The sequence below is a fragment of the Fusarium falciforme genome, chromosome 3 (assembly GCF_026873545.1).
Source record: "Fusarium falciforme chromosome 3, complete sequence".
Lineage (NCBI taxonomy): Eukaryota > Fungi > Ascomycota > Sordariomycetes > Hypocreales > Nectriaceae > Fusarium > Fusarium falciforme.
The window spans coordinates 4,533,948-4,767,473 of record NC_070546.1 but is presented as its reverse complement, the minus strand read 5'-3'; the positions used below and the strand labels follow the sequence as shown (position 1 = coordinate 4,767,473).

General features: G+C 46.0%; 60 protein-coding genes and 2 pseudogenes across 62 annotated transcripts, besides 2 other annotated features; 34 read left to right on the top strand and 28 right to left on the bottom strand.

Annotated features, from left to right (window-relative positions):
- Positions 1–7,667: 7,667 nt before the first annotated feature.
- Positions 7,668–8,379, top strand: NCS54_00470600 (Hypothetical protein; the record flags this gene model as incomplete). Its single annotated transcript, XM_053150234.1, has 3 exons — positions 7,668–7,851; positions 7,906–8,222; positions 8,281–8,379. The coding sequence occupies 3 exons, from the start codon at positions 7,668–7,670 to the stop codon at positions 8,377–8,379; spliced, it is 600 nt and encodes a 199-aa protein (XP_053006209.1).
- A 3,032-nt stretch (positions 8,380–11,411) lies between these two features.
- NCS54_00470500 (Hypothetical protein) lies at positions 11,412–13,172 on the top strand (the record flags this gene model as incomplete). Its single annotated transcript, XM_053150233.1, has 1 exon — positions 11,412–13,172. The coding sequence occupies one exon, from the start codon at positions 11,412–11,414 to the stop codon at positions 13,170–13,172; it is 1,761 nt and encodes a 586-aa protein (XP_053006208.1).
- A 3,339-nt stretch (positions 13,173–16,511) lies between these two features.
- On the top strand, positions 16,512–17,835 carry NCS54_00470400 (Deuterolysin; the record flags this gene model as incomplete). Its single annotated transcript, XM_053150232.1, has 2 exons — positions 16,512–16,800; positions 16,862–17,835. The coding sequence occupies 2 exons, from the start codon at positions 16,512–16,514 to the stop codon at positions 17,833–17,835; spliced, it is 1,263 nt and encodes a 420-aa protein (XP_053006207.1).
- A 1,006-nt stretch (positions 17,836–18,841) lies between these two features.
- On the bottom strand, positions 18,842–21,134 carry NCS54_00470300 (Aminotran-1-2 domain-containing protein; the record flags this gene model as incomplete). The annotated part of the gene is made up of 2 exons (XM_053150231.1): positions 18,842–19,471; positions 20,610–21,134. 2 exons carry the CDS (start codon positions 21,132–21,134, stop codon positions 18,842–18,844), a joined length of 1,155 nt encoding a protein of 384 aa, XP_053006206.1.
- A 728-nt stretch (positions 21,135–21,862) lies between these two features.
- On the top strand, positions 21,863–23,683 carry NCS54_00470200 (Hypothetical protein; the record flags this gene model as incomplete). Its single annotated transcript, XM_053150230.1, has 3 exons — positions 21,863–22,205; positions 22,262–23,242; positions 23,295–23,683. The coding sequence occupies exons 1-3, from the start codon at positions 21,929–21,931 to the stop codon at positions 23,681–23,683; spliced, it is 1,647 nt and encodes a 548-aa protein (XP_053006205.1). The 5' UTR covers positions 21,863–21,928.
- Positions 23,684–38,533: 14,850 nt separating this feature from the next.
- On the bottom strand, positions 38,534–40,010 carry NCS54_00470100 (Alginate-lyase domain-containing protein; the record flags this gene model as incomplete). The annotated part of the gene is made up of 4 exons (XM_053150229.1): positions 38,534–39,136; positions 39,188–39,798; positions 39,866–39,938; positions 40,002–40,010. The coding sequence occupies 4 exons, from the start codon at positions 40,008–40,010 to the stop codon at positions 38,534–38,536; spliced, it is 1,296 nt and encodes a 431-aa protein (XP_053006204.1).
- Positions 40,011–41,161: 1,151 nt separating this feature from the next.
- Positions 41,162–43,032, bottom strand: NCS54_00470000 (MFS domain-containing protein; the record flags this gene model as incomplete). The annotated part of the gene is made up of 7 exons (XM_053150228.1): positions 41,162–41,422; positions 41,471–41,690; positions 41,745–42,229; positions 42,290–42,368; positions 42,419–42,640; positions 42,690–42,883; positions 42,943–43,032. The coding sequence occupies 7 exons, from the start codon at positions 43,030–43,032 to the stop codon at positions 41,162–41,164; spliced, it is 1,551 nt and encodes a 516-aa protein (XP_053006203.1).
- Positions 43,033–43,699: 667 nt separating this feature from the next.
- NCS54_00469900 (Hypothetical protein) lies at positions 43,700–45,391 on the bottom strand (the record flags this gene model as incomplete). Its single annotated transcript, XM_053150227.1, has 5 exons — positions 43,700–44,488; positions 44,542–44,806; positions 44,862–45,064; positions 45,120–45,281; positions 45,332–45,391. The coding sequence occupies 5 exons, from the start codon at positions 45,389–45,391 to the stop codon at positions 43,700–43,702; spliced, it is 1,479 nt and encodes a 492-aa protein (XP_053006202.1).
- A 798-nt stretch (positions 45,392–46,189) lies between these two features.
- On the bottom strand, positions 46,190–48,121 carry NCS54_00469800 (GH43-C2 domain-containing protein; the record flags this gene model as incomplete). Its single annotated transcript, XM_053150226.1, has 6 exons — positions 46,190–46,498; positions 46,547–47,019; positions 47,070–47,291; positions 47,342–47,749; positions 47,817–47,903; positions 47,953–48,121. 6 exons carry the CDS (start codon positions 48,119–48,121, stop codon positions 46,190–46,192), a joined length of 1,668 nt encoding a protein of 555 aa, XP_053006201.1.
- A 779-nt stretch (positions 48,122–48,900) lies between these two features.
- NCS54_00469700 (Carboxylic ester hydrolase) lies at positions 48,901–50,751 on the bottom strand (the record flags this gene model as incomplete). Its single annotated transcript, XM_053150225.1, has 4 exons — positions 48,901–49,829; positions 49,880–50,248; positions 50,300–50,383; positions 50,442–50,751. The coding sequence occupies 4 exons, from the start codon at positions 50,749–50,751 to the stop codon at positions 48,901–48,903; spliced, it is 1,692 nt and encodes a 563-aa protein (XP_053006200.1).
- Positions 50,752–51,128: 377 nt separating this feature from the next.
- NCS54_00469600 (Hypothetical protein) lies at positions 51,129–51,413 on the top strand (the record flags this gene model as incomplete). The annotated part of the gene is made up of 1 exon (XM_053150224.1): positions 51,129–51,413. The coding sequence occupies one exon, from the start codon at positions 51,129–51,131 to the stop codon at positions 51,411–51,413; it is 285 nt and encodes a 94-aa protein (XP_053006199.1).
- A 1,092-nt stretch (positions 51,414–52,505) lies between these two features.
- Positions 52,506–53,419, top strand: NCS54_00469500 (Hypothetical protein; the record flags this gene model as incomplete). Its single annotated transcript, XM_053150223.1, has 3 exons — positions 52,506–52,650; positions 52,701–52,981; positions 53,036–53,419. 3 exons carry the CDS (start codon positions 52,506–52,508, stop codon positions 53,417–53,419), a joined length of 810 nt encoding a protein of 269 aa, XP_053006198.1.
- Positions 53,420–53,728: 309 nt separating this feature from the next.
- NCS54_00469400 (Hypothetical protein) lies at positions 53,729–55,368 on the top strand (the record flags this gene model as incomplete). Its single annotated transcript, XM_053150222.1, has 3 exons — positions 53,729–53,841; positions 53,892–54,525; positions 54,799–55,368. The coding sequence occupies 3 exons, from the start codon at positions 53,729–53,731 to the stop codon at positions 55,366–55,368; spliced, it is 1,317 nt and encodes a 438-aa protein (XP_053006197.1).
- Positions 55,369–55,909: 541 nt separating this feature from the next.
- Positions 55,910–58,400, top strand: NCS54_00469300 (Zn(2)-C6 fungal-type domain-containing protein; the record flags this gene model as incomplete). The annotated part of the gene is made up of 4 exons (XM_053150221.1): positions 55,910–56,102; positions 56,163–56,243; positions 56,299–57,457; positions 57,512–58,400. The coding sequence occupies 4 exons, from the start codon at positions 55,910–55,912 to the stop codon at positions 58,398–58,400; spliced, it is 2,322 nt and encodes a 773-aa protein (XP_053006196.1).
- A 394-nt stretch (positions 58,401–58,794) lies between these two features.
- NCS54_00469200 (Alpha-galactosidase) lies at positions 58,795–60,186 on the bottom strand (the record flags this gene model as incomplete). Its single annotated transcript, XM_053150220.1, has 4 exons — positions 58,795–59,273; positions 59,322–59,743; positions 59,806–60,052; positions 60,111–60,186. 4 exons carry the CDS (start codon positions 60,184–60,186, stop codon positions 58,795–58,797), a joined length of 1,224 nt encoding a protein of 407 aa, XP_053006195.1.
- Positions 60,187–60,497: 311 nt separating this feature from the next.
- On the top strand, positions 60,498–61,228 carry NCS54_00469100 (FAS1 domain-containing protein; the record flags this gene model as incomplete). The annotated part of the gene is made up of 3 exons (XM_053150219.1): positions 60,498–60,693; positions 60,742–61,052; positions 61,103–61,228. The coding sequence occupies 3 exons, from the start codon at positions 60,498–60,500 to the stop codon at positions 61,226–61,228; spliced, it is 633 nt and encodes a 210-aa protein (XP_053006194.1).
- Positions 61,229–62,137: 909 nt separating this feature from the next.
- On the bottom strand, positions 62,138–64,214 carry NCS54_00469000 (MFS domain-containing protein; the record flags this gene model as incomplete). The annotated part of the gene is made up of 4 exons (XM_053150218.1): positions 62,138–62,937; positions 62,991–63,782; positions 63,836–63,966; positions 64,057–64,214. 4 exons carry the CDS (start codon positions 64,212–64,214, stop codon positions 62,138–62,140), a joined length of 1,881 nt encoding a protein of 626 aa, XP_053006193.1.
- A 3,131-nt stretch (positions 64,215–67,345) lies between these two features.
- Positions 67,346–68,560, top strand: NCS54_00468900 (Hypothetical protein; the record flags this gene model as incomplete). Its single annotated transcript, XM_053150217.1, has 1 exon — positions 67,346–68,560. One exon carries the CDS (start codon positions 67,346–67,348, stop codon positions 68,558–68,560), a length of 1,215 nt encoding a protein of 404 aa, XP_053006192.1.
- A 425-nt stretch (positions 68,561–68,985) lies between these two features.
- On the top strand, positions 68,986–69,981 carry NCS54_00468800 (Hypothetical protein; the record flags this gene model as incomplete). Its single annotated transcript, XM_053150216.1, has 1 exon — positions 68,986–69,981. The coding sequence occupies one exon, from the start codon at positions 68,986–68,988 to the stop codon at positions 69,979–69,981; it is 996 nt and encodes a 331-aa protein (XP_053006191.1).
- A 222-nt stretch (positions 69,982–70,203) lies between these two features.
- Positions 70,204–73,384, bottom strand: NCS54_00468700 (Hypothetical protein; the record flags this gene model as incomplete). Its single annotated transcript, XM_053150215.1, has 2 exons — positions 70,204–72,699; positions 72,752–73,384. The coding sequence occupies 2 exons, from the start codon at positions 73,382–73,384 to the stop codon at positions 70,204–70,206; spliced, it is 3,129 nt and encodes a 1,042-aa protein (XP_053006190.1).
- A 528-nt stretch (positions 73,385–73,912) lies between these two features.
- On the bottom strand, positions 73,913–75,016 carry NCS54_00468600 (PKS-ER domain-containing protein; the record flags this gene model as incomplete). Its single annotated transcript, XM_053150214.1, has 2 exons — positions 73,913–74,800; positions 74,849–75,016. 2 exons carry the CDS (start codon positions 75,014–75,016, stop codon positions 73,913–73,915), a joined length of 1,056 nt encoding a protein of 351 aa, XP_053006189.1.
- A 462-nt stretch (positions 75,017–75,478) lies between these two features.
- NCS54_00468500 (Zn(2)-C6 fungal-type domain-containing protein) lies at positions 75,479–76,410 on the bottom strand (the record flags this gene model as incomplete). The annotated part of the gene is made up of 2 exons (XM_053150213.1): positions 75,479–75,560; positions 75,608–76,410. The coding sequence occupies 2 exons, from the start codon at positions 76,408–76,410 to the stop codon at positions 75,479–75,481; spliced, it is 885 nt and encodes a 294-aa protein (XP_053006188.1).
- A 7,537-nt stretch (positions 76,411–83,947) lies between these two features.
- NCS54_00468400 (Chitinase) lies at positions 83,948–85,728 on the top strand (the record flags this gene model as incomplete). Its single annotated transcript, XM_053150212.1, has 3 exons — positions 83,948–84,742; positions 84,829–85,242; positions 85,294–85,728. 3 exons carry the CDS (start codon positions 83,948–83,950, stop codon positions 85,726–85,728), a joined length of 1,644 nt encoding a protein of 547 aa, XP_053006187.1.
- Positions 85,729–86,468: 740 nt separating this feature from the next.
- NCS54_00468300 (Chitinase) lies at positions 86,469–88,309 on the top strand (the record flags this gene model as incomplete). Its single annotated transcript, XM_053150211.1, has 5 exons — positions 86,469–86,499; positions 86,556–86,819; positions 86,888–86,895; positions 86,944–87,002; positions 87,055–88,309. 5 exons carry the CDS (start codon positions 86,469–86,471, stop codon positions 88,307–88,309), a joined length of 1,617 nt encoding a protein of 538 aa, XP_053006186.1.
- Positions 88,310–88,909: 600 nt separating this feature from the next.
- Positions 88,910–89,566, top strand: NCS54_00468200 (Hypothetical protein; the record flags this gene model as incomplete). Its single annotated transcript, XM_053150210.1, has 1 exon — positions 88,910–89,566. The coding sequence occupies one exon, from the start codon at positions 88,910–88,912 to the stop codon at positions 89,564–89,566; it is 657 nt and encodes a 218-aa protein (XP_053006185.1).
- A 1,342-nt stretch (positions 89,567–90,908) lies between these two features.
- NCS54_00468100 (Hypothetical protein) lies at positions 90,909–91,829 on the top strand (the record flags this gene model as incomplete). The annotated part of the gene is made up of 1 exon (XM_053150209.1): positions 90,909–91,829. One exon carries the CDS (start codon positions 90,909–90,911, stop codon positions 91,827–91,829), a length of 921 nt encoding a protein of 306 aa, XP_053006184.1.
- A 5,788-nt stretch (positions 91,830–97,617) lies between these two features.
- On the bottom strand, positions 97,618–100,036 carry NCS54_00468000 (annotated as a pseudogene). Its single transcript has 5 exons — positions 99,853–100,036; positions 99,230–99,799; positions 99,045–99,184; positions 98,154–98,987; positions 97,618–98,103 (listed from the first exon to the last, which is right to left on the bottom strand).
- Positions 97,618–100,036: a sequence feature.
- Positions 100,037–100,690: 654 nt separating this feature from the next.
- Positions 100,691–101,932, top strand: NCS54_00467900 (Hypothetical protein; the record flags this gene model as incomplete). Its single annotated transcript, XM_053150208.1, has 2 exons — positions 100,691–100,861; positions 100,910–101,932. The coding sequence occupies 2 exons, from the start codon at positions 100,691–100,693 to the stop codon at positions 101,930–101,932; spliced, it is 1,194 nt and encodes a 397-aa protein (XP_053006183.1).
- Positions 101,933–103,697: 1,765 nt separating this feature from the next.
- On the bottom strand, positions 103,698–104,138 carry NCS54_00467800 (Hypothetical protein; the record flags this gene model as incomplete). Its single annotated transcript, XM_053150207.1, has 1 exon — positions 103,698–104,138. The coding sequence occupies one exon, from the start codon at positions 104,136–104,138 to the stop codon at positions 103,698–103,700; it is 441 nt and encodes a 146-aa protein (XP_053006182.1).
- Positions 104,139–105,609: 1,471 nt separating this feature from the next.
- On the bottom strand, positions 105,610–109,074 carry NCS54_00467700 (Hypothetical protein; the record flags this gene model as incomplete). Its single annotated transcript, XM_053150206.1, has 1 exon — positions 105,610–109,074. The coding sequence occupies one exon, from the start codon at positions 109,072–109,074 to the stop codon at positions 105,610–105,612; it is 3,465 nt and encodes a 1,154-aa protein (XP_053006181.1).
- Positions 109,075–112,069: 2,995 nt separating this feature from the next.
- NCS54_00467600 (Hypothetical protein) lies at positions 112,070–113,509 on the bottom strand (the record flags this gene model as incomplete). The annotated part of the gene is made up of 3 exons (XM_053150205.1): positions 112,070–112,900; positions 113,010–113,318; positions 113,372–113,509. 3 exons carry the CDS (start codon positions 113,507–113,509, stop codon positions 112,070–112,072), a joined length of 1,278 nt encoding a protein of 425 aa, XP_053006180.1.
- A 1,702-nt stretch (positions 113,510–115,211) lies between these two features.
- NCS54_00467500 (Pyr-redox-2 domain-containing protein) lies at positions 115,212–116,495 on the top strand (the record flags this gene model as incomplete). Its single annotated transcript, XM_053150204.1, has 1 exon — positions 115,212–116,495. One exon carries the CDS (start codon positions 115,212–115,214, stop codon positions 116,493–116,495), a length of 1,284 nt encoding a protein of 427 aa, XP_053006179.1.
- A 3,126-nt stretch (positions 116,496–119,621) lies between these two features.
- On the top strand, positions 119,622–120,578 carry NCS54_00467400 (Zn(2)-C6 fungal-type domain-containing protein; the record flags this gene model as incomplete). Its single annotated transcript, XM_053150203.1, has 1 exon — positions 119,622–120,578. The coding sequence occupies one exon, from the start codon at positions 119,622–119,624 to the stop codon at positions 120,576–120,578; it is 957 nt and encodes a 318-aa protein (XP_053006178.1).
- Positions 120,579–120,748: 170 nt separating this feature from the next.
- NCS54_00467300 (uncharacterized protein) lies at positions 120,749–122,166 on the bottom strand (the record flags this gene model as incomplete). The annotated part of the gene is made up of 2 exons (XM_053150202.1): positions 120,749–121,886; positions 122,009–122,166. 2 exons carry the CDS (start codon positions 122,164–122,166, stop codon positions 120,749–120,751), a joined length of 1,296 nt encoding a protein of 431 aa, XP_053006177.1.
- Positions 122,167–122,914: 748 nt separating this feature from the next.
- NCS54_00467200 (Cupin-2 domain-containing protein) lies at positions 122,915–123,331 on the top strand (the record flags this gene model as incomplete). Its single annotated transcript, XM_053150201.1, has 1 exon — positions 122,915–123,331. One exon carries the CDS (start codon positions 122,915–122,917, stop codon positions 123,329–123,331), a length of 417 nt encoding a protein of 138 aa, XP_053006176.1.
- A 972-nt stretch (positions 123,332–124,303) lies between these two features.
- NCS54_00467100 (uncharacterized protein) lies at positions 124,304–125,526 on the top strand (the record flags this gene model as incomplete). Its single annotated transcript, XM_053150200.1, has 3 exons — positions 124,304–124,585; positions 124,625–124,697; positions 124,763–125,526. The coding sequence occupies 3 exons, from the start codon at positions 124,304–124,306 to the stop codon at positions 125,524–125,526; spliced, it is 1,119 nt and encodes a 372-aa protein (XP_053006175.1).
- A 775-nt stretch (positions 125,527–126,301) lies between these two features.
- On the top strand, positions 126,302–128,948 carry NCS54_00467000 (Fn3-like domain-containing protein; the record flags this gene model as incomplete). Its single annotated transcript, XM_053150199.1, has 4 exons — positions 126,302–126,470; positions 126,530–126,851; positions 126,915–127,159; positions 127,228–128,948. The coding sequence occupies 4 exons, from the start codon at positions 126,302–126,304 to the stop codon at positions 128,946–128,948; spliced, it is 2,457 nt and encodes an 818-aa protein (XP_053006174.1).
- Positions 128,949–129,722: 774 nt separating this feature from the next.
- On the bottom strand, positions 129,723–131,277 carry NCS54_00466900 (Hypothetical protein; the record flags this gene model as incomplete). The annotated part of the gene is made up of 5 exons (XM_053150198.1): positions 129,723–129,947; positions 130,002–130,607; positions 130,665–130,739; positions 130,791–131,134; positions 131,181–131,277. 5 exons carry the CDS (start codon positions 131,275–131,277, stop codon positions 129,723–129,725), a joined length of 1,347 nt encoding a protein of 448 aa, XP_053006173.1.
- A 2,020-nt stretch (positions 131,278–133,297) lies between these two features.
- NCS54_00466800 (Hypothetical protein) lies at positions 133,298–134,720 on the top strand (the record flags this gene model as incomplete). Its single annotated transcript, XM_053150197.1, has 9 exons — positions 133,298–133,369; positions 133,417–133,454; positions 133,507–133,557; positions 133,611–133,617; positions 133,666–133,710; positions 133,759–133,913; positions 133,966–134,022; positions 134,081–134,435; positions 134,487–134,720. 9 exons carry the CDS (start codon positions 133,298–133,300, stop codon positions 134,718–134,720), a joined length of 1,014 nt encoding a protein of 337 aa, XP_053006172.1.
- An 891-nt stretch (positions 134,721–135,611) lies between these two features.
- On the bottom strand, positions 135,612–136,897 carry NCS54_00466700 (Hypothetical protein; the record flags this gene model as incomplete). Its single annotated transcript, XM_053150196.1, has 2 exons — positions 135,612–136,701; positions 136,749–136,897. 2 exons carry the CDS (start codon positions 136,895–136,897, stop codon positions 135,612–135,614), a joined length of 1,239 nt encoding a protein of 412 aa, XP_053006171.1.
- A 1,018-nt stretch (positions 136,898–137,915) lies between these two features.
- On the top strand, positions 137,916–138,620 carry NCS54_00466600 (Hypothetical protein; the record flags this gene model as incomplete). Its single annotated transcript, XM_053150195.1, has 1 exon — positions 137,916–138,620. Exon 1 carries the CDS (start codon positions 137,949–137,951, stop codon positions 138,618–138,620), a length of 672 nt encoding a protein of 223 aa, XP_053006170.1. The 5' UTR covers positions 137,916–137,948.
- Positions 138,621–138,726: 106 nt separating this feature from the next.
- NCS54_00466500 (Fumarylacetoacetase) lies at positions 138,727–140,079 on the bottom strand (the record flags this gene model as incomplete). The annotated part of the gene is made up of 2 exons (XM_053150194.1): positions 139,125–140,079; positions 138,727–139,073 (listed from the first exon to the last, which is right to left on the bottom strand). Exons 1-2 carry the CDS (start codon positions 140,056–140,058, stop codon positions 138,727–138,729), a joined length of 1,281 nt encoding a protein of 426 aa, XP_053006169.1. The 5' UTR covers positions 140,059–140,079.
- A 4,522-nt stretch (positions 140,080–144,601) lies between these two features.
- NCS54_00466400 (Hypothetical protein) lies at positions 144,602–145,532 on the bottom strand (the record flags this gene model as incomplete). The annotated part of the gene is made up of 2 exons (XM_053150193.1): positions 144,602–145,183; positions 145,272–145,532. The coding sequence occupies 2 exons, from the start codon at positions 145,530–145,532 to the stop codon at positions 144,602–144,604; spliced, it is 843 nt and encodes a 280-aa protein (XP_053006168.1).
- Positions 145,533–146,620: 1,088 nt separating this feature from the next.
- NCS54_00466300 (Trihydroxytoluene oxygenase) lies at positions 146,621–147,683 on the bottom strand (the record flags this gene model as incomplete). Its single annotated transcript, XM_053150192.1, has 3 exons — positions 146,621–146,731; positions 146,781–146,837; positions 146,892–147,683. The coding sequence occupies 3 exons, from the start codon at positions 147,681–147,683 to the stop codon at positions 146,621–146,623; spliced, it is 960 nt and encodes a 319-aa protein (XP_053006167.1).
- A 449-nt stretch (positions 147,684–148,132) lies between these two features.
- On the top strand, positions 148,133–149,097 carry NCS54_00466200 (FAA-hydrolase domain-containing protein; the record flags this gene model as incomplete). The annotated part of the gene is made up of 2 exons (XM_053150191.1): positions 148,133–148,418; positions 148,481–149,097. The coding sequence occupies 2 exons, from the start codon at positions 148,133–148,135 to the stop codon at positions 149,095–149,097; spliced, it is 903 nt and encodes a 300-aa protein (XP_053006166.1).
- Positions 149,098–154,577: 5,480 nt separating this feature from the next.
- NCS54_00466100 (FAD-binding-3 domain-containing protein) lies at positions 154,578–156,408 on the top strand (the record flags this gene model as incomplete). The annotated part of the gene is made up of 2 exons (XM_053150190.1): positions 154,578–154,809; positions 154,883–156,408. The coding sequence occupies 2 exons, from the start codon at positions 154,578–154,580 to the stop codon at positions 156,406–156,408; spliced, it is 1,758 nt and encodes a 585-aa protein (XP_053006165.1).
- A 395-nt stretch (positions 156,409–156,803) lies between these two features.
- On the top strand, positions 156,804–158,645 carry NCS54_00466000 (Lactose permease; the record flags this gene model as incomplete). Its single annotated transcript, XM_053150189.1, has 5 exons — positions 156,804–156,866; positions 156,931–157,036; positions 157,102–157,496; positions 157,540–157,685; positions 157,736–158,645. 5 exons carry the CDS (start codon positions 156,804–156,806, stop codon positions 158,643–158,645), a joined length of 1,620 nt encoding a protein of 539 aa, XP_053006164.1.
- Positions 158,646–159,254: 609 nt separating this feature from the next.
- On the bottom strand, positions 159,255–161,896 carry NCS54_00465900 (Beta-glucosidase; the record flags this gene model as incomplete). Its single annotated transcript, XM_053150188.1, has 3 exons — positions 159,255–161,648; positions 161,707–161,778; positions 161,840–161,896. The coding sequence occupies 3 exons, from the start codon at positions 161,894–161,896 to the stop codon at positions 159,255–159,257; spliced, it is 2,523 nt and encodes an 840-aa protein (XP_053006163.1).
- Positions 161,897–164,199: 2,303 nt separating this feature from the next.
- Positions 164,200–165,342, bottom strand: NCS54_00465800 (Hypothetical protein; the record flags this gene model as incomplete). Its single annotated transcript, XM_053150187.1, has 1 exon — positions 164,200–165,342. The coding sequence occupies one exon, from the start codon at positions 165,340–165,342 to the stop codon at positions 164,200–164,202; it is 1,143 nt and encodes a 380-aa protein (XP_053006162.1).
- A 740-nt stretch (positions 165,343–166,082) lies between these two features.
- NCS54_00465700 (Hypothetical protein) lies at positions 166,083–167,072 on the bottom strand (the record flags this gene model as incomplete). Its single annotated transcript, XM_053150186.1, has 1 exon — positions 166,083–167,072. The coding sequence occupies exon 1, from the start codon at positions 167,052–167,054 to the stop codon at positions 166,083–166,085; it is 972 nt and encodes a 323-aa protein (XP_053006161.1). The 5' UTR covers positions 167,055–167,072.
- A 1,973-nt stretch (positions 167,073–169,045) lies between these two features.
- On the top strand, positions 169,046–173,995 carry NCS54_00465600 (Hypothetical protein; the record flags this gene model as incomplete). The annotated part of the gene is made up of 11 exons (XM_053150185.1): positions 169,046–169,685; positions 169,734–170,185; positions 170,233–170,329; positions 170,380–170,867; positions 170,917–171,512; positions 171,564–171,912; positions 171,959–172,529; positions 172,579–172,961; positions 173,012–173,198; positions 173,249–173,519; positions 173,578–173,995. The coding sequence occupies 11 exons, from the start codon at positions 169,046–169,048 to the stop codon at positions 173,993–173,995; spliced, it is 4,452 nt and encodes a 1,483-aa protein (XP_053006160.1).
- Positions 173,996–174,296: 301 nt separating this feature from the next.
- Positions 174,297–175,292, bottom strand: NCS54_00465500 (NmrA domain-containing protein; the record flags this gene model as incomplete). Its single annotated transcript, XM_053150184.1, has 1 exon — positions 174,297–175,292. One exon carries the CDS (start codon positions 175,290–175,292, stop codon positions 174,297–174,299), a length of 996 nt encoding a protein of 331 aa, XP_053006159.1.
- Positions 175,293–177,385: 2,093 nt separating this feature from the next.
- Positions 177,386–179,516, top strand: NCS54_00465400 (annotated as a pseudogene). Its single transcript has 2 exons — positions 177,386–177,716; positions 177,772–179,516.
- Positions 177,386–179,516: a sequence feature.
- Positions 179,517–180,203: 687 nt separating this feature from the next.
- NCS54_00465300 (Adenosine deaminase) lies at positions 180,204–181,397 on the top strand (the record flags this gene model as incomplete). The annotated part of the gene is made up of 2 exons (XM_053150183.1): positions 180,204–180,704; positions 180,756–181,397. 2 exons carry the CDS (start codon positions 180,204–180,206, stop codon positions 181,395–181,397), a joined length of 1,143 nt encoding a protein of 380 aa, XP_053006158.1.
- A 125-nt stretch (positions 181,398–181,522) lies between these two features.
- On the bottom strand, positions 181,523–182,703 carry NCS54_00465200 (Zn(2)-C6 fungal-type domain-containing protein; the record flags this gene model as incomplete). Its single annotated transcript, XM_053150182.1, has 3 exons — positions 181,523–182,171; positions 182,221–182,339; positions 182,392–182,703. 3 exons carry the CDS (start codon positions 182,701–182,703, stop codon positions 181,523–181,525), a joined length of 1,080 nt encoding a protein of 359 aa, XP_053006157.1.
- Positions 182,704–183,681: 978 nt separating this feature from the next.
- Positions 183,682–184,571, top strand: NCS54_00465100 (Copper-fist domain-containing protein; the record flags this gene model as incomplete). Its single annotated transcript, XM_053150181.1, has 2 exons — positions 183,682–183,961; positions 184,015–184,571. The coding sequence occupies 2 exons, from the start codon at positions 183,682–183,684 to the stop codon at positions 184,569–184,571; spliced, it is 837 nt and encodes a 278-aa protein (XP_053006156.1).
- A 4,185-nt stretch (positions 184,572–188,756) lies between these two features.
- NCS54_00465000 (Hypothetical protein) lies at positions 188,757–189,864 on the top strand (the record flags this gene model as incomplete). The annotated part of the gene is made up of 2 exons (XM_053150180.1): positions 188,757–188,873; positions 188,923–189,864. The coding sequence occupies 2 exons, from the start codon at positions 188,757–188,759 to the stop codon at positions 189,862–189,864; spliced, it is 1,059 nt and encodes a 352-aa protein (XP_053006155.1).
- A 4,965-nt stretch (positions 189,865–194,829) lies between these two features.
- On the top strand, positions 194,830–198,173 carry NCS54_00464900 (Nitrate reductase [NADPH]; the record flags this gene model as incomplete). The annotated part of the gene is made up of 4 exons (XM_053150179.1): positions 194,830–195,096; positions 195,148–197,110; positions 197,157–198,080; positions 198,133–198,173. 4 exons carry the CDS (start codon positions 194,830–194,832, stop codon positions 198,171–198,173), a joined length of 3,195 nt encoding a protein of 1,064 aa, XP_053006154.1.
- A 1,348-nt stretch (positions 198,174–199,521) lies between these two features.
- NCS54_00464800 (Flavoprotein) lies at positions 199,522–201,638 on the top strand (the record flags this gene model as incomplete). The annotated part of the gene is made up of 7 exons (XM_053150178.1): positions 199,522–199,670; positions 199,734–199,850; positions 199,909–200,354; positions 200,423–200,506; positions 200,564–201,067; positions 201,175–201,381; positions 201,448–201,638. 7 exons carry the CDS (start codon positions 199,522–199,524, stop codon positions 201,636–201,638), a joined length of 1,698 nt encoding a protein of 565 aa, XP_053006153.1.
- A 543-nt stretch (positions 201,639–202,181) lies between these two features.
- NCS54_00464700 (Hypothetical protein) lies at positions 202,182–203,188 on the bottom strand (the record flags this gene model as incomplete). Its single annotated transcript, XM_053150177.1, has 2 exons — positions 202,182–202,996; positions 203,068–203,188. The coding sequence occupies 2 exons, from the start codon at positions 203,186–203,188 to the stop codon at positions 202,182–202,184; spliced, it is 936 nt and encodes a 311-aa protein (XP_053006152.1).
- A 19,781-nt stretch (positions 203,189–222,969) lies between these two features.
- Positions 222,970–225,261, top strand: NCS54_00464600 (Fungal-trans domain-containing protein; the record flags this gene model as incomplete). Its single annotated transcript, XM_053150176.1, has 7 exons — positions 222,970–222,999; positions 223,069–223,111; positions 223,260–223,598; positions 223,659–224,044; positions 224,116–224,247; positions 224,306–224,415; positions 224,472–225,261. 7 exons carry the CDS (start codon positions 222,970–222,972, stop codon positions 225,259–225,261), a joined length of 1,830 nt encoding a protein of 609 aa, XP_053006151.1.
- Positions 225,262–231,935: 6,674 nt separating this feature from the next.
- Positions 231,936–233,022, bottom strand: NCS54_00464500 (Hypothetical protein; the record flags this gene model as incomplete). Its single annotated transcript, XM_053150175.1, has 2 exons — positions 231,936–232,603; positions 232,689–233,022. The coding sequence occupies 2 exons, from the start codon at positions 233,020–233,022 to the stop codon at positions 231,936–231,938; spliced, it is 1,002 nt and encodes a 333-aa protein (XP_053006150.1).
- Between the last annotated feature and the right edge of the window lie 504 nt (positions 233,023–233,526).

The following is a 233,526-nucleotide window of genomic DNA, read 5'->3' as shown; positions in this document are numbered from 1 at the left end:
TTTAAATTATTATTTAATATAAAGGGTATCTTATTATTAAAAAAAAATACCTAGTTAATTTTTTAATTAAAATATAAGTTAAATTAGCATAACTATAGGTACTTAAGTATAAGATTATATTACTTATTTAATATAATATTAAATAATATCTCTTAGTTTTTCTTTTTAATAAAAACTTTAAGGTAATTAATCTTATTATTAATAATATTATTATTATAATTAAAAGGGGTTCCTTTTAGGTTAATAATTAAGTAAGGTATTTATTTATATTTTTATAATAACTTAAGCTTATTTATTATTATTAGGTTAAAGTAGTTTTATTTAGCTCTATTATTTATTAAAGTATTTAATTATTCTCCCTTAATTTATATTTTTAGTTTTAAGTAATATTACTTATATATTTTATTTATAGAGTAAAGGGCCTTTTAAGGTAATTTTTATCTTTATTTATTTATTTATTACCTTATATTAAATAAGCTATTTAGTTTTTTAATATTATATAATTAAAATAATTAAACTTATATTTATTATTTATATAGGCTTTATAATTATAATTATCTACTTAGCTATTAATTTATTTCTAATAACTTTATTTTATAGCTTTATTATCGCTATAGTTATAATCTAGTTATTAGGTTTCTAAATAAGCCTTATTAAGGCCTCTATATTAGATATATTTAGTATATTCTTATAGGACTTTATTTATAGGTTTATAGTCTTTTCTAAGGTATAGTTAAATATCTTTATATTATTTCTTATTAATAGTATTTTTTTAATAAGTTAGGAAATTAAATCCTTTCTTTATTATATATTTTAATTAGTTATATATAGCTAATACTTATTATTTATATTATAAGTATATTTCTTTATAGTAAAGGGTTATTTTTATATTAAGATAGCTCTTATTTAGTATTTCCCCTTATTTTATTATAGTTTATTATATAGTAATAGTAATTTATTACTTTAGGCTAATAGCTTTTTCTTTTAAGGGGTAAAAGTATAATATAATAATATTAAGTCTTTTATATTATTTCTTTACCTTATATTAAAAGGCTTTATAGGCTAAGTAAGGTTTAATATTAAGTTAAGGTAGTTAAATTAGAAAATAATTATTTTATTATTTATTTATAATATATATATTATAGTAATAATCTTTATATAATACCTAAGAGATTTCTTTATATTATAAGTATATAGATATTATATATAGGTTATCCTATAGGTTATAATAAGGTTTAGGCTATTTTAGGTTTAATACTATTTCCTTATAGTATACCTATATATAGATATTCTTTATATTATTTATATTTTATTATTTTCTAGCTAATTAAATATATTAGGTAGCTATACTAAGCTAATAATATTTATTAGTCCCTTTATAGATTAATATCTTATAGTTATCTCTTTAGAGTGCTATATATTAATTATGCTATTATTTATAAATTTATATTATATCTTATTTTTATTATATTTATACTCTTATAAAATATTAATTATAATTAATAGATTTATAATATCTATTTAGCTAAATAATAATAATTATTTATTATTTATTTATAAGGTTTTCTTTTTTATTATTTAGTTCTAATAAAGGGTTTTATATATCTAGGTTAATAAGGTATAATTAATAGACCTTTAAGGGCTTAATTAGTTTATAGAGTTATTTCTTTATAATATTACTAATTATATAGTTATTAATAGCTTATTCCTCTATTAGGTAAATAGCTTAGTAGGGCATAGTAATTTCTTTAAGTTAAAGTCTTATTTTATTATATTCTTTTTATATTATTTCTAATATCTTAGTAATATAAATAGCTATCTAGGGGTTATTATCTTAGTTAGTTATATTTAGGTGCTTTTTACCTTTTAGGAGGTTCTATTATAGCTTTAATTAATAATATTTTTTCTTAATATTTTATTATTTCTTTTAATATTTATTAGCCTTATAGCCCTTTTTATAATAATAATAATACTTAATATCTTTATTATCTTTTTAGGCTACTCTAAGTTTTATAGGTCTTATATAAGTTTTATAAAATATATTACTCTTAGCTTATTTTTTTTTTTAAAACTAATTAGTATTATTTTTATTACCTTAGATTTATTCCTTATTAGATTTTTTTATATATTATTTAAATTATTAATTATTAATCTTAATAGCTATATTAATATAATCCTAAAGGTTATTAGGTTTTTTTATTTTATAGAGTTTATTTTTAATTTTATTTTTAAGTCTTTTATAAAATATAATTTAAAAAGTGCTTATTCCCTAGTTAAGAAATAAAGTAATTTATATAAACTTAGCTATATAAGTTAAAATAGCCTTTATTTATTATAAGTTCTTAAGTTTTTATATAGCTTATTATTTTTTATTAATAATTTTAAAATTTTATTTAATTATATCCTTAAAGTTTTTATATTTAATAAAAAAGAGTTATATTTCTTTAATAAGTTTATTTCTAAGAAAATTATATAGCTTAGGCTTAAACTAAGTAAGTATATTACTTATAAGGTATTTATTAATATATAAGACCTTATTTTTTATATTAGCTATCTTAGTAGGGAAATATTATTAATATGCCCTAAGGGATATAAGAAATATCTTAATATAAATAACTTATTTATTAAATAGCTCTAAGTCCTTAGACTTAATAATCTTATTAATATCTTTATAAATAATATTAATAATATTATATTTAAATATTAAGTTATTAAGATTATAAACCTATTATTATATTAAATTATTTTATTAAGCTTAGAGTATAATAAATTAATTAATTTAGTTTTATTATTTATTAATTATTTATTAGTATTATTATTATTATTATTTTATAGCTTAATAAAAATATTTTTATATATTATTTATAAATATCTCTATATTTATTAGTTATTTTTAAGTAATCTTAGTATTATTATATATATTATTTAAGAGGTTATTATATTAAGTAATTAAGTAATTATATTTATTTTTAAGTTTTTAGATTTTATTTTTATATAAGGCTAAGATAATATATTTCTTATTATTTATATTTATTAAGATATTAGGTTTTTTTAACTTAATTATAAGTTATTTTTATTAAAGGGTAATAAGTAATTTATTATAAGAGGTAAAAGGGGATTTAATATTAAGTATTATAATAATAGTATTACTTAGAGTATATAATATATTATTAAATAAGAGCTATTAATATATAATAATTATATATTTCTTAAGGGATAAACTAATTATATTAGGTTTATATTAGCAAAGAGTGCTAAGTATAATCTAAGTAATAAGGGATATAAGTTATATTTAATAATATACTTAAGGTATTAAGTATAATTAAGTTATATTAATAACTAAGGTAATTATTATATAAGAAAATATAATAAGTATATTTTATATATTTTATATAATAAGGTAGATTATAATAGATTATAGCCTATAAGGCCTAAGCTATTATAATTTTACTTATTAGATTAGAAGGGATTATAAACTATAGGGCGTGATTTATTTTAATCTATTCTTAATTAGTATAATAATATAGGTCCCTTTTAGTTATATAGCTAGGAGGTTTCCTAGGCTATAATAATAGTAGCTTAAGCCTATTTATTATTATTAAGTTAAAGTAATTCTACTTAGCTCTATTATTTACTAAAGTATTTAATTATTTTTCCTTAACTTATACTTTTAGTTCTAAGTAATATTACTTATATATTTTATTTATAAAATAGAAAGCCTTTTAGGGTAATTTCTATTTTTATTTATTTATTTATTGCCCTATATTAAATAGGTTATTTAGTTTTTTAATATTATATAATTAAAATAATTAAATTTATATTTATTATTTATATAGGCTTTATAATTATAATTATTTACTTAGTTATTAATCTATTTCTAATAACTTTATTTTATAGCCCTATTATTACTATAGTTATAATCTAGTTATTAGGTTTTTAAGTAAGCCTTATTAAGGCCTTTATATTAGATATATTTAATATATTTTTATAAGACCTTATCTATAAGTCTATAGTCTTTTCTAAGGTATAATTAAATACTTTTATATTATTTCTTATTAATAGTATTTCCTTAATAAATTAAGAAGTTAAATCCTTTCTTTATTATATATTTTAGCTAGTTATATATAGCTAATACTTATTATTTATATTATAAGTATATTTCTTTATAATAAAGAATTACTTTTATATTAAGATAGCTCTTATTTAATATTTCCCTTTATTTTATTATAATTTATTATATAATAATAATAATTTATTACTTTAGGCTAATAACTCTTTTCTTTAAGGGGTAAAAGTATAATATAGTAATACTAAGTCCTTTATATTATTCCTTTACCTTATACTAAAAGGTTTTATAAGCTAAGTAAGGTTTAATATTAGGTTAGGGTAATTAGATTAAAAAATAATTATTTTATTATTTATCTATAATATATATATTATAGTAATAGTCTTTATATAATACCTAAGAGATTTTTTTATATTATAAATATATAGATATTATATATAAGTTATCTTATAAGTTATAATAAGGTTTAGGCTATTTTAGGTTTAATATTATTTCCTTATAGTATACTTATATATAGATATCTTTTATATTATTTATATTTTATTATTTTCTAGCTAATTAGATATATTAAGTAATTATATTAAGCTAATAGTATTTATTAATCCTTTTATAAATTAATACCTTATAGTTATCTTCTTAGAGTATTATATATTAATCGCGCTATTATTTATAGATTTATATAATATTTTATTTTTATTATATTTATACTCTCGCGGAATATTAATTATAATTAATAGGTTTATAATATCTATTTAGCTAAGTAATAGTAATTATTTATTATTTATTAATAAGGTTTTCCTTTTTATTATTTAGTTTTAATAAAGGGTTTTATATATTTAGGTTAATAAGATATAACTAATAGATCTTTAAGGGCTTAATTAATTTATAGAATTATTTCTTTATAATATTATTAATTATATAATTATTAATAGCTTATTTCTTTATTAAGTAAATAACTTAGTAAGGTATAATAATTTCTTTAGGTTAAAGTCTTATTTTATTATATTTTTTTTATATTATTCTTAGTATCTTAGTAATATAAATAGCTATCTAGGGGTTATTATCCTAATTAATTATATTTAAGTACTTTTTACCTTTTAAGAGGTTTTATTATAGCTTTAATTAATAATATCTTTTTTTAATATCTTATTATTTTTTTTAATATTTATTAACCTTATAGCCCTTTTTATAATAATAATAATATTTAATATCCTTATTATTTTTTTAGGCTATTTTAAGTTTTATAAGTCTTATATAAGTCTTATAAGATATATTACTTTTAGCTTATTCCCTTTTTTAGGATTAATTAATATTATTTTTATTATTTTAGATTTATCTCTTATTAGATTTTTTTATATATTATTTAAATTATTAGTTATTAATCTTAATAGCTATATTAATATAATCCTAAAGGTTATTAGGTTTTTTTATTTTATAAAATTTATTTTTAATCTTATCTTTAAGTTTTTTATAAAATATAATCTAAAAAGTATTTATTTCTTAATTAAGAAATAAAATAATTTATATAAACTTAGTTATATAAATTAAAATAATCTTTATTTATTATAAGTTTTTAAGTTTTTATATAACTTATTATTTTTTATTAATAATTCTAAAGTTATATTTAATTATATCCTTAAAGTTTTTATATTTAATAAAAAGGAATTATATTTTTTTAATAGATTTATTTTTAAGAAAATTATATAGCTTAAGCTTAAACTAAGTAAATATATTACCTATAAGGTATTTATTAATATATAAAACCTTACTTTTTATATTAGCTATTTTAATAAAGAAATATTATTAATATACCTTAAGAGATATAAAGAATATCTTAATATAAATAGCTTTTTTATTAAATAACTCTAAGTCTTTAGGCTTAATAATTTTATTAATATCTTTATAGGTAATATTAATAATATTATATTTAAATATTAGGCTATTAAGATTATAAACTTATTATTATATTAGGTTATTTTATTAAGCTTAAAATATAATAAGTTAATTAATTTAGTTTTATTATTTATTAATTATTTATTAATATTATTATTATTATTATTTTATAGCTTAATAAAAATATTCTTATATATTATTTATAAATACCTTTATATTTATTAATTATTTTTAAATAATCTTAGTATTATTATATATATTATTTAAGAGGTTATTATATTAAGTAATTAAGTAATTATATTTATTTTTAAGTTTTTAGATTTTATTTTTATATAAGGCTAAGATAATATATTTCTTATTATTATTATTTATATTTATTAAGATATTAGGTTTTTTTAGTTTAATTATAGGCTATTTTTATTAAGAGGTAATAAGTAATTTATTATAAGAGGTAAAAGGGGATCTAATATTAAGCGCTATAATAATAATATTACTTAGAGTATATAATATATTATTAAATAAGAGCTATAAATATATAATAATTATATATTTCTTAAGGGATAAACTAATTATATTAGGTTTATATTAATAAAAAGTACTAAGTATAATCTAAGTAATAGGGGGTATAAGTTATATCTAATAATATACTTAAGGTATTAAATATAACTAAGTTATATTTATAGCTAAGGTAGCTATTATATAAGAAAATATAATAAGTATATTTTATATACTTTATATAATAAGGTAGATTATAATAGATCATAGCCTATAGGGCCTAAGCTATTATAATCTTACTTACTGGATCAGAGGGGATTATAGATTATAAGGCGTGATCTATTCTGATCCGTTCCTGATTAGTGTGATGACGTAGGTCCCTTTTGGTCACGTGGCCGGGAGGTTTCCTAGGCCGTGATAAAAACACAGCCAATTACTAGAAGCGACCCACAGTGCGTTAACTATATACTATGAGCCTGAAGAAAGACTCATAGTTTAGACTCATAACTCACCATAAGCCGCCACTTACTATTATTGTTGGATTGGACCCTGTACAATAGCTCTGAGGGTGGTCACGTGCCTTCAAGGTCCGACCGGGTGATCTCCAGCTCGTCGGATAGACTAGGCCCAATTAGGGTGGCCTCATCGCAGTCTGAAAAGGGAAAGAGGGAATTATCTCAGAAGCAACAAGAAGCAATACACACAGATTGAGGCGATCCACAGGGATAGCCCTACGTTGCAACAGGTCGGGACTATATTGTCACCTTTATCGCGCTTCTACACAACCCGAAGATTCTCCAAGTGAGCCAGCCAGGGAAGATTTATGCGGATCCTTCGGCCTCGCTAATATCCCGCTGACTGAGCGGTTCTTCTTGGTACTAAGGATAAGTTCATTTAAGCTCTTGATTTCTGACATTTATGTAACACCGATACTGCAATGACGGGGGGCCCCTGTCTCTAAGTACGAGGCGCAGCATTGTTCGTCATAGCTTGCGGCTCCTATGCATACAGGTTCGGCTTCTAATATGTTCCCGAACGCCGTGACAGAGGTCGTCGATTGCTCTCCAAAGGTATAAATACTACTCGAGATGTCTTCATTGAGCCACTGTTCACAACACTCAATTCATCATTGATTATATACTCCTATTTTACGTACCTACTTTAAACAAACTCATCCCTTAAGAACTCCCAAATCACCTCAGAAGCATCAACCATGCCTTTCCTTGCGATTGTTATCCCGACTATCCCTGCTGAGCACAAGGCAGATGTCCTTGCGGACTGGCCCTCCCGGAAGGCCGAGCTGAAGGCTCAGCCAGGCGTGCTCGATGTGTTGGCTGGGCCAATTCTGATTGAGGACGGCGTCCCTCCGACTGATTTCAAGTTTTTCCAGGGCATTGGTAGGTTTGAGAAATTAACCTCACTTTTTGGGACTGGTACTAATACCCTCCTAGTCTTCAAGTCCGCTGAGGACGCTGATGCGTTTGAGAACTCGTCGTGGGCCAAGGAGCGGAAGGCGAAATTCCAGGCTCGTGGGGGTCCAGAGCCGTTCGTAGCTCGATTTGAGGTCTCGGAACCCCCGGCTGGTGGTTCTCCGAAGCCCATCACTCAGTTCTCAGTCCTTGAGATCGCCGACACGAGCAAGCATGCGCAGGCCAGGGATGCTTTTGAGAACCTTGCCAAGGCTGCAGGAATCGAGGCGGCAGGTGGTGTCAGCGCCGATGATGGACAGAAGGCTGGTCTAGGTGTGACTGGATGGAACACTCTCGAGGTAAATGTCTCCTACCAAGATATTTAGGTTGCCCCTGCTGACAGACATGTGCTTCTAGGAGGCGAAAGCGGCTCGTGATGATCCCAAGTTTGCGGCAGCTATTGCGGCGCTTGAGAGCCTCGGAAAGACTCATAACATCTTTGTTCAGATCCAGTGATTGCAGAGGTCGCGAACTGTCGTGGCAGCTTTTCTGCAATTTGAAGGGATGTCGTGGCGGTTAACTATGAGTAGTGGGATAGCTGTACAAAGCTAAATAAAAGAATAACTTGTCAAGTATATTAAATGCTACTTATACTTAGCTTGCCATTAAATTCGCGCACAAAGTCACGAGCATAACAGGAGCCCCGATATAAAATGTCAAGGATTCCAGACCGAGCCTTGCCAATGCTCCCAGATTTGAAAGGAGGAGGATACGTGACGATGTTCAACTCTGTGACTATTTGAGAAACTCGGTGTATATGGTATGCCACCTTAGCCGGTCTTTCACCGGCTTTTCTAGTCTTCCTAGTGGAAGAGATGGAGGAATTCCCAACTCTTCGTTTTGTTGCGAAAAGGAAGGTCGATTGGATCTGCGATAGCGTTCCTCAAGGCTGTGATGACGATAAATAGGCACTTCGTTAGGACTCTCAACAGGTAACGGAGATCCCACTTCGCTCAAGTTGAAATACTCACCAGGGACATCGTAGAGTTCTGTGATCAGCTCAAAATGGTGACTCCTACATTATGCGGTGTGTGACACTGTCGTAAACGCAGCGCGAAGGGATTGAAGTCTGGAGTTTCCGCTACCAATGTCTTCTCTCCTTCGGCTAATAGCAAGCCGCTAGTATACGAGGCACCTCCATGCTCAGAACTTTCAGAAAGTCTAGCTTCAACTCTGCTTTCGGGGCTTTAGATAGTACGAGGTTAAATTCAACAACCGAAAGCCCCCGGATCGGGCGCCGAACTTTCCGGGAGGCGGATGGCAATTCCGTGCGGAACACGACCTCATCCAACACATCCGAAGGAGCCGTCGATCCGGAAGTCACGTGTTTGCAAGACGACGCGAGAGCTTCGGTCTTGGATACGACAGATTGGGCCTCGAGACGCTCCTCGATAAAGACTTGGAGCTAAACTACGAGTATAACCTACCGCACGATGCTTTTTTGAAAAGGAACCCCCTTTTATTAGGTCCTTACCCCATCGACCTCCGCCCCGTCGACTACATTCGTCAAGTCTGATGGGGCAGTGTAGACAGAAAGCGTTGCTCTTGGATGGCTGAACCGGGGAACACGCTGTGCTGAGGTATCGATACAACCGCCCTGGTGCCTATTTTCTAGGCAGCTGCCTTGTTCTAGGGTTCGATCTGGTCTGCAGTGTCGCCACTCTCCCCGTGGTAGGCGATGCGGATTGGGATGGCGACGTTTCGTTTTTTCTTATGCGGTCTATAAAACCGGATGACACTGCCATAACTTTTGCTGTGCCGTCTACCTATGAGCCACGGACGCCGCTATTACGGGCTGTAGAGCTTGGCCATTCCTCTCTTATTAAGATACTTCTTGAAAATGGGGTAGAACCGGACTTAAAAGGAAAGCATAGTTGGTCGCCTCTTTCGCTAACCCAGGAAAAACGGGACGAAGGACTTATCAAGGTGCTTAAAGAACACCAGGATTATCCCACGGCTTGATCAATACTATAACTGCTTCGTTAGTCCTCATAGGAATGCTTTAAAATTATAATATATAATAAGATAACTAGCTTATTTTCTTAAGTACTACATCTTATATACCTAGCTAAGATCTATAAAATTATAGTTAAATCTTACGACAGATGTTCCAGACTCGATAAGACAAGCGCTTCCGGTTTGAAAGAAACGATTGATCATGTCTTGTGTTAGAACAATGATTTATATAATTTTGGGTCGTATTTCAGCTAAGAATCCAAAGCCTGAAAATTAGAGACGGCAAGTCCCAGGATAGAACGGAAACTGTTGGAGCTGTTGGAGCTGCACCCGCAATAGGGGCTGGCTACCCCACTATCCAGGACGTCGGAGCCGCCATTTGCCGTTATCATGATCCCTAGGATTGAACGTAGTATGAGACTCGCACAAGACTACTCTGCGGGGTAGAATTGATAGGTTGGGTCTCGGCAGTATAGCCTAGCATGGCCGGAGTAAGTGGCATGGGTTATTGTAAAGTGACGAGTAAACGCTGAATTAATTATGTTTCGCTTAGTCGCCGACCTCGGCCTAATTGTTACCCCTTGGATTAAATACAGAAAGGGTAAGTAAAGAAGAAAGGAAGTTTACTAAAGGAGGGACCTTCGGGAGAGCCGCATATAAAGGAAAATTGGGAGGCTACGCCTTACTTCCTAACGAAGTGGGGGCCTGGGTCGTCTAGGGATGTAATGAACTTGTTGACGGTTCTGACGGATGGCGGACTATAAGAGGAGAGAATCCTATATAGAAAGGTGGGTATGGCGAATAAAAATTTAGATACGCTGAGCGATAATACCCTCACTGATAGTGGGGAGGGTATAATTATCTGATAATAGGAGCAGAAGATTTCTGTTATCGCCTGCTTTCTGTGCGACCTGGTTCCCAACTTGGAACCTGATTGCCTTGTCGGGAATATTAACTCTAACCCAAATCTTCTCCCCTCGTTTATATGTCTTCTGTCAAATTGTAGGAACGAGGAGTCTCGCTATCTTGGTCCTTTGGCGGAAAGAGCCACTGTATTGCCTATGCAGAGAGCAGGAGTGAACATGCTGGGTCCTTGCGGGGATGAAACTGGAGAGTTTGAGGAGGAGGTCGATGGCAAGCCTCTGACCTGTTAGTAGTCTGTGTCAGAGACCTGTGCCTGTGCCAAATCATGGCCATTTGCGGGCTGCTTCTATCCGTATAATGCCGATCCTTACCGACTGCCAAACCCTCACCGCTCCCCAGACCATCCCCACCAGAGCAAATGACCGATTCATCAATGTGAATCCGGTGATTTTCCAAACTGGGTAATTGGCCGGGTGGAGACAGTTTTCATTCCCCGTGGGGACCCCAGGCAGACAATGACATCACTGCTATATCGTGAAATACGTATAATAAGGCTCATAACCGCCCCAATAACTTGAAAATCGTCCCGGATTAGATCACTCCATCTACGGTATTGTTCTTCCATGCATCTATCTCTTTTCTCCGTTACTAGCTTGCTCCTTGCCAGGATGCAAATGGCCGCCGCCAGGTCAAGCGCTCCCGGTTTGACGACGTGGTGGCATGGCAAGTCTTCTGTCGACACCAACAACGCCACAGCGCCAGATGAGGTCAGGCGCTCACGCAGATATAATGTGTTTGTTTCTCCAGCAGGAGAGGAGAGGTTTCAACGCTCCTTTGTTTATGAGTCGATCCCACGCAACGGCAATGGAAAGATGTTTGACCCTGCTCAGCCCGGTCGAGAGTACAATCTCACCGATGGCGATGGGATAACTGTTGAGGTCGATGCAGGGATCAGCATGGCATGGTCCCAGTTCCAGTACAGCCGGGATGTCGATGTTCGAATTGTGTCTACGGATGGGTCCTCGCTCGGTCCAGCATCAAATGTGGTCGTCCGGCCGGTAGATCTGGACTTGGCTGTTACCAGTTCTGGCATTGATACAATCGACATACGAATCCCATACCAAGATTCCGGCGCCCGGTTTTCAATCGAATTTCAGAATGACCTTTATACCTACCGATCGGACGGGACTGAGTACGTGTCTGAGGGTGGCATTATCGTCAGCGAGGAACCCAGGAACGCACTCCTTATTTTCGCCAGTCCCATGATACCAGACGACCTCATCCCGTCCAAGATATCACCAGACACACAGGTGATGAAGCCTGGTAGCATAACACAGCGGAGCCTTGGCTCAAAGCCCACGCTATACTTCGAGGCCGGGGTCTACTGGATGGAGAAGGACGGAATCCTCGGCAAGGATCACATCAAGCTTCACCCAAACACGCATTATGTATACTTCGAGCCTGGTTCATATGTCAAGGCCGCCTTTGAATTCACTACTCGTCACGCGGACTTCTATACCATTGGGAACGGTGTGGTGTCCGGGGAGCATTACGCGTACATGGCGAACACCATCCAGAACTACACTGCAGTCAAAGACGACCGATACAGTCTGCGCATGTTCTGGCACCAATCTGTCATGGACAACCAGACATGGCACTGCGTCGGACCAACGCTGAATTCGCCTCCCTTCAACACCATGGACCTCCACCCAATGTATCATACACCTCACGAGGAGGACAACAAGGCCAGCGCCCACATTCGGGACTACAAGCAGGTCGGAGCCTTCTACTTCCAAACCGATGGCACACAAATGTACAACGGCACTGTCCGTGATGTTTTTTGGCACGTCAACGATGATGCCATCAAGCTTTACCATTCAGGGGCACAGCTCGACAGACTGACCATCTGGAAAGCCCGCAACAACGCGGTCATCCAGATGGGATGGAAGCCACGAAACGTCGGCGGGGTGTCCGTAAACAAAGTCCGCATCATCCATAACAGATGGATCCAGCCCAACGCGTATGTCCCGTCGTCTATTCTAGGTGTGTCGCCAATCTATGCGGACCCCAAGGAGATCGACCCTTCGCGGAAGATGTCGCTGCGCATCAACGATCTTGTCTGCGAGGGGATCTGCGCAGCCCTCATGACGATAGCACCGTTGCAAAACTTCGATCTGGAGATTCAGAACGTGCGGTTCGAGAAAATGCACAACGACACTGTTGTGAGGCTTGGGCGCAGCGTGGTAGGAATGGATGCTGGGGAGGGAGTGGACAACTTTACACCTGGCCAGGGAAATCTAACTCTGGGCATTGCGATACGGAACTGGACAATTGGGGGACAGAGAGTTGACGGGACAAACTGGAGGGAAGACCAGCTGGGCCAACTTTACATTCATCCCGACTTTTACGGAGATTGGAGCATTGAGTGATCTTGGTGTTACAAGACCTGATGCATTCGAAACTCTTGGGTTTTACTGGATATTACACTGCCCATATTTCAATTATCCACACCACTAAGCATGATGGCCATTTCACGCCGAGTTTCAATAGCACTCTTCATCGCAGACAAACTTGTTTTTCTCCTACTCAGTCTCACTTTCGTCTCAACTCGAGAGCGATGACATCTATCGGCGATGTTCTATCTATCGTCGAAGCTACAACCAAAGCTGTGGAGATTTCGCACAAGATTCGGCACGCTAAGGAAGAGAAGAAACGATTACGCGAGAAGATTGAAAGTCTTGCAAGCACCCTGAGAACGCTTCAGACTGACTCTACTCAAATTACTAGGGAACACACGACCAGGTTCGAGAGCATCAGTAAGCAACTTCAAGTGTATATGGAAGATCTGCGGCAAAAACTCGATCAGGATGGCGAAGGCTGGAGGAAAAGGATCGGTTTTTATCTTCATAGACTATCCAAATTTATTCACGAAGCCTAAATTAACAATATATGAGGCGTTTAACGATATAACACTGATCCAAGCTACCTTACGCCCCTAGAATCGGCTACTAGGGCTTCTAATTGCGCCCTTCCTTCCCGACAGTCTGCCGCACAACTACACCCGGCCAGCGTTAATTTGAGCTTCCCTAGGTAGTGGTGACGGCGATGATGTCTTCTGACGATGTTTTCGAAAGATCCTTGCCTTTCCAAGGCGATTTTGAAGTCGCTGAGGCGGCCCAGGGCACGGCGTTGTGACTTCTGCTGGTGGTGACTCCCTAGGTGGCGAGGACCGAGCCAACGGCGGCAACTAGCTGGCCTCGTCGACCTGAGGGATCTCGATGACTTCAAGGACTTCTTCTTCTTCTTCTTCTTCTTCTTCTTCTTCATTTTCGACGCCGGCGGGCAACCCGATGGACAATAGTTAGTTAGAGGGTTGTTTAATAATGGTGACGTCCCCAAAAGAGCAATTAATTGTAAAGTAGGGAAGACACGTTACTTGACTCTCACTTTAAAAACGCAACAGCACGCATCTGGAACATCAAAACGTCCAGCGTTTCCTTTGAAAAAAAAAACATTGCATCTTTCACTTCGAACCCTTCGCCGGACGCCGTGTCCAAGGTGATGGGAAAGGTTCGTGTGATGACGAAGGGGGTGCACAGGGAAATCTAGACGTTCCAAGAATCAAGACGCCCTCAATGCGAACGCGGCTGCGGCCAGCACAAGTGGCAGCGCAAAGCCCAAGAACGCCACCTTCGAGATAACCAAGAAGGAGATCAGGTTCTCTGATTCTTCGGTTGCGGGATCCCTCTTCGGAAATCCATGTTAGACGCAGACTGACAATAGGGCCGAGTGAGATGTGTCAGATGCCCTGTGGCAGTGTCCGAGCGCATCGATAAATGATTGAGAAGACACGGGACCGAAGCTCTGAAGGCTCATCTGACGGTGGAAGGTTTCGGTCAATCATGCAACGGAGATCAAGGCATAGGCCCGAATAAACTTGACACGTCTCAACTCCCAGCACGGTGGCTTGAGTGGGCTGCTCTCGATGAGGTACAAGTAGCCGCGTCACCGCAGTAGCAAGCTTGATTTGTGTTGAACACAATAAACCACTATGCCAACGGCAAAAGTGAAAGATACCTTTCAACAGGTACCGAGGCATTAAGGGTCATGTTGCTGGACGACAATTTGATATCGGACCTTCACAGTGCCGAGACCAAATTATCAACTATCATGATTCTTCCATCAGGGTTTCGACTACTGTCAGCCCTCTCCATCTTTGGGCTTCTCGGCTTGCTCAGGCACAACTAGTACTTCCAGGAATAGCCTTGCCGCCTCCCGGGGCTCAGCCAGGATTCACGGCCCAGGAGCGAACCTGGGCCGACGACAAAATTACAGCCGGTGAACCAGCCGTCCTGGAGGAAACACAAAGGGCAACAGGCTTTAACGCAATGGATGGGGAACCTGGAGGCTCCGAGTCACCCGAGTCACATCCACAGGAGCTGAATGCCCATACGAAGCCGATTAAACGTTTCAGGCAGCGGCCGCACCCTCCAGGTTCTGATGGCCTTCATCTGGAATATTGCTTGCACAAGAACGTCAGTCAGATCTACAGGCACTCTGTCCAGACGTGATACGGAAAGAAGCGGAGCTTGAGAAGGCATCCAAGGAGCCAGATGAAATAAGGAGGCCCGGTGTCTCTGGAAATGCTAAAGGGCCCTGGGTTCATCCGAGATTTGAGTGGATATGCATACTTCACACAGCCAAAGGGAAGACAATTGTCTACGACAACACTACTCGCGCCGATAAAGGTGCAATCTACGGACGCATGCAGAAGGTGGTAGTGTTAGAGGAGTTGGCCAAGGAACCAGGAGCATGTTTCAAGCTCCTACCGTGAACTTTGGGTCTTGACCTGTCATCCTCTAATTGATGCTTTGTTGATCTTTACTTCCAAGTGCAGGTAGAGTGTGCCATGTGCGGAATCGTCGGGAAGTAAACCCTAATGCTTCTCGGCGGTGGTGACCTTGGGAGCAGGCTGCAAAAGATTAAAAGGAGTGAATGACAAGAATCCGAAAAGAATTAAATACCCCAACAATGTCAAAATCACACCAAGTCTTAACTTACAAGGGTAATCTACAAGGCTACACCCGCATGGTACTTGAAATTGTGTGTACTTGTAATCGCTTGGTACTTGCGACGGCTTGCAACGGGATATTGTAATGGTCCACAATGGTTTGGACCATCGTCCTGAAAGGCACCCAGGGGCAGCTCTGGTGTACCAGTTTATCCTTTACCCCCCTAGAATGAAGCCATAAATCTCATCTTGGCTGTAGAAATGAGCAAAGCAACTGCATTCGTTATTCTCTTGGCATCGTAGGCCGTGGGAATCCTCTCCAGCCCAATTTTTGAAGCCATTCACATCCACCAAGTACATCCAATGTCCACAGAGCGTATCCTGCGTAGAATCGCGGGCCGTCCCGAAGCACCACCAAGCACCTCCTTGAGTGACGGTGGTTCCTTTCCTGGAAGTATCTACCCAAATCTTGCCAGCAGAGACAGTATAGTGAAACATGAGACCGAACACCTCCGTCCTTTGTGAAGTTATTCATCCAGCTCTTATCAATAGAAGTCTTGACGTGAAACTTTTTCAAGACTGATGGGGAGTTGTGACTCTCTTGATAGGAGGCCTCGAATAAATTCTGGATATAAAAAGGCGAGTTGCATCCCTGACAACTGGACTTGTTCTTCTGATCATTCTCTAAGTCTCGCCTACCCCCTATCTCCTTCAAAGTTCCTCTTCAATTATTCACAACTCATTCCCACCCATCATCATGATAACCCAGGCCTTCCCTGTCATGGCGATTCTGGCCATGCTTGCCTTCCTAGGCATGGCAGTTGCAGCACCCTACAGTGACATTGGTCTCGAGATCGCCCTCCCTGATATGAAGACGGTTTACCCCATTCCCTTGGAGGTCGTAATCAAACGAGATGAGAAGATTGATAGTAAGTTTGAGGCCGAGGTCTTTAATCACAACGATGAGACGGTCAAGGTTTTGAAGTTTGGCAGCTTCCTTCATGATGATGATGTTGCTCTCAAGGTCGCTGATGTCTTCTACAAAGGTAAGCTAAGACTTGTACAAGATTCTTATCATGACCCTTATGCTAACCCTCAATTTCTTAGGCAACCCTGTTCGTTTCCTGGGTGTTACTCCTTTGTTGAACTTTGACAAACTTGACAAGCGCCAGTTCGTCACCATCAAGACGGGCCAGTCGGTCAAAATCAAGTTCAATGTAGCCGAACACTACGATCTCTCCCAGGGCGACGATTACACTGTCCTAATGCAAGGTAGCCTGCCCATCGCAGACCTGGGCTCGACCAACATCATCGGGTATATTCCATACAGCTCCAACTCGCTCAGATTCACCGTGGATCGACGTGTCGCTGAGCAGACCCGTATGAAGTACCTCGACCGCATGCCAGGAGTTCAGCGCCAGAATTGCATGGGAGAGAGAATCGAGAAGCTCAGGGAGTCCCTCTCTCAGTGCTTCCAGCTCGCCGATGAAGCCGAAGAGGAGGCCCGATTTGGTGACTCATGGAGACTGGAGGAGGCCTTTGGTGCCTCTGACGAGAAGACCCGATCAAGGGTTGCCGAAGTGTTTGCTGAGGCGAAGGCCAAGTGCAAGCATGATTTCCGCAAGGTTGACAAGATCTGCCCCGAGTACTACTCCGAGTGCCTGTCCAGGAAGAAGATTGTCACAGCCTACATCCAGGAGCCGACACGCCAGGTTGGATACTGCGACAACTTCTTCACCCTCCCCGTCATGCCCGAAAAGTGCCACGGTTACGACTCATCCGAGGCCTGGGGCTGGCACCCTTCTCGTGCGGGCGCCGTGATCCATGAGATGATTCAGTTGAACTTGAGGGACACGATGGGGGTAAATGCCACGCTTGATACCGAACATGGCCTTGCCAAGATTCTCGCCCTTAGCCCCGAACTCTCCGTGAAGAATGCCGACAACTACGATTTGTTTGCTTCTCATGTCAGCCTCAACTGTGAGGCTATCAGCCCCGCCAGGCGAGGACTGGACCACCTCCGAACCAAGACGGATAAGGTTTTGAGAAAGGATCGTGAGGCTGGTCTGTGGGTTGATTGAGAAGCGGTTGATTGATGTGATACCATGGCGTGGGAGTTGGAAGAATGTATTGATTGATGTTCTTGGGCAGCTTCATACGACATCCTAGTTATCCAAGGCTTCCTGCGTCTAGTCACAAGGGGGGCTCGGGTGAATCTAGTGGTTGGATACTTGAGCGGATTGGTCATTGGGCACCTACGGAACGCTCGAAGGAGCCACGACCGGCCTCGCAAAGTCTGAAGCCGCTTTATTTGTTGCTATTGTTTTTAGTAGAGTTACTAGTTGTCGTTGAATTTCAAGGTTGTTTTCTGCTACATATGTTGCATTCCGCTATTGTATGGACGATAGTTGCTGGACGGGCATCAGAGGATCAATCTCGTGAGAAATAAGCGAAAGACTCCGGTAGGATGGGCCGGAGAGAAAGATGCGATGTTTTTTTTTTTTTTTTCCAAAGGAAACGCTGGAAGCTTTCATGTGGCTGGAGTCGAGATTGTGTTCAGCGATGATCAGCCTGGCCCTTGATGGGATAACTGAGCCAGAAGACCGTATCATTTTGACGCGTACCGGGCCGACGAACGAGGATGGCGCCGGTGAAGACACCAACCCAGACGTGTTGGCTGTTGGACATTATAAAACCAGGCTGTCCCACTTTCAAGACTGTGCGCTGTAGAAATCCTGCTTGAGGAAAACACCGCACTGATACTAATACAGGGGGCAAATTAGACTGCATGACTTTACTTGACCGCTCGGCTCTGACTCAAGTCGCCGGTTGTGTTGGTGTTGTACTGGGAAGCCAGACCAGTGTCTTACCGCGGATCCGTAACTCCTCCTCAAATCACTGGGCAGGGCCAAGGGACAAGGTTGACGTCAAAACGAGGCATCCAATTAATTAATGATCAGCTAAAGAGCAAGCAAGACAGAACATTCTGGCACATGATGGTACTATTATTGGAGTTTCTGGTCAAGCCAGCCATTGGATCGAACGAGCTGTTGGCTCTGTCAACTTCCTCAATTGCCTGTCACGGCTTCAATCCAGATCTGGCCACAAATCTAACTCTTTCCACTCATCATCCGACCATATATCCCGCTCGAACTCTTCGTCGTCTGTTTCATAGTTTGCCTCATCACCTGTCCAAACCTCAAACTCTTTTAGTGCCTGTACATCATTCGGCCACATTTCCTCCAGAATCTGCCAGATTCGTCGGCGATTAGTAAGACCAGGGGGAATATGCAGTCCAACCGTCTCGTAGCTCCACACAAAGCCGTTCTTGTCCCCTTCATATTCACGGTTTGAAGGCTGCGCGGGACTCAAAACCTGCCGAGTAAGCTTTTCCCAGTTCCACTCTGTTTCCGACGGTTCCGAGCAAATCTTGTCGAGTACTAGTTCTATATCGAGATCCCAAAGAAACGGGATTTGAAAGAATATCCGCTTCCACAGAGACTGAGGCATTATGTAATTGCAGTCGAGAGAAATAGTGCTCTTCTGGAACCAGGGAATAAGATCATTCTTACTCTCTGGTGGCAATGCCATGAGACGGCCCTTAAAGTCTTGTACTAGCTTATTAGGAGGAAAAGGACTAGTGGCCCGACTGATTGGCTCCAGGTTCGAGAGGAGCTGGGTCGTCAAGTCGGGAATGTTGATGGGGTCATAGTCCCACTGTCAGACTAGTTAGTCACTGGCACGTGCTTAGAGAGAGGTTTACGTTACCCATCCTTCCCATTCATCTCCAAAGTTGACTATGCAGGAAAAGGGAACATAGTAACGATCGGCCCCAAACGACAGTGGTTCACCAGGCTGGGATTTCGGTATGTAAGGGAGGAAGTTGAATGAGGGATTATGCTATGGTCCCCATTCATGTCGAGCACAGCGGCGTTCCAGGGTCATCCAAAGGTCTCCGATCGAACGGACTCGAGAAGTAAACGAGGTTCTCATGACGCGATGGGCCAAGTCTTCACAGGCAGGGTGTATCCCAATGAATACCTTGCAGGGAGCAAGCTCTGCCAACATGTCAGAGTTTTCGAGTTCGTATTCCAACTGCGGTATCACTCGTCGACTATCTGGGACAAGCTCCAGCCGCCCGGGATATGCGTCTACATGAGCATGAAAACGACGAACCGCACCGTCGAACAGGTCTAAGGACCTAGGTTGATGGTCGGGCCAATGCGGGCCAGACAGGCAAATGACCAGACTTTGCCAATCAGGCGGGTCCAGATTCATGCCGCAGATTGTGCACAGGCAATAGTCGGAGTTGGACGCCATAGTTGATTGCAGCGAATCAAGGTTAGGAGAGGGAGGAACTGCCTTAGATGATGCAGGATGACGAAAAAGCTGAGGAATAATAAGGGCGAAGGTTAGGCGAGGTCGGCTGAAATGTGAGTCTGCAAACCTCAGTTATGCGCAAGGATTACAGAGAGTTGCACGTTTTGCCCCGCAAAGAGGCTTCGGCACTGACTCAGTCGAGATCCACTTGAGAAATGAGGCGCATACCATGTAGATGAAACATGGCGTTGAACAGGGATAGCTTGAGTGGATGCAGCGGTCTTGCGGTTCCGGGATCTGGCTGGCTGTCATATTGCTTGTTAGGGGTGCATACTGTGGCGGCATACTGTGGCGGTTTAAGAGGGAACTAAAATTACGTCTCGCGTATTGGCGTTTCAAAATAAGAGAGGTTTCGAAACATAGCGTGGTTGAGGTGCACTTAGATACAAGTGGATCTGGTGCGAGAGTAACACCTGCCGAGAGGGTTATGAGGGTTTGAGATAATGACGCCCACGACTCACTGGCCCTTCTCTACAGCTCGCTTAATGGCTGCCTCATAGTGATGAACGACCTCCGGGCTTAGAGGATCGGTATTGTCACACTCCACTGCGATGACCTTGCAGCCAGCTCTGAGAACAAGGTCTGGGATGAAGGTATTATAATATGACCAGCCAAGTAGCAATGCATCACCAGGGCTCGATCTCGCTATAGCCCAGGCAAGGTGCTCCACAGAAGAGCTGCAGCCGTTTGTCACTGTGAAGTGCGCCGGCTGAAGCGGAAGAACAGGCCGTAGGTGTCGATTGAGGAATGTCGCTAGGACTGCCTTGAGCCTCTTGGATCCCGTCATGCCATCTCCATAGGTGGATGCATGATTTGGTAGTTTGAAGTGTTTGTGAAGATGCTCTGGCAGCTCTTGAGCCAAAAGAGTGTTCTCTGAAACGCCCAGGGTTGCAAAGCCGTTGGGATTGGTGGTCGGGTGGTAGAGATCGCCCACGGCCTTCCAGATGTGTAAGCCGTCACTTGCTTTCTCGGCTGCTCTGCCACGGGATGAAAGTGACATTTCGACGAATATTCAAGCAGTTTAAGATTTGATAAGGTAGAGATAGTGCACTTGAGGGATGACAAGGTTATACGCTCTGAGACGGTTTGATATCTTGGAGAAGGTGGTCAGCAATTGTGGGCTGCTTAGAGCCGTATTTATGTACGTAGCTTTAGTAGGTCATCTAAGGTGGATGGAACTCCCTGCCATCATGACAGGGGTAACGCAGCCAACCAACACTCCAGAACCTGTTGGAGATCACAAGTGTGAGGCGACCAAGTCGGTCGCAAGGTGTGGAAGGAGGAGGAACATTCTACAAGAAATCGTGCCTGTACATAAATAATGGTTCCCCTACTTCACTTTGAGATATGAATCAAGCAATCAGCATCTTCTCATTTCAACAGAACCTGCGTGTAATTTATCAATGGAGGTCGAATTGGCAGACTTGAGAGAAGAAGCTATCACCAAGTATTCATGGCATACAATGACATTCAGGCTGCAGCCTTCCTCCTCGAGTGTTCAATGCTGTATCCGTACCACACGGTAGATCAGTTCTATAACTGGATCTGACTAAGCTCTAAGCATGCTGCGGCCCGTGTCCCCAGTGATAGGCTCAAACAGACCCTGCAGTGACAGGTCATTCTGTCCGTCCTCAGCGTTTCACTACAGACCCCAGATCCCCTCAGTAAAACAATGCGCTGTCAGACGTCCTCCAGCCTCCCCGACATCATCTCTCTCCCCTCTTTCCAACGACCTTACCTCTATTTGCCAGACACTGCGACACACTCCTCTTGCACTTCAATCAAGATCAGACCATGAGCTCCACGTACGACTACGTTGTTGTGGGCGGTGGCCTTGCTGGCTGCGTTCTCGCCAGCCGCCTGCGACATTACAATGAGGCGGCCAAGATCGTTCTCATCGAGGCTGGACAGGATACGCGTGAGCGGTCTGATGTCCAGGAGCCGCAGGTTTTGAACCTCGGGGGAGATCTGGACTGGCAGTACAAGTCTGAGCCGACACCTGGAGCCTTTAATCGCTCTATTACTCTCAACTCTGGCAAGGGATTGGGCGGTGGTTCGGCCATCAACTCAGGTGAGTCCAGGTCATAAAGAATCTACCCCAATGGACCGTAACTAACTGAAACGCAGGCGGGTGGACTCGTGGTGCCGCCGTGGACTACGACGAGTGGGCAGCTCTCGTTGGAGACGGGAGATTCAGCTACAAAGGCCAGTTGCCGTGGTTCAAGAAGGCCGAACATTGGTTCGACGAGAAGAACCCTGAGCAACATGGCCAAGATGGCCCAATCTATGTCGCCTCCGCTGGGTCCACCAACCGCATATTCCCTTTAAGCGACCACGCCGCTGCAGCCTGGGAGGAGCTAGGTGTGAATGCACTTCCTGGGTTCGATCAGAATGCTGGCGAGAATCTTGGTCGAGCTTATATCTGCGAGGCCAGACGCGACGGCAAGCGACAGTGGGCTGCCAGCTTGTATTCCCTCGAGGGCGTCGAACTCCGTCTCAGCACCGTCGTCAACAAGGTCGTTTCTACCACTGTCGACGGAACCTTGACTGCCACTGGCGTCGAGTTGGCCGATGGCTCTATCGTATCAGCCAAGAACGTCATTCTATCCGCGGGAACTTTCCGCTCGCCGCAGCTCCTTCAGCTTTCGGGTATCGGCTCGTCAAAGAATCTAAAGGAAGTTGGCGTTGAGCCTCTCGTCGACCTTCCTGAAGTGGGCCAAGGCTTGACCGACCACGTGTCCTTCTTCCAGCACTGGCGAGTCCGTGATCCCTCCGCTGGGTACACTCTTGGGTCTCCCAATCCCCACTTCGCCCAGCCTCAGTACGCTCATGGAGTCCCCATGGATTGGATCGTCTCCACGAGCGTACCAAAGGACGGTCTTGTCGACGCCATCAAGAAGGATGAAGGGGTCGAACCTGATCCGTCCCAGCATTCGCTTCTGTCCAAGACTCGAACGTTCCTCGAGAATATTGTCCTTTATGCCAAGCTTCCGTTTCCTGGTGTCCCGATGGATGCTGAGCACATTACCACTGCTGTTGTTAGCTTTCTGCCCACTTCCAGGGGTACTGTGTCATTGAAGTCAGCCAGGCCTGAAGATCCACCCAAGAGTAAGCCCTTCGGTTCATGAAATATGAAATGCATGACTAACACCCCTCATAGTCGACCTCAATTATCTTGGCACTGAAGTGGACAAGTATGTGTTCCGTTCGGGTCTCCGACAACTCACCAAGTTCATGCTGGGCCCCAAATTCGGACAGTTCATTACTGGCGAGTCTGTACCTGAGGGACTGCCAGCCGAGCCTCTGTCCCTCGACGATAGTGACGAAAAGCTCGACCAGAGGTTGGCCATGACTAGCGGAACTACATGGCATGCCTCGGGAACCTGTTCCATGGGCAAGGTCGTCGATACTGAATTCCGTGTTCGTGGAGTGGAGGGCCTGCGAGTCGTCGATGCTTCCGTGTTCCCCGTGCCACTGAGTGCCCATATCCAGGCCCCTCTCTATGCTCTTTCTGAGCAGGCAGCGGCCATCATTTCAGGAAAGGCATGATTTGAAGTCGGAAGCGGTCGTGTGGTAGAGCAGTTCCCTGGTCTCAACAATAGCAACATCGGATGGTGCCTCATGTATAGATACGTTATCAGCGATCCTATTACTTCGCCCCACGCCGATCGGACGAAGCTCATCCATCTTCAGACCATGTTTCAACTCTGTGGAATCTTGGCGCAGTTAAACCACTCTTTTGGTCTTGACCCTCTTCCAGGCACAGCCAGATAAAGGTCGAGGTGCATACCCGTTTTGTTCTCTAATTATCATAATCCATCATGCCGACATCTCCGCGCTCCATGTGGTGCCCGCACCGTCCAGTCTGGTCCATCCTTCTCCCTAGAATCCTCACCTCGGATGGCGTGCAACTTCAGAAAATAATGTGATCTTTAAAGATCCACATCTACTTCACGTAACGATGCACGCCACGTGAGTTCAGCTGAACTCGGTACAGGTATTGCCGCCCAGCAATGTACAGCCAGTCGTCCACCCACTACATATTGACCGCCACATCGCCGTTCGTCACCTTTATGATGCCAAGCAGCTTGCCGGCTTTATCCCACACCTGCACACCCCCCGTAACGTCCCGTACACCCGTCCATCCACGTCAACCTTAAGGCCGTCCGGAAAGCCCAAGTCCGTATACCATACGCCACCACCCTTTCGCTAACCCCACCCTTTCATTAGGCAAAAAAAAAATTCCTCTACTAAAACTTAATATTTTTATTTATATATAGCTTAACTAGAATAAAGGCTAATTATAAATAATTACTTAGTATAAACCTATAATTAATATATCTATTAATTTTTTGGCCTTTTTATTAGCCTCCCTGACTAAGTAATATGCTAAGGTAGTATAATTTCTTCTCTAACTGTAATTACTAAAGTAGCCTCTAATTCTAACCTTAACTCTCATAAAGAGCTATAATTTACTATAATATCCTTTTTTTACTTTCCTTTTCTAGAATCGCTTTTCTAGAGGCTAAGGCCTTGCTAAGAGTTATAAATTATTTATTAAGATTTAAAAAGGCCTTCCTTTTTATTCCTATCTTTAGATAAGCTAATTCTTACTTTAGGTTAATACCCTTTATAATATATACTATTAATATTTATTATTAAGTTTTAAAGCCTTTAGTTATTATATTATATTATCTTTATATTTTTAGTATTTTATTTATCCTAAGGGTATAAATTTAGTAGCTAGTTTTTAATATATTACCTAAGCTAAAATATAGTAATTAATTTACAGTCTTTCTTAGGCTATTATATAGCTTATCCCTATAATAATTATATATTTCCTAAGAGATAAACTAGTTATGCTAGGTTTATATTAATAAAAGATTTTTAATATTACCTTAAATAGGGTATAAGTTATATCTAGTAATATATATAAAGGTATTAAGTATAACTAAGTTATATTAATAGCTATAAAAGCTATTATATATAAATATATAATAAGTAATATATATATATATAATAAATATAATAATTAACTAAGTATAATAAAAATCCTTTAACTTATATTATAATAATTATAGGATTCCTAGGGGATAAACTAGTTATGCTGGGTTTATATTTATAAAAGACTAAAAAATAGAGGAAATATAGTCTTTAAAGGCTATAGGGTAGGTAATAGAGATAGGAGGTAAATAGGCAGAGGAATCAGTCCTTATATAAAGCTGATTAGCTAGGTATGGGATTATAGAGTAATAAAAGTGGGGCAAATAAATAATACGGTTAAAATAGAGTAGACTAGCTTCTGATTGGTATTCTTATTATTTGTATTAGTTAAAGATCTAAGGAGCTATTTCTAAGAGAGGGTATATAGCTTATATAGCAAATTGCTCAGAATCTATTAGCCCGATTTGGATAAAAGTTATACTATTAGATAGCCCTAATTCTGGGCTTTAAGACCCTATTAGTTTTACTAACAACGGATAGCTAGAAGCCGAGTTATAGTATAATAGATATTAAAACCTATAGGGTTTTAAACTAGGATATTTAAAACCAGCTAGGAAATACCCTATAGAAAGAGACGGGTTTAATAGCATTATTGGGCTTATAATAAAACCCTAAGTCCGAAGTCACATAGCCTTCCTAAAAGGGAAATAAGCCTAAAAAGAGTAGTATTAATACTCCCTTATATCTTACTTATCTAAGTAGCTATCGCTTAGGTAAGCTTTCTATAAGAAAGTATATAAGCTAAAGTATAAGGTAGTAGAATCCTAGGCTTATATCTTATAAGCTTATTTTTTTAAAATTCTATTTATAAAAAACCTTTTTAAAAATAAAATATTTTATAAAAGCTTAAAATATAATAATATACTTAATAAGTAAGCTATATAAATAAATAAGTTATATACTTTTCTTAACTTATAAAATTAGAATTATTATAAAAATATTATAAAGTATTTAATTAATTAAAATTACTTATTATATTTTTCCTTAAATATTTTAATTATTACTTAATAAGTCTTTATATTATAACTAACTTAATTATTAATATTATAATATTAAACCCTTAATTATAATAATTTTTCTTAATTATTATATCTTAATAATTTAATTATTATTTATATATTAATATTTATTTACTTAATTACTTATTTTTTTTTTCTATTATTATAACTCTTTCTTTTTATAATTAGGTTTTTTTTACTTTTTAATATTTATTAAATATCTTATTTACTTCTTAAAGGTTTTTATTTTTAGTAATTAATAAGGTAATTTAATATATAATTATTTTTACTTTTTTCTTAAGAGACCTTAAGGCTTTAAGAATTAATTCTAAAGAGCTATTTTAATATTTTTTAATTTATCTTTTAAGATATTTAAACTAAGATCTAGCCTTAAATATAATTCTTAGGGTCCTTAAAACCTAAGAAATTAAGGCCTTAGCTTTTTTCTTAATATATATTAAAGTCTATAGCTATATATTAAGCTTTAAGATTATAATTTCTAAGTTAAAAAAAATAAAATTAGTTTTTTTAAAAGACCTTTTAATATTTCTTTTTATTATAATAACCTTATATATAAAATAAAAAAATAAAAAAAACTTAGTTTTTAAAATATAAATTATAAAATATTTAATTAATTATTTTATTTTTTAATTATAAAATTATTTTAATATATTAAAATATTTAATATTAAGAAATTAAAATAAATAAAATAAATATAATAATATATAAAATTAAATAATTTTTTTATAATATTTTTTAAATTTAATAAATTAATAATTTTTTATAATTATTAAAAATTAAAAAATAATAAAAATTAATTATTTAATTAATTATATATTAATAAAAATATTTAAATTATTTATAATTAATTTTATTATTAATTTAATTATTTTAAATTATTATAATTATTTAATTACTTAAGAAAGTATTTTTTTAATAATAATTAATAAAATAATATTAGCTTATATTAATAATAAATAATTAAAGAATTTAATTTTTTATATTAATTACTTAAATAATTATAATTTATTTTTAGTTTCTAAGTTATATTAATTTTAGCTTTAAATATCTTTTTAAGCTTATAATTATTATTTTATTTATAATTATATTTATAAAAAAGCTTATTTTATTAAAATTATAAGTATTATTTAATTAAATATTATATTTAATAATTATATTTATTATAAGCTTAAATTAATTATAAATAATAATTAGATTTTTATATTTAATTTTTTAATAATTATATATATAAAAAATATATATATTTTAAGCTTTAAGTATTACTAAATAAAATTTAAAACTTAATATATATTAATTAATAAGTAATTAATTAATTATATCTTTAATATTATATAGCTAAGAGGGGAATTTTTATATATCTAAGTTAAAAATAAAATAAATAAAAATTTATTTCTTTAAATTAAATAACTTATATAATTTAGGAATTATATTAACTTAGGCTTAAATATTATTATATTAGGTATAGAGGGTATTATAATTAACTTAATAAATTAATATAATATATTAAAGACTAAGTTTTAAGTTATTTTAATAAGTATAAAGGGCTAGAAAGATTCTAGTCTTTTTATTAAATTATAATATATTAAGTTATTAAGAATTTAATAGTTAATTAAAAAAGATATAAGTTAAAGGATTTTATATAACTTATATATTTATATAGCTTATTTATTAAGTATATTATAATATATATAATAAGTAAGTATTATAATTAAGTATTATATTTTTCCTCCGTATACCTTACTTTTTACTTAATTAATTAATTCCTAATAACTTAAAATACTTATTATTAATATTAAAGCTAAAACCCTTCTTACCTTTTAGGCCCTTTAAAATAACCTAAAGCTAAGTATTTAATACGCTATAAAGACCTATATAGTCTCTAAGTATTAGCTATATTATTAGTAAAAGAATATTTAATCTTAATATAATATTATTTAGAAATTATATTAGTTATTTAATCTAAAAAAATAAATCCTTAAGTATTTTATTTTTAACTTAGATTTATAAGGATTTTTTTTTTTTTTAGCTTTATAATATTAAAAAATTAACTAATTAATTACTTATTAATTCTAATATATTATTAATTATTATATATTAAGCTTTAAATTTTATTAAGTAATATTTAAACCCTAAGATATATTTCTTTTAAAAATATAATTATTAGAAAGCTAAATATAAAAACTTAATTATTATTTATAATTAATATATATTTATAATAAATATAGTTATAAAATATAATATTAAATTAAATAATATTTAAAATATTAATAAAATTTACTTTATAATAATAATAATTTAAAATAAAATAATTATTATAAATATAAATAAATATAAAAAATTAAAATTAATTTAATTTAAAAATTAAAAGTAAATTATAATTATTTAAGTAATTAATATAAATAGCTAAGTAATTTTATTATATATTATTAATATAAATTAATATTATTTTATTAATTAATATTAAAAAAATAATTTCTTAAGTAATAAAATTATTATAATAATATAAAATAATTAAATAAATAATAAAATTAATTTTAAATAACTTAAATATTATAACTAATATATAATTAAATAATTAAATAATTATTTATATTTTTTAATTTTTAATTTTTAATAATTTTAAAAATTAGTATTTAATTAAATTTAAAAAATATTATAAAAAGAATAAAATTATTAAGTTTTATATATTATTTTATTTATTTTAATCTTTTAATATTAAGTATTTTAATATCTTTAAAAATATTTATAGCTAAAAAATAAAGCTTTTAATTAAATATTTTATAACTTATATTTTAAAAACTAAGTTTTTCTTAGCTTTTTATATTATATTTTAAATTATTATAATAAAAAGAATATTAAATTAATCTTTAAAGAAACTAAGTTTATTTTTCTTAACCTAAAAAGTATAATCTTAAAGCTTAATATATAGCTATAAATTTTAATATTTATTAAAAAAGAGGCTAAATTATTAACTTTTTAAGTCTTAAAAACCTTAAAGATTATATTTAAGGCTTAATCTTAAGTAAAATATATTAAGATATAAATTAAAAGGTATAAAAGTAATATAATAATTATATATATTCCTAAGGGATAAACTAGTTATACTAGGTTTATATTAGTAGATAGATTAATTACGCTATGCTTAAATAATTAGGGGTATTATATCTAGTAATATACTTTAAGGTATTAAGTATAACTAAGTTATATTAATAGCTAAGGTAGCTATTATATAAGAAAATATAATAAGTATATTTTATATACTTAGGCTTCCTTATATAAAGCTAATTATATAGGTATAATATTATTCTAAGACTAATATAATCTAGGAATAATATTAGTCCTTAATATATTAGTCCCTTTATAATTACTAATTTAAAATTCGGGATTTATAAGAAATATATAATATAACTATAAGGGTTATAATATAATATCTCCCCTCTATTAAGTCTTATCCTTAAGACTTATATACTCTTATCTTCTTAGTATTATTTTTAATATATTTTAACTTAGACTTTTTATTATTATATTATATAATATTTAATTATATTTTTAAATAGTTTTCTTATAAAAATAAAAATATTAATATATTTATCCATTATATTAAGTTTATTAATAAAAAGACTAATATATTTATCCATTATATTAAGTTTATTAATAAAAAGACTAATATATTTATTACTTTTATATAAATAAAAAATACCTAATATTTATAGATTTTACTTATTATAATAAATATATTTATAATAAAAAGTCTTATAATAATACTTATATAATATTATATTATAAGTCTAATCTTTTATATTCTCTTTATTATAGTTTTTATTTCTAATATTATCTTATAGTTATTAGCCTACCAATATAAAAAAAGAAATTAAAGATAAATAAGGGTAAGGCTAATAATAATTTATTAAAGCTTTATAAAGAACTAGCTATACTATAATCTTGCCTAGTAGTAGCTATAGGCTATTTATTATATATTTATAAAATCTAGGCCTAGGTAAAAGAAAAATATTTAGAGGCTATTTATTAAGGTCTCTAAGAAATAAAATAATAAGATAATATCTTATTTATATTAAATACCTATAAAGGTATTATTATTTATAATCTCTAGGTTAATTATATCCCTAATAATATTAATTAAATATCCCTTAATCTAAGTAATAATTTCCTTAATACCTTACCTTTATTTAATCTTAGTATTATTAATAAAGATTCTTTAGAAAATATTATATATTAATAAGGTATTTTAGTAATTCTTATATATTCTTAAAGTCTAAGTAGTTATTTTATTTAATATAATATATTATTTTATTATTATTTTTATTTATATTAAGAATAGCTTTTATAATATATTTTTTTAATTTATTAACTTTAGTTTTTAATTTATTTCTAGTTTTAATTTAAATAGTATTTTTTATTAATTTAAGTAATAAAATATAAATAATTAAATAAAGCTTAACTTTTAATAATAAGTCTAGTTTATAGTTATTTTCTAAGATTCTTTACTTAATTTTATAAGGTCTAATATATTTATAATTAAGTTTTTTATTTTATTATTTTATTTTAATATTTTTTATTATAAAATAAATTATATCTCTCTCTAAGAAAATTAATCCCTTAATTTTTTTCTTATTAATATAATTTATTATCTTATTTCTAATAAACTTAAATTTTATTTTTATTTTTTTATATAGGTTTTATAGCTAATTATTAATAAGAATTACTTTAAGGTTAATAATTATATCTCTAGCTTATTAGTATATATTTAAGGTAAATATAAAATTAATATAAGCTAGTATAATCTTTATGCTTTTATTTATAGCTATATTATAGGCTAATTATATAGCTAATAGCTTCCTAACTTAATTAGTTTATTTATAATTAATATAGCACTAAAGGTATTATTTTAGTATTTAATTTATATATTTAGTCTATTTATTTATCTTTTTATAATATATTATAAAAAGCTTATAATTAATCCTTAGGTATTTAATAAGGCTTTAATAAAATTTTAAAGTAAATAATAATCCTTAATTTATAATAATTTTAAGTAATATATTATATATTTTTATAATATAAAAGTAAAAAAAATAAGTAAATTCTTTAGCTATTATTAATTCTCTATAGGGTATAAAATAAGAAAATTTAATAAATCTATTTATAATAATAAGAATATTATTATAAAAGCTTTTAATAGCTAGTTTTTCTAATGGGGGGAATATAATAATAAAATCTATAGTAATTAAGTCCTATAATTATTATATAATAGGGAGTAATTATAATTTCCTATATAGTTTATAGTATTATACCTTAGTTTTTATATAAAGGTTATATTATTTAATAACTATTATAATAGTTTTCTTTATATTAAGGAAAATAAATATTATTTTAACTTATTTTAAGGTTTTATTAATTCCTTTATATTTATATAATAAATAATTATATATTTTATATATAAGTTTATAATATAATGTATTTAAAACTTATTATTTATTAGTTATCTTATTATCTAAGAATTACTTATTATATTATTAAATTTACTTTAGAAATAAATTATTTTATTTTATTATATAAATAGCTATATTAATTTAATAAGATATTCTTATAATTCTTAACTATTTATAGATTAATAATCCTTATCTTAATAGCTAGGTTTTTTTATTATATTTTTTATATTAATATATCTTTCCTTTTATCTTACTTCTAAGGTTATAATTATTATAGTATTATTATATAGCTTAGGTTATTTCTTCTAGGTTATTATAATATATAACTTAATAATAATAATAATTAAAGATAATTTAAAGTACTTTATTAAGGATAGAGATCTTTTTTTTATAAGTCTAGACTTTATTATTTTAATATTAATATCCTTATATATACTTAATAAAATCTATAATTAGTTATTTATATTTTCTAATAAATATAAAATATTTTAATAAGGGTATTAATTTCTATATTTATTTAATAAACTTTTATTTTAAATATTTTTTTAAAATAAAATATAATAATTATTTTTTAGCTTTAATCTTTCTAGTATCTAAGTTAAGTTATTAACTAATAATATTAGCTTAGCTATTTTTTATTCCCTTAATATAAATATTAATATAATTAAATTCTAAGAGGTATTTAATATATTATAATTATTATTTACTAAGTTCTTAGGTTTTTATAAAATAAATAATATTCTTATAATTTATATATACCTTAATTTAATAAATACTTCTAAAGAAATAATATTAAAATTTCTTAAAGGTATTAATAATTATAAGAAATTTTGTATTATAAATAAAATAATTAAGTTTTACTTTATATAGCTTATAAGAATAACATATAATAAGAAATAAGAATCCCTTATTATTTTATTATCTAATCTAAGCTCTTAATATAAAGTCTAAGGTATTTATCTTAAGTTTTATTAATTAAGATAAATTAAATATCTTAAGTATTAATTTATTTAAGATAAGTTCCTTAATTATATAAAAGGCTTTTTATACTTTATCCCTAAATATAAATATTTTATCTTTTTTTATAAGATTAATTAATAATATTATAATTTTTCTAAATTATTTAAGGAATCTATAATAATAATTAATAAAACTAAGAAAGACTTATATTTCCTTAATATTAATTAATTTTTTTTAGTTTTTAATTACTAAGACCTTCTTAGGGTTTATATATATCTTATTATATAAGATAATATATCTAAGAAATTCTACCTTTAAGTTATAAAACTTATTCTTCTTAGGTTTTATTAATAAGTTAATATCTTATAATATTTATAATACCTTATAAATATATTTTATATATTTTTTTTATTTTAAAGAAAATTAAAATATTATCTAAGTAATATATAATAAATATATCTAGATATTTATATAATATATTATTAATTATTTATTAAAATATAATAAGTATATTTATAAGTCTAAAAGGTATAATAAGGTATTTAAATAATTTATATTTAATATAAAAAGTAATTTTCTATTTATATTTTTCTTTTATTTAAATAAAATTATAGGCTTTTTTAAGGTTAAATATTATAAAATACTTTATTTTAAAAAATTAATCCTTTAATTTATTAATAAAGGATAATAATATATAATTCTTAATTATAATAATCTTAAATATCTTAAAATTAATATAAAAGTAAAGCTTTTTATTCTTTTTTAAAATAAATATAATAAGATATCTAATAAATAACTTATTTTCCCTAATATATTTTTTTATAATATTTCTTTAATATATTCCTTTAATATTAATAATTATATTATATTAAGTAAGTAATGCTTACTAAAGCTAAGTTACTTTTTATTAATAAACTTAATTTCTAAGTTATAATATATATATTTAAGTAAGCCTGTTTTTAGCTCTTTTATAAAGAGCTTCTTATAAATATAATATTATAATAAAATATTCTTAAGCTATTTTTCCTCTAATATTTTCTTAATTTATTCAAGGTTTATTTCTAATTAATAAAACTATTATATAATATATATAATTATTTATTATTTTTATTATTTTTATTTATTATAGTATTTATATTATTTTTATTTATTATAGTATTTATATTATATTCCTTTAGGTAAAGAGATATCTTATATTTACCTCTATTTAATATCTCTAATATTTTTAATAAAAGTTTAAGATCTTATATTATTCTTTAAGTTATTATTTATTATAAAGAATACCTCTTTATTAAAAAAAAAATACTTAGCTAATCCTTTAATTAAAATATAAGTTAAATTAGTATAACTATAAGTACCTAAGTATTAAGTTATAGCCTTTTATAGGTATAATATTAAATAAGATTCCTTAATTCTTTTTTTTAATAAAAACTTTAAAGTAATTAATCTTATTATTAATAATTTTATTATTATAATTAAATTATTTCCCTTTAAGGTTAATTACTATATAAGGCTTTACTTTATACCTTTATAATAATTTAAGCTTATTTATTATTCTTAAATTAAAAAGATTTTACTTAGCTTTATTATTTATTAGAATATATAGCTATTCTCCCTTAACTTATATTAATATTTTAAAATATCTTAAGTTAATATTTTTTTTTATAATATATAAGGCTTTTTATAGTATTATTAGCTACTTTTTTACTTATAGCCCTTTTATAAATAAGTTTCTTAGTTTTTTAATAATATATAGTTAATATAGTTATATTTATATTTATTATTATTATATACTTTATAATTATATATATTATCTTAGCTATATAGCTAGTCTTAGTATTATTATTTTTATTTCTATCTTAGGTCTTTTTTATTATCTAACTAGGTTATTAGTTTTTAGTCCCTTAGTTCTTTTTATTCTTTTTAATTAACTCGCTTTTATTAGTCTTTAACTTTATAAATAATTTACTTATGCTTCTAGATAGCTTAATATAATTCTTTATAGTATTATATAGATATAATACTAATAATATTATATTAATAAAATATCTAATAGCCTTTTATTTTATATTATATATAAGGTTTATTATTTAGCTAAGCTAATAAGGTAATAAGGAAATAATCTTATTTCTATTTATTTTCTTAATATTTTTTATATTAATAATATTAATAGGATATCTATAAGATACTAAGATATTCTCTATATATTAAGTATATTTATATATTATCTTATAGGTTAAAAGGTATTTCTTAGTATTATAAGTTTTTAGCTAGTTTTTTATAATAGGCCCTAATATAGATTTCTTATTTATATATATTATCTATATATTTTTATATTATCTAGATATACCTTTCTTATAAGCTATTTTAATATTAATTATTATTTTTATTATATAATTATAAATAGTTTTTCTCTATTTATAGTTTTTTATTACTTTTTTAATACTTTTATTATTAAGAGTATTTCTTATATAGTTTCTTTTATAATTTCTTAGTATTATATTTAAACTTAGTTTAATTAATATTAATACTATTTTCTTTTATATTTTAATTTATATATCTTAATAATTTATTATATTAATTTATTTTTTATTATTTATAAATCTTATTATATTTCTATAATGCCTTAACCTAGTATTAAGGGCATAAAATATAATTATATTACGCGAGGTTATCTTATTAGTAATTTTTATAATAAATAATAAAAGGCATTAAGAGTTATTTATTTTTATTATATCTTATAATCTATTTCTTATAGGGAAAGCCTTTTATAATAACTTCTTTAAAATCTATTTACTTAATTAATATTAAGGGTACTTATTATTTCTACCCTATTAATATTATTTCTTTTTTTGTATTTAGATTTCTTAATAATTATAATAATAACCTTTTTATTATATATTATATTTAATATAAGGTTTTCTTATTTTATTAATTCTAAGAGTAATTATTATTATATATCTTAGGTTTCTTTTAATTATTTCCTTATTTATCTTATTTAATTATAGGCTATTTTAGTATTTAGTTTTTATTTATATTTATTTTTATTTCTTTTTATTAATATATTATATTTATTTTATAATATTATAATAAATTTAATTATTTAAATTATAATTTAAGGTTTCTTATCTTTTTATTAGACTTATTATATTATATTTATATATTTCTTATTTTCTAAGAGGGATTATTATTAATTTAGCTAATAATATCTTTTTTTAATATTTTATTATTTCTTATAATAAACCTTTTTAATATAATTTATTTTATAATAATATTAATATTTAAAGCTATAATAATCCTATTTGCCCTTTTATATAGCTCTAAGTATTATAAAGCTAGTTTTAATATTATAAGAGGTAATATTTTTTTTTTTTTTACTTTAATTAATATTAAATTATAAGTTATTAGCTTTATTATTATTAAACTTAGAGTTTTATAATTTTTTTTATAAAAATTCTTAATTATTAATTTTTATTATTTTATTAATATAATTAATAAAGTTATTAAGTTAATTTTTTTTATAAAGTTTTATTTAAATCTTTTTTTAAGTTTATTAAAAAAAAATATTAAAAGTTTTTAGTCTTAATTAAGCTTTAAGGTAAATTAAAGATATTTTATTTTATATTTTAAGGCTAAGTAAGTTTATCTAAGTGCCTTAATCTCCCTTTTAGCCTATATTTTTTTATTAATTATCCTAAAGGCCTATTAAAGTATAGCTTTAAAGGTCTTAAAGCTAGAATAAAAATTAATAGTCTTAAGTAAAAGTTTAATAAATAAGGTAATAAGATATTTTTTTATAATAAATTTAAATTAAGTTATAATATATTTAATAAGTTATCTTATAATATATTAGACCTTATTAAATATTAGGTTAAAATATATTAAATAATAAGTTATAAAGGCATATAGTTATATAAGAAATATAAATAGCTTATAAGTAGTCTTATTAAATTTCTCTAAGGGGTTTAACTTTAAGATTTCTCTTATATCTTTGCCCCTTATAATAATAATTATTATATTATTAATTTCTTAGATATTATTTATGTATTAAGTATTTTATATTTATTATATTTTATTTATTTTCTTAATATGGTTATATATATTATTTATTTTAATACTTATAGCAATAATCTTAGCCTAAAGTTATTTAATCTCTTTATTATTAAAGTTATTTATATTATTTATATTTTTATCTTAATTAGTTAAGATAGATATAATAAGTAAGTAATTAATAAATAGAACTTATTAGTAATTATTTATAAGAATTACTTAAGTAGCTATTATATTTAATATTATTTAAGGTAATATAAGTATTGTATTAAATAAGAGCTATTAATATATAATAATTATATATATTCCTAAGAGATAAATTTATTATATTAGGTTTATATTAATAAATAAATTAATTATGCTATATTTAAATGATTAAAGGTATTATATCAAATAATATATTTAAAGGTATTAAATATAACTAAGTTATATTAATAGCTAAGGTAATTATTATATAAAAAAATATAATAAATATATTTTATATATTTAGGCTTTCTTAAATAAAGCTAATTATAAATAGGTATAATATTATTCTAAGATTAATATAGTCTAGGAATAATATTAGTCCTTAGTATATTAGTCCCTTTATAATTAGTAGTTTAGAATTTAGGACTTATAAGGAATATATAATATAACCGCGAGGGTTATAATAAGTAGCTCCCTAGAGTTAATTTTAAAAGCTATATATTTTTCCTTTAAGGGAATAAAAATAATTATATATAAGATTACTTTATTAAAGGCTAAAATTAAAGACTATAAATAAATATGTAAAATACTAAGTTAGTATTAAAAAGTAAAAAAAACCTAATTATAAAAAAGTGAAGTAATAATAATAATAAAAAAAGATTAGTAATTAAATAAATAAATATTAATATATAAGTAATAATAAAAGTATTAAGAAATAATAGTTAAAGAAAATTAATATAACTAAGGATTTAATATTATAATATATATAATAAGCTTAATTATAATATAAGAATATATTAAGTAATAATTAAAATATCTAAGAAAAAATATAATAAGTATTTTTAATTAATTAAATCATTTATTATATTTTTATTATAATTTCTATCTTAAAAGTATAAGAAAAATATAATATATACTTACTTATAATATATACTTATTATATATATTAGCTATTAAATAACTTAATAAAAGTAAGAATATAAGCTTTATAAAAGTAAGGTATATATATATAAATAATTAATAATTATTAATTAAAGTATAAAAATATCTTAACTTAAAGTATTTTTTATTATAGCACTTAATATGCCTAATTATAAGTTTTTATAAGTATCATATTATTTATAATAAAGGTAAATTAAGTAATATTAAGATAAATAGTTATATTTATTAAAATATAATAAAATAATAATTAGATTAAATTTAGCTTAAACTAACTTAGTCTTATTTTTATTATAATAAATCCTTAAGTCTTTATTACTTTATATTCATAATTCTAGAGGTAATTAGTTATATTTTAACCTAGTAAAGTATATATTTTTATTTTACTGCTTTCTAACTTTATTAGTTTTAAGGTTTCTAATTAGAGCTTATATTTAGGTTAAAAGTAATTAAAAAAATCTAAAACTATATAAAAATAAAGCATGACTAATTTCAAATGCCATCTGGGAACTGTTACGTAGCAGATCGTTTAGTCAACAGATAAGGACATCTCGGGGAAAACCATTCTGGCGATCCTCTTGGCCTCTAGGGACTACGGTCGAATAAAAATTCACTCGACTAGAACTCTATCTTGATTCTGTCTCCTCCATTCCGCATCGACCATTGACTCGCTTCTCTAAAGTAACAGCAAGTGAAATAAAGATCTGAAGAGCCATGTTTGACCACAAAGGGTAGTGATCAAGACTATTCTTCTCAACTATGTGACACACACTAAGACATGAGCAAGCTACTCTCTAGATGTTCACATTACCATCGCCATTGGGACCAATCTTACCCCCTCCCCAGATAGTCCTCTTCTTCGACTTTGTGGACTCCCCCTTCTCGTAGCTCCAGATCAGATCACCCCAGCCGGGATGATCAGCCGACGACGTGTACAACTGCCCTCCGTCCTTGTCATAAGCTTGCTTGGCCTTGGTTGTCCAAGGAGCGTTCCGGCCGCGAGCAACCTTGTATGCGTAGTAGATGATGTCCCATACTGATCCTGTGAGTTTACCGTTCACAAGCCCCACGCCACGGTTCTTTTCGCTAATCTCTGACCATGGTCCATTAACCAAGATTGCCTCGCACCGATAGAAGTTCTTGTTGTATGGCACGTTGTTTCCGAGGCTGTATTTGGCCAAGTACTCAGATCCCTTGAGCAACAGGTCGCCGCCCTCACCCCAGACATCATAGCCCTGAGACTGGATTGTTCGGGCCGCATATGCAGCCCAGGCCACACCAGATTGGGCATGGCTTTGATCACGGCCGGCTTCTGCTGACTGGCCAGTGGATGGATCAACGTTGCCATAGATGCCCGCGCAAGGGTCGTTCAAGTATGCATTGAGAGCATAGTTGTACTAGTCGACGTGAGTAATTTGCAAACGAATGCTTTCGACGGAGGTACTCACCATGCTGACATCGTCCAAGTAGACGGCGAAATCCAGAAGAGCTTTGATGCTCACCATACCATAGTTTGCCTGACCAATGATGATGGATTGCCGCGCAAATAACCAGTAAAGCTGGTTAGAGAACCCGGCGCCGCCCTGCCATTTCGCACCGACCTCGGTCCAGTTGCCTTCCCATCGCATGATCTCTGCCGCGTTGGCGAGCATGCTTCCTTCAAGGCCAACCAACAACGAAGTATCCAAGCCAACAATATTGGTGAGGTTGGTTCCCCAGGCGTCTAGAATACTGGTGGCTCGGTCCCAGTGGGCTTGGTCCTTAGTGATGTACCACATCAAGGCGTTCTGCCAGGCGGCCCGAGTATCTGCTGTAAAAGATGTATAGTTGCTGCAAGGTCCGCGGCAGAGGACGGGTTTCGGGCCTTGCATGGTGTAGGTGCTCAGGGAGTATTTGTCGGTGCTGAACGCTTTATAGGCTGTCTTCCATGGTTCCTTTTCGCTCTTGACATTGTTGCGGATACGCTCGAGGTCGTCGTGGGTGTGCCAAAGGCCAGGATGGACAAATTCGCCAGGTCGTTTCTTGGCGCCTGGCAAATTCTGAGGAGAGATGACAGGGCCTATTGAAAGGACCATATTAGTCATGTTGGGTGTATGGCTTTGCCATGAAACAGCATTTCGACGTACCGTTGAGCGCGGGGACGTTGGACGTCAATGCCTCAGCGGCAATGGCGAACAAACACAGGATTGCAATGATTAGCTAAAGCGGTGGTAAGTACATAAGACAAATCAACGCGTTGCAACCAATGTAGGGACGGCATACCTTGGTCATGATGGAGTGTTGTACAAGCCGGGGCCTCTTGCAAAGGCGACGACTTGGACCTGCAGGAATGATCTGGGGATCTAAAGCTGCAGGAACAGCATGCACTTTAAGGTCCAAGAAATAGAATGACGCACGTTCTAACTACTGGGATCGTCGGCGGGATATATTCCGGCCGTCTTCCGACATCAACAAGTCCGGGGACCATGCCACAGTCCCATGCCTTCCCCGCACGCCTACTCCGGTAACCACCTGCCGGAGTCCGATAGCCCGAAATTAACAGAATCGGACATAGCCCGGGAGATATACCGTAGCATCGAAACAACGGTTAGAGCCAAGAGTCTCCTACGAACGGCCGGTAATTACATCTTGCCCGATAGTTGGTGGAGGGTAGTCTTGGATCCGACAAGATGCCACTGCTCGCCAAAGCTAGAAGGCAACCTTTGGCCATACTTAGGGAGTCACGTTAACAGAAGAGTCGCTGTGAGAGCCTGCTATTGGTTTCATTTTCCAAGCATCAAATGGAAACCAGTTATCAAATCAATTAGTTCAGCGTAGGCATCGTCATAGCTGAAAGTGAGGCTACAAGCGCTGCGAAGACGTTTACTTCAGACCCGCCATGGCCGGTAGGTTATCTTCAGTTTACATCCGCACTTTGGAGCAAGTTTGGCCTCTCCAATGACAGTACTTGATTGGGTTCTTAAAGCATTTGGCTTCCCGGAACATTCGTGTGCAACAAGTGACACTCAGCCCTCTCTGCACCTGATGATAACAGGAGTGGGCTCATACCACCTGGAACTAGCCATCTCCCATCTTACTCGGCATAGGCTCAATATCATGGGACCTTCTGTACAACTAATGTCTGTTCATCCGGATGAAACAGGAATCCAGCCCAATTCACGTGAACTATTTCTAGAAGGAGTAGTTTGACTCCCCATCATGGGTAAGTCAAATCGACTACGGGACATTGCTAACGAGGCGACTGCGTGGCTTATCAAGGATCGTCTTGACGTTTGTAGAATGGAAAAGATAGAGTATATTCCAAAATAGACTTCCCAGTTCCAGACATTACCAAGCCCTATCCCCAAACCCCTCATCGGCTCACACCCAGTCCAACTGACGTCCTTGAACCATCCTCCGTTAACAAGAACTTAGACTCCAGATTAAGTGTCATATCGGAAGTCGGGGTTCTCCTTGTCCGTCATATCAGCAAACGCATTGCGATGCTGGACCTGATCCTCTTGAGATCCCTTCTCGCTGCCAGTGTCCGCATGAGACACTTCAGCGGCCGCCTTCTTCTTCAGGATGTTTCGGCGAGTCAAGAGCAGTCGAAGAATGACGAGGAAAATGTTGAAGAGACCGTAAAGACAGAAGTGGGCGGTGAAACCATGCTTGTAACGAGGCGCGTCGGATTTTTGGAAGATCTTGAGCGAGTTAGCTGTGGTCTAAGAACTGGGAAGGGTCAGGCATACCTGAGGGGCAGTCATGTTGCCAGCAGCCCAAGCAACAAACGTAATGGCCAGAGTTGTCGACTTCTTGGTCTGGCCGGCAATGTTGCGAGAAATGAGTGAAAAGATCAGATTGCCTTCAGCAAGGTAGAACTGAGTGCAGTAGAAGGCAATGAGCAGGCCGACACGGTTGGAATGGTTCGGTGGGATGCTGTAGATGATTGCCGTTCCGATGATAGCAGGGCTGGGAGAAATGTCAGTCGCAGATTTAAGGGAAACTCGGGTGTAAGTCACTTACACAGTCCATGCATGCATCACCCAAGCGGTTTGCCCAGTAGCCGTTGCCAAAGTAGCACTTCCAACCATGACAATGATGGTAACCGCACCTTGGGCAATGTTGAGCAGCTGAGTCTGGAGGTAGGTGAAGCCAAACGAAGAGATAATCAGGTTCGAAAAAACGCCCAAGCCTCCAATGATAAGAGTCGAAGTAAGCTGAAGCATGACGTAGCACCAGACAACTGGGTCCGTCACGGCTTCAACGACTTGGTAGCGTTTGTACGACTTGTTCTGGATACCGGTTTCGTTGGCTCGAACACGCTCGACCATCAGGCGCTTCTGGTCTTCGTTGAAGCACTTGGCCTTCATGGGGGAGTCGGGAAGCCACCAGCCGATGAAGACGCCCCAGACACAGGTAGCCAGGCCGAGGACGAGGAAGAGCAGCTGCCACGAATAGATGACACCGTTCTTGTAGTGAGAAACTCCCCACGCAATAATACCGCCAACCTAGCAAGTTGAACTGTTAGCTTGTTACACAATGAGCCGCTGTTGCAGGGTGTTTCGTACCATCAGCTGAACGCCAGTCATGCAGTACCAGAGAGATGTGAGAATAGACTGTTCCCGTTTCGTGTACCACATACTCGTCCTAAAAGCCATGTTAGACAACTCGGAGAACCATGTTGCGATGGGACTTACATGATGATGAACGAAGGCTGCACACAAGACTCGAAAACACCCAGAAGAAACCGAACCACCATGAGCGAGGCAAAGTTCTTGGCAGCCGCGGAGCAGGTGATGACGCAACCCCAGCAAAAGACGTTGACAGCCAGGTATTTCGCGACGGGGAGCTTCTGGAGGAGGAGGTTGGTGGGATATTCGCCGACGAGGACGCCCATGTAAAGGATTGTTCCCAGCCATCTATCTGTGTCAGCTTTGCTCAACCAGTCGTGGGGAGCTGTGGACTCACGAGAACTGCTGCCCATGAAGATTCGCATCTTCCTGGATGTTCATGACGGAAGAGAAGCCGAGAGTGCCCTTGTCAAGAGACTGGCAGAAATAGGTTCCGAGCATACAGGCCAAGATACGCCTGTTTACAGTCCAGAAGAGTTCCTTGTTGGTTGCATCGTCAATCTCAACAGGAGCACCTGCATAGTTGGCGGTCTAAACTCTACAGTTAGAATAGTTTCATGTAGAGTATTGGGATCGACGTTGTGCCATACCTCGATATCTGCAACATTGTTGCCTTCCACACCCACTGCTCTAGCAGAGGTAATGGAGTCAGCGTGCTGCACCTGAGCGTCTTTCGTCATGTTGAGTCCCGTATTGCCAATCGGCGTGTATTGCAAGTACAGTCGTGAGTGTCTTGAGGGGGATGATCTTCAGTCAAACCGGTGCGAGCGCGGCCTTGATATTGTTGCAGCTTTGGATCTTGTTCTCCTGCCATTGGAGTGTCATGATCCAAGACATCGATCTCGCGGGGGTTGCACTCTGGAGTCCGGGAGAATTATCGGGGTCACTCCGAAGACTCGCTCGTTCTGGGCCAGCCCCGCTTACTAGTCACATCTAGCGCCCTTTGTCAGGTCAGGTGTCGAAACATCCCAGGCAACTGGGTTGTTTGATGCCATCGGCGCTGGGCCGAAACTTTGTCCGAAGCATCAAGCGAGACTCGAAAGTCGCGTCATGTCACCATCCAAGATCAACCGCGCCAATGTCCGGGGAAGGGCGGTCGCTAAACAACCAGCAGAAACTCACGCGACATCGAATGCCAGGGATCCCTCCTACACTTCCCCGCAATCCCCCCATCCAAGCTTCGGATCAAGCTACCAAAAGAGGAACCCTGGTAAACTCAGTCGACGTTCCATGGCTATCAGCAACGGTAGCATTGGGACCAAAGGTAAATCTTGAGATCATTGTAAACCACATGAAATTTCTAGAACTAGAGTAGATACAGAGCAAAAGATCAAACATATTTATCGTCTACAACATCTGCCTAAGAACATTCATCTCTAGAAGCTTGTTTCCAACAAGAAGAAAAAAGTAATCAGCGTAAACCAGTCCATGATCAGCCCATCGGCGCGGTGCGAACTTGAAATTGTTAATCGTCGCTCCGTTGACAATCGTGTCCCCCTCACCAATGTCCCACTCCACATGCGACACAGGCATACCAGAGCCGTTTTCAACAGTGTCGATGGAACGGTTCTTTTCCTTCCCGTGTGCTGAAGGGTTCAAGTGTCTAGAACAAACAGCGTCCACGATTCGTAGTGCATGTTCAAGGTAGGAAGTCTCCTCGCCACGGCTGAGAAGCATTTGATGAATGACCAACATTCCATACGCGGCTACAAGCGCCGCACTCGTATCAGGAGGTTGCTGCGCGCTGCCAGATGTTTCGGCAGCGTCAAAATCCCACGGAGGAATCTGCGTGTCAGGCAACCTCCTCAGAAAGTAGTCGGCACAGCGCTTGGCCGTGTCTAGGAACGAAGCCTCGCCACTCCATTTGTACGCTTCGGCAAATCCTGCGATCGCCCACGCCTGGCCGCGAGACCAGCATGATGTATGGCTATAACCCTGGTTCGTAAGGCGCTCTTTGAGGGTTCCGGTCGAAGGATCGAAGTTGACAACATGGCAGGTGGATGAGTCGGCGCGGACGTGATACTTTTGCGAGGTGCGTGCATGGGCGACCGCAATGTCGAAAAGGCGAGCTGACTCTGCTCGGGAGGGAGTCTGGGACGCAGCCCAGAAGAGGAGCTCAAGATTCATCATGTTATCCTGGGTGAGTGTCATGTCAGATATGGAGCCAGCAAGAGGTAGGCTCTACTCACGATGATTACCAGAAAATCTTTGCTGGTATCTGTAAACGAGTAGCACTTTGTTTGGCACGTATCCCAAGACCTCATGCAACCAGTGGTCTCGCTGAAGCGATCAGCCAGGGTATTTGCCGCCCTCATCATCGTGTCAAATGCCCTTTGATCACGGTGAAGATCCCATTGCACACGAGCCCAGGGGAAGATCATGAACCCGAGATCATGCGTGCCGAGGAGGGAGGCATTTTGGTGGAGGTTCTCAGTCCACCATTTGCAAGCATGTCTGCGAATCACTGTTAGCAGCTTTATCATGGTTTCAGGGAGGGCCTTATTCGTACTCGAGCTGGAGAACATGAGGAGAAGCTTCATTTTCAGAGTTGCGACCGAGCAAGTCCAACTCGTTCCGAAATTTCCGTGTACGTTCCAGGAGGAGGTGAAGGGAACCGGGAAAGAACCCCGAGGTCCAGAATGAAAGATCCCTATAGACGTATCCGGTGCTTCCTGGCTTGGTGTACTCTGGATACCATGTAGGTGGCTCGGACTACCTCGTTTGTCAGTGGATGAGGAGGCCTGTGCCATAGGCTAATGCGCCATACCGAGTCGAGGTCTCTTTCAGCAATACCCCAAATCTTTGCTCCAACAGACGGGGAGTAGAGAAGTCCAAGGTGTTTGAACGTGGTTAATGACAAGCCACCATTCGCATGCGTACTCTCGCCGTTTCTTTCTTTCAATCCGTTGATGAGTTGGTCGTCAAACTGCTGATGAACGGCGTTAGTTATTGGACCCCAAAAAGGTTACAACGACTGACCGAAACTTTGCGCTTCTTTGCCAGTTGATGGGTGGCTGTGCCCACAGATTGGAGCGTCATATCTAACAGAAGAGGCGATGGGGAGAGAGGAGAAGAGAGGCACCGGGAGCAACAAGAGAATGTATATGGCGTAAACGGGTAAAGATACCGGAACAAAGAAACAAACAGGAAACCCAAGATACAATCGAAATGCGGCTTATTGCAAGCCTATGAGAAATATTGATTTGAAGGAATTTGTTCAATACATTTGCTTTCATATCGGGCCCGGAAAAGGTCCCGGGGATCCTCCCGATGAGTGGATGCGCTGGTGAGACGGTGAGGCTCCACCTTCCGCATTTGGACAACAGATCACTTGATGACAACGATGGTGTTAGATTTGCGTCTCTCCCACCTCCAAAAAATGCAAAAAACCAAAAGGTGTACCAATTCCCGATCATAGAGACCGTGAAATGGGCTATTCGGCAATGCGTGATCTGGGAATCGAACCCAGGGCTCCCCGACGTTACTCGAATGGCAACGGAGAATTTTACCACTAAACCAATCACGCTTTGACTTTCTGCACGTGATCGTCAGCTTGCAATTGCACCTCACAGCGAGTCCAAACCACGGAGGGCAGCAACGTCATGACAACAACAACCACAACAACACCACCAACAATTAGGAGCGACATCTTCAAGACTTGGAAAGCACAATTAATAATTGCCTTTGTTACTGGAACGATACAAATTTGACCTGACGATTCGCTGTCTCAAGCATTGGCATGCATAATTGCATATGAGCACGTTCGCAACCGGCGCCCAAGTGTCTTGAATGCCAACAAGACCAAAGCACATGTTCCATGTTCATGACCAGCCGTCACTACCATCGATCAAAGTCCGGGATATCCTCCTCGTAGTAAGTCTCCCAGACCTTCTCAAAGCCTACTTCCGGCGCATCATATGGCCAAGGCTCGCCTTCTCCAGTCGCGAAAAGGGCAAAAGACGCGCCACTGAAGACAAACCAGCCCGGTGGTGGAAACGCCTGCCAAGAAGATGCGATTGTGGTGACATAGGTCGGCTTGTCACCTTCAACGCTGTAACCGAGGTGATATTTAAGCGGTTCAGCTCTGATGTGTAACTGGAAGCCCTTGTTTAATCCCTTTGTTTGATTGAGGGGTGTTTGCCAATACTGTCTGTGTTAGCCGTAGTCCTACGGTAGTGGCTTCTGACAACTTACTTCCTGCGTTCCATTCTTGTTCAGTTCTGTGTAGATGCACATTCCCGTCTGGTTCACGCATCCCCGGATACCAATGTCCTGGTGCTGAAACTCCGAGAGATAGGAAGAGATTCCGATTCGGTTTCTGGGACCCAGGTTTCCGCGAAAACTGGACAGCTCGGCTGACCACGTCATGTTGAGAGACTTTTGCTTGCGCAGTAAAGCCGCCGGAGTATCTCGATCGCTGAGGCCAAAAACATTGGGCTTCAGAGCCAGTCGGCCGTTCTTGAGGTCGTAATTCTTGGTGTAGGGTGCTCGAAGCTGATACCATGACGGGTCGAGCTTCTTTGTCGAGAAGTCATCGACCCATTTGGGAGGAACCCGACGGTGGCCAACTTTTGGCTCAACCTGCTCACTCAAGAGGATTGGGTTGCCCTTGTTGAAGACGGGCCAACCATCCTTCCAATCAACGTTGGTAAGGAACGTTTCGCGTCCTGAGTATTGTTAGCTTTGCCAACACACATTAATCTATGAGGAGGCATACCGAGGGGAGATGTGCCGTTGATATTACGACGAGCCAGGAATGAAGCATACCAGTCTCCGTCCGCAGTCTCTACAAGGGTAGCATGGCCGGTTGACTGAACAGTCAGGTTGGTAAAGCCCCATTTCCCATTGAACAGGAGAGGGTTGTGTGGGCCGCTAACGAAGGGACCAGACGGGGACTTGCTCCTTGCGATAGTTGATCGGTGCTGCTGATCTGTGCCGCCTGAGGAATGTTAACGAAACTGATCCGATGACTTGGGCAACAAAACTTACCCTCCGCAATGAGCAAATAGTACCAGCCATCTTTGTGGTACATCTTAGGTCCTTCAGGTCTGGCCGTGTTGTTGTGCGGCAACGTTCCGTTCCAAAGACTGACATATGGCCCGACACAATTGCCCGATGACAAAGAAACCTCACACTGAGAGAGGCCCCAAAGTCGATCCTTGTTATTGTTTGGAGCCATCAGGTTCAGGTATGTCTTGTTGGATACGGGATCACGGAAGAGCTCTGGGTCAATGCCCCATGGTTCAGCCCAGACAGGGTCTGACCAAGTTTTGAGATCGTGTGAAGACATGAACCAGACTCGGGGCCAGACACGTGCGACGGGGTCATAAGTCCATCGCGTCATGGCCGCCAGCCAGAATTTTCCGTCGAAATAGGCTAGGCTAGGCGCCCAGGCACCTGTTGTGAATGTGTCAGATGTCGATTGTCACGGTGTCGAAATGGGATGAACAAGGGGAGCTCTTACCTGCTCCTGTTGGCGTCCCATAAAGCTGCAGCTGCTCGGGTCTTGTCAGAGCATGGGATTTGAGTTTCCAGTTCGATAGATCCTTGCCTAGAAAACATCAGATGAGATCAAAACAAGACTGGATACGGGTACTTGCTGTGATAAATGGGAATGCCCGGCCAGTATTCGAAAGAAGAAGTGGCAATGTAGTAATCGTCTCCAACACGAAGGATGGCTGGATCTGGATTCCATCCCGAAATTATGGGGTTCCATATGGCATGAGCCAGTGAAGTGAAGAGACACCAACTCCAGAGTAGGCGAGACATTGCGAATGACATGTGCGCAAAAGTTATGGTACTGGACATGAACATCGGCCTTGCACAGGTAAATAAACCCGAACCTACTACGCGGTAACAGGGCCATCGATTCCATTGAATACCCCGCGTCAACCCCGGATCTCCAAACCTCGCTTCGTTTTTACAGGCTAAATGAGTAGTGGCGGAGGTCGCGATAGTTCTCGGCACAACCCCGAACGAAAAATGACGGGGAAGGGACCGTACAACGTTCCGGGAATTTTCACCTCAATCACCAGTATTCGCCTTGACTATTGATTTGGGGTACCTAGGATGCTTATTATGGCCTTTACGAATACGTTGAATGTCCTCTTGTTTGAAAATTACAAAGAGAAATATGAATAGTATAGGGTAGGATTCGGATTGGCCTGTTGACTTTTCCGTCTTTATAGGATAAGTAGCAATATTAGCGATAAGTAATAGCTGTAGTTAATGATTCTGGATTTGGTCTGTTTGATACGCGAATGGGATTGGTTTTAATTATTTAGAATCCGTTTCATGGTCGCAAGCTCCCAAAGGTAACATGTTTGATGTGACTGCTATTTGGTGTTCTCTCGCAAAATGGAATTGGCCGTTTAGAGTGGGTCAAGTGTAGAAACGCAAGCTACGTCACCAACTCCGCTTGTGGGGCATGTCTATCCAATCGGATTTAAGTTAGAACCTCTTATTCGACCTATCGGATCATCTCTCCACCCCACAACATTCCGTCAACCTCCCAAGGTCTGCTCAATCATTCCCTTGACCTAGAAACGTCAGGTCTCCAACTTGGTCCAAATCTTCCCCCAATACTCAAGTTGAGGCTTCCTCCAATCATCTCTTTCAACCCAGGAGTTGTTGACCTTGAAGACAAAGTTCTTTTGGCCCTGTCCATACTCTGGCCATCTAGGGGCTCCTTTGACTCCATGGTGATTTGGATCAAGATCATGCACGAAGGATATGAAGCTTCGAGACATGAGTTTTGAAAGCTGGTAGTACTCGGGATGCGGACCAATCCAGTTGGAATTCTTCTTACTCGCACTTGGCTCCTGGTTGAAAACGAAGCAGATTTCCGCGTAGTGTGTGCTGGAAACGGGAGCTTCCGTGGCAACAAGTTCTTCCTTATCATCCCACGGTGCCTGATCAAAGCGATATGTGTAGACGGGCTGCCGATGGCGTCGGGATAAAGAGGCGAAGTATTCGGCTGTTGTACGTCGTCCAGCATGGATGACGTAGTCCCCCACAATGGCAGCCCCACGTTTGTACTGCTTCCCGTTCTGTTCGAAGCGCTCCTCGCCCGTATTGAAGGGACATCCCTGAGCTGGATCATCTGGATAGAGCTGCATGAGGTGGCGGACAGTCTTGGTATCAAGCCCAGATCCCATGGTGGACAGATATTTGGCGACGTCCTTATCAGTGTTCAAAGTTCCTCGCGGACCAAAGAAGGTGGCGGTTCCTTCGTCGGTGTTGGAGCCAATCAAGATTGCGGCCTTGGCAACTTGATTCTTCTTGAAGGACGCCGAAGGGAGCTGAGTGAGGAATTTACCATCTAGGACGGGTGTGACGACGAAGGGAGCAAACGCCTTGAAGAGAGTCTCGTACTTGGCATGGCGAAGACAATGGAGGGTATCCTTGTGCTTGGAGCAGCCAACAGTTTTTGTGACGTTGTTGTAAATGTCCTGATAGTCGCCTGTTACACGTTGAACTATGATTGGGTCAGCACAAATGCATTAGAAATGTCAGGAATATGCTCACTTGAAGGACCCAGGGCCGAACCACTTTGCAGGATGGCAGCTCTGAACAAGTTCTCGTTTTCGCCTCCAAATCCGACAAGATGATAACCCACGCTGAAAGCTCCAGCAGACTCTCCAGCAATGGTGACCTTGCGAGGATCGCCACCAAAACCCTGAATGTTTTCCTGAATCCATCTGAGAGCAAGGCGCTGATCAAAGAGACCAATGTTCAACGCTCCGTCCTTCTCCATCTCCTTGGAGGCGAGAAAGCCCCACCCGCCGACACGGTAGTTGATCGAGACGGCGATGATAGGCTTGCCGATGCTCACTGAAGCATTGACAAGGTACGATGTGTTGTAGCGAGGATCAGCACTGCCTCCAGCCGTGAAACCTATGCCGCCACGTCAGATCACATACCCTGCCGATGCTGGGGGGTTCATACCTCCGCCGTAAATCCACACATATACGGGAAGCTCATCATTTGCGCGCACACCAGCTGGTCGTACGATATCGACCGTCAGGCAATCTCCATCGATAATTTGTCAGCCAAACCCTGATGACGTTCGTATGCTGTATCAGCTCACCTTCTCCCAAGTCCAAGCCTTTATCAAACCCGGCATAACCGGGACAAGTAAGGCTTCGCTTGGTAGCGTTTCGCACGCCATGCCACGATTCGTTCAGTGAGACGGGATGCCTTAAGCGCAGGTCGCCGAGAGGAGGCTGCGCGAAGGGAACGCCCAGAAAGAGGTCTTCATGGAACTCGGGGAGATATAAGCCTCTGAGCGTCCCATTCTTAGTTGTGGCAATTGGAGGGCGTCCATCGCAGGTGGGCAAACCTGAGGCTGGTGAAGATGCGTAAAGAATAGCCACAAAGACCCAACCTAACCAAGTCATGTTGGAGCAATTGGCCATATTTCTTGGCACTGCTGAGTTGAAACGATATTCTAGCGAAGTATCCAAATACCAACCTTGTTTGCGTCTTGGCTCGACACCTCCTTCTTATCATGATGGCCCGAGGCGGGGCAGATGGCCGGTCACGAAGCCCGACAGTTAGTCCGGCACTAAATTCCTTGGTCTCTGCAAGACCTGAGGGTGACGGAGTTTGCGGGGCCCCAGGTTTTCAATGCGGAGATGATGGTACCACATCTCCGGCTATGGGCCGGGTTGCGGCATGACAGAAGAGACGGATATAATTACATTCATCTTGTGACCTCTGTTTATTGCTAAGATGGACAACGCGATTTCTCCAATGCTTCTCATTTACCACCAACATGTATCCTCTCGCGTTAGGTCATTCTACCGTCATTCTCTTGTTCGTTTCCTTTGTCGCCCTTTCTGCTCGTGGAAATGCCCAGATCCTCGAGTCCAAAACTCTCGCTAAGAACTTTGCTTCACCCAAATCTCACCTCGGACCCTATGTATACTGGCGCTGGACGGACGGCAAAATCAACGAGGATGGTCTCGACAAAGATCTTGCGGCCATGGCAGAGACTGGTCACGGCGGTGCCCTCATCAAAGACGTTCAAGCCGGGCTACCAGAAGGGCCTGTGACTTAGGGCAGCCCTGAATGGCTCGACTTGGTTGTTCACGCTGTCAAGGGTCTTGAGAAACGTGGCATGCAGGCGGCAATGCACAATTCTCCGGGATATTCTGGTGTTGCAGTCATGCCTTGCCCGTCAACGAGACAATGAAGGAATTGGTCTGGACGGAGAGCCGAATCACTCCTCCAGTGACACCACCCTACCCAAACCTTTCAGCAAGTTGGGCGTGTACCAGAACCTTTTCACCTTGGCTTATCCAACCGGCCAAGGAGAGGGACACCTGGTGTTTCGAGACGCTGTGCAAGAAGTTCGCATCAACGAGACCGCCGTCAAGACCAACATCACATCAACAATTGACAGAATAAACCCACTGAGGCTGGAATCGAAATCTGCAAAACTCGACATCGCTTTTAAAGAAATCTTCACCGCTCAAGCTATTGCGATTTATCGTATACCAGAACCGCCTCTCAACACTTTCGATGGTGCCCGCGACTATCCTCTGCAGTGGTCAATTTCTGTCTCCAACAATTCTGTCGACTGGATATCTGTGATACAGAAAAATAGGCCGTTAGGCCACCCAAAAGGTAGGGGGCCCCCATAGTGGCTAGGGGGTCTAATTGGCTCTATTTACTGCACGACAATATCTGTCTCAGTTACTGTGTCTGCTCCAGCCTTGAGGTAGATGGATGCCCCAGCTGTCATTACTTTCAAACAGGTCAAGGCCAAATATCTTCGACTGGTTCCCTCCGGCCCAACGTGGATTACTAGGATCGATGTCTCTTCGCCCAGACTACCCAATTGGGCTGTGAAGTCTCCGTGACGGCTGCCTCATTCACAACTGCTGATCTTCCTTCTATCGACCGTTCATCCATAATCGATGTCAGCTCGCATCTTACAAACGACGGAAGCTGAAGTGGCGCCCATCAAACGACGAGACTTACACTGTCGTAAGGATCGGCTACACAGTGACGGGGCAAGACATGCCGGCAAGGCCTGATCGATACGGAGGTAACTCGACCCTTTCATTCATTTTATCGTTCGATTTTCTATACTTGTCTGTACCAACTGCAAGCACCAACTCTGCACCGAGACCACGCTGATAGGTAAATGTGCCCAGGATTTTCCGTGGACCTCTTTAGCAAGAAGTCTATTGACGCTCACTTCGATACTCATCTGACAAGAGTCATCAAGGCTTTGAAGCCATACATCCCTAGAACATTCTACGGATTTGAGATCGGCAGTTACGAACTCGGTATGGTCACATCTCCCAATTTAGAGGCCACTAAACTAACATCCTACAAGGCATGCAGAACTGGGACGGTCACCTGGAAGATCACTTTAAGCTTCTACGGGGCTACTCTCTGAGACCATGGATCTTGGCAGCCACAGGCCGCATAATCGGCTCGACCGAGAAGACGGAAAAGTTTCTGTACGATTTCCGCCTTATCCATGCTGATTTGGTCAAGACCAACTCCTACAAATGCTTTCGGGAGCGCCTGAGAAACCATGGCCTCTCTCTGCTCATCGAACCATATGGAGACGGCCCCTTTGACAGCATGGAGTTGGCTACCTCGGCTGATTTTGCACTCTGAGAGTTCTGGTCACACTACACATATGGATCTGACGGTTACCCAAAGCTTGGGGATCCCAGCAGCCATACCCAACGAGAACGAATCCAGCCAGTCGAGACCTTCACCGGCCAGCCCGACGTTTCTACCTGGACCGAGCATCCATTCCAGCTCAAAGCAACAGGCGATCGAATGATGACTCTTGGTCCTAATCGGTTCATCTTTCACAGCTACGTTCATCAACCTGTGAATGCGACTTTTCCTGGAATGACTTTTGGACCATTCCGCACGCACTTCGACCGGATGAACACTTGGGCAAAGCAACAAATCGGCTGGAACAAGCACCTGTCAAGAGTGTCATATATCCTGCAAAACACCGATGCCTATGTTGACGTCGCTTGCTTCATCAGCGAGGAGCCATCACAAGCTACTGTGCCTTACAACAGCCCCTAAAATGTCCCCCTATCCTATCAAGCAGACATCTTTTCTCGGGCGAACTTTCTGGACCTGAAAGCCAAGGACGGCAGAGCAGCGTATCCATCTGGCACATCCTATCGACTGCTCATTTTCCCGGATTTGTCGAGCGCAACCAAGCAAGGCATCACCAAGGTTCTTGAGCTTGCTCAAGCTTGTGTGCCCACTCTTTTCCTTTCAAGTACACCAACCGCCCGCGGAGCTGGTCTCAACCACACCAACCAAGAGATATCTAAACTCGCCAAATCGCTGTGGGGCCTCGCTGGCAATGGAAACGTTTTCACAAACATGACCGCTGCCGAAGCCTTGAAAGCCGTTGATCTCGCACCAAATCTGGAGTTCACCTCTTTCGCAATGACGCTGCGATCTACTACACCCAGAGAACCGATGGTTCAGAAAATGTTTTCTTCGTCAGCAACGGCCTTAGGGAGCAGGTTGATGTCGTACTCAGCCTCAGAGGACAAGGATATCCAGAGATCTTGAATCCCGCTACTGGCGAAACTGTTGATTTTGCCATCAGTAGCCGATCAGGCCCTCGCACGAATCTGGCCTATAACTTTAACCCATCAGAGTCTATCGTCGTTGTCATGCGACGGAAGGCGAGCAAGAGTCTTCATTCAGTGTCCAAAGACGGTCACCAGCTCTTGGCGGCGACACCTTTCGAGTCTTTCGTGGCAACACCTCACCAAAACATTTCGTCTTCATTTGCTGTTACACTATGGGCAAAGCCGGAGGTTGCACAGTTTGGCACTTCAAACTACATCATTTACCCCACGTCATCATATGGGAATGGACATGCATCAATGTCACTCTCTCTGGGGACCAACGGTATTCAGATCGGGGAGGCGACAACTTCTAGCCCCGAGACTGTCATTGGTCTCACTGAGACCGCCAACAACTTTGCCATCTCGGGGTGGACTCATTTCGCCATCATGTATGAAAATGACACGCCTTCGCTATATATCAATGGCGAAATAATAAGCAAGGGCACAAAGTCAAGCAACATTGTGCATCCAGGTCTGGGACAGCCAGATGCGCCAGCACGCATGACAAAGCGGTTCGACGGTGACCTCGCTGGGCTTGAAGTTCACGCTGAGCCTTTGAAGGCGGCTGAAATCAAAGCATTGTTCGAGCAGGGACTGCCACAGCCCGACTCTCCTTCGCCGATAGAGTTGAGAGGGTGAAACAAAGCCCTTTTCCGCCGCGGTGGAAAATACACGTTTTCCGCTGGTGGTACGAAGACCAGCGTTGAGGTACCTTCTCTTCCAGTTGTCTCCCTCAATGGCAGCTGGGAGGTTTAGTTTCCTGCTGATCGCCTGCCCAAGAAGCGCGGCTCGCTCACAATTGAATTGTCTCAGCTCAAATCTCTGAAGGACCACGAGGATTTCGACGTCGCCCATTTCTCCGGAACAGCGACCTACAGGACGAAGTTCCAACTGCCCAACGATCACGGTACTAAGACGAGCAAGGGTGCAAAGACACGTGTACTACTGAACTTGGGCCGAGTTGAAAATATTGCCTCAGTCAAGGTGAATGGGAAGGATCAAGGTCTCGTCTGGCTCTCGCCCTACGAGGTAGACATCGCCTCGGCTGTGAGATCGTCCCGTACCAACACACTGGAGGTGAAGGTCACAAACTGTTGGCCAAACAGGCTTATTGGAGACGAGAAGCTACCGGTAGAGAACAAGTACAACTCGACACGGCAGAATTTTGCCATCGAGGAATGGCCAGACTGGTTTGCCAAGGGTTTGGATGGCAGAGGATACAATAATGGGGATGAGTTTGGAAATGACGGCACCCGTAAGCCTGGAGACAGAGTCACTTTCACTTCTTGGAAGCACTACGATGAGTCGAGCCCCTTGTTTGAAAGTGGACTTCTGGGACCTGTCACTGTCACGGGAGCTGAGCTTGTGGACATAAAGGTGTAAGGTATGAGTAACTATGTAGCCACTGTAGCCTTGGCAATTAAACCAGCGTGACCCCGTGGGGTTCTTGTTTCAACCCCTGGTCAATCCCGTGGTGAGCATATCTGTGAAGTGCCGGTAGCAACTGTGACCAGCTGCCGTGCCGTAATTGAGGGGTAATCTCGCCCCTAAATCCCCACCACTCGCGTGAAGGGAATCGTCCATGATCAACGATTTAGCCACATCTTGTGCCACTTTTTCATCATGCGCACATTAACCGTCGGAGATGAGCCCGAACATTCCTCCGGGAACCCGTAAACCCCTGACTCCATGTCCATGCGCTCCGAACTACCCCAGCTCACTTGGACGCATGCGGAATAGTAAATGCCACCATAGAACGCCACTGCGGGGACCCATGGGGTTGTGGCACGATCCCCCACATGCCAGGGGACCTCACGAGAGACATTTCATCATCTTGGCCTCGGACGTTGACCTCTCCCTCTCCCTCCCCCTCCTCCGCCCATTTGCGATATGCCCAAAAGCCTCGGATACATACGCAGACAACATGGCAAGCCCAAACGGCTCAATCGTTGATGAGCACGTGCGAGGTGACGATGAAAATGCCTCAGGAAACGAACGACCACGCAAGATGGCGCGCGTTAGTACTAGGGAAGAAGAGGGCCCTTCGTGCAGCTCTTGCAGGAGGAGGAAGACCAAATGCTCCAGAGACCAACCGTGTTCCAATTGTTCCAAAATCGGTACTTCTCTCTTACGCTTGAGCTTGGCAATTGTTTCGAGGTCGACTAACTTGTGTTCAGGCGCCAACTGTGTCTACGACGGGGGCAAGATGAAGCCCGGACTCCGGACTGGTGCTGTGGAAAGTCTCACCCAGAGGCTCAGTATGTCATGCCCAATATCGAGTGCGCTTAGCAGCTCCCTGACATGTCAATTCAGCCGCCCTTGAAAACATGTTTGTTGGACAGGGCATCATGTGGCAGCAGATGTTGAATGCCATCTCCGGTGGTAGCACCCAACCTCAGCTCAGCGAGTCACTACCCTCACCGCCGATGGGTTCACTACAAGAACAGTCCTCAGCATTCAAGCAAAGGCTGTCTTTCCTGGCGTCAGGAGATCCAGTTCAATTTCAGGGTAACAGCATATCGACCTCAGCCACTACCAAAGCCCCTGCATTATCAGGTATCGAAAACACGGACCCCTGTCTTTCCAACACCCCTATGCCACCAGATGAGCTTGTAGACTCGCTGGTGGAAATCTACTTTGAAACTGTGCACCCTTGGATTCCCATGTTGCATGTTCGGAATTTCAGGGCTGCTCTTGCATCGCCTGAGCAACGAGCCGGCATGACGACTATTCTCCAAGCCATTGTATCCCTCTGCATCAGGTTTTCCGACGACCCCCTACTTAACGAGAATCCATCGTTGCGGACCTGGTATGCGACGAGATGCAGGCAGGCCGTCATCCTGAAGAGCATGGAGACATTCTCGGTCCGAAACGTTCAAGCGCTCATCATCTGCGCCTTTGATACGATCGGCAGTGGACATGGTCCATCGACATGGTCCATGGTTGGAAGCATGGCAAGGACCGTGGAGCAGTTGCGCTTGAGCAAAGAGGAGAGCGACGTCGCCGAGAGTGCTTCAGCAGGAAGAAGTCTCATGAACAGAATGACATTCCTTCCTCCTTGCAATGGCTGGCAAGAAGCTGAGGAGAGGCGACGTGTCTTTTGGAATGTCTTTTTGATGGACAGGTTCTGCAGTATCAGCACTGGATGGAATCCTTGCCTTACCAGCGCCGACTTCCACCGCAGACTACCATGCGAAGGAGCTATCTGGGAAGAAAGCGAGCAGCTTCAAATACCGACCCCATTCTTCGGCACTCTGGACCAGATGCAACATCCAGAAGCTCTTCCTGAACTTCACATGGAGAGGGAGGAAGAGCAGAACTCTTTGGGCGGATTTGCATACTGCATAGAAGCCACGGAGAATCTGAGGCTGGTCATCTTCTTCTTACTCCAGCACGAGGTTGACTTTGGTAATTCTCGTGATATTCAAAAGTGGCTCATCAGATTCAAGCAGCTGGACCTGCGCCTCATGCAGTAAGTGAAAACTACACATCTTGTGTCTACTACATTTTCTAAGAGAGAATCTAGATGGAAAGCCCTCCTCCCTGAAACATGGAGGGAGGCCTGCCTAGTCAATGACGATGGCAACCTTGACCCTAACTTGGTGTTGGCCCACATCACTCACAACACTGCTGTGGTTCTCCTTCACCAAGGTCTGGCCTATCCTTCCTCAGAGTGGAAATCCATCCCAGCCAAGCTCCCATCTGCTTCGAGTGCGGAGACCTGTCTGGCTGCGACAGAAGAAGTATCTCGTATCACTACGAGATTTCTCCCAACTTCACCCGTCCTGGCAAATCCACAATTTGCATTCTGCCTGTTCGTATGCGGCCGGGCATTGCTCACACATGCCGTCTTTCAAGAGAAGCCAATATCTCCCGTGTTTGATGCTATCCTGCAAAGCCTCGATGAGATCTCTAAGCGGTGGAATGGCAGACATGCGAGCACCAGCTCCAACTTGGCGTCCAAATTCAAATCACGTCTCCTACAAGCTCGCCAGGATGGCTATCACGGCGCTGGAAGTATTCGTGAAGAGGCCTTTTCCGACAAGAAATATCCAAACTGCGAACAAGAGGATAACTCACCAAGCAGTTTGGCCTATTCTCACGCCACGGCTTTTCAACTTGCTCTTGACGCCAATGCTACGGCCATGGCATTCAAGCCCGCGTCAAAGAGCTCCCCGGACAGTGTTTCTTTGGCATTCCCACCATTACCCGGCTCACTACAGGATGCATTCCTGACCCAGCCAAGCCATGGCATGCAGCATGTCATGGATTCTTCCACACAGGATACTATTTCTGTGGCGGACTGCTTCACAGACCCTTCCCTCATGGCCGACCCCTGTCCATACCCATTTCTGGATCAGACCATTATACCCAGCGACAGGGTGACGTCTCTGAGAGGTTTCATGCCTCAATGATAGGAGCTTAATAAAAGTTGGATTGTTTTGTATCTCCATGCCATGTTTTGGGTCATTGGGTGGATGGCCTGGTTGGGTCTACTATTCTTGTTCTGTCGTCACGTTGTTATGTGTAGCTGATACTCTTGACATGTCATTTCCTAGCTGGCAATGAATCGGCGTTCACACTCAGAGGCAAAGCCCTATGGACTTTATTCTTGGGACTGAAGAACTGTCAATAGGCGTCTACAAATATCCAACTCTTGATATCGTCAAGAGCCTTGATGCTTAGTTCGAGCAACCATGTAGCCCATTATATTTGTCTTGAAGATTCGCTGACTGTCTAACTGGACCTACAACTAGATACTGACATGCCGTTTGTCTGAAATCCCACAGTGGCCCAGGATCCCTCCCTTTACTTCTCAGACAGCACCAAAACCTTGACTTGATCCACCTCGATGCCCTTCAATCCTATAGTGGCACCCAGTTTCCCAAGGCTCTTCTTGGCCCACACGTCACGAATGATTAGCTGACGATGCCCTTCACTCAAACCCGGCACTTCCTTAACGGGCAACGAGATATCCAGTGGATCTGTGCCATAATTCTGCACCAAGATAACATGTCGAGACTTGCCCGACTTCAAGGGCCCGGCCCAAACTTGATACTTGCCTTCTCGTGATAGACTCGGAATGTAGTTGACAGCAACCCCCAGTTTATCTTGATTCAAGGCGATGATCTCCTTGTTCTTCAGAACCTCGAGCGATGAATCTCGAATGTTGTTGACGTCGGCACCAATAATGAGAGGAGATTTCAGGGCCGCCCAGAACGAAAAATGTGTCTCCTCCTGGTGCCTTGTCATGTTTCCAACACCCACCTCGAGCATGTCCATGTCCGCTACCAACGGTCAACAGTTAATTCGAGAAGAGGCAAACTTGAACTCACCCCAAGATCCTGGTTTTTGAAACCTGGAGATCTCACGCATCTTACGGATCATCGTCAAGACACTAACACCTGCGTAGCCTGTGTTCAGGCAGTAGGCTGTTGCGCAGCCATTGCTGTTATCTTTCTTGTACTCGCTGTGGATGTCACCAGACATGCGGTAAGAGTCACTGAACTGATCGGCCCAGAACCACGGGAACTGGTGACCCCACTCGCAGAGGGAGTAGAAGATGTCACGGCCCGTGTCCTTCAACGCGTGTGACATGCGAAGGAACCTTTCCTGGACCGACAGCGTGTTAGCTTGAAAGCCTCCGCAGTTGTCGTACTTGAGGTAATCGATTCCCCATTCGGCGTACTGGGAGGCGTCAAGCTCCTCGTAGCCATAGCTACCAGGTGCAAAGTCGCAACCGTAGATGCCGGCGTCACTATTTAGAGGTTAGATGGCGCATTGATCGCATTGGTAGTTGTGGTTTCAACCGGCTCTCACCTGTAAATGCCGACCTTCAGACCCAACTTGTGGATGTAATCGGCAACGGGTTTGATGCCACCAGGAAACCTGGTGAGATTGACCTGCTGGCGGCCTTCCTTGTCTCGCTCAAGAGTCTGCCATCCAGCATCCATGAGGACGTAATTGTAGCCCAAGGAAGCCAACCCAGATTTGACAATGGTGTTGGCAGTGGATTCAATAATGCTTTCATTGATGATGGCCTTGAAGCTGTTCCACGAATTCCAGCCTGGCAGAAAAATTTAGCTAGGCGTGAATATGAGGGGGGACGATGTTTGGGGACTTGCCCATCTGTGGCTTGGTGGCCAATCCTTGAGCGGAGACGCCCGACAGGAGTGCCAAAGGGACAATGTTGAGCTTCATGATCGGTACAGAGTCAATTGGACGGATATGCCCACGAAGTAGTCACACTCAATGATTGGAATAATGAAAGACTTTCTTATACATGATTCGGGAAGAAAGATGGTTACATCATAAGACTCGAGTTCGGGGTTCGGGGTAATCCTGGGTAATGTCCCGAACCTCGCATCGGAGTCGGGCCGGTCTTTGGTCCTCAATGCCAAGCCCACGAAGAAGCCGGATATTTGAAGTCCATGTGATGCTCCTCTGCTCCCGCCAATTCCAGCGTAGACGTGAGTGTTTGCAGCGTCGCCTTTTACCTTTGGATTGAAACAATGAGATTCTACTCCGTCTTCCTCTCAGCCCTGGCGGCATCGACATCTCTTTGTGAGGTCATCGATCGCCAACCCCTCACCTTCGCTCCAGTTCCTGAAGGTACCTACGTCGTCCCAGCATCGGATACTCTTTTGGATTTCATCCAATCGCGAGAGGACCTATCCATTCTATCGTCAACACTCGATCAACTAGGAGGTTTGTCCTGAAACAGCTGTAAATCACCACCCTGGCTAACCTGCGTAGGATTTGTGCAAGCCCTCAACACCTCGGCAACATGGCAATACACCTTTTTTGCGCCATCAAATAAGGCCTTCAACAACACCGGAGAGTACTTCGAGACGTTTGCCAAGACGGCCAAGGGAAAGTGGTGGCTCGGAAACTTGATCCAACATCATTACGTCCCAAACGCGAAGCTCAAGACGTCTGACTTCAACTCGACCACTATCCGACTTCAAACCAGCACGTACCTATACGTCAGTGCAAAGACGGTCAATGAGGATCTCGTCCTCAACAGTGTGGCCACGGTCACAGCAGGAAACCTTCCCGTCACCAATGTAAGCATCCCTCTGCGAGACTTTTTAAACATGACGCTGAACCTCTCCAGGGCATCGTTCACATCATCGACCGTATTCTGGATCCGTCCGCCCAGATTTTCGAGTCAGATTTGCCGCAGGTAAAGCAAGGGTTTATCCCTGGCAGTTGCTCAAACCCACTGCTGCCTTACTGTTGAATGAGGAGGCGTAATCATGCCCTAAAGCCCGAGATGGTGAGGTAGTTGACCCAGAGAGGGGCGATTGACTGTCTAGGCTGAGGAAACATCCTTCGATCTTACTTTTGAATAGTAAATACCGCCGACTTCCGCTTTGTTTGGATTTATTCATTCACACGCTAGTTGTAGTGGCTATTATGGAGAATTATGTTTCTTCATGGTCGTGTACATTGACTAACGCGATAGCCTATGTTGTTTTGTGCATGCGAGCATGTGGCCTGTTGAAGAGTTCTGCCTTATTGTTCTGAATGAAGTTTTCCCAGTGGACTAAAAGAACAGCAGCTATCAATATAGATATAAATCGAGAGCCGAGCGGGTGTAGCCTCTGCGCCTTCCTTGGCAGTGTCTTTAGAAGCAGCGTAGCAAGAGATTAGTCCTTGACCCAAACGAGCCGTAATTCCTCGCTGCCGAAGGCCAAAGCCGGAGGTCTGACAGCAACGTGAATAACTGCTCAACGGAGATATGATTTCCAAGTTCCGAGAGAGCATCGACCCTCCGCAGGGGCGTTACGTGACTCCCGAGTTCTCAGGGTAGCAATTATGTGCCAGTTCTGGCAATGTGTAGAATAGCCGGGCAGGGTATGACGAGGGTTGCATAGCTCCCTTCATTACGGCTAAAGGGAATGTTTCATCTATAGTTCTTATAACAAAGATGAACCCATCTTTAACAGGCCCTTTCAAATTCAATGACCAAGTATCTCACCAAGCAAGACGGGAGGGGAATAATATCTTGGATGCGTGTCACAACAACTAAAAGAAGGGGCAGCAACAGATCAATGCCGGCAGCACGATAACCACGGGCTAAAATCCATAATCATCACATCCAAACCATATACTAGGTTCTCGTATCCGCCGCAGATACACTCCCTGTCTATTCCACTTCTCTGTTCGTGCGGCGCCTGAACCAATTCGCTGGGTTATATGAGCTTCCCTTTTTGCTCCTCTGGGCTTTCATCCTGTCTTCGCCGATCTCTCCACCAATGGCTCGTCCGGTGACACCTTGTTCCATCTCATCGAGGTGGTAATCACTCATTAAAAAGCCACAAATGAGAACCGGGACACAAACGCACACCGCAATGGTGAGTAGAGTGCTCATAGTCTCCTGGTAGCTGCGGTTGATGGCCATGCGTTCGGGGCCATTCATGGGATATGACAAGGCCACGTTGATGTCGTCAAATATCATCGTCGCGTTTTGCTTCGCCTCTTCCGGAAGATAGGCAGTTAGCTTGGCAGGAATATTGCGACCCCAGACAGCGCCACTGATGGCAGAGCCAATAGCGGAACCAATACTGATAAGGGTGAGGAAGATGGCCGTGGCGGATCCAAGGTTTTGATGTCCAGCGCTGGCCTGTACGCCGAGTTGAGCTGGCACGTTGAGCATACCCCCGCCAAAACCGATACAGATCTGAGTCCCAATGATAGCCGACAGGGAGGCGTCTTGGGTGCGGTACTTCATCATCAGACCCATGCCCAGGATGTACAGGCAGGATCCTGCGACCACGAACCACTTGTATCGATTTGTAAATTTGATGAGGAATGAGACAATGAGAGACGACACAGTGCCCGAAAAGCTGAAAATCTGGACAATGTAGGTAGCTGACTGTGTGTCGAGGTCCCAGACGACAAGTAGGTACGAGTAGAAATATGGTTGAACTGAGAGATAGAATGCCACTGGCAAGCCGTCAGCTATGAAATATCCTTCGTGAAGATGAGAAGGGGCTTACTGAAATAAAAGGTAATCAGCACACAGCCAGCGCTAAAGGCCCGAGATTTGAGCAAATGCAGAGGCGTCAAAGGGTAAGGCGCCATATTGGCGAGAATCTTCCCAAACGTCCCCTGAACACCATATTTCTTGCCCAGGCGAGTGCTCATCTCCCAGAACGGATAGATGACGACAAAAACAGCACCCAATGCTACCATGGCGATGATGCTCTTGTTGCTCCAGCCATTGGACACTTTGGCGGCGATGGTGCAGGGGACGAGGATCAAGGAGAATCCAGCTGCCAGGAGGAGAATCCCACCGATATCCATGTCTCTCCATAGATTCAAGAGAATCTGTCCAGGACTTCCTTTCATCGTGGTGCGGGACTCAGGAGCAAGGCCCAGCTTCTTGGCTCGGCGGCCGTTGAGGAATAGGGAGATGAGGAGAGGTAGAAACGACACTGGAAGGAGGATGGCCCACATGCCGTAGGCCCATCTCCAACTGCCAGAGCTATTCCTGATACCAGTACCGATGCGCTCACCGATCCATGTCGTGACGAGGAATGGCAGGTCAGGAAGAGTAGAGAAGAGGGCACGCCATGTCAAGTCGGTAGTATCCGCGATAAAGACCTGCTGCAAGATCAACAGACCGGTACTGCCCGCCGCATAAAAGATTTGAGCCGAGGCAAACGTCTCCACATTGTCTGACGACGCCATTTGTATATAACCCAGAGTATAAAGGGCGATGGAAACACAGAAGGCTTCCATTCGGCCAAAGACGTCGGCAATCTTGGCCATTGGCGGCTTGACCACAGCTATGCCCTTTCATTAGCCATAAAAGTACGTCCTTAACATGACAAATGCGTACCAAGAATGACGGCTTGAACCACACCGATAGTCGAGACCAGTGAGTGACTTTGGAATGAGCTGGTCACGAAGATGAGGACGGAGCCCGTGACTTGACCCTCCAATGATGTGATGAAAGCCATAAGCAGCAAACTGCAGACATCAAGTCAGACACCACATGACTAGCGTAAATCTCCCTAGAACTCAATTCAAGGGGATGTCAATTAGGCGCGCTACACATACCTGCCATAGGCGACGGCCAATGAGGTCTTTGTCCAAGTCTTGGAGATGGCTTCGATACCCTTGACACCATCAAGAGCATCCTCGTTCGATGATGTTTTGTCGTCATTGGTCGGTGGGCGCTCATCAGCGTGATTTTTTTGTTTCTCGTCGTCATCCATTGTGGTCTCACGATGAATAGATCCCATAGTACAGGGGGAACAAGTCCGGAAGAGTCCTCAGGTATGTGTGTGAGAAAGTTGCATCAGTCCCCTCGTCATTGAGTATGCAGGTAAACTGTGAGAAATAGAAGGGCCTGGCAAAGGGATCGACGAGATTGATAAGTGGAGGGGAAGAATGATCGACGGCCAGGGAGTACAGCGTTACGTCAGGGGGCAACATATGGGTTAAAGAGAAATCCCCCAGGTAAGCAATTACTCGTTGCATACGTGCAAGGGTGGGTTTGGGAAGACAATAACCAACAAGCTAGACATTCAGCTGTTGTTGGTTCCAAGTAATCACAATGCAGATATGAACGCCACTCTTAGGCCACCAACATTGGCATTGCCAAATTTCGTCACCTTCACAGCTCTTCCCCCGATCTCGGACACCGAAGTGTATGATAATCGGCAACTGCTACACAAAACCCCTACTCGGGCCGAGCCCAAAGTACGGCATAAGAGCATATCCCATCCCGCTTTTCAGCCAGCCTTCGCTATTATGGAGGTTAGATGAGCTCTATTTTATGCTTATTCAAGCCACCGAATCATCTTTTCTCCTTGAGCGGGTCTGATTGGATAGCGTCGAAAAGGATCCGCGCCAAAAGTCTTGGAGCTGAGATGCATCTTATCAATCACAACCATCCTGCCTCCTTGGCCTTTTCTCGGCAGAGACGAAGGATTCTGCACGGTTACAAAACAGGAATGAGGATATCAATTTGAAACTTGCGCACAAGTCATTGCTTGTTGGTGATTCGTAGGAAACGCGAGGAGGGTCACACATCACATCGTTGCCTACCATGTTCCACAGTTAGCTAAAGTGTCTTGATCAGAGCGGGGAACAGCCTTGTTGAAGAAAAGATCACCAATCTTTAAGCTGAGTTCGGAGGCAAGGAGCACAGCTCCGATGGTGCAGCGCGTCGGTCACTCCGACTTGGCGTCTGGTAGCCAAATAACTCCTTTCTTGAAGCCCGTGTCAGCTGGCTACTCAACATACTCCACATCAACCGGTTTGCAGTTGTTCCTCATGGGGTAGGGCTTATGCTCTGCCCTTTTAATATCACATTCTCCTTGTTGATTTCGCGAGTTGTACTTGTATCTTCCTTGCAGTCACGGGTGTTGACATAGTGGTAGTACATATCTCGTATCCGAGAGCGGAAAGATGACGCTGGGTAACAACTACAACGCGCCAAAAAGGGCTCTGCTTTGGCGAGCAGAAATATTGGCGTCAAGTAGTGACTGGATTTTAAAATTCCCAGCGCCATATTGATCTTTGATTTGATAGCTTCAGAATCTGCTGGTCACGGTCTCAGTACGGATGAGTTACCGAGCAGCGTCTGTCACAACACCCACTTGACTTTAGTGACTTGACGGAGTTCGAGATGCAAATGGATACTTGTCATGTCACAGTCACTAACAGTGAAAGATGAGCTTTGATTCATAGACCTGAGAGTAATATAAAAACTATGCCGCAGCCATCTTTTAAATTAGCACCAAGACATAGAGACACAATCTGTCAAACCATTCTAGCCCCGAGGTGGTTCTACACAACTCAAGAATCCATCATGATTATAACCAAGAAAACACTAAAGGACCATACCCATTGGATATGCAAATACAAAGCTCAGACAATCTTTGAACTCGACTGCCGTCTAGTAGGATATAAACCTTTACTACAACCAATGGCAGAGAAAAGCTGCGATTTTTGTCTTCACCGTCGGTGTGTAGGCGCCGTCGCTTTGAACAAAAACTTTGATGAAATTGGCCATCTCGCTAAAGTTGATGACGACGGGACCGAATGGTGGGAATATTTCGTGAGGCCGATAAAGCACGAACCGATAGAGGCTTGAGACGATAAAGCGCCCGTACTGGGCTGCGTGTTCTTATCAATCACCCTGAATCACCAGTTTACACTTGCATTCCCCAGTCTACACGTTGTCATTTCAGTCTTAGTATCTAAACAATGCCCCTGGTTTTTTCCGTCGTTGTCAGTCATGAGGCATCGTTAGAGGTCGGACGTCCAACCTTTCCAGCATCACGAAACTAGGCACAAAGCACAATGAACCAACAACTTGTTTAAGGGCTTATGAGTCTGCCTTTCTTCATGAATATTCGGATAGGTAGATGTCACTATTCTCGGGAATTTCAACACCTTGTTAGGCATGTTATTAAAGCAGCAAGGAGAGATGACAGCCCGCTTTGAGGTGTATGACGTTATAGGGTAGGTAAGCTAAACATCCACAAAAACACAGTCTCACTGAGGGCTTGCTTCTAGCACAACGGTGCATATCAACTGTATCAGACTAAAATCATGGAAGGGATTCTCCCAGTAAGAGCCTATAGAACGCAGTCTCACGAGATAATAGCGGGCTAGCAACTGTCCCACTCCCCAATAACCTCTGCACAAGAGAATGCAGGCGAAGTAGAGCAGCCTTGGTGGCATCTTTGGGATCGGATTTCCCCGTATTTGCCGTTTACTCAGTTTCGAAGTTGCACACCGGCTTGGAATCTGTGCAACTACAGTACGGACCGTTTCTGCGTTGTCCGAAATCTGCATGAATCCGAAGCTGGCTCGCCGGCTTCACTAGACACTGCTCTGGGTTGAGGGAAGTCCATGAACCACTCGGGGATTGCGAAAATAGGCATTGCCAAATGCCAATCAGAAACGACAAATGGTAGCCGACAAGTCTAAACAACATCGCGACTCCACAACAATGCATGCAGACCCTAGACCGAGCCCCATACCAACCAATCAGGGAAGCATAGCATAGCCCTCAAGGACGCCGAGTGGCTGGTGAAATTAAAGCCCGATACGGGGAAGGCGACCGGCCCGCTGACATGGACCCCGAAGTCCGCTGACGCCCGCTGACAGTGGCTGCCCGAGCTGAAACGCGCAGGCGATCCAATTGAGGCTTTGCAGTTGGTGAATCTCGAGTAATCAGTAATGCTGGTAAAACACCGAGTTGGCGATGCACGATGAGCCTCATGGGCTGCAGAACGAGGAGGATATAAAGGATGCCCCATTCTACAAGCTCTAGAACTTTTCCCCCTTCACTCACCATCTCTCATCCTCTTTCCAGCCAAACTTGCTCATCATGAAGGCTCTTTTTCTTTCCATTCTCTGGCCTGCTGTAGCCAGCGCTGCCGCCTGCAGACCTGAACCCCCCAAATCGAAAACCGCTTGCAAGCTGGCTGCCGTTGACAACGTGGATCTGAGTGTCGGCTTCAACTACAATGGCGACTGTGCCCCAAGCACCGGAACTCTCAACGGCTTCATGATGTTTGTCGACTTTTCAGATGCCGAACCGGCTCAAGGCGAAACCCCCCAATCGCTCTACGACGCAGTGGTTCCCCAAACCACCGAATGGTACAAGCAGGCCTCTCAAGGGACCCTGTCTTTCAATGTAACGGCTGATCTGTCGAAATTCTACCGCATGCCTGCATCTGCTGCATCTTACGGCTGGGAGCGAGGTCTCACATGGGCAGAACACCAGGACTACATCCAGGATGCTCTCGACGCCTATACCGCCAAAGGCACTCGCCCTCCGCCCCCCGAGTCGGACGTCCTTTACGTTGTTCCCGTAAACAGCGCCGGTGCCAGAGGAATCTCTCGATCCATCACCTTTGTTACACGAGCCAACACCAGACAAGGCGATTATGTCGCCAGAAAGACTGTCACCGTTGCGACTGACGCATTTACAACATGGGGTCCGAAAAGCTGGATTGCGTTGGCTCATGAGACGGGCCACACCATGTGCTTGGCTGACTTCTACCCGTTCGAAGATCTTGGTCTGGGTTACTACGTCGGTGGCTGGAGTGCCATGGGTGACGTCTCTGGTGTTGGCCCTGACTTCTTCGCCTGGGACAAGTGGCGCCTGGGTTGGCTCAACGACGAGTCCATCGACTGTGTTTCGGAGCGAGGAACTACTGAGCACACTCTTACACCGCTAGAGCTCAAATCTTCCGACAATGAAATCAAGGCCGTTGTCGTCGCCGTCAACCAAACCTCAGCACTTGTCGCCGAGGCCCGCATCCCAGAGGGTCTTGACTCAGGCGTCTGCGCCCCAGGTGTCCTGCTCTACACGGTCGACACCTCGGTCAAGTCAGGCTATGGTCCTGTCCGCGTTCTGGATGTGACCCCCGGATCAGGCGGTTGTGGTACTGATAGTGTTTATGACAAGAATGATGGAACGCTGTCCCTAGCTCCCGGTGGAGTAAGCTCGTACAAGGTTCCTGGCTGGGGAGTCGAGGTTACCGTGGTCAAGCAGACGGAGAAGAGCTATACCATTCAAGTCGACGCCGAGTTTTAGGAGTCAAAGTTTATATCAGAGGTTTTTTTTTGAGTGTAATAGAGTAGACAACTAGAGAAGAGACAGCCAATAGACGGGGTTTGGATTATAAGAAGCGTTTCGTTCAAATTGTATGTCAGAAATCATGATCTAGGTAGAGGTTAATTTTCCCCCCGGTTCATCACTCTTTATTTTACCTTTATTCATTTATTGACTTGGAAAGGTGTTGGATTATCCTTACCATTCTCTCCTGTCTTGGAAAGGTTTGCTTGCTGCGGTGTGATAGGGAAAACGCCATGTGATTGGCTAACCCGGAACGCGAAAGGGGGCTGGCGCCTAGAATCCTTCAGCCAAATTACTCGACAACCCGTGTTTCCATATCCCCTCAACCTGTCCCCTTTTGAGAATCCCTCGGATCCGCCGGATACAACTCCTCACCTCTCAAAATGGTTTCCTACACTGAAATAAAAACCTCCAACTCTCTCATCAACGATGCCACGGCCCCAAGCGTCGCCGTCTTTGTCGGCGGCACGTCAGGCATCGGAAAACTCACAGTCAAAGCCCTCGTCGCAACCAGTTCCAGCGTCAGAATCTACCTGATTGGACGCAAGAGCTCTGAGGAGCGGTCGCGTGTTTTCATCGAGGAGCTTCGCGCCATCAATCCCAAGGCTGAAGTCATTTGGACTGAAGGCGATGTCTCGCTACTTGCCGAAACAAAGAGATTGTGCGAGGTTATCAAGAGAAAGGAGTCGCGCGTTGACTTGCTGTTCCTTACCCCGGGCTACGCACCATTTGGCGCTCGCGAGGAGACCTCTGAGGGCCTGGAAATCGTCCAGAGTTTGGCGTACTACTCGCGCATGCTCTTCATCCTCCATCTTCTTCCCCTCCTCCGGGAAGCCGAAGCCCCAAGAGTAGTCGGTGTCCTTGGAGGCGGGCTAGAAACAACCTCACTGGAACTCGACGACATTGAACTCAAGAAGCCCGAGAATTTCGGTCCTAGAAAGGTCCAGCTTCAAGTCCTCACGATGAACACAACGACTCTGGACAAACTAGCTGCTGAAAACCCGCATGTGACGTTTATCCACTCTTGGCCTGGATGGGTCAACACGGGGAATGTAAACAGGGGCGTGGACCAGGGCACTTTCATGTCCTGGTTCGTCTGGCTTATCCTCGAACCTCTCATCTCTCTATTCTCGTTCAGCGACGAAGAGTCTGCACAGAGGCACTTGTTCCAGAGTACCAGCGCTGCTTTTGGCTGCCGTGGAGTGCCATGGAGTGGCAAGCAGGGCGTGAATTCGCAGGAGAAGCAGGAAAATGGGTTGTTTATTGTCAACTACAAGTGCGACTGCACTCCCAATGCAAAGGTTGTGTCTGCACTCCGGGAGAAGGCACAGAAAAGGGTTTGGGACCACACACAGGAAGTTCTTGGGCCATACCTGTAACCAATAAATTCTTGCTTCCGGACCTTTCTCTTCTTCAATACTACTCCTACTGCCTTCTCGCCTCCCTGTTCACCTTGCGCAGGCTGTGCAGGCTTTCGGCACCATAACACAGCTCGGCAAATTTCATAAGTACCGGAGAAGGAGTCAGATCCAAGACAATTGATCGATCATTAAGTATCCTAACTCCAAACATATAATTCGTATATTCTTTTTCGCACGCTCTTAACCAGCCTCAAAAGCAGGGAAATATCGTTTCAATCCCCGGTCTAAAAGCTTGATGCTAACAGGTTTGACGAGATACTCATCCGCGCCAACACTGCTCGCAGCCTCTCTGTCCGACAGGCTGTCCTGGCCCGTCACTATAAACAAAACACTTGCTTCGCAATTCGCTTGCTTCTCTAAAAGTCGTATGCGTCGAGTAGCCTCAATTCCATCACACACTGGCATTTGTAAGTCCATAAGGATGAGTTGGAAAGCATCTCCCCCGCCGGCAGAGGATAACGATTGTTGTTTTGAGAAAATGTCGATAGCTTGCTGACCGTCAGCTGCAGAGCAGTAAGGTATTCCCCGTTTCTTGCAATACATCTCCATAATGCGAAGATTAACAACGTTGTCGTCAACAAGTAAGGCTCTGGGTTTAGCAGGGCTTGTGGGGGTTTTCGCAATCGAGATAGGTGGCCTTGATTCTAGATGGCTTGATGCGTTTGTCTGGTCAATCGATGGCGCTACGGTGCCCATGTCGGAGTCGATTCCGTCTGCAGCTGTGTTTGAAGGTGGTGAAACAGGCATCGATCCGTACCCTTCATCGGAGCTGGAGCCTTCGTCATTCGTTGCTAAGGGCGACGGCCCATTCGGACGTGAAAGGTTGTCCCGCGAAGCGCTCATCTCCGTCATGATCCTATCGATTTCTTCAAGCGCCAGGTTGATCGTTGAGGTCAGGAAGGGGCCGCTAACGTATATGATGTTGTTTGAAGTTGGCTCCAATGTCTCTTTCTCTTCTGACCCTGGGATAAGGCAGATGACGGGCTGTTCGCGCGGGATTTTTGAGAAGCACGTGCGGCGTTCCTCTAAATCGGGTATGAGATCAAGGATAAGAAGACAGTCGTCTGTAGTCTCTGAGGCAGTTAGGCCATTCCGTATCAGATATTTCTCAAAATGTGCGGACAAAAGCCCGTCTTCTGAGCCAGATGCCATCCTGTGAAACTTGGGTGGAATTTGTTTCGGTTTCGAACGCAGTGGTTTCGACGAGACAGGCAGAGAGACACAATCGACATCTCTGAAGGTTGCTCTGAAATGCGAACCACGGCCGACCTCTGATGACACCAGCTCGACAGACCCACGCAATAGCGTTGCAAACTTGACAGCGAGAGGGAGGCCCAGTCCAGCACGTGTTGAGTGCTCGCCAACCTTCTCATAAAGATCAAATATGCGCTTTTGGTCCTTGAGGTGAATGCCACAACCAGTGTCCTCAACATCAACAACGAATTCCTTGCCGTCCTGCCCCATCGATGCGGTTACTGCCACAACACCTGTTCTCGTGTTCTGAATCGCATTGATGACGATTGGCAGCAGGCTGTCTCGAAGGAGGTTGAGGTCAACCCGAAGGCTCTCGCGACCTGCAGGGAGATCGTAGTTGAAGAATATCGAGGGTTTGTATCGTGTGTCGCCTGAAATCATATCGGATACTCCCTTCGCTAGCTCCGTTTCGAGGTCCTCGATGTGATGAACCGCATATTGTCGGTCTGTCATCGCAATATCAGTCCATCTGTTGAGAGTAATCATGCTGTTGACAGTTGACATTAAGTCTCGTCCCGCTGCTGAAATAGTTTCGAGATAGAGTGACGACTTTCCAAGACCGACAATAGGCTTCACCAATTCCGCCAAGTTCGGTTTGGTATCGTTTCCCTGCGAGCCCCACGACTTCAAGTCCTCGGCCAAGAGTTCCGCAGCACCAAGAATACCATGAATTGGCGTTCGGAGTTGGTGAGAGATGCCGCGCAAGAACGTTTCTTTCGCTGACATCACTTCTGCTAGCAAGCGCTTCTGCCACCTCTGGGAGAGCATGCCCGCGCAGGTCCGAACGAACCAGGAGTCGACGTCGTCGAATATGTGACGAAAGTCCTTGGTAGCAACAACCAGTAGGGACGGGCCCAGCGTGCTCTCGCAGTGAGCAGCAACGAATCGAACTACCTTATCGGAGGGGGTGTCGTGTTGGTTTGAGCCAGCGATGAATTCGTCAATATAGTTCGTGTCTTCCCAAAGTCCGTTTTCTAGGTTGGATGATAGGATGGGGCGTCCTCCCTCGGTCTCAATGTGGCCAGCCCTGGCAGACTGAAGGCTGATTGTCGCGTCCGGGTAGGCAGCCCTCATGATTTTAAGCACTGGCTCCTCTGACACCACATCTTCGTCATCTCGCTCAACCTCGGCGATGAGTTCAGCCATCCGGTGACGTTCCCGTTGGCGCTTTGCTCTGGCGCAGAGAACAATATCGGCGACAATCCAATCGGCCAGACGGGCGAGCGTTTGTTGCTGAGTTTTCGACAGAGGATCCTGGCTGGTTGCTGATGCCACGCAAAGTGACCCTAGTCCAACACATTCACCAGATTCGTGCTGCATTCGGAGTGGAACGCCTGCATAGGCCGTGAGTCCTCCTTGTTCCACGTACGGTGATTCCCGAAATCGCCAGTCCTCCATCATGTTTGGTAGAAGGAACACATTCTAAAAAATAGTTTAGCAATATGCGGCAAGGGAATAGAGAGAAATGGCATACACCAGGAGGCTGAGTCACCGTGTGAGCGCAGAGGGTTTCACCCCGAGGAAGGATAGCGAGCTCAAGTCCGACTGTAGCTAAGCGAATGTAGACGTTGACATCGAGGACGCCGATGACGGCGTACTCCCAGCCTGTGGATTCCTGTGCAAGACATGCCTTCTCTTGAAGGCCGGCGAGAAGTTCAGGCTCATTGATAATGTCCCGGGTGTAGTACCATAGCATAGACAATCTGAGCCTCTCATTCTTGGCTAGGTGAGCGCGCAAATACCGAGGGGAGGGGCAGGGCTTCTCCGGGACCGAGGAGGGTGCATAAGGGTCCGTCTTTGGAGGGTAGAAACAAGACTCCAAGCCCTGGGACCAAGACTCAGTCGGTTCATCGATCTGTTCCGGGTCATAGATCGGTCCAACGACCTCGGGACGAGGCGGCGGGGGATTGCGCTCGGACGACAACAGGACCGCGTCGGCCTTTGGGAGGAAAGACAGCGGCTTCCCACCAGTGGAGGCCATCGCCAAGGGTCTGCAGCGCGGGGAAGATGACGCGACAGGGGTCACAAACGCATCAAGACCGAATCGAGCATCGACGGTGGATAGACAGTTGAAAACATGCGTCGAGGTGGTTAAGGAGAAGGCCATGGTCAAACTTGGAAGTCGGAGGTTGAGGCGCCACTCACGTGCCTGGCCCCGCTAATGTGGCCCCATGGGTTGCGATCGAGATTGGTGTGGACCGTTTGCTCCGGAGTCCGGACTCAAACGGAAGGTGTGATTTGCTACGGTAGTTGCTTAGTGTGGGAGTTAAAGGAATAACTATTGATGGCTAAGGAGGCACTATTTTCTGTTACTCACTTATCTGGACTTGAAAACTCGTAAAAAGTGCATCTGGGCTGAATATCTGGGGGATCGACAGGGCAAAGTTAAAGGGGAATTGTACATGGTTATTTATAGCTTCGGCGATCATCCTTGTTCAAGTAGACCGACAACCAGATTTGGATGATCCAAGCACGCTAGCCATGCCTTTGCCAAGATGGCGAGTTTCAGACTCTTGATCGAATCACCCAGTTTCATTTTATGTTAGCTTGCCAACAGCCTGGAGACAATGCACAAATATCATATTGTCAACTACAATATGCAATGCTATGGGAAGTAACAATCGCAGCTCGTCCATCAATGATCAACGCGAATCACAACCTTGGCAAAGTGCTTCTTCTCCTTCAATCGCCGATAAGCATCCTTGACCTCTGCCAGCTCAAAAACCACGTCGTCAATAACTGGCTTAATCTTCTTCTCGTCGATGAAACTAACAAGCTCCTTGAACTGGTTGCGGCTACCTCCAAGGATACCTCGAGCGATGCAGGTGTGCAGGAGGGCTGCAAACATGGGAACCGCCTCGGCGTCTGCTCCGACACCCCCAATGATCATGACGATACCATCAGTGCGGACAGCCTGGAGAGAATGAGAAAGCGTTTCGTTGCCGCCAATCTCGACAACAATATCAAAGCCCCGTCCTCCGGGTGTGAGAGCTCGCGCTTCCTTACCCCAGCCGTCGGGGTTGGTGCGATAGTTGACGACGTGCTTGGCGCCAAGCTCCTTGAGCCGGGTAGCCTTCTCATCGGACGAAGTCGTCGCCACGACAGTTGCGCCTACGGCAGTCGCAAGCTGGAGAGCCGCAATGCTGACACCACCAGTACCCTGAACCAAGACCCAAGTGCCTGGTCCAGCCTCTCTACCCTTCAGGCCAAAGAGTGAGTTCCATGCAGTCGTGTATGTGACTGTAAGAGTTGCGGCTTGCAGCCAGTCCAAAGACTTAGGAGCATGCACAAGAGCACCTTCAGGGAAAACACCAATGGATCGGAGTGTTCCATCTGTGCCCTGTCCAAGCATCTTTGGGACTTGAGCAATCGTGGAGAAGGCATCGTCGGGAATCGAAGGATCGAAATTGGTCACGACTCTGTCTCCAGGCTTAAAGCCCTGGACGGATGACCCGACTGCCTCAACAGTTCCGGCACCATCGCAACCCGGCACGACGGGAGGAGTAATGGGGCCGTTGACACCCTGCTTTGAATTAGGGGTGCGTGATATCTTAGGACAAGATTGACTTACCATGGGACCAGCGATGGCAAGCTCTCGGTAGTTGAGGCTGGCAGCGTATATCTTGACCAAGACCTCATTGGAGCCAAGTTCCGCCTGGGAGGGCACAGGAACATTCTCTTGGTACTCGAGGGAGGTTTCGAAGCCTTCCTGGCTGTTCAAGATCCATTGTCTAGCCATTGTGAGAGGTATGGGAGATGAGGTTGTTTGGTATGATTGGTATTGAATGATGAACAGATGGATGTTTTTGTTCTGAGATGGGTAATTGCAAGTCGACGGGCCTCTCGAGAGTTTATATATATTGACGATGTTGCGTAAGATTATATAAGTGGCGGAAGCTAGGCGGGTCCTGGCGGAAACCATTGCGGGCTGCGGAAACGCTGTATTACCAACAGCCGTGATGGACACTGTCCAGGGAACTTGATGACATATATCATGTCGGAATTTAATTCTAGTTACGGGCATTACTTTCAAAGATCCTAATGTGTGCCGCTGTTCCGCCACCTCTCCATCCTATCGGGCCCAAAATCAAGCCCCATCAAAACAAGCGGAAACACATCAACCTCATCCATACTTCTCTCTTCCAACAGCACCTCCGTCTCGTTCCTGTGTAAAAATCCTACACTCCGCTCCGCACATATGCTAGTCCACGCCGCCGCCGTCTTGGCATCCCAGACACCCCTCCTTGTAGTGATGCGTACCCCTCCAAAACACGGCCCACTGCCTGTTTTCAACAGCTCATAGCCCGACTGAATCATCATTGAGACGCACCATGTCCGTCGGACTGATTCGGAGAGAATCCATGCATGCCATAGAAGCTGCTCAGGAGACGCTTGACAGGGAACAGGAGGATTCGAGGTGAGTTCCGGGGTGTAGACTGTGAGGGCATTGTGAAGAAGTAGCCTGTCGTCGCTGGTGGCACACGAGGCGTGGGATAGCATCTGCTTGGCCCAGCGGTGTAGAATAGGTAGGTGCTGCTCTGCATAGTGCCGTTGACGGATATTGCCGTCAAAAAGACGGATAAAAGTGTAAATGAAGAGTGATTGTACGCGGCCAATCTCGTCAACAAGACTAGCCTGTTGGCAATCATGTGAGACGGCAAGCTTGTTCGCCTTGTCTTCTATAAATCGAAAGACCATATCGCTGGTCTTGTCCGTCTTGTTAAAATATGTCGATAGAGCCATGAAAGCATCCTGTATGCAGCTCGGGACGCTCTTCTTGTTTAGCTCAAGGTGGATGAAGGGGTTGCTTCCAGTCTTGATCCACTCCTTCAGCCAGTCTTTCGTCTTATCGAAGCAAATGTGTACCTCGTCAACTGAGATTGGTACAAGGCGAGAGGTATCAACTGAGCCAACTTCCCAAGAGTCTGGGGTCAGGAACCAAGCAGATCTCAGGTCATCCAGAGACAGAGATGGGGAAATGGTTGTTGTGGGCAGCTCTAGTCCCAGTTGTGGATCAATTGCGATGACCTCTGGTTGAGAAGGTTGAAGGAAAGAAGAGACGACTTGCCCCTCGTGGTGTTGTGGCAATCGGATCACACCACCAACATTGTCATTGGCGCCGTAAACAACCATGCGCGGATGAGCTTCATAGGAACAGGCCTGCCCTCGGAGTTCGCAACGACGGCACTGAGGAAGCTGTTTGGTGCATTTTCGCTTTGCAGACTTGCACGGCTCACAGGCTTTGCGCGTTTTGGGATGCATTGAGACGTCTTGGCGTGTCACTCTTTGCGTCTGGACAGATTGAAGAACAAGGTCGTCATAGTGATAGGGTAGGAGGCGTGATGTTTTGGCCAATGATTGTCAGCGCGAGCGGAATTAATTTCCATCTATGGTTAGGCTTCCGCAGCTGACTCCACCACGTCCGCGCCCCCAGCCAAGTAAGCACCAATGGGAGTGGAATTTATCAACAGCCACGTTCATCCAAGATCTGTCTTTGTTACAGAAAGATGATCGATGAATGTGATTATTGAAAGCCACCCATGGTAAGCATACGGAATAACACGAGTGCCTCTTATGAGGTTTCGTCAAAACCATCAGCCACAACTCTACGCTCCCAGAAGCGCTGAGATCATATCTACATCCTTGAGTTGTCGACGCAGGATTCAAATGAAGTAATATTAGAATGTTGAGCATTTCTACACCTGTGAATCTAAAATCTTTTATTGGAATACTACGGTTACGATCCATGGTGGCCAGTGACACCGACAAAAGACTAACTAAAGAACTCAAAGATAGACATGTCATTAGAATAAATGTGGAAACTCATGAGCTGAATGTCCCTTTGATTTATTACTAAGTATGAATCTTTCAGACAAAGCCACTACCCTTGCTCCACTCGAACTGCGGGAACACGGCATGTAGATCAAGCCGACACACACACATAGTAATCAGCCCATAACGCCGTACACTTGGCACCGACAGCAGAGTTCCATTTCGCCAGCTAAGCCATGGTGATGTTGTAGTAGTTCTAAATAGACGTATATATTATCGTTTTGCTTATAAGATAGAACTTTTTGTAGCCCTTGATTATACCTAGCTAGAAAGGAGTAGGGGTTACATCTCCCTTAGGTAGCTAGGTTAGGGATAGCTACTATCTGATAATACTAACGCAAATATAATAATTAGCCTATAAGGCTATATATTAAGAGCCAATAGCGGGATTCCACTTGGCTAGCTAGGCTATAGTAATTTTATAATAGTTCTAAATCGAGGAGTAGGTTATTATTTTGCTATTTAAATAGAATTTATTGCACTTGGTCGTCATTCCGGCCTAGATCGGCAACGGGGTCGAAATTCCGTTGCTTAGAGTTATCAAAGAGGGGATTAAGGGCTTCTATCTAATAACTAAGATATAGATATAGTAGCCTGCGAGAAGAGCTTAGCAATTAGTTTTAACGCTAGGGTTCTAAGAGTAAAAGTCCTTAAGGGGCAGCTTATAATAGTTGCAGATAAAAGTATAAGTTATTATCTTATTAACTAAGTAAAACTTATTATAGTTCTTATATATATTACCCTAGATAGGAGAAGGTATTATAATATTATTGCTAGGTGCCTTAAGAGAGGGCTTAGCGGTGGTACCTAGCTTAGGCTTATAGTCTATAGTGCTAATACAAATATAGTAACCTACTAAGAGCATATAATAATCTAAGCCCATAGTAGGATTCTACTTCTTAAAAGTAGCTAATAATAACTTATAGTAGTTCTTAATAGAGGTATAAGTCGTCGTTTTGCTAACTAAGTAAAACTTATTATAATTCTTTATTATACTATCTTAAATAAGGGATAGCATTTTAATACCATTAGTTAGTATAGGCTTAATAGGCATAGGTTCATGGCCAACGACGGATATATAAGTATATGCGTTAGCCTAGAGGCCAGCATAGTTAGTTCCCATATCTAAATTCCACTTAGTAAATTCAGCGAGGGTAATTCCATGCCTAGACGCAATAGCAGCGTAACCATCACCCTTCTAAATAAGGTAGAATTTATTGCAGCTATTAACCATGCTAGGCTAGATCGGATCAAGAGTCTTAATGCCTAGTAAAACGTGTTAGCACAGATTCCAAGTTTTATTAGATATTGAAAAAAAAATTATTATCTCGCACCGTTCGAAGGTACCATTGGCGTAGGCTCGGGCTTCTTAGTCGGTTCTGGTTCCGGATCCGGGTCCCCGGGAGCGGGCTCAAACATGGCCTCAACACAGTAGGATCGGCCGATAGTCAAACCCTCACAGTTAGCTTTAATAGACGGGTTCTTCAGGTTTAGTATCAGAGGTCATGCTTGATCATCCGGTTGATTAAGAGATATATACCCAACGTCTAAACTGATCGATATCGATCATATTGTTAGACAGGAGCTTATCATATAGAATCTCGTCGTCATAGTTATACCACCAAGTGCAATACTCAATAGTCATATTATCACGAGGGTAGCTAGGTATTACACCTCAACGCTCATAAGGCTTATAGATAGTTGCACCTAGGGACAGCTAAGAGCTTCCTAGGAGGAGAAAGATAATACTATAGGCAAACATATTGCTAGGAAGCCAAGGTAGGAAAAGGCAGTAACAGAGTTAGCGATAGAGCGAGGAGAGATAAACATTAATCAAGCCCTACTTATAATAAGCTCCCTCGTGGCATATGCTGGCTCCTCACTGAAGTTTATCTATACGCCAAGTGATAGCAGTAATTAACTCGAGTAATTTCTGTTATAAGATATTTTCTTATAAAAACCTTGCACGCATAGCTACGAGGAAAGGGTAACCCGCATAATCTAAAATTACGTCTATAAGACTTACATGACCGCCGTTGACTCTGAGCAAGGCCTCAGTTTGGGATATAGTACCCCGAGTTCTGACTGCAACCTTGGTTCCAAAATCGGAGCATATCATCTAGTTTCGCATATTCAGCGAAAGGCATAGGGGTCCAGATGGACCTCTACGACCCCAGAGAGGATTGACGACCCCTGGTACTAGCCCGGGACGCCTCGGCGCGTGCCGCCGAACACTTCGCCTATTTTCACGCATAGAATAACTTCATCGGATTAGCGGAATCAGGTTTAGAGTTCTAGAATGGGACGTTTGTTCAGATAAGGAAGGACGTACGAAGAACGAGCAGGTGCAGTCAACAGCTGGTAAGGTCCTAATGCAGGACCGTCTCCTTGGCACATTACAGTGGTGCACTTCATCTGCTGAACCCGAAGATAAAGCACCAGTCAAGTCCTTTCTCTTCACCTGTTACTCTGTCACACGCAATATCATACTATCCTTTGTTACACTCCTTTGACCGCACTTCTTTTTCCCACTGCAATCATGTACACTTCTTTTTTCTGGTGTTTTTCTTCCTCATCACTCGCACCTGGGCCGGCGGATACCAAGGAGCCCTAGAGAAAGTGCTTATCTACGCTGCCTACGAAATCGACGGGCTGAATAAACCAAGTGCCCGAAAACTAGGCTTTAGATATATCACATAGGTGGATAAAGATAGCGTGTGCAAGGACAACAAATGGATCGAGTGCAAACCCAAGCCCCCGACAGAAAGAACCAGATGCAACTTTAACGAGTTGAACGCGCACATGGGCAAGGCAGACCCTAAGTGGAAAGCGGTTGCTGGCGAAGACCAAGATACCAATACTCCTAACATCGAGAAGACAGCTATCAATGTGAACAAGTTATTCACCACAGCCCCACGCAACAACGTTCCCAATACTCCACCCTACAAGGCCATGAAGACTACAAGCGACAACTACAACAAGTTCATTTTGGACGTTGGAGAGGTGGTGGCTTCTGCGTCTAAGCACAAAGATGCAAAGAACCAGCATCTATTCGACCAGTTTCAATCCTGTCTGGACCAAATCAAAGTCGCCCGGGCAGGTGACCACGGCAACTACCTCATCGAGACGGCGAAGGAGAGACTCGGAAAAGAAAAGGGCATAGAGATCAAGACTATGGATCTAGGCGTGAACCCCATTTCAACCGAGAGGTGGTCCACTGTTGACTGGACGGCCACTTCCTTGGCCGCGAAGGAGGCCGGGGTTACAGACTCTGACAAAATTATCGCTGATTTTCAAAAGGAATGGTATAGCGAGGACCGCGTTGCGCGTCAACACCATGCTGTTATCAAATCCTACGAACGAGTAGAAGACATGATGGGAGAGTGGTGCAAATGAAGGGTTGTTGATCAAGGGATGCGACCAGTTCCTGTGACTTTGTTGGTCGAGACTATAAAGGGTAAACTGTTGCGGGGGGGTAGCTAGGTTTTCAATTCTTTGCTCGATTTCTTTTCTACCATATTTCATCCCATTTCGTGCGAAAGCTACAACCCAAGAATCTCATCCATCCTCTTATCCAACGTGTATCCATCCACCATTTCCCCCGACTTAAGGTCAATAAACCTGATGTTATCTCTTGGACATGGCCAGGTCAGATATTCCCACGCGTCTTGCCATGAAAGGACACCATCTTCGCAAACAACATACATCTCGTTGAGATTAGTAAACTCCTTCCATTCTGGAGATACGGAATGAAAAAAGTCGGATGAGTTTTCCGCCTGAAACTTGAGACGGCGAACGATGCGTCGGTAATCACCGAGCTTGTGAAACCAGGTTTTCCCAATAGATATCAGATCAATATCAAAGTTGACCCAGGTATACCGCGGCTCATCCCCAACTGCGAGGCCGCGCTGGTACAGACCGAGATTGCTGGACTCATGGCAAGCCTGCATCACCGCCGGGATGGGCGTTGTGGAAGTCGCGTAGAGTGTGCGAAATTTCCCGGCGGGGTACTTGATGCGGAATTCGACTTGACGAGGCTCAACTGTCATTTCCCAAATACGAGCGCGGAGCTCAAAGGGAAGGCGAGGAAATGGGTGGAACGTAGCCATCGGAGCCCATGGAACCCTGTGGCTAGGGACGTTTTTTTCGGCGAGACTGCAGTCGCCGTTGGTTGGGGCCTTGTCGATTTCAGGCACGGAAAGTTTAGACAAGAAGGAAATGAGAAGAACAGTGCCGAGGCAGAGCAGTGAGTGGATGTTGGTTGTGGGCTGAATAAATGATCAAAGTGGCCAGACCGGGGTCCCCGACTGGGTCATGTGGCATCGGCCCGCTCCATGACACCTTATCTTCTGAGCAGGGATAAGGTCAGGCTTGTTTACCTGGAACGAGTGCTACGTGCAGTTGGTTGTGCTCTTGCATGTCACTTGATGGTTGACACCCACTTCAGAACCAGCGCCATGCATTGGAGATATCTCGTTCGGTGTATTGACCGGGGTTTGAACGTTCCCAACTGTTGGCTTGAACCCCAGGACACTCTTCTCCGAGGTCTACACTTTAGCAAGTCAAATTCTCCCCCCTCGTTCAAGTTTCCACCCAAACCTGCCATCTCTTCTCTCACCCTTTTTCTTCACCATCAACTCGAAACATACGGGATCAGCCACCCATTCACCCACCATGAGGTCCTCATTCTTACTATCGTTTCTGGCACTCCTCATCGGCTTTCGCTTCTGCGCAGGTTCTGGTTGGGCCCCAGGCCTCCCCTATGACCGCAACACAATCCACTCTTGCATCGAATGGTACGACAACGATGAGGGCAAGACGTGTGAACAAGTCAGAGACTACTTCAAAATAACGCCTAAGCAGTTCTCTGAATGGAACCCTTCAATTGGCCTCGACGGCAAACCATGGAAGTTATAGTCTTACTGCATCGTTACCTTAGAGAGAGTAGCTACTAATCCACCTAAGCCGAGAATAATTAAACCTATAATTACTTTTACGCCGATCCCATCGACTATTACCTTGGGAACCTCTCTTGCTACTTAGACTCACCTAGGCTACTATATCGATACTAATGCTACCTCGCTAGTGCTAGAGAAGCGAGTCAGCAAGGAGGGTAGCGACGCGGCTTTAATAATCCCCAAATGCGAGGATACTTATTACCGCGCTTAATTTAATTTTACTAGCATTAAAGAGGGTAATAAATACTAGTATAGTAGCTACGTCGCCGGTGAATAGACGCGTAACGAGACGGATTATAATATACTATGCAGCGGAGATAAGGCTAAGATATGCGGTAGCAAGGACCTTATTAATGTTTTTGCACCTAATTGGGAGAGCATGAGCGAGGTAAATGAAGAGGTATGGACTTAAGCTGACGGCACGACAAAGGTGGATAGTGAGGATGCTGGTGGCACTGCGAAGGTGGAGGGTGAGGGTGAGGTTGTTAGCGCCTATTCTTCCTCGTCTGGAGGCATGAGATACCGAGCACTGTTTCAATAGAGACTTTCCAATAGATAGAGAGAGACTAGCACATATAAATTCAAATCCGAGCTGTCAGAGTAGAGGAGATAGAATAATGGGATAGATGGCTTTGTTCATGAAGTAATTGCTTGTACGCGAGGAAGATGGCTCTATCTAATTTGTGAAACTCCCAGGCTGCGCAGGTAAATTCTTGAACTCATGATACAAGTCATTGCATTCCACAACTCTTTCCCTTTCTAGTGATCTATTAGAAAGAATATGGTGTCAAGATACCCCATACTTCATTTAAGATTACAGTCATGATATCGCCGAACGGGTCCCTTGCAGCGGATACCTCGGTTCTTTGAGTGATTTACAGCCCAGGTAAGCTTCTTAGATTTAGGCGAACTTTCTGAAGGGAATCTTAGCAAGGTTAAATGGCCCTTGTTATGGGGCGTGGCAGGCCGGGGTGACTTTTTTTCACTGTCACTGTAAACTGTTGGTTCTGGGGTCTTGAACCATATTCTCCCCCCTGTGTTTATTCGGACAAAAAGGCTCAGTGGAGGGAACAGGGGCCTATGGGAGCTTTCGATACGGCGTTTAGGGTCTGAGCAAGGATATGCAGCACTTAGATGGTGGTATGATGGATCTCTCTGAGAGAGTTGACGAGGTTCACGATATGCCACCCATTCAACCTCCTTCATTTGGCCTACTGTTGCCACAAGTCGGCCCAGTTCAACCTGCCTGCAAGATGTAACCCAAATGATGTGTCTTTACCGCACAGGTCCCGCTCTGCACTTCTCGGGCTTACCAGTGGATGGTCCTGGACGGGGGATGAAACGTGGTACAAGGTGAGTGCAGTCTTGGATGGTAACTGCACGTCCATCTTCCAGATCAGTGTGGGAAGTAATCTCCGGACGATTGTGCAAGACGGTACTTTTGATGAGACACCCATACACGTATTTAGTCGGCTCCATTTGTTGGACCACAATGAATCAAGGACCTATGCAACATCAGACTCATGATCTTAGACCGGGAAGTTGCCGTCAAGCTTCAGTAAGTAGATCTTCAGTTACCTCGGATATTCCCCATCTCGACCAATACTGACTGTTGTTCTTGGTTATATGGTTATGACACCTACCTTTCTTTGACTTCGGTACACCTACATTCGTTCTTCCCATCGTCCACGTCCCTACCTACCGACATTCACTGTTTTTTATTGTTTTTTTTCCCTCTTTGTTCTACTCTTCTACACTCCTTTCCAGTTGGTGCATTGGTTTGGAGAATCCGTCTGACCACCTCGTCAATACACACTCTTTCTCCCACTTCCTATTAAATATTACTCTTGTATTGAATGATGCCTAGCATTTATGTCGCCATGCGCTTGTATTCCACTTCACCGTTAGTCTTCCTTGTCTGTGGGGCTACGTTGGTGCGCTCTGCCATCAATATCGATGGCTCGCATGCTACAGAGCCCGCCAGCGAGGATAACCTCGACGATCCATCACCTATTGACGACACCAACGCCTACCACCCGGACAACCATGACTGCCCTCCTCCTTGTGTTGACTACACAAACACTCACAGCTGGATTCCCTATCTATCGGTTGAGCGCCTCGACCGCTGCAAGGCGCCAATGCTGCTGCAATTCTCAATTTCCCAACCTCTGGACGACGACGATTCTACCACCCTCATCCGGAGTTGCACCATTGGCTCTCATCCGACGGCTGCTAGAATAGCTAATGAGAAGTCTATCGATAAACCCAAGAAAGATGACAACCTTGTGGATGGCGGCAGCCTCAATGTTGCACCAGCTTGCATCATCCCCGGGACGCCTGTTGACACCAAGCTCAGTGTTGGGAAAGGTGACTCTGGAAAAGAAGATGGAAGAGCCATTGCCATTCTCTTGGAAGGCATGACAAAGTTCTTTGGCGCAAAAGATAACTGCAACGAAAAGTTTCTCTTTGGTTACTACAAGAAAACCGTCGCCAGCATCTACATTGGCCCTGGGCTCGGAAAGTCCACCGTCAAGTCGGGACTGCAGGCTTTCGGTAAATACGTCGGTGTTGAGTCCTCCGCTGCCAACCAAACAGTTGCCGAGCTCTGTGGTAACGGGCGCAAGCCAGAGCAGGTCTTTGGCGTGTCGGTCGACACAACAGGCAATCTTGCCGCGGTACAGAAGGCTGCGTTGGGCTGGAGCAAAGGCACTTGTGCAATTCGGGGAACATTCAAGCGACCGGAGAGTTTCTGGGTGTCCAGGTGTTTGACCTTGCAGGAGAAGACGCCCAGTTTCTCGATGGTCACACAACTCCATCGTCGACTCCTTCGTCGACTTCAACCCCTTCACCAGCACATTCAGGGTCAAGTGCTCGGTTTCTACGGTCTTTGAAGCACGATAAGCTCTTCAAGCGCGCTATATGCAAGTATATGCGCGTTGAAGACGGTGACAGTTGCACGACGCTTTCTACCAGGTGCGGTATCCGCGGCGCCGGCTTCCTCAAGTACAACACCAAATTCAACCTTTGCGCGACGCTGAAGGGCAGGGATTATATCTGCTGTTCAGCCGGTGACCCCTATAAGCCTCCTGCGACGGAGCCCAATGCTAACGGCACATATAAGACTCACCTCATCGAGAACAGAGACTCATATGACTCGCTAGCCAAGAAGTTTAGGGTCACCGTCAAAGACATAGAGAAGTAGAACGCTAAGAAGGCGTGGGCTTAGACTAAGTGCAAGGACATACTCATCGGCTACAATATATACATAGGCCCAGGCCTACCGCCTATGCCTCCACCGCAGAACGGAGCCAAGTATGGCCCTCTCGTGCCCGGTATAAAGCCACCCAAGGATAATTCGACTTCTCTGGCTAACCTTAACCCTTATCCTCTAAAGGCTTACTGCAGCAATTGGGGGTTCTGCGGCGTATTCCCGGATCACTGCATAATAAACGCACCCAAGGATAGAGGCCCAGGAACAAAGAAGCCGGGTTTCAAGAACACATGCGTCTCAAACTGCAACCGTGAGATCAAGGAGAACTCCAGACCACCCGAGGAGTTTAGAAGAATCGGCTACTACGGGGCGTTTAGCATAGAGCGAGAGTGCCTTCAACTCGAGGCCAAGGATACCAACACTAATAGTTCCTACACGCATATTCACTAGGCTTTTGCCTCTATCGACCCCAAGACGTAGAAGTCAGTCATTATGCAAGGAAAGGATCAGTGGGCTGACTTCAAAAAGCTCAAGGAGAAACGCATCGTCTCATTAGGTGGTTGGGCTAATTCTACCGAGCCCAACAAGTACAACATCATTCGCTCGGCTATCATCCAGAACCGCGAGACCTTTGCCAGCAACCTTGCCCAGTTTATAAAAGATAAGGGCATTAATAGAATTAATATTAACTAAGAATATCTAGGCCTAAGTCTTCTACTATTCATAGGCATAATTAAATGTAGACCCCCTAACTATTACTATTCATCTAGGCTCTAGATATTATAATTAATAAAAAGCTAATTAGCTAAAAGACTAATAGCCTTAACTACTTAAGATTTCTTACAGTCTTAAAAGATAAGATACCCTTAGGTAAGATAATATTAATCGCAGCGCTTATATCTTACTAGTACCTTAAATAATTTCCTATTAACTAGATTACTAAGGTTTTTAACTACGGTAAGTAATACCTCTACTAAAAATACTATATATCTAATATTATAATAATAATATTTATAATATATAATCTCTACGGCTAATAGGACTACGGTAACCCATATACCTTTGATAAGTGTCCTTCGGGAAAATGCATTTGGAGCCACGGTGAGTAATATGCATGCAACTAAGGCAGGGCGCTATGTGTGCGTTAAGAGTCCACTCCGGCTAACCTCTTGACTACGATTGCAGTCAACATGACCGAGACCAAGGTTTCTCTCTCCATGAGTATGTCCAATCAGCCCCTGAGTGTGTCGTTCGAAGCCTTACTCATACAATCATAGTCACCAAAGCTGGAGTACCCAACAACAAGATCTTTGTTGGTGAATCAAGCTACGGTAGATCTTTTCGAATGGCCGAAGACGGATGTTCCGGTGCTATGTGCGAGTTTACTGGCTCGCGAACCAAGTCAGATGCGAAGCCAGGACGATGCACCAAGGAAGGAGGCTACCTTGAAAATGCCGAAATTACTGAGATTCTCAATGGTCATGGCAAGTTTAAGAACTTCTATGATGAGGACTCGCAGTCAAATGTCCTGCTCTATGGCGGTTTGTGGCCTTGACATCATGCCTAGCTGACGGCATGATTGAAGACGAAACGCTAATGCTGATGATAGGCGACTATGTGAGCTACATGACTCCAGAGACGAAGAAATCGAGACGTGCCGTTTAGAGAAACTTGAACTTTGCCGGCAGCATCGACTGGGCTGTTGATCTGCAGGACTTCTTGGAGTATGTAACACCCACATGTGGCAGGTTCAAGTAATGCTGACCTTTTCTCCAGTGGCAGTTCAACAGACGAATACCCCGATGATTACGAATACTCAATCGATACCAATCTTTACAGTTCCTGCGACAGCGTTTACACTACCCTCGATCAGCTTCAAGGCGCGATATACAGAGCGCCACCTTGCTGCGTGGACAAGTACATTGTCGATGTCGAGATTGCCATCATGGAAAGATCTCTGAAGAAGTACAGGGAGTTGGTGGACAGCGGCTATGACGACAAGTTCAAGATCTACGAGCGCTACGTTGGCCAACAAGTGCCTGATCAAATCGACGCATTCATGGCCAGTGGCAAGGCAGACGACTATTTCCATTGCACCGAGACGAAGGACGTCACCTGCTGCAGCAGCTGCACCTACATCTTTTGCCGCGAAGATTGTGACGACTCCAAGGACTGCAAACCTGGAGTGCGTGCAGTCAACATCAAGTGTCCGACAACTCTTGAGAACGGCTCGGAAGGGTTAAGCCTTAGCGAAAAGATCCCCAACGCCACATACACACTTGTGGACTCAAAGGGCTTCTGGCATGACCTCGCCGAGGAGTACGGCATCGACAAGTCCTGGGTCAAGTTTGGCGATAAGCACGTCAGGACCAACAATGGTTGTCAGTATGCCGGCGAGGACATCAATGAGTGCATCAAGAGGAATGATAACTGGTGGTACAACTATCCCCTCAGGGGCAATGTCCAGGTTCCAAACCCCAAGAAACTGATCGGAGAGTCATACGACGAGTCAAAAGATCTCCTGAGTCGCCTCAAGATCATGAGGGACAACGCCGAATACGATGAGTTCATGCAATGGCCCGACCTGCTCGACGCAGGCTCCTTGCTAGCACTGACGATGGAGGCAGCCGTCGCGAGCATGGACACGATCATCGAGACGGCCAAGGAGATCAAGAAGGCGGAGCGGGAGGAGATGATTGTCGGCTTCGTCACAGGGTTCCTCTTCTTCCTCCCCGTTGTTGGAGAGGGCATCGCGGCCGGCATGTCGTCGTTGCGTTCGATCCTCCTCCTGACTGGTGTCGCAGGCGAGGCGGGCCTGATGGTTTACAGCATCGTTGAGGACTCAAGCAGCGCCTTCATGGCTGTTTTTGGATTCCTGGCTGGCGCAGGTGTGGGACGGAGCGGGTTTGAAAAGGCTGCCAAGTCGAGACGATCCATGTCAGCTGGCGAGGTTCAGAAGCTGGGGCCCGTGAAGCCAGAATTGGATCGGATTGAGAATTTCCGTGGGGGCTCTTGTAAGCTGGATTATTGAGACAATCTGGGGGGTGGGCGGGGCTTGGACGTCAATATTATAAAACGCAAGGGCAGTAGATGAATATGAATTGAATCAGAGGTTGCATGAACTTGTTCGCGTTTAGCTCTGGTAAAGAATCAGAGCATACATTCTTGGGTTTTATTTAGTATCCCGTTACTGATATACAATAACTATTAGCCCACTGATATGGTGCTTGTCCAGACATCAAGCCAGTGCGGAGTCGACGATGAACCGCCGTCGAAGGATGTGCTGATCGTGGTTCGCAATTTGCGTCTGAACATTTGTTAATAGTGACTGGGGCACCCAAAGGGGCTCGCATAGCTAAGAATCGGTTAAAAGCACACCAATCACTTTCACGGTGCCCTCGGTGTGTGATCAAGTACGTGAAGACATACCTCCTGACATGGGTCTAGTGAGTCAGGCGATACGTCACCCGCTTTTTCATTCTCTTAAACGCAAATCGACTTGTAGCTGTTTGAGTCTCGCCATCTGTATAAATGGCTTGGTTATAATTTAATTATTCGTTCTTTCATTCGTCCATTTTCAATTTATACCTCTTACTTCTCTCCCAGCCCCTACACTTCCTAGCATGTCATCATGGGCCCTTATCTGACAACACTACTTGTTTCTTTTCTATATCAAACCGGGTTCGCCCAATCTACTATCGATCTCGACGACTCACAGGCCGTAAAGCCTGCCAGTGGAGATGACTTAGGTCTCCCATCACGCATCGGCGACATAAAGCCCACACGCCTGCTCCAAGGCGGTTGTACTTTGGATGTTACTGTAAAGGATCCCGAACTCGCTGTGTGTCACCAGGAATCAACTTCCTTCACCAATCTGAGGCTCCAAGAGCTGCAAAGGTTCCAGAACGATGGGTTTGACGCCACGTCGGAAAAGCCCGAGCTGAAAGAAACACGTATCGAAGGTGGACAATTATTCACGACATACGACCTCTGCGGTTCCTCCTGGGCCTACGGCTTCTGCCCCGAAAGTATATGCGAATACGATGTGTTGAGCGTTGACTTGAACCGTCATTGCAAGTTCGCATGCAGGTACGGCTACTGTCCAGCTGAGGTATGCCAAACTGCCATTCCAAACGCCAACGAAGATGGGAAGAAGAAAAGAGAAGAAGAGGGAAGCAATGATCTTATGCCAGGTGTAGTCATAGTTCCTCTAGGCTTTAACAAAGACTCAGTTAAGAACCGAGATAAGAACAATAAGCAATACCTCATCTATAAAGACAGCTACTAAGACCCATAATAACTCGCAGGTTATAAGAAGGCCTATTAAGAGATACTAGATAAGGCCAAGGAAGAGAATAAAACTAGTAACTATAGCTATATACTCTAGAGCCCTAAAAGTAAGGGTGGCCTTAAGAGTATACCCTAGTCGTAATAATTATTAACTAAAAGGATTATAATTAGAGGCAAATATAGCTATAATAATTAGCTTATAAATAATTTAATTAATTATTTTATTAAAGTATTACCTATTATTGCCTAAGTATATTATATAATCCTCTATTATTATTTATATTAATAGGTCTCCTTTAAATTAGCTATTTTATCCTTATATTTACCTTTAAGCTTACTATAAATATTAGCTTAAGTATTTTTAGACGTAAAGCGCTTATTATTAGTATCTGTAAGAATTAATTAGCCCCCTAAGCTTTTATTTTAATACTAATACTTAAGGGCAGATATAGCGCTCATAGTAGTAGAGTTAACTAACTATATATACTTAAAAGAAGAGGATCCCTTAGGCATATTTAAATAGTAGTTAAGTCTATGCGGCGGATCCTATCTAGTGCTAGCTTAGATTAAATAGGCCTCTAATATCCTAAGCTTCGCGCCGAAAGATAAGTCGAGCTATAAAGAGGCAACTAAGATAAAAAAGCATAGCGGCAAAAAGGGCGACAAAGGTAACCCTCGATCTCAGCCTGGCAAGAGCACAGGTGTTGGCCCTAGCAAGCCCAAGTCCAGCAACACTCGGACGAAAAAGTGCAGCATCGGGCCTGAAGATCGGACTAAGACAGTAGGCGTGGCTCAGAACACACTCGAGCTTAGGAGCTGCAACAGCAAAGACGAGACTGTCACAGAATATTCCGTTGTTTCCACTATGGCGCATGAACCCTTAGCGACAAGACCCAAGGTCAAGGTGAATTGCTCGGCGGTATGGAATCAGAGTTGCCACAACTACAGTACGGTCATTTGGGAGACCCCTCGGTGGTCCACATTCACCCTGCACTAAGTGGCAATATGGTGAGGCTAAGAAATGCCAACGCATGTGCTATCTTGACTACGCGTTTATTTCTACATGGAGGCACAAGTCGTAGCAATAGACAACAAGATTATCAACACATGATTACACGAAAACAATGCTGTGAAACACACTGCAATGTCTTTATAACACTCGCGTATCATGGATCCCATGCCAAGAAGGGTAATGTCCGAGTTTTCGGGTGCCTGAGGCTGCCCTGGACCCTTGCAGACTCTCGCTTCATAAATTTCTCGAGGTGTCCAACCAACACTTCTTTAAAATTTCCCCTTTTGCTCAACCCAGTCCTATAACGAAAACAATTTCCCAAGTCACAATGTCGGAGCGGAGCCAATCTCCATCAACGCCTCCCTCAACGCCGCCCTCGTCCGAGGAATTCGAATCAGACTGGTCTGACAGCGATCATGTCCCTACTGAACCCGCCTATTCTATTGAAGAGATGGTGGAAATATTTCTCGAATTTTACAACTTTCTCAAGACAATCCACTTCCGGGATGTCAACCTCAAGATGCCGCCGCCGGGTGGATGGCCAAATATCTCCGAGTCCACTGCCTCACCAAAGTCCGATCGGGTATACGAGGTCATACGACATCTACCCTATTTTGACGATGCTCCCGAAGCACTTCTTCACTATAAGTCACGCCTACTTGACTACACTCGAATGTCTCGCCGTGATGTAGAGGAGGAGTTTGATATTATGGGGCAGCTTCTTGGAGATTCCCATTACTCGGAGCGAAGAGGGATGGACATCGACGTCTCTAATACTTTCCCTTTCTCTCAGGGCTGGGAAACGGGTGGAAAAGCCATGTATTTCAACGTTTGGGACGGTGAGATCAGTGAAGAGAATCTTCGCTTGGATGGAGGAGACCCTGTTGATATCAGGACCTACTTCGAGGAACTCAGGGGCTATTTTGAAAACTTGAGACTTATCCCTTGTCACAACAGGACTATTCTTGATGACAATGTTCCAGAGCATACCGGTGTAGTTACCGAGGAACAAGTCGTGTCTCAGGAGGAGGAAGTTTGGGGGACCCACCTGGATTATCAGTACATCAGGCAGCTTTACAGGGGGCTTGGGTGGCCGCACGCTTTTCGCAGAGATGACGCTCTTCAGGCGGTTAACCAGCTAATGGAAAAGATAAAGAATAAGCGCGACGAATGGGACGTCGATCATGGCCATCAGGATATTCATTATCATAGCGGAGACTGCTGCGGCACTTCTTGGGTATCATATTAGGTGCAGCGATGGGGGACAGGCTGCAATAATGTCTACTATAATCTCAAAGTTTTCCTTTAGAGGGTGGGACTCCCCTTCCGAGAAACATACAGTAGTGATTGGAGTAGTCTCATCAGGTAGCACCTCAAGATAAACATTGTAGGTGGCCTGGGTTTCTGATTGTTGTTATAGCGTTTTAGACCCCTAATTATATATTGTAGCCAATATCCTATAGAGGTACAGTGGGAGGCAAGAAGTATTTGCCCACCCTTTCGTACCGGGCTTGGCCGGCTAACCCGATCCGGGCTTTATTATGAGGCCGCTTTTAAGCTGTAATTTCAATCACTTAAGGGCTCACTTTGAAGTAGCTAGGGAATTAATTGAAAGCTAATACTTTGTATACTAGCTATTTGCCTTGATAACAGTAGTAACCCGGTTTGGTATCTTCTTATAGAGCTTTTGTAATATTGCTGGCTCGATCTCGTGCCAAGCTTCTTACGCAGTAGCCACTAAAGCCGCCTTCGTCTTAACCGTATTAGGGGCATATAGCAATTCAGGATATAATTTATAGATCTTTGCCTTTATAAGGGCCCAAAGGTTCTCAATGGGGTTGAGGTCCGGCGACTAAGCTGGCCAGATTATGACCTTGATGCCTAGGTCGATGAGGAGGGCATTGACGATACGGGCTATGTGTACGGGGGCGTTATTATGCATAAAGATATCGCCGGGTTGAACAAAGGTAGGCAAGACTCTTGCATAGAGGTTATAAATAGCTTCGCCTGTGACATAGCCATCAAAGGTCATAAGGTCCATATGAATCATATCTCCAAAGCTGGCCTAAAACATCTGCCGTATGACGCCTTGTCTTATTCGCTTAGTCACATCGCCGGCAGCTAGCTACTCTAAGGGACTAAGGAAGGTCCAAGTTGGCTTAATTCCTTGACCGCGGCGGACCATATACTTATCACTCTATTAGACCCTTCTCTAGTTGATATTTTCATAGCAGAGAGCCTACTTAAGTCTATGGTCAGCTTAGAATTAGATTAGTGGGTTGCGTTTTTGTCGGAGCTATTTCCTCTTATCTATTTCGCGAAGAAGGTATCATAGGGACCTTTCTTTAATGGCGTTATCGACGGAGGTAAGGAGGTCTTGGTGCGTGATATATGGGTTGGTTGTGACGGCTTTGTATAGTTGATCGCGTTGCTCGCCGGTGAGCTTACGCGGCGCGCTGGACCGCGGCAGAGATGCGTTTTCTTTGCGCTTGGCTTCTTACTTTATTGTGTAATGAATCGTGCTGAGAGGGACTTCGCGATGGCAATGATGAATTTGGCGAAAGGAATAACCGCGGTCTCGTAGCTCGCAAAGGCGCGCCTGAAGCTATGGCGATAGCTCCTTGCCTCGCGGCATTGTGATGTGTGGTATTAAAAGGAGGAAAATGCGTAGTAAAAGCAGTGAGGCAAAAAGGTGGCCTAATCGGGTTAGCTGGGCTTGTGGTACGGAAGGGTGGGCAAATACATCTTGCCTCCCACTGTAGCTTCACTTGTGTGCCTTGTCTCTCGTGTAAGCCTTGGCCGTTGGCGAAGGCTCGCAGGGTAATTAGCCTAAGTACCTTTCGCAGAGTGTACTATAATACATACAATACTTAAAATCAATAACAAAATCCAGGTCATGTAAGTTGTACTTTGAGAGACTAACATAAAGTAACATCTATCTCTTCAGATCAATTTACAATCCATGTTTTCTCCGCAATCCATCCATACGCCACCCAATAGTAAACCATCCCAAAGTCCTAGTATTAATATCTTTACTTATACTTAAGTAAGATAATCATATCATAGTCATTTTCTCACGTAATAATCAAATCTATATAGATCTATATATATAAATACGAGTATAAGATACATCTTTACTCTAACTCCTTAATATTAAGCATAAATAGGTTAGGCTTTAACAAATAATAAGTAAAGTAATAAGCACATATATATAATAAAGGCTAATAACATATATAAGAAAGGCCAATATTACTCACAGGGGTAATAGTCTTCTAGCTTAATAACCCTATTAAGGGCTAGGTTTTAATAATATGTAAGGATATGTGAAGCAGCGGTACGGCAAAGCCTCGCCAAGCCATAGGCCTTATGGATAGAGGTGTGGCACAGTTCCAGCACGAAGTGCCAGAACTGGTTGATCTTTTGCAGGTCTATTGGCTCAATTGGCATGCCACCCAATTATGTTACAATACCTTAGTTTTTACTTAATTAATTAATTCTTAATAACCTAAGATACCTATTATTACTATTAAAGCTAGAACCCTTTTTGCCCTTTAGGCCCTTTAAAATAACCCTAAGATAAGTATCTAATGCGCTACAAAGACTTATATAGTCTCTAAGTATTAGCTATATTGCCGGCAGAAAGGTATCTACTTACTAGTTATTCCTAAGTAATCCTAGCGTTATTATATGCGCTATCTAGGAGGTTATTATACTAGGTACTTAGGTAGTTATACTTATTTCTACGCTTACAGACCTTATCCTCATATAAGGCTAAGATAATATATTCCTTATCATTATTATCCATATCTATTAGGATATTAGGTTCCTCTGGCTTAGTCGCGGGCTATCCCTATTAGGGGGTAATAAGCAGCTTACTACGAGAGGTAAAAGGGGATCTAATATTAGGCGCCATAATAATAGTATTACTTAGAATATATAGTGCACTACTAAATAAGAGCTATTAATATATAACGATTATGTATTTCCCAAGGGATAAACCGGTCGTACTAGGTTTATATTAGCAGAGAGTACTAGGCATAGTCTAAGTAACGGTAATATAAGTCACGTCTAGGATTATACTTAAAGGTATTAAGTATAACTAAGTTATATTAATAACTAAGGTAGCTACTATATAAGAGAGTATAATAAGTATATTCTATATACTTTATGCGATGAGGCGGATCATAATAGATCATAACTTACAGGGCCTAAGCTGTTATAATCCTACTTACTAGATCAAAGGGGATCATAGCCTGCAGGGCGTGATCTAGTCTGATCCGTTTCTGATTAGTGCGATAATATAGATCCTTCTAGTCACGTGGTCTGGAGGTTTCTTGGGTCGTGACATTAAGGAGGGAGTTAAGCCTTTAACCTCTTAGGTCTTAAGGACCCTAAGGAATATACTTAAGGCTAGATCTTAGTCTAAATATTTTAAAAACTAAATTAAAAGGTATTAAAATAGCTCCTTAGAGTTAATCCTTAAAGCCCTAAGGTCTCTTAAGAAGGGGATAAAGATAGTTATATATTAGGTTACCTTATTAATTACTAAGAAATATTCTTACCTAGGCTTACAACTATTATATAAAGGGCCTATAGTTACCTTAAAGTATAAAAAACAGTAATTAAAAGAGCCTTATTTTTCTAAAAATAAGGGCATTGCCTAATGCAGTAATATAATAGCGCATAGCCCCTTTAGTAGGGCTGCTCTGACCAATCAGAGTGCGCTATCGTTTAATACTTTTTAATTTTAAGTATTAAACCTTAAGTCTTCCTCGGGTAATAAACATTGGACTGCTCTTCATGACTATTAATTGCTTAAGATAGAATAGTATGGCTACGGATTCCGAGCTGAAAATCTTACCTCTGCCACTTCCTATGGCTGAAGTAACTCAAGCGCCCAGTCCAGCTGTCCCATAGTTAGGCGGCTCACTTAGTGTGTGAGATATTGTGCGTAGGCGCTGCGGCTTACAGCCTGGAATCTTATTTGCCCTGTCGCGTAGGATCCGATACCATGTGAACTTGAAAAACTTTACGTATCAATTCTCCTAACGAGGCAACTAATAGGTAGTCGGCTTCTTTACAATCGCAACATGAATATTAACCCGGCCCCTGCAGCAGCCATAATGGACACAGCCATCTTCCCAGCGCCACCGGTAGCGGAGTCGGCGGACGATGACGCACCACTCGTGGAAGTAGATTCAGAAGCCCCAGTCGTGACTGGCTTTGTTGCCTCGACCTGAATGCCTAAGACTATGGCCGTAGCCGAGGCCACGTACGAAGTAGACGTGAAAGAGCATTGCGACATAATCTTATCGACATCTATTGCTTGCCTGTTAGCTATCTACATGTAGCCATACTTGAACGTGCTACTTTAGGAGTCAATACCTTCTGTTGACTGGCTATTTTGGGACATGCAGCTCGCGCAGAGCGCCATTACGGCAGCAACGCCGAAGCTGGTATTTGTACAAACACAGTTTGCTTCGGTAGCCTCTTCATCAGACTCGTCGCTTTCGCGGAGGCGCAACTTTCTTTTTTTGTTATCATCGTTGTCGGTCTCGTTGGGGTCGATATCGCATGTATTGGTAAGGTCGATAATGGGCTGGCAGATAGTTGTGCATGCTGATGGTACATCGTCTGCACGGAGCTCTTCCGCCAAGGTAACAGGAAGGGCTGTAGCTAGTCCAGCGAGAAATAATGTGGGATGCATTGGGAGAAGAATATGGGGGAGTGTTGAGAAGACTCGGACTGTTGATTGATCTGAGTTGATTGTGATATCGAGGGTCCCAACTCGAGAGAAACTACATCCTTTATACTCAACCTAACATGTATGAAAGTTAACAGCCCTCGGGACATGGCACGTTCGAAAATCCAAACTGGCCAATAGTAGCGAGCCTAAGTCATATTACTAGAAAGGCCCCGGCCTTGTCGCTGATGTTTGAGCTATTTTAAGGCTTGAAACGACATGACGTCTAAAAATACCTCAAGTCAACTGCAGTCAGAGGATAGACAGTAGGAGCTACTAATTGTCGTCGAGGCATGAGCCTTCCGTCATCCCCTGACGTTTGAGATAGTGTATCATGAGCCTCCTTGCTGAAAGAGTGCTTGAGTGTCAGAGCCCCTGACTTTTCCTTTTCCTTTTTTAGCTGCGCGAGCATAAGCCTTTTACCACGTTAAACTAATTCTAAAACTGTCGCTTGAGCTAGTCAAGTGCCAAAACGATGGCGCTCAGACTACCCAACAGCTTAGTCCGGCTAAGAAAGGGGTAGTACTCGTCGCACTGTTGTTTGACCCCACGAAACATTTGGGACATCAAACAACTAGTCCTAACCGAGGTAGCATTGCCACCAACAGAGCGGCTAGTCGCTTAGGGCGTCTCGAATACGGTGCTCTTACTACATAGTCGCCGGAGAGGAAAGGTGGAACTTCTTAACGAGGCAACACTCAAAGAGCTATAATCTCGGAACTGGTCAGAAGGCAACAAAACAGCCATGGGTCCTGGTAGAAACTTCAGGTGACTGCAAATGAGGCTATCGCAGCATGGACTAGCCTTATCCATGCTAGAGTTAACTTCAAAGCCGTAAGGACGTTCCGCTCTGCCAGCTCTTAATGCCTCTGTTAGATTCGACTAGCCACTTTTAGTGGTTGGACTGTAATTTTCTGCGACCAAAGTTGCACTGGGGCTGAGAGTGTTATAGTAGACGAGCTCGCAAGCCTTGAGTTACTGGAAGCACCTCCCGGATACGAGTCCTTCGAAGCTGGGGTAATAAGTCACTAGAAGAGGCTGGAACTACGGTATGCTTAGCTAAGGATGATCTAGATCAATACAAGGCTATTCCATGAATCTGCTTGGATACTGCCAGAATGACGCAGCGCCGCGCCGCGATATCCTCGCTTCTTCGTTGTTATTGAGTAATAATAAGCTTGAGAATCCGTTCCGTCCGGGTTGTTCTCGTTCTCAACTCGCTCCTACCGGTAATATGTTCTTTCTTCCTCGTAGTATCTCCCTGGACTTGTAATACCTCTCTCGTGCCGCTCGGTTATCCGTCCAGATCTATCGGGCCCGCAGCCACAGAACCAGCCCCCGGGTCTCTCATGCAGTAGTCAAAATTCCCATCCGCATTATTGCCCCAGTACTTGGGAAACTTGATTTCTGGGCCAACGCCACCCAAAACGGTGTACGTGAGGAGAAATACAAGAATCTGCGTGCCACCATCGAGCGCGGTCGCCAAGACATAGTTGTACTTTATGAACCAGTCTGGTTTCCATCGACGGAGCCAGAATTGGCTCGCGAAGCCGATTCCAAAGTACGAAAGCATGGAGGACGAGATCCCAACGCTGAGAATTCCTGCGTAGGCGAGGATACTGGGCATGTTAACCTTGGAGAAGCCGATTCTCGGATATGCCCGATGAAGTGTATGGAAGATGAGCGGCGGGAGGAAGCCGAGGAGCAGACCGATAGGTACGAGTCCATAGCGAGAGCCTGGGGAGAATATTTCCTTCGCTAGAGCTCCCCATGCAATTGCCTGAGCGATTAGTTTCAGTCCATGATAAGCAGCAGCAGTGAGTGACGCACTTGTGAATTGAACTGCTGAATGTTTTGACCGGACCAGATATTAGTACCCTGGATGGACAAGAGAATATCTCTCTGGTTAGTGGTGATTTCGACCATCATGATATAATTAACAACGGCACCAACAAGAGTACCGCGTACCTGGGCGCAGAACGTCGCTTTCGGCGGGAGCTTTGCGTACTGCCCAAACTTCAAGTCCTGCACCATACTGATGCCCTGAATGACCGAGTTGTACCCAAAGAGGGTAAAGTACATGTTTGCGAGCGGCTGGCCAGGATGGAGGTAACCCCCAATCATCTGCACGATCGGCTGCACGTTCCCCTGGTATCCCGTAAATGCGACCTGCGCGCCGAAAAAGAGGATAAAGGTTCCAGCCACACCGAGGCTCGTGAAGAACCCGTACCAGGGAAGAGTCGACTTTGCTGCGTATATGGCGACGAGACCCATGATGACGGATAGAATGAGAATACAGGCGTACCACCAGCTGGGGCATTCAGGATATGCCAGCATTAGTTGGTAATGGGGATCTTTTTCCTTATCGATGTCTCGGCTGCCGTTGACTCGAGATTGCCAGAATCTCAGGTTCCATGACCGTGGCGACAGCAGCTGCCGAATGCTGCTGGGCGAGAGGAACGAGCACCCAGTCTTGAGATCATCCCAATTCCAGAGCAAGAGATGACTAACGGTTGCAGTGACAGCAAGGTTAGTCGTAAAGAGGACCATGGCATAAGTCCCCGCAAAGAAAGGAATGCCCTCGGTTTCAAGTGCGGACGGCAGCAGGACATTCTCGCCATTGAGGATTTCCGTCTGGTTATACACGACGTAGTTGGAACTCGTCTAATTTTGAGAAAATAGAAGCTGGGAGAGGAATGGAAAGTCTCGAGCTTGCCATACATTCCCGTAGTAGACGCCAAGGAACAGGAAGATGCAGATGATATACCCAGTCAGGCTGTTTGTCAAGGTCGCGAGCGGCATCCACAACGGCTTGCTGGAGATAAACTGCCAATCCAAGCCTAGCGACAGCACTCCAAGTCCTTCGTTGCCATTAGATCAGCCAAAGATGTTGGTGAAGACCATACTATCCTTCTTCGCCAAGCAAAAGACACTGACACCGGTCAGAATCGGCATGACGTATTCAGGTAGGACCTCCCAGACGAAGGCGGCAATGAGGATCCACCAAAAGAAGCGGAGGCGGTTCCTTGTCTCCCTGCGGTTGCGATGGAGTGTTTCCAGCAAGGTGTTCATCGGCAGGAGGCTGGGCCATACCATCTTGGTGGGATATACTAAGACTCGGCGCAATAGTCCGGCAAAGCCATACCCGACACACTGCGAGGAGACAACGAGCAGGATGGAGATGAGGACCTTTGGCGCTCTGTCGTAGAACAGCCTCTGGACTGCAATGACCTCGACGGCTAGGGCAGTCTGGGCCCCCGATGAGGCGATTACGACCATGGCTGCGTGTTCTTTCATATTGAACGGGTGAGGATTGAACCACCGTCCGATGAAACCTGTTTTGGGAATAACCCACTCCAGGAAGGTGCCGAAAATGTAGCTCAAGAGGGCGAGGAAGATGTTGGACACATCCAGTGTGACAGGGCGAAAGAAGTAGATCGTCTCCATAATGGCACCGAAGATGCCCAGGCCAATACCTACAAAAAATGAATATCACTAAACGCCGCCGATGATTTGGGAGTGGACTCACCAATGAACCACATCCGGAAAGTCCATGGATTGAGCGAAGGGTCGTCGTCGGCATGGATCACCTTTGTCACTAAGTCTTTCTCGTCTTCGATCCTGTTTGGTCCGTTGGACCACATGGACGCATCGTCCGAAAGGCTTTCGGCCTCAATAGAGGCCTGGAATTTCTCAGAGGAGTCGTAAGAAAGGCCTAGTCGAGTCAAGGTGGTTCGAAAGATGCCGGGTTTGGCTGGTGGCATCCGGAGAGAGGCCATCTGCTCGCTCTGGACTGCGTTTTTGGGGAAAGTTTTATAAAATAAACAGCGCCAGCGCTGAAGTAAAGAGATACGGGAAGAAAAGGACAATATAGATTGACTGCCTGCAGCGAGTGAGGGCACTAGCTGTTCAACAACCTAAGCAGACTGCTCCAGGTCATCATTCTCTATATAATCATAAACCCAATCTGAGAGTTTATAGCGATATCTATTAATAGAAGGTGTACGTCTTCAGTCTGAATCTGCTGCACGCAAACAGAGAAAGCCGTCCCCGAAGTGCATCAGGTTTGTTTCCACACAAATACCCCACGATAGATATGGTTAGTTAACGGCAACTCAACTATTGAAACGGCCCGGCGTTTTACCAAACGCAAACCCCCGCCTAGTTGCACCACCCCAGCCGCCGCTCGCCAATCCTAGCAGTCCTGTCTCATCTAACACGTCATCCGCGACGGTCAGAGACTCGCGCTCTGCTCGAAGAAACATTTAAAAGCGGTTCCCAGTTTGACATTCGACATATTTCACCTCAAACCGCCTTCTTGGCCATCTTCATTCATCTTATCCCGATCCCCATCACCATTCTCTACCATGGCGGACTCTGACGTGATTGTTTTTAATGTTGCCACATTCCTAGCGGCCCTGTTCATCCTCGAGGTTGGGGCCGATAAATTCATCGATAACACGGCCGTAGTTGCGCGTCGTACGGGGCTTCCTGAGACCGTCGTTGGGCTCCTCACAGCCGGCGGGGAGTGGGAAGAGGTAAGGGTTCGGCTTACTTTATTGCGAACTGCCACTAATGCAACGTAGCTGGCAGTTGTTGTCGCGTCCCTGGCGCGGGGTCGCTCATCCCTAGCCATGGGAAACCTGATCGGCGCCTCCATCTCCAATATCTTGGGCGCCTTCTCGCTCGGCCTGCTATCCTTTGAGACGGGGAGGGCGGCCAAATTTGACAGGAGCGCGCGGATATATTCGCTCGTGCTACTCGTTCTGACGACCTTCGTCACACCAATTCTCTATTTTCCAACGCGTGTCATATGGGAGGTGTGTGGCCCTGTTCTCATCGCCACATTTGGAATCTATCTTCTGCTCGTAGGCCTGGCCATTGGCCGAGGGGTCCTTACCGCACCCGAAGATTCCGACAGTGATAGCGACAGCGATAGCGATAGCGACGCAGAGAGTGACTCTGACGTTGACAATGATCGCCACAGCAGTTCTGATGCAAGAATTGCCGTGAGCAGAACGGAGGCTACAGAGACAGACCCGCTCATCAACCCTCGCGGGTCAAAGGTGAGCGCTGCTAGGCCAGGCCACCACCCAGAAGCCACACCTCAACCTGTTCCGTCGCGGCGCCGCAGACGCCACACTCTCGGGTATCATGGCCTCTACCTACTATTCGGATTCATCGCCATCTGTCTCGCCGGCTACATCCTCTCCCAAGCAGCGGCAAATATCACAGACCAGTTTGGCATCTCGGACGTTCTATTCGGCGTTGTCATCCTCGCCATCGCCACCACGCTGCCTGAAAAATTCATCTCTGTCATGAGCGGCTACCGCGGCCACCCTGGCATTCTCGTTGCGAATTGCGTCGGCAGCAACATCTTCCTGCTGTCGCTGTGTGTTGGCATTGTCATGGTTGACACTACGGGTGCTCTGGATGGAGGCAACGTGACGATGCCAGAACTGGTGACTCTTTGGGGGTCGACGATAGCTTTGACCCTGACAGTCTGGTTTGGAGCCAGGTTTTGCCGCTGGATTGGCGTGGCTATGTTGGTTGGCTATGTTGTTTTCATTGTGCTCGAGGTCACAGTTATCCATCGTGTGGCGAATTAGATGAGGTGTTGCTTTCGCATGAGAACGCGGCCGTGATTTCAACATCTTCCGCCCAAGACACTGCGCTCCTTTCAGGGACTTAAGCTCTGTGATTTTGAAGCATTGACAGGCTTAGAATGATGCATTGCCTCCAGTCCCTAAACTAGTCCACGCAGCAAGTATGCAAATGAGTTTTGCTAGCCGGGCAGTGTTGTTGAAGGGAGCCCACAGCCTGTGCGGCGCTCCAATTGACCGTGGGCTGCAGGTTGCCGTGCAGACATCTCGCACTGACCATTTAGTGGCCCAAGCTTGGTTTTTGGACCTGGAGGAGGGCACGGAAGGAAGAACCTTTCGTTCCTCAAGGCAAAGCCATCTACGCTGACTGGTAAACAATTGGCGGATAACTGGAATTTTACCAGTCATTCTGGCCTTCACCTGGTCGACACCTGTAAGATTACTCGTCAACATGGCCCATACTGGGAAATTTACCATGACGTCAGGACGGAGGACCAGTGAGTGACCGGTCGTCGGTCCCCTACCGGTCCTATTTGTTTGTTTGTTTGTTTTATTCATAGACTGTCCCAGCCGCCCTAGTGGCAGTTATGCAGCGTACAGACTACAACAGGAGACCGGTCCCCTACGGGGTCCGCCAATGCCTTTTCGGAACGAGTTGAGAGCTTAACAAGTAAGGCGCTTAAAAGCGCTTACGAGGGCGGGTGGCGTCTGTGTGTGACCAGATTTTTTTTTTCCTTTTGCGCGCATAGGCGCTAGCTTACTACTTGGACCTCGCATTCGCCAGCATTAAATGATTCTCCATGACTATTAATTACTCGAAATGGGATAACATGGACACAGATTCAGAACTAGAAATTTTGCCTCCGTCCGAGTCAGACAAACGAGATGCATCTGCTCTATCAGCCGAATGTGAAGAGCAACTTCTAAAGCTGCCTCTAGAGGGCACCACTTACTCTTCTTTAAAAGAAATAAGACAAGAGCTCTCTCATTTTATTACCTACTATTGAAAGCTTGCATAAATACCTCTCCTTAGCCCACATTCCAAGGCGGCTATATGCCTTCATCCTACAATTCCTCCGCCTAATAGTGCCATATGTGGTCAGCCCCGCCTTGACAGGGATGCATATTTATTTCTTTTCATGTCAGTATCTGTTCTACCACACTTTCCCTCGAGCTCAGGTACTTACGCCCTTGCACACGCAAGTGTTATCACAGGTGCAGCCGCTAGGTCCACCACAGTTGCAAGTAGAACCACAGTTACAAGCCATTGTTAAATAAGTTATCGATGGCGGGGATAACTCGATAGTAGTAAGACTTTCTTAAGGCGATGTGCTTTGTTGAGATTTGTCTGATTAAAATCTGCGAGCAACGTGGCTATATATAACCGTTGGACCCCGCTGACCATGACGCATCGATGACAGTATCGTTATAAGGCCGCCTCGGGTCGTCGCTCTCCGAGTTATCATCACAGGCTCACGGAACAACTGGTTCCGACCAAGGCCGTGGCACGGGCATTCTTTGGGCGACGGTAGATAACTAGCCATCAGAAGTCCAGCATGTCATCATAGTTATGACGTTTGAATAGCTTCATTATTGAACTTCCGACAGCCGAAGTGAACCGGACCGATCTCCGGCTGTCTTATCCAACTAGGGGTTTGAAGTGCTAAGATCGTAAACAATAAAAAGTCATCCAATCTTTCATTATCTCGTATCATTAGAGAGGCGAAGTAGATTTTATTGTTTGTATATAGGAGCCAGTACACCTGTCTCGCTACTTTGCTTCCTTCAAGTGATAGAACTCCACCTCAGCAACCTTCGTCCTTGCGGGAATCGTCACACAGATGGGGAAATCTCCATAATCCGGGTCGTCGTTCGGCATCGTTGCAACGATTCCTCCTCTCGTCTCATCGCCGTTGAGTATCCTCACAGTCCGCAATTCCCCTGGGCTACATCCTTCAGGCGTCTTCTCTTCAAATCGCAAGATTCCATTGAAGCTTGCATCTGGGCTCAGTGCGCGAGCCTTGACTGAAAATCCGCTGCCAATCAGAAGAAACTTGCCACCGGATTGGTGAATAATGATGCCTTTTGCCGGGCCAGGTTTATCAAAGACGAAAGCTCTCTCGATGGTGACTTCGTAGTCTCCGAAGTGGTATACGATAGGGTTGGCCGTGTCAGGTCCAGACTCGGGAACTTCAAAGAAAAATCCCTTCATCGACCCTGGCTGTACTTAAGCCTTGAGAATGATTTCGTAAACGGACGACAAAAGCCCATACGGCTTTGTAAAGGCACTTATCGTGGGATCGAGTGTATCAACTGTAAATGGAGAAGTTCCCAAGGCTGCGTGGGATCCGATTGCAAGCCAAGTCCTTCGCGCTCCGTAGGCATCTCGTCGCTGCTCAGGAATAAAAAGCGGTTGGATGCGGTGTCGATATTTGGCGCATGTGTTGGTATAGTTGGTTAGGTAAATGTCCGGAGAGATGAAATCCAGGCTGGTTGCAAATCTCTGCCAGATATCGAGGACGTTGCATGTTGCGCCACCAGAAGGATATCTCCCGGTTGACCTCCGCCTCCAGCGACAATGCTCAATCCTGACCTGCACAGCGTAGTGAGCCTGCTGAACTTGTCTCGGGCTGTGTTCCGACGGATCAAGTTCAATTTCGGGTGGGCCGTTGTGTACAACTGCATCGCAGTCCCTGTGGTGGCCACCCTATCGTGAGCCATGGCAGCCATATACGGCTTGACACTGTCTAGGCTAGTCTGGCGATGGCCCTTAGCAGTCTCTTTGTTGTGACGAGCTCGCTCGCGCTGAGGATTCCATTGCCTGGTGTTGGCTTTCGGATTCAGAGGATTAAGTGAAGCTTTAAGCGTATAAGATGTCTCTGAGATTGTAAAATTTTTTTCCTTGGAACAATGAGAGTTTGAGGCGTGGCGTATTTGGCTCAAACACAGTGGCACGTCAATCCTGGTGAAGCTCGAGTGTGCAGGCAGCTCGCACGGACCGTTTAGTGGCCCGAGTTTACGAAAGAGGGCGCGGAAGAAAGAACCTTTTGTTCCTCAAGGCAAAGCGCCTGGCACAAGCACTTGTCTTGTGAAAGAATGATGTTGTTAAGTACTATCTTTAAGGTAGGTGGTAATAAAGTTCTGGGTAGGTATCGCCTAACGGCCTTGGGTTTAATTGAAGGGAAAGGTGGGAAGAAGAGAGTATGGCCGTGGGTGCCGTGCACTGAGCTTTATCCCCTTGAAAGGCGTAAGGTGCTTTTTAGGTATTTGTGGGCCTGTTTCCCCACCTTCCTCTTAGTACAAGATGGCAACTAGGAATCGCCTTAGAAAGAGTTGTAACTTGAGGACTTTGACTCTCGGCTAAAATAGGTATGATAGCAAGTATCGCGCATTTTAGCCATTTTGATTGGATCCGTACCCCCCCAGTACGCAAAGAGCACCTTACGCCTTTCAAGGGGTTGGAAGACTCTTGGCAGGTGATTACAGGCGATGGTGGCGTCTGCGTGTAACCAGTTTTTGCTTTCAGGGGTTTGGGACGCTGCACACAGACATTGGTTTACATTTTGTTAGATTCCACAATATAAGCTGCGTGAGCAAAAGTATGGTCAATTGACTGGGAGTGAAAATGGTAGACTATGAAGAAGTTTGAACATGACCAGAGACCAGAGCAGGTCGAACAATCGTCAAGCCATGTCCGCAATCTCATCCGCAATCTTCTTGACCCGAAAGCCCAGCCCAGGGATCCGGCTCCTCAGCGCCAGCGAGCTAGTCACGACCGAGATGCTGCTAAGCGCCATAGCCAGGCTGGCCCAGATGGGGTCGAGGCGCACGTGTTGACCATTGTTTGGAATGGGGTATAAGCATCCGGCGGCGATGGGGATGGCGATGACGTTGTACACGACGGCCCAGGCGAAGTTGACCTTGATGCGTCCCAGGATGGCGCGCGAGAGGTCCAGGAGGTTAAGCACGCCGCGCAGGTCCGCGAGCAGCAGCACAAAGTCGGCGGCGCCCAGCGCCACGTCGGCGCCGGACTCCATAGCCACGCCCACGTCGGCAGCCGCCAGCGCGGGCGCGTCGTTAACTCCATCGCCCACCATGGCGATGACAGGGACGCGGCGCGGCGCCCCGGTCCAAACACCCCCTGGCTCCGTTCCTCGGCGGAGCCGCTCCAGCGCCGCCGCCTTTTGCGTCGGCAGCATGCCGGCCACGACGCGATCGGCACGGATGCCCACGCGAGCCGCGACGGCCGACGCCGTTAGTACGTTGTCTCCGGACAGGAGCCACACGGCTACGCCCCGCGCGTGCAGCGCATGCACGATGGCTGGCGCCTCTGGGCGGATCGGGTCAGAGACGGCAAAGGCGGCAGCGAGCACGTGCGGCGTTGGGTGATTCGGAGGGCTTCCAGTCCCCGGAGAGGACATTCTCTTATAGGCGACCAGGGCAATGGATTTTGCCTCCGTTTTCCACCTCTCCAGTATTGTGGTGACGGCCTGCGGAATATCTACGCTGAAATCTGCCAGGAGAGCCTCGCTGCCAACAAGAATCTCGAACTGGGCGTCGGGAGCGGCTAAACTCGAGCAGGTTGCTGCCATGCCTTTGCCAGGGATCTCATTGAGATTGCCAATGATCACACTGCTAGAAGCCTCTGACGCACTGTAGAAGGAGACAGCCTTAGCAACGGGATGGGTGCTGTTCTCCTCGACGGCTTTAATGGCCGCAAGCAGGGTAGCCTTCCAAGCATCGTCGCCGTCAACGTAGAACTCCGCGTCCGTAATGCTCGGTTCGCCGCCGAGAGTTAGCGTACCCGTCTTGTCGAACATGACAGTATCGACCTTGTTAGCCTTCTCGAACGCCTCGCCGCCCCCTTTGGCGAGGATGCCATGGCGTGCGGCCAGGCCACCGCCCACAAAAACCGCCGTAGGAGCCGCGAGGGCCAGGCCGCACGGGCAAGCGACAACAAACACGGCTATTGCGAACTGCAGTGACCAGGCCACCCAGCCGCCAGACGTCACATCGAGCCAGTCGACGGGCAGACGGCCGGCCCAGCCGAGCGACATCCACGTCAGCCAGGTCAGGATGGCTGTCAGCGTAATAGCCGGTACAAAGTAGGCCGTCATGGCATCGGCAATCTGCTCCACCGGAGCGCGCTTTGTCTGCCCTTCTCGTACAGCATCTACGATCTGGTCCAGCATCGAACGGCCAGTAACCCCAGTAATGCGGACGAGCACAGGGGCGCCCTTGTTGACCGTACCGGAGAAGACCTGGTCGTGTGCCCGTTTGCGCACCGGTCGCGACTCACCAGTGAGCGAGGACTCGTCAAAGGTGCTGTCGCCGCGGACAAGGGTGCCGTCACCGGGCGGGGATCCGCCGTGCGGCACGCTGACCAGGTCGCCCAAGTCGAGCAGGTCAGCCTGGACCACGGAGACCTTCTCGTCCCCTTCCTCGCCGCCATTCAGCCGCTCAACGAGCATCGCCGTCGTCGGGCGGAGCTTGCCCAGCATCTCAACAGCGTCACCAGCCCTTGCCTTACTAAGGGATTCGATCACGCGCCCCAGCAGGATGAAGAAGGTAAGGAAGACGACCGAGTCGAAGTAGAGATCCGCGTTGCTCAGCTCAGTCGTGTGATTCACACCGGCCGCGATCAACTGGGCAACGGAGGCGACGTACGCGATGGTGGTTCCCAGCGACATAAGCGTATTCATGCTACCGAAGCGGTAGAAGCGCTGAAGCACCGGTGTGCGGCTTCCGCGCCGCCATAGAGCGCGGATCTCCTTAATGGCCTTGGCATGGAATGCGTCTGCGGCGCAAAAGTACACGGGCGTTGCCAGGGCCAAGAGCGCGAACTGCCCTCGACCAATGCCCGACACCAGTGGCGCCATCAGGTAGCTCTTCCCGGCGTTAGAGTCCGACAGGAGGTTCATGTACACGATGCCGATCACGAAGGTCGGGATGCAGATAACGGCTGTTAACATCACACGGTACAGCAGCTGCCGCTGGTAGCGGCGCCTGATCTGCCGCGAGCGCTCCTCGATGGTCGGCGCATGGTACACGGACGCTCTGATGGCTTCGTCGCTTGCCTCGATGGCCTCTATGATGCGCCGTACCGTGAAGCCCGGCGCGTCGGGCAGGTAGCGCACTTGTATGACAGGATTCTGTACCGAGGTGGGCATGCCGACAATGGCAAGCTGCCGCTGGAATCCAGCTAGGCTGCGGGCCACGCGGGACGGACATTGAGGACAGTAGATGCCGTCCAGCTTGATATCGACGATGCGCTCCTCGGTGGCGACGATTCCCTCGAATCCCTGCTCGTCAAGGTTGGTGACGTTGTCCACGGTCGCCTCGTAGCCCAAGTCTTCAATAGCCTCGACAATTTGCGGCACCCGAGCATTGCCGCCGTCGAACGTGACCGTCGCGCTATTCGACACAAGGCTCACCACTGCGTCCACAACCCCCTCCAGCCGGCCCAACTCGTCCGTGATGGCATTGACGCAGACGGCGCATGTCATGCCGCGGACTGCGAGCGTTGCTCTCCGTCTACCCTCTGGAATCACCTCTCCGGTGGTCCCCGCGATGACAAGGCGTTTTGAGGAGGCTTTTGCCGCTCCATCGGCCTCGCTAGTCCTGTTCAGGGCCGTCGAGGTCGAGGGCTGTAGTGCAGCTAACATATCCACCTCGACCGCAGGCGTCTCTCCGTTCCGCTTCAACAGCTGACACTTCTCGCAACTCTGGAGATGAACCTTGGCCCGCTGCTCCCGGTCGGCCGCAGACTGGCCGGAGGCAGCAGAGCAGGCAATCCACGCGACCAAGTTGAAGGTGTGCCAGGATTCATCTTCTGCGGTTTCCGCCGCCCCAGGGTCTTGCTGCCCCGTTGCAGCAGGTGTGCTAGGGGAGGTGGCCATGGCAGACACTTCGAATCCGAACTCTTCCAGCGCCGATTTCATATCGGTGGTGGAGGCGATCGCGTCATGCTCGACGGTGACTACTGAGGTGACAAGGTTCGGCGAGATCCAGCTGATGTGGCGGATAAATGACCTCTGCAGCGCTTTGCGTATGGTCGGAATACAACTAGGACAATGAAAGTTGGAGATGAGGAGAGAGGTAATCAGAGCCCCAGGAGGATCGCAACCTGGCTGGGTTGCGGGCGACATTGTTGCAGATCGCCTGGTTGCAACTCTTATCTAGGCGAACGACGTTATCGCGCGAAATCTTCGAGCTCCAACAAGTGGCTTCTCAGTGACAGTGGCGATAATTGTTGGATTATGTAGGCTCCATGCCTCTCTCGTATTGCCAGTCCTGTTGTGGAGGCCGTGATTACAAAGATCCCCGCAAACTTGCTCAGCACCATTGCAACCCCGCAGTGCATAGAAATTGTTCCTGGTGGTCCGTGCAAGACCAGACACCAGTGTCGAACGGAATCGGGCTGTGGCTTGTTGCTATGGCTGAGGTGCAGCCGCTGAGCACGGATCGTCTGGTGGCTCGAGCTTACCAAAGGTCGGCGCGAAAGAGGGCACGGAAGAAAGAACCTTTTCGTTCCTCAAAGGCATACAGATGTTCCCTCTTCTTGCTTTAGTAGGAAGCCACTTCTATTAAGACTCTCTTATCTAGTTAACTAGTATCCTTCTAGAATTACTCCCCTCTTTGCCTAAGTCTAGACACCTCTATTATTAGCCTATTTATTTATTTTATATTTATATACTTATTAGGCCTCTTAGTTTTTTTTATTATTTTTATTAAATTTACTTATTAACTTTATATAATAGAGATGATAACAATATCTATCTTTTTCAATAGTCCTCCGGCTTGAACTGTGATTTTTTTTTATTATCACTAAGCGTATCATCTTCCCAAGCTGAGATTCCTTACGCGAGGCGCTCTTCGGACCCAAAACATTTCCGTGTTGCCAAAGCGTTATGGTCCAATTATTGCGTGGCCGCGCACGACTGCCTGCTGCTGAACCTGCTTTACAATAGAGAGTGGACTATCCAGTTATCAACGAACGTAGGCCTAGTCAAAAACAAGCAAAGCCTTCAACAGCCGCGCGGCAAAGAATATGACATCCGACAGTTCACAAACGATACAGCCGGCACCTCTTCCAGCCAGTCTACAAGCTCAGTCACAACATTCTCTACCTTCCTACTCGCCTTTTATGGCATATGACTCAGGCTTTCCTGTCTTCAAACAAGTTCGTGTGTCGAGAACAAGTGCCGGCACACGGCGGTTTCTAACGCGAAGGCATCGACATTCCGTTCCTTTTCCACTGCGGCGAGACCCTGGCTATGGGGACTGATGCGGACGGCGACCAGTCGAAGGGAATTTGACACGGCTTTGCGCTTGCTAAGCATCCATACGTGATGCAACATATGAAGGAGCGTGGCGTTTGTCTTGAGCTCTGCCACATTTCAATGAGATCTTGGGACTCGCACCGCAGGTTAGTGGGGGCTTTCAAGGACGGCAGAGCTCTTGCTAAGATTATCAAGCAGACTCGCAATGGTTGTTCCGCCTGGCAAGATGATCGTCGCGCAAAATAGTGGATTTCAATCATCAAGGTCAGATGCAATAGGGATTGCTGTAATCTCTCAACCGCAGAGCTCAAAGCACAGATTGTTGAGGATAGGAGATCAACGGTGAACGTCGATCTTAAAGAAGCATGGTCACGGGATCCATCAAGAAAGAGACGGCCAGATTTCTTCACTGACGAGCGCGAGGATGCCGAGTCGTCAAAGTCCCCGTAAGTACCAAAGACCTTTTCATCCCGAAAAAGCGCTAAGCTAGGTAGCTGATTGCATTCATCAAGGTTTCGAGTGGTCAGGCGATAAGCTGGCTGATTGTGAGCATACTAACCTTCGTGGGATGTCTTGACATATATGATCCTGTGGGAGGAGATTATGAGAACCAACGGCTAGCTTTGGCTATGCGTAAGTTCGATCTGCGTTCAAAAGGAGCATGTTCCGTCGAGTGTCGACCCAGCAGGGATTGCGTCCCTCTATCGAGAGTGACTAACCGAGCGGGTGGATGGGGTGCGAGAGTACTTGGAGACAATCCAATGCCATGAACACAGACGTTGTTATCAATAACCCCAACCATCGAAGAAGCGGTCCCTGCTTACCAAACGGAGAAACTAGAACTAGGTTTGCTACAGGGCGGGCGATTGGAGACAAGACAGCGCTCCCCTGACCCATTTTCGCCACGCTGTTGGCTTTACAATTGCCAGCCGCGCAGGTAGGTGCTTCCAATTGTTCCCAGCGTCAGAAGTCAAAAGAATACTAACACATGCACTCTCAAACGGCCAATGTATGGATGCTTTCGTGACCAGTGACTCAGCCCACTTCTTTATTATATATAACAGCAAAAAGGATTTGGATTTTTGAAAACCCTCCCAACTAAACGCGAGGTTACGAGCATCGATGTGCGCTCTCGCATGGCCGAGTCAAGCCTGCTGGAAAGCCATTGCTTCGTTCTCCATTGCAGAGGATGCGGATCAGGTAGATATTGGATGAACTAAATCTGTAGCGAAACAGGGAACGACACGGAAATAGGGGCCAATACATGGCTCATTCAGAGACATGTCGCTCTCCGCTATTGTTTGTTCTTCCAGAAACTGCCGGACTCGACTTGGGGCCATGGGCTTTGAGCCCGGGGCTTTCACCACGGGTAATCTCTCATCGCCTCTGCCATTTTAAATGCACTTCTTTCGGCCTGTTCATCTGCAACGTCGGCCTCGGTTGGCTGTCCTGCATCAGGCTCACCAGCCTTTCCCTCGCCTGCTCCATGCTCTCTGCCCCCTTCGCCACTGGCTCAACTCGGCAGGTCCGAAAGAGCGTCGCAATAATGGCCACAAATTCTACCTGGGACATCTTCTTGCCAGGACAGACTCGAGGGCCACCAGACCATGGGATGAATGAGTTTTGCTCTGGAGTGATGAGCTGAGAGTTTTCTACTGTACAGCCAGGAGTAAGCCACCGGGAAGGGTTGAATGAGGTTGAGTCTTCTCCCCAAATGGACGGGTATGTGTGCAGACAGGCGCTGTTAATATAGACAGTGCAAGGCCCAATGATGTGGTAGGTTTTACCATTTGCTGTGATAGATTGTGTCGATTGGATGCTGCGAGCGATGTGCATAACTGGCGGGAATAATCGCAGTGTTTCAATCTAGTATCGAGACGATTAGCTCGGTCGACAGACAAGCTCGAGGCGGGAGGTGAGTTACCATCAAGGCCAAGCATCTCGTTAGTTTCGGGAAAGTCGTGGAATACTCGGGCACATCGCTTCGTTTGTCGGCACCCAGGACGAGGTCCAGTTCATCCTGTATCCATAATTGCCATTCAGGGTATGCGGCGAGCAGGGTGACAGCATAGGCCATGGTGTTGGCAGTTGTATCAAAGCCCGCTGCAGTAAAGACAAACAAGTTTCCTGCAACTTCATCCTCCGTGAGATATTGACTTGCTCTACCAAGTAGCTCGTCATGCCCCTTGACCTTCTCTTGGTCTGACAGGCGAACGAGCATACTCATGATATTATCAGGGGCGCCAGCTCCTGAGGCAGTCCGTCGCCGTTCCTGATGCAGCATATTCTTGGTAAGATTCGGAAGATTGTGCAGTGCCGCCCCAACCGTCTGTAGTGTTTTGGGCATCACTGGCAAGCGCAGGAGTCTTGCTGGTACCAGAGCAGCCACAACAAGCTGTTCTATGCACAACGAGATCGCATCGACATATGACATGCTCGAATCTGGGTCCCTAGGTAGCTCCATGGGTCCAAAGGGCTTCGGCTGGCCATAAACAACTTGGCCGAGAACGTTGATGGCAATAACGCGAAGTCCTTCGATGGTGTCGCGTGACTCGCCTTTGGGCATGGCAAGCATGAAACCGGCCATCTGGCTTGCTTGTTCCGCGCTTTCCTTCCAGACGACTTGACTGATTCGCTCGTTCAAGCTCGGTGCAACGATGCGACGTTGTCTTGACCAGGATTCTCCATCAGCCTGCCAAGGCATAGCTATTAGCTACCATTTGCCAAGAGATGCGTCACAAACCGCTGTTCATTGATGCCGTGATGCCCTAGATTCAGCTGGTTCTACATGCCATGATAACACTAAAGGAAAGGCAACCAACCGTGACGATATTTTCCCCTAAAAAATTCATAACCTTGGATGCTGTAGGTGACTGGACAAAATCCTTCCTCCGTGCAAGTATCTCTTGCGCCATGGCGGGATCTGCACACTGAAGCTGATTTATGGCAGGCGTAACAAGAATAAAGGCAGGTCCAAGCCTATCGTGGAGATCATGTTTGTCCCTGAACTCCCAGCCGAATATAGTGACTTTGATTGCGTCGTAGAAAGCCGCGGGCAAGATGCGCTCAAACACCGGTCTCAGGGGGACGCTAATGATCATATAGAATACCTAAAGAATGTTAAGAAAAGCGCTTTCCAACTGGAAATCGTGACGGCCCTCACATTCTCTGGGTCGAACGGGCATATCAAAATTGGCAAGCCCGATGCACGGGCAGCTTGGTAGTTGAGGTAAAGCGCCCAAAGATTAGAGGCCATCCACGAAAGTGGCACGAGGGCAATGGCAACGTGCAGAAGTCCCATGGCGCGTTGAAAATTTACTGAAATCCTGACATGGAGTTCCAGAGGTTGGTGATAGAGTAGTCGTATATAAGGACTGATTCATGTTATGTGTGAGCCTCTGGACGGCGGACGTTAATCTCCGCTCTTTAGGGCAAGGCCATAGCCAAGAGCTTCATCTAGTGCTTACCTCATGGTGGGTTATTCACCGAGCGCCGGGAAGGTTTTGTCAGTGAGTATGCTATCAGGTGGATTGAAACGGTCAAATCTCTCAGAACGTCTGCTTGCGCTGCCCCAGGCGCCAGAAGCGGTCCGACTAGTCTTAGGGGATCCAGCTTGTCGTATGCATGCCAAGCCAAGCTAGGCTTGCTGTTCGCTTAGCCGGACTTCAAGAGGAATTACCAAATATGGCAAATAGTTGACTGAAACCCACTAAGCTCAAGTTTAGCTCTGCAGTTAGCTTTGTGGGCCTCCTCCTCCTCCGAGCCTTATCTTAGACAGGGACTTTTAGCAACGGAATTACCTTCCTTTAAGCGGAGTAGGCGGCCCCCGTTGAAGTCCAATCATTTCAACGCCACCAAACAGTTAAATCATCTCCAACCTACGCCTCGATAATTAAGACATTAAACCCGAGAAGTTACTCGAGGCAGCATGCACGGACCGGATCGGGTTGTACTTTAACGGAAATGATCGTTCTGAGGGATAACGGAACGGGACTTATGAAGTAGGTCATAGCTTAATTAGTAATAGGAGGTACCGGGAGTTAAAATGACTATTATAGCTACGGTATAGGACTAAGAAGAGTCTCTTATTGCAGTTATAATAAATGCCTAGGTCTGATTAACCGTGGACTGGCACTCCACAGTTGAAATTGGGTAGACGGCCCAGTTCGCCTCGAGCTTCAAGACATAGGTGCGACACTCCAAAGAAGAAAGGTGCCCCAGTAAACTTGCATGTAATGGGAGTCCGAAGAACGACATTAGTGAGCTATTTATGGAGGTAGTGATAATAATGGCTCTTACGAAGGAGTTTGTAAAGCTCAGACCCAACGGGTGCCCCTGCCAAGAGACAGCCCGTGAAACGACGGAAGCGTCATGGAATGGGGATACGAGGTGACATTTGGGAAGAAGAGGAATGGGACCGGCAGCTGGGTCGGCCAAAAGACCGTCGTACCGCATCCCCGATCTGGACGAAATGGTTCCGCAGGAGAAACTTCTTGTTTGTCGTATGCATGCCAAGCCATGCTAGGCTAGCTGTTCGCTTTGCAGCACAATCTGAGGGATTACCTACTTTGGAAAATAGTTTAACGCACATACGTACCATTCCATGGTCCACAAGCCCGATCGACGAAAGTATCATCAAGGATTCATTCATGATTCTGGCTAGTGCTGATGGTAGCCATGAAAATAGAGTTAATTTCAGTTTTGATTTGAGCGGAGGCCGGCAACTCGGGTATCCGTGTAATCGTTTTTGTGGGTCCGGGTACCCCACGTGGAAAACCCGCCCGAGCTGGCAGGCGCGGATAGGGAATGCGGGTTCGGGGATATGTACAATAGAATGCCGGGTGAGAGACAGTTCCTGATATAAAGAGTCTGGAGATATAGCAATCACAGCCAAGCCGCACATACGACCAGTTCACAATAACATCTATCAACTCTGACATATTTCCCTCAAACTCATCTCAGGCCTACAACAATCCTAAAACAATTCTCTATCACTCCAAATCATGGAAAACAAGATGTCATGCAGAATCGCCATCATTGGCGCCGGTTTCGCCGGGGTATGGAGCGCCCTCTCAGCAAAGCGACTCATCAACCTCCACAACACGGAGCAAAACATTGAGGTCCTCGTCATTGCCCCGGAACCATCGCTAGTAATGCGTCCACGCCTCTACGAAGCCAACGCCTCAGGGATGAATCATCCTCTCGGACCGCTCTTCAAGTCTGCTGGTATCGGCTTTTTCCAGGGCACCGCCGAGGCCATCGATACGCAGTTACAGACGGTCCGTGTTCGATCCGTTTCAGGTGATGAGTCCGATATTGAATTTGACCGGCTCATTCTAGCAGCTGGAAGTGCTGTCGTACGACCAAAGAGCGTCACTGGCCTTGAACAGTATGCATTTGACATCGACTCTTTGACTTCTGCGGGCAAACTCGAGTTTCATCTCAACAGCCTAAAATCACTTCCGCAAAGTAAAGCTCGCGATACTGTAGTCGTATGTGGTGGCGGTTTCACTGGTATTGAGCTTGCAGCAGAGTTTCCGAGACTGCTTCGCAACATCGACAACGTCCGCATCGTCCTTGTTGAAAGCGCGCAAGATCTTGGACCAGAGCTGGGAGCAGGGCCTCGTCCCACCATCACGAAGGCCCTGAAACACCTCCGGATTGAAGTCAAGCTGGGGTCCGCAGTTACTGACATTGATGACAGCGGTGTGACCCTTGCCTCTGGTGAGCGCATCGAAACAAGGACAGTCGTCTGGACCGCCGGTATGCGAGCAACACCCCTCACACAGCAAATCCGCGGAACCAAGGACCCCCTCTCCCGACTTCACGTTGACCAATATCTCCGCGTTCCGACCTGTAAGCACGTCTTCGCCACTGGCGACGCCGCTCACGCCATCGCCGATACAAAAGGCCACGCCGCCTTGATGTCCTGCCAGCACGCCAACATCCTCGGCCGCTTCTCAGGCCATAATGCAGCAGCAGCCCTCCTCGGCGAACCAATGATAGCGTACTCCCAGCCGGAGTATAACTGCTGTATCGATCTTGGATCATGGGGCGCGATGATTGCAAATGGCTGGGATAGGGAGGTTAAGATCACAGGCCACGTCGCAAAGCAGGTCAAGAAGTATGTCAATCAGAAGCTGATTTATCCGCCGCAAGATGCAAAGGAAGCAATCAAGGCTGCGGATCCCGCTTGTTCTGACTCAGATGGCCTTTTCAAACAGTTTCTGGGAGTCTTGGGATGGACACTGAGTAGTTGGAAGGGTATGAGGACGGCGGAGCATTGATGAGGCAACGAAGGAGCGGTTTCAGGGTCTAGAAGACCGGAGTCTCTCTTGTTCTCTCAACTCGACGCGGGGAGATTTCTTAACGGAAGTAGCTATGCCCTTCCAGGGCTTCCTCTTTCTGCTCGTCAGAGGATGTCGCACAGAATGAAGGGATCGGCGTGTGTTTTTATCGCTGTGGCTCGGTATAGTAACGCGATGTGTGAATACTACACCTCGGAAATAGATCCACCACAGATGGCTGCTAGTAGTGATGACGTTAACGACTGTACACTTTGCTATAAAACCGATGTCTAGGCCACAAAGTCCGCTGCATAAATCGCCCCAGCCCTTTCTGACCTAGTCGATCCCTTTCCCCCAAGCCAGCTTCAACCCCGGGACTGCTCCCTCCGGTTTGAACCTCGTCCATTTGGCATCGAATAGATTAAAATGCCTTCCCTCACCTTCGGTGACTATTGCGCCTCCCCTCAGCCCTGTCACATTCATTTGAGCAATCCCACTCGCCGGGTCTTTAGCATGGGTAGCTAACTTCCCCCGACCTTTCACCTTTGGATCTGAACCAATGAGTAGGGCCTGGAGACGGCCACTCAGCGGCTTCAAAACCGACGCCCACTTTTCATCTGCTTCGCTTCTGGCCCATGGGCCGACCCACCAAGGTAAAGATGCGCCTCTAACATTATCTTCAAACATGGCTGATATCCGTCAGAATGCGGATGGAGTAGTCCGGTTCGTTTGTCCCGCGGATCCAGATGTCAAGCTCCCGTACATCGTCGCCGAAGAGGATTCGGGTCCCATCGTCAAAGCTCTTCTCCAGGAACCTGCCGGACGGAACCTAATTGGCTATAGAGAATGGCTGACCACACGAGAGGTCACTTCGATCTTTACGAAGGTTACGGGGCTCAAGGCAGAGCCCATTCTCAGACCGAAGGAGCATTTCGAATTGTTCATTCCGAAGGACTTGCAAGTCGAGATTAAGGACAATTTTGACTACTTCAACGAATTCGGATACGAGGGCAGGGATGATCCCACCGTCATTCATCCTCGAGATGTAAGTTGGATTTGGTTGACCGTTGTTATGTGCGGCTACTTACGTTGCAACTAGTTGAAGTCGCCCCCCACCCTCGAGACCGCGGAGGATTATCTCAAGAAGCAAGACTGGACAAAGATCTTGAGTGCTTGAGGCGGAGCAAATATCTACTCTAGCTAGTCCAGCGGGCTCGTGATCCTCAGGACTTGTCCTGAAGTGCTGGATAAGAGTATTTCTCCATCATAGCGGACGCGATTGATCACTTCAATGATCCCTCCCAAGCTTTGCCGCTTTGGTACTGCCGTGGAAGGGCCTGAGAAGGTCCAGTATTTTCAATCTCGCAATGAGGGGTGGTTGCTCTGGAAGCCCTCAAATCATTTCTTAGAGTATAAGTCAATTTCTAAATATTTTTCTGCTGCAACCCGCAAAATCGTATGATAAACCATGCCACCTTGTAAAACAATGAAGGGGGATTGCATGGCTTGCGAGTTTGGTTAGTAAAACTCGGTAGTGCGATTTATTCTAAGTGTGGATGTAGTAGCACCATAAAACGCATATGCGAAGATTAAATATCAACCTAACGGGGTTATTGCCAAGGCTTGCCGACCTCCCCCCACCTTAGTAGCGAAACAGCAAATTGTATTCAACTTTGGCACATCTAAGTTACGGGATATCCAACGTCTAGTTGCCCTGGCGAACTCGTCAACATCACAATGGACGTTTGGGCAGGCAGACCGAGACGCAAGATTACAACCTGCGGGGAGTGCCACAGGCGGAAACAAAAAGTGAGCAAATGCAATGGTTACCACCTCTGGTCTAAGCCCTTGCCACAGAGTGCTTGACGACTGATCGAGTTTAGTGCAACCGAGAAAAACCCTGTAACTTTTGTTTACGCCGTGGGGTACCCGATAGATGTCGTTACGATGAGAGTCCTCAGTAAGTTCATTCACTGCTGTTCTATCCCTGATACGCTTCGCCTTGAAAGTGGGATATTCCGTCTCTTTTTGACCTAGCTAACCTCTCGATACCAAGGCAAATGGGGTCAATGGATAGTGCAAATCCGATAAATCCACAATTAACAAGTTGTCAAGATCCACTCATATCTGAGTCACCGTTTTTACACCAGGCGGGTTATTCTCGCACTAGCAGTGCCAACAGCATCGTCTGTCAGTCAGAGTCATCGGAAGTACGAATCAGCCCCTAGTACTTTTTACTCTTTTAAAAGGCGAAGCAATTGCTTTCGAAGAAAGAATGCAAGTGACAGCAGAACTAACGTGTCTGCAGGCTATTCAAACACCTTCTCCCTCTACCGGATCTGGCACGTTGGCTCTCCTTACCACACCCGTGAAGAACGACTATTGGGACCTGCTTGCTCAACTCCCGCCTTTGCCAGTCATTGAAGATCTCGTTGAAGTTTTCTTCTCCGAAGCCAACTGGCATTTTCAAATCCTGGATGAGAGCTATTTCATCGAGTTGTATCAGACTTGGGTGCGAGCAAACCTGTCCAGAAGCCCGACCCCGGCTCAGCCAGTTTCTCTTGAACTGCTCTTCTTCCCTGCGTTATTGTTTCAGGTTCTAGCCATTGCAATGCTGTTTCTGCCAGAAGATTCCCCATCCAGACACAATCTAAGCCTGTGGGACTTTCCGGCAAGGGCCACGTTGTCTGACAGGTACAGTCGGATCGGCAGCCACCTGGCAGATCTGTTCCAGCAGTCTACTACCATGCTTGTCATGGTCCAACACGACCTCGCCAAAAGTTTATGGCTCAAAACAAATAACAAAGGACTAGCGTCGTGGCAGCTCCTCGGTAGAGCAATTCGGTAAGTTTTGTTCTGTTATCGACATCCGCGAGAGCCCTCGTGTTAATGAAAATTAGACAAGCACAAGAATTAGGGCTCCATCTCAACTCAGAAACGGATCATGACTGTGATGGAAGTAGTCAAGACGCCCTATCATTAATCTGGTCAGCCGAACACCGCCGACGTTTATGGGCCACTCTTTTCTCATGGGATAGGTATGCCTTACATATCATTTTCGTAGCACAGCGAGTTGACGAATATAGCCACATGGCTGTCCTACTTGGCCGCCCCCGGACCGTTAATATGAGCGACTGCACTGCAGTTACTCCAATAGGCTGCGATATCCCCCTCGACCGCTCAAATGCATTACCGACCCCGCCGAGCTCCTCAGCCAAACCCCCAATATTTACCAACCGACTCTTCACATATGCTCTGGGCAAGAAGATCCACGAGATTCTATCGCTGTCGGCCCATACTCGAGCAGTCAGTGACTACGGAGCCGTGACCCGGCTACACGCCGAGATTGTTGACTTATGGAGGAACCACCATCCTGCCCTGAGATGCAACAATCCAGATACAACATGGGACAAACACTATCCCATAGTCAAGAGACAACGCGAATTTGCCAAGGCCATGGCAACCTCGGTGATCCTCACACTACACAGGGATCATGCGGCGATACATCAGGAAAGCCGTTTTGAGGCAATGGAAGCGGCACTGGGTTGTCTAGAGGCTCAAGATGCTCTCATGAATCTCCTCCCCGCAAACCAGCGATGTATATATGGCCTTTCGTGTCATTGTATCGACGCCTGTATCTTCATCGCTTACGCTACCCGGCTTGAAGACACAGTGGATCAAAACATGCTGGATCGAGTTCAAACAGGGATTAAGCAGTCAATCATGAGGCTCAGGCAGCTGGAAAATGAAAGCTCCTTCGCCAAGCACGGAATTCAGGCCATGGAGAAAGCTCTCGAGTTAGTTGGGCCACGAGTCCAGCTTGCAGTTGCTCTCGCCGACGACCAAGCCCGGAACTCTCCCCTCGACACAGCACTTTCTTCCAGCAGCGAGAGTATCGAGCGGAGTCTAAACATGGCTCTTAATAACGGCCAGTTTTACCCAGGGATTTTCGAGCAAGCAGGGGACGTGTCGTTGGCGATGCCTGATCTTGGTCTCTTCGGTTTTGATGTAGCTGGGCACCTCTCAACGGATGGAGGGGTTTTGGGCGAGACACGGTACTACCTGGATCCGAGTCGGCAGTAATACTGGAGTAGTTAGTCCTGCGTTACCACGATGACGTATCGCGGTAGTTTAACTGCATGTGATATTTGAGTTACTGGTTGTTTCATAGAGGACCACCTTGAGTTTATTCTGTTAGGCTATAATGCGACTGGAGAGTATCATAAACGAACTAAATCACGCCGCATTTCCTGTTACACTCTAACCTTCCACCGCCAAGTTGTAGACAGCAATCGTGCGAGCAGAAGTCCCATTGCTCCTGTAAGAACAAGAACGCCGCTGTACAGCCATACGTGCTTGTAAGAGCCTTCCCCCAATATCGCGCCAGCTATGGGAGAACCAATCAGGAGACCAACAGCAGATGTTGTGAAAGACATTCCCATCCTGGTTGCAATCAGATCACGGTCTGGCGATATACTAACAAGCAGCGGGGGCAGTAGAGACACAAAGGTGCCGGAGAAGAAGCCAAAGAAAACGCAATAGATGACCAGGCCGGCAGCGTCGTGGACACTAAGGAGGCAGAAGATGAGGACGCCGGTTAAGGCGGCGCAGGGGGTCATTATATTGAATGGGCCAAACTTGTCGGCGAGGAAGTTTGGTAGGAGTCGCCCAAAGACAGATCCTGCATTGAGGATGGCTAACAGGTTCAGAGCCAGATCACCGCCTGCCAGGCCGCCATTGAGCGCAAAACTTTGGATGTAGTAGAATGGAGTGTACAGGCCCGTGAAAGCCACAAATACCGACAAGCAAGTGACAGTGAAAGGCCCATCATGGAAGGCCGATCGATCAATAAAGACTCGGCGTTTGCCCTTCATTGGGGGCCGACGTAGCCTCAAGGCAACATTGGCAAACATCAAACCTGCCAGCGCCACGAAACCAGTGATGCGCGTCGTCCATCCGAAACCCAAGCGATAAACCAGGTTTCGAAACATGATGGGGTAGACGACGCCCCCCACGCTACTACCGCTGGCAGCAATGCCAACTGCGAAGGATAGACGCGTATCGAAGTATTGCGTCAGCACCGCAACGCTCGGGACGAAGATGATGCCGCTGCCGATAGAGATACACACGCCCTGGGCGAGCATGACCTGCCAGTACTTGTTTTCTGCGCAGAGGCTTAGCAGCATATAGCCCAACACAACGAGGCTGCTTCCAACGGTGATGAGTGCTCGAAAGTACCCGGCATCGAACAGTGGTCCTGCGACAACGCTGACAAACATGACCAAGAAGGATTGCACGGATCCAATCCAGGATATTGAGCTAGCAGATGAGCGATCAAGGAGACCCGACATGTAATAGGTCTGGTAGGCTCCGAAAGAGTTGATGATGCCCCTGTGTTAAGACCAGTTAGCAATATGCGTAATAAAGCCTCAGCCTAGTAAACAGCAACAGAAAAATACTCTTTGCAATTCGAAAGGGTCCATCTGTGGAGAGGAATTACTTGTATGACGCACCATGTGTTGAAGTATAGCATGAAGGACCCTGCTACCTGCAGCCATGCGAGGAGCCCGCCATTAGGAACCGAGGCGCGTTTCTGTCGAATATTTTGTGGTTCATGCTGACGTTCCGATTGAGCTGCGCCTGAGCCACTGTCCGAGAGATTAACCGTCATGGTCCTCGGATGATAGGATGAAATGTGGACACTCCTTGTTGTGTGAGTATGTCCTTGAGGGAGTGGCCGGTTTGGCCAGATGAACAAGGTTGATGATCACGTCTCAAAAAGGTGACGACGGCTCAGTAGGTATTCCTTGGCACTGCGAGAATGAGCCCACTTATATCGTAGCAGCGAACGGAGAATTAACCAGCGAGGCATTTGATTTCATCGGCCGGATAGTGGAGCCCACTATCTCCGTAGGGATCCTTCGGCCGACGAGGTTTTCAGTCATGCAAAGGATCTACCGTCGTGGCTATCAAGGCTTCATCCCCATGACGTCGCAAGAACAAGGAAGCGCTAATCAATGTTTATCTTAAGGTTGTTTAGACCGTACGCGTCATTGCCCCAGGATTTGCTCAGCCTCTCACTCTCGGTGCCCAGGGATAATTCCACCGAATTGTGCGAATCAAGACGACAAGGGGATGTACACCGACAAGTGTACGACGCCGAAGAGATCTCTCCAGATTGTGTTGAATAAACTGAGAAATTTACTGGGTTATTGGTACTGTAGCCCTCATTTGAGCCTCGCCACCTATAAAGCCACGCTGTATTCCCCCACAGTTCATCACTTAGGCCCATCAAGATTTCTTTTATCTTTCATCACACAGCGGCTTGTCCTTCTATCGGCCTCGAGAAACTGTGTGCATTTCCTGCAATAACTATGCTTTTTGTTCAAGCCATCATCTCTACCCTGATCGGATCAACCATGGCGCAAAGTGTAGGACGCTCCCTCGTGATTGTCAACTCTCAAGCCAGCCCCAACAGCACTTCTCGCGGCGGCTCAACCTTCACCGGTACCGCGTGGGTTGAGGATGTCTATCGCAGTACTGACGGAACTATTACCACCGTCATGTTTGAGCCCGGTGCCCGTTCCTTTTGGCACCGCCACCAAGGTGGTCAGACCTTGCGAGTTCTCGCCGGCGCAGGATGGGTCATGGACCAGGGCGGCGAGGCCCAGCGGATCAATGTCGGCGATACCGTCTGGTGCCAAGCCAATACGACTCATTGGCATGGAGCTGACGAGGGGAGCTACCTCGTGCACCTAGCCATCTCGCATGGACAGACTGAATGGCTGGGCGAGGTCACTGCGGAGGAGTACGACAAGGCACACTCCCGAGGTTGAATTGTCACGGCGGGTGGGGAGATGAGATTCCGTATATGGAGGAGGGAAGATTGAATAGCCAGGTTTAATTAGGCGGGAAGGGGGTTTTTCCTTCGTTGCAGTGTTATTCTGGAGCATATTAAGCCCCGTCCACCAAAGACTATTCTACCTAAGGACAGGCACATTCGTAGTTTCTTTAAATGGCAAGGCAGGCACATAAAGGTTTAATTCAGTTTAACATGTTCGAGATTTGTCTCACAGCTTCAGTGAAAGACATGCCAGGCTAAGACTGGTCCTTACGGGCATCATGATTCGTGACTAGGATATTAAATGAAGCATTCCTTAAACCGAGCCCTGCTAGCAGCATAATGCGGAGCCCTCCAAAACGAATATTCATTTGCATTGCTTAAAAATCTACCAACTTGACCGCACCTTGAGTTAGATTAGCATTCGGCTGGACGATGTCGCCCGATCGGACTTGGCATCCGAGGTGGGGCGTCGGCCGAAACCCCACCCGGATGAGACCCACCGTCGGCCGAAGAATATGGGTCCAAAGGGCCCGTTCATCGGCGATTCTTAATAATGGAGTATGAGAAGGGCCGTACCAAGGATTTCTAAATGGCAATCTTCAAGACCTTCCGATTTCAGCAGTTTCGTGAGTATGGACGCGCGGAGTCATACGTCATGAAACCGAAGAACTCCCGACAATAGACAACGATGCTGTGAGCCCGCGTATGGTTGCATGACTTGGTCAAATCTCCGAAGCTTGGAAAGAAGACCTTCGTCACCACGCCATAGTAATGGCGTGGCCAGGAGAAGGCCCATCCCAGCAAAGGGCTCAAAATGAACAAGATAAAGCGGCAATATCTAAATTCTAGACGTCTCTCTTTCCCCGGAGCTTGTTAGTCCAATAACAGCAACAACGGACTGTCTCATCTTCTAGCCCTCCGTCCCTCCTACCTAGGCTTTCTTCTCTTTCTCTAATAGGCCAGCATGTCTCTAGTACCCGGCCTCAACTTCACCAGCGGCACGAACGCGACGATGCGTGGTGTTGTTTACAATGGTGTGCCCTACGAGATGGTCGTGGACGACATTCCCGTCCCGATCATCCAAAACGCCACGGACGCCATTGTCAAGATCACCACTTCAGCGCTGTGTGGCTCTGACTTGCATACCTATCACGGGTTCGCCGGTGCTGGGACTCCTCCATGGGTAATGGGGCATGAGGCCATGGGCTACATCGCTGCTGTCGGCAGCGAGGTGTCGTCCCTCTCAGTTGGTGACTACGTTGTCATTGCCGACACTCCCCACTAGGGGCATCTGGCGTCGGAACCGCAGCGCCTTGCGTTCTTTGGTGGCGGAGCGGGTGGTCTAGGAGGTCTTCAGAGTGAGTGCCAAAAAGTTGTTTCTGTGTTTACCATCTATCCACTAACCACGCTTCTCTGTCTTCAGGTGAATACGCTCGAGTTCCCTTCGCCGACCATAGCCTCATCCCTGTACCTTTGACTCACGAAACCACCAACCGCACTATCGAGCACGACTACCTTACAGTCTCGGATATTCTCGCTACAGCCTGGGTCGCGCTCGACTGGTCTGGATTTGAGCCCGGTGACACGGTTGCTGTCTTTGGTGCAGGCCCTGTCGGACTCCTCGTAGCATATTCTGCGTTCCTCCGCGGTTCTGGACGCGTATACGTCGTGGACCGCGTGCAGCAGCGCCTGGACGCCGCAGCCTCGATTGGCGCCATCCCCATCAACTTTGCAGAGTCGGATCCCGTAGCTCAGATCTTGGAGCACGAACCTGATGGAGTTCTTCGCGTCGTTGATGCTGCCGGTAATGAAGCGGTCGATGCTGATGGAAAGGTCGACCCTGAGCTTATTGTCCGCCAAGCCGTGCAGCTTGCGCACATTGGCGGTGGAATTGGCCAGGTGGGCTTCTGGCGGGCATCACAGGACAGCCCTGGAGCACCCCTGGGCAGCGAGAAGCCTTCTAACATGACCTTTCCTCTTTCAGACTTCTTTGGGAAGAGGCTCAAGCTGCAGGGCGGACCTGTTGATGTGAAACTGGTGGCCTCGCAGCTTGTCAACCTCATTGCTAGCGGACATGCCAAGCCAGGGTTCGTCAGCACCGCTGAAATAGGAATTGAGGAGGCGCCAGAGTACTACCGCCGCTTTGATGACAAGAAAGAGATCAAAGTGTATATCCACTTCGATTGAGAGCCCAAACTGGAGGGGCAGGACGGGCTACTCATAGAGGTGGAGAAACGTATCAGTTCACTTCTTGCACCTATTCTAGACGCTTTGCATTAGAAATTTATACAAAGGCTTGTGTTTTGATTTGAACTTCACTTTGTAACCTTGTAGCGTACACGTGTAAATCCCCCCGTTGAAGCCTACGCTCAGTCATACGGCATCTTTTCACGAGAAACGGCCCTACGGCCGGATCTGGTTATACGCAGCTTCAGACGAACCCGAGTCACTCAAGAGAGAGCTACTCATGCAGAGCTTGGAACGTTCATCAGGCGACTCGTGGCGAGTGGGCCTTTGTCGGCCGATGTGAAATGTTCAAGGATATGCCGAGGCGACTCCGGCGCAACTGCAAAGTCAGCCCGGTCACTGGTTCTCACTCATGCCTCCGCTATTACCGACGGGGCATGGTCCCCGTGGGGTGCTATGCTCACCTCCGCATTGTAGGGAGAGTGCAACGTCGTTGCGGAGCCACTAAGTTTATATTTTATCCACGGTACTAGTGGTCGTTAGCCAATTCTGGCAGGGTCTATTCGGTCCGAGTAGTTGGTCCAAGAATTTCTTTGCATCAGCTCAGGACGACAGATGTCCGTTAGCCACGATGTTGACCAAGAGGCTGAGCAGTTCCGTCCGAGGTCGGCAACGTCCCTGTTTTCTGCGGCCCGATTTACCTATATAAGGTTGTCGTGGCTCCCGGATAATTACCAAAATAATCACAAAGCGGCACATTACAAGTCTTCCTATCATGGCTCTCTTCAGGGGCATCCTTTTTTCAGGCCTCTTCCTGTTGCCCTCTATCTATGGCCAGGTTTACATGGGGGAAGAGCGGTCCAAAGACGCTTTTACCTGGGTCCAGCCCCGCAACACAACAATCCTTGGGCAGTATAGCCATTCAGAACCAGTCTACCCATCTCGTGAGTTTATACCCTGACCAAGCCAGGCCCAATTATACTGACAGCGGCGTTTACTACAGCCAATACTACAGGTGCGGCTGGATGGGATGAGGCACTTCAGAAGGCACAAGCCTTTGTCAGCCTGCTCACCCTTGAGGAGAAAGCTGACATGGTCACCGGGGTACCGGGTCCTTGTGTTGGCAACATCTACCCTATCCCACGGCTCTACTTCAGTGGACTTTGCTTGCAGGACGGTCCTGTTTCGCTACGTACTGCGGACTATGTGAGCGTTTTCCCAGCGGGCGTCACGATTGCATCGTCATGGGACAAGGAGATAATGTACGAGAGGAGTCTCGCCATGGGCCGGGAGTTCAGGGCCAAAGGTGCGCATATTGCACTCGCGTAAGTCTCCCATATCTTCAAACCCCGAAATTGACTACCCGATACTCATCAAGGCGCTTTCAGCCCTGCCGTCGGCCCCATGGGACGATCTCCTTATTCCGGCCGGAACTGGGAAGGATTCTCTCCCGATCCATATCTCAGCGGAGTCGCTATGGAACTAGGCATCAAGGGTTTGCAAGACGCAGGTGTCCAAGCGACGGCAAAACACTTTGTTGCCAACGAACAAGAGATTCTCCGTAATCCGCTGCTCATCAACGGTACATTGAAATTCGAAGCTATCTCCTCAAACCTGGATGATCGAACTCTGCGTTAGTGGCCCCGCGAAAAGAATCCCAAAAGATGATGAACTGTGCTTACAATAGGCTGCTTCATCTAGACGAACTTTACATGTGGCCCTTTGCGAATGCAGTTCATGCCGGGGTAGCTTCCGTAATGTGCTCGTATCAGAGAATCAACGGGTCGTACGCTTGCCAGAACTCCAAGCTGCTCAACGGCTTGCTCAAGACAGAGCTTGGTTTCCAGGGCTACGTCTTGTCGGATTGGTACGCTACACATGCTGGAGTAGCTTCCATCGAGGCCGGCCTGGATCTTGACATGCCTGGTACGACAAGGGTGCGCAACAGCGTCCCAGAGCTGGGCAGGTACACGTCATTTCTTGGTGGCAACATCACTACGATGGTGAACAACGGCACTCTCGATGAGGCGCGGCTGAACGATATGATCCTGAGAATAATGACGCCATATTACTTCCTTGGCCAAGATCAAGACTTTCCTTCAATCGATCCTTCGACGGTTTCCCTCAACCTCTTTAGTCCTCCATCAACGTGGTTCCGCGACTGGAACGTCACCATGGATGAGCCGATCCGCGACGTCAGAGATAACCATGCACAACTCATCAGGAAATATGGCGCTGCCTCTATTGTGCTCGTCAAGAATACCAAGGGGGCGTTGCCGCTGAAATCACCCCGCTCGATTGCTGTTCTGGGAAACGACGCCGGCGACATCACAGAGGGCCCGTTGAACCGGTTCCTGAACGTTGAATATGGTACCCTTGCAGTTGGAGGCGGCTCTGGCGCAGCCCGCTTGACCAATCTGGTAACCCCCCTCGAAGCCATCAAAACTCGAGCTGCACAGGATGGCACTTTGGTCGAGTCGTGGCTGAACAACACGCTCATCGCAGAGTCGAATGTTACCGAGTTCTGGTCTGCGAGATACCCAGAGGCTTGTCTCGTGTTCTTGAAGGGCTGGGCCAGAGAGGTCGTGGACCGAGAGAGTCTAGATCTCGACTGGCAGGCCAATAAAGTAGTCGAGAACGTTGCTAACTCATGCAATAATACGATCGTTATCACGCATTCTTCGGGGGTAAATATTTTGCCCTTCGCTGACCATCCGAATGTCACGGCTATCATCATAGCGCACTATCCTGGAGAACAGTCTGGCAACTCGCTCGTGGACGTTCTATACGGCGATACGAATCCGTCTGGCAAACTGCCATACACTATCGCCTATAACGAGAGTGACTATAATACACCGATCGTTACCGATATCGAAACCAGCGGCGTGGAGGACTGGCAGAGCTGGTTTGATGAGAAGCTCGAGATCGATTACCGTTACTTTGATGCTCATGATATTCCGGTACGCTACGAATTCGGGTTCGGCCTCTCCTATACTACCTTTGAGATGTCGGACATCAAGGTAAACCAAGCCGAAGGCCATCAAAATATCACAGCTCTCCCGCCTCCAGAACAGGTGGCGTCGCCTGGTGGCAATCGTGCTCTGTGGGATACTTTGTTCCACATGGAGGTCAAGATTCGCAACACTGGGGGCCTCAGGGGTTCCGCTGTGGCTCAGCTATATGTGAGCTTGCCTGATGACACTCCCCAAGGGACTCCTCCTCGGCAACTTCGGGGATTTGACAAGATTGAGCTCTCACCTGGGCAGCAGGGCCTGGCCCGTTTTAACCTCATGAGGCGTGATATTAGCTACTGGGATACTATCGCTCAGGAATGGCGCATACCTACTGGAGAACTCTCCATCAGTGTTGGGTTCAGTAGCAGAGATCTAGTTCAGTTCGCAAAGATCGCTCCTGTTCTCTAGGTCTATGCCTAGAAAAGAGGTCACGTCGGTGTAACTTCTGGAAGCGCCTGGCACTTATAACTCTCTACCGTATTACTTCGCAAAAATCTTCCGGCCACTGTTTCATCGAGATCTCTGCGTTGTGAAATTGAAAACAATAGCTAACCATTCATTTACCCCTTCAAAGTGCTGTAAGAGTCGTAGGGTCTCCATTCAAGCAGAGGAGAGTGTTGCGGCGAATTGTCTCCTTGTACTTCACATAAAAATGAACATGTCTTTACTCGTAGTTTATCGAAGCTCTACTAGACGAAACAACCAGACCACATCACTTGGTAGGCAACCCTACCCTCATGCTAGACAGGGCTCGTCGGACGGAGCGTTCCGTCTCGCGGTAGGTGGTGACGGGGCGGGGGATAGTGTTTATGAGGTCCGCTACTCGGGCCGCTATTTCCATAGAGGCGATGACGAGGCTGACGATGCTGGCTGGGTGCATGTCTACTTTTCTGTTTGGAATGAGAATTAATCAAGTCGGGGAGGAGGCTTTTCTATGTGGCAGGGAGCTTCGGCTGCGGCTAAGGATGCCTGGTAGCAATATGCAGTTTGCTGCGACTCTAGCAGGGTTCGCGAATCAATAGACCAAGCCACCTCCGAATGTGAGTGGACAAACAAGTGATAAGGCAGACTGCCAACGGTTCATGCATAACGTTGCTACTTTAGCTATCGCTTGGCGATTGGATACCTTGATGAGCATTTGGCAGCGCAACAATAACACCAGAGAGCAATGTTGGGTTGCTACTAAACCATCCGTTCCACTAGTCTGATGCCCTCTTCTTCAACCCTAACCCGAATCAAGTCGCAAACGTCGCGAGAGTACGGCGCCAAGATACCAGGCTTGTTAAGAGGAGCATGTCCGTCAAGAAGGAGTTGCGTCGCAATCCCACACGTGACTCCAACCGACTTGGACATGGCTGAGTCTCCGTTCGGATCGCCAAAGAGCTCGAGAGTAGACGTGATGGTGTTCTGTTTTGATCGTAAACAACAAGCCAAGAGATGCTGAGAGGGGTGCTGTGTTACCTCACTACCATCCTTCCATTCAACAACAAACTTGTGCTGGAGCATCACCAAGTCACGCTCACCAGGGCTGAAGCTACATAGCTTCTCCAGCTGCGCCGAGAGGGTGTCGAGTAGGTTTCCATGCAGTGTTGGAACCTTTTCTGAAAACAAACCCATCCAACGAAGGCCATTGAGGATCTTGTCTCGCTCCTCCGCGGAAGAGAAGGTACAAATCTCATTGACCTTGGCGACAAGATCATTTTCTTCATCCGAGGCAGCTCCGGTCACTTGTTTCTGAATCTGCGCCCACGTCATTCCATCCTTCAGCCACAGCTTCTCTTCTGGGTTGATCCATCCGAGATCAATAAGGGCCTTGACCATAGCTGGGTTGCCTTCATATCGAAGAGACCCCCGAATTACGGTGTGAGCCTCCGGTATTCCGTAGGCTTCGCGAAATGGCACCGAATTTCTGTTTGGATAGGCGACAAACGAATATCCGTCCAAGACGTGGTACGGCTTGGCCGAGCCCATCAGGTCCTCGTTAGAGATCTCAACCACCTCTCCATCGCGGAGGAAGGTTGCCGAGTTATATTGGGATAGTAAGGCACCACGAGGAGACCAGGAGAACTATGAAGTTTGGTCAGACTTGTTCGACAAGTTACAGAAAGGTCCACATTCGCATGCCTTGAATCGGAGAGGGTTGTCGTTAGCTGCTTCAGGGGCGGGGATTCCACCGCAGAACGAGTAGAACTCCTTGATCTATCGTGACAGTAAGTACGACACAACACAACTGAGACAAAGGGAACGCACCTTTCCCCCTTTGTCATGGACTTCTCCGATGGTCTTGATAGCATACAGGTGATCAACACCAGGATCAATGCCAACCTCGTTCAAGACTGTGATGCCAGCCTCTTTTGCCGCACCATCGAGCTCGCGCATAGCAGGGGACACGTAGCTCGTAGTCACCACGTGTGTCTTGGCTTTGATTGCCGACCTTATAACATTGGCATGGTATATAAATGGAACGAGCGAGATTACGACGTCGTGTTCGGCGATGTGGCGGTCGAGGTCGGGCGACTTGACGTCGAGGGCGATGGCCTTGACACGGGGGCGCCCCTCAGGCAGATTTTCCGCGGTTGAGAGGGTACGACAAGCTGAAAGAGGTCAGAGAGCAATTGGGGTGCCTAGGAGTATACTAACCGACGGTGAGACTGTTCTTTTCGTCTCGAAGGAGGTAGTCGACACATGGCTTTGCAACCATGCCGCTGCCAAGAATGAGAATCTTTTTCTTCGACATGTTGTCTGACGACTTCCAGCGATGCACAGAGTGATGGTGTCTGTGATTAGTTTTTGAGAGGGGACAATAGCATTATCAGCGACTGACACGCCGATCCAGTGGTGAGTCACGCCGAAGTCTTGGCCCAGACTGGTGCGAATTATACATACACCCTCAGACTTTCGTAATAGCCTCTGTTATAATCACGTGTCTTGATCTTATCTGCATAACGCATTATGAAAATAGAACTAGATAGGTGGGCTCAGATAGGAGGTAAAGAACTATCAACGTGTGCCCAAGTATGGATAACTGAAGGCAGAGGATGCGGACGGAGAGATACGGCTTCAATCACAGCGATAATATACGGCCTGCATAATTGCGTCGCATGCAACGAATGCTTAGAATCTAATATTTCATTCAATGATGGCACTCGTTCAGTGTAGCAAGGTTCGACGCATTTTTGTTCCCACTCCAAGTTACCCAGGGGTAGTGATCGTCAAACCAAGGCATCGCGTCATTGTCCCTGTAGATGGCGATAGTGCAAGATGGTCTTTTCCTATGTCCAACGTCGACTGGATTCCATTCTAATCAGTATTTTAAACCGCTTTTTGGACAGTTTTGAAACTTTTTCATAGTATTCAATGGCTGTCTAGTACCGGGTCAAGCGCAAGTGTCCGTCACAGGTCATACAAGATATCGCTTGCGTCTTGTTGACCACGATGAATCTTGGAGATCTTAATGGCAAAGTTTCAATCAAAACAAAAGACACAATGCCATTATGCCGTTTACACACAGATCGTGGGACGTTGTTTTGCAAAAGTGCTTGTGAACGATAATTGTAATTTGAGTAAAGCTAGGCATTGATGTGTTTTGCTCTTACTCCGTATTCATGTTAGAAAATGCAGAGGGTTAAGTACACTCTCACAGACAGTCGCTTTGATAAAGAGAAAGGGTCCACCCTTTTGCACTACATATTTTTAATCTCTGTATTTCAATAGTTGGATAAGTAGTCGTCAAGCGCGTTGCAGAGAGCAACATGTGTCAAACGTGGTGGTTGCTACCCTGAGCCTTCACCCAGGAACGGCTGCGGGACTTCAACGACTCCCGAAAAGAGGGGCTCATCCCAAGGCCCAATCAAAGGTGGGTGTCCCACTGTTATCCGGTCTCTCGGTTAGACTCTATCCAATCATAGCGAGAGACATGGGGGGCAGTGTTGGGAAGGTGGGATTTAGCCCGGATGTGGCTGACGCTCCTTCCGCAAATGCCGGGAAAAGGGAAGAGGAGAAGAACAAAGAATGGGGGAAGGGAAATTGGGAGGGAGCCCTACATTAACGGAAGGTCCCTGCTAGAGTCTAAAGATAAATCCAATGGTCTTAATTAGGAGGTTTAAACGTTTAATAGAGCGTTTTTTTCTTTTTTACTCTCCAGCCCTAGTGGGCTAGCTAAACTTGCAATTGGATTAGTGACCGATCTAAACGATATTCTCCGGGAAATCCCCCACAAAGCGAGCGGGATGATCCCGTCTCAGGAACAAGAAGTAGCGCCGGCTTGAGTTTGTCTCTCAGAGAGAACAACTTCTGATATGAATGCTTGGTATTAAATGTAACGTCCAACAGCAATTCTTCAACTCCGACACTTCCGACCAGCTTCCAGAACCGTAAGCAACGCCCGAGCCCTCCGTGCATGTGCCTCTCCTGCGCTTTGTCTCCCCTGTTTCCGGAACGCTCCCCGACCGGATGCTTGATCCTGAGGCTAAACCAAGCCCTCGGGAATCTGTGTCTCCCATTGGCTTGTCGGCTCTGTCAGACTTGTTTTAAGTGGAGGGAGAAGAGTCTAGGCACAAGATTCGACTGAGCAGTGGCTTGCGCTCTGGAATTGCCCGTGGCCTGATGGATGGTGGGGGTGGGGAAAACAAAGGAATAAAAAGAGAGCACAAAAAGAACGTGGCTCCGGCAACGGCCCGCCCTTTTCCTCTTCTCTGCATCTGCGTTGCTCTGTGGGTTTGATTTTGTTTCGATCGAAAAGGATCTGATCTGCAAACATGGCGGAACCCACTCAGGAGGACACTCGACAGTTGCAAGAGACCCTGGCTGAGAACCCTCTGCAGGCCGATGTAGGCGGTACGTGTGACTGCTACAGATTCTGTGCTGACACCCACAGGACACTGCTTCCATCGCCGATTCAAGTTTCGGTGGCTCGTGAGTCTCCTGACCACTGTGGATTAGTCCTGGTCTGACATGCCCCCTTCAGAGACTCTTCCAGCTATTATACGTCCATCAACTCTAGTATTCGCAACTACAAGTATGTGATCGAAGTCTCTTTTACCTCGGTGCCCATTAATGGTTTTCCTCTAGATATGAGGTGAGTGGTGTCGATCACATGTGTCACGTCTCACCAACACTATTCTAGAATGGACGCCGTTATCATGCATTCCGTGAGGGTGCCTATCTTGTGGTACGTATTATCACATGGCGTGTAACAACTCGTCTCACCTAGTCTTAGCCCAACGACGACGATGAACAAGACCGCATGGATCTAGGTCATCACATCTATCGTCTTCTTCTTGGTGGAAAGCTTTACCTCGCCCCTATCAAGGAACCTCAGCGGGTACTTGACCTTGGTACCGGAACTGGTATTTGGGCCATGGAGTTTGCAGAGTAAGGTCTCGCAACTACAATACCTGGCTCTTTTTCTGATTATTTCTACTAGCGAGTTCCCCTCAGCTCAAGTCTTAGGCACCGATCTGAGTCCTATCCAGCCTACATGGTACGAACGACTCATCCTTTTGATTCGAGAATACCCCCTCTTATCATTTTACACATAGGACCCCACCCAACTGTGTCTTTGAAGTCGACGACTTTGAATCACCCTGGCTCTATAAGCAACCATTCGACTACATCCACGCCCGAGAACTAGGAGGCTGTGTAAGCAGCGACAAGCACTTCTTTGGCGAAGCCTTTAAGCACCTGAAACCCGGCGGTTATTTGGAAATGCAAGCCGTCTATACAGACTTCAAGTCCGATGACGGTACTAGGGACAAGGCCGAGAACGCCGTGGTGTGGATGAAACACATGGTTGACGGCACGGCCAAGTTTGGAAAGCCCCTAGATTGCGCGATTGGGTGGAAGAAGGCGATGGAAGACGCAGGTTTTGAAGATGTTCAACAACAAGTCTACAAGGTTTGTGCCCTGATCCAATCTATCTAAACGAGTATACTGATCTTCTCAAAGTGCCCTATTGGACAGTGGCCAAAGGACCCTAAACTCAAGGAGATTGGCAAGTATCAGGCCGCTCAAGAGTCTCAAGTCATCACCTCATACACCCCAGCCGTCTTCTCACGCGTTCTCGGCTGGCAAGATGATGAAATCCAGGTCTTTATGGCCAAGGTCAAGAAGGATATCACCAACCCGTCCATCCACCTCTATCTCCCGGTGTACTTTATCTGGGGTAGAAAGCCTGAGTAATGGCGAGTGCAATAAGCAACGGCCAATGTGACGGGAGCTAGAGGAGGTATTGTGCATGAAGGTTTGAAGTTAGTACATTCTGGAGTTGAGCGCTGAATCACTAATGATTTGCGAGGAGGTTTTATGACGCAATGATCAACAATTACATATATTTCAAATTCCAGCAGTGCATCCGTCAGCTTTATCAGAACCTGCCGCTCATCCAACCATCATCAACAAGTAAAATGCCCTCAAATCACTCGAAACATATTCGACTTGACTCCCCTCTTCAATCCCTCGGCTTTCCCATTCTCATACTCAACCCCGGCACTGCCACCTTCACCAGACAGCATCTCTAGCTTCTCTCTAAGCTCCTGGTCCAGTTGCGCACTTGTCTTTTTAGGCACCTTCAACTCGGATGGAGAATTCTGAGTAGTTCTGACGGATGACTTGACTGTTTCCGTGGTTCTTGATCCCGTTGGTATTGTTTCTGAAAGCGCTGGTTGTGAGGCTGCTCGTACGGTAGTGGCGTGGAGGAGTCTTGAGCGAGCAGCGATTATCGGCCTCGAGGTTAAAATGGTACGTTGCATCATATTGATTGTTGAGACAGTATGAAGAGAGTCATACAAATCGCTTTTTAAGGGAGAAATAGGAAGGACGCGAAGGGGTCTATGTCCTGGATTTTGTTTGGGGAAATCGAAGTACGTCATCAACACGTCAGGAATCCATCTGTGAGTCGACTTATGCCAAGATGACGTTGTTCCTTCAGGCAAACAACATATCGATTTCAGTGGTACCCATCCTGTATAGTGGAAAAATGCATGCCTAATAAGATATATTCCCAGCAACTCCTTGCACGACCAACGCTTTCAGGTATGCGCCCAATACCTAATGCAACTCTCCCGACACCCTCTAGGAGCCTATCTTCAACAGCCAGCCATCCGCCTCTGTCTCCCCCTTAGCATTGACTCCTCCCCACATGATGACGCCCTTGCCATCCAAACAAGTATCAGCTCCAAAGAAACCCCGAGGTCCAGGATGCACCTTTCCAGTCGTTTGTGTCAACTCGGTGGGTGCAATCTCAAGCTCATGCCAGCTGAATTCCCCAGACTCCACACCTGGGATGGCGTCGCGGATGACGTCTTTGGCGCGGGACCCGGTGAAGCCGCCCGAGGGGAGTTGCAGGGACCACATGTCGGAGTAGAAAGGGTGGTCTTCTGTAAAGGTTTCATCTGAAGATATATCGACGTCTTTTCGGCTTCCGAATAGGCAGAGGAGGTAGTGTCGTCCGTAGCCCGTTGTGACATGAGACATTGCACCCCCCACACGAGGTCGAGGCCCAGGAGCCAATGGGTTAGTGGGGAAGTCAATGGTGGACCATTCTGGCGCCTCGGTTTGATCCTCAGATGTGCCTGGCTTGATGTAGTGAATGGAGCCGTGCACGTCTGAATCACCGCTGATGGAGTAGAGCGTGCTATCCACATACTGCGCTGCGAGAGACACGGCGGGAGCAGCTGGCAGCTCGTTCCACAGGCGTGTTGTAAAATCGAATACCCAAGTATCCTTGGTCGGCTCGCCATCCTCGAGGCCGCCGTGGAGGACAAGGAGATCCCGCGCCTGATCATAGAAGATCTGATGCTTCGATCTCGATTCTGGCGCTTTTCCCACGGCCTCAATCTTTTCCCACTTGAGCGTATTGGCGTCCCATAGCCACAAGCAAGATCCTTCGTTGGGTGCCTGGCCATCACCTTCCTGTCCTCCATGGATGATGAGAGCGTCACCACGAGCACAGGCAGCATGGTTTACTCGGGGGGCTGGACAAGCATCCTCTTCACCCACGGCTGGGTAGCATGCATACTCTCCATTGCCCTGTTGCTCGCCTGGAAGAGATACAGCGTGAACTTCGTTGGAGCACAGCTGGCCGTCTTCTTTGTTACCGCCAAAGATGTAGGCTCTGTTGTTGATAACGGTGACGGTGTGATGGGATCGAGCCAATGCGAGCCTGTGACTTGTCAGCTTTGGCTTAAATTTCCAGAGCAAGTATCCTACGATTCGTCCTCTGCTGGAGTCGTAGCAATCTGGGTCAAAACGACCGTCAATGGCTGCGATGGACGCGCAACAACAGCTGCAGCCCCAGCCTCGACACCCGTCGAGATGATTTGCTCGGCGACGATAGCTCCAGCTGCGACTTCTGCCATTGTGAGTGTGTAGAGTGAAGTTGTCGCGCCGAATGATGTAGATGAAGGAGAGAAGAGTGCAAGAGTAAACAGTGAGAAGGTGACGTAGGGAGGGAGAAAGAGTCGTCTTCCATGACGTAACTGTGTGAGTTAAAAGTGGCACTGGGATGTCAGCTTGGCAGGGTTGGGCCACAATGTCCCTGATTGGGGCCACGGCATGTGCATGTTGGGGTTGGTGGGGGGATTGAATTCTTGATCAAGGTTCATTATTAGCTCCAACTCTGTCGTTTCTGGGGATATACGAGGGAATGGTTGGGTGCTATTCTCCGAGTCCCGCCTTGAGAGACGATGGCCTTATCAGAACTGCCGCGCTAAGCTGTTTGTGAATCGCCAAGGACAAGGCCAAGAAGTGGCAGCTAAAATGTGGCAGGGCTGTTGTGTTGCCATGGGCGGTGGGAGCTGTCCGAGACACGGTCTGGGCCATGGAGCAAGCTCCAGTTCATACCAAGCACTTCATTCGCCATGACGGGTTTTGCTTGTTTACTCCAAAATTCCTAGGCTTTTCTCAATTTGGATATTTCTCCACCAAGCCTTGCCCTCCGACAGACCGATAGTATCTGTGTATCCCTTCTCTCCGCCTCCCATCAAAAAGGTGTCCGGGTGCAGCCGTGCCTAGGTAGCATTTCGGGCTGTCTTGGCATACCCACCCCAAGTCTAGACCGTAGGAACTGAATCAACGTGCCCCTTTCGGAATGGCCAAGGGAGGAATCGGTATACAACCAACCTTTCCGCACGTCGTTCACCTTCCCCGCGTCTGCAGCTCCGTGGCCCGCCCCCGCATCCCGTCGGAACGTTCCCGCGGTGTGTGCTACACTTGGAGAAAACATGTGCCGGCTTCGGCAGACAGAGGCTAGCAGCGGATATCAAGGAACATGGCACATGGATAATGATGGACGTTGTGATGACATAAGAAGGGCGTGGCTGTCAAGGACAATGAGGAGAAGAGTTGGTGTAAGATCTGTTCTCATCAAAGCAATTAAATTTCAATCAGCGAGACGAGGAAGCCTTCACTATGTCGGACTCTGATTACACCCTCTACTCTTACTTCAGGTCTTCCTGTTCTGCACGTCTTCGAATCGCCCTGAATATCAAGTCGATCAAATATGACATGGTCTACGTCAATCTCCTCAAAAACGAACAGCTGTCAGATGAGCACAAAGCTCTCAACCCCTCCGCCTCGGTGCCCGTTCTCATCAACAAGGCGTCAAAAGGCACTCCATTCAAGGTTGGCCAGTCTGTGGCTGCTCTAGAGTATCTAGAGGAGAAGCATCCTCACGTCCCAATGCTTCCGCCAACTTCTGACCCCGAGGCTCGAGCCATGGTGCGCACTCTCGTCGACATTGTGTGCGTAGACATTCAACCACCTACAAACCTCCGTATCATGCGTCGAGTCAGGGAGCTTGGAGGCAGTGCCGAAGATTGGAACCTCCAGCTCATGACGCAGGGGATGGCAGCTTACGAGAACGTGGCAGCGGGAACAGCGGGCAAATATTCTTTTGGAGATGAGGTTACTCTGGCGGATGCTTGCCTCATCCCGGCTATTTGGAATGCTCAGAGGTTTGGTGTTGACTTGAAGGCTTTCCCTACGGTCAGCAGGATTGTGGAGAATTTGAAGGATCACCCTGCTGTGGTCAAGGCGCATTGGCAAAACCAGCCAGACACGCCTGAGAATTTGAGGGCGTAGATAGTACTAGTAGAGGCAAAGAACAGCAGAGTCTGAAGAAGAATGCATTTTTGATTGTATCATATCATCATTGACCTTCGTTTTTCTAAAGCAAGCTCGCCCACCGTCACTTGAACAAAGGCAACGGAGGCTGAACCGTGCCAGAAACCTCACCGAATCCTACCACGGAATCACCACTTCCGAAGGAACCTCGAATGACCAAGGTATCGCCATCTTGCAAGAACTTGCGTTCTTCGCCACCGCTGAGTTGAATAGGAACCTTGCCGCCCTGGGTCTGTTCCAGGATGCTTCCTTCAGTGCCAGACTCGGTACCAGAGATTGTGCCTGAGCCGAATAAGTCACCTGGTCGGAGGTTGCAGCCGGTGATGGTGTGGTGGGCGATCATCTGTGGCCAAGACCAGAGGAGGTTCTTGGAGTTGGTTCGGCTGATTGTCGTCTTGTTTCCGGCGGCAGCTAAGTGAAGTGTTAGTAGTCGCTCGCATCATCGTACATTTCGTCACTTACTAATAAGATCCACCTCAAGATCAATGCCCAGCACATTGTCCTGCACCTTTTGCTTCAGGTAAGGCAGAAGCTCGTTGTCGTTCTTGATGCCAGGTCCCTTGGCTCCCTCAAGAGCATCGGCCAACACAACCCAAGGACTGATGCTCGTACCCAGGTTCTTGGCGGTAAAGGGGCCAAGCGGCACATACTCCCAGGCCTGAATGTCTCGTGCACTCCAGTCATTCATGAGCACGTAACCAAAGATGTGCTCTTCAGCCTCATCTACAGGAACAGGGCTTCCGAGTGTGTTCTCGCGGCAGATGAACATGCCCATCTCCAGCTCAAGATCGAGCCTCTCGCAAGGGGCGAGATCGGGGGTCTTGTTACCGGCTCGAAGGATTTGACCCCATGGTCGTCGAATTGGTGTACCAGATGGAACCACGCTGCTGGCTCTTCCGTGATAAGCGACGGGGAGATGCGTATAGTTCGGCTGAAGGGCGTTGGCAGGTCCACGGAAGAGAACACCGACATTGTAGGCGTGGTTCTTGCCAGCATAGAAGTCGGTGTAGTCACCAATGGTGAGCGGCAAATGGTTTGTCACATCTGATCGATTCAAAAGAGACGCATCTTGGAGCTTCTGGTTGTCCTTCAAAACTGCAGCATGTTTGCTGTCCTTCGCAAAGACTTCCTGGAGGTAGCTGCGAACGGCGCGATGAAACGGGCGACCTAGGGCGGCAAAGGCATTGAGGGCAGGTTGCGAGAAGACGTCGACGTGCTTCTGAATGTCTGAGCTTCCCTCAAAACCTCCCCCGCGGGCAAAAGCATCAAGATCTAGAACATGATCACCGATCGCAATGGCTGGTCTTGGGGATGCGTTTGAAGAGGTGGAGATGACGCCAAAGGGGATGTTGGCGATTGAGAAGTGAGAGCCCGAAGGAATCGATAGCCACGACATTGCAACAGCGTCAAGAATGAGGATACAACGAGAGTCTCACAAAAGACCATTGCGTCAAAGAAGACGACGTCAATTGAACTTGTATTATATCATCAAGCCGCCGCAAGCCGATGACGCGGGGCCGAAGCCAGATGCGGGGCCGGGCGGAATGGAGCCGCCTCGGCTAAGCTCGCCCCGGCCGACCAATGCCGCTTCCTACAGGCGGAAACATGGCTTTACCGGAAATCTGGGCGGAATCGGTTTCGTCCAAAGTAAGCATTTAGCCAAGCGGGAACACCACGATGACAGGTTGTGTCAAGCAACGATGCCGCCCTGGTGTATTTGCTCGGCCTCTTGGCACTTGTCGGCAAGAATTCAACCGTCAATGCGATCCCAGCCGCGTCCATCACACGATCGACAGCTTCGTCCAGCTTGTTCCAAGCTCCAAGATGGAGTTGTACAAGATTTGGAAACATTTTAGGGTGGGATTCTTCATGTCGACGAGTCCTATGAGTCCTTCTTGAATGGGCTCAAGTTTTGTGGCATCGTCCTTGATCAGATGGAGAGAGACGATGGACGGTGGCAATCTAGACTAGATACGGCCACGACCCTTTGGGACGTTTTGCTTTTTGCAGGTGATGCGAGCAAGGCGAAGGGTTTTGTGGTTGGGTAGGTCGACGTCTTGGGTCGGGGAGGCTAGAACCTTGCGCGCATTGAGCGTCTCTAAGCCAGTCGCCAAGCCAAGATGGGATGGGGATTGATTTCTGTCTCGAGTGTTTTCAACTTGGGCAGACTAGTAATTCCCAGAGCCTGAAACGCTGACGGATAAAAGCGCGGTAGAGACCAATGCTCTTGCCAGAGACTTAGGTGATCCATGTTTGGGAGGAGAGCAATGAGCATGGTGATGAGCTCGGCGTCGACAGCCTTGAAGCCACAAGGGGGTCACATAATCTCCATGTGAGTCTTTCTGGGATCCCTGAGCTCGGGAGTCAAAAAGATTCGGAGGAGTTCATCGTAATGCCGACGCTGAAGCCTCGTCTGCGCGTCGCTTCAAGCTTGAACCAGATCGATTCCAAGAACTGCTGCCGACTCGAGCAACAAGTCCCTGATTTCCTCGGTGCTAACACTCTCCCTGAGAAGGGGATGAATAACAACCTTGTGAACCTTGGCCGCGAGGTCTCTTCGCCGCCCAACGGTGCGCATAAACGACGCGAGCCGGCCGTCAAAGTCATACACCCTCGAGCAGACCGACTCGTCGTATCCGAGCACAAACTCGTGATACAAAACAGTTTGCGCTAAAAGATGCAGTTTCCTGCACGAGATGCTGAGAGAAAATAGCGCATCTCGATCCAACGTGTATCAAGAGCTCTCGTAACGGTCCTGCTTGGGACGCGGGTTCTCATGTTGAAACGAGACGCCGAGTTCGATGGGTTCTCGGAACTCACCGCGGCAGTGGAGGCAAAATTGGCCAAAGATTTCTACCAAGACTTCGGCGGGGAGATTATCGAGCAATGGCTTCATGTTTGGTTGGATGATAAGAGATGGAATGGTCACGTCGTGTCAGGTGGAGGCTGACAGGCTCCAAAGACGCGTGACCCACGCGTCAGATCGACTTTGGCAGTAAAGATGGCTCTATTGCAAAACCGTTGAGAGCAGCGCATGGTGGCCGAATTCGACGGAATATTCTCACAAAGGTACTCCTACAAGTAGAAAACATGCACAAATCCTGGAGCGCTGTTGAGACAGGTATTGGCCTATTGGGCTCCCTGAACGCCCATGATGCCTCGGATATCCGGCACCTCATGCTGTGAAATTGATTGTATCTGAGCATAGAAAATGGAGAGAGGAATGGAATACCGTACTGAAATAAAAAGGAGTCAAAGATGCTATTTCGAGCGATGGGGGCATCCAGCCACTGTCCAGACCATCACCTTTCAAGAACACTCAACCATAGTCAATACGCCTAACGAGCCATTGATGTCTAATATTAGTTTTCAGTGTCATATTGAGTGTAATATGAACGGAAGCATTTAGTAAAGTGGCCGGCGATTATCGGTGTTTAGGCATCTGATAAAGTTGACACAGGCCCAGAATGGAAACTAGCGTTATGAGTCATTCTGATTCAGCTTGTATACTCGGTCACTCACTCACAGAGTGACTACTACCCCGGAAACTTCCCCACTAGGTACTTATTCGCTAGGTCACCCTTCTGGTTTATTCTTTGATCTGGCTACTGGCAGATATTCTCGGGGTCTCGGGCGTTGCTGTTGAAAGTCGTATTGAGGGTGAAGATGGCATACGCCCCCTGTTGCTGCAACTGTAACAACAACTTGTCAAGGGCGCATTACATCATTCCCAGAATCATGCGCCGTCTGACATGGCATCAAGTGGGCATTCTCTAGAAGCAAACCCACATTCCTGCAAAACCCTGTATCAAGGTCAAACCCCAGCTGTGGGAGATACGTTGGCCGTCGCCGCACACTGCATTGAAGCAAGACAATTTATCGAAAGGCTATGAGTGGCAGTCATGTAATGGTTTCCTTATTAGTTAGCTCTTCCGCCGGTCGTTGTGACGGCGGGTTTTGTAATGCCACCGAGGCTACGGTTCCTCGGGGTAAACTCGCTAGAGACACACCTACAACATTTCTGAGACCCTTTGAATAGTCAACATTATTTTCGTAAAACATATTCATTTCAATGAGCTTGTTCTCACTGGAGCCGAAAATTGTAGGCCCATCTTCCCGTCAATCACTTGTAACCCGCCCTGTCAGAGAAACGGTGGTCAATAACGAACTCTGAACAAGACATGAAGCTTGAAAGCGCCACCCAAGAGACCACGCTACGGAGAATTACCCTAAATGACACGTGGGGCATCGACACCGACATGTCACAACCAGGTTATGTGGAGGTTGAAGCCGAAACCATCCGTCTCAAGGATCAAGGTAACATAGCCGCAGATGCCATCAATATCCCTCAGAGTGACTCATAATGAGCAAAAGAGTATCCATAATTTCTCATTTTTGCTCAATTACACGGCGGGAATGTCGTTGCGGTGAGTCGTAATGTCCACGGAGCAGAATAGGAGGCCGTCCGTTGAGGGCATCTTGATTACAAGGTCTCCTGTATTAAATATCAAGAACTCTTCACTGTCACTGAAAGTTTATTCTCCAGCCATGAGTCGGTTATCAGAGCTCGCCTCTCCAGTTCTCTGCTGAGGCATCTTTTGAGCCAGGTAAGATTTCCCCTTTACCAGAATCCCCCATCACCCGCCATCATGATGCACAACATTATTTTGCCGATCTGAATATTACTGCACATATTGCGTTTTTGAGGACCTATACAGCCGACATCGCCTGAAATTTTGAGATTCATTCCCTTGCTTCTTCTTCACTCTCTCCGCGGATGGTTACTAACATTGGCATCCCTGATCAGTTCTTGTCCAAGGGGTACCGCCCCCAGGGGTGCCCCAATTATCGACTCCGCGATTCATCCCTGCTCCGGACTCCTAGCCCAATCCGAAGGGCCCTTCCGGCAGGCTGGTTGGTTGGCACTTCGGATGCTCGGAGTCTTTTGCTACCCCACTTGATTGGTGGCGTCCCATGCTGTAAGTTAGAGAGTCAAGCTCGAGGAAGGGATTAACAGTGAGTTGAATACTGAGAGTGTCTGAACTTTACTCATGACCAGATGATCTTCTATGCCCAGTCCACACTTTGCAGAAGAAGCCGCGGTTATTCATCTTGTGCTGGTTTCGAGTCCTCAGACCGCCAATCTCCTGCGCGGGCCCAGCCAATACGTCGCAATGAACAGTGGCGTTCCTCTATTGTTACGGTTCCTGCGCTACTGATTCGATAACGAACTTGAGAGATGTCACCGCTATGCAAAAGACATCCTGTTTCACTGGCTGGTTCCAATCTTCTTGAAGCCATCGCCACTTCTGATATTCGGTGGAAACCTTCCATCTTCCAATACCACCTCCAGGCTTAAAGCGCCTAAAGGTTTTCTTTATAGGGCCGGCAAGTCTAGCGCTGGTGACGGAGACACTTGTGTTGACACGATGGAGTCAGTTGACTTCGAGCTGTCTACTCCTGAAGGCAGGCTCTTAATTCAGAGCGTCAACAAGCGTTGTCCATATACCTACCTACTCATTACCTCTGATATCTGGTTCAGCTGCACATCCAAAGAAGAGTAAATCCGTGTTCTCACATGCTCCTGTTCCAATATCCCCAGCCACCTGTGAAAGATAGTGGGCGTATGACGCCGTATTCTCAAGATATCTGGTTCCAATTTGTCATGTTTCTCCGTCAAGCCTTGGTAGGCGCTTCCCCTGCGGTAGGTCGGGGCATTTCCCCAGTCGTTGGCAATTGTTGGTGAAGCTTGTACCCTGGGCATTTTCAGAAGTAGGCACTTTGTAGAGGTCGAGCATTTAACAGACATCCGACTTCAAGGGGATGTTCTTGATCTTAGCATTAGCTATTGTTTTCTTGTATGGGTATTTTTAATAATTATCCAAATCCCGAAGTGCAATATATAGTCAATCCATTGCCCAGCTTCATAAATCGGCACGTCATGTCTGCCGCGGACCCTCAGGAAGCTCCTCACGCCGGATCTCCTTCCCAGCCAGCTCTTGCGGTGGGCTCTGGGGGGTATCCAGCTCTGCCGGGGGATATCCTCCAGCAGCATAACGGTTGACATTGTCCTCGCCATATTCGACATTTGAGTACGGTGCTTTTTGTTCCCCGTTCTGGCCCTTCGCCCTTCGTCTGAAGAGCCAGAATGCGGCTGCAGCGATCAGTGCGACGCCTGCGACGCTGCCTATTACAATCCCGGCAATGGCCCCTCCACTGATGGAAGAGTCATCGTCTGTATCTGTATCTGCTTCAGACTCGGCCGAGGTTGTCTGCGCCGCTTCGCTCGTCGTTGTGTCGGCGCTATTCGTACTCGCAATCGTGCTCGAAGTGTCGGCGCAGGTCGCATCAGGCTCGAACCGACTCGCTCTAGTCTCGCCCTTGCTCATTGACGAGCCTTGGGAGCAAGCGGCGCCAACGCCATCGGCTCGGATTACTCCTTGGTAGCCAGAGTCACAACAGAATGATTGTTTCACCTCGCGGCCCTCTCCAACCCAGATAGTTCGATTGCCATGCGCGCACTAAATAACAAGGTCAGTACGGAAGATCCGGACCTTGGTGTCTTATCGCAGAGACGTTCTCCAGGAGTGAGAATGAGCAGATGCCTACCTGAGGATAATTCAAAATGTCTTTTAGACAATCGCTGTTCTCCGGGCAACAATAGGCATTGCCCCCTTTGTCAGGTGCTGTGTAAAAACACCAGGAGCCCTGAGGACAACATCTCGAGCTGGCGCCAGCTTTGCAGCTCACCGTGTCGTCTCCGCACTCATCCGACCGACGAACAGAAAAGCCGCCATCGAAATCGCAGCTTGTCGCCAAACATTGTGAAGCCGCCGTGACGAGGGCGAGAAATATTGAAGAGAAGCGCATTGCTTTACTGGTGATGATGGTGATGAGGGAGAATGAAGCTTTGGAAAGAAGTAGGAATCGGGAGGATGGAACCGGGCGCGTTTCAGGCTATTAGGGCTGGCCTCTCTACCTGCATAGCCGCCGTGTTGGTCAAAGGATCTTCAGCTCATGGCATGATCCCTTGAGGCTATGGAGACTCAGGACCCTTGGCGTAATCACGGGATCGCCCGTTATCAAGGTCAAGGAGGTAAACTGCCTGGAGGATCATCCTGCCAGGCGCATTTTCTTATTTCCAGGGCCCTGATTTGAATGAGCAGGATGTCGACGTGCATAAGAGCCTTGTCGAATGGCTGTGAAAGTCAAGGCGCAGTTTCAGCCCCCAATGACCCTGGCACCTGAGAGGTTGGTTGGTCCAAGATTAGTTTCAAATAAAGTTGGGGTTTTGCGAGTTGAACCGGGATAAATTGATAACGATAAGAGGCTGTGATGGGCAAATTACCCCAGTGTTCATTACCCTAAAGTGAAGAATTGGTTCGTCTCGTCGGCTCAAGATGTGTGCACATCCACCGCACTTGTAGCTGCTACCTGTTTTCTTGGGCGGCCAGGTTTCAGCGAAAGATAATAAGAGTTTAGCAAAGAAATTAATCAGTAGTATCCAACCTCAAAAAGAACATGCTTCTCATCTCATTGCTGTTGGGGCCTGTCGCAAAAGTTGCCAAAAACGATCATCGCGTCTCCACAAGGGTCCTTGGTCTGCCCTGCAGAGTCAAAGGCCGGGGTAGCCCAGGCGATCCATCTCGCAACAATCTTGGTGGATATTGCTGGATACTAAAATGATAAAGAAGAATAAGTCAGAGGTCTCAAATTGCTGCATTTTCTAAATATAAAATCAAAAAGCCAGCATTGAATCTAAGGCGTAGATATGACAGTTAAACCATTCTGAGCATCTCCCTATTTAGACAACTCTAGGCGAACAATAACACCTAGGTTTGCTACTAGGTAGGTCCTTTACTAATATATAAGTATTTAAAACTAAACAGTAGATAAATTAGCTGGCTCAGAGGTTTGCTTATTACATCCTCTCATCCTCTTCCAAGTACAATTCCATATCAAAACACTTGCGGAACAGGCGGACCCCACACAGACAAGGCATCTGGGCCTGCAGGCACTTTGGCAATCTTTGTCTCCGAGTTGACAAGGTCACCGTCGGCGTAGTGTTCCTGTCAAGGGTTAGAAACGATTCCTTTGGCAACCGTCAAAGGTACCTACGACAACGAATTTGCTAGGGTCGAACCAATAGTCAAAGATTTGGCTTCCTAGGACGTGCTACAGCAAGTCAGTCCCTTCATGTCAACAGCAATAGCGTAGCATTCAACTCACTCTGCCAACTCCCCAGCAGAGCTGGTGGCCCTTCCCCTTCAGATACTGGTGCCCAAGCTGCTGTATATCAAAGTCGTGGACCTCGAATGCAGCGTGAGCCACGTTCAGTTCCTGTCCAGGCTTGGCTGGCTTGAAGAAGAAGGCATGGTGGTCGGTGAACTCTAGGCCCCGGTCGATATGGAAGAAGCAAGTAATTGGCTGGTCGTCCTTGTACACCACATCCGAGACGGCCAGGGCAAGGTACTTGGTGTACCAGTTGAAGGTCTCCTGGTATTTCCCGGGGGTGTATGTGACCCCGTAGTGGCCCCATCGGTGCACAGGCGCCGGGCCGGGTTCAAATCTCTGGAACCTGCCTTTGCGCGGCTTATCGTCTTCGTAGTTGATGGTTAGTTTCTCGAGATTAACAGGCACCGCCTCCTTCTTGGCCTGGCCAGCAACAAGGTGGACCTTGTGTCCCATGGGGTCCGTGAGGGTGACTATCTCGCCTCCGCCGGGACCATCGAGCTTGGAGATGGGGGAAGCGGAGGGGATCTCAGTGGCTCTTTCAAGCTCCCTTCGTGACTCAACCTCGTATGCGGCACCGCCGAATGTACTCTTTTCGGCCTTGCGGGCAACGTAGATGTATGGCTCGGTCCCGTAGCCGGCAAAGTAAACTCGATCGCCGCGATCCTCGACAATTGTCATGCCAAAGTCTTGGAGAAAAGTCTTTGCTGCGTCGAGATCAGCATGGGAATAGTCTACATAGGCCGTCGCCAAGAGACGGATTCGGCAGTCATGTTCTGGGATAGGCATCTTTGTACAAGCGACGTATTGAGAGGCAAGGAGTTACAGAAGGGGTCAATTGGACATGTCTCGACCGTGTTTTGGCGTGTGAATCGTTCCAATATATAATCACTGCAGATTCCAGCTGATTGATAATCTCTGGTGATAAGTTTCCAATCGAGGCATCTAAGCAGCCGAGACCGAGCTAGAGAGGCTCCGGCCCCGGGGTGGTTGTCAGTAAGGGCGTCGGGTAAGGTGGTTTTGGATGCGGATAAAGTGGTACCGAGGGGAGCAACCCCGGACGACCTCCAATAATTTTGGATCTGTTATGACTTGAACTCGCGTCATCCACAAGACATGAGCCCCAAAGGACAACAAATAAGTAATGTCAAGATGCCGCCGGCCCTTTGGTTATTTCAAGTCTCATCTGCAAAACTTGCTGCACCCCCAAGATTCCGACTACGCCGGCCCTCTTCAACATGTCTACCTCGTCTATCTACCCAGCCTGGGATCGCTTGATCCGCTACCTCCCGCAAGGCGGCTCGAACCAAGTTCGCTGGGGCGAACCCATCTTGAAGGATGAACAGAGCGACGTGGCCAAGCTCTCTGAAAAAGGCCAGCTGCAGGTCAAAGTCCTCGAGGGTCCAAACTTTCTAGACGCAAAGCCCACCGGGCAGACCGAGACCGTCGGAAAGCTGCTGGGACCAGTCACGGCACAGGATGTCCCCATCATTCGATGCATCGGTCTGAACTACAAGACACACAGTAAGGCCGTTACCCCGTCTCACCACGTATTCCCTGTTGCTAACATACCCGCTTGTCGCCAGTTCTCGAAACCGGACGCCCGCTGCCCACATGCCCCACGATCTTTACAAAGCCAAGCCCCTCGGTTGCTGATCACAACGAGGATATCCCCATCCCTGTCATCGCTCAGGGCCAGTGCGACTACGAAGGCGAACTGGTCTTTGTCATTGGCAAGGACGCAAAGAACGTCCGCGAGGAGGACGCCCTCGATTACGTCGCGGCATACACCGTAGGCAATGATGTTTCAGCTCGCGACTGGCAGCGGGAACCTGGCAAGGCTGGGCCCGTTCCACAATGGAGCTTTAGCAAGTCCTTTGACAAGTACGCCCCAGTTGGCCCCGGTCTGGTGTCTTCCCGGCTTCTTGGGGATGCGGGGAATCTAGACTTGAAGACGATTGTCAACGGGCAGGTCCGCCAGCATGGCCACACGTCGGACTTGTGCTTTGGCGTGCGGAAACTCGTAGCTTTTTGTAGTCAGGGACAGACGCTCCAGCGGGGAACGCTGGTGATGACGGGGACCCCCGGTGGCGTGGGTTTGTTCATGAAGCCGCCTGTGTTCCTGAAGGACGGTGATGTTGTCGAGGTTGAGATCGAAAAGATTGGAAGGTTGACGAACCGGATCGTGTTCGAGAAGGAATAACTAGAGCCTCAACCAAGTAGACTGCTCTTTTGTCAATGCCAAATTAAGCCAATAAGGAGCCTCATCCGGTTACCATGCCTTGCCTCAGTGATGAATGTCTCCGAAACCAGTTCCCTCCAGCGGCCGGAGAGCCTTGAAGCCTTGAAGCCTTGAACCTTGTACCACTCGATCCGGCCGGCTGGGAAACTGGGGTATGGTAGAGGGGTTGGGGAACTTGACGAGATGGCTTTTGCGGGGTTTTCTACAGAGCCAATCACTGTTTCTGGGGTAATGACGCTAATGATGCGGGGGTTGAGTGCCATAGTACAGTGCTTGGAAACAAAAGGCTCCTCCTTTGCCAACCAACGATCCCCTTCCCATTGCCACCCTCTTCGCCACCCATCACTTCCGCAACGCGGCAGGCCCGGCACAACCTGAATTGCCTCAATCATTGCCTTGAGGAAGGTACCCTGTATAAATGCCTCGGTCTTACCATGGAAAGCCCAGAAACGACAGACGCTGCTGGAAAAGCAACCGACGAGTCGCCCACTGAGGAGCCCTCATTCATTTGTAACGACGCCCAATGTGACAAACGTTTCTCCAGCGCCACGGCCCTGGCCCGGCACGCAAAGAACCACTCGGATCAGTGCACAGATGTCTGTCCAGTGTGTGAAGTTGGCTTCTTCCGTCACGACCTCCTAACCCGCCATATGAAGCTACACACCGACAAGGCGACGCTGAGGGGCAGGCCCAACTCAAAGAAGCGCATCCGGAAGCGATGCCATACTGCCTGCGACCGCTGCCGTGACTCCAAGAAGCGCTGCGATGGACACCAGCCCTGCGCGGCTTGTCGGCTTGCAGGCAAGCCCTGCAAATTCGACACGTCGACGCAGCGTATGAGTCGCGTTCTCAACCGCGAGAGGCGATCCTCCCTGTCAGAATCCCCTGGGTCGGCCGATGGCGCGACGCTGGAAACTGTCCAGAGCAACTCATCTACCACATGGTACCATGGAGATGCCGGCCAAGGCCGAGTTTCGATGGCGGTGGACGCCAGCCCCGGGATGGAGGAGCCGCCCTCCAAGTGTAGCTCGAATATTCAAGAGAGCCATGCCAACGACCTCGACAACTCTATGCTCGACTTGATGCCGTGGGCTTGGCTGCATGAGAACGCCTTCTTGGCAGATGATACGAATCTAGCAATGAACTCGATTATATCGGCCGACATTGGGCTCCCTCTTGATTTGTATCGGGACGTCCTAGAGGGCCAAGGTTGCCAACTTGCCAGTCAGACTGGCCAATGCAGACCGTCCGAGATTGCCCCAATACTTTCACCTACAAGTCAAGATATGGGACACACATCAACTTCTACCACAGGTGAACGGGCCGGAGGGACAACGTCAGTTACGGATGCTGGTGCCTCGCTTAACCTGGCAATCCACAAGCATCGAACTGTCGACGAAGTAGTTCGGTCCGCGGGTCTTGAAGCGAGAGGTCTTTCTGCGTTGGACCGCGGGCTCTTCTGGGAATCTGTCTCTTGCAAGCTTGCCCAGGCATTCCAAATCGATCCTTCAACGTCGACCGTCATGGACAGCTTTCTGCAGCTCTACCTAGATCACTTCCACCCCCTGTGGCCGCTGCTCAGCCGCCAGAACCTAGAGCCCAGAGAACTGCACCCGTATCTCTACCTGGTTCTTTCGAGCATTGGAGCAATGTACGACGGTGGTCCTGCAAAGGAGTACGGCTCTATGATGCACATGGCCCTGTGCAGCTGCCTCTGCGCTCCCCTGGAGCTGGAACTTGAAGACGACGGAAGCGATCACATCTGGCTTGCGCAAGCCCGCCTCCTCACCCAGGTCGCAGCCCTCTACTTTAACCAGTCCAGGGCCTTCTCCTTTGCTCAGCATCTTGGGGTGCTACTTGTCGCCCAGGCCCGCAAGATGAGTCTATTCTCGGCGCCATTCTACCGGAACGGCATTGCCCTATTCCGGCGCTCGAGGTCCGTGTATCCCGACGCCGAGCGTCTCGCCCTGTGGCTCAGCATCGAGTCCCGGAGACGCCTCGCCTTTGGCATCTTCAGGGGCGACACCTTCACCAGTGTCGTCCTCAGCACGAAGCCTCTGGTGACCTTGGAAGAGATCGAGCTCGAGTTCCCAACCTGCCATTCTGTCTGGGCTGGGGAGAAGCTGGAGGCTCGTCAGGCTCTGGACCTGATCGACCACTACAGCACGCCCAACAATCCATTACCTGCTTCTGACATGTACCATATCATGATGGACAGAGGCGAAATCCTCCCGCCCCTGGAGCCCCTCGCTCACGAGCTGCTGCTATTTGGGCTCCAGTGGCCGCTGTGGCGCTTTTCACACGACAGAGAACTTCTGGAGCGTCTCACAGGTAGGCCAGGCAGTGAAGATCTGTGCCAGGTTTTCTGTCAGCAGGACGAGCCTCCCTTTGGCCGGAAAAGGTTCGAATCGATGACCTCGGAGACCGAGTCTCTCGATGCCCTCTCTAGGCGTATGGACGACCTCTTGGCCGACCGTAAAAGGCTACTGCATGCCCTTGGGAAATGGGAACGGGCTCTTCCTGTAGTCAAGACATTCTCTCGGACTGAGCAGGACCGCAGCTTCATCCTCAGCAGCCTCATCCTATACCATATAGGATACATGAGGTTGCTGGCGCCTGTCGAAGAAGTCCACCAGGTTCAGTACCATATCATGAATAGGCGTCCGGTAGACGATGCCATGATCCAAAAGATCATTCAGTGGGCACACTCACCGCAGGCGGAGCTCACCATGAGCCGCGTCGGTTCAATCTGGTCGCTACTAGACAAGGAGTCATGCCGAGCTACGAGTAGCCGCTCCAAGGTCAACATCCTGGCCTTTATCGGCCTGCACCACGGGGCGGCTCTGCTCTGGGCGTTTTCAGGATGCAGAAGGGACAAGGCAGAGAGCGAGTGGCTCTCGCTGCTTGGGTTTGATGATTCGTTTCTTTTGCCGGTTAATCATGAGGGATGCGGCGAGTCGCGAGTTTTGCAGCCCTTCATTGACCAGTATGGTCGGATTGATCCTGCGGGATGGTCTTCTTTTGTTGAGCCCATGAAAGCGATGGCGAGGAATGAGTTCCCTGGTGCAGGTTCGTTGGATACAGCCATGGTTGGGTAGCTTCGCTGCACCTGTTGGTACCTTGTATTATTCACACATTTGTGGTTGACGATTTTCTTGTTATACATCTTCACGACCTAGGTAAACATGTCAAGAGGTGTAGACTTGAGTTGATGGATAAATTCTCATGTGACAAATGTTCTCACCTATGACAGTAAAATATATCTGCTGCTACTAAACACGCATCCAGCAACCTCCCTTCCTCCTATTCACCATGGACCATAGGCCACTTCCCACGCTCTTCTTTCAGATCGTATCCTTAGCCTCTAGGAACTTGAGCCAAACGTGACCCGTTTTTGATCCAGCAGCAAACACATCTGCGAGCTCCAGAGCATCCAGCTCGTGTCCGGGAGGCGTCACGGCTCGGAAGAACCGGAAGATCTTGCCAATCATGTACTTGAGCTCTGTCATGGCAAGGTTGGATCCTGGGCAGGATCGGCAGCCGTATCCAAACGGTGTCCAGTTCAGCCTCATCCGCTCGTCAGCGTCAATCCAACGCTCGGGGGTCCAGCTGTTGGGCTCGGGAAAGACCTCCTCCAGCCTGCCTTGGTTGTACGCAGCTGTCGATGCCACGACACCCTTGGGAATTCTTTTATCAGCTACAACAATCTCTTCCCCGAGATACCTCTCTAGGGGTCCCGGAATCATCGGGTACAGACGCATGGTCTCGCGGATGACGCTGTCCAGGTACGGTAGGTCCATCATCTCACGGATGTTGATGTCGTCAGGATCAGGGTATCGCTCAAACAGCTCCCTGCGCAGGCGATCCTGAGCATCGGGATGACGCGTAAGAAGCCAGCAGGCAAAGGCCGCAGTGTGGGAAGTGGTGGACGACCCTGCGGCGAGCATCTCGACCATGTATGCAGGAATATCCTCAGTGGGAACCGCCGGTGCATTTGCAGAGTTCATGGACTGGAGCATCGACAAGACGTCCTTCTCTCGGTTCTTGTTAGCGTCGCCGCTCTTCCACCGCTGAAGCGCCTCGCGAGCCGTGACGTCCATGTCATTGCAGTCGTTTCGGAGCTGTTTCCAGCTTCTGCTCCCGCATATCTGGACCAGCATGTCGAGGGCAGGGATGAAACTTTTGAGAGCGTTCCACGTGCTGAATGCGTGGAATCGGCGTAGAAAATCAGGTGTCTCCTCGTTTTGGGCGTTTCTGCTTGACAGCAGAGTATCCTTCTCCCCCCACAGGACATCCGTGACGATGTCCAGGGCAAGGAGCCGAAACACAACGACACCATCTACTGTGCTGTCCTCTTTTGTGCTTGTTTTCAACAGCTGGATGAACTCATCAACGTGAGACTCTAAGTTCTCGACTAAGACCGAGAGGTTGCGATTCTGGAAGCACTGCAAGAGGTTGTTGCGCGAAGGAGCAGCAGCGCGATAGTCGACAAAGCCAAGCGTCGAGGTGACGCCTTTCCAGCTTCCCATAGACTTGTAGAAGCTCGTCTTGTTGGAAGACCGGTTGTAGATAATCTTCATGGCAGAATCGTCGGTTGTATGAACCTGGTCTGGGGCTATGACAACAACGGGACCGTACTTGTCAAGCAATCTCGTGGCGTATGCGGTTCGAGCTCGTTTTAGAGTTGCCCATAGTAGTGGCAGCCGCGAGACTCGCGCGTACCAAGGGCCGGGGATGTGGCGTACAGGAGAGAGAAATAAGGGATAGATTAGCTAGGAAGAAAGGGAAATGTGAGCTTTAATGAATGTATGGACACATAGTGGGCTTGGAGTACCTTGCTATAAACCACGTAGAGGATTAACAGGATGGCACTCCACTCAGCCAGGCTCAAGCCAGGAAGCTGTTGGAGGATTGACATGGTGAAAATGGAGTGACTTGTTGTATATCTGGTTCAAAAAGGCCAGCAGAGTCAGGCTGGCGGTATCTGGGTGTGATCAAGTCTGTAGAGAGGCAGCAGTGATGGGAATTTATCTTGAAGCGCCTGCCGAGGCACCTCATTCTTCTTCTCTTCCCCGTATTCAGGATCCTTAGCGGACCCGGGGGCAATTCGCGGGGAACGAAGGGGTTGGCCTTGAGGGAGGGCCATTGTCCAATGCCAGCCGCTCCGAAAGTCATGTTGTCGGATAATGTGGTAGGCCACGGCGATTGCCGACCATGGAGATGATCCTCGGCATGTATGTTGTCTCGCAGAATTGGAGACAGTCACGGGATTTTTGAAGGCAAGAATAAGCCCATTTACCACTTTTCCAGATACTGTCGCGTGGTCCGTCGATGAGGCCTACGGAGTTGAAATAGTTGACTGGTCGCTGCTGAGCAGGGTGTAACTCCGAATCATCCATCACCAGCTCTCGCCCTAATTGCACATCTCCAAAGACGCTCAAATGAATCAACGCTCCAATATGGAAGTCCCCGTTTTGATCATTGGTACTGGCCCTTCGGGGGCCACGACCGCCCTCCTGCTCGCGCGAATGGGGATCAAATCGATGGTGGTCTCCAAGCATAAGAGCACGGCCAACACCCCCCGGGCACACATCTTCAACCAAAGAGCAATGGAAGTGCTGAGAGATGCTGGCCTCGAGCCAAAGTTTCGAGATCTAGCAACGCCCGCTGATGGTAAGCAAGATGCTCTATTACTACTTCCATGCCTTCACTGTTGCGGTCATTTGCTGAACAATAAGTAAAACAGATATGCAACACACTTCGTGGCTCAACACTCTGACTGGCGAGGAGTACGGTCGCCTCTGGGCCTGGGGGAATAAGCCAGAACAGCGTGGTGACTACATTGCCGCAAGTCCATGCGTCATGTCTGACATCCCCCAGACGGTTCTCGAGCCTGTCATTGTCGAAGAGGCTAAGCGGCTCGGGGCCGACTTCAGATTCCACACCGAATTTGTCAAGTTTCAGGAGATTGAGGGCGGAGTTGCTACCGTTCTCCGCGATCGAGGCAGCAACGAGGAGTACACTGTTACATCGAGATTTCTCGTGGGCGCAGATGGGGCCAGGAGCGCTGTTCTCACACAGCTAGGAATTCCTATCTACGGGCGCCAAGTCAACACGGCCTTCAACGTCCACATCCGAGCTGATCTCACCAAGTACTTGGCACACAGGCCTGGAAGCTTGAATTGGGTCCTGAACACTCAAGCACCCGAGTGGTCCGCCGTGGGGAACTTCCGCATGGTTAGGCCATGGAACGAGTTTGTGGTTTCCATGCACCCTGCCACCAAGGACCCGACCTCGTTCCAGCCGACCCACGAGACTCTCAAGGCCCGTCTGCATGAGATGATTGGAGACTCCAGCGTCGACATTGAGATCCTGTCCTACTTCTCGTGGTTCATCAATGACCAGGTCGCCGAGAGGTGGCACCAAGGACGTGTCTTTTGCATCGGCGACGCTACGCACCGTCACCCACCCATCAACGGTCTCGGTAGCAACACGTGCATTTCCGACGCCTTCAACCTCTCTTGGAAGCTGGCATACGTGCTAAAGGGTCTTGCCGCGGCCTCTTTGCTCGAGACCTTGACGGTAGAGAGGAAGCCTGTCGGTGACGGCATCGTCCGTCGAGCCAACGACGGAATGGAAGCTCATCGCCGACTCTGGGACGTCCTGGGCCTCGACCCCGAAAGTCGAGACAAGGCGACAAAGGTGCTAGCTTCCGCCACCCCCGAAGGCGCGGGGTTACGACGACAACTCCGTGACGCCATGGAGGCGACTGAGGATGAGGTTCAGGCGCTGGGTGTACAGATGAACCAAGTCTACAAGGAGTCAACAGCAGTCTCGGCAGAGCCAGATGACGAGCCTCCCAACTTTGACCATCTGAATGCCATCAGGCAAGTGTTCATCTCCACGTATCCCGGCTACCACTTGCCTCACGTGTGGCTGGCAGCGGACGCAATGTCACCGCGGATATCGACGCTGGACTTGAGCGGTGACGGTGCCTTTACTCTTTTCACGGGCATCGGCGGAGAGGCTTGGATCAAGGCTGCCAAGAACATTACGGTAGAGACTGGCGTGAAAGTCACTGGATACTCGATTGGTTTCCATTGCGACTACATGGATTGCTACCGTCATTGGGTGCGAGTCAGGGGCGTGGATGAGGATGGCGCAGTGCTGGTTCGGCCGGACCACTTTGTAGCCTGGAGGTCCCGTAGATTAATGAGCGATCCAGAGACGAAGCTCAAGGCAGTTCTGGGGGAGATACTGGGGACAAAATAGCTTTAAAACTATTGCATAGTTGATAATTAAATTATTATTTTTAAGCCTTTTAACGTCCATTTCTTCCTATTTTGACTGAGCCGTATTCATGCTATTTTGGCATCTACAATATATTTTTACATCATCTCAAATAAATATTCAAAGAGTATCATTATATCAACATGCCGGGTAAGGGAGCCTCGTAGTCCATGTTAGCGGGAGACTAAGTCTTGGCATGTCGGATAATGTGGTTTATGACCTTGTCATCCGCCCGCTAGATGCTATCGTTCATCTTGCCAAACCTGGGGATTTCCCCATGGGGCTTGCTGGAATAGTATAAGTAGTCAGTTGTCGATCCTGCCCTTGGCAGTTTTTCTTTTACCACAACACCCCTTTCTCACAGGATATCACGCAACATGGGGGTTTTGAACCGCGGAAAGAAGCACGATGAATCCTCTGTTGGCCAGGCCCTCGCTGCAGTACGTAGCCCGATGGGGACAGCAAACTCTTTTCCACGGCTCCTCCTCTAACATTATATTGTAGGCCCTTCCGGATGACCCAAGGCCCTGGTACCGGATTGGATACCTTTTGAAGCTCAACTGCTGTCTCATGGTGCCTCTTCTCTCCTCGACCACCCTAGGGTACGACGGTATGTGACTCACTGCACTACATACAGACTAGGATCGTGTTAACAGAGGTTTCATGCGTTTCTAGGATCCATGATGAACGGCCTCCAAACCCTCCCTCAGTGGCGAACCTTTTTCGATCAGCCAGAGGGAGCGGTCCTTGGCCTCATGAACTCTGTGTACCCGCTGGGCAAGGTGGTCGGCATGGTGGCTGTCACGTATGTCTCTGATCGCTGGGGTCGCAAGCTTCCTCTCCTCATCGGCATGGTGACATGCATTGGCTTCGCCATCATGCAAGGGCTGTCTCAGAACCTGGGCACCTTTGTTGCGGCGCGAGCCCTGCTGGGGTGCGCGACCTCATTTATCAGCCAGGCGAGCCCTATTCTCATCACGGAGGTCGCATATCCCACGCACCGAGGAAAGATCACGGCCATGTACAACACATTCTATGCAAGTGCCTCCCTCACCACCTCACGTCCACAGGTGGCTGGGTTCATATCATGCTAACCAAGTTGGCCATGACTAGTATTTCGGCGCCATCTTCGCTGCTTGGTCTACCTTTGGGACCTTCAAGATTAGTTCGACTTGGAGCTGGCGCATCCCCTCCCTGCTCCAGGGAGCCATACCGGCAATTCAGCTCGCAGGCCTGTTCTTCGTCCCTGAATCCCCAAGGTGCATTTCATGGTTCTTGAGACATCATCTGTTAGCTAACGCGGGATCAGGTGGCTCGCGTCTCGTGGTCGGAAAGAGGAAGCCCGACAGATCTTTGCCACCTATCACGCCGGGGGAGACATCAACCCCCCCCTGGTGGCTTTTGAAGTGGACGAGGTCCAGCAAGCACTCAACGAAGAAAGTCAAGAAATGTCACAAAATTCCTGGCTCGATCTTGTTCGAGGACAAGCTAATAGGAGGCGCACTCTTATCGCCATCATCGTTGGCTGGTTCTCCCAATGGTGCGGCGTCGCCGTGACATCGTACTACCTTACCCTTGTCCTCAACACTATCGGCATCACGGAAGCAAAGGACCAGACTCTCATCAACGGTCTGCTTCAGGTCTTTAACTGGATCATCGCAACCTTTCTAGGCGCTCTCATGGTTGACCGCCTCGGCCGACGGTTCCTCTTTTTGGTCTCAACCGCAGGCATGCTAGCCAGCTATATCGTCTGGACCGGCCTTACCTCGTACTTTGTTAGCAGCCGTGACGAAGCAGCTGGCCGCGCTGTGGCTGCCTTTATCTTCATCTTTTACTTCTTCTATGATATTGCGTGGACGCCCTTGTTACAGGCCTACCCCGTTGAGATCTTCCCCTTTACGCTTCGCAGTCGCGGACTGTCTCTCACTTATATCACTGCGTCTACGGGCCTTATCGTGGGAAATCAGATCAACCCTCTCGCGATGAAGGCTATTGCCTGGAAGTATTACATTGTCTTCTGTTGCATCCTTGGTCTACTCTTTGCCATCATCTGGTTCCTCTTTCCAGAGACAAAGGGCCGTACCTTGGAGGAGATCCGAGAGGTTTTTGAGGGTGAATCGTCCACCGATAGGGACATTGAGAAGGAGGACAAGCTCAAAGTGGGTGGTAGAGCCACTCCTACCGGGCATGTCCAGCACGAGGAGCTTGAGCGTTCTTGACGGGATGAGCTATTTGTATCATCATCCCACATCCAGGCAAGGCCATTGCAAGGCCTACCATGATTGGGATGCTCATATTTGCACACTTCTCGCCGGGAGATTGTTCTTGCTACATGATCCTGTTTCGCGTATGGCGGTATCAAGTTCAAGTATCGTAACTACCATGCACTAAAGACTATATTGGATAGGATTGGGTCTCTATAGATGTCACTGCTGTATAGAAAGCTGTTCCTCGCCCACCATTTACTGCTTCAACCCGCCGTCTAAGAAACTAACAGTTGAGTAGCTGTAGACCTGGGGTCACAAGACTCGCCGAGCCACTACCGTCCTGTCTTCCTTCCTTCCTCCTCAACTCGAATGCCAGAAGATTCTGGTGAAGAAGATAGCTAGCTCTTCAGCCATCTTTTGGAAACGTCGCGAAGTTCACTATACAGTCTATGTATAGGTAACTCGGCAGTTCTGAGTCAAACGTAGTTTAATCACCTTGAAGGGCTGAATCGTGCGGCACAAACACGGTAGACTCGAGATTGGGATCTATTCCTAAAGACGCCTACGTTTCGCTGCGTGCTTTTATCCAGGACTTCAATCCAACTCCGGATCCCAAGCACCCTATGGCGAGTAACCAGTGCCCTTGACAGTGACGGGAACAACCTCTAGGATATCTGAAGCTGACGATGCCAGCGAAAAGTCGTATTCTCCTGCCTGTACCACCCACCGCCCCAGCGCCTCGTCGTAGTAAGCCAAGTCCCGCATAGCAACGGAGAGCTGCGGAGTTTGCTCCTCGCCAGCCTTCAGAAAAACTTTCTGGAAGGCCACAAGAGCCTTGACAGGATGTTGGTCGGAATTCCTATTCTTCTTTCCAACGTAGATTTGCACAACCGTCGCCCCTTCCAGAGACCCAGAATTTGAGACATCAACCGTGACCGCGAAGGCGTTATCTGCTTCTTGAGACACTTTGAGGTTCCCATAGGCAAAGGCAGTATACGAAAGACCATGACCAAAGGCAAAGTTCAATTTGTCATGACCAACACGGTCATAGTGCCGATATCCCACAAACACGCCCTCGGCGTAGTTGACCTCCAGGCGGCCATTTACATGGGTACCAGGAAAGTTGCCATGGGCCGGTGCATCTTGGATTTTTCTCGGAAAGCTAACCGGAAGACGTCCTTCTGGGTTCACAGCTCCAGTGAGAACATCGGCGATGGCATTGCCACACTCTTGTCCAGGGAACCATGCCTGCAGCACAGCTGCGACCTTGTCAACCCAGGGCATCGCAACCGGGACGCCAGTTGAGTTGACTACAATGGTTCTGTGATTCGCTGCTGCAACGGCTGCCACCATGGCATCCTGGTTACGCGGAAGATGGAAGCCCTCTTGATCTCGGCCCTCAGACTCCCACTGAGGGTCGTGGCCAGTGAATACAATAGCAATATCAGCCTCGGCTGCTACCTGGGCTGCTTCCGTCACCAAGTCGGCGTCGTGTTCCGACTCGAGGGAAAAGCCCATTCTCACTCCCGTCCGGCCCTCGAGGATCTCGAGGCCGACGTTGACTGGCGGGCTGCTATGGATGCACAGGCGATACTTTTTGTTAGCCTCGAGGTGAACCCTGATTTCCGATTCGTTGGCGACGCCAAAGAAGGCCCCCATTGGGTCAGAATAGTTCATGGGTTGATCAAGGACGAGGCGGTCATCGATGAACACCTGGGTCGGGCCAACGCCTGAGCAGGCGAGGTAGTGTGTGCCTGTCTCTTTAGGAGTAAAGTACCCGATGAGGTCCAGATCTTTCCATAGCGACTCCTGAGAGCCGAGCGGAGAGTAGACAGATGCTGGGAACCCGTGGATGGTCGAGACCAAAGGCCCACGAAACTCGGATAGCTGACGAGTAAAGCCAGGTTGACCGTCGAGACCAATGATCTCTCCGTAGCCAGCGTCTTTGGTGATGGGAGCCAAGAGGCGCTCCCTATGGGCCCCCATTGCAAACGCGAATTCGACATGTTCCCCGAGGGCTGTATGGAGGGCATCCCAGGGCGTGATTTTATAATGGGCGTTGACAGCTGCGCTGCCGCCGCCGTGAGCGAGGCCGACTTTAGCGTACCCAATCAAGGCAATCTTTTTGCCCTTGGTGTTCTCCTTGTTGATCGGCAAGACATGGTCGCTATTCTTGAGAAGCACAATGCCACGTGCTCCAGCATCCCGGATCAAAGCCCTATGCTCGGGCCTATCAACTGCGACTGGGATGACGTTGGATGCCGTCGCTTCGGTGTCATTGAAAGCACCGACTCGTGCAAGGAACTGAAGGACTGTCCTTGATCGATCATCGATATGGCTCTCTGTTAACTCGCCCTGCTTCAGCGCCTCCATCACGGCGTCAAGCTTCCGCACCTGCGGCGGTCCCGGCATTTCGAGGTCGAGGCCAGCCTTGAGCCCTTCGGCGACGGTATTGGTGCCGCCCCAGTAGCTCATGACGAGGCCCTTCCAGTTCCATTGGTCTCGCAGCACGTCTTCCAGCAACCATTTGTTTGCGTCGCAATGTATGCCGTTAATGCAATTATAGGCCGTCATGACCGCCCAAGGAGAGGCCTCCTTAATTGCAATCTCGAATGGCCGCAGGTAGATCTCTCGTAGGGCTCGCTCGGTAATAGCTTCGTTGACGGTAAAGCGCTCCGTCTCCTGCTCGTTGGCGACAAAGTGTTTTATCGTAGCCGCGATGCCGTGGTTTTGCACCCCCTGTATCGTCTGCGAGGCGAGCTTCCCAGACAGAAACGGATCCTCGCTGAAGCTCTCAAAGTTGCGTCCCCCCAGGGGATGACGATGGATGCAGACGGTAGGGGCGAGCAGACATCGAGCCCCCTTTCCCACAGCTTCCTGGCCGAGCGCGTGACCGACTCTTCTGGCTATATCTAGATCGAAGGTCGCGGCGATGCTGCACGCTGCAGGGAAGCATGCGGCGGCTGTGTTGCCGTCCGCGGCGGGACCTCGTGTGCCATTAGGGCCATCTGTGAACTATGGACAAAATGCGTCAGTATGCATCACGTTGTTAGGGAGGAAAGGGGACACCAACCTTGATGAAAGGCACACCCTTGTCAGGAATTGGCGCAGATTCAAAGAGCGCCCTCCCAGAAAGAAGCGTGACCTTCAGATTGGTTCGTTATACCGGATACAGACAAGAGCACCCCTCTCTGAGTGGCACTCACCTTTTCCTCCAGCGTTAAAGATGTGAGAATGGCTTCGATATCGACGGTGGATTCCATGGCCTTGCTCGAATGGTAGGTAATGCAGTTGATGGGGAAGAGCACAGTAAGAAGGCTGCAGTACAATGTATCCGAAAGGAAGTAGCTACAGTAACTCAAGGCTCAGAATTTATTAGGTGTGTTTGTACCCCGCCTACCTTTCAACGGCAACGTGCATTGGTGGGATCTGCAGACGCAACCACTTTATCCGACTCAAACATGGTGCTTTGCGAGGGCCCGAGCGAGAACTCTCGCGTTACCTGGGGGCATAAAGAAGTAGACTAGTCACCAGGCCACCTACTTTTATGTTAAACAACTTGTCGCTATTTTCTAGGGACTCACTGTTTTGTGTTGTGTGTTCGACAGGAGGAGCCTGGCCCTTAGTAACCGCGGTCTGGTCTGGTAAAGGTGACCACCATATCCGACCACCACGAGAAGAGTCTTGCCGAAAAGTGCCTGTTTCTGTCCACGTGGTAATAAACAAGGTAGAACCGGGATCCGAAACTTTATTTCCCCGCACGGTTCTCACATGCTACTTTGAAGATTCTGCATGGGGATATAAATGCAAAGGTGGTATCTATCTCAGGCTGGGTGAGGGCACAGTTTGTTGAGAGCCTTTGATGAAAACCTGACCACCCGTTAATTTTCTGAACTCACCTGCGTACAATGTTGGTCCCCAACCTCGAATCAGCGCCCGAGGTCAGTAATTCCCGAGAAAATACGGGTATCTTCAAACTGACACGGAAACCGGGCAGGGCACCAAGATCTGGCTGCTACACCTTGGAAATCTCGTTGCAGATGAAGGCTTCTTTCTTCCTCATGTCAGCCTATGTCCTTTACCTCTCCCTGGCGAATCTAGAAAATGACTCTAATGCACTGCTCTCAACGACACAGGCAAATACTTCTACCTCGAGCAACCCCAAGCCCGAGCATGCTCGACGATGCATGGTGATGATTTCAGTGCTCATCTACCACCCGGAAGAGGGGTTGATCCTCTTCGAGACGGGAGCTGGGAAAGACTACCCCGAGATCTGGGGCCCTATGCTGGTGGACCTTTTTGCTCGGGAGGGCTACACCGAGGATATGGAGCTGGACGTCGCCATCAGGAAGACAGGAAACGACATCAAAGATGTCAAAGCCGTCATCATCGGTCATTTGCACCTCGACCATGCTGGAGGTCTTGAGCACTTCAGGGGGACTGATGTCCCGATCTACGCCCATGAGCTGGAGCTGAAGCATGCCTTTTACAGTGTTGCGACCAAGACAGACCTCGGTGAGTCCTAAACCCGACCTATCTATACAGAATTTTTTCGTTCCGAGGGCTAAATTCCGGCCATCTTCCAGGTCTTTATTTACCCTCTTACCTCCAATTCGACTTGAATTGGAAGCCGTTCCATGGAAGCAGCCTTGGCTTTGCACAGGGCATATTCATCCGCCACTGTCCAGGGCATACCCCAGGACTCTGCATTATCCAGATCAACTTGAAGAAGAGCGGGACATGGATCTTCACATCTGATCAGTACATTGTTCGGGAGAATTATGACTCGCTGAGGACTCAGGGCTGGTTGACACGAGACCATCATGCGTGGTCTCAGTCGAACCAGATGGTCCACTTTCTCCAGAAGATCACAAAGGCCAAGGTGATTTTCGGGCATGATCGCGAAGTTTTTCAACAGTACCAATCTGCTCCACACTATTACACTTAGGTAGGATTGGCCAGCGTGCCAGGATAGTGGTTGTGTCAATCTTTACCTCCTTGGTAGGAACAAGACTCTTTATTTGCTGGGCGTACATCGCATGATGGAGTGTGTAGAGGGAGATATACTGCTTCGCCAAGTCTATTCTATGATTTCATCTGCTTTCAATGCTATTTTTTAACTTGGCTCGTGACATCAGAGGATAGCAACATATTCCAAATGCTTAACACAAAGCTGCTAGCATGAAAGAGACCTACTCGTTTTCCGTGTGGCATTGAAAGTTGGAAATCCGACAGCTTCAGTTAAGGGCATGGGAAGGGAACAGGCCAATACAGTCAGATTTGGACAGCTATTAGAAGGTACGTCAGCATTCTACTTAGGTTTAATTAAATGCAAGATACTATAGGAGGTTCTCTTGCTGGGGGCCTCACCCTTGGGCGATTCATATATTGCCACCTTGGCTCCGTTGTCTCACTCTCAGAGATGGCTATATCCGAGAAGACACGGTCCCAACCAGCCAAAGCCTCAACAAGAGCAATAGTATGCCATGCACCCAGCGGGAGACATGTGCTCTACATCGAGGCCTAATCAATCAGTGTTCCATTGTTCGCTACCTATCTATTCTTGTCAAGTCAACTTGGGTAGCTGACCAAGCTCAGCAAACCTCTCAAAGGCGTCAACAAAAGACTGATAGGAATCAATGTGACCATTCCATCCAAAAGCCCTGGCCTTGTTGATGCTAAGCGTCGCATTCCAACCTCGCTGAAACACCCAGTCCTGGAACCCCCATGTCCCGGCCTTCCAGGTAGGTTTCGCCACCGGGCATCCAGCCTTGTCGCAGATGCGCTCCCAGACTTCCTGCTTGTCCTTTGACCATTCTTCAAAGCTGGTGTCGAGTTGAGTTTGGCCGTACTCGGGCCGCGGCTTTGAGAATGCTTGATCGCTGCTGGCCCTGGCTCCGAAGTAGGCGGCCAGGCGGGGCCACATGTGCTTCCACGAGAAGTAGTCGCCGTTGGCGACGTTGAAGGCCTGGTTCCCCGCATGGGGATGCGTCGACGCCCAGATGGTGAGATCGGCAATCAGGCGGAAGTCCGAGATGTCGTCGTACCCCTCATAGTATATTTGGTTGGTGGGCATCTTTGCCTCGACGCCGAGCTCCTTGCAAACCATCATGTACAGGGCTATGGTAAGGGCTTCATTCATGCCATTGGGCTTGACGGTGTAACCGACGATGGCCTCCGGCCTGATAACGTTCCAAAGCCACTTCTGCCCCTTTTGCCTCTGGATGAGGTGGTCCTCCTGATGGAAGTAGAAGTTTCCGATAGAAGTCTCCCGCCGGGGCTCCTCCTCCCGGGCAGGAGAAGGAACAGGGCCGAGATGGACGTTGTAGTGCTTCCCCCCGGTCTGCAGAACGCAGCTCTCGAGGTCAGGGGCCACCTCGAGGAGGGAATCAAGAAAGTTTTCAAACAGGGCTTTATTGGCCTTGTTGAGGTTTTGGAAGTCGTCCTCATGAACGTAGGAGGAGAAATATGCGTGGGTGACTTTTGCGCAGACTGGCCTCATCTCTGGGATCAAGGAATTGGCATCCTTGGTGAAATCCAGAGGAATAAAGGTGATGCGATCATCCTTGACGGTGCATTGGAGGGGTGACAGGGATGTCGCAATGATCTCGGACCATTCATCGGGGCCGGTCTTTTCAGCCAAATGCCGGATGAGGGCGGACCCAGTGATGCCGTTGGCGCCGGTGATGAATGCAACTTTGGGTGGCATGTTTAAGGCAAATATGTGCAGGGTTTAATGGTATTGAGTTCCAAGTGACTCTGATGGTCCGGGGTATTGTGCTGATGCTGGCGAGGCATAGAGTTCAAATGACATCTCTTTTTGTGCTCTAGCGGACGGCAAAGACAAGTCGATGTTTGAAACCACCTCATCCGATCTGAACTTTATTACTCCGCTTCCACGAGCCGTTAACCGCCACATCCCATCGGCCCATGACTTGCCGACATGGGCCGCGGGGATTAGCTTGCCACTTGGCGTTTTGCATGGTCTAATTAGCATTGTTTTCGGATGCGAGGGGATGGCCCCTAACTGAACGGGCCACTGGGGTTGTGTGATGTGTACGCTTAAGCTGTCCCATAAGCCAGCAGAAACCCCCGCTCCGTGCCGCCCCAACTGTTGTTGATAACAAAGAGAGTTCCGTCAGTATGAGCATATCTGTTATATCCTGTCGCTTTCAGTACTTCTTGCTTGGGCAAAGCTAGGCGCAGACGAAGTATCCCTCACAGAAACGGATTTGATTGACTTGAACCCCCGGTGGTTCCTGTCGGCTGATGGGATAATTTAATCCAAGATTTAGATATCACGAAAGTGATTTATATCTATTCATATCTAAACCACTTTGAGCATTTCCCTTTCCAGAGATGACTCTAACCAAATGACAGCCTGAGTCTCACCAGGCTATACCATCGCTTTTCTATCCTTATAGTCCCTGATAAACAATGCAAAGCCCCTCAGAGCTTTGGCTCAACTCCCTTCTGGAGCCGTAGAATAGACTGCTGGCTCTCAGACGCCACCAAGTTTCCATGCTCATCCCAAAGTTTTCCCTCAGCAAAGGTCCTCCCATTTCCAGCTCTATAAGTCCTCCGCTCCTTAAGATGCCACTCGTTCAACTTAAGATCAGGAACAAAGATTCGCAGAGCAAAGTCCAGGCTCGAACAGACCGTCACGTCGTCGAACCAGAGGTGGTTATGGCTCAGCGGGAGGAATGATAGCCCACCGTCCATGAGGAAGGAGAGTGCGGCCATGTTGTCGGCATGTGTTGCGAGGGGGTCTCTGGCGCGTTGCCATTCTGCCGATGTCTTGTCGGTGACGTGACGATTATCTTGAGTTGTGACCTTGTCCTTGATGGCTCCGCCCATGTTTTGACCGGCTACACCTTCAAGACAGTATTGGGCATCGAAAAAGGTGTCGAAAGCTGAAAATGACTCTAGGAACGCGTCGGCTTGTTCCTTTTCAACAGTTCCGTCGGCGATTAACTTGTTGATGTGTTCAACCATGTTTTCGCACTTGTCACTCCCGGGCTTGGGCCAATTGGGGTTTGGTGGTTCCGTATATGTGAGAGTCGATGGCTCTATCACGTGGAAGTCGGCGATGAGTTCCAAGCAGACGCGAAACTTGCCATCTGGTTGCTGTTGCTTGACCTGAACGCGTCGTGTAGCGAAAGACCTGGTGTCTCTGGTGTGCGTAACGCTGCAGTGCAACTTTCTATCGGTTGAAGCGGGGCCGAGAAAGTGTCCCAGCACGGAATACAACGCCATGGTTGGAGGTGCAGTTGCACAGGCGGCGCTCACGGCAACGCCTGCAGTGCATCCTCCGTAAGCAATTGGCATGGAGTTGCCCATTCTGATGGGCAGCGTCTTGGAGACATATTCTCCCTTTTCCAGCTGCTCTACAGCAACTTGTTCAGCGAGGGTCGGGGCCATGATGAGATGAGACGAGATGATGGAAAGAGAAAGTCTAAGGTTGAAGATAAAGATGAGATCGCAGGTGCCATTCCTCGGCTCCTTGATCAAGGGAGACCCTGGTTTTGATGACGTCTCGGCCAAGGTGGAGATGCCTCGGTTGGAGTGGATCATCATTCGCCATTCCTATTGGATCATCTCCAGAAATGCAAACTCCGACGGAGAATATCCATCCACGTGAAAGACGATGTCAGGTAAAGGTCTAGGTGAGATGGAGGTGAGAATCACAGTAGTTTAGGCTTATCTATGTTGTAATGATTCGTTGAGAAACTGCACTTCATATGGTCAATATAGATTAGGTCGCTGATACCAGAGACAATTACAGGTGGAGATGGACATCGGTGCGACACATGCGAGAAAAGTAGATACTGTAGGGCTGATTGAGATCGTATAACGTCTCTACTTGACTGGCTGGAGACGTGTTAAGCTTTGATATCAGGTGGATGCCATGGGTTAGGTAATTGCTGTCATCAATGAGGCCTCAGCACAACCCACTCGTCAGAGACGTCTTAACATATGCCTTTTCACACATCTTACCTGTGATAACAGCCCCTTGCGTCCTCCAATAACTCATATTGTGTAAGTAAATCACATGGACATGGTTAATTGCACTCAAGGCAATTTTATTTTTATTTTTAACCAGCTCCTGAGTCCTTTTACTCAAGTCGCAAGTTAAACAAGCTTCACAGGTTAAATCACCCATTTACCCTATAGCTCCAGCCATATTCCACAACCTTGCACTGACTCAGAATCCGACAAAAACCAATCGTCCGCTGATTCAGTTGAATAAGGCACGCAATCTCACTAGCAGGGGATTGGTTGGCTTCGTAAGAGACCAATGGGTGTTGAGAGGTTGCAGTGGTGAACAACGCCACGTGTTGTCCCATTTGATCTGCATGGTGGCGTTGAACCCGGCTGCGCGAAGCCAAAGAGACCTTAGTCACGCTGATCAAGAGTTATATAGCACCATGAGCTCTTGAAAACCATAATCGTGACTCTCTGGGTGGCCAGGTGAGTGGTTGAGATGTGGTGGGCAAGAAAGCCCGCAAGTAACATCCACAACAGCCACGTTGGGGTCAATGTGGCGCCGCCGCGTACATATTTCGAAAAAGGTGAGGCATATAGAGCACGAGATCCTTCGTCGACTGCAAGGTATATGATAAGCGACCTGATGTCAGGTTCCCGCTGACGGGAGAGTGGCGTGACTGGTCGGTCCCCGACAATGGCACAGCAACAAGTAACGAAGCTTGAATGTTGATGAAACCAGACCATTTGACGATACTCTACGTCATTCAGTAACATTTCAGATTCCTCATTATGCGAATACGTCACTGAACTTCGTAGAACTCGTTGCGGAGTGATGCCAGGTGACGACGGCAGTGAAGCAGGCAGTCTCGACGGTCAAACCCGACCTCGCCAATCAATGCCAACGAAATGCATCCCCTTTCTTAAGCGAACCTGTCGCAGCCTGCTTTAGACCCCGATAAAACGAGTGCGAAGGCGACCCGTGGACCCCCGGGCTCGGACCTCCGCGGGCTCCTTGTGGGGACCCGGTCCACACACATTTAATCATATCCCCCGACTCCGTCGGTTCGGGGCGACTCAGCTTCGAGAGCCAAGAAAGTGACTCGCAAGCTGCTGCAAAGAATTTGTCTCTGCGGATTTGCGGCGCGTGCTGATTCACCCGCGGGCCCCGGTCCCTTTATACGATTTCGCTTGTCCGCACAGGAACTTTTCTCGGGTCCGGAGCCCCGGTTCTTTCTTGTCAACCTTATTTCTTCGCCGGACTTGAACTTTGCAGATCTCAGGTTTGAACTTGGTTGCATCATCAGAGGCTTGTTGATGGTTCTTATACTTAAGACCTGTGCTCCCTGATCTGATCTGATTTTGAACTCGACAAGCCTCTGGACATCATATCATCTAGAACAACAGTCTCGACCATTGACTTCAACATGGCCCCTGAAGACGAAAAGACGCCCGGTGGTCTGACCCCGGGCGAAAGAGCCGACCACCACGAAGATGGCACATCGACATCAACCGCTGCCAGCATCAAGGACGACACTGCGGCCAGAAGCTCCCATTCAGATGAAGGTCCTTCGAGGGTTATGAACCACGAGATTGAGGCTCTTGCACGACAACTCACCAGAGCCTCTACCACAGCCGGCGCCGAACTTCATGCTTTCTGTCCTCAGCCCGGCACGAGACTTGATCCCGGTTCGCCCAACTTTGATGCACGAGCATGGGTCAAGGCCTTTGTCAAGCTTGACGAGTCCGAAGCTGGCTCTGCACCTCCTCGCAGTCTCGGTGTCGCCTTTCGAAACCTGAATGTGTTCGGATGGGGTACTGGCGCTGAACATCAGAAGAGTGTTATCGATTATCCATTGGATGTTGTCAAGTCTTTGGTTGATCTCTTGAGTCCTCGAAAGAAGAGACGTGTCGATATTCTTCGCAACTTTGAGGGTGTTGTGGAGGAGGGCGAGTTGCTTCTTGTGCTTGGACCTCCTGGTTCTGGTTGTTCTACTCTTCTCAAGACCATTGCAGGTGAAACAGCTGGTCTTGAGGTTGACCCCCAGTCGTACATGAACTTCCGAGGTAAGCATCAATTGGTTCATGTATAGACTCTTTCTAACAATTGGCAAGGTATCGAAGAAAGCCAGATGCGAACCTCGTTCCGCGGCGATGTCCTCTACAACGCAGAAGTCGACACCCACCTCGCCCACCTCACAGTCGGCGAGACCCTCTCCTTCGCCGCAAGCGCCCACTCCCGCCGTCACGTCCCCGGTGGCGTGACCCGTGCGCAGGCGGATACAATGATGCGCGACGTCATGATGGCCATCTTTGGTATCAGCCACACTGTCGACACACGAGTTGGCGATGACTTTGTTCGAGGTGTTAGTGGTGGCGAGAGGAAGCGTGTTAGTATTGCCGAGGCTGCTCTCACGGGTGCCAAGTTGCAATGCTGGGATAACACCACGCGTGGATTGGATAGTGGAAACGCCATCAACTTTTGCAAGACTTTGCGGCTGCAGGCTGATCTTGTGGGAGTTGCTGGTGCTGTTGCTATCTACCAGGCACCTCAGTCAGCTTACGATGTAAGTCTACAATCAGGAACTATCAGAGGAGAACTAAAATTTGGTAGTTGTTCGATCGTGTTACTGTCCTTTACGAGGGAAGACAGATCTTCTTTGGCAGAACCACCGAAGCAAAGCAATACTTTGAAAGCCTCGGCTTCGAGTGTAAGTTGACCTACAAACACTTATTGCTATACCCAGGACTGACAAGACAGGCCCTGATCGACAAACCACTCCTGACTTCCTCACCTCAATGACCAGCCCTCAAGAGCGACGAGTGAAGCCCGGCTATGAACGCACAGCCCCCCGAACCCCTGATGAATTCGCCGAACGCTGGCAAGCCAGTGAACCACGCAAGCAGCTCCTCCGCGAACTCTCTGAATACGAGCAGAACCACCCTCGTGAGGAGCGTCTGGCTGAATATCAAACCTCCCGTCGTGCAGAGCAGTTCAAGGGCCAGCGTGCCAAGTCTCCCTACACCATCTCGTATGCGCACCAAGTCAGACTCACGCTCTGGCGTAGCTGGCGCAGGTTGCTTGCTGATCCTGGATTCACGATTGCTTCGCTCTTATTCAACTTGATCATGGCCCTGGTTTTGGGAAGTATGTTTTACAACCTCAAGAACGATTCGTCGACATTCTACTACAGAGGTGGAAGCATCTTCTTCTCGCTGCTGTTCAACGCCTTTGCTAGTCAGCTCGAGGTAAGCAACTAGGTGATTAATAGAATGGCTGATACTGACTGATTAACAGGTCCTGACTGTCTATGTAGAGCGTCCCGTGGTTGAAAAGCACAACCGCTACGCCTTCTATCACCAGTCCACCCAAGCCATTGCCAGCTACCTCATCGACCTTCCTTATAAGACGGTCAACATGTTTGTCTTCAACATCACTGTGTACTTTATGGCCCATCTGCGAAGAGAGGCAGGCAACTTCTTCTTCTTCTGCCTTACTTCATACCTCACCACCTTGGTCATGTCAAGTCTCTACCGCACGCTTGCCTGCCTGACTCGCACCTCTCACCAAGCCATGGTCCCATCCGCTCTTCTTAGTCTCGGCTTAATGATCTACACCGGCTTCACTATCCCCACCGACTACATGCTTGGGTGGTCTCGCTGGATGAACTACATCAACCCCCTGGCCTATGCGTTCGAGGCCCTTATGGCGAATGAGTTCCACAACAGAGAGTTCCCTTGCGCCCAAATGGTTCCCCGCGGCGGCAGCTACGATGATCTCCCTCCCGAGTCGAGGATTTGCGCTGTTGTGGGCGCTGAGCCTGGATCGAACGTTGTCAACGGCGACAGGTACATCAACATGTCATTTGACTACAGCAACGCTCACAAGTGGCGGTAAGTTTGAAACCACTCACACTACACTGAACATTACTGATATCGCCATAGAAATGTTGGTATCCTCTGTGGTTTCCTCGTTGCTTTCTTCCTCACCTACATCATCTCGGCCGAATACGCCAAGCCCCCTCAGAGCAAGGGTGAAGTCCTCGTCTTCCGCAAGGGCAAGATGCCTCCTTCCCTTAAGGAGAGCAGTAAGGGTGACTCTGAAGCTCAAAAGTCTGAACAACCTGTCGTGGCTGAAAAGGTTGCCAACAATGGATCCAGCGGTCTCGCTGCTGGTGCATCCGTGTTTCACTGGGAGGATCTTTGCTATGATATTCAGATCAAGGGTAATGAGCGACGTCTTTTGGATCATGTTGATGGCTGGGTCAAGCCCGGCATGTCCACAGCATTGATGGTATGCGAGTTCTTTGATATTGAGAATGCTCAACTAACAATTTCAGGGTGTTTCTGGTGCCGGAAAAACGACTCTCCTCGATGTCCTCGCTACTCGTGTCACCATGGGTGTCGTCAGCGGAGACACTCGCATCGACGGAAAGCCAACCGACTCTTCATTCCAGCACCGCGTCGGCTACGTTCAGCAACAGGATGTCCACTTGAACACCATGACAGTCCGTGAAGCCCTCGAGTTCAGCGCCCTTCTTCGTCAATCCGCAGAGATCACCCGTGAAGAGAAGATCAAGTACGTCGAACAGGTCATTGAAATGCTCGACATGCAGGAATTCTCCGACGCTGTTATTGGAACGCCTGGTGAGGGTCTCAACGTCGAGCAAAGGAAGCGTCTTACTATCGGTGTCGAACTGGCTGCTCGTCCTCAACTGCTCGTCTTCCTCGATGAACCTACTTCGGGTCTCGACTCTCAGACTTCATGGGCTATTTGCGATCTGATTGAAAAGTTGACCGCTAGTGGTCAGGCTGTTCTCTGCACTATCCATCAACCTTCGGCTATGCTGTTCCAGCGATTTGACAGGCTGCTTTTGCTCGCCCCTGGAGGAAAGACTGTCTACTTTGGAGGCAAGTCTACTATCAAACCAGTTTACCACACTTCCACTAACAACTCCAGACCTCGGAAACGAATCCAAGACCCTCCTCGAGTACTTTGAACGAAACGGTGCCCCTAGCTGCCCTCCTGATGCCAACCCCGCCGAGTACATGCTTCAAATCATCAAGCCTACTCACGATGACGAGGACGTTATCGACTGGCACCAGGTCTGGAGAAACTCCCCCGAGTTCAAGGACGTCAAGAAGGAGCTTGCAAGACTGAACTCTCTGGCATATACCCAGCCTGAAGGTTCCTCTGCATTCGCTGACGGTGATGCGTCTCAGCACAATGAATTTGTGGCTTCCTTCATGACGCAGTTCCGGGAGGTTCTTATCCGTACTTGGAAGCACTTCTGGCGGTCTCCTACCTACATCTGGTCCAAGACTATCCTGATTGTTCTCGCTGTGAGTTGTTTGCAACCAGCCAGATGCTTCATCACTAACAGTTGAAATAGTCACTGTATCTCGGCTTCAGTTTCAACGCCAACAACAGTATCCAAGGTCTCCAAAACCAACTCTACGCCATCTTCATGTACCTCATCATATTTGGCAACATCAACGAGCAGATCATGCCCATGTTTATTCCCCAGCGCGCCCTCTACGAAGTCCGCGAGAGACCCTCCAAGATTTACCGATGGAACAGTAAGTCATTCACCATCTTCAACTCAAAAACATCAAGCTGACTCTTGTAGCCTACATCCTGGCCAACATCCTCGTTGAGGTCGCATGGAACAGTCTTATGGCTGCCATCATGTACTTTTGCTGGTACTATCCCGTGGGCTTTGTGCAAAACACCACGTCCGACGATGTCAGCACTCGTGGTTTCCTCGTCTTCCTCTTCCTCCTCATGTTCATGCTCTTCACGAGCACCTTCTCTCACTTCGCCATTGTGTGGATTGAGACTGCCGAGGAGGCCGGTGTTCTCGCCTCGCTTATGTGGATGCTTTGCATTTCTTTCTGCGGGTAAGCTGTTCCCTGCCCCCTATTTTTCTTGTATCGACGGTTGCTAACGTTCATGCAGCGTCGGTGTCCCTTATCACGACATCCCCAAGTTCTGGACATTCATGTACCGCACATCTCCTGGCACATACCTTGTCAGCGGTATCATGTCGACCGCTGTATACGGCTCTAACGTTGAATGTGCCGACAACGAGGTTCTTCACATGGCGGCCCCTGCCAACATGACTTGTGAAAGCTTTATGGGTCCCTTCGTCCAGGAGGCAGGAGGATATCTTCTCAACCCCCTGTCTTCAGACACCTGCCAATACTGCAGCCTCGCTTCGACGGAGCAATTTCTGAAGCATTTCGAGATTGACTACAGCGACAGGTGGTGGCAATTTGGCCTCCTGTGGGTCTACATCGCCTTCAACATTGGTGCTACTCTCGGTCTTTACTGGTACTTCCGAGTGCCCAAGGGCGCCGGAGTCAAGCGAAAGTAGGAGAAGATGAAGACGGGGAGAGCAGAGGTGGTTTACATTCAATCATGCACTAATGGCCCAGATCAAGATTGATCATATTGCATATTAATTGGCTTATAGACTTTGGGTTCGGCTACAATTTTACATAGACTGTCGTCCATATTTCCTTCGTGTTATAGAGGGTCTGGTTAGATCTCATCTCTTCTTTTTATACTATCAAGACAATAAACTCGCGTTTCTTTAACCTCGTCCTCACCAAGATCCATCTTGATACCTCGACCTTTTGACAATCCTGTGTACGCAGCTCGCCTATGGACAGCCTTTACCAATTTGGGCTGTAGTCAAACCCAGTCAGATACTCAATGTCCTTGGAGGCCAGGAACTCCCGATATGTGGGTGTCTTGACCGGGTTCTTCAGCTGCTCTGGAGTAATGACTCCTTCAATTCCGGCACAGAACTCGTACTCTCCAAGGAAAGCAGGTCCTTCGAGAACTTCAAGAGGCAGACCAGTTAACTCCTGCATCTCACTCAATGTGACCTGCTGAAATTCTGCCTTCTTGCCAGTGACGGCGCTCCATGCATCCATGGCCTCGCTGATGGTCATGTTGCTGTCATAAGCCAGGAGCTTGGTTCCAGCAGGTTCGTCTTCGATGAGAGCACGAACGAAAGAACCGGTGGAGTTCAGAGGGTCGATGATGGGGAATCTTGTTGTCTTGGGGCCAGGTAGAACCACAGTGAACTCCCCGGTCTTGGTATTGCGCTTGGGGAAGAGCAAGAGGTTGGAGCTATAAGCACCAAGGTAGATGTAGGATGCCTTGTCGGCGTGCTCAGGGACCTCCTTCTCGATGTAGCTGACAGCCTCAGCCTTGCTGTCCCAGTGGTAACAGTGAGGGTACTTGCCGCCAGACGCGACCTTCATGGGACCCAGAGCCGAGTAAATGAACTTCTCAAGGGTAGGAGTCTTGGTGGCGGCAATAGCGGCATTCTTGACGTGTTGGAGTTCCGTCTTAAACCCTATAGCGCTGCTGGTGGGCTGGTCGTGTCCTGCGGTGAGGGCAGCTTGGTAGGGTGCCCAGAAATCTGTGTTGACAAAGATGGCATGAACACCCTTGAAGGCGGTGATGAGAGAATCGAGGTTGTCGAGATCCGCCTCAACTACCTCAGCGCCGAGAGCTTTGAGGGCTTGAGCTTTCTCAGAGGTGGGTCGACGGGTAAGACAACGGACATTCCAGCCGGGGAGGTTGAGGAAGGTCTTTGCGACTGAGGATCCTTGGTTTCCAGTGGCTCCCACAACGGCGATGGTCTTTGAGGTAGACATGATGATCACGTGAAAAGTGTGCGATGTTGTGAAAAGGTGGTTGTAGAGGTGTGTTAGTTGATGTGTTGCTGGAGAATTAGATACCAAGGGTAGAGTTTTGGGGAATATTTATGCTTCATCTCGTCTCGGTCTTAAACCTCACTTTTCCATCTTTCTAGGCCATTTACTAATTCCTTCATATTCCATGTCGCGATGCTCAGAATCGACTGGACTTAGTGGTAGTAAGCCATCGCCAGTGACGCAGCGTGATTCCGTGTGTCTTGGCGGCTTGCCCATTTTCTCACTTCTGATTGGCTGAAAAGTAGTAAGCCAGGTGGCGATACGAGACGGACTTCGGACTTTAGAGATGGTGTGGAGACGATCCTCGTCCCCAATGACCTTGACCTTTATCCCCTTGTGCCATCCACTAGCGACGTTGAGACTTTGATGACAAGCAGCTCGATATGGAAGGCAAAGACAGCATTGATTGGGCTACAAGTGATAAGCCAACAGAGTCGGTCGGGCGAACTCCGGGGGCCGAACCGCCATCCAAGCGCCGGGTCTTGACTGAGGCGCGACGAGAGCAGAACCGAGTCGCTCAAAGGGCGTATCGTGAGCTACTCCTGTCAGAAATTCATGGATTCTATCCTAATATCTAATCCCATAGGCAAGCGACAAAAAGAGCATCGTAAACAGCTCAAAGAGGCAGAGTCACGCCGCTATCAAACACGACGACCGCGACCGCTGCTGAAGCGATGCCACATCACTTCCCAGCCCATCAAATGCTCTCATGATACGCCAAGCCGTGTTCAAGAGCCATTAAAAGCCGAGATCCTATCAACACAGGGCACTCCACGCAGCAATACCAATGCATGTCATGGTCCTGTCTCACTAATCCAACCACCTCAAGCGGCTCCCGATGAGACAGGCAACGGCATCCCCCCATCATCCGATGCGCTGATTGTAGAAGACGTGGAGATAATTGGGAACATAAACGCATCCGATGTTCATGACGACAACTTACAGTTGGTTCCGACTCGGTATCGATCAGGCAGATCCAGGTCACACTCCTCGATAAACAGCCAACATGACGAATCAATATTACCAGATGTGTACCTCAACATGCTTCAGTTCGAACCAGTAGCGATATTCAACGCCGTATTTCAAAACGCCCTCTCCATGGGCTTCGACCTAACATTTATTGCCAACTGTGGCGGTCATTGCACCTCACCCTTTTACCAACCCAGCCTCGCTTCAACAACCGACCCAACAGCGCTTTTGCAACAGGGGGCCGCCTCTACTGCATCTTTCAAAAACACCAGCATTCCTATCCATCTTCGACCAACACTCGCACAAGTCCTCATTCCACACCACGCCAGTTTAGATCTCATCCCGCTCCCGTTCCTCCGTGAAAGGGCTATCCTGCTGTCAGCCGCCATGCCTGACACCTTTAACAGCTGGGAGCTAAAGTTTGATATTTATGGAAAAGGAGGTTTGAGTATTTGGCGACGGAGCCAGTCTGGGACAGAGAGACGCTCCAATATCACGTATCAGCCATGGGACATGAAGAGCTGGGAGGCTGCGCCGTGGTTTTTAAAAAAGTGGACTATAATTATCGGAGATGAAGAGAGTGAGTTTTACAAGCAGAGTATTGGGTGGCAGTTGATTAGAGATTTGATACTCTCGCAAGACGAGTTGCAGGTTGGAAATGGAGGCGCTTGAAAGATTCGGTTTTGGTGTCGGATCAGCAGTTATCATCACGAGAATAGTGCAAGATAAAGACAAAATATGTCTCATTATACTTGACAACCCAGGTGTTCTAGTTGTAATTCAGTTGTTCTAACAGGTGATGCTTCTGCTGGGGGAAACTGTGGATTGCCAAAAACCGTCCTTAAAAATTGGCCTGGACAAAGTGGTGAGGGACGCTGTTTGAATGGAGACTGTTATGGATAACGGGAACTGGAGCAGACGGCGAATCTTTATTCCACAAATCAGACCGAGATCCTGCTGAAAGCGGCAGTGCTTACCCTCTCTTACCCCGCAAAGATAGTTGCCGGCCGATGAAACAGAGCTAATGAAAGCTGTTCAGTGCAGCACCACTTGAATCCTAAGCCATGGCGTCGGAACTCTGTTCAGCATGCAGTAACATCACCCTATCGATGCTAATAGATGGCTTCCAGCATCCTCTAGACTACAATCAGGTCCTTCAGTCCAAGGAACACTGCCGACTTTGCGAAATCGTCAGCAACGCCTACAAGTCCCAGACCTGTGTCAAATATGACAACTTGACGGCTTTGAGGGGTGATGAAACAAAGGCTTGCAAGGTAGATCACCGTGGGCCACTCATGTGGAGGTTGCAACAATCAGAACCTGGGGCACGCTGGGGAATGTTCAAACTCGACTCTCAGCATTACGGAGGGCTGCATCGGATCTCCGTGTCAGAAGGTACGATTGTCTTTTTGTCTGTGGATTCTTCAGGACCAAGACTAATTATTGGTAGAATCAAGCGTCTTTAAAAACCGAATCATCACGCACAGGGACCTGCAAGACGCCAACTCTCCACGAAACATGCGTCTGCTTCGTGAATGGCTCCAAGAGTGTCAGCTCCATCACGATGAGTGCGGGCGAGGTACATACTCGGGGAACAAATATAACGATGGCTCTTCCTCCACGATTCTCCCGTTCAGGGTCATCGATGTTGGTTTTGCTGGTGATGGTAGAAGCGAGGAGAAGAAGCCACGCGTCTATACAACACACGGCAAGGAAACTGGACGTTATATGACTCTCAGCCACTGCTGGGGAAAGGTCATTCCGCCAAGGATGACCAAGGATACTGTCGATGCCTGGCAGGTGGAACTCCCATTGGCGAATTTGCCCAAGACGTTTCGAGATGCGATATGGCTTACAAGGGAGTTGGGCGAGAGATTTCTCTGGATCGATTCCATCTGCATCGTCCAGGACGATCCCACTGAGCTCATGACACAGATAGGGCTCATGGGAGTGATATTCGAGGAGTCCTTTTGCACTATAGCTGCGGTGGATGCAAAAGGCTCAGACGGGTCTCAGATGGTTGATTCGGGCTTGTTCGTCAGTGGGCCAGCGGTTGCCAGGACTGCCAAGTTTCAAGTCAAGACTGCTGGGACGAATAATGATGGACTTGCAGAGAGCATCATGGGAACGAGTCAGAGTTCATCACAACAAGAAGTGGATGAACTGTGCGAAGTCATCATGCAGGAAGCTTCTGATACCGCCGATCCCTTCCCTCTCCGACTCCAATCCAAGGCATGGCACTCCCGCGGCTGGGTATTTCAGGAACGAGAACTCTCCCGCAGATGCATCTTCTTCACCGAGTACGACCTAGGTTGGCGGTGCAACCGATACTGGGAGACGGAGCAGACGGGGATCCCTGAGTGCCGGCGTCCTCGTGGCGAGTACACCATGGACGGTACGAAATCGTACGGTGGCGTGTCTTACGATGCCGAGTACAATCTCAGGAAGACGTGGCAGAACACAGTAGAGCAGTACAGTGTGACCAAGCTGACGTATAACTCAGACAAGCACAATGCGTTGATGGGGTTTGAAGAGCGGCTGGCTACGCGCTTCGGGTACAAATTCTATCACGGCATTGTTGATTTTGGACATTGTGGGCACCTCCATTCCCAGCTGCTATGGGTTCCAGCCATCAGCCGCGGCGGGCTCAATGACATCCCATTCCCGTCTTGGAGCTGGATGAATGTGAAGGAGGCGGTGAAGTGGCCTCATGATGAGTACCTCGTCTATCCAGAACTCCTGGCACAAGTCATGTTTGGCGGACCAAGAGCAAATGAAGAAGCCCAGGAACTACATGTCTCCGGTCCTTTCCAGAGCATTAGAGTTGGGACTCGGATAGGTGACATACCTCACTATACTGAACGTGAAAGATGGGCCCCTGACACTCACTTTGGATGGTCAGAGTTGGGCATGCACCCCGACACGAACACGCTTCTGTCGTCCATAGATGATCAGGTTATTGGATGGGTAGCTTTGGATGCCGATCTTGAGTCTGAGGACATATTTGCGTTTCCTCTGCTCAGGTACTTGAGACAGGACGATGAGGAGGAGCCGATGTGTGTTGATTTCTTGGCCGTAGCTGGAGCCTTGAATACCCCAGAGAAGAAAGATCCGTGTCGTCGGGTTGGTCGAGGGCGAGTGCTCAAAGGTGCATTTGAATGGCTAGTCGGATGCCAGCAAAGCAATATTGCCTTGATGTAAGTCAGATTTATTATCTGACTAGAACAATACGATGGGGAAACAGTATGAAAAGAACTTATTTCCCTGCAAAGAATACATCTTTGATCACTGCAAACGCCAGAATGGGTGGTCCTTCGTTAGTATAGCCTCATGACGTTGGTAACTGGATCCGTAAGGGTCGACCATCAGAGCATCTTCTTTGCCAAGGCTAAACTATTGCATCCACTATTCACTAATAATTAGCTCATAAAACACGTGGATCAAATTAGGATCTCTATGAGTCACTCGCCGACACGAAAATCAATAATAGGCCGATAATGAGGACGAGAAGATGGAAGTCATTGAACAGCAGGGAGGAGTTGCCTGAACATACAGCAGGTTGACGGAAATAGTGACCAAGTTGGGACTAGTGGGGATAATCAAGTCTTCCAGGGGCCGGGTGACCGCTTTAGCCTATGCAACTGACTGAAACTGCGGCCTATTCAAGACTAGCATCGTGGACCCCAGTAGAGGGACCTGGCATCGAGGAACAGGGAGAAATCCAGTATCACTGTGTTGTACTGAAGTATAAGAGCCCACCGAATCGCCGCCATAGTGTTCTCTTCTTTCTTAAATGCTGGCAAACAAAACGCTCTATGAGTACAACCAGCAAAAGCAGCTCACTTTACCCAACTTCACCGTCCTCGCCTCCAAGACATTACAATGGAACACGCCATGCCTCTTGAAGAACGCCTAGCTTTGCGCCAGGAACTACTGGATGCCAACGATCAGTTCGTGCTCAACCTTCCAAAGGTGGAACTGCACGTCCATATCGAAGGCACCTTGACTCCTGAGCTCAGGTGGAAGCTCGCTCAGAGAAACAACCAGACCCTGAAGCTCGAGCGGACTGGTACCGTGTACACGAGCCTGGAGCAGCTGAAGGCGTCGTACAACATCATTCCAGCCCGGGAAGGCCACTCCATCGACAATGCTGAAGAGACCTTTACCTTCTTCGAGGCCTACTATGGCGGATTTGAAGTGCTTGTCACCGAACAGGACTTTTACGACTTGGCCATGAACTACTTTGAGCATGCTGCCTCGATGAACGTTCGGTACTGCGAGCCTTTCTTTGATCCGCAGGGTCACACTCGCCGTGGCGTCTCCTGGGACACCATGATGGGGGGATTTCGAGCGGCCCAGGAGGAGGCAGAAAAGCGCCTAGGCGTACGTGAGCGACAGCCCTTCATTTTGCATACATGCTGACCCTGAGAACAGATCAAGTCCAAGTGGATCATGTGTTTCCTGCGCGATCTATCGCCAGAGTCTGCCATAGAGCACTTTGAAGCTGTTCTTCCCTACCGAGATATGGTTACCGGCATTGGTCTCGACTCGAACGAAGATAACCGCCCCCCTTCCTTGTTCTCAGAGGTTTTTACTCTGGCCCAAGAGACCGGCTTCCACCTCACGGCACACTGTGATGTCGGCCAAAAGGACACCCACGAGCATATCCGCCAAGTTGCGGCAGATGTAGGAGGTTCGGGTGCGGAGCGCATAGATCACGGCCTAAATGCTGTTCAAGACCAGGGTCTCGTGCATCTCATCAAGGAGAAGGGCATCGGCATGACGATTACTCCATGGGGATATCTCCGCCATGAGCCAGTTGATGAGATCTTTCCTAGAATCCGTACCCTTTACGAGGCGGGGATCCCAATTGCGATTGCAAGCGACGATCCAGCTTACATGGAAGATTGCTGGATCCTACATGACATGCTACTGGCCAAGAAGATGTGCGGCTTTAGTAACCAGGATATGGTAGCTTTGACGAGACATGCTATTGACATGTGCTGGGCGACCGAGACGTGCAAGAAGGAGATCAGGAATGAGCTGGAGGCTGTAGCAGCTAGATACCTGGGCTAGATGCATTTCTCGAGGGCAATTTTCAAGATAGATTTCAGGCAAAAAAATGCGACAGATATGCGAGTAGTATGCAAAGCCCATACGAATGTGCGTGCTTCAGTGCATTGTTACCTCTACTGGGCAAACTATGCCAACATTATGGCGCGTCCGTTCATGCTAGTAGTGAGATGGCCATACTGCACATCATTATCCCAGACAAAACGCAGTGTCTCGAGCGCGTTACTGAAATGCCGACATCCAACGGCCTCTAGGGCAATGTTGAGACGCTTCTCTACCCACGCTCTCTCCTCCAGTGGTTCATTACCCAAAGTCACCCCGATCTGGAAGATGGGCCACAGCAAGGAGTAGCTCCAGGACGAAGCGGGCGGGATGAGCTGCGCGTGATACAGAACCTGACTTGCCAGATCTGGTGCGCCCGAGGAGTTGGTAGACGGGAATAGTCGTCCGAGGTACGCCATGATGCCGAGACGCCAAACTTCAACCATATGCTTCCGTGGGCCAGAAGTTTCTCCAAGCCATTCCCACGCCGCCAGACGGCATTTTATACAATGAGCCTCCTCCACAGTCTCCTGGCTTGGATTCGTCACGTCCAGTTGGGTTTTGGAAAGCATAGTAATGTCTGCAAGTATCTCAAACAGGTCGATCGGACACGGGAAAACATCATAGCTCCATTGCCTCCGCCCATGATTCGAGCAGCGTCCGAGAGCCGCCTTGAGTTCTGTGGCGGACAAGTTCGGCAGTCCAGCAGAAGTTGTAGATGCCATCATGTCGAGCCTAAGGCCTTGTTAGAGGAGAATTGCTGCTGCAAGGTTGGCCTACTTACCATGCAAGCCGCTGTTCAAAGTAGTGCCTATTTGCTGCGTGGTCATAGTTCTGGCCCCGGATAAGGCCGACCGCCGCTTTAAGGTGCGTTTCAAACTCGAGACAGTCTCCAGAACACATCTAGATCTTGGTGAGCCATCAACAATGACACTAGGACGCTCGTGTAGCTTACGTCAAGCTGTGCCAGCATCAACATGCTAGCCAGTATGCTTTGATCTGTTGCCGGGCATGGATCTCGGAGCATCTCTCTCAATAGATGCGTAGCATGGACACGCAGATATAGGCTCTTCTTCTCGAGGTCTTTATCTGAGGTTCGAGCCGCAAGGTGACAGGATGCCGATGCAGCGATGGCATAGCGAATAGGAGGCACAGTGTCTATAAGTGGAAGCACATAATGGAACATTGGGTTGTCGCTGGGCCCAGTTCCCAGATAAAAGATGCTGCTGAGGTCCTGGATGTCTGTGTAAACGCCAAGGTTAGTCATGGCATTCGATGGTCAAGCAGGAGGGTGTCTTGCAATGTTTAATTAGGCTTTCCAACTCATCATCTCCAACCAGTGCCATCACATTGAGGTGTGAGTCGTTAGAGTGGTGTCTAAACTCCCTCTCCATGGCGTCCCTCGATCCGGCTGACACAGGAACATTTCCCCGCTTGGCTCGTTTAGGTCTGGGCTTTGAAGTCTTTACTAAGCTGTCGCAAACCGGAATAGACTTTCCCGCAAGTTTCCCTCTCGCCGCAACGCCAGGCCATCTTGTGATATATCCTTCGCACTCGACTCCTCGGCGCTGACAGCTCAGACAGGCCGGCAGTGTTCGATCACATTTGCGGCCTCGCCGGCGACATCCTTTGCAAGCGGTGGCGTGATGTCCAACCTGACTCATTTTTTCAGCCGCAGGTAGTGGAAGTTTCTGAGGACAAGAGGATATACGCAAGTTATTTCAGCTTGTGTAATCGACGTTTGAGTCAGACCCTTGGATGGGTGGGGTCAGCTTGGGTCTGGGGGATCACATGACTGGAGGCACTGTTGGTGAAGCTAGACTTGATTAGGTTCAAGTATGAGGTCATATCATGGTGCAGGGCTCCCCAGACGTGACCTGAGTTCTATATCCGTGGATAGGTAGAGCTGGGACCAGCTGCAACGCCGGTATTGTCGCTGCTAGGTTGTATAAAATGCTCGATGCTTGCTAGGTCTCAAGATACCAACCGGAACTATGAAGTTAGTGGCATGACTAGGCCCATTCTTTGATGATCTGTCCTTTCAAGGAGATTGATCAATTCTAGGCCCTTGACAATAAGCAAGTGACACTAATTATCAGCGACTATTCTATCGATAGCGGCGAAAGTACAGGGCGCTTGCTTTGTGTGGCGTTTTGACTTTCATTATTAATCTGGCCCCGACCCACATTATTTCTTTGGGAAGATCTCAGCTCAGCTCAGACTTCACTCATTATCAAACATCATCATGATCACAAACGGGGAAAAGTACGCCTGCGAGAGCTGTATTCGCGGCCACCGTGTCGCCCAGTGCCAGCATACGGGTGAGTACATCATCAATGGCTCTTCAAGACGTGCATGGCTGATACTGACGCGTGCAGATCGCCCGCTTCAAAGAGTCGGAAAAAAGGGCCGCCCGGTATCGCAGTGCAATCACTGTCGCACTCTTCGAACCTCAAGATCAGTTCATACAAATTGCAAATGCGGCTCGGCTTCTCGTCAGGCCACGCTCAAGCAGTTCGGCCAAGGTATGTATCCGTGTTTCATTCATCCAAGACCCCGGCTGATCGCGTACTTCTAGAGCGATGCCTCTGCTGTGAGGGCGGCGACTGCACGTGCGCCTACAAGACTGGTCAGAAGAAGCACTGCGGGTCATCTACATCCTCACCTTCAGTAATCTCCAGTCAAAGAAGTCCTGAGATGGCCCTCAGCCCTCATCTAGCACACGCAACACCGCTTTTCCCGATAGCTCGGGATATTCCCGGCAGCGACGGCACATGTTCCGCACCAGCCTATGTTGCCCTGAATAGCGACCATCCCGACCCGGTCCATAACACGTACACGACGCCACCAGACAATGTTACCCATCTTGTGACATCTGAAACACCAGACTGGCTCGGGGCTTTGGATGCAGTTCTTGGGCCAATATCAGACGAACCGTCGCAATGCCACATGCAGGACTTCCATGATCCATTATTATCAATGGATCCTTTCTCTCTGGCTCATGTCTGGGGCGATCTGCCACAATCCGAACAGCCCGACAATCTAGATTCGGTTCCTACATTTGACACGGACTTGCCCTCGTTTCCTTTTGACCACCATGAGGACCATCGAGAGAGCTTTGACTACGGATTATGAGCCCGCATCTCAGCCGTCAATGGAGCGAACGGTAAATGGGGGACAAGTCTGATGCACATGCCTTACCAAAGGAAGCCTGATATGGAGTGGGAGGCGAGTCTCAGGCGGGTTTAATGGTCCTCTTCCTGGGATGCTCTCTGTATTTGTCAAGTAGGATAATATCTTTAATAAGAAAACTGCCCGAGGCTGGTTGGTGGAAATCACCCCTTTCCTTCACTCCAGGGCCCGGGACTACGTCTCGCTCCTTGCATACGGTCCAGGGGTAACTCATCATACCTTGTCTGTCGCCATTTACACTAATCTCGCAGAAGATCCATCCCGATTCTGGGGCTCCATCAAATTTGCTAACATTTACTCCATCAACTGTTATCCCGACTCCGGCGTGGTCCGCGGACCTCCGAGCGATTTGTGCGTCCACCGCGTTAATCTCTCGGCATCTCCGAACGCCTCCTGTAGGGTTTGCATGCGGAGTTCTGTCTGCGGCATTTGTGCGATCGCTTGGTAAAGCCTGCGGGTGCCACCTAAGCTTGTGTGACTTCGGGTACGAGCATAGGTACTGTAGTTATCTATGAGTATCTGAGGGATGTACTCGAAACGAGGAGGAAGCCAGATATCCTCTCGCGGGAAAAGGAAAGGTGGCATCTTACGCTGTGAGACTCACCTTTCCGCATAGAAACTTAATTTTATCTAGGTTTCGGTGTTTCGCAATTGGGTTTCGATGCTGCCATGTGTTCATTAGCATGTTCTCTGATATTTTGCCCGACGGAGACGTCATTGGAAAACCAGAATGGCTGACGGACACGTCATCGATACCAAGAATATGCTCGTAACAGCGTTGTAGGTGTCACCTGGCTTCGCAGTTCCACACAGCCTCGGCTCCAACTTACTGTGCATAGTGCCAAGGCTTACGAATGCCTTACCCAAAGGTGCAGCCGTAACGGGTCGAGGCCGAACTGAGGATATTTACTAACCACCACCTACCAGGATACTTCACACCTAACCCTACACCAATACAACCATTCCTGTACAGTGCCTTCATCGAGTTAAAGTTGCCATGGAAAAGTGACTATCGCATCGGCGAAGCGAGTCCAACCGAGTCGCTGGACTTCTGCCTTGTTGGCCATGATGTGCCACACACGACAAGGTGGATGACGGGGTGCCAACCCGCCGGTTAAGGGAAAAGGGGAGGCCTTCACAAACCTGAGCGGGATGTTACCGGATTGGCAAATACTGCAGTATTGACGGTGGGAAACATTGCTCTTATAGCACGAAGATGTGTAGTATCTCCCGCCTCGCGGAAAGAGAAGGGTAATTACCCACCATTGTAGTGCCTGAGACACAAAGGCCGCATCTCTCATCTCCATGCATTGCTGCCCGGTCCGATTTTGGTAGGGTTGGTTCCAAAACATGCAGCTGCCACCACATTTATGAGCCAAGTGATTTTTAAAACGCACAGCACCCCCTGATGTTAGCAGGACCGATTGAACCAACACCTGTGATTGTCAACCCCCTCTTTCACAATTCTGCTAATACTTATGTCGACTTCCACTTGAGCCGACACTCTCTCTTCTCCGTGAAAAGAAACAACCGTCTTCTGGCTCAGTTAACCCATCAAGGGCCGGGCTTCAGCTATGACAAAGAACACATTAAATCCACTCAAAACATCTTGCATAAGACCGCCTTCCTGTAATCATCTTGTTCTTTAGTAAAAGTAGCCTCATGGCACATGTCTGAAAAAAAAATCTTTGCCTCAAGTTATGTATGCCATCTTGGAAGACGTAATAGTAACGTACGAGAGTATAAAAGGCACAAGTAGGCTCCCCCATTCCCTATACCAGGTTCTAGTGAAGATTCCCGCCCTCAAAGAGGGTCTCGAGGCTATCATGTTATGGTGGGAAGATGGGTTTACGTTCTGGACCGACATCGCCCCACGGCTTCATCAGTCCTGCAACAAGAATGCTGTGCGACTAAGAACCATAGTACGGAGCCTCAAACTTGATAAGGACGCTGCATAGACTACACTTTTTTCGATGCCACGATGGATTCAGACTCGCCATACCACTTGACAGCAGCCATGTTCAACAGGAAACAGACGGCCAAGGCCATGGCGACTCATTAAGTAGCAAATTTTCTCTTTAATTTTGTTATGGTGAATAACGGCAAACTAATCCTTCCAGGACGCACCATATATCGAGTTTCAGCCTGATCTTAACTTTGAGGTTAGCCAGTCTAATGGGCAACTTGCTATTAGCTCTTGACATGTATTCCTATCTGTCTTATATAGTAGTAAATGTCGAGGTCAATTCCAAGTTGAGCCAGAATATATATGTTGTGAAACTTGAGTCCATTGGCAAGTGTATCAAGATTTAGTTGAGAGGGTCAGCTGGGCTTGAGAGTCATGCTTTTGCTGCCTTCAGAGATACAATGTAGAGCCCACACATATTCCAAGTTACATTATCCGGTTCTTCTTCAGGGACGCTGGGATCTGATCAGCTACTCAGGTATAACCACTGTCAAATTTCATCTTATATCTATAGCTAACGCCATCGTGCTGGGCTCCTTGTGAACGTCATGACGCTTCCACCATAAGCCATCAGCCATCCCCAAAGGTAACATGTTATCTTGACTACGGCTCTGCTGAGCTTGATATGCACTAATTAAGGTAAAATATGTTCGTCCCAATATTACATCAGCAGTCACAGTAAAGAATACAGTTGCGCCGATGTCCATGGCAAGGGTTTACAGGGTAACCGCGCCATTCGGTATGAGGGTATCCAGCTATAACAAGGCTCTTAACACGCCACTAAAAAGATCCGTTCGTGTTTTTTACGAATATATCTCTCACGTGTTAGAGATTGTGGTCCCGATTACGCATTCTACTACCATATCTAGAGCCTTGTGACCCTCTTTCCGTCTGGCCACTATTTAGGTGCGTTTCCCATAAACGATGAGCCTGCTTCATACCACATTGATCTGGCCGAGATTGCCTTCTGGCAATGCCTTTGAATAGTGAGGAGGGTGATGTGATTCGGCGATTCGGAGTACACTAGAAGCCCGTCCCGCTTATAAAGGCGACGGAGATGGTTCACGGGCCGGGACATGGCCTGGCTGGGCATCTGCTCCGGTTCTCTCACGTGAGCTCAAACTACCCCCTTGTTCCCTGAGGCCTCTTCGTTACCCTGCAGATTAAACTACAGTGATCGATAATGTCTGGAGTTTCATGAACCTCCAATGCCCTATCCCTACATCGATTGATTCCCGAGAGGTGCATCATGAACAGAATTTCTCTCCCCACCAACCGGTCATACGCCGTGCACCTCGGACCACAACAATAGCGACAACAACAACAACAACCATAACTGGACTCAAAAGAAAGGTTAGATGATATCAGAATCACCAAAAGCCTTCGATATGTGCTGTGCCACTCAACATCGGGGTTACTCTCAGCATTAGGACCTTGACAAGCTAATGCCCACCCACTTCCTCAACGTTGATCCCAGCTTGCCCTACGTGGACGGCCCTATAATCAACTTAGTGATACCGGGCGAAGCGTTCAGCATGATTCGGAACTACATAGTCTGTGTTCCGAACCAAGGGCACTCCGTGGCTGCTTGGTCCGCTTCCCTTGCCAGGCTGACGAGAGACTTGGCCAATGGCAAAGTGTCAAGCGTGGAGTTTTTGAAATAGCTTGGAACGGCTCCTACCTCCAAAGGTACTCCTCTCCGTGAAAGGGGCCGTCGACTTACATCAGCGGGCTTTCATCGTCACCATCTCCAGTGCCCTTCATTGCTCATACCACTCTAGGTTTAAGCTTAGTTGGAGCAAGAACCCACTTCAGAACGCTGTTCATCTTAATATACCGATCAGTCTTAGTAGTATATGCATGTTTCAAGGCATGGATCCTCATTTCCGGTTGCGACGACGCGGCGGCGGACTCCTCCAGCTCCCCGTGGCCTGATCGTGATCCGCCCCAGTAGTTCAGACCCTCTGGAACTCCTGCATCGGAACTTCACAGTTAGTCCAGGTCAATCGACTGTTATTGCCTTCGAAAATGTATAAAAGTTGCCATCTTAGACACAAGAAGAAAAGAAATTCTAAATCACCAGGCCCACCTTTTCAGGGCCATTCTCATTATCACTCATCCAGCCTAGATCACCGTTTTTAGAACTTCCACACAGCCCAACTATGGTTGTCAAGTTGGCAAAACTTGGAGCATTGCTCCAACTTGCTACTGCAGCGCTGGGAGCCGCCACTCGCAAGAAGTACAGCTTCAAGCCAGAGAACGAGGTCACTTACCAGAACGTAAGAGTATCCTCCCCATGTTAAACGAGCTCAATCTGACGCATCAAAGGCTCATGTTCCCGCTCTTATCAACATCACCAAATCTCAGTACGACTATGAAGGAGGATCCTCTTGGTGGATGAGCTCCTTCATCACCAGCACCCGTGGAAAACAGTACCTTGCCATAGACCACATCTTGACGGCCCCCAAGAACGTCTGTCGATCCTCGGTTCTGGACCTAGACACCCTCGACTACTGGGTTGATCTTGTCTACTGCTCGGCTAAGAGCGACAGAACGATTAATTCGGGCGGGCCCATCAATGCCGACTTTGGAACTCACGGATTCGTGTCCACCTCGGATGATAGCGTCTCCAAGATGTACGCATACGCCGACACCAACGCTTCCTTTGCTTTCAACATCAGCTGGCAGGCTACATCGAAGCTTGTTCTCAACGGTGGAGCAGGCACCATTGCTTTCGGTCCTGGCCCTACCAACGCGACTGAGTGGGGACTTCCTGCTGGTAAGACTACCGGAAGCCTCACGCTCAACGGGACAGATGTCGACATTGACCCCAAGAACTCCTTCACCTGGTACGACCGCCAGATCTCCTATGGAGCCCCTCGGAACTGGACTTGGTTTCAATTGCATTTTCCTGGATCAGATATCAAGGCCAGTATTTGGGCATTCAAGGTGGGCCCTTCTGACAACACCACTTATCAATTCGCAACTGTTCGTCAGGGTGACTCGCAGCTTGTCCTCGCCTACAACTTGATTCCTGACATGAAGAACACCTGGACGTCCCCCAACTCAGGACTGGTTTACCCTCTCTCGTGGAGACTGGAATTTGAGAATGGTGACTACGTCGTTGTCAAGTCTGTTCGGCCAGACCAGGAGATGTATGGGCCGGAAGACCTGGTTGACTCGGCTTACGAAGGCTTCATCACAGCGTCTGGAAAGTTCTTTGGGCAGAAGAAGGGTTTCGGAGTGGTCGAGCTCGTTACGGTCTACTAGTTATGCTATCAGTCTGTGAGGACTTGACGGAAGCGTCAGATCACCGTGGCCGAGGTGGCGGAAATGTTCTGTCAGCACAAAGGCCACAGGTCCAGTAGCATCATGTATCTAGATCGTGCCACGATCCCCCCGAATCCCATATGCATGGACATAGACTCCTGGGTAGAAACAACTCTTCTCTCTTTAACAATAAGTACATTCATTTGATTAGACACCTGTCTCTGCCCATGAAAGCCAGCGGCTAGGAGGAGTTGATGAATCTTTTATCGATGTGAAGGGCAAATAAATGCGTATTTGTGAATAATGCAGTTCCTGCGGTCTTTTGGCTCAGTTATCTCATCAAGGGCCGGGCTTCAAGTGCACCAAACAACACAACATCAAGTCAGTCCGTATCAATGTTGGAGGCTTGGACATCAGAAAGCTCTTAACCAAGTATTAATCATTCTCAACACCAGTTTCTAGATCTGTTCAACCATGCAGCAAGGCTCCTCTCACACATGTATCGAGCTGTACGCGCCGCAGGCGATGCTCATTCAGCGCAAAGAGTTGACCCTCAGATCCGAAGCAGAAGTTAGCCACGCCGCCTGGAATAATCATCTTGCCCAGAAGGACACCCCCAGGCGACCATACGCTGATGCCGTCGCCACAACCGCTGTAAACATTTCCCCTCGTGTCGCACTTGATACCGTCTGGAATTCCTGTGTCGGCGAAAGCGAACAAGCGCCTGTTGGCCGGGAACGGTTGCCCGTGTCGCTGATATACGTCAAATGCATATCTACCGACAGTCAACACATCAAGAAAAGGTATCACAGGCAAGTAAAAGTATCACATGATTGCTCAGGTGAGACTCACATGGAAGTTTCCTACCATAATCGACCGACTGGCCACGCACCTGGTCCGTATCAGTGATGTATACGGTCGCATAGTCCGGCGCGAAGCATATGCCATTAGGTCTTCCCAGCCCATCAGCTACAGCCCTGATACTCTCAGTAGCAGGACCGTAGCGATATACAGCGTTGGAGAGGCTGGGCTTAGGTCTATAGCCCTGGTTATGGCCGTATGACGGGTCTGTAAACCAGATACCTCCGTTGCGGTGTACGACAACGTCATTGACGGCATTGAAACATCTCCCCATGTAGCTTGTGATAACGGGCTCTGCTTCGTAGGGACTTAGTCACCTCGTTCCTCGTTCCTCAAGGCACAAAACCAAACATCACCAACAAAATGTCTTACCAAACAGCGAACCAATTGCAGCGTTAGATGCGATCTCGATCTACTCAGCACTAGGGCCGAGCTTGGACCCAAGAAGGGTCCTGGAGAGCTTAAAATGGGCCAGAGCTGACCTGCTCAGGGACAGAGGCCAGCGATCAATTTCTACTACTACCTGTACCTATCGCCACGTCCCCTTCACTGGCGCTCTTTGCCACGTATCTCTCAAAGCAATGCAAGCTTGAGAGAATACATGATGGGCATGGCGTTCATGTTTGGTTTATGGTGAGATAGTTCCATGAAGGCTCCCTGCAATTCCCTGTCTGTCTGATACGCTTTTCCAACATGCTACAAGTATTACACCATGCCTCATCAACTGAGTTGTACAACTTAAATAGAAATCAGGGCCCAAAATCGTTTAGTGTTGCGTCTAGGGATGCTAGAGTGCGCTTCCGGCGACTGTTTCGTTCATCTAGATAGATGCGTTCAGATGTAGCGATTCGTTAGGTCTCTTAACTTGGGCCCAAAGTAGAACATGGGAATTCCAAACAACAAAAGCGCCCAAACAATGGCTGCCAGCACCGAGTAAACAGTCCCAGGCCCGACCTGAACCATCCAATCCGGTACAAAATGTGCGAAACCAAACGAGACTAAAGCCCGTACAGTATTGTTGAACACCATCACCTCGCCACTCCTCACGAGGTATGAGTCGATGGCGTAGCTAAATGTAATGCTTGCGAGAACCGCGAAACCAAATGAGTGTATGCAGTACCCGATAGCCGGGCCTATCCAAGGAAGCTGGCATTCCACACCCACTCCGTAAAGCACCAAACCCGTGGTGGCAGTAAAGAAAGGGAGCACAAGCATGATTAGGCGCTCCTCGGGTTTGTGGCTCTGGCCACGTGCAGAGCGCCGTCTCTGAATCTTCTCATTGATGATGTCGACAAACTTGGAACCAATGGTACCACCCAAGAGGATGCCGACGAAGGAACCCAGGCTGAACAGGCCTTGGGCGCCAGGTTTAAAGTTGTATGGTGGCGCGCCGAGGAGCTGTGGGATACACACACCGAGGGCAGTGAACGCGCCGGCCGCCGCACCATATGTTAGGGTGGACCAGACCACTGTCGGTGCCAGGATGAAATGTAAAGGCCGGATAAAGCAAAAGAACCAGTTCGCGCTGTAGTCAACATGAGGGTGGCGAATGAACCACAAGTTAGAGCTCATAGATAGCAATGAGCCGGCGGTGCTCTCTTGGGCCGGTACCTCGGTGTTGGCGCCACGTTCTGCCGCCTCGAGATTCATGCTGGTGGTCTTCCCACGCTGCTTCTGGCTTCGCTCCAGATCATCAGCGGTGATACCAACACGAAGTCCCCTCTGGAATGTCGTCTCAGGCAGCCATAAGAACATAGTCGCCAGGTTGAGGCTGCAAGCGATAAAAGTCACCCAGTAAGCCCATCGCCAGCCGACCCCCTCGGTCACATATCCCAGTGCCATCTGGCCAAGGCAAGCCCCAGCCAAGATGCACAGGGCAAAGAAACCGAGAGCTGTGGCCATATCATGCTCGTACCAAATGTCGCCAATAATGACTGGTGCAAAGGTCTCGGAGGCGCCGGACGCAAAGCCTCCGAGGATGCGTGCTCCCAGAAGCGACCCATAACCAGTCGCCACGGCCGCCCACGCAATGCATGGAAGTAGTAGCAGCATTGAGCAGATGACCACCCACCGCTTGCCGAAGCACAGCATGGCCGGTACCCAGATCAAGTTGCTAAGGCCCTGAGCGAGCACGTTGTAGGACATGAGGTACGAGGCGGTGGTAATTGGGATGCCAAACTCGGCGGCCACCGGACCTAGGGTTGGACCGACGCCGGCGGCGCAGACGTTATTGAGGAAGACATTGGCGCAGATGTTAAGCGTGATCCCGAGCTTCATCCACTTGGACCAGGTCTTGATGAGCAGATTGTCAGAGATAAACATGCAGCTAATGATCGTGGGCCGAGGGGCTGGTGTTCAAACTTACCAATGGGTCTTTGGTTACCACGCCTGGCTGTGCTGGTCGGGTGGTGGTGGTATATTCCACTTGTTCCACCTCCTCATCTATCTGTGTTTGATGCTTCATTATGTCAAAGTTAAACCTTGGTTGAGCGAACAGCAGTTGTACTTTGCGATGCACAGGACTCAACCTGATTGTCACCTAGATATCATTTATCCTTTTTGCGGCCCCTGGTGTCTTCAACTTTGCCTGGGAGATCTCACCCACCTGGCATTCCAGGGAGTTTGCGGGGAGAAAGCCCGGGGTACCGCAGCGCCACCTCCACGGATTTCCCTTTCCCCGTGGGGAATCATGAACTACTCCCATTGGAACGCTCACTCGGTCGTTCAGTTCCGGGAGACGAAAACTTATTCTTCCCTATCAGTGCACATCTGTTTAGGTGTGCCTCGGCAGATTTGGACAGGCGCGTTGCCAACGAAAAAGCATCCGAACACTGCGTCCAGCCTACCGAGATGAACGTCGGCCCCAAAGAGGACTTCATTGAAGATCTCCGCCAATCAACTTACTTCTGCTTTTTGCTATGTTTCGTTCAAGGGCTACAAATTATCCGCAAGATGGGTTTAGCGCGAGGCTAGAATATGAACTGTCCGAAGCTACTCCAGGTCTGGGGCGCTGGTTCAATCATCCAGGCAGGAGGCATCATGGATCTTTTTGGGCGAGTATATGCTCAGTCTGATTGCCAAAAGGATAACTTGCTATCGAATCACGAGCTCTCGAAGGAACTAGCGAGTGCTTTCCCTCTGTAAAGCGGTCAGTCATTGCGGCTTTGGAAGCTGACATGGTCATTCCCGCCATGAGCCAGAGCCTGGAATTTACAAGTATTCAAACTCGGTGGATTTGCCAACTCAATTGACTGAAGCAGAGTTGGATTACTTTGGGAATCACAAATTCGATCTGAAGGATGAACACAAGGGCAAACCTGTAAAGGGAAAGCATCATTTTGAATGGAACCCTGCCAGAGGAGCGTCCGATATGTTGGATTGGGCCCTGTACAATAGCTCAGAAGGTGGTCACGTGCCTCCAATGGCCGGCCGGGTGATCTCCGGCTCTGCGGACGGACTAGGCCCAATTAGGAAGGCCACGTCGCGGCCCAAAAGGGAAAGAGGGAATTATCTGAAGAAGAACAAGATAAGCAATACACACAGATCGAGGCGATCCACACGAATAGCCCTACTTTGCAACAATAATGCCCCCTTTATGATAAACAGAGGGACGACCTATTATTAGTCAGCCCCCTGGGTACCGGTAGTCTCTGCGCTGGATTGCAGTAGACCTGATTTCCTTTGTCACAATATTTAGGGCACTAGTTGTCTCGCATTGTCCGCGACAAATAGTGGCTTAGGTAGGATATTCATGCTAGATGCGAATCAGTAATGCTCTGTTTTGTTGAAGATCCGCACGATAATCAGCGATTTGACAGCCTCTATTTCAAGAATTGAGACATGCAGCCGGAACATCGGCATGCTTTACCAAGTTTCTGGAAGACCCAAAACGTAATTTGCTAACAATACGTACAGATTAGTTCATTTCTTACACCTAGTGGCTTGGGTCTGAGCTACCATTGATATCATCGGACGTCATATTTGTGTTTCTCCGCGGCATCCTTTTCCGGAATACCGTCAGCACGGAGACGATTTTAAACTGGCATCAAGCTTGATTTGCAAATTCTTGCGTGTATTATTCTCTTCTAATAGGGAAAAGCAACAATGGCGTCTACCAAGCCCTGGGTCGTCAAAGTCCGCCCTCATCCCGGATCCTCAGCCGAGGAGATTCGCAATGAACCGAATTGGATTGCAGGCCATCAGCATAGAGTCGGATTCAGAGACCGAAATGATCGTCTGCCCGGAATCACTCATAGAGACGATGAGTACAGGGAAGAGGTTGAAAAAGAGCGACAGAGATACGATGCACTTAGAAAAGCCGCCGAGACTGGAAAGCTGGTCAACTTTCGAGATTTGATCGAGAATCAAGAGGCACGAATAGAGTATGCAGCGCCAAAAACAGATTCGCTAACTCATCAATAGGATTTCCACCTTCGTCACCCGCAGAACCGGTCACTGGGTTGGAGATATGTGCTAGAAACGACCGAAAGCTGGGTCAAGAATGAGGAACAATGGCCTGCAAATCTCAAGAAGAAAGAGGAAGAAGAGCGGAAGAGAAAAGAAGAGGAGGAAAAGACGAAAAGCAAGAAAGACGATAGTGCTCAGGAAGAGCACGAGTGGGGGCGCTCTTCCGATAAAGGCAAACATCACGATGCCTACGCCAAAGAGGAGAAAGACAAGGCTGATAAGGATGAAGAGGCCAGGGAAGGCGAGGAACCGAAGCTGTTAGACAAGTACACCCCCCAGGAAATAGCCCTTCTTCGGGCACTTGAGCACGAAAAGGATTATGTCAGTCAGCTCAAGGAAAACAACGGGAAGCAGAAATCCCCCCAGACCAGCAACATGACCCAGGTATCGATTGACGAGCAGGATCAGTTCAGTCCGGACAACTGGCTGCCCCGTTCATCAGATCTCATCCGCCTCACGGGAAAGCACCCTCTCAACGCAGAATCTCCACTGAGTCGCTTGTACGATGCCGGCCTCATCACTCCAAACGAGCTTCACTACGTGCGGAACCACGGCGCTGTTCCTCGACTCCTCTGGGAGTTCCATGAGCTGGAAGTTGAGTACAATGGCAGCACCACCAAGTTTTCCATGGACGACCTGAAAGAGTTTGACACCATCAACATCGCCGTGGCTATCGCCTGTGATGGCAACCGACGCAAAGAACTCAACATGCTTAAGAAGAGCAAGGGATTCAACTGGGGAGCTGGCAGTGCAAGCTGTGCATTCTGGAAAGGCCCTTTGCTGAGAGATGTTCTCTTGTCAGCTGGTGTCCCTGAGACGCCACCTAGTCTGGGTGAAAAGAGGTACTGGGTCAACTTCGAAGGAGCAGATGACTTGAGTGGAGGGAAATATTCAACCTGCATCCCTTTCGAACACGCCATGAGCCTGAATAACGACGTCATCTTGGCCTATGAGATGAACGATGTGCCTCTACCGCCTGACCATGGATACCCGGTCCGCGTCATCATTCCTGGCTATGTCGGTGGGAGAAACGTCAAGTGGCTGAAAAAGGTCTGGATCAGTGACAAGGAGAACGACTCGTACTATCATATCTGGGATAACCGAGTGCTACCGGCTTTTGTTACTGAAAAGGATGGACCATTTGCTGAGGCACTCTTCAATCACCCGGACACTGCTTGTAACGAGCAGAACCTCAACTCGGTCATAGTGAAGCCGGCTCAAGGAGAGAAGATTCCTATCACTAAGGCGAAGAAAGGGCAGAACTATCGTATCGAGGGCTATGCATACGATGGCGGAGGTCATGAAGTTCAACGCGTTGAGGTATCACTGGATGATGGAGAGACGTGGCTCTACTGCATTCGCAAGTTCCCAAAGTATCCGATCAGACATGGCAACAAGTTCTGGACCTGGATTCACTGGCATGTCGACGTTGAGTTATCGCACGTTATTCGCGCAAAGAGCATTACGGTGCGGTGCTTCAACGTGTTCAAGAACACCCAACCTAGGGAGCCCAACTGGAACGTGATGGGCATGATGAACAATTGCTGGTATGTCGTGAGACCTGAGATCGTCGAGGACGATGACTCGGAAATGCCAGCAATCTTGTTTAGACACCCTGTCGAGCCAGCAACCAAAGACGGCGGTTGGATGAAGCCCAGTGCGGAGAGCCAGATCGCCGAGGCGAAGCAAGAGGCAGGGGCACCGCAGAAAGAGTTTACGCGTGAAGAGATCGAGAAACACAACACTCAAGATGATTGCTGGATTGTTGTCGACGGGAAAGTCTATGATGCGACCAGCGTGCTCGAGTGGCATCCCGGAGGCGCAGCTGCAATCGTTGGACACGCTGGCAAGGTTCACCAAGAAACAAGCGAAGAGTTTGCTAGCATTCATGACGGGTATGCGTACAAGAAGTTGAAGGGTAAGTTCATGATATCGCCAAGCTTAGACGGTCTAACAATCACCAGAGTGCGCCCTTGGCGTTGTCACCAAAAAGACCGCCAACTTCATTAAACAGAATGCAGAAGCTGCAGCAAAGGACGCTGCAGCATCTAGTAACAAGGATCGACACTTGGCGTTGGAGAAGCATCGATGGATCCCTGTCAAGCTGGTCGACCGCCACAAGATCTCCGAGGACACAAGGACATACACCTTCCAGCTCCCAGAAGGCAAGAATATCCTCGGACTCGGAACTTGTCAGCATGTTCAGGTTGGCTTCCACATGCTCGACCGGATGCTCATACGCTCGTATACCCCGACGAAACCACTTCTTCCGCCGCAGGAGAGGAGTCAGCCAGCAAAGGAGGGGACAAACGAAAAGCTGATTAACGAAGATGCCAAATCCTTGCGTGATGGTGACGGCAAGTTTGAGCTCACAGTCAAAACGTACTTTCCAGATGAAAACCAACCTGGCGGTGCTCTCTCAAACATTCTGGACTGCATGCCCATCGGAGAGGAGGTTGAACTGCGAGGACCAACCGGAGAGATTGTGTACAACGGAAATGGTAACTTTGTCATCGAGAACAAGGAATGCCACTTTGACCGAGTTTCGCTGGTTCTCGGCGGCTCGGGCATCACACCAGGATACTCGCTCATCGCTCGAATACTCCTCACCGCCGGCGACAAGACTCAGATCCGAGTGGTTGACGCCAACAAAAGTGAAGCCGACATCTTGCTACGGGACGAGCTGGGGGAGTTTGAGACCAAGTCCGACGGGCAGTTGAAAGTCACACACGTCCTCAGCCATGCGGGTGATGACTGGAAAGGCAAGACTGGTCTTGTCAACGAGGACATTATCAAGGAGAGCCTGTTTGAACCGTCCGAGAGTAACGCGGTATTCCTTTGTGGACCACCTGCTATGATTCAAAAGGCTGCACTGCCGGCTTTGAAAGGTGAGATATGCATGTCCTTGTTGAGGTGGTATTGATTGACTGACAATATTAGACTGGGGATATGTGGAGGACGAGAACATGTTTGGGTTTTGATCGTAGCTATGCACCGTTCAACGGGTCAATAGCAGTCGCTCTATGTCCATGTCGACACTCTTGCCTTTTAACAGACTCTCTAGACTCTTCATGTCCTTTGAGCAAATAGGATATGGGAATAGTGTTCGGGTTTCAGTGGAGGTTCGGTTGCCAGCTGTTAATGGTACGGAGAATGTTTCGCTTTAAAAACCAGGGAACGGGGAGATTATGTGCCTCAAAAGTATACGAACTCGAACATAGTTGACTCTAGAACCGTTTCAGACTCAAATTCCTTAGATACGACATTCCGAGTATATTTTATTCACGCCTTCGAGCTCGCCGCGATAACAACACCATCGTGATGGTCCATGCGCCAGGACGACGATAAGGCATCTCATCAACCCGCGTTGCACCCCTATCGAAGCAGCGTCATACCCATGCTCGTAGACCAAGTCTCGACGGTAATGCTCTTCGCGGCAACGCGCCCCATTTTGACTCAGGGATGCCCAGGCAAGACAACTCCTCTTCCGCAATTGAATTACTGCTGACGCTCGTCGACGCGGGCTCGTTTACGCACGATGATCTTCATACATTTACCCGGCCGGAGGCGCGTCGGTATGATCAAATGTGAGCCAAGAGCTTCCTTATGTCAACGACCAACTTGTCAAAATTCAACCCGTTAAATGTTCTAAACCATAATAATTCACTCTACAGGATAGGGAAAAATATAGGACTAGGTTCATTCGATTGCAGTTTTCTTATTTTCTTGTATATGTTGTTTTTCCTCTATTCGAAACAAATTTTATACTCGGGACTCACGCGCCATCCCTAGCCCTCATACTCCCATATGAGTTTGGCTAGACATCGGCTAATATGCAACTTCCAATAGTGATTTTAGTGACGAGCATTCCCATGATGAGGTGATTGACACAGATCTGGCACCGATGCAAGTACCCGTTGGCTCATGTGGGACAAGCCCCAAGGCGAGCCAACTCAGCAATCTGTGACTAACAGCTATTTTGCACCGACCAAGCATACCGAAGAGGATATAGGACATGCGAATCAGGCTCCCCCTAGGCTTAAGTCCTGGGGGACTTAATGGAATTCGCGCGGGGGCAAAGCTCCGTGGGGCGCCACGGCGCGCAACGGCATGGCAACCAAGTTCGGCCGAGGATCAAATTGGTGACGAACCACACTGTCCGGGTTCAGACGAGTTTGACGTGGGACCAGGAATTATTAAAATCCATGATAAATAAATAAAAGTTCAACAGCAAATGCTTATTCCTCCCTTCTTTGATACTATATTTAGGACGCAGGTCTTCTCTCAATCAAACATCACCAGATCTATCAATCAGTTTATCATACCACAATGGCTGTTTCGCAACCCTCAACGAAAAATGGCTCCAATGGGACCACCGAGGCCGGCAATATCGCAGCCAACAGTTCAAGCCAACCTGAAGAACTGGTGGGCACAGCATTCCTCAGGAGGAAGCTGAAAATCGTCATGCTGGGCGCTGGGTAGGACACCACCGCCGAAATCTCAACGCATCAAGGTTAATTACTTATTATTCCAACCCACAGCATCTCGGGCATCCAATTCGCTCATGACGTGGACACGCGCATGGAAAATGTAGAGCTGGAAGTCTACGAAAAAAACCCCGATGTCGGCGGCACCTGGTACGAGAACCGATATCCAGGGTAAGTCGTGATGACCACATTAAATCATATCATTCCTGCAGCTGATGACAGTGAATAGCTGCGCTTGCGATGTTCCCGCTCATACCTACCATTTTTCGTGGGCGCCTAACAAGCGATGGTCCAAGTTCTTTGCTCCTGCGCCAGAAATACGACAGTATCTCAGCGACGTCGTCGATAAGCATGGGCTGAGAAAGTACATGCATTTCAATCATCGCGCCGTCTCTGCGCAGTGGCAGGACGACTCGTCCACCTGGCGCCTCGAACTAGAGACCACCGACGGCTCGGGGAATCACATCACGGTCATACGGGAGTGTGATGTCCTGGTTAAGGGCCTTGGCTCCCTGAACAACTGGAAGTTCCCTGATATCGAGGGATTGTCGAAGTTCAGTGGCAAGCTGATGCATACTGCAAACTGGGATGAAACAGTTGACTTGACTGACAAGCGAATCGCTGTGATCGGAAATGGGGCGAGCGCAGTCCAGTGCGTTGCAGCACTCCAGCCTGGTAAAGTTGTCCAAAACTTCGGATATGTTCCTGCAGTGGTATTTGCTAATGCCCATGGACCTCTCTAGTCGCGAAGAAGCTTGTTAATTACGCGCGCACGGCGTCCTGGATGATACCACATCTCTTCTCTGACGGCGCCGTACAGAAGGATTGTCAGCCACTTCTCCCTATAGGCAAGATGATTTGTCCAAATACTAATCGTTAAGTAGACTTACCGGAGGATTGGGACCGATTCGAAAAGGACCCAGGTTACTACCACGAATATCGTCGACGGCTGGAGAAGACTCTCGCCGGCGGGTTCGAGGCACTTTGGTCGGGAAGCCCCGCTCAAGCAAAGCTAGAGCGAGCCACAGTCGAACACATGAAGGAAATGATACACAATCCCAGGTTGCTGGAGGCGCTGTTGCCAAAGTTCGAGGTTGGCTGTCGACGCTTCACGCCTGGAGACCACTACCTGAACGCTATACAACAGCCTAATGCATCCGTGATCTCGGATCGCATCGACCGGGTGATAGCAGAGGGAATTGTCGACAAAACGGGCACCGTCACCGAAGTAGACGTCATTGTCTGCGCTACTGGCTTCGATGTGTCCTTTGAACCACGGTTTCCGACCATGGGACGAGGTGGATATTCCTTGTCTGAGAACTGGGGCAAGGACAAACCCACAGAGTCGTATATGGGCGCTCTTGTTGCCCATTTCCCCAACTTGTTCGGTAAGAAAGCTTCTCCATACTCCGTCAGAGGTGGGAACGCCTGGAGCGTTTCGCAGTTGCAGCACTAGGTCCTTGCTCAAGGTGCATGGGAATTAACAAAGTAACAGTATTCAACCCACCCATTGCTCCAGTGATCGGATCTGCCTTTCCTGGTATTGAGGCTACGAGCAATTACATCCTTCGACTGCTCGACCGACTTCAGGCCGACAGCCTCAAAGCTGTCGTCGTGAAAGAATCGGCCCAGAAAAATTTCAATGAATGGGCCCAGAAGCAACTCCAGAAAATGGCGTTTAGTGGCAATTGCAAATCTTGGTGTTAGTCTGCTTCCCAATTACCTCATCTCCAAGGAACGTTGCTAATGGGTATCATGTTTCACATAGACAAGAACTCGAAGGGCAGAGTATTCGTTCCCTGGCCTGGCACCGTCGCTCATTACGTTCAGACCACAGCAACGATCCGATGGGAGGACTTCGACTTTGTCTGGGCCGATGCCGAGAACAAGTACGCTTCATTGGGCAATGGAGTTCTGGAAGGCGGGGTGGCCGTCGAGTCCCCACCTCTGTTGCATTAGATCGCTAGAAAGTCGAGTGACATGAGTTCTGTAACATCTCTAGAGTTAGACAGTCCTCGCTTAACTGCTAGCAAGTTTAAATTGCGTCAAGTTGGAAATATCAAACGAATAGGGAGATTTATTCACCCTTGATTATTACGAAAGTTTAGGTGTCGTTATTGCAGAGACATAGAATGCCAATTGTGTAGTCGAGAAATTATATTCACCACTACGTTAATAATGCATCTTCGACCTAGGAAATTCACCACAATAGCAGAACATCAGTTTGCAAATAACTTCTACTTGAACTCCAAAACACTGCAGACTTTGCGGCGATATCTCAACCTAAGCCCTTATTGCTGAGCATTGTTCAAGGCTCTCTGGCGAGGCGAATGTGCAACAGGAATCGCCAAAAATATAATAACCTCGATTAGGAAATACAATTACACTCACTACCCAAATACAACGGAGCTTCAACTAGGTAGGGTTAAAACTTAGTAGCAACTACTTGTAGAGACAATCTTCCTAAACACTACGTAATTGATACGCCCGCTTTCGTTGGGCTCAGAATGGTACAACCCCCCCGGCCGGGGACCAATGAAGTCCAACCCCTATTTTGAATAGGTCGTGCTCCTCAATCGACTTCTGCTCTCGGATCATGTCGTCGAAACTTATCGTCAGGTCAACATATCTCCCGCTCAGAAAGTCCACCTGCCCTGATGCGAGAAGCACACACCCATTACCTGGCAGGGATATGTCCTCCTGCAAGTGCGGCCGGATGATATTGACCGCCTCAGATGCCCATGGTTCGGTCTCCTTAGTCTCAATGTCCGTCAGGAGGCGCGTGACAATGCCTCCCGGGTGAATGGCGAAACATCGGATGCCCATTTCTTGGTTCTCCCGGTGGATGCACTCGCAGAGGCGCGTGGCGGCCAGCTTGGAGATCTGGTAGCTGGACAGATTCTCTTCTGCACGCGTTGCCGCCCGAGACGCCGTGATGATGACATGACCGGCACGTTGGGCTTGCATGATGGGCAGCACGTGGCGCGCAAAGAGGTAGACACCCTTGAGGTTGACCTCGAGGCCCATCCACCACCGATCGGGATCGCCGCTTGCGATGGGTACTAGGGGAGGGCTAATGCCGGCATTACAGCAGAGCACATCAATGCGGTTCCCGGCCCAGATGGCGGCTTGTGAGACGAAATTTTCCACATCCGCGTTGCTTCGGACGTCAAGGGCGCGCGAGAATACTTGGATGCTCGGTTTGATCTCCTGGACTTTCTGTCGGGTCTCGTCCAACTCTGACTCCTCTAGGGCGGTTAGGATAAGCTTGGCAGCCGAGGCCTGGGCGAAAGCGACGGCGATGGCTTGTCCGATGCCTCCAGTGGTTAGAAAAGCGATTAGTCTAAGCTCAGTTGAAGATGTGAGACCAGCGCAGGTTTCCTCATACCACGACCAGCGCCGGTGATCAACACCACCTTCCCCTTTGCGCTTTGTTGCAAGCTGGTGGAGGCATCGATAGTGGGATATACAGATCTCACAGTATCGGGCTGAAGGTTCATGTTTTCCATGTTGAAAGTATGTGGGTACAGTGGATGCGTTCGTGTCTTGGTTTTTGCAGTGTCTGTGGAGAGTGGTCGAGTATACTTTTATATCTTTGGAAGGTGAGGTATCCACGGAGATATGCGTGATTCCATGCCAATTCCCAGCACCTCGGAGGTGTTCGCATTTCCTTGTGGATTCATATGGCGGACGCATCATAATCTGATCTCTCCCAGTCCCACCACGTACCCCACGGGTTAGTGTGGAGGCCAAGTCATTTCCCGATGTCTCCCCGGCCTAACCCCACAAACCCCACGGAATGTTGTCAGATCAGGGATGAAGTCCCAGGATATATATACCGTAAGAACTCGTTAAATTCGCGCTTTTTTGAGTTTAACTGGCGTCTCTTGGCAAGCCACACTGAGGGCGGGGATGGGCGGCAGAATGGATCCCCTACTAAAAATAGGTAGGCGGCTTGTTCCCACTTCCAACCTCCACCTTCTATTGAAGTTGCCCTCCGATATCGTGATAACGAAGATGGCCGCCGCAAGGGAAAGAGGTGGGGGAAGATAGACTGGAGGTTAAGAAAGGAACGTGAATAGCAAGAGGGAATAGCCTTCTTTTGGCAAGATAACAAGGTCAATAAGACTTCTGAAGGCGCTGATTCTAATGGTCTAGTTAGCTAATATATATCGTATCTCCTTCTCGAGGTTTCTGCGAGTCATTATCATCTCATAGTCGTTAGATCAGATCTGCCTTCTTCCCTAATACCCTGAGGCCCCTCTTCCGTAGCCGCTCTTATAGCTACTTAATGACTTCTTTATGATATCATATACGCAGAAGAAGCTCGTCATCATTAGCAACGAGGAATTCCTCGTCGTCGCATAGGGGATCCATGGGGTCCTCGTCTTTAATGATAATTTCCTCGGCTTCTTCCCACCTAGTAAAGTCAATCTGATCAGAAGGTATATCCTTGATCCGGATTAGCTAGTCCTTAGTCCCGTTAGGCCATATGCTTATTCTGTAGTTCAAGAACGCTTTTTTAACCATCTCTAACTATGCATTAAGACGCTTTAAAGCAAAAGCAACTATATAAATAACCATAACTCTCTTATTACTAATTAACCACTTAAAATCCTCCTCTTTCTCTCTTTCCATTTACTTAACATACTTATTAATTACCTCCTATAACTACCGCTTAAAAAGAGCATTAATAGCGGTATTAAGGGGTTATAAAAGACTCATATAGCTAAGAGGGATAAGTATAAGGGAGATACTATTATCCCTTAGTTTCTTCTTAATCCCTTAAGTCTTATAAAATATAGCTATATCTATTACGAGTAATAGATCCTCTTCTTTATCCTTAGTAAGGGAAAGAAGCTTATTATTAATTTAGGAAGAAAAAAGCTTCTTATTATTATATGCTATCTTATTAAACTCTATATTAACATTAGGGGAATAAAGATATTACTCCTTCTCATAATTCTAGCTGCCTTTATTAATAGGGATATTATAAAATATAATAATTAGTTAAAGCCTAAATTCGCTATTTATAAATATATAAAAAATCAAGGTAGCCTACTATTTATTCTACCCACTGTGGTTACTTTTCCCAGAGACTGATTTTACGCTACGTATTTCCTAAGTAAAGCTATCAAGATACTTAAATAATATTAAGGTCTCATCTAGGTTAAGTATTAGGCGCTGATAAAACTAGCGTTTTAGTGAGTTTAAGATTATTATAATGGCCTAAGATTAGAATCATAATATAGAGATGCGCCTAATAAATTATAAGAACCTATTTATAACGTCAATATAATCCTCTAGCCTCTTAGTTAATTGTTTTATTACTTATTGCTTTATGATATTATAACGCCAAAGGAAGCCCTACTACTAACCGATAGAGAAAGAGAACTGGGAGCTTTGGTCCGGGTATAACTCCTTATAAATAGCCTATGCCTTCCGGCGGAACTAAGAGGTTATAGCTACTTTCCCTTAGGCGCGGCGCTCTAAGAAAGAGAGGTATACTTGATCTTTGAGGCCTGGCCACTTAGGGTAGAGTTTCTGATGATATTCTTCGAGGAAAAACTCACGCTTTTATCGCTATCTATAGATTATTCCTTCTAGTATTTTAAAGTGCCTCGAGGCATTATAAACCATAGGCTTCCTTTTCTAACCCTTCTTTATAACGTGGCCGTGGATTAACCATACGAGGACTTCTGCCTTCTGCTCCGGTGAATAGCTTCTTTCCGGGCGTTGGATTAATAGGATCCTCTTTGGTTTCCGCTCTGCAAGAGGCTTAGGCTTTAGGCCGGGCTTTTTCCTTAGTATTGAGGCCATAGTCCAGCTGGCATTGGGATCAACCTTATTAAGCGGCGGTATTATATGAAAAACGCGGTGGTAATAGCTTTAGATCAGATAAAAGAGAAACTGCAAAAATCCTGGCCGGGGGGAATATCTGATCTTCTGATATTACCCCTCGAATGATCACTTCCACATACTAACTGTATGAGGAAGTGATCATCCGGGAAGTAATACGCTAAGACCGACGGTTGAACTCAAAAAAGCGCGAATTTAACGAGTTCTTACGGTAGAGGGAGTTTCACTGCATTTTTAAACGCACCTAAGGGAATCAGAAGACCGTGGTTGGTTTGACCGGAAAGTGTGTGTGGAGGTTGGTCAGCCCACCGTCATAGCGGATCCAATGGGGGCCGAGATCGTGGTGGAGTAGGATACCCCCTTCTCGATGCTAAAGCGATTAAGTCGCGTGGTGAAGCCCACCAGCAAGGTCTAAGACACGGCGCGATAACTTAAAGATACCGCGAAAGAAATAAAAAAGAGCACCTAATATGCGATGCAAACGGCACCTGCCAAAGAGTAGATCGACCGACCGGCCGAAGCACGAAGGAGCAGCAACAGTAGCAGCAACGATAGAAAGGCAATGCTTTAGAAGGCCTTAGACCTCCTAGGTGAGTCGCATAGGGAGACTAAATAATTAAAGGAAGTACTAAAGGAATAAATAGAAATAACTAAGGAACTTAAAGAAATTATTAAGAGGTAAGAAGAGATAATATAAGAAATAGGTAAATAAGTAATTAAGATTAAGAAGTAAATAACCGAGGAGCTATAATAAGCCCGTAAGTAGCTTAAAGCTATTATAATAAACGCGATAAATAAACCCTAATAATTATATACTAATATTATGTAATTAATACTATTTCCTTAGTATAATAATCCTAAGATCTTAGTCCTAATTACTTTACTAAATCCTATAGATATATTTTATTATATAGTTAATATATTGAGAATAAAAGAAGGAGAGGATAATAGGCCCTTGGCTAAAATAATCTAGTTAATAGTAAAAAGTAAAGTATGCTCTGAGCTAGATAACCCTTTGTGGCGATATTAAGCGGTTACTAAGGACCCTAAGAACTTATATTATATTAGGATTACCTATAGGGATAATAGCAAGTATAAAGTTATAAAGCGGATAGTAAAAGCAAAGTTACCTTAAGGAGTATATATTATATGAGATAATCTCTATTTTATTAGGGTAGATAATATTAATTGTATTGCTATGCTAAATGAGATAGATAAAGTCTAATTAGGGGCTACTAAAGCCTTTAGCTAAGAGAATAATACCTAGGTTATAAAGATAGTATGGCTTAGTAAAAGAGATACTCCTAAGGCATATAGTTTAATAGTTATTTACCTTAAAAGATGCTTAGAAGTAAGGTAGTTTATTGATAAAGGGTTCTTCTTTACCGGAGGAGAATCTAGAACTATTAAGATATTTAAATGCCGGGATTGCTTAAAATAATATTATAATTGCTAATAGATCATAGATTATAAAGCCTATTAGTGTAATAGACTATAAGTTTGCGGTAGATATGCTAAAGAAGGCTATTACTATAGTGAATATATAGAAATAATCCTAAAATGTGTCTTATGTGGAGGCCTTTATGAATTATTTAGTAGAAATTACTAGAAGCTTTATTTATCTTAATATAAGTAAAACCTTCTAATTATTTTAACTAAATATAAGGAAATAAGGCGTAGTATATAATAGTTTAATAAATAATAAGAAAATCAAGGATATAATAGTATTAGCTATCTAAGAACCCTAAGCGTAGAGAATCTAAGGTAGGCTCTTAATAACCCCTATGGGGTATTATAAGTAGATAAAAATAATATTAATAGCTAAAAGGGAAGGTAAATAGGTAATTTAGAGTATACTTTAGGTAAATAAGGATATAGAAGCGGAGTAGGTGCTAATAGAGTCCCTAGATATAATAGCAGTGATTATATAGCTACTAGATTAGCTAGTCTTAGTAATATTAATTTATATACTAGGAGGAGATATCTAAGCTCTGCGAGATATATATATTAACCTCTATAAAACTATTATAGATATTAGATAGGAATTAGGGAGAGTAATAAATATAGTTATTATCGGTGACTTTAATTATTATGACTAATTATAGGGCGGAGATAAGGTTTTAATAGAGAGATAGGGTAAGGCGGATCTAATTATTGATTTAATAAATGACTTTATGCTTAGGAGCCTCTTCTAATAAGGTATAAAAATATAGCAAAGCAGAGACTATAAAATAATTATTAACCTTATTTTAGCCTCTAAGGAGCTCGTAGATATTATTATTAAATGTATGATATATAGCATAGAGTATAGATTAGATTATTGTATGATTAATATAGCGTTTAATATCTTAGTCCCTACGCTAAAGCAATAAGAGAGACTTTTGCTTAAGAATATATCCTAGAAGATAATAAATAATAGGATTATAGATAGATTAGGAAGCAGTCTAGCGGGGAATACTATATAGTAGAAAATAGATAGGTTAATATTAGCAGTCTTAGAAGCTATCTAGGCGCTAATACCTAGAGCTAAGCTATTACTATACGCAAAGAGGTAATAGACTAATGATCTTATATAATTGCGATATATATATATATATTAGAGGAACTAAGCCTAGACCGTAAGACGCGTAGGAATAAGCACTTCTAACCTAAAAAATATGGCAAAGGGGGCGGCAAAGTAATATTATGATGTTATATAATAATAGAAGAATTCTTACTAGAGCGAGTTTCTAGTGGATAATAATAATATCTAGAAGGCAGTTAAGTACCTGAAGTCTGGCGATAATATGGCATTTAGAAAAGTCCTATAGCTAATAAAAGTAGATAAGATAATAATAACTAATTATAAGGAGTAGGCTAAAGAGTTACTAGCTAAATTCTTCTTGCTATTACTAGATAATATTAAAGATAAAGGTCTAAGGCAATAAAGAGCTCTAGTAGTAATACCTATATTTACCTTAAAGGAGGTAAAATAATAATTATTTACGACTAAGTTATAAAAGGCGCTAAGAGAAGATAGCTTACTGGTGATTATCTAGAAGTAGGTCTAGCTATTAGTAAAATATAATATCCTTACTATTTTTTAAGTATTACTTAAGGAAGGCATAATTTTAAATTAATAGAGGTATACTTAGATAATCCTATTAAAGAAACTAGGTAAAGATAATTATATAATCGTGAAAGTATAGAGATTAATCTCGCTTCTTGCTATGCTTAGTAAAGTATTAGAGTTAGTAGTTACTAAGAGGATCTCTTATGTTATAGAAACTTATAGGCTTTTTCTAACTAATTACTTTGGCGCATAGAAGTAGCAATTAGCAGAGTAAGCCCTTATACTCCTATAAGAATACATTTTCTTAGCATAGCGCTTATGCTATGTTATGAGCCTTATTAGTTTTAATATAAAAGGCGTATATAATGGCATATATAAAGAGAGGCTATTATAGTAGATAAAGGCGAGAGGGGTCCTGGAAGGCTTCCTATATTGGGTTAATGCCTTCTACTTAGAGTAAACCGCAATTATTATAATTAATAGCTAAAGCTCTAAGAGCCAGCTATTACTATAGGCGGGGCTCCCGCGAGGGTTATCCCTATCGCTGATTTTATTTCTATTCTTTAACGCGGATTTAGTATAAACCTAAATCAATAAGAATGGCGGCGCTATTATATTTATTAATAACTATACTGTCACGACCTAACAAAGCACTCATCACGTGACCGATCAGGGACCCATGGTTACCTGCTAATTAGGACGCGGTTACCTATGTCGGCTAAGTGATCACGGTGATCACTTTATAATCACCTATGATCACTTATATAATCACTCTAATTAACCCCTGGGAAATAAGTAATTAGGATAAACCCCCTAAGTATATAAAATATATCTATCGCACTTTCCTATATAATAACTACCTTAGCTATTAATATAACTTGGTTATACTTAATCCCTTTTGAGTATATTACTAGATATAATAACCCCCTTATTTAAGTATAGCGCGATTAATCTATTTGCTAATATAAACCTAGTATAACTAGTTTATCCCTTAGGAATATATATAATCGTTATATATTAATAGCTCTTATTTAGTGGATTACTTATATTACCTTAAATAATATTAAACATAATAGCTACTTAGGTAACTCCCGCGAATAACTATTAGTAGGTTCTACCTATTAATAACCTACCTATACCTATTCTAGTTAACCTAGATAAAGAAATAGACAATATAGATAGCTCTAATAATAAGGAAAATAAATAACTACGGGCCTAGATTATTGCTATAAGTAAAGAAATAGATAGATTCTATAAACTTATTAAAAAAATAGGTAAAAACTAGTATATCTAGAATACATAATATCTAGATAATATTTAGAATATTACCTATATAGTAGCTATTATTATAAATAGAAGAGATATAGGAGAAATCCTAAAGCTAAACCCCCCGGAACTATTTAATAGGATTACCTATAAGCTACCTATATTTCTTACTTAGCTAAGGGCATTTATAATATACTACCTAATATAGTTTACCTTGCCCGCTAGTAAGGTCTAGTATGCTATAGAAAGACTTAAGAACTACGCTATAGTATAGTTTAAACCTATTATAAGGGAATACCTTATAGCCCTGGCTAGCTAATACTTACCTCATACCTATTACTTTTACTTAGACTATAAAGCCTTTAAAGTAGCACTCTAATAAGCCTTTAGGACTATTAATAAAAAGGCATAAGCCAAGAGGGAGATTAAGGCGCTCTAATAGACCTAATTTACCTCGGAGTATAGAATAAAGTACCTCTAACTCGCCTTAAAGCTTAATTAGAATTAGGAACCTCTAATATTCTTTTTCTTTAATAGACTAAAAAAGGAGGTATAGGTAGAACTCTATAAGGAGGAATAACCTAATAACCTCGTCGAGTATATTAGCAGGGCAGTTAAGATCGACGACTAATAGTTCTCTTAGAGGAAACTCTAAAACCCTAAGTCTAATAGTAATAAGGCTAATAACCCTCGCTTTAATACTAATTAGGGCAAGAAAAGGCAGAATAATACCTTATATAGTATTAACCTAGGACCTATAGAACTTAGAGTAACCTAATAAGGACCTAAGAATACTAAATGTTATTATTATTATAAAAAGGGTTATAAGGCTAATAAATACTATAAGAAGTAATAAGATATTAAGGAGAGACGCTATTAATTAAAACCATAATAAAACCTCCTAGAAGGTAAGAAGTACTTAAATATAACTAATTAGGATAGTAACCCTTAGATAGCTATTTATATTATTAAAATACTTAGGATAGCATAATAAGGATATGATAAAATAAGACTTTAACCTAGAGAAGTTATTATGCCCTACTAAGCTGCTTACTTAATAAAAGAATAAGCTACTAATAACTATATAATTAGTAATATTACAAAGGAGCGACTTTATAAACTAATTAAACCCCTAAAGGTCTACTACTTATACCTTATTAACCTAGATATATAGAACCTACTATTAGAATTAGATAGTAAGAAGGGAAACCTGGATAGCCTCCTATGGTAATGAACCCTTGCTATGACTAGATGTGTAGAACTTAGGATAGAAGGACCTATAGTATCGGCCTTAGCCTAATAACTATTATTATTAGTAAGTAAATAAGCTGACTTTTAGGAAGCCGCTGCGGAAGGATTTGACTACTAGAAATGGATTATAGGATATAATAAATAGACCTATATGCCTATAATAATCTATTATAGGGATTATTAATAAAATAATCCCATATAGTATAATTATACCTTATGCCCCTAGCATTAGATTAAGGTATCTTAGGAATATAATAAAATCTGCGAATAATAAAAAGTAAACTAATATAGTAGATTACTATATAATAACTAGGTCGCTAAAATAAGCAATAGTAATATTAACTAAACTAAGTTTAAGTATAATACCTAAAAGCTATAAAAAGAACTATGCTAAGGGCGCTTTAAAAAGCCCTAGAAAAGCAATAAAGAACTATAAAAAGAGGAAAACTACCCCTAATTATATAATAAAAATAATAATAGGTATTAAAATAGCTTAAGGGAAAGGTATATCTAGATTATATAAGAGTATATAGAGATAGTAGATAAGTAGGAAATCTATATTTAAGCCTATTACTAAGAATTAGCTAAAAACCCCTAATACCTAGAAGTATCTTTTAACCTATAAGATAATATAAGAATATACTTAATATACTAAGAGTATATTAATATCTCTTAAATATTATACTAATACTATTAGTATAAAACCTACTAGAAAGAGAAATAGGAGTAAGATTATTTCCCTATTATATTGCTATATTAGCTAAATAATAAACCTTATTTATAGTATAAAATAAAGGGTTATAAAGTAATATATTAGTATAAATCTATTAGCGTCGTAAATGTATAATACTCCTTAGAACTATATTATGTTATTTAGAAGAAGAAATAAATTACTTATAAGATCAAGGACTAGTAAAAGATAATTAGTTAGGAAGATAAAGAAAACCTAGGAGCTAAATAAGAATAGTAATACTAAGATTAGCTATATAGCTAAGATAATATATATAACTATAAAGCTTATATTAATAGCAAATGTAAGTTTAATTATTTTAGTTATATAATATTAAAAAACTAGGTAGCCTATTTAATATAGGGTAGTGGATAGATAAATATAAGAATATATTATTATAAAAAGCCCTTTACTTTATAAACAGAGTATATAGGCGATAATACCTAGAACTAAAAGTATAAGTTAAGGGAGAATAGTTAAATGCTTTAGTAAATAATAGAGCTAAGTAGAATTACTTTAACTTAATAATAGTAAATAGGCTTAAGCTACTATAGAGGTATAAATAAATGCCTTATTTAGTTATTAACCTAGAAAAAACCCCTTTTAATTATAATAATAGAATTATTAATTATAAGATTAATTACCTTAAGGTTTTTATTAAAGGAAAGAACTAAGAGATATTATTTAATATTATACCTAATAAGTATTATAATCTTATACTTAGGTACTTATAATTACGCTGATTTAATTTATATTTTAACTAGAGAACTAGCTAGGTACTTTCTTTTAATAATAAGGTACTTTTTATAATAAATAATAACTTAAGGAATAATATAAGATCTTAAACTTCTACTAAAGATACTAGAGAAGTTAGGTAAAGGCAAATATAGGATATCTTTTTACCTAAAGGAATATAATATAAATACTATAATAGATAGAAACGCTAGAACTAGCGAATAATTACCTGTATTATAAAATAATTTCATAGGTTAGAAAAAAACCTAGAATATGTTAAGAAAATACTAAAAGAAAAATAGCTTAAGAATATCCTATTATAATACTATATCTATAAGAAACTCTTTGCGAAAGAACTTAAAATAGGCCTACTAGAATATATATACTATAACCTTAAAATTAAGTTTATTAATAAGAAGTAATCTAGCTTTAGTAAACTCTACTTACTTAATAAAGTATAACTACTAGTATTAAAGAAATATATTAAAGATATACTATAGAAAGGATATATTAGGGAAAGTAAGTTATTTATTAGATACCTTATTATATTTATCCTAAAGAAAAATAGAAAGCTCTAACTCTATATTAACTTTAGAATACTTAATACTATTATAGTTAAAGATTATATACCATTGCCTCTTATTAATAAGTTAAAGGATTGACTTTTTAATATAAAGTATTTTATTACCCTTAACCTTAAGGGAGCCTATAACCTTATTTAGATTAAAAAAGGATATAAATAGAAAACCGCTTTTTATATTAAGTATAGACTATTTAAGTACCTTATTATGCCCTTTAGACTTATAAATATACTTATTATATTTTAATAAATAATTAATAATATATTATAAGAATATCTAGATATATTTATTATATAACGTACTTGATAAGCAAGCGCCGCAGTCAAGCAAGCGCCGCACTTTTCTACCTTACACCTAACCTTTCATTTAATCAATTGATTCTCAACAACCCAATATGTCAGCTACTACTATTGAAGCTAGAACCCTTCTTGCCCTTCAGGCCCTTCAAAATAACCCAAAACTAAGCATCCGACGCGCCGCAAGCACCTATACAGTCGATGAGCGACGACTACGTCGCCGCCAGCAAGGCATCCAATCTCGACGCGATACCATCCAGAAATCGCGCAAGCTATCCGATCTAGAGGAAGAGATCCTTATTCACTTCATTCTCGATCTGGATTCGCGAGGATTCCCCCCTAGGCTTCGTGGTGTAAAAGAAATGGCTGATCAATTACTTGCCGACCGCGACGCGTCACCAGTTGGCACGCGTTGGGCTCATAACTTCATTAAGCGGCACCCAGACCTCAAGACGCGTTTCTTTCGTAAATACGACTACCAGAGAGCTAAATGCGAAGACCCAATAATTATCCGCAACTGGTTTAGGCTCGTGGGGAATACAATCGCGAAGTACGGCATCCGATCAGATGATCTCTATAACTTTGACGAGACTGGCTTTCTTATGGGCATGATTGCAAGCGGAATGGTCGTCACAGGTTCAGAAAGGCGTTTAAAGCCGAAATCAGTGTAGCCTGGAAACCGGGAATGGATTACGGTCATTCAAGCGATCAATGCGGAAGGCCAGGCGATCCAGCCGTTTATCATTGGCGCGGGCCAATATCACCTCGCCAACTGGTACCGAGAAAGCAACCTCCCGGGCGATTGGGTTATTGCAACGACCCAAAATGGCTGGACCGATAATGAGACCGGTCTAGAGTGGCTAAAGCACTTTGACCGGTGTATAGCCAAGCGATCAAATAGTCGCTATCGTCTCTTAATCCTCGATGGCCACGAAAGTCACCACTCCATCGAATTCGAGAGATATTGCGAGGAAAAGAAGATTATCCGGCTTTGTATGCCGCCTCATTCCTCCCATTTGCTCCAGCCCCTTGACGTCGGGTGCTTTAGCGTGCTGAAGAAGGCTTATGGTCAAGAAATAGAGCGTCTAATCAGATGCTCTATAACCCACGTTTCAAAGACCGAGTTCTTTCCGGCCTTCTACGCCGCACACGAGGCCACTATGACGGAAAGAAATATCAAGGGGGCTTTTAAAGGAGCTGGCCTTGTTCCTCTTGACCCAGAAACTGTGGTCTCGAAGCTTGATGTTTAGCTACGGACGCCAACGCCGGTTAAGGAGGCAGCTAAACCGTCGACCCCTTGGGCTTCAAGGACCCCAAAGACCGTGATTGAGGCCGGATCTCAGTCTGAATACCTCGAAAGGCGGATCAGAAGGCATCAAAGTAGCTCGCCAGAGTCAATCTTAGAGGCTCTACAGTCTCTTACAAAGGGGACAAAGGCTGTTATGCATCAGGTTACCTTATTGACGGCTGAGGTCAGAGACCTTCGAGAGGCGAATGAGATATTAAGCCGGCGCCGGAGGGCAAAAAGGACTAGACTGCAGAAAAGAGGGGTGATGACAGTAGAGGAAGGAAGGCAAGCAATTGATCAAATGGATGTGGATGCGCAGGTAGTGGGTGAATCGTCGAGGAGTGGTAGTCAACGAAGGTCGGCGCGACCGGGTATTCGGCGTTGTGGTGTCTGCGGCAAGCCCGGCCATAATGCAAGGACGTGTTAGGTAGTGATTGAGATGTCTGGGGAAGAGTATAGTGAGTAGTTTTAACTAATTAAATGGTTTATGGTATTTTTATCGCGATAACTCTAGAGGGGGTTAAAAAAAATGCGGCACTTGCTTGACTGCGGCGCTTGCTTATCAAGTACGTTATTACTTAGATAATATCCTTATTTTTTCTAAAACAGAAGAAGAATATATAGAATATATCTATAAGGTATTATAAATACTATAAGACATTAAGTTACTAGTAGAACCTAAGAAAAGCAAATTCTATGCCTTAGAGGTAGAATTTCTTAGATATATTATCTCTTATAATAAGATATATATAGACCCTAAGAAGGTCTTAGTAGTTAAGGATTAGAAGAAATTAACTAGCATTAAGGAAATATAAGCCTTCTTTAGTTTTATTAATTATTACTATAGATTTCTTAAATAATTTAGGAAGATCATAGTATTATTAATTAAACTTATAAAGAAAGATAAAACCTTTTTATTTAGAGCTAAGGCTAAGGAAGCTTTTAATTAAATTAAAGAACTTATTCTAAGCGAGCTAGTACTTAAGATGTTTAACCTATTTTAATAAATTAAACTTAAAATAGATACCTTAGACTTCGCGCTAGGTACTTAGATTAAATAATGAGATAATAAAGAACTCTTATACCTGATTATATTTTACTCTTATAAGTTATATAGAGTAGAACTTAACTACTTTATTTATAATAAAGAATTCCTTATAATTATTAATACCTTTAAGGAATTCTAATATTACCTCCTCGGAAGTAAGTATTAGATTAAGGTATATATAGATTATAAGAATATTACCTATTTTATAAAAACCTAAGAACTTAGTAGATAATAATTATAATATGCTAAATACCTTTTAGAATTTAATTATATTATTATCTATATTAAAGGAATAAAGAATAGTAGGGTAAATGCTATTAGCTAATAACCTAACCTAGATATTAGAAAGATTAAAGCAAAGGAATAATTTTTATACTTTATACTAGAAGGATACCTTAAATAGAAGTTTATTAGGCAAATATAGAAGCTAGTACCCTTACTAGAATACCTTATATTTATTAGAAAATATAAATAACTAGTTATGGATTTTATAAGTATATACTAGGATACTAATAATAAAGTAATAGAGTCTAGATATATAAGGGAAAGATCTTAATCCCTAATAAAGTACTCTAAGCTATTTTTAATTATTACTACTACTAAGTTATATAATATAGTAACCTAGAAGAGATAACTAAAGCTATATAATAATACTATAATAATTATAACCTTAAAAGTAAAATAAAAGGAAAAATATATTAATATAGAGGATACTAAGGAAAGACTATTAATACTAAGCGGGATAATAGGCTAATACCCTTACTAGAGTACCTTTAGCTTATTAGAAGCTACGGAAAATAAATTATTAATTTTATAGATTATATATAAGGATATTACCGACGGGAAAATAGACTTCTTATATTCTAAGGGAGGATTACTATCCCCAACGAAGTATTTAAACTAATCTTCTAATATTATTATAATCTATTTCCCTATAATAGAAACTACTAGTTAATATTTAAATAAATAAACCATATCTATAATAACGATTAGTTTAAATAAAAAATTAAATAATAAATATAAAACTATATAAACTATAACCCTAATACTAAAACCACTACCTATAAATAGGATAGGGTTATAAGAACCCCCTATTAAATTATTAGTATAACCTATACCATGGAATAAGGTAATCTACTCTTAAAGTAGATTTAGGAATATAATAAATAACTCCTAGATGATAAGAAAATAAATAAGTAATAAGTCCTAGATAAATTGTAATATGGCCTTATATATAAAATACATAGCCACCTATTATATAAATACCTAGGAATTAATAAAACCCTAGAATAAGTTAAAATAATATTTACTTTTCTTAATATAAAAAAAATTATTTTAATTATTATTAACTAATATGACCTTTGCGCAAAAACCAAGGCATAATGCTATAAACCCTATAGTAAGCTATAATTACTCTTAGTTATATAATAATTATAGGATTTTATTACTATGGATTTTATTATTAAACTACCTCTATTAAAAGAACTAATTACTAAAAACTTCTATAATAATATTTTTATTATTATAAATAGACTTATAAAATTTTCTTATTTTATACCTTATAGAGAATTAATAATAGCTAAAGAATTTACCTACCTTTTTTACTTTTATATCGCTAAGATATATAACATATTACTTAAAATTATTATAGATTAAGGACTATTATTTGCTTTAAAATTCTAGTAAAGCCTTATAGGATACTTAGGAATTAACTATAAACTCTTTATAGTATATTATAAGGAGATAAATAGTTAGACTAAATATATAAATTAGATATTAGAATAGTACCTCTAATACTATATTAACTATAAATAAACTAACTAAGTTAAGAAGCTACTAGCTGTATAGCTAGCCTATAATATAGCTATAAATAAAAGTACGAGGATTATATTAGCCTATGCTAATTTTAGATTTATACTAGATATATACTAATAAATATAAGATATTATTATTAATCCTAAAGTAATTCTTATTAGTAATTAATTAAAAAACCTATATAAAGAAATATAAATAGAACTTAAATTTATAAGAAATAAAATAATAAAATATATTAATAAGAAAAGAATTAAGGGATTAATCTTCTTAGAGGGAGATATAGTCTATTTTATAATAAAAAAATTAAGATAAAATAATAAAATAAAAAACTTAATTATAAATATATTAGATTATATAAGATTAAATAAAAAATCTCGGAAAATAACTATAAACTAGACTTATTATTAAAAGTTAAATTATATCTAATTATTTATATTTTATTACTCAAATTAGTAGAAAACATTATTTAAGTTAAAACTAGCAATAAGCTAGAAATAGAAGTCAATAGACTAGAAGAATATATTATAGAAGCTATTTTTAATATAAATAAAATCAATAGTAAAATAATATATTTTATTAAATAAAAGGACTACCTTAACTCTAAAAACATATAAGAACCCCTAGAATACCTCACTGGTATATAATGCCTTCTAAAGGACTTCTACTAATAACGTTAGAAAAAGGAACAAAGATAGCATTCTAGTTAATAGTATCTATAGCACTAATGAGCTAAGCGGCTATTATGGCCTCTGACTTTACCCTCTTAGCCTTATTTAGCTTATCTAATAAGTTTAGACCTTGACGCATTATTGCTATACCTTGCTTATAAATCTACTTCTTTTGGCGATATAGATGTATTAGATGGGAAAGCTGCTTATTTACTTACTGCTATAGGGCAATTAATTCTTCTTTAGCCTTTTTCTCTTTAAGCTTAAAATGGCGCTTCTTAGCTATAAGGCGGGATGCTATTAGATAGGTTAGTAGGAAGAAGAAATATTAAAATAAATCATACTTACTAGTAGAAACTAATACTCTTAAACCATTATAAGCATAACCCTAATAGATATACTTTAAATAATCAGATATACCTTTAAGTATCTTATATCATAAATGTTTCTAGGTATAATTTAAATAAGATATAACTTTAAAGCCTATTTCTTTAATTAATTTAAATAAATAGTAATAATGCGTAGTAGACTAAGATTTTACTTTTAGTATACTATTAGTATTACTGGAATATTTAAGGAAGAAGGTTTTAATAAACTAAGGGAAGTTAGGCGATTAACTTTGTAGGCCTTGAGGATAAGACTTAACGGAGGGGAGATATTATATTATAACCTAATAAAGTATTTGTTATATGATTGATTAGGGACCTATGGTTACCCGCTAATTAGGACGCGGTTACCTGTGTCGGCTAAGTGATTATGGTGATTACTTTGTGATTACTTATAATTACTTATATGATTACTTTAATTAACCCCTAGGAAACAAGTAATTAAGATAAACCCCCTAAGTATATAAAATATACCTATTATACTTTCCTATATAGTAATTACCTTAGCTATTAATATAACTTGGTTATACTTAATCCCTTTTGAGCATATTACTAGATATAATAACCCCCTTATTTAAGCATAGCGCGACTAGTCTATCTGCTAATATAAACCCAGTATGACCGGTTTATCCCTTGGGAATATACACGATTGTTATATATACTGCATAGGTATTAAGACTAATAGCTTAAAGTAATTAAATAAAGATATAAGTTATTATTAATAAGGCTTGCGACTAAGAGAAGTAAAGCAATATAACTTTTAAGGCAAAAAAGATAGTAATTATATATTTTATTAGGTATACTAGTAGGGTAGATGTAGAGCTATTTACTATTAAAGGTAAGAGAGTTTTGCTAAAGGATTAAGTTAAGATCCTAGGGGTTATTATAGATTCGCGGCTTTATTATAAGTAGTATATTATAAGAGTAGCGATTAAAGGACTAGAGGTAGCAATAGAGCTAAAATAACTTAAAGGGCTAGCTCTATTTATAATAAGATAACTCTTTATAGCTATAGTAGCCCCTAAGGTAAACTATACCTCTAATATCTAGATGCATATATATAAGATAAGACCGGTAGCTACTATCTAATAAGTATAAAGACTAAGAGCATAAGTAATTATAGGGTCCTTTATAAGCGTAGCGATAAAAATAGTAGAAGCAGAAGCCTATATAGCGACTATCTATAAATGGTTTTTAAGAAAAGTAAGTAAGCTTTAAGTAGACCTATATACTTTGCCACGGACTAACCTACTCTATAGCCTCCCACGGGGAATTAAGGCATTTAAGCATTTTATTTCCCTACTTAGGTGTATTGCGGATATTTATAAGGAAATACTAAAGGGCACTATGGAAGTAATTTAGCTATATATATTAGCTCCCTGGCAGATATGTATATAAGCTATACTAAGTAATAGAAGGGAGAAAGAAAAAGATAAGATTAAGGACTTAGCTAAGGCCTAATGGGTAGTTAGAATAGCAACTAGTAGTTCTATAAGGAATAGACTAGTCGGCATAGGAGGAACCATCTGGCTTCCACTCTCTATAGTAAAAGCAGGGAAAATTATTAAAACCTTTTTAGTTACGCTAGGTATAAGGGAAGAATATAACCCCTATATAGCTAAGTTAGCAGCTATTACTTATGGCCTTAAATAGCTGCTAGAGATAAGGTATTAGGTTATTATTATCCTAATAAGTAATAAATCTATGGCGCAGGCTATATATAATCCCCGTTAATAATCTAGATAAGGGCATATCTGGGATATATATAACTCCATAGAGGTACTTTAGAGAGATAAGAATAGGGTTAATATAATCTAATTATCCTTGCGCGCTAAACTTAAAGTCTAGAGAATAGCTAAGATATTAGCCCGCTAAGTAATAGAGCTATATACTATGCTATAATAAATATTAATAAAAGCAAAGTCTATTATTTTAAACTAAATAAGGGTAGAGCTCTAAAGCGAAAGAAGACTACTAGAAGGGGTAAGTAAATACTCTAGAAGGGTCGACTTAGCCCTACCTAGAAGATATACTTACCTACTATATAACTAGCTATTATAGAAGGAGGCTAGCATATTAGCATAGCTTAGGATTAAAATAGCCTAGCTTAATGGTTATCTATATTAGATTTAAGCAGCGCTAATAGATAAATGCCTATGCAGATGGGTAAAAAAAATAATAAAGTATTTTCTCTTTTATTATATAAACTAGATAATATATCGCAAAGAGATACTTTAATATATAAATACTAAGCACAGTAATATCTCCTTCTTTTTAAGAGGGAAGATAATATTAAATAAATAGAAGTAAATACCTAATATAAATATTATATAAGCGATAATTAGATTTATAATCACTATGGGTCGCCTTAATTAGAGGTAATTTACCTAAGTTTTATTAACTAACTAATCTATTAATACTAATTATAAACCCCTTATATAATTAAAAGTAGGCACTATTTTAGCTACTGAAAATAAGAAACTAAATACTTAGAGGAATTAGGCTTTAAGTTAACTTATTATTAACCTTTACGAGGACTAAGAAGAAGAGCGCTAACTAGTCTAAAAGAATAAGGCGGGATCTATAGGGGCTTAGCGAGATCAAGGTAAGAACTAGAGTGGTATATATATTTTTTAGCTTTAGAGCCCTTTGGGCATGGCCTACCGGGCGTAATAGATTTTGTGTGTGTGTGTTGTTAGATCCGAGGGAACCAATGTATCCCCAGCTCCTAGTGACCCAGTCATCCCGGAGAAGAATATGTCGTATCCGGGCGAAGGTAATAGGGGGTATGATAGGACTGGTAAGAACTTCCCGGTTTGTCTCCCCCTCTCGATGTGCGAGATGGTTGATTTAGGAGCGTATCCGCCCAAGAACGTAGTTCGGAGGATACGAGAACTCAAAGCCAGGGACCTTCGACGGAAATCCGGTAGATACCAGCACACGGAGGAATCTAGGGCAACAACGATGCGGACAAAGTAGAAAAAGAAGCCACTGGCTGGCGTGAAAATGGGCATACAAGGAGGCCGGCAAAGCAGGGCCAAGAAAAATGGACGCCAGAGACGCGACGCAGGACCTCCTTCTGACACTCACCAAGGCTGGCCAGAAAGATTCTCAAACTCCAATTTTCTGACGGACCGGTCAAGCGAAAGAGCGCCATCCTGTTGCAGATATATACCAATCGGACTCGGGATGTTCCTCTTCAACCAGACAGTCCCGGACATCACGGACGACATCTGCTCCTGCCAGACGAGAAGTGACATCAGCGAGACGAACGGGTCATGTATTTATGTGGCTGTTGCCTTCACTCAGCGGGGTTGGACGTAACAAAGAACGAACGAACGAAACATTCGCTTCACCATCTACATTTGGCAGTGCAGTCAAATTAAGTTAACTAATGTACGCTGCCACACCACCCACTTATGATGCTAGCCCCGCAAATCTATGGATCAATATTACACTAATGTTGACCGTGTTTGCAGATGAACCCGAGCTGCATCGAGCACGGAACAGGGCCATTTTTGCGCTTCTTGGTTCGATCAACACATTCCACGTCCCACCAACAGCAGACGATCGATATGTTCAATCGGGGGCATCCGAGAGAACTCTCGAAAGCTCTCCCCCACTACTGTGCGCCAATTCGGTGGGACAGGTCTGGTCGAATCCGTCTCCCGTGGTTCTACGAGCAAAGCCAATACGGGGGTTGTTGTTTGCAGTTGGAGCATCCAGCTGTCGCGCGCGTCTTGCAGACTCGCCTTGGTCGATTTCATCGGCAAGTGTTGCACCAGCAGATATACAGTGCTGGCCCAAGTTGGCCAGTATCCCAAGGGCAGTTGGCCTCGATTTTCATTGCACGGTCAATGAATCGTGTAGCATTTGTAAGAGTACCCCTACCGGCGTGGCGTCTGGGGGTAGTTGGATACGTAAACCGTCCATTGGCCGCGTACTAGCATTGCGCCTTTTCCACGACACATACCAACGAACACCAACTTGGAACTAGTGGGCGAAGCACTATCTGAGTAGTTGTGGGGGGGGACAGATGTCAGGAAACGCGGGGTATTTTCGGTTGATACCCGAGCGCGGGGAAGCTGAAAAGCCACGCCTTCGGCTGGATGGCGACCTACACTCGTCATGCTTCTGAATACGCAGGTCATGGAGTCAACCTGAATGAGGCCTTTTAAGTGTACAACGTGTCGTAGCTCCTTTAGCCGTGCGGAGCATCTGGGGCGGCACGCTGCACTGCGTGGGAGCCTCCTATCCATGCCGGCCGTTGCTCTCGTGCTAATCAGTCTGCAGATACTGGTGAACGGCCACATAAATGCTGGTGCGGAAGGGCGTTTGCGCGGAGGTTCGTTTCCGGGCTTGCCATGGCTTTGCTCATCTCCCAATGCCCAACTAACTAAGAAACGTGTATTAGCGATGCCTTCTCGCGCCACCTCAATGGCTGTACAGCAGGAGATGTGAGAAGGACGGACGGGCGTGTCCCGGGCTCGCGTTCTAGGCGCGCTTGTGATCACTGCGCACGTCTGAAGTCAAAGTGTGACTCCGGCAATCCATGCTATCGCTGCGTCTCTCGAGGCATGGTTTGTTCTTACAATGGCAGCCTAGATCAGCAGAGCGCCACCCCACGACAAGCCGGTTTAAACACACCAGGGCCCTCTAACGGGGACGAGGACATTTCTTCTCCTAAGACATTGACGACACCTCAAGCCCCAGCTCAGCGGTCGGTCGCAGATAGCGATGTGTCGGTAGTAAGGGCTACCGGAAGTTCGCCCGGAGGCTGGGTTGATCGGCTTGACGGTAACTCGTCTTGCAACGTGGAACCGGCGCCATTTGTGCAGGAGCTTGCTTCTGTCAGCAACTTGTCATGGGATTTCGACATGTCTTCTTTGCCCGAGCTCCCACCATTTCTTGTTGATGGTGCGTCGGATTTCATGCTTGAGCAGGGTAAGCCTCACCATGTACACATACGAGACATGTCTACATACTGATCAAAAGCGGTTCTAGTTGATCCGCAAGCCTTTGAATCCTCCACCAGGAGGCTTAGCAAACCTAGCTTGAGTTCTCTGTCGCTGGAGCAACTGGATCCGTTGCAGGCAAAATGCAGCGCGATTCAGGCCCTCCTTCGAGGGCCAGGGCCTGCGTTGCCCGAGGAAGTTGTGACGAAATCAATTAACCGAGATAATTTGCTGCAGGCGTTGCAACTCTTCGGCAGGAACTTTCAACATCACGTCCCTGTTCTCCATGCTTCCAGCTTTGACCTAGCGACAGCGTCGCCACTGCTCGTCCTGGCGATGTTCGTCGTAGGGTCTTGCTACGCTGATATCATCCGACCGGCAAAGTATATGTTCTCAATGGCCATGCGAGTCTTGGTACATGTTGAGAAGCAACAAGTAAGCTGATCTGGACAGAATACCCTTGGACGCCACGGTTATGGCTCTTCAGAATGGTTAACGATAGCTAGCACGAGATTGACATGGGTGAGCCTCCACTGTCCTCAATCCAAGCGAGCATCGCCGCATGTTCAGTCCTGGGAAGCTCGCAAGATGAAACTGCCCACATGGGCTTTCCATTGTACTTTGCACGCACCATTTCTGTGAGTGTTCTACTTCATGGTCCTTGGAAACTCTCTTGCGAACTTACATCACTGTTAGATGGCGAGACGGGCCGCCATTTTCGAGGCAACCCCCCCGGTAGATTACACGACATTAAATGAGCAGACGTTCGACTGGCAATTGTGGATTGAGCGTGAGACACGCATTAGGTTTGCTCAAGACGGCTCGTGGATGAAAAGGCCTCATTAACTGTCTCATTTAATAGAATCGCCAATGTCTTGTTCTGTCAAGACATGGCCAGCTGCATTTTCATGGGCACAGCGCCGTCCTTCTCCCCGCTCGATCTTGACATCGAGCTTCCTTGTTACGACATATGCTGGAACTCTCGATCTGCCCAGGCATGTCTTCAGCATTTGCAATCTGCGCCTCCACAGCGGCGACTCTCGTCCACGTTTTCCCAGCTGCGAAGTGCATCATTCTCGCCTGAGCGGCATGCTCAGTTCGAAGTGTCAGCTTTCGGGATGTTCACATTGGTAACCGCCCTGCATTGCCTCGTCTGGAAGGCAATTCACTACGACTTAGATCACAGTTTGGCCGTTGGTCGTCAAGATATAAGCCTTCCATCAAGGTTCGAGAACCTAGACCGCGAAGTTGCCAGCGATTTCTCAGGCCCCAACATCGTCCAACTGGCGGCACGAGTCGTCCGCCTTAGGAACTCGAATACTTTTGATGGCATTAATCGGATGCTCGATGAATGGCTCGCCGTCTGGGAGAGAAGGAACTGGCACGACGCCGACTATGAGAACCTTGCCTTCTCACTGGATCCAATGCCCTTCTGGTGGCTGGCCAAGTTATTCGTGCTTATTCACTGCGGAAAGGACTGCTTTTCCGCTGACAGCGAATTAACCACGGTTAACAAGACAGGAGTGTCTTTTCGAGACAGTCATTCCTCGCAGGTGAAGATCTTCCGTTGGTTCGCTAAGCTACGGCAGAAAAAGTCGGCAGACCCGGTCCAAAAGGTAGAGTCGCTGGCAGGCTTGATGGTTCCGATATAGCGAGTTCTCAATAGCATTTACACACTAAAAAATCTTACATTGCTAACGGAGTATGGTTGATGGCACAATGCGAAGGTCATGATGGCCAACCTCCACTGCGTCAGGAAGACCAGAAGTAATGGGCGGCTCGATTAGAGCTCAGAGAGATCATATAACAATCAAGTTATGGAGTTCCTGTTGGTTCCTAGGGTGTAATAGTTCGATGAAGGGGTCTTTGCAATGTCCTAGCGTTGGATGCCATTTGCTCAGGGCATAAATGATGGCTGCCAGCAACGAGTACGCGGTACCTGGTCCGACTCGGATCATGTAATTAGGCAGATAATGCGCAAATCCAAACGAGATCGAGGCGGGTACAACGCTTTTTAACACCGCTGTCTCGCCATTTCTTCCGAGGTACGGGAGTCGATGGCGTAGCAAAACGTAATGCCTGCGAGCACCGGGAAAGCCAAACGAGTGTATCCCGTACCCGAAAGCCGGACCAATCCAAGGGAGCTGGCGCTCCGCTGCCATCCCACAGTGCTCACAAGCCTACGGGAACGGTTTGGGGGAACGATCAGATGGAGGGCTAACAAACAAACGACCGACACGACTTCCGCCACGGAGGCAGAGCTCCTTTGCCCTCTCTCAGGCAGCAAACGAAGTAATGTTCGTCTCCTGAATTATCAAGGCGCTAGGGGTTCACCTAGACGAGAAACGAATCCGAGGCCAATGCGACAAAAGCAGACAATACAACTCGTACACAAGGACATCGCTGGGTTACAAACCAAGCTCAGGCACATCAACATGACAACACAACTTCAACAAGAGCAATAAAATCACCAACCTCATCGTCAATACATCGACCATATCGTGAAATTGAACGTTTGTTTGACTGGTCAATACGGACAAATCGCGTATCCAACATTCATCTACTACACCCACCCTGACGTGAAGGACAGGGTACGTACTACGTATCCTACAGACAGCATCCAGGGCACATCCAATCTTCAGACCCAGAGCTGCACGTGACCACTCCCCTGCTTCAACAATTTGGTCGCGCGAGCTCAGTATTTGTACCCTAGCTTGGATTCACGCTTGCTTGGGAGACCTTAGTGCCTTTATCTTGGATCTGGCACTAGCCGACCTTGATCGGGAGATGGCGGCGTGGCCAGCTTTCTGTGAGGATTGAGGGAGGGGCTTGAGGACCACTCGCTCCACGGGCGCATCCCGTGGGGTAAACGAAGGGCCAAAGTATCCCGTGGGGGAAAAGCCCGCACGGGTCAAGCTGCCTTGGGTTTGGGAGAAACCAATATTTATCGTCCGGAATCACCTCCATACCCGACCGTTTAGCCTTCCTTTGTGTAGGGAAACCTTTACTCTATATTTTACGGTTACTTTAAGCAACGAGAAATACGAGCCGACTCGATGGAGACATACGACTACGATAATGGCGCCCAGCGGACTTGCGTGACGACAAGACATCTCGTCTACAACTATTACGACGCAGGGCCGACTTCCGCTGCCGCAAAGAAAACTGCTCTTCTTCTACATGGCCATGGGGACTATTCGTACGGCTGGCGCTACATCATTCCTGTCTTACTCTCCCGCGATATTCGATGCATCATACCTGACCTACTTGGGTTCGGTGAATCGTCGAAACCTGTAAACCACAGCATGTATCGGCTGAAGGCCATGGCCCAAGACATGATGGAGATCCTATCCCATGCCGGAGCGGCAGATAACGAGAAGGTACAAAACCTACAGTGGCAAGACTGAGCCCAGATATTAATGTCGTGACCCAGTTCATTGTAATCGGCCATGATTGGGGCAGCCAGCTGGCCTCTCGTGTCATGTTGCACCATCAAGCAAGAGTGTCGGCGTGCATCAGCATCACTGGGACCTACATCCCTCCTTTGCAGAAAGGAATCACGATGGACGAGTTCATCCAGGAGCACCCTAATTTCTCCTACTGGAAATTCTTCACCGCTGACGGGACGCCAAGCCTCCTGAGGGAGAAATTGCCGGTTTTTTGGAATGCCGCCGTCCGCGGTACGGCCGAGACTGCCGTCCCAATGTCAGAACTCGAGCCGAGGTTGTTGACCGGCCAGGTGCCCCTGGATTGGCTGAGGAAGCCACAGATTTGGGACGATGCTGCGAACGAGAACTATTTGCATACGTACTGGCGCGGCGGCTGGGAGGCTCCGATGAACTGGTACAAAGCCTTCCTAGAGAACTTCGAGGATGAAAAGGAGTTGGATCCTACGGCTATTGTCCAAACACCATTTTTGACCATTCTTGGGAAGTTTGATCCTGCAATTCCCCCAGAAGCAGCCGACATGACGTCAAGCCTTCTTGCCCGGGCATCTATTAAAATTTTGGAATCTGGACACTGGGTAGCGCAAGAAGACGGTGTGGGTCTTGGTACTATGATTGTTGAGTGGTTAGGGGCCTTGTAGCGTCTTAAGGGGTGAAAGAAGTCTAATCGAAGCGGTCGCTTTCAGGAACAACTAGTGATCCCCTTGGCTTCTAGGGTTTGCCGCTCACTCAAAACCAGGGCCAATCCATATTGGAAGGGTCATTGTTAGAGCCGATCGTATCGAGTGGCAGTGAAGGTGCGGGACTCTGAATGTCACGGCCTGACCCGTGTGCGTCACGTACCTAGATACGTTGCAAAGTAGGGCTATCCTTGTGGATAGCTTCAATCTGTGTGTATTGCTTGTTGTTGCTCCTGAGATAATTCCCTCCTTCCTTTTCGGACCGCGAAGTGGTCTTCCTAATTGTACCTAGTCTATCCGACCAGCCGGAGATCTACCCGCCCGAACATTGAAGGCACGTGACCACCCTCAGAGCTATTGTACAGGGCCCAATCCGACATTTACACCCCCGACTTAGCTTAATTTCTACGTCATATGCAAATAGCCCACCGCAGTATCGCATCCGCCCCCTGGTAGATTTTTAAAACAAAGCGGGGTAAATTAATGCCAAACCCGATTTATATTAGCGACATGAAGCATCGGGGGTATATCGGGCGGCCTCCGGATGCTGGTCTGGGAATTGACCTGTCATGGGACCATTCAGCTGCAATCAACATAATGCCCAAGTTCCCATGTATTTAGATTCTCTTGAACCCTCAAACTTGAGTTAAGTTCGTCTCCAGCTATACTATTTGTTCCCTCATGCCACTCGCATCCCCAAATAGCACGGTCGCCACCAATTCCGTGGCCGAATCTCTGCCTGCCCCATCAACGACTGGGTCCGCAGGAGGCGAACAGCCAGCCTTCAAGCGACGCCGTATTGCGGTCGCATGCACTTCATGCCGGCATAGAAAGACACGAGTAAAATCTTTCAAGAGAAAGAAAAAAAACAGATATATGACGATCTAACTATTATAGTGTGACGGCGCCCGACCATCTTGTGCCTTTTGTGCCGACGGAGGCCTTCAATGTGTGTATGAGGAACCCCTTCAAAAAGATAGCCAGAAGAAGTCAGTTATCCCAGCCCGTATCATGAATGGTCGAATGTTTATTGACTGCTGTGAAAAGAGTACAGAATGACTATGGTGAACGACTGAGAGCGATTGAATGGACGCTCCGGCAATTAGCGCAGAATCAAGAGACGGCTCAAGGTAGGCCAATGCATCGACCCCCGTGCACAGCCTGGGAAGCGCACGACACATCCCAAGAAGTCTTTCTAGGACCTACAAATGAAGCTCACGCTGAGGATACGGAGGTGGATACTGTTGACGGCCTGGCAGCCATGTATAGCGGTGATACGGATACGCGATTTTTTGGTGAGTTAGATTGCCCAACATCATGTTCTCGGAGCTCATTGCCCGTTTCTGGAGGCCCTTCGTCAAATATCTCGTTCCTGCGTATTGTCTCACGGGCAACATCGGCCGCTTTAAGGACTGTTGGACCTTCTCATCGTCTGAATCAGTCAATACCTGAAGAGTCTATCACACGCCTGCAATCACCCATTGCTAGTACTGCGCCGTCAACTCCCGACAGCCCGGCCTCTATAAGTCCTCAGGTGCTTCCCGTCGAGTCTCGAGCCGTCTATTTGATAAAACTCTATTTCTCAGACACCGGAACTATGTTTCCTTTTGTTAGCGAGAAGCAAGTCCTAGCATCATACTATGCTTACAAAGACAAGCAATTCTCCGGTCTTCGTCATTCTTTGTTATGTCTCTTCAATGCAATCTTTGCCTTTGCTACTTATATCAGTGCAAAACCAAACCAGGCAATCACAAAATGTGCCACGGAAGCGGATGTTTTTTTTAACCGTGCACTCGCCCTGCGGGCGAGCGGGGCTCGACAGTCAAATGACTTGGAAGAAAGTAAGTAGAAAGGCCTCCTTTCTCCCGTATGGCGATTATAGATGCTGACTTACACCTCAGTACAATCTCTGCTCCTTCTGAGCCTGTACTGCCAGGGTACTCAGCGTCCCGAAGAGGCATGCACTCTACATGGTCTGGCCGTACAAGCCGGACTCAGACTAGGCCTACACTCACCTTCAAGATTGAACCAATCGCAAGGAGTAGAGAGAGAGATTCGGAAGCGACTGTGGTTTGGCTGCTTCGTGATGGATAGGTACGTATCCGGGTTTCCTCTCCGATCTAGTCCCGCCTAGACTTATTAAAAAACCTTAGAGCCCTCAGTATGACGTTAGGACGGCCACCTATTATTCAAAACGAACACATGAATCTTGAACTTCCACTTGATGCCAGTCTGGATGGTCCTTCACACACGGCAAACCAGGTTGGTGAGTACAGCGAGTCTGGACAAACCAACACGACCTGTTTCTTCATCGCCACATTGTAAGTGCACCTTCAGAGTTATCAGCAGTTACAGCTGGCAAGCCTCTTTGTATTGACATAAGTGCATGGCAGAAAGCTCTACGAGATTATGGGCACGGTTGTTACTAAACTGTATGGACAGAATCTGGATGAAGAAATTGCGGAAAACATTGCAGTCCGGATGCAGGACATATTTCTCATCGAAGAGGATCTGAGCAGCTGGAAAATGAGCCTACCCGAGAAGCTACGGCTACGACCTTGGGAAAACTTTGGGTTGAGCGAATGGTCCCAGCCACACTACCATCCAGTATTCGCCCGTCTCAGTGTTGTGACTCAGCTGCGATATCTCAACGTAAGGATTCTACTCCACCGCCCGGTGCTAAGTCATCTGCTCTGGAGTAAAAGGACTCCATCTTGGGAAAGAAATAGAGAGAAGACCTTTACCGAGCAGACGTGGAACTTGAGCGTCATCATCTGCCAGGACTCAGCGGTGCAAATTATTGGCATTATCCACCGCGTGACTGAGTCGATGGATCTTCTGGGCGCTTGGTGGTACTCTGTATATTTCAGTGAGTGTCTCTGCATGTTGGATTCATCCCCAGCGGTAGTGATATTGAACAAGTTCACTAGCTTTCAATGCGGCACTTGTTATCTTCAGCCGCATTCTTCTATTACTGGACACGCGCAACAGCGCCTCGTCCAGGGCGACAGACCCTCAAGCAGATCCAAAGCTTGTTTCGGAGTTGACGACCAGATTAACACGAGCTATGGAAGCCACTGAGCGAATCGGCAAGGATGCAAAACCAGCTAGGCGGGTGCTGGCGATTCTAGCAAAACTTGTCAGAATCTGTCTAATACTAGGTCAGTCAAAAACTGCAGTATGCCATGTTGTTGCTAAGAATTGTATAGGAAAATACGACCCTAAGAATGGGCCTTCTATCTTATCCACGCTCTGCGCTAGAAGCTCATCAAATCCTTTAGAAGCATTAACCTCCCTTGGCTCGGGTGAAGGTGTGGCTATTGGAATACCATTCAACCCACAAGAGCCACTGGCACCAGCACCAACGCACATGTTTGATCCTCTCGAGAACTTGTCTCAATGGTGGGCGGCAGGGAATCTTGAAGAACTGGGGGACATTATTGGCGTTGATCCTGGTCTTGTCAGTTTGATGACAATGTGAAGGCTATGAATGCTGGCCTCAAGGTGCATTACGCTGTACATGTTCATAATAAGACTTAGATATCCAGGTCAATAGATCGCGTACGTTTGTAGTTAGCGAATTGCGACTCGATCATTAATCACTCTGGTGCTCCCGCTAAGCTCAATCCACAACAGTCCAGGCTCGTTGGAGTTATCGCCGTTGGTCATTACCATTTGTCACTTCTCACTGGTTTCTAAGGGCTATATATATCCAACTGCGCGCCTATTTAGCTTTCAAGGTATCTAACTGTCTGTGGGACTGCTATTCTGAGAACTGGACACCGCGCTTATTGACGTTTTCGTAATTTCACTTCACACTCAGCAGCTTTATTGAAGAAGCCTTCCCTTATCATAGTTGGCTTGTCGTTCAGTCTTTCAACGTCAAAGAGCTTGAATAGCAACGCCATAGCTTTCAAAATCTCCATCCATGCGAAACTACTGCCATTAGCCCACGATTGCAACATGGCTGGAGCCGTAGAGCACTTACTTTCTTCCGATGCAGGCTCGAGGCCCGGCAGAGAATGGAAAGAAATGGTCGATAAGGTTGGTAGAGTCTCCGTCAAGCCACCTCTCAGGCATGAACTCCGTGGGACATTTGAATATCTGTGGATTCATCATCACCCCGCAAGTTGGCACGCTGATGACTGTCTACCAAGATACCAGATGATTAGCACACGTTCCAAGGTTATGATTTGGAAGTCAATCTGCCCTCACCTCTTCGGGGATAAACTTTCCTGCCACCATTTTCCCTCCCGCGGGAGTTATTCGTTCTAGACCAGTTGCACTCGTAGGTCGGAGTCGCATTACTTCTCGCAAAACTGCAACCAGATAAGGAAGTTTGGCAACTTGACGCTCTTCAGGAACCCAGTCATCAGCCTGTTCACCTGGAAATCCCTCGTCGAGTTCCTGCTGAAGTCGCGACTGTATTGTAGGATTGCGGGAGACCCTGTCAATGAAGTTGGTCATGGTGCTGCTGGTGGTGTCGCTACCTCCAACGATGAAGCTGATGGATTCTGCAATGATCTCGTTTTCGTCTATTGGATCTTTGTTCTTTGCATCTGCTACTGCGAAGAGATGGCTGAGAAGATCACGACGATCATCCGCACTTTCCTTACGCAGGAGGAATGCCTCGCGACCAATTTTTTCCAGGTCAGCAGTAGCCTTCAATCCCGAAGGCCAGAATGGATCCAGAAAGTAATATTTCATGAATGGCCTTAGCCAGGGTGTTAAAGAACCAAGGGCGTTGAGGACTTCTCCACGCATATCGATAGTCCGAATTAGATTGTAAGGGTCGTTACCCTTCTCGATGAAGCCGAACGGCCTGCCAAAAGAAAAACTTCCGATAACATCAAAGGCAAGATAATTTGCTAGTATATGCTATTAGCGGGTCCATGAATGAGAGAACAAATCAGGGCGCAAGGCGATTAAAAACAAAATGAAAGGTTTCCTTACTCCACACCACAAAATCAACACGTCCCTCTGCCTCTTTATGGAACCTAAGTAGCTGGCGCTTCCAGGCTAGCAGTTCAACGTCCATGTGAGGCTCAAATTCGGTTAGTGCTCTCGCGGAAAAGGCTGGGTTCATGTATTTCTTCTTTCTCGTGTGCGTTGCGCCATCTCGAGCATTGAAAAGAACCGGCCTCACTTGTACGAAGGCGTCATAGAAGTCGCTCTTCGTAAAGCCAGTCTTATGACCATAAATCTGAGTAACAGCAGAGGGGTCATTGATAGAAACATGATTAGGAGCAATCCTGACAAAACTGCCGTACTTATCATGTTGCTCCATGACGGCTACCGACCGACGGGTTTTGCGGCATTGCGACACGAGCCAAAGAGAAGAGATTTTAGCCCAGAATGGTCCCGGGATATGGCGAATCTTCGAGGTCAGGAAAAGGACGATTTGCCCTATGATCTGTGCAAGTATGGATTAGTTGATTTTCAGGTAAATGTCCGTGTAAAATTATTCACTGTGGATGAAACGAGCGCCACTAGGCCATAGCCCAGCAAGGAGGCCGGAGTATGCTGATCCAAAAGTTGAGAATTGATCAAGACACCCATAATTTTGGAAGTGAGTTCGTAATTCTGGCAAGTGTAAGTTGTGATTGAACGATGAGCTTTGGCTATGCAGAAGCACCGAATATTATACGTTTCAAGAAGTAGAGGAATGCGATTTCGTCAAATCATACCCACACGATGTGGCTTCCGTCGAATCCGAGGAAACCAGCGAATGACAATGCCCCATCGGGGATAAAGGAAGGCTTGTTCTGGTCCTGGCAAATGCTGAGGCCTC